Below are 288358 nucleotides of genomic sequence, written 5' to 3'. Positions count from 1 at the left end.
TTTGCGGAAGATCTCAATAAAAATCTTCTCAAGCAACATAGACCTCCAAAGCAGAAACGCAAGCAACATCCACCCCCAACACAACCCAAATGACACATAGCCCACAAACTCAGTGTGCCACTCAACCACAGCCCATAAGGCATAACAACATACCCAACACTCTAGTCATAAGTGACTCTATAGTCAGGCACTCTACAGGCTAAACAAGGAGAAAGTTACTGTCAGCTGCCTGTCGGGTGCCAGGATCCGCCACATAACACATGCACTCAAGGTCACTCCACAATAAGTACAAATATGATTCTGTCATTGTCCATGTCGGTGTGAATGACATGAGATGTACCTCCCTGGGCTACATGAAAAGAGACATGGAGGAGCTCTCTGATCTTGTAGCCCAGGCAGGTATGGCCCTAGCCCTGAGTAGCATCCTGCCATCACCCAGAATGACACCACAGTACAAGGACAAAATAATTGACTTCAACAATTGGCTAAGCTTCTGGTGTCATTGTAAGGGGATCCAGTGCCTGTCTGCATGGATGACATGATCGACAGACCATGGTGCTTTGCGAGAGATGGCCTGCACCTGTCACCCTTGGGATTCCGGATACTGGCTAAGGCTCTTGCCACCCCTATAGTGCCTTTTTTAGGCAAGGTTCAAATGACAAATTCGCCACCTTAACAGGTACAAGCAAGCAAAATCTGATGGCAATGTTACTCAATGTTAGAAGTCTAAACCTCAAAATGCATTCACTTGAGGCACTCCTTAAAATGGAGAACATCGACATCTGTGCAGTGACAGAGATCTGGTTCAAGGCACCAGAGAGCACCCCTGCATTACCAGGCTATAATTCATACCACACATTTTGGCCACCTAACCTGGACTGAAACACTAAAGGTGGAGGCGTGTCCATATTCATTAAGGATATCCACTCCTCCAGGCTAGTTGCTCAGCATAATGCATCCGAGATTATCCAAGTGCAACTAACTCTGGGCAAGACTGCAATCCAAATTGTAACTTGCTACAGATCCCCCACCATGCCCCAGGATTCCCACTTCTCATTTCTTGATACACTGGAAAATATTAGTGTACAACCCAACACCCTAATAATGGGCAATTTCAACTACCCCACCATTAACTGGGAAAACTACTCATATACCAACTCTTTTGTTCAACATTTTCTGGAATTCATAAATTCCAATGCCTTGGATCAACTTATCCACACCCCCACCAGGGGGAGCAATATCCTAGACATGGTCATTACCAACATGGGCGACCAGTGTTCCACACCAGAGGTCAATTCCTCGTTGGTCCGATCCGACCACAAGCTAATCAGCCTAGACATCCACATCCTGCCCCCACCCCCCCCCCCATTAGGGAAACCACTGTAAAAAAAAATTCCAAAGCCAACTTTACACTTCTTAAGACAGAAGTGGCAAACTTCATGACACCCATGCAAATGGACAATAGAGGTATGACTGCTGAATCCTACACAAATGCACTTTATAAGAACTTGCCTGAGGGCATGGATCGTGCTATCCCTAACAGAACCAAGATGCTATCCTCCAAAAAAAGGAAGCCAATCTGGTGGTCCCCTGCCATAAACAAACTCTACAACAGAAGAAAGAAACTGTTGCAAAAAAGAGTAAAATCCCATGACTGGAGGAACTCCCTGGTCAGCCACAGTAAGAAGCTGAGAACCCTCATAAAATCATCCAAAGCTAGTTAGGAAAACAAAATCACCACTTATTCCAAGGACAGCCACAAAGCATTCTATAGCTATGTCAAGAATCTCAATGGCAACACTCATATCTGCTCTGAGTTACAGCACAATGGCACTAAATATGCAGAACCAACTGATATTGCCAACATCTTGGTAGATAGGTTCAGTGCTAACTCACCCCCTAAAAGGCCGATCTCTATACTGGAAGAATGCAAAGTTCCTGTAATCATGGATGCTCAGGTAAAAACCACACTCTCCAAAGCCAAGAACACAGCATCCATAGGACCTGACAACATCCCAGGCTGCGTTCTTCACAAACTGCAGAATGAACTGGCACCCCACCTAAGCACCATGTTCAATCATAGCCTCACCTCAGGCTTTGTGCTCACTGAATGGCACACAGCAATGGTTATCCCACTCCACAAAGGGGGAGCCACCACGGACATTGGGAACTACTGCCAAATCAGCCTAACGAGCCAGGTCTGCAAGGCCATGGAATGTATCATCATGGATCTTATACACAAAGACATTGGTAATCTCCAAACTCTGGATCCCACCCAGTTTAGGTTTGTAAAAGGCAGATCATGTCTCTTAAACCTGATAGACTTCTTTGAAGCAGTCACCAAAGTCGTAGACGAGGGTAAGGTGGTTCACACAGCCTATCTAGATCTTGCCAAGGCTTTTAACACCATCCCCCAGTCTAGAATTATAAATAAACTTAATAAACTAGGTAGAAATCCCTATGTCACAAAATGGGTTGCCAACTGGCTCACTGACAGAATACAGGATACACTGTGAAAGTTCATAGGTTCATAGGTTCATAGGTTCATACTAGGCTATCTGCCCGAGGGCATTTACAAGCCTAGCCCATCGTTTTGTGGCTTACGCCACCCCTTTAGTATGGGGAACTATACCCATTATTTTGCTGTGCCTCTGTCGAGCAGTGACACTGAGGTAATCCCTGGGGTATATCTGCGATCTCCCATCCATTGGTCAAGATTTCTCTTGAACAAGGCCAGCGAGGTGCTCTGCCTCACATGTATCGGGATTTTGTTCCACAGCATAGGGAGTCTTTGGGTGATGAATCTATCCCTCCAGCATGTCCTATTAATAGCCGTGTCGAGGTTTATAGGTAGAAGTAGAAGACTTCAAATCCGACTTCAGACCAGTGACAAATGGAGTACCACAGGGTTCAGTCCTGGGTCTTCTCCTCTTTGGTATCTACTTTTCTGAAGTACAGGCTAACATAGAAGGTCTTTGGCTAATGAAGTTCACAGATGACTGCAAACTAGGAGCCATAATCGAAACTCCTAACAATGTGGACATTCTACCAAAGGGCTTCATGGAGACAGATGCCTGGTGTCAAAGCCATGGCCTCAAGCTCAATGCCAAAAAGTGTATTGTCATCCCCTTTGTAAAAACTCTGTACCCATGAGCTACCATATAGGCGGTAGTCTACTTAACACCGAAAGTGTGATAAGAGACCTTGGGACACAGGTGGACAGTAGTCTCTCCTTTGATAATCACATCACCACAGTAGTCATGAAATCCTTCTGTGTGGCACACCTCATCACAAACGGTTTCTCATCCAGGAAAAAAGAGGTCATCGTTCCCCTCTACTCGTCACTCATTAAATCCATTATAGAGTACAATGCCCCTTTTGGTATGTACCTCACACGACATCTACAACAACTGGAAATGTCACAGAAATACGTCACAAAGAGGATTAACAGTCTCAAACAGATGCCCTATGCAGACCGTCTCAAAAAAACCCAGCTTTACTCCATTGCATATCGCCTACTCAGAGATGATCTCTGCCTAACATACAAAGCTATGTCAAATCCAGAGCTGTTGGACATGCTCCACTTAAAGAAATTCCAATGCACCTGAGCTACACACTCTAGGGACCTAAACCTTATCACTACAATAAACAGAATATGCTGGAGAGATAGATTCCTGTCCCAGTGACTTCCCATACTCTAGAACAAACTACCTGTCTCTATCAAACAAAGCTCCTCATTGGCACTCTTCAAGAAAAATCTTGATGATTGGATAGGAAATAGGAAATTCACCTCGGGGATCACCTCTGTGGCTCTGCTCAACAGGAGCAGAGGAAAATAATTTTCTTGGGTGGCAAAAGCCAGAGTACCTTTTTGGCTAGGCTTATATAGGCCCTAGGGCCCTACTGCTCACAGGTCCTGCAGTACTCTGTTACATCTCTGGAAATCCCAGGCCAATAAAGCTTCTGCATAATATGTCTCTTTGTATGCTTTATGCCCATATAACCTGCAAAGAGAATATCATTGGCTATGGCTAGAAGTGCCAAGTGGTAGGCTCTGGACACTACCAACTTTTGACAATCAGGTGCCTTACTGGCTACCTCCATCAGGTCTTGTTACGTAGGATTTGAAAGCTGAGTCTATCTCAACTCTCTTTGTAACCCTTCCTAGCTCCCCTTCCAGAGGAAGTAGGGTATTTTCTGACAGCGGTGCCTCATTGTCAGCCTGGGTACTACTACTCACCTCTGCCCTTGCAGTCTTTCTGTCCAAGAGAACATCAGTACCCAGCAGCTGCTGTGGCTCACCTTCAGTCTCACTGCTATAGAGTAGCTCCCTCCTTGAAGTAGCCATTACACCAGTCCAGGCTTCATGTCTGCAGTCTGTCTGGGTCCCCCCAGGTTTGTCTCCAAGACTGACTCCATGTAACTGCATGCACACAATGTACTGCATTATCAAAATCATTCCCTATCAGGACATCTGCAAGGATATCCTCAAACACACCTACTTTCCTACTTCCTTTTCTACCCTCCTAGTCAAGGTGAACCCTAGCCAAATGTATTTTGGATGGGGTCCCTCCTAAAGTTCTGACTGGAGTAGATTGCCCAAGCAAGTAGTACTCCTCTGTAACCATTGCAGGCTTCACAATGGTTATGTCAGAGGCTGTGTCTCTCTTAGCACTGGCCTGTTTCCCATCTACTAGGATGGGATATAAGCTCTTGTAGTAGTTTAGTAACCTAGTTATCTCTAGACAACTTACTGCTAGCATGCTGTCATTTCCTCATACTGGCTCTCCCAACCTTTGTTCTCTACCTTCCCTCCATGGACATCTATATGCTACATGGCCCCGTGGTTGCATTTAAAACACTTAACCCTTGGTCTTGGCTATTACCTCAACTAATGACTTCCCCTGCTACTGGGAGACTTTGAGTGGTTTAGACTGCCCACCATGGGTTCCCTTAAACCCACGTGCAGCACTGGGTGTCCCTTTCCTGTGCAGTGATGCCCTGCTTGCTAGGTATAGGTATCCCTTTTACCTCAACTCATCTGTGGTATTGCATTGCCTATCTGCAAACCAGATTCTCATGTCCTCGGGTAAAGTGCTAAGGGCTTGTTCCCTCACCAAAAGGTCTGCCAGCCCTTCAAAAGTGGTGACCTGACACACCCTTACACATCTATGACAATAAGTGCTTAACTCAGTAATATATTCAGGCACACTTTTATCTGCCTTGCATCTATGCTGATGAAACTTTTCCTATAAGCTTCAGGTGTTAACTTAAAGCATTCTGACATACACATTTTGACTGTATTATAATTTAAAGCAATCAATATCAGATAATTTAGAGATAACAGTTACAACTTTACAATGGAGTAAGGGGGTCAGGAACCATACCCAGGGCCCTTGGTCAACATTATACTGTTTACATACCCTTTCAAACATATGAATGAAACTATCAGAATTATCACCCTCTGTAAATTGTGGAAGAAACTTACTGACCTTTATTGCTTCTGGGCTTGATTACTTCCTTCCCTATTACCTCCATGACCCTGGAGAAGAGTCAGCATCTCCTTTTCATGTTGCCTGTGTCTCAAATTTTACTCAGCTTCCAGACATCTCAGTCTCTCTGCTGATTCTGCTTAGACCTCCAAATGCCGCAGTCTCTCTGGTGATTCTATTTCCAAATGTTTGGCCTCTGGTTCAAGTCTCTTTAACTCCAGATGGATTTTTAAGTCCTCTGTAGAAAGGTTGGACTGTAAATTTTCTGAGAGCTGTACATCCTCAAGGCCAGTCTGGTTGTCCTCCTGGTTGCTGGTTTGTGATGCAGCTGTAACTAAGGCTGCAATCATTTCTGCTTTATTCAGGTATTCATGCACCAGTCCTTTGGCCTGGCACATCTCAGCCAACTGGCTCCTTGTCAGCTTGCCATACTCCTCTGCTGACATCCTTGCCTGCTCTCCCTGACTAACGAAGCTCACAAAAAATAAATACAACTATTGTGGTGTGAAACTCTGAATGTTCACTGTGTGGCTGATTGAGAGTACAAACACATCCTTCATTGACCAGTGTTTACAGGCTACATGAATTCAATATCAACACCACTGAATCCCAATATGTGATATGGTGATCCCACCACTGCCACCAATAAATGTGACATCCCACCACTGGACCAGTAATCAAGGAGCCTCAGTCCTCACCACTGGCACCAGTGGGGGATGTACATTGGGAGAATGACAGGTACACTCACAGTATTTCCAGATGCAGCTCTCTGCACCGAGTGCAATTTCCCTTAAGAGCACACAGACCACAGTCGGTCCAGGGCTGGTTTCTCCCTCTTATGCCAGATCTTCAATAAGACTCCCCACTGACACAGCTATAGAGCTAAGATTTCTGCTGAGTGACCAAGCCAAGACCTCCAATACTCTCTCTGTCCAAACAGTCCTTCGTGTCCCTGCCCAAGTACACACACACACACACACACACACACACACACACACACACACACACACACACACACACATCTAGGAAAGGCTGGCACAGGTTTACTAGCTATGCACCCTTTTGCCCAGATTAAAAGGTAGTTATAACTGCCACCAGCCAGCTGTTTATTGGCTACTTTAAAGCCCTTAACAAAGGGTGACCAATATTACTGTGTAATGTTACTATCAATACAAATGGTAGTTTGACCAAGCACAAGGCTATTAAGAGTGGCCTACACAGTCTCACCAAATAAATATGCAAGTACTGTCAGAACTTAGTATTTCTAGACAGACCAGCTACAATTAAAGGTTTAAATATATATTTAATAATTAATAATAAAGGAACAAGACCATACTAAATATATATATATATATATATATATATATATATATATACAGTAATATCAGAGTTCAAAATCGCAGGAAATATTTAAAATAACATTGCAGAACAGTCTCAAGTAAATAAAGAAAATCATCTAAGTTAAGCTTTACTATATTCCTGACTATAAGAGAATTACTATACCCTAGTACACATAATTAGAGCAGCAAGGCAGAATACAGAATGCTATCTCTCTCTCTCTCAGAGAGTTCTTAAATTAATATCTCAAATATGACTGCTGGCATAGCTTGTAGAATGAAACCATTTCTTGTCATCTGACTCTATCCTAGGTAAAACACCCCACTGCTGAAAGTTAGCAGTATTTAGCATCTGCCTGTGAAAATACATATACAAGGGCTCTTCCTCACATCTTTGCAGATCCTGGAAATCATAAACAATAAAACACATCCAAGATACAGAAAACATCTCAGCACAGACATTGTGTCTGTTGCTGAACTGAAACTGAAAAATAACATATATTTATGGCCTGCTTGTTTCTGCTCGCCATACAAATTCACTTACTATAATACAAAAAGTTTTCTGTATCTAGCCCTAGCTTGTGTGCAGATTGTGCAGGGCTATTTACCATGTTAGTTCAATGAACAGATTGTGTATCAGATTTAGCAGAGCTATTTCACATGTTAGTTCAAGCAACATATTGTGTATCAGGATCTGTGTCATTAATAACTTTTTGGCATTAAGCTTATTTTATTGTATTGTATAGTATTGCATTGTATTTAGTTTTGGTTAACTGGGTATAAGCTCTAGAGCAAGTATAATTTCTCATGGGAAACAGAATACTAAGTCACACAATAAGCAAATGAAAACTGAATCAACTTTGGGACTATAGAACAAAGCTTGTTAAACACTCATTTTCTTGAAATTAAAATAAAACTTCTAGTTCAAATGATATGGCTCTACATTGACCCTTAAGTGATGGGGAGGGGAACAAGAAATACTCATTAGAGACTGTTGTACCTCTGTTCCATTACAGCTGTTGACATCATTCAATGGTCTTTAATGATTAACACTGATATCAGCAATGTGAATCTCATGATTCCTTTCTTAATATAGTTAGCATTCATGTGCAACAGAGTGAAGCCCTATATCTCAGAACTTCTGATCTGACTAGCTTTCTGTGCTGCCCACTTTGGAAATGAGGTAAACATCTTTCAGGCTTATCTATAAAGGGTGTGCCAGTCCAGCTCCAAACCAGATTATTTATCTGTTATTGTTTAAAGTTAAAAGAGATGACAATATTTCGTTCTTTACAAAAAATAAATTATGGAATAATTTACTGATTAATACAGACGCATCAGTTTCAAGTTACAAATAGACCTTTACTAAGAGATATGAGTGTAGTTTTGTCAGGATTTAAAGGGTCAAAGATTTCAGGGTTAACAGTTCTAACTGTAATACTCCTGTACTAGGTATGGACATGTCATAAGAGTTACATATTGATTTAGACATGAGTAACAAGATTTTAAGGAAAAATTAAAATTGTACCTAATGTACAGTAGTGCAAATAGATGACACTTGTTAAGAATTTATGTGCAGTACATTGTGGACATGTGCAGAATTTAAAGAATTGTTTATGACAGAAACATACAGATTTATGGGTGAAAGATAAATTACATTCCAGTTCATCTGCCAAAGCTGAAGTACAAGCAGTCAAGCTACCACATTTTCAGTAACAGCATCTTAAGACATACTGAGAGTGGCCAATAAGGAAAAAAAAAGGTAACAGTATGACTTTACCAGTCTGGATCATAGGATTATAGGATCATAGGAGATTACTAGGCTAATGGCCCTGGGGCCCTTAAAAGCCTAGCCAAGAATTTATCCCCAGAAAAGAAATCTCAGTCAGCATGTTACCCCTGTCAATGAGGGATACAGGTAGAACTCCTGGGACAGATTTGTAGTTTCCTATCCACTCATCAAGATTGTGCTTGAAGAGGGTCAGTGACGTACTTTGTTTGACATTTATGGGGGGTATATTCCAGTGATGAGGCAGCCTCTGAGAGACAAACTGGTCTCTCCAGCAGTTTTGTTAATGTCACATATTAGATTTAGGCCTTTCGATTGGGTAATGTGTGAGGAGTTAGACTTATGGATATGGAGCATCTCTAGTAGAGCAGGGTCTGAGATTGCCTTGTAGGTGAGACACAGATCACCTCTGAGCAATCTGTATAATACCGAGTAGAGCAATAGTGATTTGAGTCTGTCCACATAGAGCAGGTATTGGAGGCCATGGATTCACTTTGTGAGGTATTTCTGTGGCCTTTTCAGTTGGCGCATGTGTTTGAAGAGGTACATACCAAATAAGGCATTGTACTCAATTATTGGCCTAATGAGGAAGGTGTACAGACAGGTAATAACCTCCCTTTTTTCTGGATGGAATCCCTTTATTTATGAGATGAACCAAGTAAAAGGCTTTTCTGACCACTGCCGCTACATGATTGTCGAATGTGAGATTGTTGTCAACCTGTGTACCTAGGTCTCTCATCACAAGTTGTGTGCTTAGGGGGTTGCTGTTGATGTGGTAATCAGTAGGGGCCATGTTTTTGCCAAATGCTATGATAACACATTTTTTTTGCATTTAACTTAAGACAATGAATTTGGCACTAGTCATTTATTGCTGTGAGACCCTCTTTTAGTATGTTAACATCATTTGGGGAGTCAATGACAACACCCAACTTACAGTTGTCTGCAAACGTGGTCAGCCACAGGCCTTTTGTCTTTGCCTGGACCTCTGAGAAATAGATGTCAAACAGTAGGGGCCCTAGGACAGATCCCTGGGGAACACCACTAGTGACAGGTCTGCTGTTGAAGGTGGAGGCACCTATTTTGACCTTGTAGGTCCTATCAGTGAGCCAGTTGGCCACCCACCTGATGAGACAGGGATTAGCACCAAACTGTGTTAGCTATTCGATGATGCCTGAGTAGAGGATTGTGTCAATGACTTTGGCCAAGTCAAGGTAAGCTGTATGTACTGACTTTCCCTCATCCAGTGACTTGGTGACAGTCTCAGAAAAGTCAACCAGGTTCAACAGGCAAGATCTGCCCTTGATGAATCTGACCTGGGTGGGGTCAAGTGTTTGGAGATTGCCTATGTCATTGTTTAGGAGGTCCATAATAATACACTCCATGGCCTTACAGTAGTGGCACCACCTTTGTGTAAAGGGATGACAATGGCAGTTCTCCACTCTGCTGGAATGAAGCCTGTACTTAGGCTATGGTTGAATAGCGTGCTCAATGGCAATGCTAGTTCTTGCTGGAGATTGTGCAGAATATAGCCTGGAATACTATCAGGTCCCATGGAAGCTGTGTTCTTTGCCTTGGATAGGGCCATTAATACTTGCTCTACAGAGATGTGAGGTGCGGGACAAGTATCAGGGATGTCGAATGGGCCTTTGGGGGGACAGGGTGGTGAAGTTTGCACTGAACCTATCTGCTTGCAGATTGGCTAAGTAAAAAATGTCAGTGTAAGTGGTGCCGTTAAGTACTAATTCCGAACAAACCTGGGCTTTGTCATGGAGGTTCCTGACGTAACTGAAAAAAGGCTTTGCGGTTAGCCTTTGTTTCGGAGGCTAGACTTGATTCATAATTGGCTTTGAAGGTTTTCACTAGTGTTATAGGACAAGACCAGCTTATTAAAATGTATATTAATTTAATGATGCTATAATATGATTGTTAAAAAAAAAAAAGCAAATATAATTTGTATACAGGGCTGGGAAAAATACAGCTTCATAAGCTACAGTATTGCTGTTTCTTAACTGCATTCTTTTAATATGTAATAAGGAAAAAGTGCGTGTTGCGTGAAGAAGGCATGTTAGTTACTACAAAAGGAATTTGTTAGCCTGACTCATCCAGGCTAGGAGTGCTTTGTTGCTAGGGCAGGTTTGAAACATTCAAGATCAGAAACAAGACCCCCTGGAAGCAGGTGGATCATGTATAGACAGGTGTTCACGTGAAGTCTGAGGTGAAAATCATAAGGGATGAGGACATTTGCAAAGTTTTCTATTAGCTAGAGTCATTGTAATTTAATGAAAGTGCATGATCAGGTTTGATAAGGAAAATGTAATGAAGACTGTCTCCCAGCTCTGTAAGAATAACATTTCTGTTTGCACATCCTAAAGTGTTGTTCCGGACTGAAGGCATAAAAGGTAAATTATTAATGTTACTTATTTATGACTATAACAATTTGGTGCCATTCTCCGGATCTGAACTTTGGTATTGCTGCAGAGCAGTTCTGGAATAGGGCCCATCACAGATTTTCTGTGAATTCCACACAGCTTTATTTGGAATAGTCAGAGACTCAGGGTGTGCAAACATACTAGCCTTGGCAGTAAAATTGTTTTGTAAGGGGAAAGGGTTGGTTTGTGTTTTTTTTTCTTTCTTTCTTTTAGACAATTTTAGCAAAATGTAAGTGCATGACTGTGTGTGTACAAAAAGTGCATGTCCGTGTTTATAGTATAAATGCATGACTGTGTTTTTGTTTGACTGAGTTGTTTGTAAGGTATATAAGTAATAATAGGAGGACCCCCACAGCAAATGAGTATAGTAAATGCATCACTAACACTCTTCAGGAGAAACCTTGATGAGTGGATGGGTAACAGAAAATACACCCCTGGGTTCACTTCATTGGCTCTGCTTGACAGAGGATCAGTTAATTAATCAATGGGGCAGCGAAAGCTGACACACTCTGGCTAGGCTTATAAATGCCCTCAGGCAGATAGCCTAGTACCTACCTATGAACCTATGTACATACAGTAAAGGACAAATTAACACAAGGAGGCATCTTATGCCGAGGGTGGTACCCTCAGGACTGAAAGGTAAGAAGTATGAGAGATGTTTTATTCTGTCAATGTATGAATGTATGAGAGAAAGAAAAGAAAAAGTTAAAAGTTAAAGATAAAGTTAAAACAAGTTCATGAGCCCACCGCATGATTAGGACGTAAACTGTAAAGTTAAAACAAGTTCATGAGCCCACTGCATGATTGGGACATAGACAATACAAGTTCATGAGCCCACCGCATGATTACGACGTAGACTGTAAAGTTAAAACAAGTTCATGAGCCCACTGCATGATTGGGACGTAGACAATACAAGTTCATGTGCCCATAGCATGATTGGGATGTAGACTATATACTGCTAAAACAGATTCTTGAGCCTACCGCATGATAAGACGTAGAGGTATGCGTTGTTAAAATAAATTTATGAGCCCAAAGCATGCTGATACTTAGTGTGATTGTGTGAAAGTACCCTTAGAGGGTCCAAAAGAGTGGTCAGTTCTGGACACAATACCGATCCACCCCATTATCCCGACCAGTGCTGGAGCTGTAACTTTTGAGCTCATGCAGGGATGAAAGCATGGGGGTGCTGTGAGAAAAGGCTGATTGAAACCTCTCCTCTGTTGCTGCATGCCGACAGACTTCCTACCCTTCCCTCCCTGTATGGTATGTGGATTACTACAGTTATTTTCTGTCTTCGGAGCTGTCAGGATCCAGGCATTGTAAGGTAAGCCTAACATTTTTATTATTACTTATTTATAAAATAAGAAAAATGGGAGCAAAGATAAACAAGCTAGATCAAATCCCTGAAAAAGGGAACACCTGCTATTTTATGTAGTTTAACTGTGGGGAGGAAACTTGTAAATATTTGCATGATTGGTTTCAGCTTACTAAGAATTGTTCTGGTGGGGTATTTCCATTAAATGGAACTTATAAGACTAAATTGCTGACATTGAAAGGTATTTTGGAAAAAAAAGAAAAGCAAAGTAAGTGAGGAACAAATGACAGCATTTTATTCTTGGTACAGTGAAGCACTTAAAAGGCAAAAGGAGTCAGCATTAAGAGGGTTGCAGGATGTTAATAAGAAATTGTTGCAACAAGTAAAAGAGGTTAAAACGGCAGTACAGACCAATATAAAGGGATCCCTTTATCCTGTCTTAGCAGGTTTGGAACAAACTGAAGATGGCCAAAAAGCAGAAACTTCTGAAGAGGATGATAATCCTCCAGTTGCTACTGCATCCCCACCCCCATATGCACCAGTGCAGGTACCTCCTGTACAAGACTCTGTTGTTTCTCATACCACTCTACCTTTCAGTCTGCTGCCCATTGGACACCCAGTTCGTGTGATACTGCTACAGCTCAGACTGGTTCCCCTGTTCAATCTTCATCTTCTGAACAGGCATCTGGAGTCAAGGGGGGTTCTTCTTCCTATCCTTCACAGATAGCTTCTACTTCCCCAACAGGGGCATTAGTATTTGATACTCCTGTATCTCACCATACATGCTCACATGACAAGAGACTACAACCTCTGAAGGGGATCTAATGGCACCTCTTAGGGAAATTTTTGGGGCTAACAATAGGGAACTTGTTCATCGTCCTTGAACCCCTGCTGATTTGCATACTATGTCTAAAATGTTTCTAAATATTAGAGAAGATCCATTAAAATTCAAAGAAGAATTAAAAGCTATAATAGAATGTTACAATCCTACGTTGACAGATTTAAATCTACTGCTGAGGCTAGTACCCTCAGAGAAAATAAGAAAGCAATTACTGGAAAAGGCTGAAATAACAGATTTCACTCTCATAGGGAATGCATTAACAGATAAATGAACAGCACTGTTAAACAAGATTACAGATGTGTGTCAAGTTAGGACTGACTGGTCTAAAATACAGGCATGTAAACAAAATAAAGGGGAAGCCCCTGTAGACTATTTGAGTCACCTTAAAACAGTATTTGCTAGACATTCAGGAATACCAGACCCAGAAGAGCAAGCTAAGACAGCTATTGCAGAAGTCTTTGTGCAGGGTCTGCAAGTCCCTGTACAAAATCAAATAAAACAAGTGCTCATAGACTGGCAAGGAAAGGACTTAAAGTCTTTACTGAGTGCTGCAAGTCACTGTACAGAGTATCAAGACAAATTAAGGAAGGATACTGAGTATAAGCTGTTAACTTTACAAATCAGGCAACTAGAAAACCCAAGGGGTCGAAGCAGAAGCAGGGGAAGGGTAGATGAATTGCTAGAGGATTTAGCAAAAGTGCTGGTTAAGGCTAACAAGGTGCAGCTGGTTGGCAACAATGAGCTGGCAGTGCCCCACCAGATTCATCTAACACATCTTGCTTTAATAGTGGAGAAGCAGGACATTGGAGAGGGGAGTGCCCACACAGGCAAATGCAAAGAGTGCAAGACACTTGGACTGAGTGGCAACCAAATTATAATAATGCAGTTTTTCCTCCACCACCCTCTCAGATTGGAAGGAGTCAGGAAGCTTCATACTGACTAAGTCAAGGAAATAACACAGAAGTAAATCTTAACCCTCTGCTGCCAATAGATCAAAATAGACCCTACGTTAGATGAAAATAAATTCAAAGAAAACTCCATTTCTGGTCGACACTGGAGCCACTAGGTCAGTACCAAAAATTACTTCAGATAGTCAAATACCAGTATCAGCGCATAAAGTCATGGCAGTTGGAGTAACAAATACTACGGTTACATATCCTGTTTCAGAACCCATACCCATTTCTCTAGGTCCAGTCGAAGAAAAGCATTCTTTTCTTTTGAGTACTACTGCACCAGTAAACCAACTAGGAAGAGATTTGTTATGTAAGCTGAGTTGTGCTATTTACTGTACCCCAGAAGGGGTGTATCTAAATGTTCCAACAGAATCAGAGGGGAAAGTACTGGCAGCTTTAGCAGAAGCTGAGGAGCAGCCTGCTGGAAGCTTACAGGCAGATGGAGAGTTACTACCGCAGGTACCTGCCAACTTGTGGGCTAAGCATGCTGATGAAGTAGGTATACTGAAATCAGCAGAACCAGTAAAAATAAAATTAAATCCATGAAAATCTCTCCCTAGAGTTCCACAATATCCACTAAGGCCAGAAGCAGAGCAGGGAATCAAACCTGTAATTCAGTCTCTAATACAGCAAGGAATAATAATACCAGCTAAAAGCCCTTGTAATACTCCTATTTTTCCAGTGAAAAGGCTAGGGAAGGATGCTTACACATTTGTACAAGACTTAAGCTCTGTAAATAATGCAGTACTGCTTACTTTTTCTGTTGTTCCAAATCCAGCAACAATACTGAGTTGCATACCACCTACAGCTAGTTACTTTTCTGTGATTTATGTTTAGCATTCTTTTCTATACCTGTTTACCCTGACAGTCATTTTCTGTTTGCTTTAATTTGTCAGGGACAGCAATAGACATGGAGATGGTTGCCACAAGGATATACTGAATCTCCTTCATTTTTTTCTGAAATTCTTAAAAAAGATTTAGAGAATGTAACATTTCTGGGTGGGTCTGTGTTAGTTCTTCTTTCAGCTTTTCCCAGTTAGGGGTCACCACAGCAGAACTCCGGTCTGCTAATGATTGGCAGTAGATTTTCACGTGCCGAGGTGCCAGCTCAATGCCCAACCTTCAACGAAGGCACGCCCATTTCACGCATGTCTTTCAAATGCCACTTGACCGCGGGGAGGACATGCAGACTCCACACAGAAGGCGCTCCAGCCAAGAATCTAACAGGAGAACCTCTTGCTGTGAGGCGACAACTTGTGGGTCTGTGTTAGTACAATATGTAAATGGTTTACTAATAGCATCAGACTCATTTCAGCAATGTCAGCAGGATACCTTGCATCTTCTGACTGTCCTTGCAGGAAAGGGACACAAAGTGTCTAGAGAAAAACTACAACTGTGGTCATTTCAGGTACGTTATCTTGGTCATTTAATATCTCAGGGTAGCAGGCAAGTGTTGCCATCTCATATTGATGCAATATCTAAGGCCCCACGACTGACTACTCAGAGGCAGCTTAGGTCTTTCCTAGGTATGACAGGATACTCTGCAGACAGTGGATTTCTAACTACACAGAAATTGCCATATCTTTGACAAATCTTTTAAAGCAGGATACACCAGAGCCTCTCCTTTGGAATAGTGAAGAGGAAAATTCATTTCAGAACTAGAAGCAAGCTCTAGTTACTACCCCAACTTTAGGGTTACCAAATTATAATAAACCTTTTATTTTATTTAGTCATGAAAGAAATAGATTTGCTCAAAGAGTACTTGCACAAAAACATGGGGACAGCTATCGTCCATTAGCTTATTAAAACACAGCACTTGATTCTGTTGCAAAAGGATTTCTACCCTGTTTAAGGGCAGTTGCAGCTGCTGCCATTTTAGTTAATTTGGCACAATCATTGGTGCTTGGGCATGATCTCACAGTAGCTGTCCTTCATTCTGTGTCATCTCTTTTGCTTAAAATGAAAACTCAGCCACTCTCAACTGCACATCTAACTAGATATGAACTTACACTTCTTTCTGATCCATCTAAATCTAATTCACCTAAAATGGCTTGAGCTCCCTCATCTTCTTAACCTAAATCAACTTCTGACCGCTCATACAGTCCTATACAAACTTGGCAACTGCCTATCACTATCAGGTCTAGTACAGCCCTATAGAAACCTGACATCCCTTAGGTCAGCTGATAAAATATTGCTAAAAGTTAATAAAGCCCAAAACACCTACGGCACCTCCCTTTTCTCTCACACCATTGCTAAACTATGGAACTCCCTCCCACAGCACATTCTTACCATCACTGACACACACACATTTAAACAAACTCTAAAATAATATTTCTCTAAACATAGGCTTTGCTCCTGTTCTCACTCTGGCTAGATACTTCAATAAACAACTAGTCCTTCCTCTGCAATATCCTTCTCAATATCTCCTGGCTATAGTATCCTTCTTACACTACCTTCTCTCTGTCTCCTAACTTTTGAATCCTTCTTACACCACTCATTTTATGAAAACAAAAGAAAAGTTTCTTAATCATATGAAAACAGACTATGTTTTTTTAAATGTTTTAGACAATTACATAATATTGTGTAATATTTTCTTAATATACCTAACTGTATTATTTCTAAGTATGAACCTTGCAATTATAGTACTAATCAGTCTATCTCATTTGATGTAACTACATATGTAAATTGTAAATACTATTGTAATCTTCCTTGAAGCTATTCTCCCTGGGTCTCCACTGAAAATGGGCATGTGGCCCAGAAGGACACTACCCGGTCAACAAATGAAATAAATAAATAAGAATCTATTTCTCTGATCTGCTGTCCTGTTCTAAATCCTGCATCTCTGTTGCCTACTGATGAGGATGGTGAAGAGCATGATTTTGTATGTGTGTAACTAACTATTTGCTTTCTCCTAGGGAGGACTTAAAAGACACTCCTATACCCAATGCTGAAGTGAACTTATTCGTGGACGGCTCCTGTGGAAGAGATCAAACAGGGAAGCTACTCTTAGGAATAGCCGTCTGCACCAAAGAAACAACATTGTTGCAACAAAGATTAGACAGTGTTCACTCTGTTCAAATAGCTGAGCTAGTGGCTTTGCAAAAAACCTGTGAGTTAGCCAAAGACAAGGTGACCAATATTTTTACAGACAGCTGTTATGCTTTTGGGGTGGTACATGATCTTGGGCAACTTTGGAAAGAGAGAGGGTTTTTGACCTCTTCTGGAAATCAAATAAAAAATTCAGGGTACATAAAATCATTGTTAGATGCACTTTTGCTACCTAAGAGGCTGTCTGTAATCAAATGTTGTGCGCATCAAAAGGGGTTAAACGTTGTTACAAAAGGTAACAACTTAGCAGACCAAGCTGCTAAACAAGCAGTAGTAAATTGTTGCAAAAATCTGTGTATGTTAACAATAACAAACTGCAACAGTAATGATGTTTGATTTTGAAACATTGTCAGCCTTTCAAGCTGAGGCATCACAGGGAGAAGTTTTAAGATGGCTCAAGGATGGATGTAAAAAATCCTCTGACGGCATATGGCGACATCCGGATGGCCAACTGGTAGTGCCTGCCTCTTTGCTACCTTACCTAGTAAGAGCATATCATCTACCAGCCCATACAGGTAAGGCAGCTTTATTTAATCAAATTACCTGAAGTTGGTATGCCCCTGATGTCTCCTCTTTGATACTCCTGTATGTACAACATTGCAGTATATGTATGGAATATAACATAAGCAAACATGCCAACAGCAAATCTGCATGTTTACCTCCACCCTGGGGACCTTTTGTTAACATACAGCTAGACTTCATCCAAATGCTTAAGACTAATAATTTACAATTTATTTTGGTGGTAGTGTGTATGTTCTCAGCATGGGTGGAAGCTTACCCATGTTGCAAAGCTGATGCAGTTACAGTGGTAAAGAAATTTTTGTATAATTATATACCGAGATTTGTTATACCCAGCATTGATAACTGTGACCAGGGAACACATTTTAATAACACACTGTGTAAAGAACTGTATAAAATTGTTAATACTAAGTTGAGTTTTCACTGCCCCAACCATCTCTCAACCTGGAAACATCAAAAATCTGGACAAGGCCTATGAAAAATAGGTACAAATCTGTACACTGATTAACGTAAAATTTGCATGCATAATTAAGTAATCCCACCCACTCCAATGGAATTGTGGGATACCAACTTTCAAATGCAAACTGAAGAACAGACAACCAAAATATGACACCAGAGTCCCCCTGCAGCCATTCCAATGTTCCATTACCTGGCTATTCCACCCCATTTACCATAAACACTAATGTGTGCATACTGCTTTACTTCTACAATGATTATTTGGATTTTATTTTTACATTTTATAGTACAATACACAAACACTAATAGATATCTGTTAACAAAGCAACACTGTCGCACAATGAAAATAGACTTGGCATTGAAACTTCTCTGCCTTTGAAACTCACATTCATTGAAACAGTATTGAAACCCACACCACATCCAAATAAAATGGATCTGGACAGTGGCGGATAAAGATTACCTTTGGGCTGTTTTCAAAACACAGGCCCCTGGCTTGCACACAAAACAAGAAACATACATGCATTCTTTGATACACCTTCCTGACTTTATTAAATTATATTCCTTGTATAATACATTACACTTGTTAGACTTAAATTAGAGAGCATTTTAAAATTTATTGTTTGAACATTTTTCCAGTAGGCAATGAAACAAAATGCATAAACCAATAATGACAAGACTGCCCAATTCAGAACATTTCCATTATAAAAGTCTACTTCCATTTATAATTAATAAAATTTTTCAACAGACAAGCAATGTAATGTTACAGTCATGTTTCAAGGTGTTTACAATATGCAGCATGCTTGTAGTTAGTTGTACAACCTAGGCGGATGACTGATGGTGTTATCAGGTCAAAAATGAAAAAAATACAGAGATGGGAAGAGTAAAACAATATAGGTATAAAATTATTGAAACCAAACAGAAGCAGACTGAAGCTGATACCAAGATTATGGCATTTACCCCACTAGTTAAAAGAAATGTCACAGCTGACATTGTACATAGGACTGGTAAGATATTATCAGGATTTACTACATTACCTCACTAAGGTACTACCCTGGAGCAATTATCACAGGCATGTTATATTCCACACTGCTAGAAACTATATATGAAGTGCACCCAAGAGAAAAAGTAAAAACCCTTGCTCAGGGTTTTGTGTAGCCACTCAACTCTGATATTGAAATTAAATAGTTTGGCAATTTGGCAAGAGTTATTTTGAATATCAGTGTGCCCTGATACACCAGAGCCATCACCTATAAATCTTCTTTAATGCCCTTCATCTTCATCATGTAGTGTGTTTATACTGAAGTTTTGGATCCTTCCAGGGGCTCATAATTTCTAAACACAGTGGATAGGTATTCAAACTGGCCAGAAGTACAGCAAGGTGGGGATACAAAGACAAGAGAAGTACAAGCTTAGAAATTTGATAGAATAACAGGTGTTGCATTAGCATGAGTTTTCTGAAGGGTGTCAAGTCTAACACTCAAGTTTCATAGTTTCATAGCTAGTATTAGGTTAACTGCCCCTGTGAGACATTTTAAACCTAGCCAGTTATCCCTTGTGAGACTCAAACCCTGCACCTTGTGTTTGTAAGGCAAACACCTTAGCCATTAAGCCACCCTTCCAACCCCAAGAATCTCTGTTATCAATTTCTAACTTCAGTCTTTAATGATTTGCCACTAATTTGCCATAAAACAAAAATTTTATGAAAAACAGATGAAAAATATGAGGCAAAAATCTGGACATTCTGCAAAATATATACAGTTAAGAGGTAGAAAGTGCTGACCAGATACTACAAAACTGTCAGAAGGCAAATAAGGCTGACTGCTTCTATGACTACTTCTCAGACTACACTAGCGATGTAGACCATCGCACATGGAAAAGACCCTTAATCAATTTAGGAAATATTAAACAGGTAGAAAGTCCACAACCAATTATAAGACAAATGAACACAGAAAAGCGCTCCAGACAAACAAGATGATACCCTTGAAGTAATGACTACCCAGTACCCAAACTTTGTCGGGCTACATAAAGCCCAGAGCTGCACTCAAGATAAACTCTGGCCAGATCTTTATCTGCAAAAAGAGACATCAGCTGATTCCTGTACAGACTAATAGGTTCATAGGTTTATACTAGGCTATCTGCCCTAAGGCATTTATAAGCCTAGCCCAAAGTTTTGTGGCTTACGCCACCCCTTATATGAAAAAATACTGTACCCATTAGTTTGTTGTGCCTCTGTCCAGCAGTGACACAGAGATGATTCCCAGGGTAAACCTACGATCTCCCATCCACAGGTCAAGATTTCTCTTGAACAGAGCCAGCGAGGTGCTCTGCCTCACATGGACCGGGATTTTATTCCACAGCACAGGGAGTCTCTGAGTGATAAATTTATCCCTCCAGCACGTCCTATTTATATCCATGCTAAGGTTTAAGTCGCTTGCTCTAGTGGTTTTGTTGGATTTGGATTTTTTGAGGTGGAGCATGTCCATTAATTCCGGGTTGGACATGGCCTTGTATGTCAGGCACATGTCACCTCTGAGCAGACGGTATGCGACTGAATAGAGCTGGAGTTTCTTCAATCTGGCAGCATATGACAGATTTTGGAGTCCCTTTATCCTTTTGGTGAGGAACTTTTGGGGTCTCTCCAATTGCTGCAGATGTCGGGTGAGATACATCCCGAATGGGGCATTGTACTCGATCATTGGTCTGATAAGTGAAGAGTACAGGGAACAATGACCTCACTAGATCTGGATGTGAATCCCTTCATGATCAGGTGGGCAATGTAGAAGGTCTTTCTAACCACTTTAGCAACGTGAGTGTCAAAAGAAAGGCCACTGTCAACCTGGGTCCCCAGGTCCCTGATAACCTCTTCTGTGCTTAGTGGATTGCCACCTATATGGTAGCTTGGGGTTACCTTGTTTTTCCCGAAGGGTATGACTATACATTTTTTGGCGTTTAACTTCAGGCCATGGCTCTGGCACCAGCTATCTGTTTCCGTGAGTCCCTTCTGAAGGATATCCGTGTCCAATGCACTTTCCACTATGGCGCCCAGTTTGCAGTCGTCTGCAAACTTTGTCAGCCAAAGTCCTCCCATGTTGGCCTGTACTTCTGAGAAGTAGATTCCGGACAATAGGGGGCCAAGGACTGAGCCCTGTGGGACACCACTTGTGACCGGCTTGGAGTCTGACATAGCGTCAGCAACTTTAACCCTGTGGGTTCTGTCCTTAAGCCAGTTTGCAACCCATCTTGTGACATATGGGTTTACATTTAAGCTGGTAAGTTTTTCTACAATACCCGAGTGGGGTATTGTGTCGAAAGCCTTTGCAAGGTCAAGGTAGGCTATATGGACTGCCTTTCCCTCATCAATGGCCTTGGTGACTGTTTCGAAGAAGTCGACCAAGTTCAAAAGGCATGATCTGCCCTTGACGAAGCCAAACTGGGTCGGGTCCAATGTCTGCAAGTCCCCTATATCTTTGTTTATGAGCTCCATTATGATCCTCTCCATAGCTTTGCAGACTAGACTTGTTAAGCTTATGGGGTGGTAATTACCAGGGTCCGTAGAGGCACCGCCTTTGTGGAGTGGGACCACAGTTGCCGTACGCCACTCCTTGGGCATGTATCCTGTGGTAAGGCTGAGATTAAACAGCTGCCTTATGTTTGGGTTTAATTCCTCATTTAGCTCGTGTAGCACACAGCCGGGGACACCATCCGGTCCCATTGATGCTGTGTTTTTAGCTTTAGAGAGAGCAGCTTTCACCTGTGCATTTGAGATGTCTGGGAGGCTACACTCCGCTGGGATAGTTATCTCTCCTTTAGGGGGGGAGAGGGGGGTGAAGTTTGCACTGAACCTGTCTGCCAGTATGTTGGCAATGTCTGTGGGTTCAGTGATTTTTGTATCATTTTGGACTAATTCTGAGCATATCTGGGAGTTTCCACCCAGGTTCCTAACATAGTTGAAAAAGGCCTTATGATTGTCCTTTGAATCCATGGCAATATTTCTCTCAAAATTGGCCTTAGTTGATTTTATGAGTGCTTGTATTTTTTACTAATAATGATCAGGGGTGACTTCCCTTTTATGGATTTTGTTCTATCATGTAATAGCTTTCTCCTCTTACTGTAAAGTTTGTTAATGGCTGGGGTCCACCAGACTGGACGTTTGCCCTTTGTGGAAAGAGTCTTGGTTTTATTTGGGATTGCCTGATCCATGCAGTCCTGGAGGTGTTCATAGAAGGCATTTGTAAGGGCTTCCGCAGCTTGGGTTGTGGTTTCCACTGGCTCAGGGGCCTTGAAGGATACCACACCAGTCTTGAGTAGTGTGAAGTTTGCTTTAGAGAAGTTCTTCACTGTGGTCTTTTTTGTTTGGGGTGTTGGCGGGATGTGGATTTCCAGTGAGATTAGTTTATGATCAGATCTTACCAATGAGGGATATACTTCCGGTGTGGAGCATTTTGTCCCCATGTTTGTGATAATGAGATCTAGTATATTTTCTCCTCTCGTGGGAACAGTGACTAGCTGTTCCATGGCATTTGAATTTATGAACTCCAGGAACCGTTGGGCTAGAAAGTTAGGGCTTGAGTAATGTTCCCAGTCTATATTCGGGTAGTTGAAGTCACCCAATATGATGGTGTTTGGAGATACATTTATACCCTCCAGTGTCTTCAGGAAGGTTGTGTGGGGTTCCTGAGTTTGAGAGGGTGGCCTGTAGCATGCTACAATTTGTAGAGCAGTTTTGCCTATGGTTAGTTGCATCTGGATGGTTTCCGAAGCTTCGTGCGTTGCCACCAACCTGGAGGTGTGGGTATCCTTTATGAATATGGATACACCCCCCCTTTTGTGGTGTGGTGATTTTGGGGCCGGAATGCATGATATGAGGTAAAACCTAATAGTGCTGGGGTGCTCTCAGGAGCCTTGAACCAGGTTTCACTTACAGCACAGACATGGCATTGAGCAGCATTACCCTCAGTTTCTTCCCATTTTTGTTTTCTAGGGTGGTAGGTTTACAATTTGAGCCTTGCCTAAAAAAGGCACTATGGGGGTGGCAAGAGCCTTAGCCAATATCCGGAATCCCAGGGGTGACAGGTGCAAGCCATCCCTTCTGAAGCAGCGTGGCTTGTCAAGCATGTCATCCCAGGCAGACAGACACTGGATCCCCTTTGAATGACACCAGACATTAAGCCAATTGTTAAAGTTGATCATCTTGTCTCTATATTGTGGCATCATTCTTGGTAAAGGAAGGATACTGCTCAGGGTCAGGGTCATACCTGCCTGGGCTACATAATCAGAGAGCTCCTCTATGTCTCTTTTCATTTAGTCCAGGGAGGTACGTCTCAGGTCGTTTCTTTCTCCATCTAAGTTCCACAATGCATTCTCTGTGTTAATGTTTTCTCCATTACAGTCATATCCCTACTTGTCTAAGCAGCTTCAGGTATTCAGTTTGGCTCCAAAGACTTAAAAGCAAAAGAAAAACTTAACATAATGTAATGGCTCAAAAGCAGTCGCACACACATTAATGGCTCAAAGCTTAACATCAGCTTCAGTTCCCACCTTGAGCAGCTTCAGTTCACACACAGGTATCTTATGAAAACTTAACAGCTCAGAAGCAGTTGCACACACAGGAAATCAAAGCAGTTAAGTAAAAATACCTGAGCAAGCAGTCACTCAGTGCACAGGTATCCTTAAAAGCAATTGCAGTTCAGCTCCACCTTGAGCAGCTTCAATTCACACTCATGTATCCTACGAAAACTTAATGGCTCAGAAGCAGTCGCACACACAGGAAAGCAAAGCAGTTAAGCAAAAATACCTGAACAAGCAGTCGCTCAGTACACAGGTATCCTTAAAGCAATTGCAGTTCAGCTCCAAAGACTAAAAAGCAAAATAAAACAAAAAATTAATGCCTCAAAACTTAACATCAGCTTCAGTTCCCACCCTGAGCAGCTAAAGACGTAAAAGCAAAATAAAACGAAAAACTAATGGCTCAAAACTTAACCTCAGATTCAGTTCCCACCTTGAGCAGCTTCAGTTCACATACAGGTATACTACGAAAACCTAATGGCTCAGAAGCAGTCGCACATACAGGAAAGCAAAATAGTTAAGCAAAAATACCTTAGCAAGCAGTCATTCTGTTCGGCTCCAAAAGCAAAGACTTAACACCATTAAGACAAAAACATAACAGCTCAGCAAAAGCAGGCATTTCCATGTGTGCCCCTTGAGCTAAATTCCAACAGGCTGACAGAGCTGACGTAATCGCACATGTGATGATGTCGCTCCAAAAGCATGAAAGAAAAAAATAAAAAAAAAAAATCGGGAATGAAGGGGTGCCACACTGGAATTGTGGCACTCCATTATTTGGACCCCAAAACTTGCTGAAAACCAAGCAATTTGGTACAGTTGTGAGGTATGGTCCCAACCATCCCCAGTCATCTGGATTAGTGGAAAGGGTAAACAGGACCCTTGAAAATAAAATTTCAAAGATTTGTGCTGAAACCCACTGAAAGTGGCCCAAAGCCCTTCCCTTAGCATTAATGAGTATGACAGCCTCACTAAATGCCACCATAAAGTTGAGTCCATATGAAATATTAATGGGGAGACCCATGGCCCTTCCAACTACAGCTACTCCAGTGGGAAATCCCGATTTAACTTTGTCAGATGATGCTATGATTTCTTATTGTAGGAAACTCATTAATAGTTTGCAGCAATATCATCGAACAGTAAGAGCAGCATTACCAAAGCCTCCTGACCAGCCCTGTCATCAACTACAACCGGGTGATTGGGTGTATGTGAAAATTCTCCAGAGGAAAAACTGCCTGAGCCTGAGGTGGAAGGGACCTTTTCAGTTCCTGTTCATTACTTTGGCTGCAGTTCGCTCTGCAGGTCTACCAACGTGGATCCATTCATCTCATTGCAAGAAGACCTGTTATGTGGGGATGCCAGATGAATCATCGTAGCCAACAGAGGGAGATCGAGGTATGACATATAAATCAACTGCCCAGTGAGAAGATCAACTTCAGTAGCAGCCCACGATGAATCCAGTGACAACAGGTACTTTTGCTTTGTTTCTGCTGCTGTTGTCTTCTATAAACTGGTCGATTGAAAGCAGTTTCTTGCTGGACCTTCGGAAGTATGCCAAAAATCTAAACCAAGCAAACTGCTGGATATGTTTGTATATACCTCATCATTCTAAGGCAGGGATTCCTATGATTCCCATCCCTGCATCACAGGTGTTATTTGAAAAGGACTTTAATGACATCAGCTTAACCTGGCATAATGTAACTGATTTTTCAAAGGTTGTGTCTCTTCAACTTGCAACCACACATCATGGAGACAGATGTTATGCCAGAAAAGGGACTGTACCAGTAGGAAAAAGCAAATGTAATGACACCAGGCATGAAAGTGTGTTAGACTCTTTGCACTTAAAAATGTATGACGGGGCCATGGCATGGGCATGATAAGTGACCGTTACTACACCTGTGGTGATCGTGCCTACTCCTGGTTGCCTACAAACTGGTCTGGATGTTGCTTTGTAGGCTATATTATACCTGCTATTCAACATTTTGAACACCCACCAGCAGGTAGACTGAGAAATAAGTGAGTAATCCACTGGGCAGAGCAAGTATTTTCAATTTTTAACCCTGGGTATGGACTGCAAAAGGCAATGCTTGAAATCACCATGCTTGCCCAAATTCTACAGGAGGTGGCCAACAAAACTTCACACCACATCAAGATGGCAAATCAAGAAATGACTGAAATGTGAACTGTGGTGTTGCAGAATCGCATGGCACTTGATATAATGCTTGCTGCAAAAGGGGAGTTGTTGCTGTTCATATATTAGTGCTATCATGATAAACAGGAAAAATTGGCAAATTTCATGGAACAAAGGGCCAAAGACTTGGACAGCACACCAAACAATGGACACTTTTTGGATGGTTGGGCAGTATTTTTGGTAACCTGGGAACTAACATAATCCAGGGTATTGTCATTGTACTTTTTATTATATTTGTGATCATTTTGGTATTTTCTATTTTAAAGGCAGTGACTACAAGATATTTAACCTCACCTGCACATGAAATGCCACTGCATGCACCAATCAATGACAGTTCTATTTTGACAGAAAATGATGATGACCATTATGATACAGAGGCATATTTTATCAAGTTAACAAAAATAAAAATATAATTACATGTATGGTATGATACTGATAGTGTCAGAGGGAGGAAACTGTTATGGGACAAGACCAGCTTATTAAAATACATACTAATTTCAGTTTATTAATGATGTTATAATATGATTGTTAAAAAAGCAAGCATAATTTGTATGCAGAGCTGGGAAAAATACAGCTTCATAAGCTACAGTATTGCTGTTTCTTAACTGCATTATTTTAATATGTAATAAGAAAAAATTACATGTTGCATGAAGAAGGCATGTTAATTATTACAAAAGGAATTTGTTAGCCTGACTCCTCCAGGCTAGGAGTGCATTGTTGATAGGGCAGGTTTGAAACATCCAAGGTCAGAAACAAGACCCCCTGGAAGCAGGTGGATCATGTTTAGAAAGGTGTTCATGTGAGGACTGAGGCGAAAACCACAAGGGATGAGGACATTTGCAATGTTTTCTATTAGCTAGAGTCATTGTAATGTAATGAAAGTGCATGACCAGGTTTGATAAGGAAAATGTATAAAAAATGTGGTTTGTTCAGAGTCTATTTTGACATCTGCTATGAAGACTGTCTCCAGTGCTGTAGTTATTGAACATCCTGAAGTGTTGTTCCTTTCTGAAGGTATAAAAGGTAAATTCCTAATGTTATTTATTTATTACTATAACACTAGTGATCTAATTTGCTTGTTGAGGCTAAGTAGGGAGTTTTTCCAATTGGGAATTTGTGCCTTTTTACCCCTGGGCAACAGTTTCTTGCTTTTGTTGTAAAGCCTGTTGATGGAGGATGTCCACCAGATATGTTTGTGGTTCCTTGAGGAGCAGGTTGTAGTTCTGTTGGGTATGGCTGAGTCTATGCAGTTGTACAGGTGCTTGTATACTGCACTGGTGTACTGCATTCCCTGAGGGGACCGGTGGTGTGAAGATACTGATACCCTCCCTTATAAGGTTGTAGTCAGCTTTTGAGAAGTTTTTTAGCCTGGTTATGGCTGGGGGGTTGAATGGGATAGACACTTCGAATGACACAGACTGTGGTCTGATCTCACCAGGGAAGAACTTAATATGGGGTTGGTGCAGTGGTCGCCCATGTTGGTGAGAACCAAGTCTAGAATGTTATCTCCCCTTGTGGGGGATGAGACAAGCTGGTCTAGTGCATTAGAACTGATGAAGTCAAGGAATTGTTAGGTGAGTGCATTACAGCAGGAATAGTTCACCCAGTCTATGGTGGATTAGTTGAAGTCACCAAGGATCAGGGTGTTAGGGGATACCTTGATGGAGTCAAGTAGGTCCAGGTTGGAGGAGTGGATGTCCTGGGTCATGGAGGGGGTCTATAGCTGGCTATAACTTGAATGGGGTGTCTTGCTAATTGTCAGTTGAACCTAGAGTAGTTCTAGTGCATCATGCTGGCAAACCAGTCTGGAGGTGAACTTGTCTTTAGTGAAAATAGAAACTCCACCACCTTTAGTCTTTCCAACCTCATTTTGGGGTCAGAATGTGTGGAATGAGGCATAGCCTTGTAAGGCAGGTGTGCTCTCTGCAGCCTTGAACAAAGTTTCTATGACTGCACATATGTCAGCATCTTCCAGTGTAAGGACAGCCTCCAGTGAGTGCATTTTCTAGTTAAGGCTCCTAGTGTTAAGCAGCATGACCTTCAATTTGCTTTTTGACAGATCTTTTATGTTGGAAGATTTGTCTTTGGGACATTGCCTAAAAAAGGCACAATGGAGGAGGTAAGAGCCTTTGCCAGAATCCTGAATCCCAGGAGTGACAAGTGGAGGCCGTCTCTAGCAAAGCTTCAAGGCCTGTCAGCCATGTCATCCCAGGCAGACAAATACTGGATCTCCTTGGAATAACACCAGAAACTAAGCCAATTGTTGAAGTCAATTATTTTTTGCTGGTATTGTGATATCATTCTTGCTGAAGGTAGGATGCTGCTTTGGGCATGGGTGATACCTGCCTGGGACACATACTGTGAGAGCTCAATTATGTGTCTCTTCATATAGTCCAGGGAGGTCCATCTCAAGTCATTCACACATACATGAGCAATGACAGAGTCATACTTGTACCTGTTGTGGAGAGACTTATGTGCGTGAGTGATGTGGTGGATTCTGGCACCTGACAGACAACTGACCATGACCTCCTGCTTGTCAAGCCTTGTGAGGGGGATATCTGTATGTCTCAGAAATGACTCGCCAATGACTAGTATGTTCGGTTTATTGCTGTGCCTTATGGGCTGTGTCAGTTTATTGTTATGCCTTATGGGCAGTATTTGTGAAACACTAGTGTGTTGTCTGCTGTCTGTGATGTGTTTGGTGTTTTGTGTGGAATATTTGTGAGTGTGTTTTGGAGGTCTCTGCTGTTTAAGAAGTTTTTATTGAGGACCTCTTCATAGATGGGTGGGTGTTGTGCTTGGGTATGTGATGTGGGTGGTGTGGTGTTTGTGCTGGCAATCTCCTCTTTGTCAGAAGTACTGACTGACTGTGGTGTGAGATTGCATGGATTCTGGGTTACTGATATAGATGTATTTCTCACAAGTAGAAAAATTATGTGCTAGGAGGGGAGGGTTGTCAGTGAACATGAGGCAGTTGCTACACTGTCTCAGTATGCTCATGTCGACCAGGCTGGCAGGAGAAACTGATAGGAATTGTCCTGACATACTGTTCTGAAACTTGAATGGACTTATGGAGAGAGGGTTTTGATAAGGGTTTGTCCACAAAAGTGTAGACCACAAAAACCTTCTTAAATGTAAAATAACTGGCATGAAGCCCAAGTGCTAAAACCAAAACTAAGAGGGTTAGAGTAACAGACAAATTTAATCAGGCTACTAACAAGCAGTAATAAATACAGCAGAATAAAGGCACTTCAACACCTAAGAGCAAGCAGCAAGGTAAAATAAGGTAATAAAGTGGGAAGAACACAATTACAGTAGAAGCAGTTGAATAAAGTGCAAACTTTTTTTTTAGTGGTGAGGTAAGAAATAGAAGATAATTCAAGATTAAGAAACTAGGGGGGTTGACCTTTCCAAATGCTCTCTTTGTACACAGTGGAATGAGCTGATGATATGGGACTGGGAAGAGTATCCATAATCAAAGAAGTAAGGGGGTAGTCCTTCCCAAATGATCACACTGTACTCAGTACAGTAAGAAAATGATATTGGACTAGGAGGAGTGTCTAAAGTCAGATTTACAGCAGGGATGGGCAATTCCAAAGCCACCGAGTTTAAGAATACAACAACACTTAGAAGCACATGTGTAGGGTATACAAGAAATGACAGGCAAGTTAATTCAGAGAATAAAGGGTTTACAGTTGCATATCTGGCAAATATGTTTTTTTGTGTTATTGTTTTGTTTAGCAGGATATTAAGACCTTTGAATTATGGTACATTTTAAAAGTGACAGTACAGTCAAAAGTTCATGTCCCATACAAGAAAAGAGTGCAGCATAAATGTAATGTGTCATTAAAGCCATAGATTCAAATCTCATGTTGAATAAACTTCACATACTTGAATAAAGGACAGACAAGTAAAGTTCCAGTATCAGATTAATTCAACTCTAGTAATAAAGTTGTGTATGTAAACGGTTCAAGACTGTATATATTTCCTGCAGAAATTGCAGTTTATCAAGCACACCAGAGGCACTGACTTATATAACTGAGTTATCAGATTACAGGCCAAATCAGTGAGCTGAATTAAAGACAGTACTGTATGCCATAAAACAGTATGGTAAAATCAGTTTAATACTATCATTGACAGTTTTATGCAATAACAGTTCTTACTATTTATCTAAGAAAATTGTAGACAGTAATGACAAATCTTTGCAGCATTCAGTAGTACTGCAAGAACTAAATTATGTTAGCTGAAGGAATGGCTATGTTTAGACAGTGGGTGGAGACTTGTGCACTGAAGAGTAAATTATGACCTGAGTGCCACAGAGTAAATGTAGAAAGTACAACAGTTAAGATTAATTTTACAGAGGTGCAGAAATGCAAACAATTTTTAAAATATTAACATAGTTTCAGATTACTACTTTAGTTTCATTTCAGGTTATGACAGGGAAAAACAATGCCACTGAAGTTTCCATTTAATTTAATAATGAAGTCATAGCCTTTCCATTTCACTGTAGTACATTATAAGTTAAATTATAGACTTGTGAGAATGTATTTATTTATTAATAACGGAGGTCTGTTTTGCTATACTACATTATCAGTTTGCTTACAGACTTAACAAAAGTTTATTAGCAGCATATGTTTGTTTTGTGCAGAAAATGCAAATAAACTCAGGTCAACAAGCAATGCTATCAGTTTATAATTTTTAAAGCTGCAAATGTTATTTTAAGGACCTGCTACTGCTTTATTGTGCTTTACATATATTGCTACAAAATAAATAATTTCCAGGTTGATTTTCCAGTTTGATGTTAAACAGTCAAGTAAAATATTATATCAGCCACCCAGTCTTGCACAGGAGATGGGAAAGGGGAGGTTTGGAAGTCCTAAGTGTAAAATGAACAAGGACATCAAGACTCCCTTCCAGTACCTCAGTAGTGACTGGGACAATTCAGAGTAAGGCCTAAACTTGGCAAGAGCTGTGGTGCACACAGAACAACAAGACCACAAAAGCCAGCTTCCATGCCTGTTTAAATGTGTTTCAGTTATCTAAATTCTTTAAAGTTAAAATGTATGTAAAACAGATGTGCATTTATGTATTTTACGGTTAAAGTAAGCATGTACATTTTAATGTTTTTAGACAATTATATAACAGTTTTGGTTTTCAATTTATGTTTTTATCTGTGTTCCGATAATAGTGAGAGAAAGAAAGGTATTCCTTTACTAATACTTTAGTCTTCAAAATATAACATTACCATATTTCAGTTTATGCTTTTATCTGTGTTCAGATACAATTGAGACAGAAAAGGTATTCTTTTACTAATGCTTTAGTCTCCAAAATATAACATTACCAGATTTTAGTTTATGTTTTTAATCTGTGTTCAAGTAACACTGGCACAAAAGGTATTCCATTTGTATTAGTTTAGTTAGTTTCCAGAATTTAATATTTATACACAGCTATTTTAGATGTTCTGTATAAAGATATATCACTTTAATGTAAATTAATCTGAGTGCAGAAGTCAGATCAAATATCCAGCATTCCAGAACATTAATGTCATTATTCAGGAGGAAAGGAATATTTGCACTGTTATCCAACATTCCAAAATATTACAGAATTTCTTCAGACTGTTGCAATGTATCAGCACTATTACTGGTGACAGTATTCTGATATTATTGACATCTACCTTCACTGTACATGATAAAGCATTCTTAACGGAACTATAGTGTGTGTGGAGACCTTATTCTGAAAGGATCAAAATGATCTGGCACATGAAGGATAGACTGGGACCTGTTCAGCACAGATCTGGGTAGTTGACAGATAAAGACATTCATTCCAGTCTCATTCCAGTTTCTTCTAGTCATTCATGCCCATTGCAGTATTCTACTGTCATGTCAATTCTTTCAGTGATATAGCATTACTTGAGGAATTAGCAGGCTTAAAGCAAAATCCAAGCAGCTGGTGTTGAAGTTAATAGAGCTGATCTATAAAAAACTCCTCAGAATACTCAAACTCCTCAAATTAATAGTTCTGCAGTTTCCTCATTTGCAGATAGCAATATACCCTTTTCCAGAACAGAACCATAACATCTGACTAGAGGTGCCAATATTCAACCCATCCTCCTCTACCTGTCTAGTGAAAAGATTCACTGCATACTATAGATTCCAATCACTTGACATTAACATGACGAAACAATCCAGAAACAATCAGTAGGCATTACTTCTGTCTGCAGACTGAATGCTTTTTATATCTTTGAAGCACCTTAAAATCCAATCCAGAAAGATTGCAAACAGGAGGTAAGATAAGATATAGCCTAGGCAAAGTGTTATCCAACCCTTTAACATATCTGAGTTAATAATGAGGATAAGGGCATAATGCTTGTTCCCCCAATACAGGGATGGGATGGAATGGGATGCAACAGAGGTTCTACAGATTCATACTATTGTAACACTTCCAGTAAAACATTTTTGTAATACATAAATATGGACCTTTTCCAGGTTAACAAAACAGATGTAGACAGTACTGGTAAACTCCCATAACTCCTCCAGTATTTGAGCAAGGATCAAGGAGCAAGGCAAGGAGCAAGGAGCATCTATCATCTGTTCATGGCCAGGATGAAATTTGCACTGATTCTTGTGAATCAGACATTTGGCAGTCAGATGATGTCTCCTTTCTATCACTCTGTCATAGGCATTTTTTTTCCAAAAACATTTTTATTAAATTTTGTTAATATGTCATAGGCATTTTTTATGGAGCAGGAACACTCTGTAACTTGAACATAGATTCTTCTCCTGACATTGGGACTTTATTCTCCTGGGAGTCTTATGTGCCTTTATGATCTTTAAAAGTATAATGCCTGGAACTTATGGTGCAGATTAGGCTAAGATGAGGGAATAAATAAAATGTGATTCAAATATCCCCATGAATCTTCATTTAAACAGTGAAAAAAAAACTCACCCAGAATATGAATGGCTTTGACATAGTCTTCACAATTCAGTACCCAGTGGCCATGTGGCTCTTGTAACCAAGTCATGCTCTGTTCAAAAGCTCACATACTTTGCCTCTGCATATGACTCAAGCCCTTCATAACCACAGTACCAGTATGTGTTTCTTTACCCCTAATATGTATAATTTTGCATTGTAGTTAAAGCTGGCACAATAGGCATTTGGCCTTATAATATCAAGATGTGCTACTGCAGAAATTTAGTTTTATTGTCAAACTATACCACTGTAGAAATGTAGATTTTGCAGTAATATTATATTATTAAAATATGCCTGTATACATTTTCATGATACACAGCAAGGCAAACTGATTACAGAGTATAGTTGCAGGAGACAATGAAACATAGCCTTGAGTCTGTAGTTTACATTTCAGGAAGACAGTTTCTCACCCAGTAGCTAATTGTGGTGAAATGTACCAAAATGCTCCTTCTCAGCGCCACAGTGTATTGAGAAAATGTAATGCAAAATGTACAGCATCAGAATAAATCAATAAATGTAAGATATATACAATCAGAGCTCTGTTAAGATGATGTGGCTGTCTTTTCAGGGCATAGAATGGAGAAGACAAGTGTTTTGTTTATATCTATGCCTGGCTGCATTGATGAGAGACAGACATTTTTGATCCATTGCCTCTGATAGCAGATTTGGGGAGTCCCTGTTAAGAAATTGTTTATGAGTATTTTGTAATAGACTAGAAGAACTGTTATGGCTTGTAAATACTTTATAATAAAACTATCTAACCTGTTTCTGTTGGAGTATTGTGTACTTACCATGTGTAGTATCTGTCCTGTAGTTAATTAGCTTGCTTCAGAATTCTAGTGCTGAACCTAAGTCAGCTGTCCATCCCAATGTAAAGATCGGAGCTCAGTTGTGATGGCAGTTAAATGAATGGGAGAAACAATGCACATTACAATGAACTAGACCCTTGCAATGGACACACATGCTTGGGGTATGAAATGTCACCTCACAGCTGATGATGGTGCCTAGCTTGTGAAGAAACATAGAAAATGTAGAGCTACAGCTAGTTTGTCTTCTGCACAGAGTGTTGTTATAGAACCAGAATTCTTGAATGAGGAAGTGATGTCTCTTCTTATAGAATTAGTGTTCAGTAAATGCCTCATATAGGAGTGGGGATACTCAACAACCCTTAGTTGTTTACTGTTGTTCAGGGCTATGGCAGCAAAAAATAGGGAGGTTGGCATGATGGTTAAGGTGTTTACATTATAAACACAAGGTGCAGGGTTCAATTCTCATGTGGGGTAACTGGCTAGGCTTAAAATGGCCCACAAGGGCAGGTAGCATAGTACTAACCTATGAACATGATTGCTAATTACAAAAAGAAAAGCTGTTGCTTTTGCATTTGTACCAAACAGATATTCAAAATATTTAGCCTTCATAGAGACTGCAGATGAGGTGGTCAGTAGAGTGGCATCAAATGTTTACGTGGTTCTGCTGGACGACTTTAACACTCACATGGGCAGTGATGGAGATAGCAGCAGTGGCTTAACTTGGAGAGCTGCTTGCCTAAACTGAAGCTGAGTAATTGTTTTTTAGACTTCTTTACTTATTATGGGTTATTGATTGTAAACACAGTATTTAAAAACAAGAATTTTCATAAGTGTTCTGCCTACGAGAATACCTTGAGCCAGAGGCCAATGAATGACATTATAATCATACTGTCAGGTCTGAGGCTGTAAGTACTAGCCATTGAAGTCAAGACAGGTACTGATCTGTCAACCAGTAATCATTTGATAGTGATCACTGTCAGATAGCTGAAAAACTGACTGGGCAGAATGAAAATCCCAAAGCAGTTATGAGGATGTCCTGGGAATGTCTAGCTAATGCTTCTCTGTGGGATGAATTCAAGCATCACTTCTATCTTCTCCCATATAGCTGGGAAACATGGTGACACATACACTAACTGGACTCAGGATCACATGAGACAATGGCAAGGAGCTGTGGTCAAAATGCAATCAGTGGTATCCATAGCAGTAACCTTAAGAGTCACTGGTGGACTCCAGTAGTGACAGAAGCCATCATATCAACAAAGGCACATTCTATGCAATACAGGCAGGGGAATCTCCAGATTTGCTTGATAGGAAGCATCTGAGTTGTATCCAACATTACAGTCCAGGTGTGGGATGAGTATAGCGAAGAGCTATAGGGAATGGCTTTTGGATGGCCTTTTAATGATTGAGGCAAATCATTCAATAATTCAGAAAAGAGAAGTGTGATATTTCTCAGGATGTTCTCTGCAAAGGTTGAGAAGTGCTAGCCTCAAATTGAAATGTTGTTGAGAGATAGAAAATCACTTTGTTGAACTTCTAAATTTGAGTACATACCCTCTTGGCTGGATGTAATGCTTTGACTCGACCCATTAGTTTAGATGATGCCACTATGGGGACTAAAGATTTCTGTTTAAGCAGTATTGTTCACGTTTGAGGAAGTCAGCTTGAAATGCTAAAGGTGTGGGGCATTGTTGGGGTGACAAGGTTTTTCAATGTTGTGTGGAAAATAAGTACACTATCTCTGGACTGCCAAACTGTGGCCTTCATTTTCTGAAGAGGAACAGAATGGTGTGTTCTAATTATAAAGGAATCATACTGCCCAGCACCTCCAGTAAAGCATGCAGAAGAGTGAAGGAAAAGAAGCTTTGCCCAATAGCTGAATCCCAGAGCCAGGAGGAGAATGTGGCTTTATCTGGGACATAGAATAATAGATCAAGACCTTGTTCATCAAAAAATGTATCAGCTGTGTATAATTTTTGCTTCATCATTTTCCAGTGGTGATTTTTTATGGGCTATACCTGCCTTTGCTACCATTTCTACTTCTATGTAACGTTTATTAATAACAATATTCAATTTCCCCAACTACACACTGATCTCTCTTTAACCAGCATATGTAAAAGCACTACCCTCAACTATACACCCATCTCCTTCTGTGTAGTTTTCAAAAACAATATTCCTCCTTCTGAGAAGACACCAATAAAAATGAATATTCCACTTTCCCATCATGCATTGTGTTCTTTACCTTGAATCAATGAACTGAGTAATTGATAGCCTTTGTTATTTGTGCAACTAACTTGTTGCTGAATTGCCACAGGAGTGCTACATGATGTAATTGTCATGTATGCATGTGCTAATCCAGCAATCCAATTTTTAGTATGCTACTTGTTCAGCATTGCTTACCACCACATCAAAACATAATGTCATAATCCTGTTGAACCCGCAAATGGACACACACTAATCTGACAACTACTGTTTAAGCACTTCCTGGGTCAACAGCATCCCCCATGTGCAGAAGTGGCTGCCATACAGCTAGCTCCTATGCTACGTCCACCACCAGCACTTTGAACTGCACAGAGCATTAGCTGATCTATAATTTGCATGACCACTTAATTAATGAACTTATGCAATACAGCAAGTAGTAGTATCTTGCATAAAATGGTACTGTCTTGAGACACATTTGTATATAGAGTGCAATCAGCTAATCCCCCCTGTTGAGCCGTGGTGGTGCAGCGGTTAGTGTTGCCGCCTCACAGCAAGAGGTTCTCCAGTTCGATCCTCGGCTGGGGTGCCTTCTGTGCAGAGTCTGCATATCCTCCCTGTGGTCATGTGGGTTTCCTCTGGGTGCTGTGGTTTCCTCCCACATCCCAAAGACATGCTATAGGTAGATTGGACACTTTAAATTGGCCCTAGGCATGGGTTCATGTGTGTGTGTGTGTGTGTGTGTGTGTGTGTGTGTGTGTGTGTGTGTGTGTGTGTGTGTGTGTGTGTGTGTGTGCCTTCTGTGGAAGGTTGGGTGCTAGGTTGGCAACTCAACACTGTAAAAACTCCACTGCCAATCATGAGCAGACAAGGTGATCTTCTGTGGTGACCCCTGACCGGGAAAAGCCGAAAGAAGAAGACTCAAGAACATCAGGGTTTCCAGTGCCACTCAAATTATAAAAATGAATTTCAAGTACATTTCAAATCCAAATTTCAAATGTGTGGCAAAAGACTGCATGCCTCCAAAGCAGAAAGTTTTACCCTCTGCATTGCCTTATTAACAAAATCATCTCTGATGTAATTTCCCCCCTGCAATGACATTGTTCAGAAAGTTGATCCATACACAAAAACAAGTGCCATACTCAGTGCATATAACTACTTTTATGAGTTTACATAGTAAAGAGTTTAGAGTTTATGAATCTGACCCACTTTTACTTGGCAAAAATTTGTTTTTTACATTTAGTTATTAATTAAAATTGTGACTATCTGTATCTATCTATATGTATCTGTCTTAACCATAAGTATTTGATATATGTGTGTGTGTGCATATATATATATATATATATGGGACCAGATGACATCCTGGGCTGTGTACTACACGAACCCATAGTTCAGTACTAAGCTAATTGCTCTTGCGAGCCATTTTAAGCCTAGCCAATTATCCCTTGTGAGACTCAAACCCTGCACCTTGTGTTTATAAGGAAAACACCTTAGTGATTGAGCCACCCTCCCAACTCTTATATATATATACATACATACACACACGCACACACACACACACACACACACACACACACACACACACACACACACACACACACACACACACACACACACACACACATATATATATATATATATATATGATATAAAATGGAAGTATTTCCACATTACATGTACAGAGTTTTTTCGTACGTACGTTTTTTTTCTGTTCTGACAGAAGAACAACTTGAAAGCAATCAATGCCTATTGTCCATTTTATCTGTGCCTAATTAAAGTTCTTCTGCACTGGTAGAACCACAATCGCTGACTACGGATTTTATTTGCTAAATTGCTCTTATTATCTCTGTAACACTGAGAGAAGTGCTACTTAAAACTGCTTTTAATGATCCACATTACTACTTTTCCTTCTGAGCTATCTAGCTATTAAATGCAAATGTTACTGTGAATCATCTGACAGGTTAAGTATGTGTGCACTTGAATTAGTTTTCTGAAACAAATCTGTGTTTGTGGACTGCATACAGCTGGCCCTGCAAGCCTGTCATATCATTAGCTTGTTTTCATATCAGTGGTTCATTTGTGTGCTAGATTCTAAATGATATGTTCTTTGTATGATATTTTTGTTATAGATAATAGATGTAACAGTATTTTGCATGCAGTAATTTTGTTGTGTGTTGCTCTAAATTACATTTTGTCATCTAATTAGCTTCAGTTGACTACACCTACCTGCTATTGCACTATAATATTTCTTTACACTTAACATTCATTACACAGCCTACATTTTTCAACATTATCGCTTCTGATTACTTTGGTTTTAGCATACTATAGATGTTATAAAATTCTTTCTCATAATAAAATGTATAAAGAGAGAAGCAGCTCTGCAATAAAATAGGCCATTGTATCAAAAATCAATATAGCTAAGTGTTAGGCATATTATAACTATGGGCAACATTCACTAACTGAAAATAAAATGAAAATAATTATCCATGTTCGCTGAGTCTTAAACTGTGTTGAGTAATAATGATTGCATTGCTGGGTCATTGCATTCCTAAAACTCCTCAGAGGAGGTGACATTTAAGCAGGTTGTGGACCTTCTCTTTATCTCTGTTAGTAACTTTACTTATAGGTTCATAGGTTCATAGGTTTATACTAGGCTATCTGCCCTAAGGCATTTATAAGCCTAGCCCAAATTTTTGTGGCTTACGCCACCCCTTATATGAAAAAATACTGTGCCCATTAGTTTGTTGTGCCTCTGTCCAGCAGTGACACAGAGATGATTCCCGGGGTAAACCTACGATCTCCCATCCACAGGTCTAGATTTCTCTTGAACAGAGTCAGCGAGGTGCTCTGCCTCACATGGACCGGGATTTTATTCCACAGCATAGGGAGTCTCTGAGTGATAAATCTATCCCTCCAGCACGTCCTATTTATATCCGTGCTAAGGTTTAAGTCGCTTGCTCTAGTGGTTTTGGTGGATTTGGATTTTTGAGGTGGAGCATGTCCATTAATTCCGGGTTGGACATGGCCTTGTATGTCAGGCACATGTCACCTCTGAGCAGACGGTATGCGACTGAATAGAGCTGGAGTTTCTTCAATCTGGCAGCATATGGCAGATTTTGGAGTCCTTTATCCTTTTGGTGAGGAACTTTTGGGGTCTCTCCAATTGCTGCAGATGTCGGGTGAGATACATCCCGAATGGGGCATTGTACTCGATCATTGGTCTGATAAGTGAAGAGTACATGGGAACAATGACCTCACTAGATCTGGATGTGAATCCTTCATGATCAGGTGGGCAATGTAGAAGGTCTTTCTAACCACTTTAGCAACGTGAGTGTCAAAGAAAGGCCACTGTCAACCTGGGTCCCCAGGTCCCTGATAACCTCTTCTGTGCTTAGTGGATTGCCACCTATATGGTAGCTTGGGGTTACCTTGTTTTTCCCGAAGGGTATGACTATACATTTTTTGGCGTTTAACTTCAGGCCATGGCTCTGGCACCAGCTATCTGTTTCCGTGAGTCCCTTCTGAAGGATATCCGTGTCCGATGCACTTTCCACTATGGCGCCCAGTTTGCAGTCGTCTGCAAACTTTGTCAGCCAAAGTCCTCCCATGTTGGCCTGTACTTCTGAGAAGTAGATGCCAAACAATAGGGGGCCAAGGACCGAGCCCTGTGGGACACCACTTTTGTATAGGAAGCACAGGAAGAGAAATCTAAAGATTGCACACAACAGCATGGACTGCATATGAAACAGAATGGATGGGCTTGAAGCCTAATTTTATCCCTTTGTCTAAAACTTGGCTTAAAGTTAATGTTCCACTGCAAATTGCCTTCTCATTAATGTCTGGCATTCCCAAAGCAACCATGTCAGTCTCGTGCTTCAACAAGTAGTGCATTCATGCCTGATGCTGGAAAAGCATAAGGCTCTGGGTTCCATTCCTACCCCCAGGTGCATGGATTTGTTTTCATTTGCTAACACTGTAATACAACATAAGGAGTTGCTGCACTCCTGAGTATGTCATCCTTTGAATTGGATGTTAAACTGATGCTCCATTTACTTGAGTAGCTGGTAGCTGAGATGGATGTAAAAGATCCCACATCACTAATAAAAAAAATACATTAAAATTTCCCCCACTCAGTATGAATACTGTCTTGAGTCTCCTCTGCAAAGAAACCAGTGATCTAGTGGAACTAACCTGGTCAATAAAATAAATCGTTTCACTTGCTGTGGTGAATGAGCTTTGTTTCTTGTTAAACTTAGTTTTTCAAGGCTCACTTATTTTTAAGATTATTAATTGCTCTGCAAATGTTGTTATATTGGTACTTTGTTTATTTACAGAGATCACAACTAAGCCGCAAAGTGCATTTCTATGTATTCTCCTTCCAATATACCAGTCCCAACTGACATCATCTTACATTTATAATAATGGCTGGATAAACTTGACTTTACTTGCCTTGGTTCACCAGACTTAGCAGGATAGACAATTCCTAACTTTATGTCTGTTTGATAAACAGATTTGACTGGAATAAAATAGCCACTGATTTTACTGGAGAAAATTCACTTACAGTGAGAAACACCTCATTAACTGGGTGGTAACCTGTCATCCCATCATATTCCTAATCGAAAGTACACTGACAGATCTGTTGATTTATCACTGCTGTAATCTTTCCTTTTGGTCTTTTAAGCACAGTAATCCACCTCCTAGTTTTCAAAGAGATAGAGGCTTTTAAAAGCCGGTATTGCATTTGCAGTCAGACCTGAATGCTGTAGCAGTCTCTGTGTGGTCTAAACTGTAGCAACTGCTTGCTACATTGGTAGAGACCACTTTGCTACAGTTTAAAAGGAAAATGATTTGTTTGTTTCTTCTTTTTTTGATATTTAACAAAACCTGAGCTCTAGCACTCTATGCAGGGTATAAACATTAGCCACTGCTACAAGCAGTTTGCTACAGATTAAAAGCAAAAAAAGCCTTTGTTTCTTTTTTGGTTTTAATAAAACCTGAATCTGTCTCAAACTTGTGCATGGTACAAACTGTAGGAACTACTTGCTACCTTTTTTAAATTGCCTCTCTGCTGAGGAGGGCCAGAGGGGATGACACGGAAACAGGGTCTGCATTTAGAGAACACCAGCTAGCAGACTGTGGACTTTTTTTTTGCTTATCCATTGAAAAGCTGGGACAGGAGGATTGAACATCTTTCTGGTCACCTGGTTAGTATCCCAGTAAAAGGTTGGGAGATTTTCTTCTCTTTAAATGAAGAGTGGGAGACGGGACACCATTATGAGGGGATTATCTCCAGGTGCTACAAAATGCAGCTATGCCTCTGGCCACTGTTACAACTTGTAAATGTATGTATAGATGCTGCTGTACCTACTTGAAATAAGCCTAAAACAACCTCTGAAAACAAACCACACTGATGGAATCCTAACCTTAATAGGGTATATAACAAAAGGAAACAAGCTAAAATCAGGAAGAGCAGCTCCCTTAATGATAAGAGCTCTCAAATTAAACTGAATAGGAAACTGAGGACTAATTCAGTCTAACAATGACAGTTATAAGGTCAAGACAGCCTCATATGCTAAAGTCATCCAAATGATCTTCTATAGTTATGTCCAAAATTTCATAGGCAACACACATTAGTGTGCTGAACTTGTGGTCAATGATGCCACCTTCATTGAGCAGAGTGGCATAGCAAATTTGCTGGCTGACAAATTCAGCACAAACTACACCCCCCTATTCCCCCTGCCTCCCCCCAAGTACTACTTAATAGCATAACTCCTTAACTATTAACAGGGAGCAAGTTCTGGTGGTGCTCACTAAGGCCAAAAACACAGCCTCAATGGACCCCCTCAATATCCTGGGATGCCTCCTAAATAGCTGGAAACATGACCTATCAGGACCACTTGAGTCAAGTTTCAACTATAGCCTCAAAACAAGCTTTCTATCATGAATATAGAGGGCTGAAATGGTTATCCCACTTTACAAGGGTGGACCAACAACCATCTCTGGCAACTAGAGAACTATTAGTCTGACTAGTCTAATATGCAAAGCCATGGAATGAATTATCATGGAAACAATCAACAAAGACATAGGCAATCTTCAGACATTGGGCCCAACCCATTTTGGTTTTGTCAGGGAAGATCATGCCTACTAATCCTCGTGGACTTCTTTGAGAAGGTCACCAAAGCAATGGATGAGGAAAAAATGGAGCATACTGCCTACCTGGACTGGGTTAAGGTGTTCAGTAAAATATCCCACTTGAGTATATTTGGCAAACTCACTGAACTGGGCATAAACCCCTGTATAACTTGCTGGATTGCCATCTTGCTCGCAGACAGGAGCCAGGAAGTCAGGATTGGTGATGCCACCTTCTCAAACAGACCAATCACCCCAGCGTACCACAGGGCTGCATGCTTGGACTGTGGCTATTTAGAATCTACTTCTTGGAGGTAAAGGCTAATGTCAAGGGCCTTTGACTGTCTAAGTCCACAGATAACTGCAAAGTGGGAGCTATCATAGATCCCCCCATGACTCAATCATCTTACAAAAGGGTTTAACACAGACAAATGACTGTTGCAAAAGTCATGGGCTAAAACTCAATGCCAAGAAATGCATTATTGTGCCTTTTGGGAAAACTGCCACCCAGGCTAATTACTACATTGATAAGGCAGCCCTAAGTATTGACCCAGTAGTCAGGGATTTGGGAAGATCTGTAAACAGTAATCTAGCCTTTGACCAACAAGGTGGTAGGGTAGTAAGAAAAATCATTGTATATCACCAAACTTATAAGCAAGGGCATGGCATCCAGGTCCAAGGTAGTTACAGTGCCACTTCATTCGACCCTTATCAGACCCATCATTGAGTATAATGACCACCTTTGGCATGTACCTGACCAGACAGTTGCAAAAAAGGGAATACCCACAAAGGTTCTTTAACAGTAGAATCCAGGGTATAAATACATTGTCCTATACGGATCATCTTAAAACCCTATCTCTGTACTCAGTCTCCTACAGGTTACCAAAAGGCAATCTATGTCTGGCATACAGGGCATCCTCAGATCCAGCTCTGAAGTGCCTTTGGCACATCCACAAAATAAATAGCATCAGAATCACTAAATCCCAGGGATTTAAATTTTGTTTGTGACATAAATAAGACATGTTGTCAATACAGATATGTGTCTCAGAGGATCTCCATGCTTTGGAGCAGGCTCCACATCCTCGTAAAGCACAGTCCATCTCTCACTTGATTTAAAAGCAACCTTGACCAATTGATGGGAAATCAGAAATTCACCCAGGGATTGGCCCACATGTCTCTGATACTCTGATAGGCAGAGGCAGACAGTAATGCCCAAACTAACATACCCACCCACATAACCTATAGAAACTTCCTAACTAACATACCCTCCTCCTAATAAATGTCCATGATACATAGGGACATAGTTGGATTGGAATGCATGGGGAGGCATATGAACGCCCTGGTGGTCATTGCCCTAGTATTTAACTATGAACCTATGAACCTATGATGGTCAAATGTAAAGGAGCTGCTCACCCTTGTACCCAGGCTGTCACAACATCTTCATTTTGAAGTGTTATGTCATCTATGCTGTAAGTAGGAACTAGTGAGTGCTTTCTAGATGCTACAGTGTTGCACTTATTTGCATTGAGCTTGAGCCCATCTTTAGTAGTCCAGCTGTTGATAAATACAAGCTCCTGATAGAGTGCATGTATGTCAGAGGGGGCTTGGTGATGACTCCAATCTTGCAATCATTCCTGAACTTTGTTAACTAGAGATCCTTATTTGATAACTAAAGATCAGAGATCCAGAAACTAAACATCAGATTTGCCATAGTTATAGAGTCATAGCCATAGATTAGTACTAGGCTACCTGCCTTTGTGGGCTATTTTAAGCCTAGCCAATTACCCCATGTGAGAATCAAACCCTGTACCTTGTGTCTGTAAAGTAAACACCTTAACCATTATGCTAGTCTCCCTAAATGATCTCTGTGGGACTCCACTGGTCACCTTCATGTTCTCAGAGGATGTTCCCTCCACACTCACAGAGTGAGTCCTATCTCTAAGCCAGTTGGTTATCCCATATGGATAAATTTGGAGTTCACTCAATTTGCATGTGATAGAGTATCAAATGTCATGGTGAGATCAAGGTATGTTGTATGGATAGGTTGTCCATGGCAACAATCTAACACTCAGAAGAAGTTTACAAGATTCATTAGACAGGCTATACTCTTGACAAAGCCAAACTGCTTGGGTTTGAATCTGATCTTGCTATCATAATTAATTAGGTCCATTATGATGCATTCCATAGCTTTGCATATAAGACACATTAGACTGATGGATCAGTAATTCCTAGGGTCTGAGGTGGAGTCAACCTTATGAAGTGGCATTACAGCAGCTGTGTGCCACTACTGTGGGACAAAGTCAGATGACAGGTTCTGGCTGAAGAGTTTGAGGAGTGAGTTTGTCAGTTCTTGTCTAATACCATCAATTCAGAAACCTGCTATATTTTTAGGTCTCATGGATGAGGTATTCTTCATTTTTGGCAATACCTTCAGTATGTGCTCTCTTATGATGATTGGTGGAATGATCCCATTAGGGATAGTTGGGTTTGGAATACATGTCTCAGAGGTGAAGTTGGCATTAGATTTATTACCCAGTATGTTAGTGATACATACTGGATCTGAGCAGTTGGTAGCATAGTGAATATGCTCGGAGCAATGCTCACTGCTATTTCTTATTTTTCTGATATAATAAAAGAAGGATTTATGGTAGTCTTTGGCTTCTATGGCTAGCCTGAGTTCATGGGATGTTTTCATTTTTCTTATGTCCCATTTTAGATTCTTATCTAGCCGCTTGTTGTTCACTTAACTTTGGGGGTCATGTCTTCTCTTATATAGTTTTAGAAGTTTGTTTATTAATGGTAGATGACCACTATGCACTATGCAGGTTTGCTTTTAAACATCAATATAAGAATAATGGCATCAAATATCCAGGCTTCAGGTAAAAAAACACTTTATTGTAAGAAAAAAGTAAGCACTTTTACGGACATATAGAAATAGCACCCAACTAATTAAACTGTAAAAAATGTGGTAAAACAGTTATAAACAGTTATAAATAGCAGGAAAAAAGACTTTAACTAGAAGAGTGCAAGCAGATTTATAAACAGCCAGGTGACTGTTTAAAACACAAGGCCAATGACTTAGTCTTGCAAACAGTGAAAAAGTTATGACACCAAAACAATTACAAGTTCATCAGTACTGGGTCCTTTCCTGATTAAAGTGAGAAGTTTGAGCTTGAAAAAGACAAATAAATAAATAAATCACTAAATAAATAAATAAATAGTCTTTCAAAACATATGCTTAGCTTTCTTTCCAGGTGTGGAAAACTCCCAGTTGGGAGTTTGAGTCAGAGTAGGTTCAATAATGTAAGACCATATTTAGTGCACCCTGGCACATTGTCAGAAACCCTGCAGCCAAGTGTTTTTGGCTTTGGAAAAAACACGCAGGGCTTGGGACCCAGGAAGGCATGCTAATATGTACGGGTGTATTGTTTGAAGTAAATGTACCTATGCGTTGGCTATGCCTCCTGGGGGTGAGTATTTGCTGTTGTTGTTTATTAGCTCAATGTATTACCAAGTATCGCTTTCAAGGTTTCGGAAATAGATGAAAAAGGCTTTGTGGTTGTCCTTGACATAGGTGGTACTTGTCACTTCAAATACATGCCTTTGGTGGTTTGGTTTTGCTTCTGAACTTTTTGTTAAACATTTTAAGTTCACTTCTAGAGGCTGGGGTATTAAGTGTGCTCATATCGATGTATATGTGTCTCCCTCTTATTGCTTAGTTTGTTTATACTAGCGTTCCACCATAGTGGTTTATTTCTGAAGTTGGTATTATATTTGTCTCTGACTGGGACTGATGCCTTAATGCATAATTTTAGGTGAGCATAGAAACTGTCTGCAAATGTAACAGTGTGATAGATGGGGTCACAGAAGGGATGGGTGCTTACATTTCATCAGATCATCAACTTGTGGTAATACATGTGCCTTAACATAATCTCTAAAGACAGGAGAGTTTGGTGATAAATCATGTTTTACCCTCATAGTGAATATAAGTGAATATTGGTGAACAGTGTCTTGAAGTGACCAATAGTAGAGCAAATACAGGTGTAGAGGACTGTGGTGTTATTTTAGTGAGGATTAAATTCAATATTTTGATCCTCTAATTGGGATAGTAGACCTGACAGTTTGAGAAGATTAACCTTGCCTATAAAAGGCACTATGTTGTAGAAAATGTTTTAGCTAATACACAAAAGCCATGAGGAGAAAGGGAGAGAGACAGAGAGAGAGAGAGAGAGAGAGAGAGGTTCAGGTCATCCACAACAAAGCAAGTCTTGCTGTCAGTCATCGCATCCCAGGTTGATATATATTGGACCCCTTTAGAACGTCATCAGTAACTAAGCCAGTAATTAAAGCCAGTTACCTTTTGTTTGTGTTGTGGCATCATTCTTAGTGATGGGATGGTGGTTGGCATAAAGGTTAAAGTGTTTACTTTATAGATATGAGGTACAGAGTTTGATTCTCACTTATGGAAGCATGGCTAGGTTTTTTAAGGCCCCCTGGTGTTGTTAGCCTAGTAATTACCTATGAACTTATGACATGATGCAGCTCAGTACCAGCACCATACGAGTCTTTGATGCTCCATCATATCCCTCTTCATAAGATCCAAAGATTTGTGTGTCAAGTCATTCACTTCCACATGCACAATGACAGAGTCATATGTGTACCTTGGGTTAAGGGACTTGAGGAATCCAGTGACATCATGGATTGTGGCACCTGAGAGACAGCTTACCATCATCTCCTCACTTTGCCTGGTGATTGGTGTATCTGTATATTTACTCACCTATGATAAGACATTACCAGATGTGTTAGCTTGGCCTTCTCACTTTATGGATGTTGGCCTGTCAGCTTGGTGACTCCCTTTTGCTATTAGGCAACTTGTTTGCTTGTAAGTGTGACCTCTTATAAAAAAGACAATGTGGGGCTACAGAACGAAGCAATGGGGGAAGTGCAGACCATTCCTAGTGAAATAGGCAGGGCTGTCAGCATCTTTTTTACAGCCGATATATATTGAATTCCTCTGGAATGATACTATTTAATGAGCCAATTGTTGAAGTCAATTATTTTTTTCACGCATTGTGGCATTATTAGCCAGAGCATTAGCTAAGGCAATTGTCACTCTGTGTAGTCCCCCATGTGGTGTCTCAGTATGTCTGAGTATACAATTATCTATGAGTAGCAAGTTCTGTCCGCCTTAAAAACATAGACACACTGCATTGGTGATCCCCCTTTTTGGAAGCAGCAAGTTTTGTCAGCCTTATGGCCATAGGTGAACTGCTAGAGTGACCTTTATCAGTTGTGACAGTAGAAAACGCTGTTGTATATATGATAGGAGAGGTGTGAATATGCTTCTGAGGTTTAGCTGTAGCTGTGCATTGTCTGGGGGGATAAAAGGTTAGAAGGGATTTTTTTAGTACCTCAGCATATGTGAGCTTAGTGTTTGATTTTTGATATGGTGTTGCAGTGGTGCTGTGTTCTTATAACCTTGTAACATGAGAAGCTTAGTTGCAGTTTAGGTAGCCATCCAGACTTCTCAGAAGCACAGTCAGTGTTTGGAAACAAGACTGGATTTTAGGTAAACATGACACAGTTGCTGTACTGTACTGAGGTACTTAATACTAACAGGTTGACATCAGATGATGTTAGGGCAGGATCTGGTCCCATGGTGTCTGGAAATCTGATGGGTGTGTTCAGTTATATTCATGGTACTATGCAAACAAAGGTGCAGAAATAGTAGTTTGGGTATATGTAGACAGTAGTAGTAGTAGCTGTTAAGTAGTACACACAGGTGTATAAGGTTCATAGGTAATTACCAGGAAATCAGTCTACAGACCATTACAAAATAATACCATCCCGACATATACTGATTTGTAGTCATTATTAATATCAGTGACTATTTTAAGTTCATTCTCAACTTTGAGCTGCTTAAGTGTGCTCTTAAGTAGAATGAGACCTCTTAGAAGCATTAAATTAAGTAGTAGCTCAGATAGGTCATGTTTGGCAGTGATAAACAAAGAGGTATTTACAGGGGAACTACCACCAGTTTTAAAGGAAATGTCTCTGATTTATGGTCTGATTTAACAAAGGAGGAAGACACAATAAGTAATATAATCATTATAGGGTAAAGAGTAAACAAATATATATACCATGCACAAGAAGAGATTATTCAGGATATAAGCACAGGTGCTACAATCTTAGCAACACAGTATAATAATTTAAATCTGACACAATGCATCAACCTAGGTGGTGCTACCAACAAGCAAGCCATGAAATAAATAAAGAATAATACATAGTAACAGCACAAGTAATTCAAATCATCAGTGGTATAACAATCATCTGGGATGTCAAGTCCCCAAATACATAGTAACAGCAAAGGTAATACAAATCATCAGCAGTATAACAATCAACTGCGATGTCAGTTCCCCAAATACATAGTAACAGCACAGGTAATGCAAATCATCAGTGGTATAACAGTCAACTGCAATGTCAAGTCCCCAAAAGTCTTTTTTTTTATCAGCTTGGTAAAGAAGCAATGATAGATAGTGAATTTGGGATACACTAGTTTGTGGTCAGACCCTTCCTTTCTATTTCATACATTACTGATTAAACCAAAAGTATTGGGCAACATATGTGAGTTAAAAGGGTGCCAGACTAATGATCCTTGATGTTTTCGTAGTACTGGAAAGTTACTTTATATAGGTCCAGACATGCAATACCCTTATTTACAAATGGACTTACTTTAAATAAAGTCTTAATTTAATGTTGTTATATCATTGGTTTAGATTACTGAGTCAGTGAGTTGCCATGAGGTTTGACGTGTTTGAGTTAGTTGTAGTAGTTTAAGGGGTGTTGGCAACAATGTCTATTACATGGGGAGGGTGAGAGACTTATCTCCACATAAAATATTTTATAACTTGTCCTTTGTCTAAACAGACTCAGTCATGAAAAAACTCATGGAACATGTCATCTATTTCTCTTTTCTGTCAAAGTTTGCACCATTGTATCTCCCTTAATTAAGTCACTTGCTTCTCAGTTACAGAATGAGCATGCTGTTTGTGCAATTATTTTGCCCATAAGATACTATTTGATGAACACAAATTGTTGACTGGCAAATATATTGCAGCATTTGCTGATCACTATACAGCAATAATGAAATATAAGTAGTGCATTGTTTGTTAAATCATTTGTGACCATCCTCTGTTTAAAGCAACACTTACTGGTCACTATACAGTATTAGTGAAATACAAGTACTGTTCTGTATCTTATTATATTAATATGTAGTACTGTGATTAAGACAGTATAATTTATTATATTGTATTCCAAATACGTTGTAGATTAGTTTGTTAAAAGGCACATATTAGATAAGCATTGTTTTGTCTTATTTTACCTTGTACATTTTGTGATGTTAAGCAGCTACAATGTTTTTTTCTACATTGTGTGGCAGTCATAAATGAATTACTACTTGGAAGTGCCTGCCACATAATGAAGATTTTCTTCTTGATTCTCTGCTGCAAATGGACTCTGCCTAGCAGGATTAACTTTCTTGGTAAAATATAAACTAAAACAAAGAAAGTGCATGCCACACTAAACCTTTTGACTAAGTGCATTGCACATACTATATAGACAGTATTTGGATTTTTGAGTATGTGTGTAAATAGCTCTATAACATCTTTTATGATAAAGTATTAACATTATTTTAAATGCTAAGTATGTGCCTGTTGAGTTTATTCAGTAAACATTCATTCATTTATCTTTTGATGTGGGAGAAAACTGGAGCACTGGGCAAAAAGCACATGTGGAAACAGGGAAGACATGCAGAAATCATGCAGAAGGCCAAGACATGAACAAGAGAGTCAAGCATTAAGAGGCAGCAGTGGAAATAGGTTCCCCACTGTACCAGCCTCTGTTTACACTTACTATGCAACTTGCTGCTTGCAATAAATATATAATTCAACGATCTTCTCAATGGTTTACCTGAGTTTTCATCAGCACTGTAGTCTTCTTTTTTGAACAACTTCATTTAATATTTGTGCAACCTACTTCTTCTTCTTTCGGCTGCTCCCATTAGGGGTCGCCACAGCAGATCAACTGTTTCCATTTCTTCCTGTCCTCTGCATTTTGCTCTGTCACACCAACCACCTGCATGTCCTCTCTCACCACATCCATAAACCTTATCTTAGGCCTTCTTCTTTTCCTGTTACCTGGCAGCTCCATCCTTAGCATCTTTTTCCCAATATACTCTGCATCCCTCCTCAGCACATGTCCAAACTAACGTAATCTAGCCTCTCTGGCTTTGTCTCCAAACCTTCCAACCTGGGCTGAGCCTCTAATATACTTATTCCTAATCCTGTCCATCCTCATCACACCCAGTGCAAATCTTAACATCTTCAACTCTGCCACGTCAAGCTCTGACTCCTGCCTTTTTGTCAATGCCACTGTCTCGAACCCATATAACATAGCTGGTCTCACTACCCTCTTGTAGACCTTCCCTTTCACTCTTACTGATGCTCATCTGTCACAAATCACTCCTGACACTCTTCTCCACCCACTCCATCCTGCCTGTACTCTCTTCTTCACCTCTCTTCCACACTCACCATTACACTGAACTGTTGATCCCAAGTATTTAAACTCATCCACCTTCACCACCTCTACACCCTGCATCCTCACCATTCTTCTATCCTCCCTCTCATTCACACACATATATTCTGTCTTAGTCCTGCTGACCTTCATTCCTCTTCTCTCTAGAGCATTTCTCCACCTCTCCAGGGTCTCCTCCACCTGTTCGCTACTCTCACTACAGATCACAATGTCATCTGCAAACATACTACGTGTCTGAAATGATTCATGGAATGAGCAAAGTTACTTTTTAATTAAATAAAAATAAATGTGAAATGATTAAGGTAAATATGTTTGTTTTGTTATTTATCAATATTATGTTAAATGTTCTTAGTTTTTCAAATAAATTAAATATATTGTTGACAAATGCATCAAAACATATGCGCTGTTTGGTACATGGATGGCCTACTGTTTTAATTATGGATCCTGATATGAAACATTTCTGAAAAGCAGACTTGAGGCATTGTGAGGCCAAAACTACCAACAACAGCAAACAACTCAAAATATGTGCAAAACTTTTGCAAAAATTTACCACAAGGCTATGGATTAGCATTCAAAACAAAATAAATCATAGTACACAGGAACTGTGTGGAAAGCTAAATTACTTTTGTTAACACCAAAATCGGCCTGAGTTAAAGAAAAAAAAACCCTCTGAACTGTGCTCAGTTGGATTTTATGCTGCATTTAAAAATTTGTTAGACATTGTGCAAGTCTGGGGAACACTGCCAGGTCTATAGTCTTAACAGAACTCTCCTAATATATATATATATATATATATATATATATATATATATATACAAACACATATATATATATATATATATATATATATATATATATATACACACATATATATATATATATATATATATATATATATACAAACACACATATATATATATATATATATATATATATATATATATATATATATATATATATATATATATATATAACATATCTCCCCAACTACCTGTCTCTATTGGTGTTCCCCAAGGATCCATCCTTGGACCCCTACTCTTCTCTATTTTCACCAATAATCTAGCCTCTGCCACCAAACATGACACACTCATACAATATGCAGATGACTCAACCATCATCTGCTCAGCCCAGTCCCTACCCAAACTGCAGAAGGTCACACAGGATGCCTTTTCCTCTGTTGAAACTTGGCTATCCGATGCCCAGTTAATACTGAACCCAAACTAAACTAAACTCCTCCTCTTTGAACCCACCAAACATACTCAAAACAATTCTCACTTAACATCACAGCAAAAGACAACACCACTATCCACCCAATAGATCACACCAAATTGCTAGGAGTTGAAACAGACAACAATCTCAAATTTGACATTCACATATCCATGACCATAAACAAAGTTCACCAAAAACTAGGAGCCGTATACAGAAATAAGCAACTCCTCACCAAACCAGCTTGGATTTCAGTTGCAAATTCTCACCTTATCTCCACCCTACTTTATGCCTCTCCAATATATACCAACCTAAGGCAATGCAATCTAAATAAACTCGAGATCTGCTACAACAAAATCACCAAATTCGCCACCGGGGCATCCTACCACAGTCACCACTGTCTCTCACTTACTGAACTAGGCTGGCTAAAACTCCCTCACCTCCTTCAATGGTATCAACTCGTACTCGCCCACAAACTGTTTAACCATCCTCTAAAGGTCTCATCCCTCCAGTATCTACTCCAACCCTATCTCACCAGCAGACCACTACGATCCAGCAACAAAAATCAATTACAAGTAACTAGAGCCAATAATACTGCTGGAGAAGCACTATTCTCCAGCGCTATAGCCAAATTATGGAACACCGTCCCCCCACAATAACCTCTCTACCATCATGCACCCACTTCAAAGCTTTACTTAAAGTGCACCTAAAAACATGCTGGCTGTGCCCTTGTAACTCTCCCCTCTAACTTCGCCCACTCCATCTACCCTCTACCTCTCTTCCACCCCACAAACTACCATTGATTACAGCAATCTCTGATACTTCCATGCCTATCTACTTATTATATGGCAGTAACTTCTTATTGTGGCAATTGTTAATATCTGCTATGACTTTGAGGATAGAACAGATGCTAGTTATCTACTGAATGCACTATGTTCTTCATCTGTAACTATGTTTGTTATATTGTAATTGCTAGGATTCTTCATCTGTAACTATGCCTGTAATATTTTAATTTGTGGAGCTTTTCTCCCCGGGCCTCCGCTGAAAATGGACCTGCATCCAGTCGGACATTTCCGGTCATCAAATGTAAATAAATAAATTATATATATATATATATATATATATATATATATATATATATATATATATAGATATAGATATATATATATATATATATATATATATATATATATATATATATATATATATATATACACACACACATATATATATATATATATATATATAAAATATACATATATATATATATATATATATATATATATATATATATATATATATATATATATATATATATATATATATATATATATATATATATATATATATTGACACCGGAAGATCGACAACAAAGATGACCGACAGTTGAGAGTCCCGACACTGAGAACACTGACATGTCAAATGAGTGCTAGTGTGTAAGTATGCAATAGTGACGGACGTCAGGGTTAGGGTGTGGGTAAGGTAAGTGTGCAATAGCGACGGTCGGTAGGGTTAGGGGCGGGTTAAGTGAGTTAGGGTTAGGGTGCTGGTCAGGTGAGTGTGCGATAGTGACAGACGTTAGGGATAGGGGCGGGTTAAGTGAGTTAGGGTTAGGGCACGAGTTAGGTGAGTGTGCGATAGTGACGGACCTTAGGGTTAGGGTTTGGGTTAAGGTTAGTGCATATATAGTTGCGTATGTAAAGTTCAGTGTAGGTTTGTAAGGTTTTTGGTGTGTTTGTGTTGTGTGTGTGCTTTTTGGACAGGAGATTTGTTTTGTTTGTTGAGTGTTGGGATTGTAATTTGTCGGGTATGTGACGTTTCTTGTTTCTGAAATTTCGGTTTTGTGGTGTCGGTGATTTCGTTGTCGGTGTTTTAATGCATCAGTGTTGTCAGTAGACCCATATATATATATATATATATATATATATATATATATATATATATATATATATATATATATATATATATATATATCAAAAAAACTAAAGTACCAATGGAGTCAGGAAGAATTGGAAATGAATCTTCAGTGTAGAATACTTAATAAATCCTCGCAAATAACCTTTTACAGCAAAAATCCATGACAGCGAAAAAAACATTTATATCACAACATAAATTAAGCTCTTTTGTCTGCTAATGCAGTGTTCACTAATCAAATTTCATCAGAATTATACAATGGATAATTTAAAAATACACTAGATGTGAAATAATGTACTGGTAGGAGAGGGAACTACCACTCCTATCTGATCCATTTGAGAATGCTTCTCACATTAATATTCCCATTAAGGCCAGGGGGTGTATCAGCCTGAAGTCTAATCTGCCATCTAAGCTCTTTAACTTCAAGTAAATGATTGCAGTCTCCATAAGGTAATGACACATAATCAAGTACTAAGAAAAAAAATCTGCTGCCTAGGGAGCTAGAAAGTGTGTGTCTAGCCAAAGCATTTTTCCAGTCACCTTTTCTTATAGCCTGACGGTGTTCCTTAATGCGATCACTAAGTTTTCTAATAGTTTTGCCTACATAGAAGGCAGAGCATTCATCACACATTCCCAGGTAGACAACGTTAGTGCTATTACAATCAAAAGAATCTTTAAACTGTAACAGAAACTTGGGATTGGGAAGTTGGAAACTAGCACCCAAAGCAAAAAAGGGGCAGCAAACACATTTCCCACAGTTGTACATCCCTGTCATTTGAACAGGGCAACTAAGATGAGGAGGGGATGTTTTTTCAAAAAGATTCTTCAAAGACCTAGTTCTCTTGTAACTAAAACTAGGGGTGTCAGCCAATACCCTGAACAATTCGCTACTCTTAATAATATCCCAATTCTTAGGCAAAATGTTCTTAATGGGTTCTGCATCAAGAGAAATGGGAAGAGGAAATTTGGTGAGGTCATCAGCAGGAGCTGAAGACTTGGGAATGTAACCAAATTTAAGAATGGGAGGATATTTACTGTATCTAAATGAAGTAACTTCATTCAAAACATCAGAAACCAGATTTTCAGGGTAATGTTTGTCAACAAAAAGTTGTTACAGAAACTGACTTTCATTAGAAAAACATCATCATCACTCACAATATGACTAAGACGTACAAATTGCCCCTTGACTATGTTCCTTTTCATAAAGGGAGGATGTTGGCTCGAAAAATCAAGGTAGTTGTTATACGAAAAGTGCTTTTCCTATGGTTGTTGGAAGAGAATCTGTAAGTAAGGGGATCTAAGGCCAGGGTAATGTCCAAAAAATTTACTACATTCCCTTTTCCAGAGACAGTAAAATCCAAAAACTGTATACTCCGGCTCACCTGATCAAGAAAACAATCTAGTTCCATAAGAGACCCTTTCCACAAGAAAACAATATTGTCAATAAAACGCTTGTAATTATTGACGAATTTGAAACCCTCTAGCTTAGATAAAATGTCAGCTTCTCAAGCACAAAGTACTAGACTGGCATATGCTTCAGCTACCTTAGCTCCCATGGCTACTCCTTGAAGTTGCTGGTATAAGATACCATTAAACGTGAAAAAATTATTATCCAAAATCAGCTTAAGCAAAGTGGTGAAAGTAATAACTCTGTGAGGGGGAGTAAAAGTATGTTTGACAAGATAATTCATCACATTTTCCAACCCTTCATGGTGAGGAATGCTGGGGTATAAAGCTACCATGTCCAAAGTGACTAGTGTGCATTGTCCATCAAAAGGTGGGCACCTGTAGATTTCATCTAAAAATACCCAAGAGACGTATATCCCAAACCGGGTCCCATCTCCTCTGCTCTGCAATTCCCCAACTCCCATAAATGAATAAACTTCACTACAATTAACCTACAAAGCATCAGAAATAAAATACCCAACTTCCATGCATGGATAGCCCACAACAAACCCGATATTATTGCCGCAACTGAAACATGGCGAAAACCCTATATTAAGGAGACAGAATTCCTTTCCCCAGATTTCGCCTGTCTTAGGGCTGAGAGACTCCAAAAAAAAGGTGGAGGCATCTTTCTAATATACCCCATGTCACTCACTACTGTCCCATATACAAAACCCATCCCACAGTTCTCCACAGCCAAACTTCTAGTTTATTTCATTAAAATGAATAATTGCAAAAACCTCTGTGTGATAGTTATTTACATTCTCCCAGGCAATAGCATCCCAATTCTTGAAGAAATCTTTGCCTAGGCATCTAATAACATAAAAAATGAGACTATCATACTGGCAGACATAAATATCAACTGCCTAGACATATCCCCACACCACTCTAACTGCAATATCAATCTATATACGTTCACCCAGCTAGTTAACACCATAACCAGGCCTAATAAAATTAATACTAATGGCTCTGTCCTAGACTGGATATTACTGTCTGACCCAAATAAGATCACATCCACTGGTACACTCTCCAATAGTATAAGTGACCACTTACCGACCTTTATACAATGTGAATGCACCATAACAATTAATAAACATCAGTACAGGGTTACCAGAGATGAATCCCAGTTCTGTCCATCTAGCTTTAACTAAAGGTTCCTTAGCATCAACTGGGATGCACTAAAAATCACTTCCCCTTGATGAGGCAGTGAGTTCTTCAACTCAACCTTCCTCAGCATACTAAACGATCTTGTTCCACTTAGATAAAAGAGAGTAAAGACTAACCATGCCAGTTGGCTAGCAAGATCCACTAAGGATCTCATGAGATGCAGGGACAAATCATGGAAAATCTGGCAAAAAAAGAAAAACCCATCTGACCTCGCCCAATACAAACAGTTCTGAAACCAAGTTAAGCATCTAATATTACAAAACAAAAAAGAACACTACCTTACATTACAAAATCAACACAAACAAAACTCAAAGAAATTCTGGAGCCCTCTCAACTCTTTACTAAACTCAGGCTCTAGTAATAATCCTTGCCCAGACCCAAATAAAACTCCCATTGAAACTGTTGCAACCTTCAACTCCTATTTCATAGATACTATAGCCAATCTAACCGTTGCCTTTCCCAAGACCAACTTGTCCACCACAAACCTCTCCACAGCTAACACCAGTACACCCCCTATTTCCAACTTTACTCTGTCATCTATACACACCTCGACTATTAAACAATTTGCTTCTAAAACTCAAAGCATGCACAAATGCCTCTGAAAATATACCCGTCAAGTACCTGCAAATCTCAGCCAACTCAGTCACTTACCCTGTCAGCATACTTGTCAACATATCTGTCCAAGAATCCTATATGCCCATTATCTGGAAAAAAGCTTATATCCTCCCTCTGCACAAGGGGGCTACAACATAGACACCACCAACTTCTGCCCCATTGCAATACTATCACCCATCTCTAAGATTCTGGAAAAATGTATTCATTCTCACCTTCTTCACCATCTGACTCACAACCACATCCTCTCCCTCACCCAACATGGAGTTAGGCCAGGACATAGTACCACCATTGCCCTTGTATCCTTCATGGACACTGACAACTGAGCCCATGATGCTAGTAAAATCATATCTTCAGTATTTCTTGATCTTTCTAAAGCTTTCAATACTATATCCTCTCTCCTTCTAACAAAACTCTCGAACATAGGTACCTCACCTCAAACTCTAAACTTGTTCACTAATTACCTCACTAACAGACAACAATCAACTAAATGGCGGAATTCTTACTCCCCTTTCCTAAACGCCACCATTGGTGTTCCTCAAGGCTCCATTTTAAGCCCACTCCTGTTTAACATATTTATCAATAACTTCCACACTGCACTCTCTCAATGCTCAATCATCCAGTACGCAGATCATCTGCACTACAAACAACTCCTCAGAGATACACCAACTCACCCAAAATGCCCTCACCTCCACCAAAATGTGGATGTTTAATAATCATCTTGCCCTGAATCCCAACAAAACCAAACTAGTAATCTTTGCCACCAAAAAGACCAGACCCCTACAAAAAGAGAACTTCACCATCCAATCCCTAAATGGTACCAACATTGACATTGTACCTAGTATAAAACTTCTAGGTGTCATCATAGATGAAAACCTCACATTCGACCTGCACATTCAGTCCAATCTCAAAAAAGACACATCAAAAGCTTGGCACTCTCTACCGACACAAACAACTACTCAGTGCATCAGCCCAACTTTCCCTTGCCTCTTCTTTTCTATTACCCTCTCTTTTATACAGTGGCCCCTCTCTAAAGTCCAAACTAGACTCATGCTACAGCAAAATTGCTAAGTTTGTAATTAATGCCTCCTATTCATTCCACCACTGCTTATCATTACACAACCTAAAATGGCTTGAATTCCACAACTATCTCACCTTTATCCAACTAACTACAGCTCAGAAACTCATTCATAGTCCATCCATGTGACCTGCTCTATCTTCTATACTTACTTTATATCATCCTAACAGACCACTCAGATCCAACAGCCAACTGCTCGCAAAAGTAGAAAAACCCAAACTTTCGGCTGGCCAGATGCTTTACTTCTTTATCATCGCAAAACTTTGTAACGCCCTCCCCAACACTTAGATCCACCCAGTCAGTAACCCTGTTCAAGACATCTCTGAAACAACACCTCTCCTCATCTTGGCTGTGCACATGTGCTAACACCACATCTCATATAACATAACTTCAACCATCACAACTATTCTTACCACCACTCTACTACTCTGGCATCCTCCTTTCACATCCACCTGTCTTTTTACTTACTCCGCCTCTCCATCTTGTCCACTTCCCTCTTTTACTAACACTCATTGTCCTACCATTGATCCTTCCTGTCTACTTCCTTCTCTTCCTAAGCCTTATAGACCTACCGTTCAACCAGGTGAGACATTCAGGTACTCTTGTAGCCTACCTTAACATCATACCACCACTTATATCTGCAACAATATCCACTTGACTTTGCTGATTCTTGCAACAGGACTCATCTAGCCTATTGCTCAGCTATTACACCTCCGAAACATGTGAAAAGTTTAAGTATCTAGTCTCTAATTAATTCCTATATCGGCTTTTCACCCACTGCATGAAGTGTCCTATATAAATTCTGCTAGCTGAAAACTACTCATGTGGAATGTTCTCATGTATATACTCTGTATTGCTTGTATAATATCTTTAATTTGAGAATGATTACTTATGTACTGTTTTTTCACCAGTTGTAAAAGCTGCCAATAATATGTACTAAATGTCTTTATGAATGCAAAGTCTGTATTGTATGTGAAATGTCTTAAATGTGGATCTTTTCTTCCTGGGACTCCACTAAAAATGGGCACTTCTGGCCCAGCTGGACCATCCTGGTAAACAAATGTAAATAAATAAATTATATATATATATATATATATATATATATATATATATATGTAGGTGGGGTCATATTAATACCTTGTGTTATGTTATCTGCTCCCACAGGGGTTAGTGGTTGGTATAATAGTTAGGGTGTTTACTTTACAGACACAAAGAGTTTGATTCTTACCTTTGGAAGGGAAATTGGATACACGTACAACTTCTAAACACACTCACATACACTCAAACACTTACCCCAAACCATAACAACTAGTCACTTACCTTAAATTACACCTAAATCCACATGTGAAACCGCACACCATTCACACATACACTCCACATCACGTACCGTTAAAGCATAACTGTGAATTTGACATATCAGGATTCGCGGTTATGCACTGTTGCTATTCTGCAGATTTGACTTCATGGTCTCGATATACTGAAATTCGACAGTTCAGTATTTCGAGGTTATAAAGTGAATCCATAAATATATATATATATATATATATATATATATATATATATATATATATATATACAACACACACACACACACACACACACACACACACACACACACACACACACACACACACACACACACAAATTATCTACATAGCATTAAGAAGAGTAGTGACCAAAATCTGTGGCAGCTATCTAGAGAACGTGTATTACACTGTAGTTACATAGGCACCCTACCAGGAATGATTCCATTGTATCCTTGTAGAAGTAAACCATGTGATCTCTAAGCAACCACTCAGCCTTGCATGTATACATAAATTACATCTGTGTTCCATTGTACCCATCTTGTAAAATTGCCATTAATGTTGTAGCCTAGCAATACTGTAACCTCTTTCTTAGGTCCCAGTACACTCACCTGCACATAAACACAGTAATTGATATACTTCTGTAAATATCCATGAGCACTGGCAATCGATTGCGTGTGTGAGTATGTGTGTGTGTTTGTGTGTGTGTGTATGTGTGTGTGTGATTTAAATGTTTTTCCAGTCACCGAATTTTCAACTCCACATAGATAAATACAGAAACAAAATTAACTATTTACACTTTTGAGTGAGAAGTATTTCTGACTTTCTCTCCTTTGCAACAAACACTGCAATTGACAATGGGATTTTATTTGCTCAGCTTAAATATGATCTAACTCTAATAGCAAAAGCTGCTAACAAAAACATGAAATAACTACAAGTAATTCCTAAGAAATCATGTCACGTCATAACCTTCTCTTCAGCTGCCCACTCAGAAAGCCAAATGACTATCCCTTGATAGGGTCTAAATTATTTATACTTTTACAGTTGAAAATCTTTGCCCCACAGTCAACTAAACTCACCTTGATGTTCATAGGTTCATAGGTTGGTACTAGGCTATCGGCCCTAGGGCCTATACAAGCCTAGCCATAGCAATTTCCTGGATATTTCTTCCCACAATATTTACTTCCCTGGACCCCTGTCTAGCAGGGTGACTGACGTGATCCCAGGGGTGAATTTCCTATCTCCCATCCAATCATCAAGGTTCATTTTGAAGAGGGCCAAGGAGGCACTCTCCTTGACATGTATGGGCAGTCTATTCCAGAGTATGGGGAGTCTCTGGGTCAGGAACCTATCCCTCCAGCATGTTTTGTTGATTGTGATGACAAGGTTTAGATCCTTGGAGCATGTGGCTCTGAGAGACTGGGATTTCTTTAAGTGGAGCATGTCCAACAGCTCAGGGTTTGACATGGCCTTGCATGTTAAGCAGAGATTGCCTCTGAGTAGACAATATGCTACAGAGTATAGCTGGAGTTTTTTTAGATGGTCAGCATAGGACATCTGCTTTAGACCTATGATTCTTTTAGTGAGGTATTTCTGTGGTCTTTCCAGCTGTTGCAGATATCTTGTGAGGTACATACAAAACAGGGTGTTGTACTCTATAATGGGTCTAATGAGAGATGAGTCCAGTGGGGCAATGACCTCCTTTTTTCTGGATGAAAAGCCCTTAGTGATGAGTTGTGTCACATAGAAGGATTTCCTGACTGTTGTGACAATGTGGTTATCGAAGGTGAGACCACTGTCCACCTGTGTCCCTAAGTTTTTCATCACACTTTCAGTGTTTTGTGTACTGCCACCTATGTGGTAATTCATGGGTACATGTTTTTTCTCAAAGGGGATAACTATACATTTCTTGGCATTAAGCTTGAGCCCATGACTCTGGCACCAAGCATCTGTTTCTGTAAGGCCCTTTTGTAGAATATCCACATCATTTGGGGATTCAATAATGGCTCCTAATTTGCAGTCATCTGTGAACTTTGTTAGCCAGAGTCCCTTAGTGTTGGCCTGTACCTCAGAGAAGTAGATGCCAAACAAGAGCGGTCCCAGGAATGAACACTGAGGTACTCCACTTGTCACTTGTCTGGAGCTTGATTTGGAGTTGGCTACGTTTATAGTCTGGGTTCTGTCAGTAAGCCAGTTGGCAACCCATCAAGTGATATAGGGATTTGTGGCCAGTTTAGTAAGTTTATCTATGATTCCAGAGTGTGGGATGGTGATTGAAGGCCTTGGCAAGGTCCAGATAAGCTGTGTGGACCACCTTACCCTCATCTACAGCTCTGGAGACTGATTTGAAGAAGTCAATCAGGTTCAGGAGACAAGATCGGCCCTTCACGGATCCAAACTGGGTGGGGTCCAGTGTTTGAAGGTTGCCAGTGTCTTTGTTTATAAGTTCCATGATAATGCATTCCATGCCCTTGCAGATCAGGCTCGTCAGACTGATGGGGCAGTGGTTTCTGGGATCCAAGGTGGATCCTCCCTTGTGGAGTGAGATAACTGTAGCTGTGTGCCACTCAGTGGGCTCAAAGCCTGAGGTGAGGCTATGATTAAACATGACACTTAGGTGAGGTACCAGTTCATTTTGTAGTTCATGTAGTACACAGCCCAGGATGTCATCTGGTCCCATGGATGCTGTATTCTTAGGTTTGGATAGTGCGGTTTCTACTTGTGTGGCCCTGATTAACAGAATTTGGCAGTGTTTTGGTATTGAGTTGGGCCCTTTAGGGGGTGAGAGGGGGTGAAGTTGGCACTAAATCGATCTGCCAAAATATTGGCAATATCCTTGGGATCAGTATATTTAATGCCATTCTGTTGTAGCTCACAGCAGATCTGAGCATTGCCATTTCAATTCTTGACATAATTATAGAATGCCTTGTGGTTGTCTTTGGTATCTTTGGCAATTTTATTTTTGTAACTAGCTTTGGAGGATTTTATGAGGGATCTCAGCTTCTTACTGAGGCTGGTAAGGAATTTTTTTGCATCCTGGGATTTTCCTCTTTTCTGCAACAGTTTCTTCCTTCTGTTGTACAGTTTGTTTATGACAGAGGACCACCAGATTGGCTTCCTTTTTTGGATGAGAGCATCTTGGTTCTATTTGGGACGGCACAATTCAAGCATGAGTGCATATGCTCGTACAGTGCCTTAGTGAATGATTCAGCAGTCAAACTTTCAGCTCCCATCTCACGGGTGTCATGAAGTTTGTCACCTCTGACTTGAGTAGCATGAAGTTGGCTTTGGCGAAGTTTTTTATGGAGGTTTCCTTACGGGCGTGGGGGTGGGATGTGGATGTCAAGGGTGATTAGCTTATGGTCAGACCTGACTAATGAGGGGGTGACCACTGGTGTGGAGCATCTATCTCCCACGATGGTAATGATCAGGTCTAGGATATCGGAGCCCCTGGTGGGACAATGGATTAGTTGATCCAGGGCATTGGAATTTATGAATTCCAAGAACCATTGGTAAAAGGTGTTGGTACCTGAGTAGTTTTCCCAGTTAATGGCAGGGTAGTTGAAATCACCCTGTATTAGGGTGTTTGGTTGTATCTTAATATTCTCCAGTATGTTTAGAAAGGTGTAGTGAGAATCTTGGGGCATGGTGGGGGATCTGTAGCAAGCTACAATTTGGATTGAAGTCTTATCTAGTTTTAGTTGCACCTGGAGAATTTTAGATGCATTGTGTTGGCCAACTAGCCTGGAGGTGTGGATCTCCTTGGTGAATATGGACACTTTTCCACCTTTAGTGTTTTGGTCTTGGTTTGGTGGCCGAAAAGGGTGGTAAGTGTTGTAGCCTGGTATTGCAGGGGTGCTCTTTGGAGCCTTGAACCAGGTCTCAGTTACTGCACAGATATCGATGTTCTCCATTTTTAGGAGTGCCTTGAGAGAGTGGATTTTGAGGTTTAGACTTCTAGCATTGAGTAGCATTACCTTCAGATTAGGGATTAATGGCCAGCTTGGTACATTTATCTATGATTCCAGATTGGGGGATGGTGTCGAAGGCCTTGTCGCAGTCTGGATAGGCTGTGTGAACCACCTTACCCTCATCCACAGCTCTGGAGACTGATTCAAAGATGTCAATCAGGTTCAGGAGACATGATCGGCCCTTCACAAACCCAACCTGGGTGGGGTCCAGTGTTTGCAGATTGCCAATGTCTTTGTTTATAAGTTCCATGATAATACATTCCATAGCCTAGCAGATCAGGCACGTCATACTGCTGGGGCTGTAGTTCCCAGGATCCAAGGTGGACCCCCCCTTGTGGACTGAGAAAACTGTACCTGTGCGCCACACAGTGGGAATGAAGCCTGAGGTTTGGCTATTATTAGACATGGCATGTAGGTGAGGTGGCAGTTCATTTTGTAGTTCATGTAGTACACAGCCTGGGTTGTTGTCTGGTCCCATGGATGCTGTTTTCTTAGCTCTGTAGAGTGTGTTTTTTACCTGTGTGGCTATTACCGGAATCTGGCAATCTTTCATGATTAAGATGGGCCCTTTAGGGGGTGGGGGTGGGGGTGCAGTTGACACTGAATTGATCTGCCAGGATATTGTCAATATCCTTGGGAGCAGTATATTTAATGCCATCCTGTTGTAGCTCAGAGCAGATCTGAGCATTGCCATTTAGATTCCTGACATAGCTATGGAATGACTTGCAGTTGTCTTTGGCATCTTTGGCTATATCATGTTTGTAACTAGATTTGGAGGATGTTAAGAGGGATCTCAGATTTTTACTGAGGCTGGTAAGGGAGTATTTTACATCCTTGAAATTCCCCCATTTCTGCAACAGTTTCTTCTTTTTGTTGTACAGTTTGTTTATGGCAGGGGACCACCACAATGGCTTCTTTTTCTTGGTGGGGAGTGCCTTGGTTCTATTTGAGAAGGCACGATTCATGCATGAGTGGATGTGCTTGTACAGTGCCTTAGTGTAGGATTCAGCAGTCATCCTTTCAGTTCCCGTCTCCATGGGTGTCATGACGTTAGTCATGTCTGACATGTGTAGCATGATGTTGACTTTGGAGATGTGTGTTATGGAGATTTTCTTCCTGGGGTGTGGGGGAGGGATGTGGATGTTAAGGGTGATTAGCTTATGGGCAGACCTGACCACCGATGGGGTCACCATAGGTGTGGAGCATTGATTTCCCATGTTGGTAATGACCAGGTCTAGGATATTTGAGCCCCTGGTGGGACTATGGGTTACTTGATCCAGGGCATTGGGAATTATGACTTCCAAGAACCGGCGGGCACACGTGTTGGTACACAAGTAGTTTTCCTAGTTAATGGCAGGGTAGTGTAAGTCACCCAGTATTAGGGTGTTTGGTTGTATCATAATATTTTCCAGTATGTTTAGAAAGGTGTAGTGGGAATCTTGGGGCATGATGGGGGATCTGTAGCAAGCTATACAATTTGGATTGCAGTCTTACCTAGTGTTAGTTGCACCGGGGGTATTTCAGATGCATTCTGTTGGGCAAGTAGCCTGGGGTTGTGAATATCGTCTGTGAATATGGACACTCCTCCACCTTTAGTGTTTTGGTCCAGGTTTGGTGCCCAACAGGTGTGGAGGTGTGGAGGCAGGAGTGCTCTCTGGAGCCTTGGATCAGGTCTCTGTTACTGCACAGATATCGATGTTCTCCATTTTTAGGAGTGCCTAGTGACTGCGTATGATCACAAAAGCATTGATCCCCACACACACACACACACACACACACACACACACACACACACACACACACACACACACACTGTTTCACAGTTGCCATGTCTGAGATTAAAACTCCTACCTACCTTGTACATCACACTACAGCATTACACAGTTATAGTACGAGCCACAGAGGTTAGTGGGCTATTTTTTCCCCAAAGGTGTATTTCAAAGTGAATGACATCAGCAGCCCTGCCAGAGTAGGGCAATGGAAATTGTAGTGAGTGTGAATGGCCTCAAAAGTATTGATCCCTACACAGACAAACACACACACACAAAGCTCTACAGCTGTCATGTCTGGGAACAGAATACCTACCTAACTAGTACATCACACTATAGCATTACTCAGTTATAGGACACTCCACAGAGCTTACTGGGGTACTCCTTTCCCAAAGGTGTATTTCAAAGTGAATGACATCAGCAGCCCTGCCAAAGTAGGGCAATGGATATTGTAGTGAGTGTGAATGGCCTCAAAAGTATTGATCCCTACACAGATAAACACACACAAAGTTCTACAGTTGCCATGTCTGGAAATAGAAGCTCTACCTAACTAATACATCACACTACAGCATTACGCAGTTATAGCATGTGCCATGGAGCTTATAGGGCTACTCCTTCTCCAAAGGTGTATTTCAAGGTGAATGACATCAGCAGGCTTGCCAAAGTTGGGCAATGGGGAGTGCAGTGACTGTGAATAGCTAGAAAAGCATTGCTCCCTACACACATGCACACACTTGCCATGTCTGGGATTAGAACTCCTACCTAACTAGTACATCAACCTACAACATTACACAGTCATAGCATGCACCACAGAGCTTAGATGGCTACTTCTTCACCAAAGGTGTATTTCAAGGTGAATGACATCAGCAGGCTTGCCATAGTAGGGCAATTGGGAGTGCAGTGTGTGTGCATGGGCCATAAACCATTCATCTGGAAGCAGACACACAACACTCAGGCACACACAGGTTTATATTTCACAGGTACGTGTATACTACTGCTAGATGAATACTGACTTGTACAGTCATGTTACACAGTTATCACAAGCACCACAGACACTACAGTGCTGAGGGATACCAGCGGCAAATATCTACAGTGATTGACATTTGCACTTCATGTGGTTTTAGCCAATTCGATGTGTGCTGGGTGGGACAGGCCTCATGATGAGAGGCTCTTTGTCACTGTCTGTCACTCTCTTTCACACATCTATGTATGTGTAATTTTGCCCTGTTATAGTGTGTTGTCCTTGGCTATATGTGTGTGTATTCCTATCCAATGTGTGCAAAGCATGACTGGTGTGCAATGTGGAGTGTGCACACACATCTGTGACTGTCAGATATGTATAGTCCACTGTTGTTGCCAGGCATGGGCTTCATTTCTGTAAGCATGGGAGCATACCCAGTATGACCTTTCAGTATTTTTGTTGTCAGACATGGGCTTTGTCTATGTGTGGGAGCATGCCCAGTATGATTTTCTGTATTGAATGTGTAAATCCCTTCCAGGTAGGTTGTACTCCAGTGCAGGCTTTTGTGTTCTACACCTACAGCTAGCAACCTGTTTGTGCAGGATATCTGTAGATTGGTTGACAATATGGGGTCAAAATGGGCAAAGGATAGTGGGTTACTGTAGGTCATTGTGTCTGTGCTGCTTCTGCTACATGGTTTTGGTGTTAGCAGAGATATTCGGACATATGTATTGTTTTACACTGTGATGTTTTATGTCATCAACTACTGTCAGGTATGCATATTTGCTTGCAGTAATTTTCTAGGGAACACAGGATGAATGCAGCTGTGTCCAGTATTGTGGTCTGCAGCCTACATATTCTTGCACAATCATGGCATTCTGGAGAGGAAGCTGCAGACACTTGCTGATGGGTCTGTGTAAATGGTTCAGCACCTTGGTACAGTGGTGGCTGAGGATCCCATGCTTGTACATCCATCGACGTGACAGTATGGCCATATCCTGCTGTGGCCATACCTCATAGCTGTACAGATTCACACAGGTTACCCAGAGGCAGGGGTCATATTTCCGGACATTGCCCCTTCACATTGTGGTATACGAGCAGGTATGTAGCCACCCATTCATGTGTTTGTAGGCAGGGATAGTGTGTGCACATGGCTGAGTTTCAGACTTCACACACTCCATGCCGTCCATGCTCCTACCTCCCCCCCATTAGTCTATCCTCTTCCAAACATTATGCAAACATTATCTGATAAATTCCCTATAGTTATCACTTCATCCCAGCAGTAATTTGGTGTTGGTCCACAGTTCATGCAGTAGGACATGGTGAACATGTTACTGGGATTTGTCGACATGGCCTTGAATTTGGGTTCTGTGGATTGTGTTATGTTGTTATTTGGGAGTCCATGACATAACATACATTGGCAGTACAGGTGAGACACAGGCCTTTGGCAGAGCATTGTAGGGAATTTGGTAGTGATGCAGGCCAGCTGTAGCAGACTGTTGCATTGTATCACTCCTACAATCCCTGACTGCAAGCCACTATATTTGCCTGGGGTGACAGGGTAGGTGTGCAAGGTGTTAATGTCAATACTTTCTGTCATTATTGATCCAGTGGTGTGGATGCTGGCAGGGTACTGCTTAGAGATATGGATACACCTGTATGGGACACCTCTTCTGCATCCTGCATTCTGTGGCTATTGCCATACAGAGGTGGGGGTCATATTGAACTCATTCCCAACAGCAGGGATAAGACCTGTGAGATACCTGGGGTGAACTGGGTGCATGTGTGCTATGGATGCTACTTGCATCTGACCAAAAGATATACAAGGGGCATTCCACTTATGCTGGTGTATGCAGGGACATCAGCAGTTTCTCAATACTTCATACCTGTGACCTTTGTGGTCTGCCAGTGTTTGGCCAGGCGCCATCGGTATTCCATACTACAAACCCAACTAATGTGTTGCTAACCTGTATGTTCAATTCCAAAGGTGTGTCCATTTGACAGTAACATATTATACATTGTCTGTCTGGGGTACTTCCACCTGTGTATTATTTGTATGTATGGGCCCACATTCATGCCATGTCCATCTTTCAGATGGTGACAGATATTACATCCAAACAATTACTATGTCTTACTGCTGGAATGTGCTTTGCTGAGATGCATGGTGTTTGGCAATGCAGTTGTGAGAACTTGACCCTGTCATCGGCAGTACTGGCCAATGGTCACCAGAACAAACCTCACCATGCCTACATGCTGACCACTCTCACACAATATAAAACACACACCAACCTAACATGCGTAGCCCTACATATTGTACACATGCTACAATCTATCCTGCAACTTTGGCCGTCTCAGTTAATCTGTGCTCCACTGTTATTATACCTACACAAACATGTTACTACATTTCTACATAGGATTGTGGGGGGGGGGGCAACCTGACAACAGTGCACATTTGCTATGACTGTACTGGTATTTCAGGTACTCCATTTCGTTCTATATTCTGACCTATCATGCAGACTAGAGGCATATCATTGTACTACAGTTCTTAGGTGATTGACCTACATTTCAGTTTCAGACTTCTTAAACTTCAGAACTAATATCCCACTGCCTGACCTGTTGTAGGCTCTCTGTGTAGGTATGGAGGGGGGCTGTTTTCCATAGCCATCAATCAGAGGCCTTAGCACAGCCTTTCTTTGTGTTAGTATGTGCCTGTCCTGCTGGCTGAGACTGTTGTTGGGTATGTGAGCCTCCCTGACTGACATGTGTATGTCCTATGGACACACATTTGCCCCACCACATTTCCTGCAGTGTGTTTTGTCACCTAGTCTAGTACTGGCTATTATGGTAATGGTGACACCAGTATTTGTTACAGATTTCATGCTGCCACTGTAGGTGTCTACTATCTGCTGGCATCCCATTCAGCCACCCGATTCCCTTGCTGCTCACATCCATACCATAGATACAAGTAACAAAACATGCTACTCCATTCAGCAATTGATAGGGAGTGTGACTTACCTGTGGCTATGCCAGTAATGAGGATGGTGCTGGAGGGATGACTATGTTGGATGCACATAGTACACTCCCTATACATGGTTAAGCATATGTAGTGTCATGTTTGGCATCCCTTTTACTGTATGTGTGAGTCAGAGAGAGGTGTCATTCCCTGGATTCCTACCGTGTCAGTGTATGTGCTATGCGTTGCCTCCTTGCCAAGGCCTGGGCATACTGGGCATGCCTCCTTCTGCCTACTGGGGCAGGGTCAGGTTGTTCCTCCTCCTCCGAGTCACTCCGTGCCTGTGCAGGCCTTAGCAATGGTGGGGGGCTGTGTGGCCCTGCTCAGTGCTGTTCCTGCTGCAGCTATTTCCACAGGATCATATAGTGTAGCATGGCACATACTATGAATATTTGTGTACATGAAGCTGGAGAGTACTACAAGACTCCACCGGATATGTCCGGGCACTGGAACCATGACTTGAGCATCCCAGACACATGCTGTATTATGATTCTAGTCTGTGAGTGTGCCTCATTATGGAGCTCTTGTTTGGGTGTGTGTGCATTTCTGATGGGTGTCATCAGCCACGGCTCCAGTGCGTAACCAGTATCCCCCACTAGGTGGCCATAAGGGATGTCCCCATTGGCAAATCTCTGGTACAGTTGTGTCATATGCTAGATGTGGGAGTCATGATCGCTTCCAGGGCAGCCAGCACACACATTCATTATAATGCCCTGGGCATTGCACACGACCTGGACGTTGATGGAGGGCAAGCCCTTGCGGTTGATGTAGAACATATCCCGCTCACCAGGTGGTGCTTTAATGTGTATGTGCTTGCAGTCTATAGCACCCACTACCTCAGGGTATTCTGCTATTTGCTGGAAGAGACGCATATTGCTGGTCAATGCCTCACGGCTGTTATGGAAATATACTTGCTCACCGGCATGCGCTGACATGGTATCCAGGAACTGGCGGAGTACCCTGGATACCGATGCCTGTGAGATCCCCATGATATCCCCAGTTGGCCTTTGGAAGGTACCTGTGGCTAGTATTCTTAGGCTTACACATACCTTGGTATATTCTGGAATGGGTTCCCCTCTGTTGGTTCTGTGTGTGAGGCGTGGCCGGCACAGCTCAACAATTTGCTGTAGGAGGTCCCTGTCCACCCTATTGTGCTCCACTATCTCCAGCTCATGTAGCCCCTGGTAGGTTAATCTGGGTCTGTACACTCTTCTCCTTCTCCCCGCTGTGGGTTGTTCATCAGCATTCTCATCCTCACCACCTTCAGCCTCTTCCACATGTTGATTTATGATAGCTAATGCAGCCCCTATCATTTTGTTGCTTTTGTTTGGTAAAATTTCCCTGCTTGTGTACAGCAGTGGTGTAGAGTTTGTGGGAAAAACCAGAGAGAAAGGTGTTTGGATAGTTTATAGTAGTTTGCTGGGCTGGGCTGGACTGCTTCCTGTGTAATTGGCTGACTCTGATACATTTCATCTACCAGCTATACTAGTTCTTCTTGATTACCTTCCTACTGCTGTTTTCCCTTCCCATTGCTTTTCTGTTTAAGGCCAGGGGCGAGCCACACAAACACGGTGCTCAGAATTGCACAGAGCTGCTATTTCCTGGTTTACTTTTTTTTTCCTTTAAAACATGGTGCACGGTGCTCACACTCACTTAGGCAATGTAAAGAGTGCTTGGCAGCTTCAGACACACCCCCTTGCTTAGCTCTGCTAAGCTAAGAGTAAACCTGAGCCGCAGGGCTCCAATAAGCTTACAGTATACCTGATACACCCTCTATGATGTCAGCTAGCTCTTAGGCTTGCACCACTGTCTTCCTGCACCTACATGGTTGGGTGCAGGCTAGCCATGAGGGGAAATCTGGGATTCAGTATCATTCCCCTCATTTGCATAGGATTGCCTGCTAATGCCTAGTTACAGTTCTGATACTGAGCCTTCCCCCTTAACAACTACTATTCACTGGCCATGTTGTCTTTTGCCTGCCATTGAGTATAATGCCAAAAATGTGATTTTTGGCTAGAATGCTTTTTTCAAGTTTTTTTTTAATTTTTAGGCCAATCCAGTTTGCATGCCACTGCCCTATGCTTAAACGGCCAAAACTGGCCAAAAAAATAAAAGTTATTATTTTTTTTATTTTTGCAACTGTTTTGCATGCCAATGTCCATGTAGTTGGCCATTGGCATGCTTTAAAATTATATACACTCTTTATTTGGAGCTGTCATGGCTCCGTTTTGTAGTTTGCAGAAATGTACTTGGTTACTAACCAAGTACATTTCTGCAGATTACACTATTTCTGCACTGCCGGCTGCCAGCTTCCTGGATCGCAAAATCACCTCATTTGCATGTTTTTTACCTGCAAATGGAGTAATTTGCATACAGGAGCTGAGTCATTGCAGGAATAGTGCAGGAGCGCTCATGCTTGTCCCGGGAGCTTGTTCCTGGTTCTCTCGGTGGCCATATTGCCTCAAGCAGCTCCTGCAGTATTCCTGCATGCCGTGCAGAGCTTGCTGAATCCCGGGGTGTATTTTTCATAATGTACTTTGTTTAAATTTGAGTAAAGGTTTTATACTAACAGCAAAAGTCATCCCCAGGTGGATTGTCCACATTCAATCATACTATCCAGTTCTATTCACACATTTCAATATAGTTTTTCAAGTCACCACCCCTTTTGATAGATGTTCAATGATTCAATCCTTTAGTCTACAGTTACATTTCCCTACATAAAAACTTTTAAATTTCAATACATGTAGATGAATATATTATGCTTTCAGTAGTACAACTAGCATAACATGAAAACTTATACTTTTTTCCAGTATTTTGGTATACAAAATCCACATCTGGAATAATATATTTACAGCATATACAGTTGTAACATGGAAACATACTTTTTTTTATTTGGTACAAGTGGTCCTTTTGATGGTTTCATTTCCTGATAACATAATCTTTGCTTTACGTTCTGACAATTTTTAAAAGCAAACTGTGGAATATTATTTATCACTCTATCCATCCCTGGTCGTGTATGGAGACTATCCCAATTATTTCTTATAATAGTAATGCTATCTTTTGTGCTAGTACTATAGTGAATGAAATATCTAATGTTATTTCTACTTCTATTTACATTATTATTACTATCATTACCATCATCAAAACTGGGTATAGAATTAGTAAAATAAGGTTTATAACCATGTTCAGAGAGCACTTCACAAGAAATACCATTAAGCAGAGCAGGGTCATAAGACCCAGTTTAAAACTGTTTCATCATTTCTGACATTTGCAGTGAACAAGTTTCAGAATTTGTGTTCAGACCTAAGCTGCTAACTTTTTATTACACCTTTAAAAATGTGATTAGATGCATGCTACATCTATGTAACAGACGGTTTGCATGTACTTCTTTCTTGTATATGCTGGTCTCTAATGCTGCATCATGTTTATAAATTTTTATATCTTGGAAATATAATTTCTTTTTCTGAATATGTTATTTTAAACTTCAGAAAATAAGTTGTGTTATCTAGATAATTCACAAAAAAGAGAGTACCCACATCCCCTTGCCAAATCATAAATATGTAATTTACAAAATGTTTGCAGAATGAAATATTAAGATTATAAATGAATGACAATTAAAGACATATGTATTTTCCCATTGATCAACTGCAATATTGGCATAAATATTAGTAGTCGAGTTACCCATTATTACCCTGGATAATTGCTGGTAAACTTTATCTTCAAACAAGTAAACTTTATGACATAACACTAAATCAAGTAAGTGACAAATAGAGTCAATCTTCCTATTGATAAAATTACTGCTTTCATGAAAAAAATCCTCTTACAGCTTTAACACCATATGAATTCAATATGACTGTAAAGAGTGAGTTGATATCTAAAGTTACCAAAATACAATTAGGTACATAATTATGCTCATACCATAAATAAACAATTTTTAGAAAGTCTGCAGTGTCACATATACAACTTTTAATTTTCTCAGAATGAGGACTTAGTATGCTTTCCAAATATAAAGAAATTGGCTCTGTTATCCACCTCCTACCAGAGACTACAGGTCTCATTGGGGGATATGTTCTATTTTTTTGTGGATTTTAGGTAAACCATAGAAGATGGGAATAACTGTATGGGGTACATGAAAATATGAATACATATCACAATATCCTCCTTTATTTGTAATTCATATATATAACTATTCACTCTAAAACTCATATCATTCATGTTCTGATTTTCAGTAACTTTAAATATATTAACATTATTCAAAAATGCATACATGCAGTTGAGATACTTCTATTCATAATGACTTATGCACTGCCCTTATCTGCTTGTTTAATAACTATACTTACATTATTTTGCAGTGCTTTAAATGCCTCATACTCAGCCACACTTAAATTACATTTTTTGTTCTTTTCTTTTTGATCATATAATAACCTAATTTGTTTTTCACAAACATTCTGAAACTCTGTCATAACAGGTGTTCCAGTAGGTGCAAAGGTACTTGACCATTTATATATCTGTGGCTGATAGCTGTCATTATAAAATAACATCTTTAATTCTAACTTTCTAATTAATATTTTTAAATCCATTACTGTATCGGCTACAGAGTCATTAGTGGTTAGAATAAATTGTAGTCCTTGGGTCAATAAAGAAAGATCTGATGGAGTTTGAGTCAGTGATGAAAGGTTAACAACCATCATTTCATCATTTATCGCTAGCTAGCCAATTAGGACACTTCAACAGGAAGAGGAAGAATAAAAAGAGGAGGAGGAAGAAGGATCAGTCCACAAACATGCAGTTGATCGAATGCCATGAGATAAATGAACTAGGTCTTATGACCCTGCTCTACTTAATAATATTTCTTGTGAAGTGCTCTCTAAACATGGTCATAAAGCTAGACCTTATTTTACTATCTCTAAACCCAGTTTTTATGATGGTAATATTAATAATGATAATAATGTAAATAGAAATAGAAATATCATTAGATATTTCATTCACTATAGTACTAGAACAAAAGATATTATGAATATTATAAGAAATAATTGGGATATTGTCAATACACAACCGAGGATGGATAGAGTAATAAACAATATTCCACAATTTGCTTTAAAAAATTGTCAGAATTTAAAGCAAAGATATGTTATCAGGAAATGAAGCCATCAAAAGGACCAGCTGTAACAAATAAAAAGGGTACGTTTCCATGTTACAACTGTACATGCTGTAAATATATGATACCTGATGTGGATTTTATCCACCCAAATACTGGAAAAAAGTATATGTTTTCATGTTATGCTAGTTATCCTACTGAAACCATGATATATTTAGCTACATGTATTGAATGTAAAAGTTTTTACATTGCGAAATGTAACCGTAGATTGAAGGATTGGATCATTTAACATCTATCAGATATTAGAAGTATAGATACTAATTTGCTTGCTAAACATGTTAAAAAAGGGGAATTGATCATAACTTCAAATTTCATATTATACAGGTTTTATTTAAAAATAGAAGAGGTAGTGACTTGAAAAACTATACTGAAATGTATGAACAGGACTGGATTGCACGAATGAATGCGGACAACCTGCCTGGGTTGAATTCTGCTGTAATTATAAAACCTTTACTCAAATTTAAACAAAGTAAATTATGAAAAATACATTGTATATATTATTTACGCTACATTTTAGGTAGGTTTTTTAAAGTAATTATATAATTGTTGCTTTTTAAAGAGCTGAAATGATTGCATAGTTGATTGTCATTGAATCATGATTGGTTCTCTGCACATGTGATTTGTCTTTTTAAATACATCTGCTGCTTTTAGAAAATAGTGTGCATTGACAAAGGGTGAATAACCCAAAAGCTTTGCTGGATTGCATTAAACAGAATTTTGTATTGGCTTTGAGCTCGGTGTGTTTTTTGGCATCAGATAACAAGAAACAGTGAACACAATTTCCCAAACATATAAAACTATGATAAGAATGTGGTTTGTTTTCATTTATATAAATGTATGGTTGCTTATGTTTTAAGTGATGGTTTAATAAAAATGGTTCTTGTTTAAAAAGGTGGACAGGAATTGAATAATTTATGCAATGTTGCTTTGGTTATATGATATATAGCAATGTATGTGGAGAATGTTTGTTAATTTTAACTTGTTAATACAGTTTGATTACTTTTATATAAATGTAAACGGCTTATGTGACAAGTGATAATTCGATGAAAGTGTCAAAAAAAGACCCTAGCAAAAAAAAAAAATCTTACAAATGGACATTAGTTCAAAATTAGTACTTTATAAGGGAGATGCATCATCACACTCCCTGTTACTTATATAATCACCATGCAGATACAAACACACACAGAGATACACACACACACACACACACACACACACACACACACACACACACACACACACACACACACACACACACACACACACACATATTGTCGTTCTCCTTCATTCTGATAAGGTGGAGAAAATGCCTATTAACATTCATATAGTTTGTGACGTTATTAAGAAAAACTGGGGTATCCTATCAATGGTGCAGGAATTGGATGGGATGATAGATAAAGTTCCGAGTTTCACTTTTAGGAACAATAAAACTTTGAAGAGCCATCTCTGCTATAAATCCCACAGCACTATGGATAGAATGGAATCAGATACAGTAGGTACCTATATCTGCAGGAGATGTATGGCCTGTTCATACATACATGTAGGAACACATTTTGCACATCCGCATTTAGGTTTTTCTATAGAATTTTCTTTCTATGCAGACTGCCATACCAAGAACATGGTCTTTTTCAGCTACTGCACTGTGTTTTCACTACTATATTGGGAAAACGAATCGCCCCTTGAAAGATAGGATCGTGGAACACATACGGGATATCAGGAATGCAAAAGAAAGTAGTGCATTAGCCATGCATGTAGCTGAAAAAAATTTGACACACAAATTTAGATTCATAGTTTTGGAAATAATAAGAACTAGCAAGAGGGGAGGGAATATAAAAAATCGAACTGAAGCAGCAAACAAAGATGGATTCTACACTTACAAGCAGATAAGCCACCTGGTTTAAATACCAAGGTATCCCTCAAACCATTTTTAAGAGCTAGACCATTAAAACATTGAGTCTAACAGAAGCAGCTTTTTGTAATAACTAGTTTGTGCAGATAAATCATTTTCTATATATATGTGTGGTAATGTTTTCTATTCAGCCATTTCCATGAATAAGTCATTTTTATGTAATTAATTATTTTTAAGTTAGGATTTTATGTATTCAGTATTACAATAGTTATTATCATGAGATATATTTTTATTTTATTTCAGAGACTTAGAGTTTTAGACTGTTAGTTTTTTTCATACATTTCTATGTATGTATTTGTTTTCAGCAGTATTGACTTTGTTAAATTTGTCACATCTTTAAGGTAATTAGTATAGGTTAATTGATTTGAATTTTATATTTAAGTAGATGTGTGTGAAGTTAATTTATATGGTCTGAAGAAGAGGAATTTTATCCATGGAAGCGCTCACCCAGTACAATAAAAGGATTACTTTGTGTGTTTCAGCTCCGTTGTGTGGAGCAACTGTGTTTTTGTTTTTTATAAAACGCCTATTTTAAGACAGAGCTTCAATTTCTATAACATGAGCTCTTATGTTTCAGCAGTAGGAATGTTTCCCCAAGTATTGATGAAGGAGTTTGTAGGTCTTTTTTATAAAAAGAAAGCATCAGGAATACATGGTATAGATCTGCTGACTCTATTTCAAGGGCTGTTTGGTACAAAATTTAACAAGTGGCTATAGAAATAATTATTTCCTAGTTATTTATGAATTTTATATCTAGTCAGCTATTAAATGTGTGTATTGATTTCTGCACTTGTCTCCAGTGGGACAATTTTCATTTTGGAAACACAAGTGGTGAATCAGGCAGAAACAATCACCGTGTTTCACGTATAACAATTTTCACTGAAGCTGCTGTTGAAAGGGAAACCCAATGTTTTCCCACATAAAAACAAGTATTTGTCTTTTCTTTAAGTAATTCATCCTCAAAGGTGATTAATCTAAGTAGCATCTTTCTTTATGTGGGATGTGACAACAACTATTATCTGACAGATGTCTACTTAAGATCTTTTGATTGCAATTTGGTATATCTGAAGCAGGTTGTTTGCTGATTTTTGAGAGACATTCTTCCTGAATACATAATCATGACAGAGGCTGTATTGTCTTTTATTCAAAATATACTTCCAGCAAAGAAGCAATTTTTCATGATTGGCCTAAAGACAGTAAGTAATGGAGGGAAATTTACTTACAGAGACATTACCATTTACTTACACAAACCTACTTTTGACTAACCTAAAGCATGGCCATCAGTCATCAAAGTTTTATCTAATGAAATGTGCAAATGTTCCCACAGGAAAACTTAGATCCAGTAATCCGCTGTTTCATTTTAAAACAAAGACAGCTGACACTATAAGATGACAGCTACATGATTTCTGCAGTGAAGCCTCTCCACAAAACTTATTTTACATCAGTTTTTCTGGCCAAGAGCAGTTACAGAAGGAAATCCATTTTACTGTAACAAATTGCAGATTCAGTTAATTATTATCCGTATCTGTCATTCCAGAGATTTGCAAAAGCCATGCAGAATGAACATTTGAGAGTGTTTCCTGATTTAGAAACCACTTATCAAGTTGCAGTGGTTATACTCATGAGTGGTAATGAAAGTGACTTTGAGATCTGTACTTTGATGCAAAGAAAATCAGAAATGCAGCTGTGTTTCACAGCTATAAAATTGCATAGGAAATGATTAGTACTATCTGGATAGGCTGATAGAATAACTGAATATTGTGATGGATTGGAACATATTAAGACATTTTCTGTAAGTCAAAAAACTGTTTCTCTGTACTTGTTATGTTTCTGCCAAACCCAAGCCAATAAGCCACAACATAGCACTAGACCAGTTATAATGCTGGTCATTTTTATGCTCAGTAGCCACTGTAACTGTACAACAGTGAGCTGAAGGGAAATGGACGAATCTTTCCGTAGGTGGAATCCTATGCTATCATGCTGAGCTCAAACTGAACATCAGATTAGTACTTTCATGTGTAAAATGCAGCTCTCAGGGGCTGTGAATAGCAAATATATTTTTGGACACGAGTTATCAAAAAAAAAAAATAAAAAAACAGTGAAAAAGAGATGCCAGGCATACCTCTCAACCTTTTAGAGTAAGAAATCTGGACAGAGCCAAAATAATGGAAGAACAAAGGCCCAAAAAATAGGGACACTTTTTAAATATTGCTATTGCAAGCTTAGAAAGTTGTTGGAATAACAGGTTTGCATTAGCATGAATTTTCTGAAGGATATCAAGTCTGAAACTCAAATGTCTGCTATTATTTTCTGACTTCAGTTCTCAACAATTTGCTAGTAATTTTTTTCAAAAACCACAGTTTTCTGAAAAACAGATCAAAAATATGAGGCAAAAATCTGGATAGTTGAGCGGTATGACGCCGGGTGATACATAAAATGAAAAACAAGGAAAAAATTTGCTATTTACAGCTGTTCTACAGTTCTCCTCCAGGATAGTAGGAATCTATTCTGTGGGCCGTACTTCAGATGTGGAATATGTTATCAGTTTCATTATTCTTGAATCTCTCCTAAATCCCAATTTCTGGTATACATATTTAGCTACATTTTTGTATGCAGATAGAAAGAGCATTGGGTGTCATGCGTAGCTTCCATGTGCATGCTCATACATGAATATAGCTCACACACACACACGCACACACGCACACACGCACACGCACACACACACACACACACACACACACACACACACACACACACACACACACACACACACACACACACACACACTCACACACACACATTACATACAAGCTGTCTGGACTTGTCCCTCGCACTGCTGATTCATACAGTGCTCTGCTTGTATGACACTGAAACTTGCTGGCATGCATATGGGGCTATTGGTACAAGGTCTGTCTGACTGCATTGAGGGCAATGGGATTAGTCCTAGGATCCAAATCTGCATGTATTCATTAAACAGTGGGAAAAGAAATCCTGTAGGGAAGCAGATGAACCCTAAAACTACACCAATAAGTTTAAACATTTTTCTATGAAACATGTCAACATTATGCAATGGTGGTCAATGATTATTGTTTTCCAGCTGAGGACTGTATGAGCTTGTGGTTTTCTTTGCCTGAGGACTGTAGACTCTTGTGGGTCTCTTGTAATGTGTTTTTACATTCAGAGGACTGTGTTTATTCATCTTATGGCAGGAGGTGTTTGTCTGGTCTATCTGAGTTGGGAAATGCATAAAAGGACTCCTAGCATAGTCATTTTATTGGCCAAGGATCATTATTTAGTTTGCTGTTTTTCCTGGCTGCTATAAATTTTGCACATTTGTGTGGGTCAGTAGCAAACACATAGAAAGCAAATTATCTCTGTAGAACAGTCCATGAAACTGTAACCAACAAGGCAGCAATATGCTGCAAATACTTTATGTAGAGCAGCTAGTTGGGTGTTGAGAGGTAATACCTACAGATTTAGTGGAATTCAGTACTGTGTAAGCATTAAAGTTAGTAGAATCTAGTACTGTTTAGCATAATCTTCCCTAAATAAAGCACCCTTGTTAGTCTGCACTGACAAAGTACCCTTAATAACCTTCTAGCCCCAATACCCCACCTCCTTGTAGCTCACAAATCAAAGGATTGGCTTGTCTGGATATGCAATTTTGTAACTTCTCTGTAGCCAGCTTGGTGGATATGGGCATCTTGAGACAACATAGCAATTGTCTCATGTTTACTGACAAGCACTCAATCCTTAAAGAATCAGACACAGTATGCGAGAGGTATACATACACAATGACACTGAAGGCTAAACTCTTGCATGCAAGTCCACATCAGGTGGTTGAAACCACACACACAACACCCACCTCACATAGCACACAACACACACACATAGACAGTCATTCTAAACAACAAAGATCATCTAAACCACCTGTTGTCAACACTATGCTTCAGCAACCCCAAAGGCACTCAGAAACAACAATGCCTAAGGTAAGCAAAGACACTTCCCAGGACTCTTGTCATAGGGGACTCAATTGTAAGATATTCTTATGTCCCTCTAACCAGGCTGAACAAGCCGAAAATTACTGTTAGCTGCTTATCTGGAGTCAGAATCCTCCAAACCATGCACACACTTAAGTCATTATGCCGCAGGTACCAGTATGATTCCATCATAGTCCACATAGGTATAAATGACCTGAGATGTACATCCCTGGACTATATGAAGAGAGACATTGTAGAGCTTTCAGACTCTGTGTCTCAGGCTTGTATGATTTTAGCATTGAGCAACATATTGCCATCACAGAGGATGATGCCACAATATGAGCAAAAAAAAGATTGATTTCAACAACTTACTCTCATTCTGATGTCATTCTAAGGGAATCTAATATTTATCAGCCTAGGAGGATATGGTCAACAGACTATGTGTTTTGCCAAAGATGGTCTATACCTTTTCTCTCTAGGCTTTTGAATACTGGCTTAAACTTTATCCAAACCCATAATACCTGTTTTAAGTCAATGCCAAATTGACAAACCTACTGACATAGCAAAATCAACTCAACCGAACCTCAGGGTGTTACTGCTCAGTGCTAGGAGCCTAAATAAGGACCTACACTCTCTCTGAGCCCTGGTCACACTTAAGAATATAGATATTTGTGCAGTTACTGAGACATGGTTTAAAGTGGCAGAGAGTACCCCGGCAGTACAAAGTTTCAGTGCCTCCCACACATTTAGACCAGTAGCTACACAGACAAGGGCTAAAGGTGGAGGTGTCTCAATATACACCAGCAACAGGCATATCTCTAGTGTGGTCAGAAAGGATGATGTGCTGGAGTTCCTTCATGTGCAGATCAACACAGACATAGTCCTGTACCATATCCTAGCCAGCTATACGTCACCATCTATATTCCAAGAATACTGACTGACAGAGGTGCCAATTTCATCTCAGACCTGCTGGCTTGTCTGTGGAAGCACTGTGGGGTGACATACCTAAAGACCACCCCATACCATCTCCAGACTAATGATATTGTAGCAAGGTTAATCTCTACACTAAAAACCATGCTATGGGCATTTGCAGGCCAGTTTAAGAGAGAGTGGGACAAATATTTGCCCCATCTGCTGTTTGTTTACAGAGAGGTACCCCAAGAATCCACAGTTTTTTCACCCTTTGAGTTGCTGTATAGGCACAGGGTGAGGGGATATTTAGATTTGATCTGTGATAAGTGGGAGGGTGACTGTGAATCCCACAAGGGGTCTGTTGTGGCATATATTCTAAACCTCAGTACATGGCTGAGGGAACCCATGGGCTTGGCCCAGGAGAACCTGGAAGAAGCCCAACAGCAGAAAACGGTCTGATATGATAGGAATGCTTGAGCCAGAGAGTATGCTGTGGGGCAGCAGGTTATGGTTCTCATTCCTGTCAGACACAATAAGCTGCAGGCAGTTTGGGAGGGACCCTTCAAAGGGGTAAGGAAGGTCAGTGATGTTGACTACATAGTAGAACTGATAGGCAGGAGGCAGGGGCTAAAATTGTACAATGTTAACATGATAAAACCTTACCATGATAGGGAGGCCCTGGTGCTAAGTATTTTCAGTAGGAGGCAGGAGAAGTCTGAGGGGCATCTATGGCTACAGCAAGGCAGCCAGGAAAATGCCAAGTTAATATGGTAGAGCCTAGGGTTGCAGGCATATGATATGACAGAGCAGCATTGTACTCGGGCCAGCAATGCCAATGGAGATGGGATCTCAAGACAGGGTATGGGATAATGTATTCCCAGATAAACTCATTCCACTTAAGCAGCATTTCTCAAGGGGCACTTGAAAAACTACCTTGAGTGTTCAAAGGGGAGAGAGGTGTGATGATAGGAGGTACTGCCAGTCATGCCAAGAGAAATAGGGCAGTGGATCAGTAACATATGCCAGCATAGCTAGCTGGAATTTTGTAAATAACTATATGCCATTTCCATATAAAACTGAGTTATACAGATGCTTGTGCTAAAAATGTATTTGTGAGGTTTGCTTGTATTAAAATGCATCAACAATATGCCATGATGGAAGGAAAAAAGATGTACTTGGATTATTGTAACCATTTAAATGTATACATTGTAACAGCATATACTGGAAGTGAAGAAGTTAATCTTAATCCACCTGACTTTGCAAAATATTCTTGAAATTAAATTACTTTATGGTTAAGCCTTAAAAATGGTATCCCACAGTTTTGAAGGGAGCCAGAGATACAGTGTCTGTGCTGGAGAATAGGTTGCAGCTCCTGTAGGAAGAGTGAAATGGTTTTATGGTTTTATGACTTCCAGCAGTTGCACCACATCTGAACAAAGCTTTGTCTGTGTATATTGTACCTCATAGGTTCATAGGTTCATATAGGTGTGTACTAGGCTAATGGCCCTGGAACCTTTTCAAGCCTAGCCCATAAGATTACCCTGGCATCATGCCACCTGACCTTAGTTCCCAGTGCCTCTGTCAACTATTGCCACTGGAGTGATCCTTGGGGTGAATTTTAGATTTCCCATCCACTCATCAAGATTTCTCCTGAAGAGGGCCAGTGAGGTGCTCTGTTTGACATGTATGGGAAGTCTATTCCATAGCATTGGCAGTCTCTGGGTTATGAACCTGTCCCTCCAGCACATTCTGTTGATTGTGGTAATGAGGTTGAGGTCTCTGGAGCATGTGGTGCGGAAGGATTGGGATTTTTTTAGATGTAGCATTTCTAACAGAGCTGGGTCAGACATGGCTTTGTAAGTCAAGCAGAGATGGCCTCTAAGTAGGCGATATGAGACAGAGAATAGTTGGAGTTTTTTGAGTCTGTCCATATAGGACAAGGTGCTAAACCCTAGTAGCTTCTAATGATGGGGGATAATGCAGGAAACTGAGTCAGATGATCAGATGTATTTTATGTAATTCTGTACAGAAATAATGTTTTAATATTAGAGGATACTGAATTCTCAGAAGCATTCTGTATTCTGTATTGGATCTGACAACAAGGACCACTCACCCAAATCATCTTGCCTTGCTCTATTCAGTAAGTAACTTAATTAGGGAGCAGTAATTTTCTTTAGATTAGTCTGGAAAATATAGTGAAATTAGAAGTATTGTTTTTCTATAACTGTGTGAAACTTTCCATCAGTGTTATTTTTTATATTCCCTATGACTGAAACTCAGGTGTTACTGGAAATAGATATTTAGTATTTTCTTGTAATTATTTATTATTAAATATATTTAAACTTTTCATTATGGCAATTCCTTTTGAGAACATATTTAAGTTTTGAGAGTATTTGCACATATTTATTTAGTGATAACTGTGGCCACTCCTGAAAGCCTTGCTGTTTGGTCAACATTACCATTTGTATTAATATTAATTTCACTCAGTATAATTGGGCTCCCTTTTAAGGGCCTTATAGTAACTGACTGGTGACAGTGTAACTACCTTATAGTCTGGGCAAAGTTGGTAGAGTGGGTAATCTGTGCCAGCCTTTCCTGTGTGTGTGTGTGTGTGTGTGTGTGTGTGTGTGTGTGTGTGTGTGTGTGTGTGTGTGTGTGTGTGTGTGTGTGTGTGAAAATTAAATCTCAAAGAGTGTGTGTGCCAACTACTTGGGGCAGGGACACGAAGCAGTGGGTTCACAGAGAGGGTGCTGGAGGTCTTGGTTTGGACACTTGGCTGAGGACCTAACCCTACAGCTGTACCAGTGGGGAGTCATACTGGAGACCTGCAGAGAGACAGATAGAGAAATCCAGCCCCAAGACTGAGTGTGTTCCCTGTATGCTCTTAAGAGAAATTGTGCTTGATGCAGAGAGTTCTGCATCTGAAAATACTGAGTGTCTCCATTTGTATTTCAAGTGAACGTCCCTCTCCTGTGTCAGTGGAGAGGATTGAGGCTTCTTGATTACTGGCCCAGTGTGGGGACATCACACAAGCTAACACCCTACTCATGGGACAATTTAATTACTGCTGTGTAGACTGGGAATCCTACATGGTCTCAAATCTACAGGCACAGAGATTTCTGCACTTTGTAAATACAAACACCCTTGACCAAATAGTGATTATGCCCACTAGAGGCTTCAACATACTCGACTTCATCCTCACAAATATGAAAGAATGCTCCACACATGCCTCAATGTCTCATCCTCCCTAGCAAGGTCTAACTACAAAGCTGTCTTCTTCCAAATCAAAATCAACTCTGTAATACCATGAAAAATGGTTACAGCTAGGAACTATTCCAAGGCAAATTACTGTTAATAAGTGATGGTTTGTCAAAATTCAGTGTCCCTCCAAATCTCAAGAACACATCAGCCTATGCTTTGTAGTCTCAGAAACTCTGTACAACCATGTCAATGGCTACATCGAGGATGCTGTACCTACCAGAAGTAAGCCAAGGACTATCCCCAGAAACAAAGTGCTCTGGTGGTATCCCAAATTAAACAGGATATACTAAGAAGGCTAATTAGGTCAAGCAATGCCAACTCTGGGGGCTAAGATAGCCTCTAAGGTAAAATATAACCAGAAGGCCTTCTACAGCTATGTCAGAAACCTCAAGGGCAGTACACAGCAATGTGCTGAACTGGTGGTTAATGCAGCCACATTCACTGACCCTGGTGATATAGCAAACCTGTTAACGGACAAATTTAGTTCCAATGTTACCCACCTCTCACCCCCCCGACCATCCCTCCACAAATACCCCAAAGGATAACCCCTCTAACTATTACTAGGGAGCATGTACTAGCTGCACTCACTAAAGCCAAGAACACAGCCTCAGTGGGCCCCAGTAACATCCTTGGATGTCTCCTGAATAGTCTAAAATATGACTTATCAGGACTCCTGGAGTCAATATTTAACTATAGTCTTAAAACAGGCTTTGTGCTAAATGAATGGAGGACTGTGATGGTCATTCTCCTTTATAGGTTCATAGGTTCATAGGTTCATACTAGGCTATCTGCCCAAGGGCATTTATAAGCCTAGCCCATAGTTATGTGGCTTTCGCCACCCCTTTTTTTGATGAAAAAAACTATGCCATTTTTTTTGCTGTGCTGTCAACAGCAGCACTGAAGTAATCCCTCCTGGGTATCTATCTCCATCCATCCATTGGTCATTGAACAAGACAACAAGGCCCAGGGCCTGCCTGCCTCATGTACCAGGATTTTGTTCCACAGCATGGAGTCTCTGGGTGATGAATCTGTCCCTCCAGCACGCCTCTCTATTTATAACCGTGTCAAGGTTTAAAGTCTCCCTGTGGGGTTGAGGATCTATGATTTTTGAGGTGAAGCATATTCATCAAAATCTGGGTTGACATGGCCTTTATGTGTCAGGTCAGGTCACTCTGAGCAAGCGTATGAGAATGAAGCTAAAGCTGGAGTTCTTTCAGTCGGGCAGATAAGACATTTGAGACCTTTATCCTATCCTTTTGGTGAGGGGGGGCCTTTCTTTTTTTGGCAGGTGTGTGTCAGAAGTCTGGTCAGGGCATTGTACTCACTCATAGGTCATCTAATGATGGATACATGAGTACGATGACCCTGATGAGTGAGGAGTGATCCCTTTATAAGGGAAGATGTCTAAAAAATTCTGGAAACTACAGTCCCATTAGTTTCACTAGTGTTATTTGCAAAGTCATGGAAAGAATTATCATGGAAATTATCAAGGATTTAGGAGACCTCCAGACACTAAATGTATCCGAGTTTGGTTTTGTTAATGGGAGGTCATGCTTAGTGAATCTGGTGAACATTTCTGAAAAGGAGACTAAGGCAATGGATGGGTGGAAATGATGCATACTGCCTACCTAGATATGGCTAAGGCATTTGATATGATACTCCACTTTGGCATTGTCAAGAAACTTACAGAACTATGTATAAACCCCTTTACAATGGGCTGGCTAGTAGCTAACTCACTGACAGAACCAAAAAGGCTGGAATTGGTGAGGCCACACCCACAAAGTGGCCAGTCACCAGTGGAGTCCTCCAGCATTCTTTGCTAGGCCTACTCCTCTTTGGCATCTACTTCTCGTATATCAAAGCCAATGTCAAATGCCTCTGACTAACCATGTTCATAGATTATTGCAAACTGGGCACAGTCATTTAATCTCTGAAAGATTAGAACAACCTTAAAGAAGGTCTAATACAGACAAACCTTTGACTCCAAAGCCATTACTTACAATTCAATACCAAGAAATGCATTATATTAATTTTTGGGAAGTCTGCCACCCTGGGTAGCTACATCATCAATAAAACACCCTTAAAAGTTGATTCAATTGTCATGAATTTAGGAACTCATGCAGGTAGTAACCTAGGCTTCCACTAACATGTATCCAAGGTAATAAGATCATCCTCTTTTGCAAATATCCCAAATAGTGGTATTACCTGTATATGTTTATAGCTTTTCTATATTATTGTTGTATAATAATGTCTTTACCTGTCTGCTTGGAGCTTTTCTCCCCGGGCCTCTACTGAAAATGGACATGTATCCAGTTAGACTAGCCCGGTCAACAAATGTAAATAAATAAATAAAATAAATAAAAGATAATACCTCTTTGTTGCTCAACTTATAAGTAAGGGTATGTCATCTGTGTTTAGAGAGGACATCATATCACTGTACTCAGTCCTCATCGGACACATTATAGGGTATAATGCCCTCTTCGTTGTGTACCTGAGCAGACACACGCAGTGACTGGAATGTCCACAAAGGTTCCCAACAAAAATAATACAAGGAGTAAATACAATGTCCTGTGCTGATCACCACAACCTCACTTTACTTGGTATTGTGCGTATTTGTGAGAGATGATCTTTACCTGGAATACGAGGTATCCCTGGACCCTTTTTTGATGAAAATTTTGCAGATCTGCAAAACAAACAGCATCAGGAATACTAGCTTAAAAGACCTAAATTTTACTTACAACATGAATAGGACATGTTGGAAAGACAGATATGTTTCTCAGAGAATTCCCATTCTCTGAAACAGGGTCTACATCCATGTGAAGCAGAGTTCCTCCCTATCCCTATGTAAGTGCAACTTGGACCAATGGATGGGTAATCAGAAATTCACCCCTGGTCTGAAGTATCTGATGGCCAGAGGCAGTCAGTAAATCACCCTATATAAATCAAATTTGTGGGTCATATTTGGGTTGCACAGCTAGGCTTATAAAGGCCCAAGTGGTTGTTAGCCTATTATACACAAATTAACCTATATAGCTTTAAAAAATATGCTTACCAGTATGAAGAAAAGACCTCAGTATATATTAGAGGGGTATGTAAGGAAAGAAGATGTGTTAGAATGCAGGGCTCTTCACTGGTACCTTTAGAAATGTGTATCAGTGTCAATGGAGGGAATGCAAACATTGACGACATTTCTGTTCACTTTATCTGTTGTTACACTACCATATTGAGAAACCAAGCCTTTCAAGCATGTGTAGTCATGTGACCACCCAAGTTTCTGCATAAGTTTTCTGCTGGAAGGGATGACTTTTATATTTGTTACATTAGAAAAATTGATTCAGTGCCTGCAGGAGCAGATATTTGGTCTACTGAGCTGTGCTGCACACCTAACCTTGTGCATGAATAAGAGAGCAGTTAGAGCAGAATGAGAGGGAATCAATCTCACTGTGTCATTTTTGCATATAAAAAGTTACAGCAAATATAAACATGTGTCAGTCAATTATCCCCTGTTGTAATAGCTGCTGCTTGGGAAAGAAATTGGAGGGAACCTAGCAAGCTTTGTCAAACTAAAACATGTAATGCTGCTTATCTAACTGTATGCTCATATTGTATTTAGAGAGAGTTCCTGTAGGTATTTGATCTGTGCTTGCTCATTTCTAATCCACTTATGAATGTCAACTTAATACTTATTTACCTCTGGTTTATTTGTTCACTGCACAACGTAGTAAAGCATACAGGCCCGCAATGTATTTTTACAGCATTTCAGTGACAGTATGAGGCATTTGTTATTTTAGGTGCTCTTTATCAGGGTGACCTTGGAATAATAAAGTATGGAGTGAACTGGGGTGATGTTCCCCACATGGGGCAACATCCAAACTATAGGGGGGGAAAAGGTCATGTAGAAAAAAAAAAACATTCAGTAAAAACTACAAGCGTGACCCAGCCAAGCTAGAGTTGTTGCTGTGTAATACCTGAAACCACCTGTAGTTGAGACCCATGGGATATATGCAAATAACCCCTTAAGGAAATACTAGTATTTCAGTTACACAAATTCTGACATAGGATGATAGGATCATAGGACGTTACTAGGCTATTGGCCCTGAGGCCCTTATAAGCCTAGCCAAGAGTTTAGCCTATGTACAGACAAATCAGCACCTGATGCTCCTGTCCAGCAGGGGCACGGGTGGAATCTCAGGGTTGTATTTTCTATTTCCCATCCAGTTATAAAGATTGCGCTTAAAAGGGGTAAAGAGGTACTCTGCTTGATGTAGAGAGGGAGTCTATTCCATAGATGGGGTAATTTCTGGGGAACAGATTTGCCCTGCCAGCAAGTCCTATTAATGTCACAGACCAGGTTGAGGTGGTATGTGGGTGTTACTCAAGTGGAGCTTGACTTGCAGATATGCAGCAGTCCCATCAAGGCGGGGTCCGAGATACCCTTATATGCCAGACAGAGGTCACCTCTGAGGAGTCTGTATGAAACAGAATAGAGCCATAGGGCTTTTAGCCTACCTGTGTATGGTAGATTTTTGAGGCCCTGGATTCTCCTGGTGAGGAGCCTCTGTGGTCTCTCCAGCTGCTGCATGTGCTTTGTGAGGTACATGCCGAATGGGGCATTGTACTCAATAATGGGCCTTATAAGGGAAGAATACAGGGATGTTGTGACCTCCTTGTCCCTGGATGAGATACCCTTACTTATGAGGTGGGCCCTGTACAAAGCGTTCCGTACAATGGAAGCAACATGGTGGTCAAAAGACAGGCTGCTATCAATCTGGGTGCCCAAATCTCTCACGTCTGACTGCATGCTTAGAATGTTGTTATTAATGTGATAATTTGTGGGGACATCTCTCTCCCCAAATGGGATGATGATGCATTTTTTTTGTATTCAGCTAGAGGCTATGTTTCTGGCACCAGTCATTTGTTTGGGTGAGACCCTCTTGAAGGATGTCCACGTCACTAGGGGAATTGATGATAGCTCCCAACTTGCAGCCATCTGCAAACTTGGTCAGCCATAGCTCATTGGTTTTGGCCTGTACCTCAAAAAAGTATATCCCAAATAACAGAGGCCCCAAGACTGAACCCTGGGGTACTCCACTCGATATGGGTCTACTGCTTGAGGTGGCTTCCCCTATTTTGACTAGGTGGGTTCTATCAGTGATTCAGTTGGCTACTCATCCGGTAACATATGGATTGATGCCTAGTTGAGAGAGTTTATCTATTATGCCTGAGTGGGGAATAGTGTTGAAGGCTTTGGACAGGTCAAGGTAGGCAGTGTGCACTGTCTTCCCCTCATCCGTAGCTTTGGTGACTGTCTCAAACTGTGTGGGATCGAGTGTTTGGAGGTTGCCAATGTCCTTGTTAATGAGGTCCATGATAATCCATTCCATGGCCTTGCATATCAGGCTAGTTAGGCTGATGGGTCTATAATTTCCTGGATCAGTGGATGCTTCACCTTTGTGTAAAGGGATGACAGTGGCTGTACTCCACTCAGCTGGGACAAAACCGGTACTCAGGCTTTGGTTGAATAGGGTGCCCAATGGTGCTGCAAGTTCCTGCCTGAGTTCATGTAGGATGCAGCCTGGGGTGCTATCAAGTCCTGTGGAGGCTGTACTTTTTGTCTTTGAGAGAGCAGTGATGACCTGCCCCCTAGATATAAGGGGAAGGTGGCAAGTACTGGGAATGTCCTAATTTACTGATGGGGGAAAGAGGGGTGAAATTTTTGCTGAATCTGTCAGCCAGCAAGTTTTCTATATCTACGTCATTTGTATATGTGGTGTTCTTGGCCATCAGTTCTGAACAAATCTGGGTGCTACCTTTGAGATTACTGACATATGTGAAGAAGGCCTTATGATTGTCTATAGTAGATGTGGCCAATTTGGACTCGAGGTTTGCTTTGGAGGATTTCAATAGTACTCTTATTTGCTTGTTTAGGCTAAGGAGAGATTGCTTCCAGTTGGGCACCTGCTCCTTTTTGGTCCTGGTCAGCAATTTCTTTCTTTTATTATAGAGTTTATTTATTGCAGCTGTCCACCAGACAGGTTTACTCTTCCTTGTAGAGGATGATTTAGTCCTGTCAGGTATTCCTGATTTCATGCATCTATATAAATGTTCGTATAGTAATTTGGTATAGTTTTGGATGCTGGTGCCAGTTCCTAGAGAGGGGGAGGAGGCTTTGAAGCTGTTTATACCATATCTGAGGAGGCTGTAATCAGCTTTGATGAAGTTTTTTCATTGGCCCTAGCTAGAGGGGTGTTGGGGGGGATGGTGACTTCAAACGTGACCGCTTTATGGTCAGATCTTACAAGGGAGGATGATACTGCAGGGATGCTGCAGTGGTTACTCATCTTGCTTAATACCAAGTCCAAGATATTCACACCTCTTATGGGGATATCAATAGCTGTTCCAAAGCATTTGCATTGACAAATCCGAGGAATCTTTGGGCATTTGTGTTCTGGCAAAAGTAGTTCTTCCAGTCTATGTTTGGGTAGTTAAAGTCACCCAGGATCGGGGTAAAGGGTTGAATCTTGATAGATTTGAAGAGAGCTATATAGACAGTTTGGGCATCTTGGGTTAGATTTGGAGGCCAGTAGCTTGCTATGATTTGTATAGGGGTCTTGTCAATAGTTAACTGCGCCTGGAGCGTCTTCTGTGTGTCATACTGTTTGACCAGCCTGGGGGTGTGTATGACTTTAATATATATATTGAAACTCCACCTCCTTTGGCTTTACTACCCACAGTTTGGGGTCTAAATGTATGCTAGGACGAGTAACCAGGTAAGGCTGGGGTGTTCTTTGCAGCTTGGAACCAGGTTTCTGTGACCACACAGATGTCAGCATTTTCCAGAGTTAGGAATGCTTGCAATGAGTGCAGTTTCGTGTTTAGACTCCTAGCGTCTGCCTATGAGTTTTTACTTTGTAAGTCTTTATGAACGTATTTAGGCCAGTAAAGCCAAACTCCAATAGCTATTAGACATGCCATGCTTTGGTCTTTTTTTGATCTCATCAGTAGAGCATATGTGGATTTTTTGGAAATACTTTAGAAATACAGAGTTTACATTTAAGTCTGATGTCCATAAACATTAAGGTACTGACAAAACATCCCAAATAATATTAAAGCCAGATGTTATAAAGGGAAAACAGACAAGTCATCTAATAAAAACTCTAAGAAACACCCAGCTAAGCTAGAGTCTGCATTGTGTAATACTTTAAAATTCCTAGAGTGAAGGTCCTTGGAATAAATGTAAATAACCCTTTAAAGATATGCCAGTGTTTCTGCTACATGACCTCATGAGGGTAAAGAGAGAGTGCCTTCTGAAAAAAATGATTTAAGAAATTGTCTGCAAGTATAATTTACAGGTAACTAGTTTGTTGCGTGTACTCAAGAAATAAGATTCATAGACTCCATGCCCTTGTATTCAGAGAATTTGGATTTTGAATTGTAGTTGCACAACCTGTAGCATTGCTGCCTCATAACAAAATGCTTTCTGGTTAGTTGTTGGCTGGGGTGCCTTTGGCTGGGGTGCCTTTGTATGGAGTTTACACATCCTCCTTGTATTCATGTATTCACATGAGCATGCTCCAGTTTCCTGTCACATTCCATAGACATGTAGTAGGTGGATCAGGATGTGTGTGACATGGAAGAAAGAACTGGCAACCTACTTACGTTTCTCCTTTGCCTTGAAAACATTGTGAATTCACTGTAGGAGTGGACTACAATTCATAATGGAATGAGCCAGCAGAATCATGTTTTGTTCATTAAGATAAACAGAATGTTTTAAAGTCTGCATTTGTTAAGATGGTAAGGGCTTCATACTTTCAGCAAATTAACATCAGTATGTTTCTTAAGGTATACCTTTAATTTATAGCTCTAAACTGAACACATTTTGAAGAATGACCAGATTTTTGCCTAATATTTTTAGTCTGTTCCTCATAAAATTTGTGTTTTTTCTGACAAATCAGTGAGAACTGAAGTCACTTAATAATGGTATAGATTTGAGTTTCAGACTTCATATGCTTCAGAAAATGCATTTTAACACAAATCCTATTCTAGCAGCTTTCTAAATTTGGAAGAGTAGCATTAAAAATTTCTCCCTATTTTTGGGTCTTTGTCCTCCCCCATTATTTTAGACTCTGCCCAGATTTTTTGTTTAAGAGGTTAATTGGTATGCTTTCATGCAACAACTGTGATAAACACTTTCTGTATTACTATAAATAAAAAAATACATGACTCACTTTATAATCCTTATATCATTGCCCATAGTGTAAAATGTAGTTCAGTATTTAGTTCTGAATTTATTTGTTTAATATAGGATGTTACAGAATAATGTGCTTGTTGTTATTCTGGAGCCTATTGAAAGCAAATATCCTCTGGAAGTAAAAATGAGGCACCAGTAAAATTTCACAAGCTTCTTTTTTCCTAGCTAGCAGCAACTGTCACTATGTTTGAATAATTCTTATTGAATTTTACAAACATCTACATACATTTGCAATCAAGAATGCAAGATGGAGAAAGGAAAGTTGTGTCTGTTGCTAGGCCATGTGCACCTAAAAACTGTTCAGAACATTAGCTTTCTTGGAAATTGTGGGCACTATACTTGATAGGGTACCACCTACTAACATTCTGTTAAGTGACTTTACTGCTCATTGTTGATAACACAAAGCTGCTCATAAGTACATTAGTAGCAGAGCACTTTTAGCTAAATGTTTGTGATTAACACTGTATTCATTTCATCAGAGTTGAGGAAATAAATTCCATATCAAGGGAGATTCTGTGAACTGACCATCACTAGTTGGTAAGTTGAGTCAAATGGCTAGGTTGGCAGCTGAACAGATATGGGAAATTCAAAAATTTAGTGAGCATGTCCTGGCATGCAATAGTGCAAACGCTTCGCTATAGAATGAGTTTAACTCCCACCTCCAAAAGAGCTTCTCTCATGTATTGGGGAGGCTAGGGCTATGGAATCCCAGTGGAACCTTCAGTACTTTAGGTGGTTGCAAAGACTGTGATCAAAACACGATCATACTTGCAATGGGAATAATTCAAACTGATCAAGAGAAAGGTTTGACATCCAATCCTAAAAGTAAGGTTTCTTTATTTGGCTATTAGTTACTGAAAGGTAAGGAGGGCAGCAACTGTAGAAGTTGCAGAAGCAAAGATTTAGGAAGAGTTTCTGAGACCAGGAGGAATGAATGACTCTCAGGTGGCCTTAACAAGGTTCTTACAAAGTGTTGAGTAACTGCAAGGTGAGGAAATAACAAGAGTAACGAAACAGAACTTAAATGGGAACATCATTAGGAGATGTAAGGCAACTCCCAGCCATTATGACATGTTCTGCTTTGAGGAGACAGTGTAAGGAGTAACTGGTGGAACTGGGTCTATTTCAGAAGTCAAGGTCATTATAGTAATTAAACAATTCTGATCAAGGCTACACGTATGGATGAGATCTAGCCAGCAATTGCTGGATACTTGTAGGCTGTTCTAGTCAATGCGTCATTTCACCATTGTATTAAACAGGCAGTAAAGTACATCTACACTTGCAGACTGAAATGGTGAAGGCCATTGTCATTAAGGAGGACAGTAGGTTGCATTGCAGTTATAAAAGAGGATCATGGCCCTTAGTCTCCTGGGAAAGACCATGCAGGAGGTCTGGAAAGAGATCTCATCCAATAGTTGAGTTTATGAATCAGGAGGATCAAATTCTTTCCTGCTTGTTCAACTAGATACTGTGTGGGCTGAGGTGATTGTAGGAGTTTGCTGGAAATACAGCCCTCATGTGTCTTGTGGGTTTAGAGATGAAGTATTACACAACCACACACCTGGAACATCTTGTGGTTGTGCTGCAACAATATGACATCATGATACTGCTGAGGTATACTATTCAGTCCCCAGTAATTGTGTAAAGACTTGCGTTCACATTCTTAGTGTTAATGCAAATGCATTTAAGGTAGGCATTGTACTTGACCTGTGGTGTTCCTGGTGTCTCCCCTCTTGCTTATCATTTTCATGGACATGAAAACAAAACAGAACCAATGTTTGGAAAGTAATCATTCTGAGTAATGTGAGGGTTGCATTTTTGTTTTTTGTAGATAGTATCATCTTGTTTGTCTCGGGGACTGTGATCTCTGGAATGCAATGGAATAGTTTGTTCTTGAATGTAAAGCAGCTAGTAAGAAAATTATCTCATCCATGTTATTGCTTATTAATCTGTAGTAAAAAGTTATGGTTGCTTTCTGTAGGTGTGGGGGCTGCAACAATAGGAAGAACAGTTTGAGTGCAGGTGGAGTGGATTAGGACATTCCATAGTAGAAGAAGATAGGTGCAATAGGTGAAGTACTTCAGGTTCTGTACCAGACTGTGGCTGTGATGTGAGAGCTGATGGATATAACAATGCCCTTAGTTTACTGGTTAATGTATGTCCACATTCACATATATGATCATGAACTTTGGGTACTGTCTGTATTGATTTAAGCAGCAGAAATTATGTCTTCCTACATGATTGTTGAGCTGTCCATCCTTGATAGAGGGTGGAGCTCAATAATCTGGAAGGCTGTCCTCTAGCATTAGTCAAATGAGTTGGATTGGGCATCAGCTGAGGATAACCTCTATAGGTAATGTCCTGAGATATGCATCAGGCATGCTCTGTAGGTTGGACATCCTGAGGCAGAGGTAGATCATGCTGAACAGAGTACATTTCTCAGGTGGTGACTTTATAGGATGAGATAGGGAATGTAGCTGTTGATAAGGAATTCTGGGTGACACTGTGCAGCTTGCTACAACTGTGACCCTCACTAGGGCAAGTGGTTTAGAGAACACGGGTGGATGGCTGAATGGATAATGACTGTGGAAGCAAAATGTTAATGTGTAAATTGATTCACAGAATTGCTTATAATGAATATAGTTTTACTTATGTTTAAATAAAGTATATCTCAGAAATACAAGTAACAATGAAAGTATGTTTATACACCTACTAAAATTATCTATCTCTATCTTTATCTATCTATCTATATATCTAGCTATATCTATCTATCTATCTATCTATCTATCTATCTATCTATCTATCTATCTATCTATCTATCTAGCTATCTATTTGCATTTTCAGAAACAGATTGTGGTTCTCACTTTTAAAGTATGCAGATTTGTTTATGCAGTTATTCATTTATTCATATATTTATATAACTGGGAAAGTGGGGTGGTGCAAGACCCTTTACAACCCTGATCAAACACAGTGGCAACAGACAAAACTAGTAACATTACAGAGATTAAAATGTGACATGTTACATAGTTAAATTATTTGTGTTTAACATCAAAATCAAAAGCATTGGTACAAATAATTCAATAAAAAAGTAGATTCAATTACATGTAGTGTGCACAGATAATGATTAAGGAGAAAAAGTGACAGAAAGAATAAAAGAAAAGTTGTTAGTTTATATGCATATTGACAATATTTACAAGTTTCTGGACACTGTTGCTAGCTGCTGCACAACCATTCATTTAGAAAACGATGAAAGATCCCAATTGCTTCGGGAATAAGTTCGGTATAAACAAAATGTACCATTGACTGAGAGCACATCTATACCATCAAATGATTATTTTCACTTATTTCTGTATCAGTTTGCTGTCAAATGCATCTTGTTAGATATATAACTTCTAGCATACTAGATATTCACCAGAAGGTACCAATTTGCTTTAAATGTTCATTAATATTTCTTTGAGTAGCATGCAGTCAGGCTGCTCTATTCTGATTTTTGTGACCACTCAGAATTTTAAGTGTATACTGTTCATGTTGCTATGCACTTCACAGCAATGCCCTTACAAATGAGGCATTAACATATGTTTTCCACTTATTGGACATCTGCTGAATATTGTCTGCCCTATCATGTCATCAACTTTTTTTTTTCAGTGGCCAGACTTTTATCACATCTTTATGTATACTCAAAGTTTGTTAGATCAATGATAATTTGAACAAAGCACAGGGCAGAAAGTTAGAATATAGCTAACAAGGATTATTATTTGTATTCAAATGATAATTTACTTCTTGGACTTGTCTCCTCCCATTTTACAATAGTCATTAGAAGCATGCAACAAGCAGTATATTAAAATAATAAAGACAAAAAAACTGCAAAACAAGCCAGTCCAGTAGGGCAGATAAAGTGCCTTATAGAAGAGATGCTGTTTTATTTATCTCTGTAAACACTCTATGGATTGAGTCATCTGCAGTTGACAAGGCTATGAGCTTCAGATGACTCAATCTGCTTAATGAAATAACAACAACCATATGCTACCAGATGAGTCCTCTCTTAGCAGAATGCAGCATGTTAACCAGACTGTAAAGGACCCACCTTATGCATGGCTGAACATGTTAGCAATATGAAGTTGTGTAGAACTTCCAGGTGACCAGTAATCATTATGCAATGCAGATGTGGTGTGATATGACTGCACCTTGAAACATTATTTATTAACGTCACCACAGAGATCACCTCAAGTTCAAACTGCCTGTTATCTGTACAGCAAAACCCTGTATAAAGGCCATTGTAATAATAGGGAATCAGTATAGCGGCAAACATCAAAGGCCCTATGAGAATAAAGGGGGTTTTATGTCAGTGAGTTTTATCAGATGGACACAAGACATTTCCATCACAGCTGACCTACTGTCCTTGGTGTCAGGTGGCCACAGACTATCACAGCTGATATACTATCATTGGTATCAGGTGACCACAGACTATCACAGCTGATATACTGTCCTTGGTGTCAGGTGGCCACAGATGATCACAGCTCATACACTGTCCTTGGTGTCAGGTGACCACAGACTATCACTTTCAGATTAGTTAAGCTTGACACTAACTTCATCCCGTTCTTTTTATACTATCCAAGATGACAGTGATATTGAAGATTAGGATGTATGAAGGGTAGTAAAGCATCTGTCCTGATAGGACAGGACAGAGCTCTAAATGAATATAGGCCCTGTCCACCTGTCCTGCAATAAGTATTGCATCACTTGCTCCAGGAAAAGGAAAACTTTTTAATCTTATTATTTTTGTTTATTTGCTTTTGTTTACCATGTAAGACCAACTGGACAGATGTCCCTTTTCAGTGAATGCCTGGGAAGAAAAGCTCCTTAAATGAATTAAAAATAATAGTACAGATTTCAAAAAATATATATAACAATATTTTAGCCAAGAAAATTACATAAGTAGTATATCTATCTAGCTATATGCACAGACACACAGAGACGCCCATATCTATCTCTCTATATCTATATATCTATTTATCTATATTTATCTCTCTCTCTTTCTCTCTCTCTCTCTCTATATATATATATATATATATATATATATATCTTTATCTCTCTCTCTATATATATATATATATATATATATATATATATATATATATATATATATATATATATAGGTCTACTTCTAAATTTCAGTTTCAAAACTTCGTATTTCTTATGGTCGAGACCATAAGATTGAACTTTTGAAACTTTGAAATGCAAATAAAAAAAATAAAAATAAAAACAAAAAAAAAACATTTTTTTAACATTTTTTTTTTGTGTTTTTCACCCCCCACACCCCCTGCCAACTCTGAGATTGCATACAGCAAGGAAAATGGTAAATATACAATTTTGTGCTGTACAGTGATCTCCATTTAAATGGTTTGAAGTTTCAAAACTTAGATCTTATGGACTCAACCATAAAAATTCGAAGTTCTGAAACTTCAGAATTTAGAAGTGGACCCCTATACACACACACACACACACACACACACACACACACACACACACACACACACACACACACACACACACACACACACACACGCACACACACACACACACACACACACACACACACACACACACACACACACACACACACACACACACACACACACACACACACAGACATATATATATATATATATACATATATATATATATATATATATATATATATATATGTGTGTGTATCGGTCTAGGACTGATGCGAGAATGGCTGTTTCGCCGAATCCTAAATGGCCGGGCATACTTCCGCGAAAGTGCTTTTTACTGAAGAAGCACTTTCACAGAAGTATGCCTGCAGGTAGAGGGAGTTGTGAGGGAATGATTGTTGCAGAGATCATACTATGGTGCGTATAAGGGAATTTTTTCCTTTTCCCCACTGTAGTGCGATCTCGGAGTGAGAATATTAAAGTGGGGGGGTGGGGTCCACAGCCCTCCACATGGGGGGTGCAGGGGGGCTTGCACCCCTGTATAGATGTTTTTTTATTGTTTTTTTTCTTTTTTTAATGCACTTTAGCAAAAGTGTTTTTTCGGTAAAAGCACTTTTGTTAAAGTGTGCTCAGTGAAGTTGAATTCAGACTGTTGAGGTTTCGTTCAACACTCCTAGATCCTTATATATATATATATATATATATATATATATATATATATATATATATATATGTATATGTATATATATATCTATAGATACACTAGAGGACTTAAGCTGATTGTCTTTAAAGTTGACATTTGTTCTGTTTTTGTTTAACAGATGATTAACACGTGCAATATTGCAGAATTCCCAGGAATGGATAATTGGTATTGTACCTTCTTATAGTTAGTATATATAATTAGCAGGGCTTGTGAGTGGTGTGTGTGTGTGTGTGTGTGTGTGTGTGTGTGTGTGTGTGTGTGTGTGTGTGCGTGTGAGTGTGTATGTGTATATTGGGGGGGGGTTGCCCTTGTGCAAACAACTGTTTTATTCTTGCATGCTCTTAAGGTTATATCTTGGAGAATGAGCAATGATGTGTCAATATTTTATTTTTTCAATATTTTTATGTTGATTATTAGCAACATCGACATTTGGGTGTTTAAATGGTAGCTTTGACTGACATACAAATAGTCAAACAAAGACTGAAAATAAAATAAATTGCAGGTATATTTCACTAAAAAGCCATTTCACTGAAAACCTTTAACACAACATATACAACACACAAAAAAGCTTTTATGTAGGGGGAGCAAAAAACTTTTCTGCATGGGTCAATTCCTCCCTGCAACCCCCCCCCCCGCCCCCGACAACTCCTTTAATGATATATTCTAACTCCACATTTACAGAGCTGTGAAGAAAAGAAAACATACCATATACTGTGAGTCAGTGCTGCCACACAAACACAGATATCTTCAAATCTGAGGACACAACATGAGAGTGGGTATTGCCAATCCACTCAAAATCTTCTAAATTATGCCTCCCTAACAACTCCTATATACACATACAACACCAGAAATATAATTTATAGAATTTTCCACTTTTTGACAGAATGGGTATTCAGTCAAATGTACCTAAGTCATTTTAACCTTCTGTTTTTTTCTTTAAATAAAGCTACCTTTGATAAAATGATACACTACAATATACATACATATATATATATATAAATTCATAAATACCTTATGAAGTATGGCCATTTTACCTGCAGTGCAAACACAGTGAGTGCCAACTGAGCATATGAACCTGCGTGTGACAAAAAGCAGCAAAACTACTTTAGGGCCCCTTGCAGTACGATGACCCCACAACAGAACTAGGGCTTACTACCAGCAATGTATCACAAACTGCAGGTCTGTCACACAGGATCATGTGTCCTAGATTCTCAAAACATGTATAGGTCTGGATAGTAATTGACATTTATGGGTGCCCAGCACAGAGGTTATGAGAAACAGAAAATTGTTTGCCTACCAAAAATGTATGCACAGGTCCAGCATGACAGTATCACATGCACAAAACATTACCAAGACCATCAATTGATAAGTTGTATCTGTGAGTCTATGACACCACAATGTATACAGTAACAGTACCATAATGTACACATGACCAGTACTTAGTGCACCAAATGGCCATCCATTGTATAGTTATAGTTGTAGCTGTAGGCTAAGAACTAGTGCAATGCAATTGTTATGCATCATAATTGCATGAAATGTGAAAGGCAACAACTGTCTATGTGCGTGTGTTTGTGGTGCTGTCTACAGTTAGGTATTGGACTTACAAGTGCAAAAGTAAACAAGCACTGTTGAAGAATCTTTGCAGTACTTTATGTGGCATATTAACAAAAATCAAATAAGTTACACACTGTGGTCTGAGAATATGTAACTTACATAAAACAGCTGCATACATGCAGAAAATAGCCTGAAAAAGTATCTCATAAACCAGCATACACACACACACACACACACACACACACACACACACACACACATATATATATATATATATATATATATATATATATATATATATATTTATGTCATACCACATGGACAAAAAGGGCACCAAGTACTGGTGTGAAATTATTATACAACATATTTAAATATAAAAATAAAAGTGAAGATGGAAGTCTAAGCCAGGAACTAAAAGTGCACTAGTCATCAGTTTGTTTCACCCTCCCCTCTGCAGCTGTGATCTTTTTTGTCTGATTCCCTCTCTGCAGAGGGCATACCTCCTCTGTTATACCACTGAAAGGCCTTCCTTCCCTCACTGGTGGCTGAGTTTGTAGCACAGTCATTTCCAGACTGGGAACAGGTATTGTGCATGGTTGCACCTGTGTGCAAAAGTCTGTGAAGGTAGCAAAACCAGAGAAGGACCTAGCTAGATAAAGCCACTGTGGCACAACTCCATACCAGTTGCTCAACATGTTGCTTTTAATACAGGTTTGGGTGTGGCCCAGGGACACTCTGTACCTGCTGCTAATGCACCCCCACATTATAATGATGTGTGGTTAGTTCTGCCCCAGGGAGATCTAAAATGCTATCAGCCAGCAACATGTTGATTATTGCTCTACTTATACATATATCAAGGCTCTTTAATAATCTCCCAGCACAACAAGCAGAATCACCAAATTTACACAGACTGCTGCAGAGCTTTGTTCAGTTTAATGATATGCTCTCCTGCTGTTAAGTCAGTTCATCCCATTCTCTGTGTACTAGTACTCCTGCCACTCCTCGTGCTCCTTTTCATGGAGAAGACTGACTCATCTCTTCATTGTCTGTTCTATGCCCTGATGCACAGCTAGCATCACAGTCTGCTGTACTGAATCCAGATGCTTATTTTGCATATCTTATTTCTGATCTGAAAAATGTAATTAAAAATGTAAGAATTTTATCACTAAGTAAAGTAATGGTAAATTCCCAGGTTGAAACAACACACAGGAGAGATACTTGAGCCAATTTAATTTTATCGACCACCTTTGTCCATTGAAAAAAATAGTCCTTCATCAGAATAACTAAAATAAATCCCATTGGGGAGATCAGAGTGAGTAGAAAGGAGGAATGGAGAACAAACAGCAACTCCACATGGATGTCAGCAACATCATCCTCAACCTAAGGTGGAACCACAGATAGCAATGTAAGCATAATTCAAACAATTTTCAAATGAATGCAATGAGATGAAGTTGGAAGCAGACAGAAGGACTGTTGCGGTTAACATCAATGATTTTAAAAATATTCACTTGCTCTCCTGTGGATATCGCCAACATTCTTTTGGATTAATTTAAAGAGGGTTTTTACTTTGTCTCGACCACCAGCGTAAATCTGATTGGTGTCTTTGTTGAGCTGCTATATACTCATAAGCTGAGTTGTTCATTACTGCAAAGCAAGAAAATTTAGAGGAGTCATCTAATAATTTATTTAGAAAATGTATTTGTGACCCCTCTACATCCTAAAATTTCACTGTTCAAAAGAAATGTATCATGAATATTAGGAATGTTTTGGAAGAAGGTGTTACATTTCATTGCCACAATTGGAAATGTATTCATTTATTAATTTACTTATTTAATATTTGTTTACTGAGATTGTGATGTCCGTCCTCTGGGCAAGTGAGCAAGGATTTTCAATCTTCACCACAGACACTGGTGAGGGAAGTTCGCTTGGAGCAAAGATAGATGCACACACTTACAGAAAAAACAGTACTTAACTAATCTCTTTGTTTTCCTGACTGATCTAAAGAAATATTTACTGGAAAGGCTCACCCATATTCTGCTACAGTTTGCTGTGAGGGAAAGGTCAGTCTGCTTTTTATTTGTTGTGTTTTGTATTACTTTATTGCCTTTTTCTATTTTGTATACTGTGATTTGTTTTCTTTACACTGTGTTTTACTTGTATTCTGCTTTTAACTGCATACTAAAACTTGAAAAGCAACCACAGCTCTGTCTCTTGTGAGTCAGACAGAAATTTTTCCCACCCTCCCACCTGGTTACTGTTATGTTCTTAAACACCACTGTCCCTTATGTTAATTTGACCATATATCTCATTTCCTCTCTGCTTTTATTGGCTATTGTGAGTAAGCACAAAATTATCATTTTGTCAAATCACTCCCCTTCAACTATTTAAATTTATTAGTAAAATCACAAATCTAGCTATCCAAGTGTAAATGCTCCTGTAGCACCAACAATAAATAATGATAAAACAAACGGCGCTCAGGAACAAACCAAGGCTGGTATTCATTCTCCACATAAACGATACAGCAATACAAGTCGAATAAAAAACAACGTACAGCTCCAATATAAAAATTTAATATAATAAAGAGCTGGCAAGCGCTTTCACCCTTCTAATATATATATATATATATATATATATATATATATATATATATATATATATATATATATTTAATGTGTATTGTATAAATAAATGCATATGTTTTTAATTGTTTTATGACAATTACAGTCAACAATCTAATGTTATGTCTGTATACATTTAAATGCATAAATGTGCTTTAAATTTTTATGTTTTATAGAATGAAGTATCTAATTTATGCATTACAGGAAATGATGTCATTTAATTAATAGTATTTAAGATGTGTGTTTTTTTCAAGAATGATATTGGCCTGAGAAAGCCCAGAAGGGTGAAAGTGTTTGTCAGCTCTTTCTTATATTAAAGTTTTATATTGGAGCTATACGTTGGTTTTTATTCGACTTGCATTGCTGTATCGTTTATGTGGAGAACGAATACCAGCCTTGGTTTGTTCCTGAGCTCCGTTTGCTTTATCATTATTTAAATTTATTGGTCATCCTACTGTATTCCATAGTACCAGAATACAAAAGTGACCATACCCTTTCAATCTATCTTGCTGTTTTAAAAATAGTGACTCTCAACTAAAACTTAACTTTTAGACAGAAAAATCTACCTACTTTCACATCTAACTCTTCTAGTGCACACTGCAGTGTTTAGGATAAACCATTTTTTGCATCTTACCTTTAAACATCTATTTCAAGACCACTAGTTATTGTAGAACTCACATTCTGCCTCTCAGTAGTTATCTTGGGATTAGTACTTCTGTTTTCTTCTGGTGAGAGAAGGAGTGCAGTTACATTATTTCCTGGAGATTGCTGATCATCAGAAAGCTTAACAACTGCTTTATAGGTGACAGCTTAGAATCTGTGCTTATATTCTGATCCTGGTGAGAGTAGGAGCACAGTGGATTGATTCCTGACTCTTTCTGGTTGGAGAGTGAGTGTCTATGCTTAACATACCCGATTGGTTTGGTTGGTATTTAAGGCATCTATCAGAAAAAGGCTACAAGCCTGCAGACCCTTCGATCATCTAGGACAAGACTGTGGATGACCAAACAGGCTGTGGCCTGCTTCCCTTCTTGGGATTGGTGCTAAAACTAGCTAGTTTTAGCTAGAACTAGCCAGTTTTTTTTTTAGTTTCAGCACTCAAAACTGTTTTCTTGTGCTCAGCACTTGTTCAGAACTCCTTGTATGCACTAAATAAACTGCAAAATACTACAACACTCAACTTTTCTCACTTGTCAAGAGGAAAACAGTTCTTAGTACTTAAATTAATAAGCACCTATCCAGGTATGTCCATGGGTCAGCTCCTGGTGTTTTCTCCTGTCAACCTGATGAATCTAGGGATCCTGGGGCAATGTAGCAATTGCCTCATGTACACTGACAACCCTCTCCTCCTACCAACCGACACTACAACCTGTGAGAGATGCACTTATATAGCCAAACTGGAAGCCAAGCTCTCTCCAGCCAAGACTGGACTAGACAGTCAAGAGGAGAAGGTTAACACCTGCAGCATACCACACTCAACATATAGTCCTTCAAAACTCAAACTACCAAAACTCACACATAGAAACACAAAGCACACACCCATATTCACGGATCCTCTCAATAAAAATCTGTCCAAGCAACAGAGACCTCCCAAGCTGAAATGCAGACAACCACCATCCCCCCAACACTACCCAAATGACACATAGCCCACAAAATCAGTGTGCCACTCAACCTCAGCCCATAAGGCAAAACAACGTACCCAACACACTAGTCATAGGTGACTCTAAAGTCAGGCACACTGATGTCCCACAAACCAGGCTAAACAAGGAGAAAGTTACTGTCAGCTTCCTGTTGGGTGCCAGGATCCGCCACATAATGCACGCACTCAGGTCACTCCACAACAAGTACAAATATGACTTTGTCATTGTCCATGTTGGTGTAAATGACCTGAGACATACCTCCCTGGATTACATGAAAAGAGACATGGAGGAGCTCTCAGATCTTGTAGCCCAGGCAGGTATGACCCTAGCACTGAGTAGCATCCTGCCATTGCCCAGAATGATACCACAGTACAATAACAAAATGATTGACATCAACAATTGGCTAAGCTTCTGGTGTCATTCTAAGGGGATCCAGTATCTGTCTGCCTGGGATGACATGGTCGACAGACCACGGTGCTTTGCCAGAGATGGCCTGCACCTGTCGCCGCTAGGATTCCGGATACTGGCTAAGGCTCTTGCCACCCCTATAGTGCCTTTTTAGGCAAGGTTTAAATGCTAAATTCACCACTGTAACGGGTCCAAGCAAGCAAACCCTGAGAGTAATGCTACTCAATGCTAGAAGTCTAAACCTCAAAATGCACTCACTCGAGGCACTCCTTAAAATGGAGGACATCGATGAGCCTGGTTTGCAAGGCCATGGAACATAACATCTTGGAGCTTATAAGCAAAGACATAGGTAACCTCCAAACCCTGGACCCCACTCAGTTTGGTTTGTAAAAGGTAGATCATGTCTACTAAACCAGATTGACTTCTTTGAAGCAGTCACTAGAGCCGTAGATGAGGGCAAGTTAGTGCACACAGCCTATCTTGACCTCGCCAAGGCTTTTGATACCACCCCCCACTCTGGAATTATAAATAAACTCACTAAACTGGGCATAAATCCACAAGATGGGTGGCCAACTGGCTTACTGACAGAAACCACACAGTAGAAGTAGCTGACTCCAAGTCCGACTTCAGACCAGTGATGAGTGGAGTACGACAGGGTTCCGTCCTGGGTCCTCTCCTGTTCAGCATCTACTTCTCTGAAGTGCAGGCCAACACAGAAGGTCTTAGGCTAACAAAGCTCTCAGATGACTGCAAATTGGGAGCCATAATAGAATCACCTAATGATGCAGACAGTCTACAAAAGGGCCTCACAGAGACAGATGCTTGGTGTCAAAATCATGGCCTCAAGCTCAATGCCAAGAAATGCATTGTCATCCCCTTTGGGAAAAAGTTCATAGGTTCATAGGTTCATACTAGGCTATCTGCCCTAGGGCATTTATAAGCCTAGCCAGAGTGTGTTTGGCTTTCGCCACCCATTTTAAATTAATTTTGCTATGCCATTTTTTGAGGTTAGTATACTGTGCCTCTGTCTAACAGTGAAACAGAAGTGATACCCGGGGTAAACCTACGATCTCCCATCCACTCATCAAGATTCCTCTTGAAGAGAGTCAATGAGGGACTCTGCCGAACCTGGACTGGGATTTTATTCCAGAGTGAAGGGAGCCTCTGGGTTATGAATCTGTCCCTCCAGCATGTCCTATTTATTTCAGTGCTGAGGTTCAAGTCTCTTGAGTGCGTAGCTCAATGGGATTTGGATTTTCTGAGGTGCAGCATGTCCATTAATTCCGGGTTGGACATGGCTTTATACGTCAGGCACAGATCGCCTCTGAGCAGGCGGTATGCTACTGAGTAGAGCTGGAGTTTCTTTAACCAGGCAGCATATGGCATCTGTTTGAGCCCTTTGATCCTCTTGGTGAGGTACTTTTGGGGTCTTTTCAGTTGCTGCAGGTGTCTGGTAAGGTACATCCCAAAAGGGGCATTGTACTCAATTATGGGCCTGATGAGGGATGAGTAAAGAGGCACGATGACCTCCCCTGATCTAGATGTTAATCCCTTCTTGATTAGGTGGGCTATATAAAATGTTTTTCTACCCACTTTAGCCACGTGGTTGTTAAATGAGAGATTGCTATCAACTTGGGTCCCCAGGTCCCTAATTACGTCTTCTGTACTTAATGGATTACCACCTATGTGGTAATTTGTGGGACTTTGTTTTTGCCAAAGGGGATGACTATACACTTTTTGGCGTTTAGCTTGAGGCCATGGCTCTGGCACCAGTTGTCTGTTTCTATGAGGCCCTTTTGGAGGATGCTTGTGTTGGCTGGAGAGTTGATTATGGCGCCCAGTTTGCAGTCATCTGTGAACCTGGTCAGCCACAGTCCTTCCGTGTTGGCCTGTACCTCCGAGAAATATATACCTAACAAGAGAGGTCCCAGGACTGAGCCTTGTGGGATGCCACTTGTAACTGGTTTGGAGTTTGACATGGCTCCAGCAATTCTAACCATGTGGGTTCTGTCCTTGAGCCAGTTTGCAACCCATCTACTGACCTAGGGGTTTATATTTAAGCTGGTGAGCTTATCTATAATGCTCAAGTGGGGTATTGTATCAAAGGCTTTTGCGAGGTCCAGGTAGGCTGTGTGGACCACCTTCCCCTCATCAATGGTCTTGGTGACTGTTTCAAAGAAATCAACCAGGTTTAAGAGGCAGGATCTGCTCTTAACAAAGCCGAACTGGGTAGGATCCAGTGTCTGTAGGTCCCCAATATCTTTATTTATGAGGTCCATGATGATCCTTTCCATAGCTTTGCAGACCAAGCTAGTCAGGCTTATGGGGCAATAGTTTCCAGGATCAGTTGAGGCACCACCTTTGTGGAGAGGGACCACTGTTGCTGTACGCCACTCTTTGGGTACATATCCTGTAGTAAGGCTGAGATTGAACAGTAGTTTTATGTTTGGGTTTAGCTCTTCTTGGAGTTCATGTAGGATGCAGCCCGGGACACCGTCTGGTCCCATAGATGCTGTGTTTTTTGCTTTGGAGAGGGCAGCTCTTACCTGAGCATCTGAGATGTCAGAGGGGCAGCACTCTGCTGGGATAGATATTTGCCCTTTTGGTGGGGGGGGGAGTTTGCGCTGAACCTGTCAGCTAGGATGTTGGCAATGTCTGTGGGTTCGGTGTATTTTTTGTCATTTTGGACTAATTCTGAGCATATCTGGGAATTCCCACCCAGGTTCCTAACATAGCTAAAGAAAGCCTTGTGATTATCCTTAGTGTCCTGTGCAATTTTTCTCTCGAAGCTGGCCTTAGACGATTTTATGAGTGCCCGTAGTTTTTTGCTAATACTGATCAGAGATGCCTTCCCTTTTGGGATTTTGCTCTATCATGTAGTAGCTTCCTCCTTCTGTTGTATAGTTTGTTTATGGCTGGGGTCCACCAGACAGGACATCTGCCTTTGGAGGATTGGGTCTTGGTTTTATTTGGGATTGCATGATCCATGCATTCCTGAAGGTGTTCATAGAATGCGTTTATAAAGGATTCTGTGGTCTGGGCCGTATTTTCCACAGGCCCGGGGGCTTTGAAGGATTCCACCTCAGTTTTGAGGAGTGTGAAATTTGCTTTAGAGAAGTTTTTCACTGTGGTTTTCAGGGCACAGGGTGGAGTCAGGATGTGAATATCCAGTGAGATTAGTTTATGGTCTGATCTTACCAGTGAGGGATACACTTCTGGTCTGGAGCATAGAGTCCCCATGTTGGTGATGATCAAGTCCAGTATTTTCCCCTCTTGTGGGAGTGGTAACAAGTTGTTCCATAGCATTTGAGTTTATAAATTCTAGGAGCCTTTGGGCTAGGGTGTTGGAGCTAGAGTAATGCTCCCAGTCTATGTTTGGGTAGTTGAAGTTGCTCAGTATAATGGTGTTTGGAGAGACCTTCATATTTTCCAGTGTTCTCAGGAAGGCCGAGTGGGGTTCCTGGGTTTGGGAGGGTGGTCTGTAGCAGGCTATAAACTGGAAGGCAGTTTCACCCACTGTTAGTTGCACATGGATAGTCTCTGATGCTTTGTGCTGTGCCACCAACCTGGAAGTGTGGGTATGTTTGACGAATATTGATCCTCCCCCTCCTTTGTGGTTCGGTCCAAGTTTTGGGGCCGAAAAGCATGGTATGAGGTATAACCTGGTAGTGCTGGGGTGCTCTCGGGATCCTTGAACCAGGTTTCTGTTACTGCACAGATATCGATGTTCTCCATGCTAAGGAGAGTTTTGAGTGCGTGCATCTTGAGGTTTAGACTTCTGGCGTTGAGTAGCATTACTCTTAGTTTCTTATCCCTTGTGATACCTATGGAAGTGGGTTTGTCTTTTGAGCCTTGCCTAAAAAAAGGCACTATGGGGGTAGCAAGAGCCTTTGCCAATATCCGAAAGCCCAGGGGTGACAGGTGCAAGCCATCCCTAGCGAAGCATCGTGGCTTGTCGAGCATGTCATCCCAGGCTGACAGGCATTGGATCCCCTTTGATTGACACCAATACTTAAGCCAATTGTTGAAATTGATCATCTTGTCTTCATATTGTGGCATCATTCTTAGTGAGGGTAAGATGCTACTTAAGGTCAGGGTCATACCAGCCTGGGCTACATGCTCAGAGAGCTCCTCTATGTCTCTTTTCATGTAGTCCAGGGAGGTACATCTCAGGTCATTCACATCAGCATGGACAATGACTGAGTCATATTTGTACTTGCCTTGGAGTGACCTGAGTGCTTGTGTTATGTGGCGGATCCTAGCGCCCGACAGGCAGCTCACCGTGACCTTCTCCTTGTTCAGCCTGGTGAGTGGGACATCAGTGTGCCTGATGATAGAGTCACCTATTACAAGTGTATCAGGTGTGTTGTTTAGCCTTAAGGGCTGTGACTGTTCGGCACACTGGCTTTGTGAGCTATGTGTTGCACGTGTTTTGTTTTGGGGTAGCGGTTGCTTGGGTGTCTGCTTTGGAGGTCTCTGCTGCTTAGGCAGATTTTTATTTAGAGCCTCCGAGTATGTTTTTGTGTGTATATGTGTTTGGTTTGCTGTCGTGGGAGGTCTATGTGAGACTGGAATTGTAGTGAGTGTGGTTTCCTTCTCCTCCTGACTGGTTTTGCCAGTACTGAGTTGAGAGAGCTTAGCCTCCAGTATGGCTATATGGTTGCATCTCTTACATGTGCTGGAATTTGTTGGGAGGAGGAGAGGGTTGTCTGTGTACATGAGGCAGTTGTAACATTGCCTCAAGATTCCCAGATTCACCAGCTGGACCGGAGAGGAGACTGACAACTGACCTTTGGACATGCTAGAATAGTATTGGGAATTCCTTTATAATTGAAAAAAAGGGCCAATGGGGAATAAGGTACTCAAGGGGAGTTTGTGAGGGTGTAGTGCTTTTAATTTTTTAGTGCTGACTTATATAATTGCTTTAGTGAGCAAGTGCCAGGTAACTTAAATGCAATGTGTTACAGGTAACTTAAATGCAAAAACGACAAACAGTAACTTTCTTTCAAGAGAAACAAGGAAATAAGTACAGTAAGCAATACAGATATCAGTAGGGATCCACAGAAGCGCTGAAAAGCCGCATGTTAGGTGGAATTAGCGTTTCAGGGAAATAAGCAAACAAACAACAAGCATACAAACAAAGCTAGATTCAGCAGGCCTGGATCTAGTCTATGCTACAGCAAACAAGGTGTACCAATTTCAGTAAGAAACAGTTCAAATATGCAGGCACTATAAGCCTTTAACCATGAATTCCCAGCTCAGAAGGGCAGAGTCCAGCCTCTCCTCCCACAAGAGTGCAGACCACGAACCCTTTTAATGTAAAATAACTGGCCTGAAGCACAAGTGCTTAAACCAGAATTAATACACTTTTAGAATAACTGACACTGAGCCCTCAATCAGCAGTTCCCAACTTAGAAGGATGTAAGCTACCTGTTCCGCCACTACAGTGCAGACCACAAACCTTTTTTTCTAAAACAACTGGTCTGAAGCCCAAGTGCTTAAACCAGAATTAATACACTTTTAGAATAACAGACACTGAGCCCTCAATCAGCAGTTCCCAACTTAGAAGGATGTAAGCTACCTGTCCTGCCACCACAGTGCAGGCCACAAACCTTCCTAATGTAAAACAACTGGTCTGATGCCCAAGTGCTTAATCCAAAAGACTTAGAATGATAGCTACACTTTAATCAAGTTAGTACCAAGCAGTAATAAATACAATTTAATACTTTAAAGAATGCCTGGATTAGTGCTCAAGTTATACAAACAAAGCTAGATTCAGCAGGCCTGGATCTAGTCTATGCTACAGCAAACAAGGTGTACCAATTTCAGTAAGAAGCAGTTCAAATATGCAGGCACTATAAGCCTTTAACCAGAAATTCCCAGCTCAGAAGGGCAGAGTCCAGCCTCTCCTCCCACAAGAGTGCAGACCACGAACCCTTTTAATGTAAAATAACTGGCCTGAAGCCCAAGTGCTTAAACCAGAATTAATACACTTTTAGAATAACAGACACTGAGCCCTCAATCAGCAGTTCCCAACTTAAAAGGATGTAAGCTACCTGTTATGCCACTACAGTGCAGACCACAAACCTTCTTAATGTAAAACAACTGGTCTGAAGCCCAAGTGCTTAAACTAAAAGGCTTAGAATGAGTTACACCAAGCAGTAATAAATACAATTGAGTACTTTTAAGATGACGCAAAAGCAAAATAAAGTAGGAAGAAACACAAATACAGTAAAAGCAGATAATTTTTTTTTTTTTTTTTTTGAGTGAGCAAATGAGATGGGCCCAGGAGTTACAGGACAGAAACAAGTGCAAATGCAAGCCTTCAAATCAGAAAGTTGAGAGAGATGGAAGACCGCCAAAATGGCCAATAACTACAAATTCTGGGCCAGAACCACTCCTTATGTGGTAGACAGGTTACTTAGTGCTTACCACTCCCACTGATAAGCCAGAAGGCTTCCTCCAACACAGAAAGGCTTGAGGGGCTCAGAAGCTTACAAATAGTCCTGGATACAGCAAATCTGTACCTGGAACACTAATTACAGGAAAGGTAGGAAACAGTCTTACAATTTTTTTTTTTTTTCATAAAAGTAGCAAAAACAGTAGTAAAAACAATTCACATGCAGTGCAAGCTGGCACACTTGAGTATGTAGCAATATTAGTCCACACACAGTTTGAAAAAATGCAATTAAATTAAAAAAGGACTAAAAGCAAGTGCAGAAACGGTTTATTAGGTAGAATGCTGTAAAGAGATGGGACTGGGGGAGTGTCCTAGATAAAATCTACAGTGGGGCAGGCACTGCAAAAGCCACCAAATTTAAACTACAACCAAGAACAGGGAGTGGGGGGTGGGGAAGACAGTTTCAACAGAGATGTGAGGAATCAGAGTGCAAATTATAAAACCAAAAAAATATATACTGATCTCTGTATATTTGCAGAACAGTAAAACAACAGATATCTAAGCAACAATTTAGCTCTATAATACAGAATAATACAGAAAAATATACTCAGCTCTATATATTTGCAGATAGTCTTGTAAGGCTGTCTCTCAACACACAGGTTTCACTTTAAATGTAGGCTGCTGCTATTAAGTCAAATTAAGGGAACCTTGAGTTAACAACACACAAGCTATAGAAACCAAAATGAGGGGGGGGGTTGGTACCCATGAACTACCACATAGGTGGTAGTTCACTAAACACTGAAAGTGTGATAAGAGACCTCGGGACACAGGTGAACAGCAGTCTCTCCTTTGATAACCACATTGCCACAGTAGTCAGGAAACCCTTCTACGTGGCACAACTCATCACAAAAGAGTTCTCCTCTAGAATAAAGGAGGTCATTGTTCCTCTCTATTCATCCCTCATCAGACCCATTATAGAGTACATGTTTGGCATGAATCTCACAAGACACCTACAACAAGAAAGGCCACAGAAATATCTCACTAAGAGGATTAGCATTCTCAAACAGATGCAATATGCAGACCGTCTCAAAGAACTCCAGCTCTACTAAGTCGCATATCGCCTACTCAGAGGTGTTCTCTGCCTAACATACAATGCTATGTCAAACCCAGAGCTGTTGGACATGCTACACTTAAAGAAATCCCAATCTCTGTGAACCACACACTCCAGGGACCTAAACTTTGTCACCACAATAAACAGAACATACTGGAGGGATAGATTCCTGTCCCAGAGACTTCCCATACTCTGGAACAAACTACCCATTCATGTCAAGCAAAGCTCTTGACAACTGGATGGGAAATAGAAAATTCACCCTGGGGATCACTTCTGTGGCACTGCTTGACAGGGACACAGGAAAATAATTTTCTTGGGTAGCGAAAGCCAGGGAACCTTTTTGGCTAGGCTTATATAGGCCCCAGGGCTGATAGCCTAGTACATACCTATGAACCTATGAGCCTATTGCCTGGTTACATACTATAGCAACACAAGATGAAGTGGTTGGCTGATCATTTTTTCTCAGATTTCAAAAATAGATTGCCCTGACACTTCTGCCTCATCTAGTATTAAAACATCATTTCAGTGCTGGATTACAAAATGACATCACATACATCTGCTCATCTGACTCTAGTTCCCACACTATCCTCTTTAGTAGAAACTGAACTAGAATCCAGCACATATGTGTCATAATACACACATGTAGAGCTTTGAATAGATGTGTTATAATATCTGGAAGCTATAAAACCATTTCACAACCTTCTACCTTTCCAGGGTAGCAATTAGTTCACCTCTAAGGACAATACAGTAGGATACTTAGTCCTGGTTTTCACAGACATTTTGTCTCTGGCTGCAACTAGAACTGCAAGGTACAATCTTTATGGCCTAATCCAGGTAATTTAATTTTAGACGATTTTTCTAAATTAGCTGGACTGAGAATAATGTCTTGTCTTCCAGTATCCTCTGTTACAATATATTAATTTCAACAGTTACAATGCAGTCTGACATATAGGTGTATTTATTTTCTTTCCAGCAGGACCCACTGTTGGTACATTTTTAACACAAGCAGCTTTACAAATACATTTTCAACCCAAGCTCCTGTACACATCATTTTGATATACAAATGACATATAATTATTTTCAAAACTCCAGCTAGCTATGATGGCATATGCTACACATGCACTGCCCTACTTCTCCTGGCAATCCTCAGATCATCACAGGGATAACCAGCAATCCCCTTTCCAGTAGATGCCCAGGGAGAACAGCTTCACATTCAGATACATTTATATAAATTATAACACTTTACTTATAATTTTAGGTTATACAGAAAACAAAAATCAAATAAAGGTAGGTTTGATACATCATAGTATTGGTATGACAGAGGAAACTAAAACTAACAGTGTTAATTATGGCTTTGTTAATTGTTTTGTACAATTTTAGATCCTCTATACAGGGTTTATAAATATCTTTCAGAAAGATATGTAGGAAGATAATTTAGTTAAAAAGTGGATAAAGAAAAGTTGTAACAGTATGTACAGAGGTAAGAAGGAGGAGTTGAAGCTGATTAGTAGTTATGATTTAATGAGAATATAAACACAAAAGAGAATGAGGAAAGGGGGATAAGAACATTAATGAAGAGGAAGGTGGGTGCAGTGAGTAAGTTAGCAGTGGCAAGATAATAACCAAGTTTGGGAGATATGGTTTTTAAGAAGCATTTTAAAACTAGGCAGATTGAAGTCTGCCTTATATGGAGAGGGATGAAATTTCATAATTTTGTAACATGGATAGAAGAATGGGAGTCACTTGTTGAGTTTTTTGATTTGGTAGTTGTAATGATTTATTGAGAAGTGGATTGTAGTGCTCTTATTGGTGAATATTTTGTTTAAGTGTTTAGACGTGAGGAACAGTTTTCAGGTGTTAAGGTACCATACAAGACAGCTCAGCAGACAGATCTTTACTGCACAGAAAGACATAGATGTGGGAGACTAGGAAATCAATACTCTGTCTCCTTGATCTACAAGAATCATAGTATTTTATAACTTTTTTCATTAAAAGCAACATTATTGTAACAATCATAAAACTGCCACTGACCAATTAGAAATGAATACTACAGTAATAGGTTTGCTAAGATGTCCCGACTAGTTGTTTATGACATTCCATATTAGGCATGAGTTCTGAATTTCATTCTGCTATGAAAGCATATTAGAAATGAAATGTACACACTAGCATATTTCCCTTCTCTCTTTTTCTCACCTGTCACATGCCACCATCTGATCTGTAAAGCATAAACCAAGTTATATGTTTTATATGACTGGACAATGGCTACAAGTTTTCAGATGAATGGACACTTTTGCACTTGCTACCAGACATTTTTTGTCATGCTGTTTCATTCTGTCCATGACATTCACCATCTTTACATGTTTGCAATGAAAACATGCCTACACCTTGATGGAACAAAAATACAGTCTGAATATTGTAAATAATAATCAATAATACATTTAATTCTCTGCATATTTCCCCATTCACCTGATCCAGTATATAGATTATCATATATCTTACAAAAATTTTGCAACACTTTATTTTTATCTTCTGCTATACTACTATTTTTTAATATTGGTCAATGGCATAGTTTAATCAAAAGTAAATCAATATGCATTCTGGGTTCTAGTAATTTTAAAGTACATGCTTTAAGCATAAACAGAAGAAGACCCAACATTATTCTTGTATTTTTATAATGTTAGCCCTTCTTCTCTTTATACTTAAAGAGAAGAAGGACTAGCATTATTATTATGATGGCTATAAAAATGAAAAAAAAAAGTAAAACCCTCCTCACCATACAGAACTAAGCTTGGTTAACATGCCCATTGGGAGCTGTCAGCTTTTTTGGTATGTGAATATTCAGAAACATTTTAAAATTATTTCTAGGTGACTACAGATGGCACCGGTTTTAGTGAAAATAAAAAAAAAGCAGCACTCTGTTTGAAGAAGTGCACATGTACCTCCTTTTAGAAATGAGGGCAAAATCAAGTGTCACGTGATTCTGTAACACAATGCAGTCAATTCTTGGGCTATCAAATTAAAGACTCAAAGTGGAATTACTTAATTTTTCCAGGAGCTTAGACAATTTCCTGTGTTCCAAAATTGACTTCACTGCACCATAAGCAGGTACATTACCTGCTCCAGAAATGAACCCTTCACCAAGATCCATGTGAGCAAGTCCTTTAAAAGCAGTTTATTATACAGTATTATGATATACCCAGGAGGCATCTATTTTACTAGCTGAGTTACAAATGTTCTTAGTGTCTGCCTTGCAATGAGTATTGCCAGTCCTTCCTTCTAGTAAAATAGATGTATGTGAAATAGCTGGAATAACATGACCAATATAACAATAACCAGACCAGTCTGTAGGTAACCATGAATAAGCTTGAGTTCCACAAATGTAATAATATTCATGCAATGCTGCCATGCCCTGCTTTCCAGTCTCATCATAAGTGTGCCAAGTAAAACAGCAGGCACTAAGTCTGACAAAAAGTGTACCCTTTTTACAATTGCAAACATGTCCTTTAGCAGTCATTGCTAGTTGAAGTGGCATTGCAGTAAAGGGGTAGAATTATGTTTATTCTTCTGATTTTTAGCAAGAAAAATAAGATGAAATGCAGTATGATGCTCAGAATAAATCAATGGTATAGGAATCAATGGACTACCCCTATCATGTGAAGTGGAAGGGTCTGTGCATAAGTATGCAAGGCAGAAAAAGTACTAAATTGAGAATGTTACTCAGGTGCTGTTGTTTCAATTCTAATCAAACACATGTCTCTGTTTTTAGCAAAACATGTGATTCAGTACTTACAGTTCTGATGGCCACAGAGGATTACACACTTACAGTCCAGGTGGCAAAAGAAAAGTGAAACAAAATGATAATGAAGAGCACAGTAACTGTAGTGATTAATGGTCCCCAGGGAAAATGAGCATGTTGAGGCTGGAGAAGTTTGCAAAGAAGTTGTGAATAAGAATGTCGGGCAGGCTGTTCATTGTGGAGACAAAATTGATTAACAAAAAGTCAACTACCGAGGGCCTTAATAACAGATAATTTTCAAAGGAAACATGGTCTGGATAAGGCAATGTCCAAATCACTATCCAAAAGACAGGATGAATCAAGAATGGTAACAGTGAAAGCAAAGAAAAAAATGTTTGAAAAAGAATCACTGGAAGCTGAATCAGACCAGGATGAGGCAGTAGAATTACATATTTAACTTCCTGGTCTGGCAAAAAAGTAACTTAACTGCACTCAGTTCCACATGTGAGTTGGATAGCAAACAATTTACATGTAGTTTCAGATTTGGGTTGGAGGGAAAACATTATGGGCCGTCACTTCTGGATGCAGCAATGTCTCTGGTTTGTTGTCTGGTTCAGCTGGAGATAGGTTCTGCTAGTTTATGTGGTCTAACATCGGTGGTGTTTCAGTTATACTCATCACAAGGGAGGGTCTTTTTGACATGCAACACATGAGTACAGGTGGAAAATCCCTCACAACAAATGACAGTAGCAGTTGTGAGCAAATCCAAGTATGGTCCTTTGCATCTGGGGCTAAGTGAGTTTCTTCAAAAATTGACTTTGAGAAAGACAAAGTACCCAGGAAACAGGTCATGGTGTTCCTATGCATTTTTTGGTGTTTAACTTCAGGCCATGGCTCTGGCACCTTTTAGCAAAACATGTGATTCAGTACTTACAGTTCTGATGGCCACAGAGGATTACACACTTACAGTCCAGGTGGCAAAAGAAAAGTGAAACAAAATGATAATGAAGAGCACAGTAACTGTAGTGATTAATGGTCCCCAGGGAAAATGAGCATGTTGAGGCTGGAGAAGTTTGCAAAGAAGTTGTGAATAAGAATGTCGGGCAGGCTGTTCATTGTGGAGACAAAATTGATTAACAAAAAGTCAACTACCGAGGGCCTTAATAACAGATAATTTTCAAAGGAAACATGGTCTGGATAAGGCAATGTCCAAATCACTATCCAAAAGACAGGATGAATCAAGAATGGTAACAGTGAAAGCAAAGAAAAAAATGTTTGAAAAAGAATCACTGGAAGCTGAATCAGACCAGGATGAGGCAGTAGAATTACATATTTAACTTCCTGGTCTGGCAAAAAAGTAACTTAACTGCACTCAGTTCCACATGTGAGTTGGATAGCAAACAATTTACATGTAGTTTCAGATTTGGGTTGGAGGGAAAACATTATGGGCCGTCACTTCTGGATGCAGCAATGTCTCTGGTTTGTTGTCTGGTTCAGCTGGAGATAGGTTCTGCTAGTTTATGTGGTCTAACATCGGTGGTGTTTCAGTTATACTCATCACAAGGGAGGGTCTTTTTGACATGCAACACATGAGTACAGGTGGAAAATCCCTCACAACAAATGACAGTAGCAGTTGTGAGCAAATCCAAGTATGGTCCTTTGCATCTGGGGCTAAGTGAGTTTCTTCAAAAATTGACTTTGAGAAAGACAAAGTACCCAGGAAACAGGTCATGGTGTTCCTGCTCTGTGGTCATTGGGCTGCATGCAGAATGATACTATGGTATTCCTTAAAAGAGAGCACACATATTTACAATAAGAAAGCATGGTCTCATCAATATCTTGCAAAGCTAAACTCTTAGGGAGGGGAGTGTCAGGCATTCTCATGAGTCTGTCCATGAGAATTTCATGAGGGACAATTTTCTAGGGGTACTAACTGCACTTCTGATACTAAATAAAACTAAAGGCAATGCTTCTGACCATTTAAGACCAGTTCCTTCTCACACTTTAGCTAGTCTAAGCTTAATAGTCTGATTAGCTCTCACTACAGTCCCTGACGTTGAGTTCTATAAGGACAATGAAGCTTTTAAAGCTCTACAAAGCTACTGTATTACTTGACTAGTAAAATGGGATCTTTAGTCAGATTGGATACTACATGAAACACCAAATTTAGGTATTCATTCAGTTAATATTTTTTTTTGCTACAGTGTGTGAAGTATTCTTTATACACGGTTGTGTTTCTACCCATCAGTAAAGGTATTGAACATGAAAAGTATATAGTTAAATTTCTGTACTTAAGGAAACTCAATAAAATACAACTAAAGGGAACAAAAAGGCCCCCATGACTGAATAGGTGCAAGTATTGATTTAGATACAGTATGTTCTAAACAAATTATACAAATATTTACAAACTGATGAGTGACTTCTGAGATATGACATGCATACCAGTCACTGGAAGTTTGCTTTATTAATGCATTTTTGTCCAAATGAATAGGCAGGTTTTAGGTTTTAACCAACTGATTTAGAAAATTTAGTTGGCTACTAGTTGACCACCCTATGGCACCATGAAAGGTCTATCCTCCTTCTTTTACAGTCATCTGTCTGGTCTTGAAAATACAGTAACTCCTGTAAAGAAAGGTTGCTATTTTTATTTAATTGCTGCAAAAATATAGCTTGAACAGGATGAGACATTGCAGCTTGTCATGCCATCATATCTGCAAAACTGTTACTCATGGTTATACAGTAGATAATTCAGCATTTGTATTTACAGCACCTTTCACACAACAATCACTCTTAGTAATAATGAAACTTCTAATAATTCTTTAACAAAACCAACATTTTAATAACTGTCCCTGCTGATGATAAGCAACCTCTTTTTTTCCAAAATGTACCAAATCCTGCACATCAGACCCATAGCAGGAATCAGTAAAAATGGCTACTCACAGCTACTAATTCAGCTACTCCTACCAGATGCATTTTAGTTAATTGCACAGTCAGTAAAATGTTGTCTTGCAAGCAAATGGAAAAGGTTGCGAAAAGTTCAACATCATCTGTTTGAGCACAGGAGCCATCTACAAAATGGATGAAATCTGGATTCGGCAAGGGAATGTCTTCTAAATCTAATGTAGGAGGAAATACAATGTTAGTAACAACTACACAATCATGGGGTTCTCCTTCATCTGCTGTAGGCATTAAAGAAGCAGGGTTAAGGGGTGGACATCGAATAATTTGTAATGAAGGGTTAGTAACTCATTCACTCCAATGGAGCTCAGCAAGCTTGCACTGTAACTTCCAACGGTCAGAGCCTAAGCCTTTTGACAGAATCAAATTATGTCCTCACATTTCAAATAAATGTTCATATCTCTGGAATCATAGGGGTTATGAAAAAACTATAAATGGCAAACTCTTCAGCACAAACTATTTCTATAGTGGTAGTATCATTTAGGTTCTAGGTCTTAAACTGAATTTTATAAGTCACAGTAAACACAGTCCCCCAGATTCACTAATCTGCCATGCAGGACTAGTATAGTCCTGCACGGTAGTGCCTGTTTAGGAGCAGGATGGCAGCGTGCCATGCATATTAATGAAGGCACACTGCCCGAGCTCCCAGGCTTACACGGAGTGTGGATGAGTGCAGAGGACATGTCTGAGAGCAGAGCTGTCAGAATAAACATGCCCCTGCAATGTAGAAAAAAAGAAAGTGTTAAGAGATGAGTGAGATCGCTCATAGGTGTCCGCATATCCCCACCAACAGTTCTCCATGTGTACAACAGCAACAGTACTGAAAAAGAAAATAAAGAAACCCTTTAATTTTTTTTAAAACACCGATTAAAGCTTACTGTAGGTGCGCGGGTATGCCCATCGCTTAGCTACAGTTAAAGCAGCTTAAAAGGCTGAAGAGGATAACAAGGAAGATATATGCAAATGAAGCAGCACAGCAATAGTGTAGTGGACAGAGCATCCACCTAATGAACAGGTAATTCCCAGTTCGAATCCCACTGCAGTGCATTCTATTTTCCATGTGAAATCTGTATATCAACCATTTTTTTGCTGTATATGAACATTTATTTGCTGTATAATCTACTAAATAACATTTAAATGTGAACTAGAGTACTGCATTAAATGCACATGTAAAGTGTCAGTGTCATAATGAATGCATGACAATGAAAGACATGCATCTCTGCATTTCTCTCCGGCCCTCGCTGAAGACACTAGTAAGCAGGTTTAAGCACAAATAAGCAGTAGTAAGCATATATAAGCACTAGTAAGCATGTTTAAGTGCGTTTGCATGGGGGTAAGCATTGCCTACACAGATTAAGCAAAGTAGAAGCTAAGTGTAAGAAACTGTAACTGGAAGTAAGTACTGCTTAGCTCCATGCAAACCCATGCACACCCACTTAGAACTGCTTTAAAGTGCCTTAATCACTCTGTACCCAACGGCCCGTGTTCTGCCCAGAAACAAAATAAACAGCTTCTGCAATACTCGAACTCAGGACCCTGTACACTACAGTCAGAATAGTTAACTACTAAGCCGTCATAGCAATACATATGAATGAGGTTTCAGCAGACAAATCCTCACCATAGGAAAATCAAACTAAACATGTGAACTGAATCTATGTACAGTGTGAGTTTGTATAACCTGTTACAGAACATAAATATGTGAACTGGAGTACTGCATTAAGGGCAGATGTGAGGCGTTATTCTAAGAAAGTGTTGAAGTCCCCAGGACCCCATACAGTGTATGTACACATGAATCACAGATACCAGACACAGATATAACATATAACAAATTATAAATCAATGTCAAAAGGACAATATAATGCTAATTGCATATTAAGCAATGCTAAGCATTGCACAGGTTAGCTTACATGGTGTAAGCAATGTGTAGGCTGGCTAATTCAATCTGCCCAGTGGTATGCCCCTTTAAGCAATGCCAACATTAGGTATGCAGGTGTGCCCATAGCTTAGCCTTTTCAAAACCATCCAATCACGGAAAAGTGTGGGAAATTTTGCGTATTTAAACCCCACAGGCACCAATAATCCCCATAACTGGTTGCAGCTCCCTACTGTAGGCAGAATGGCTGGAGTAGGTGAAGGCACTCGATTCAGAGCGCAGTGCTGGGGCATTAAGGAGTCAAAATACAAGATGGGGCTCCTGGTCAAACACCATGAGTAGAGACTCCTGCAGGGCCATTACCAGGGCTCCCAGTATAAAGTGGAGGCCTGGGAGAGTCTGGCTCGTGACCTCACTAGTGCCACAGGTATCCCCCGAACTGGTGAGCAGGTCAGTCATCACCAAGCTGACCTGAAGTGACATAGAGGGGATCTACTGGAACAGTGGATCCAGGAATGCAGATAGATGGTTGATGCCCCAGTACTGAGTAAGTACCCATTCCAGTAAGTATATAATAATTGCCTAGCTTGTGTATACTATGGAGAGATTTGGCTAAATGTCACTGTATTTCTCTGACAGCTGCAGATGAGTGGGCTGTGAACCAGATAAGCGGCAGTAAGCACTTTCAAGCAGCACTAAACAGGTTTTAAGCCTGTTTGCGTGGGGGTAAGCAATTTAGAAGCTGAGTATAAGAAACTTTAACCGGAAGTTAGCAGTGCTTAGCTCCACGCAAACCCGTGCAAACACACTTACAACTGCTCAAAAGTGCCTCAATCACTCTGTATTCAACGGACGGTGTTCTGCCCAGCAACAAAATAAACAGCCTCTGCAAGGCTTGAACCCAGGACCCTGCACACTATACACAAAGTGATTTACCACTCAACCTTGGCAGATATGCATAACCCTGATGTTTTCACAAACATATCATCCAGCACAATCAGTCAACAGTACCTGTTAATGCAAGAATTCTGGACAATGCATGCCAAAATGTGGGTATAAATAGGGATATATGTCAAATACTGCTCTAATACACTTAAAATGTTGCTAGTTACACAGTTATATGTATTAGAACACATATTTTGAAGGAGATGAAGTCTGAAACACAAAAGTGTCGACACTAGTTACTGACTTCAATCCTGAGATCATCCATGTCAATTGCCAGGAGAATGAGGTACAGGCCAAAAATATAAGCTGAACATACATTGACATATGGACAGATATATATCTGTAAATGTAGACAGATAGACAGCAATATATACATATGTATATGTATGACTCACAAATAATTATATAACAACAATTGTATATAGATAGATAAATATGTTCATATGTATGTGTATATATATATATACATATATATATATATATATATATATATATATATATATATATATATATATATATATATATACAGATAGAAATGTGTATAGCATTTCCACATGGGAACAAAATCCTGAGCCACTCACTACAATATAAACCATAAGCACTGTTAAGGGGGTGGGGTCTCAAATGAGGGATACGTGATAATTAGTGCTATATTACCCCCCCCCCACAGCCCTAATGGATATGCTGTGCAATCCAATATCCAGCACATGCAGTTCTTGGCTTCAGGACCCACCACAACACAACTACAATGATTTAACAGTAATCCAATTCACCTGTAAATGTCAGGCCAATATCTGTAACATATCATGCAAAAAGGTCATTCTACTGTAGCGAATGTACAATGTGGACGGGGTACACTTTACAATGGTTCAGATATGCACACACATCTATACATTGACAAATATGTTCAGGTATATATATATATATATATATATATATATATATATATGAGATAAATATAGGTACATACACATATACACAGACAAAAGGTATTAGTAGCCATACATATGCAGAAGTAGTGTGGAAGTACTGGTTGCAAAGTATATCCCTCAGCCACAAGCCCTGTAACTGGTACCTGTGACATGTCTAGTGTGTCAACCATTCCCACAAATGAGAATATTTACATTAAACATATACCAACTCACAATTCAAAGGACATGACATGACACACAGGTATGCATACACAGAAAACCTTTATTTGTGTACTATACAATAATGTATGCCATTGCTTACAGCATATACATTTTGAAATATGTAATCAGTGATGAATGCAAGGCCCACACAAAACAGTAGATGCAAGCAATGTGGATATATAACATACTATGCTATCCAGGCCAAGGCCTTCAATTAGTACAACAGTAGATAAAGGATTTGCCTTCAAGATAAGTAACAATCAACAATTACAGATGTAGTTCAGCAGCGTCCAATAACACCCTGTAGTCGAGAACTAGGGGGAAATGTATTAGTTGTGGCAATGTCAATGTATCTGTCACATGTATGGACCCTGACCAACATATTTTGTGGGAGTCCACAATATGACTGGGATGATAGCAGGAATGCTAGCAGTAAATAATGATAGGCCATTACCTAACAACCCCTAACTGTATCAGAGCAGGACAAAGCCTGCCATATATGTGGAAGACAGAGGCAGGAACACAGGACCATACCTACAATATTGCTGTTACACACATTGGTAATGGCTAGTGTTACAGGATTTGTTGCAAAACACCCTTATGCAGGAATAAGACATCAGGAACACAAATGGATGTTGCCATGTACTGATAGCATGCAACAGACAGACTGCCAGTGATATATCTAGGACAAGACCTGTGTGGTGCACAGACAAAACCAAACAGACAATCCACTGGCCATCATGTGGATAGGCCCACAGTTGAGAGCTATGCAGACAGACTGCATTCCATCCTAAACTACTATGTACACACAAACACTGCAATCCAGCAATATACAATGCACATAACAACACAAATCGCTCTGTCTGTAGGTCAGGAACCTCATACAAATGTGTAATTGGCCTGTGTCTTCAAGTCCTGCTGTAAGAGGTATTGCAACCTGCTGTCAGTAACACTACCGCCCACATATGTCTTCCATACTGGAAAGGTTAAGGGACAACGCCCACATGAGTCAGTATTTTATAGTACTGAGTTGCCATGACAGTGGTTATCTGAAGTACTACACAGCAGGCTGCATGCAGTTAGCAACTATTGCACACTAACTGGTGCAGAGACCATCACCTGATCATGTGCATCACCTACAAAAGCCATGTTGCAATCCATTCAAACCACCTCAATGACTCTAGTGAAGAGAGAGAGACACACACACACACACACACACACACACACACACACACACACACACACACACACACACAGACAAAAAAAAATAAACAACACAGCTGTCAGAAAAAAAAATGTACGGGTATGTAAAACATAAATGCATGTAATTGAATGTAGTATGTGGTATAGAATAATAGCATATATTATGTGGAATGATTTATATGTGCCATCTGTAGTTGTCCCTGTAATGACGTTCTGCTGAAGAACTGCTCTGGACAATACTGTCTGTCCCTGTAGGCAGTGGGACATACATGCCAACTATGGAGATCAGCAATGAATGACAAAGATGTAAGCCATAATATCTGTGTTTGGTATGTTAGTGTGAGCAATAGCTGGTGGTGGAAGTACTGCCGTCATAATAGACACGTGGGTGTCAGAGCATACCACTTGCAGGACAGCCATGTTAATGTGTAATGTAGCATGCACAAATGCCATAGGCGTATAATAGGTTTACCAGCAAGCTATCACCATACATACCACCCTAATGTTAGTCTGTGTTTACATGTGACATCTGTCTGTGTTGCAGCAAGGCAAAACAGTGCAGCTGTGAATGAAAGACAGTTACAGAATGTAGACCAGATGTCTGTATGCACCCCACATATAGATACATATCTGTGTGATATATAATTAGTCATGTATGTCTAAAGATACACAGATACTCATATAGATATAGGTATATAAACAACCCACAGGATATATCTACACACACACACACACACACACACACACACACACACACACATATATATATATATATATATATATATATATATATATATATATATATATACACACACACACACACACACACACACACACATATAGTGGCACTGACAATGGCATGCAGGTGAAACAGTCCGTAACAGGCCAGCAAAGATAGTGTCCCCACAGGGAACATGGCTACAAACAAATAGCACAAAGCATGGTACAAACACATAGCACAAAGCGTGGTACAATACAACATATGTCCCAATGGTAGGTAAGCTGCTGACATACCAATTGCATTCTTTGAACGGTTTGTTGTAGCTGATATGGTGGGGGGAGACAGAGATGTGTATTAATAACTATAGTAACCCTGCTGTATGAGTTGCTCACACATGTTTCCACTTTTATGTCTTCCAGGGAAGATGGTTCACACCCGATTACGAGCATTCAGTGCTGCCAAAACTGATGTAATTGTTGAAGACATGGTACAGCACTACCAACTGCTGTTTGGCCGGACAGCCCATGATCAGCAGGAGAGGACCACCCTGTGGAATGATCTAGTCCACATGGTCAATGATGTCAGTCTGCAGAACTGCAGCTATGAGCAGGTCCGGCATCATTGCTCCAATCTGCTTCACCATGTACGTCAGCGTGCAGCTGCCACATGGGAGGACCACCTCACAACAGGGGGGGCAAGCCATCCATCCACTGCTCACCTGTGTGGAGGAGCTTCTCAGCAGCCTTGTGGCACATGCCCGCCTGCAGAACCAACCACTGGCAGGGCGCATTGTGGAGGTGGGTGCCACCGACACACCAGCTGAGGAGTGTGCAGGTAAGTCCCCAGGGCACATCAGTACACTACTCTTGTGTATGCTTCCACATCTGTACAGTTACATCATGCAAATCTGAGATATCATATACATAGTCTGTCGCTGTGTAGTAGTAGTAATAAACAGATGTGCATAAGCTGTAGTATTGTGGACTTCTACTGTTGATGTACTGTAATGCTGCACTCACCCTTTACAAATGCCACAGCTGTGGCCACTGACATCAACTTTCTCATACTCTTATGTAGGTCCCTCCAGGATACCAGCAAGGCAGCAGCCTGTAGCCGGTGAGTATGGTTCATGTTCATGCTTAACAATACACTGGGCATGTAATAGCTATGGGATATTCCATGCACACTTCTAACACACCTACCCATACTGCATGCTGTACACGTTCAGATTTTGTTGCTGTGAAATGCACTGCCTCACAGTAGAGACCATGATGGGGTATCGGAAGGGTACATCAGACACATGCAAGATAAGTAACATCCTGTCATTGTGAAATGTGTCCACAGGGATGAGAAGTATGGCAGGACACATGACCTACAGTAGGGATGTGTGTGAAACAACACACTCATTGCTGTAGCTGCACACAGTCAGGTTAAGTAACTGTAGCAGATGTAACCCTGCCCCCACAGCAATAATGATAGAAGTGTGTGCACTCCAAGGGATGTGCACATGAGTAGACCTTGCAACCATGCAGAGTTGTGGGACATGCGTAGGGCACCCCCCATAGCCATGGTAAGGTCTGATGGTTGTCAGTGCAATAGTCTTGTACTGGTCATACATGCACCACTGATGTTGTGATCTGTAAAGCAGACATTAGGCATTCACAAATGATATCGGTTCACATATGATCCCAGGTAAGAGTTGCTCTAACACATAGGGGCTGTGAGCATTGGAGCTGACATAACTGACAAAGTACTATGCAGCAATGGTTTGTACACATGTGAGGTATGGTGTACAGTACAAGGCAGGGTGCAAAACAGGTCCACAGTAACACTTTGTACATGGGTGCAGTGTTAACAAGGGGAAGGGCCATCACCTACCAACACAGCCCATGCATCACACACATGTATACTGGTGCTAGCATGAAGTCACTATAGTTGCACAGCATGCTGTTGAGTACCATATGTAATGCATGCTGACAGAAGGGTAATGGGAGGACTGTGTGTACAAAAGTTGTGCAACCTCACATGTAGGTGTGTGAGTGTGTGTGTGTGTGTGTGTGTGTGTGTGTGTGTGTGTGTGTGTGTGTGTGTGTGTGTGTGTGTGTGTGTTTTGGGGGGGTGTTGATTGTGTCTCTAAGTGCAATCTGGTGGAGTGGAGTGTGGTCAATGCATGTCAGATGTGTGTACATGTGTGCCTGTTTGTGTGGGTGTCCATGTATGCACAGGTGATAGTGGGATTGATCACATGGCAGTACTTCTCCTTGGGATTGTGCTGTACATGTACATGGAGTGACACATGAGACACTAGGACAACCTGTCTGATATGTGAACACAGTGACACATGAGACACCAGGACAAACTGGCTGATATGTGAAAACAGGACAGCTGATAGCATAACAAGGTCTGTAGCATGGAACATGCATTGGGAGGGAAAGTACACACCAGGTATACACATCATATTGCCAGCAGCAGATAGATAACTGGCTACCCACATATGCAGCACTACTAATGCAATGGGGAATTACCAGAACACATCAGTGAGTGTATCCAGATATTACTGTTGTCCACATGATGGGTTGATTGTGCAGCAGATGTGGCATGGACTGAGCAAGACTGTAGTATGAGACTCTGGTGTGTGACATATGTAGTGAATGTAGCAGCCCCAACCATATAGGGGCCATGTACACCATGAATGGACATACACAGGGTAATATTGGATGACAGCAGTGAGGCCATGTACAACCTACTCCACTCAAGTCAGGGAGGGGATGGAGTAACAGGTCATGTGTTGTGATCACACGTGTAGGCATGGAGAGGAATATGTTAATGGGTAGTATTAATGAGTGTATGTTAGCAAGTGCCATGCAGGATGGGGAACATATGTAACTGAATGTGGGACTGTCTGTAAGCCCAGGGAAACGGAGGTAGCAAGGTGGACTGTCAGTGTGTGTGGGTGTACATGTGTGAGTGTGTGTGTGTGTGTGTGTGTGTGTGTGTGTGTGTGTGTGTGTGTGTGTGTAAATGTGTGTACTGTTATGCAATGCTGTACAGGTCTGAAAGTGTGTGTTTGTTTCCCCCACAGGTGGCGAGCTGGGTCAGGGTCCCTTCTGCATGCAATCTGAGGGAGCTGTCCGTAAAGACACTGATGATGATGATGATGGTACTGTTGAGGCACAGATGGGGATGTCAGAGGCCAACACTGCGTCATCATTTGTCATCCCCTTCCTAGCCACCCCAAGCCCGCACACAGTTACAGTGCCCCTACAAACCCCATTATAAGTGGCCATAGCAGAGGGACAGTTGGCGGTTGGTGCCAGTGACCAGGAAAGTGTGGTGCCCATGCCAACTGTATCAGGTCACAGTCAGCATAGCCAGATGTCCGGCAGGGCACCACATTGGCAGATGTACCATGGTACTCATGGGAGGGCCGCTGATCATCATGCCCCTGGCAGAGGTGCCATAACTGGTACCACCAGGAGCATGTTTCAGGCCATAATGGAGGCACAGGCACATATGGAAATGTACACCAGACAAGGCCTGAGGCTGCAGAGGGCTGCTTTCTCATCTGTAAGTGGCAACATCTGTGAACTTGCTGCTGCCCTCCGTGAACAGACCGAGGTCATGGATAGATGGTGGGGTGAGATGGTGGGCCTCCTCGACCGTGATATGTCCATGCTTGAACATGTGGTGGGAGTGGTGCAATGGCCACTTGGACATAGGCCAGAAACACCAGCAGCTGGCAGTCAACGTGGATGTGCCAGGATGCCAAGCTGCTCCTGTAGTGGCAGTACCAGCCCCAGCACACCACTGGGGGTGTTGTCCACACCACAGCAGGCCTCGTGCACGTGGCCCTGGCCAGTCCCAAGCGTTACATGGTTCCAGCGGACATCTGTCATCATCAGGGGAGAGTAGCACCTCAAGGTCTGTACCTGCACGTGCCCATGGAACCCCTGGCAGTCACAGTCAGCATGTCCATGGCCAGAGGCAGTGAACTGCACACCCTGCCATGTATGGTCTGCAGCTGTCCAACAACACCTGTATAGGGCAGCCACATGGCAAAACTGTGTGCATGCATATCCACACACTATGCAACCACACCTACGGCAACCCCATACTGACACACACCACATCACCATGCCCCAATCAGTTAACTAAACCCCTCACCTACACACATGGTGACAAATGTATGGACCACCCTTGGCCTCTGGCAAACCAGCAACACACCCTGTGCATATGATAATACCTGTGCCACATCCCTGTCATCCATAACATTGATGCAGGGACCAGCTAATATGGTTCTGATGCACACAGTGACTGTAATAGATTGCTGCAATGTACTGCAGTGTAAGATGTTGTCAGGGGCAATGTGTAATGCATACAAGTCAGGTAGTGTAGCCATGCAGCTATGATGCATTTTATCTATTAGTAACACTGATTGATTGTTATCTCCAAAATGTTATCCATTTGTGTTGTAGGTGTACATGTGTCAGCAGAAGGATGGTCTGCAATCATATTCCACAAGAGTTATGGCACTGTGGTGACACCATGGCCGTGACATATCTGGTGTACAGTTGCACACATGTCACAGTTTGTATAACAGTTATTGCCTGTGCCACATTGACAGGTGATCTGCTGGTACATGTATAATCTGCACCCTTATGTCAACCCATCCACATACACACACATCCTTACTTGGCAACACTGTGACTAGATCCCTACCTAAGTATGTAGTGCTACTGAACTGCGTGGATTTCACTGCACACATCACACCTCGTTTTGGGTGAAGTGTGTACCAGGTTACATGTTACATGCAGAACATCCACAGACATGTAGAATATGGTAAAGGGGCATTTAATGTTTGTATATGAAGACTACATTGTGTGTCATACCATCATTTACACATTGACAGACACATAACAGGCAGACACACATCTTAGAGACCTGGGCATATTGTTGCTAACTAACTATTCTGTGTGTCCAATGTGTTACAGGTAGGCTACACACAGCACATATGTAACTGGGCTGTATCCTGTTATCAGTTACCTGTATAGGTGATGGTGACAGTGGCCACCAGAAAGTGGTACGTAGGACATATACTGGGTGCACCATGGTGTAATGACAGTGTACACAGCACCCACATCCCCAATGGATATTGTACACACTGGAACCCATCATGATACTCTGACATACCCACTATCACACATTGCCCATGACGGCAATACAACCCATTGCATATCACAACAGTGGTACCACAGGGTTATGCATGTAATGCACATACCACAGGCATAGTAGGGTTTGCATTGTGATGCCAAACCTATGGGCAGCAACAACACTATCTGTGCTACTGTGTGTCAATGTGTAGTGTAATAGGAGTATGTGGCCTCGGAATGGTGTACCCTACAGATATGCAGACATGCACACATACACACACTTGGCAGTCCTCAGTGGGATTCCCATGCCTATCGACCCATTTGTACAACACTGTTGAAATGGTACTGCAAGGCATATGTAGCTGTTAGGGAGACGAGTATAACAGGGTACATGTCATGTCCAATACAACAGCGTACACATCTGACTATGGCAATGGGAGTGGAGGTGGTTGTGAAGGCTATCATGGAATTTCCAACTACAGGTGTACTAACACACAAACAATGCTATCCTCAGTAATGTGCATGTACATGTGTCAGTTCTGTGGTGCATTGCTGCAGGTGGTCATAGCTGTGTACCTGGCTATTGTCCATGGAGGGACTGGATGTGTAGGGGGTGTGTGTGTACATTGGTATCATGCCACTTGCCATGTGCCAGCAGGCAATCTATCGACAGACACCACTTTAGTGATTGGTAGGGTGAGAGTGACATAGATCAGCAAATCCTCTGGGTGCCTTCTGCACATGGTCACTGAGATGATCCAGTTGACATGTATGCAACATGTATTACAACACATGGTTAGTTTCTGTGATGGAGACCTGTACCCAAGCATGTTCAGTTGACTGTGGTGGTGTAGTATAGATACCCATGGCATGTGGCCGATACAGGGTGATGTCTCCTATATGTGACAGGTAGTACACAGCTGGCCACACGTGTCAGTGTCAATCAAGCATAGGTTGTCTGTACGTATCCCAGCTGGATACCTGCCATCTACACATCTGTAGAGGGACTGACAGACACCAGTTTGGCGAGTAGCGATGCAGTAGGATGAATGTGTCAACAGATAGATGTTTGACAACAATATGTATGCCATTAGTACATGTTGTAAGCCCTCACTAACATTTGCTGTAAAGATGGTACTCTACAGTTACATTCCACATGTTTGATTATTATCCAGTAGGGGATATATACGGTGACACAGCCCACACACCAGGAACACGACAGTGATCGCTCAGAGTGCAGCTGTGCCCGCAGGTGTGCTTGTTGTCAGTATTAATGTTAGCACTCTACCCTTCTCTGGGATAGCACTGTCAACAGTAGTAATGCCATGTTATACTACATGCCAGTGCAACAGCACGTACCCTGGGTTGCTACCCCTGCATTTCACACATTCAAATGGATAACAGTGCTGTGCAGGTCTCATATACTTGTCTGTCCCAGACATGACACTCAATACCATTTACTACTGTAATGACAGCACATAGACACATATACTGTACATGGCAGTACATACACATATTACAGATGTCATTTCCCAGGTTTTGACTTAGCCTAGTAGCCTAGTAGAATATCCACATCATTTGAGGATGCAATAATGGCTCCCAGTTTGCAGTCATCTGTGAACTTTGTTAGCCAGAGTTCCATAGTGTTGGCCTGTACTTCAGGGAAGTAGATGCCAAACAAGAGCTGTCCCAGGACCTTCCCTGATGTACTCCAATTGTCACTTGAGGGAGCAGGGATTGGACATGGCTACCTTTACAGTCTGGGTTCCATCGGTAAGTCAGTTGGCAACCCATCGAGTGACACAGGTGTTTATGGCCAGCTTCATACGTTTAACTATGTCTCTAGAGTGGGGGATGTTGTAGAAGGCCTTGGTCAAGTCCAGATAGGCTGTGTGGACTGCCTTACCCTCTTCCACAGCTCTGGAGACTGAATCAAAGTAGTCAATCAGGTTCAGGAGACAAGATCGGCCCTTCACGGGCCCAACCTGGGTGGGGTCCAGTGTTTGCTGGTTGACAATGTCTTTGTTTATAAGTTGCATGATAATGCATTTCATGCTCTTGCAGATCAGGCTAGTCAGACTGATGGGACAATAGTTCCCAGGATCCAAGGTGGATTCCCCCTTGTGGAGTGTGATAACTGTAGCTGTGCACCACTCAGTGGGATAGAAGCCTGAGATGAGGCTGTGATTAAACATGGCACTTAGGTGAGATGCAGTGGTATTTTGTAGTTCATGTAGTACACAGCTCGGGATGTCATCTGGTCCCATGGATGCTGTATTCCTAGCAGTGGATATGGTGCTTTCCACCTGTGTGGCCATGATTACTGGAATTTGGCAACCTATTGTTACTGAGATGGACCCTTTAGGGGGTGAGAGAAGGTTGAATGTGGCACTAAATCAGTCTGCCCGGATATTGGCCAACTCCTTTGAATCAGTATACTTAATGCCATTCTGTTGTAGCTCAGAGCAGTTCTGAGCATTGCCGTTTAGATCCTGGACATAACTATAGAATGCCTTGTGGTTGTCTTTGGAATCTATGGCAATTATATTTATGTAACAAGCTTGGTGGATTTTGAGGGATATCAGCTTCTTACTGAGGCTGGTAAGGGAGCAGTTTGCATTTTGGGATTATCCTTTTTTCTGCAACAGTGTCTTCCTTCTGTTGTATAGTTTGCTCATGGCAGTGGAGCACAAGATTGACTTCCTTTTTTGGAGGGCAGTGTTTTGGTTCTATTTGGGATGGCACAATTCATGCATGAGTGGATGTGCCCATACAGTGCCTTAGTGTAGGATTCACCAGTTGCACTTTCAGTTGCCATATCCATGTGTGTCATGAGGTTTGTCACTTCTGACTTGAGTAGCATGGTGTTGGCTTTGCAGAGGGTATTTATGGAGGTTCTTTACTGGTGGGTGGGGGTGGGATGTGGATGTCAACTGTGATTACCTTATGGTCAGACCTGACCTATGAGGGGTTGACCACTGGTGTGGAGCATTTTACTCCCATGTTGCTAATGACCAGGTCTAGGTTATTGGAGACCCTGGTTGGACAATGGGTTAGCTGATCCAGGTAATTGGAATGTATAACTTCCAGGAACCGTTGGTAAAGGGTGGTGGTACACGAGTTGCTTTCCCAGTTAATGACAGAGTATTTGGAATCACCCAGTATTATGGTGTTTGGTTGCATCTTAATATTCTTCAGTATGTTTATAATGGTGTAGTGAGATCCTTGGCCCATGGAGGGGGATCTGTAGCAAGCTATAATTTGGATTGCGGTCTTACCTAGTGTTAGTTGCATCTGGTGATTCTCAGATGCATTGTGTGGGACACTAGCCTGGAGGTGTGAATGACCTTGGTGAATATGGACACTCCTCCACATTTAGTGTTGTGGTCTTGGTTTGTTGACCAACATGTGCGATAAGGATTGTAGACAGGTATTACAGGTGTGCTCTCTGGAGGGTTGAACCAGGTCCCAGTTACTGCACAGATATTGATGTTCCCCATTTGTAGGTGTGGCTCAAGAGAGTGCCTTTTTAGGTTTAGACTTCTAGCATTGAGTCGCATTACCGTCAGTTTTGCATGCTTGTATCCTTTACAGTGGTGGTTTTGTCCTTTGAACCTTGCCTAGATAAGGCACTATGGGGGTGCCAAGAGCTGTAGCTAGTAACCTGAATCTCAGAGGCAACATGTGCAGACCATCTCTGCCAGAGCATCGTGGTTTGTACATCATGTCATCCCAGGCAGACAGATACTGGATCCCCTTTGAATGACATCAGATGCTCAGCCACTTGTTGAAGTCAATGCTGTGTATATGTATATCTGTGAGTATTTATATGTATATATTTACATATATATCCCCATATATGTATGTGGATATGTATTTGTCCATATATGTATGTGAGTATGTATATGTGTATATATCTACATAGATATGTGGATATATGTGTACACATATATGTTTACCATATGTCCAGAACATGGAGTAGAGTCCTACCTCAGTACCAATAGTCCCAACCCCATAGTGCAAAGGGATGTCATGGATGTATTGCGGGTATATATGTAGACTGTTGCCACTGTCATAGGGGTGTCTTAATAGACATGTTGGGTGTGGGACATCACATCTGCTGTAGACATGTGCACCATTGCCTACAGACAGACACCCTAGGGGCAGCGTAGTACAGACCCACTGCTAGCACAGTGATGATCCTGTGGACTACAGCAGGGATATGACCACTATATATGGACAGTCTGGCACTCTGAGATCAGTCCAGAAGTGTACACTTGTCCCCTTCATGTGAGACATGTGGACAATGCCTCCCAAAGTGGATGATACTAGCCATGTACATGGGTATATCACGACAATATTGGGGTACATATGCCCACACAGTGTATACACGCACACACACCAGTCTGTCTAGACACATAATACCTGGTGCTGCTGAGTTCACATGGCCACATACTACCCAGTAGATAATGACATACATCTGTACAGCATATCACTGCTTTGTCAGTCAACAGTTATGCTGGCCTGGCAGCAGTATATCTTGCAAATAACTGGACATAACAACAAACTAGGTATTTACAGAAGGCTGCTAGGCATGTCACAAAGCACTGAGCAAACTACAGGCAGACTGCCACAACACTGGAATACATATTGTATGGGGGGATATACATGTACCTGCAATTATAGTGGGCTTGACATGCAGGTCACAGCACAGCATAGCAGACACCTGTAAGAAAATGCATACCCACATCCAATGTCAATGCAGCCACAGCCACATATGATACACAAGCTTAACATTAGAGCAGCATGTAACATCAGATAGAACAGGACAGAGAACAATGGTGTCTTCCACAGTCTGTACAGAGCCCATGGTTCGTAAGTGCAATACACATACCATCATCAATCATCCTAACTCAGGGGTCTGCAACCTGCGGATCTGGAGCCACATGTGTCTCTTCAACCCTGCTATAGTGGCTCCTTGTACCTCTGAGGATTAATGGACATTCTACCGCACAGCACACACACACACACACACACACACACACACACACACACACACACACACACACACACACACACACACAGATCAAGCAATCCCAATACAGGAACACAGTTATGGACATATGTTAGGTATTGTTCTTATGCACTTAGTTATATTATATTTAGTATAGCTATATATGAAACCATATATGCTCTTCTGTCTTCATTGTAGGAGTCAGATAGCTGTTGTGCCTCCCGATGAAATTAGTTTGGTGGGTGAGGGGTCAGGAATGGCTCTTTGGATAGTGAAGGCTGCAGACCCCTGCCATATGTACACAGACCACAGTATTGTACACAGAAACCCAGAATGTCCAAGTAATGTCCTCAGAAACAGCCCCTACTACACAAAACATGTCCAGCAGTCTGTTATCTGACTGGCTTGTTATCAGGTATGATGTCAATAACTAATGGTGTACAGACCATATGCACCATATATATGTGGGCTTCATTTGCACAACAGCTGTGTGCACCTCTGCATTCTGGAGGTCAGTGTATGAAACAGTGTGCTATGCCCCTGTAAGGCAGTGTATGGGAGATATGCACCATAAGTATCCCAGGGTGTTATAGCATGTGAGAACTACCAGTAGTAAGCTGCCTTAAGGTATGTGGAGGTACATTACCATACATTTCACTTTGTGAACATTGCTGGCCTACTGCTTACTGCCATCAGTGTGACTGTGATGATTTCAGTTATGCATTGTTATGCGACAGATAACACCCATAGTGTCAACCCAGGCCTTTTCCCCCTAGGGAATGCATGCAGAGTGTATTTAGAAGCTGCTGAGCTATACATCTGAATTACATACTGTGGATAGTTTGTTATGCTGTGGCCACTTCTGCCTTTTTTGTTGTATTACTTGAAGGCCTTGGCATGGACACCAACAGAAGTGATGTTTTCGGATTACTGTAATAACTTATCTGTTTGAGTGTTGCATTACTCTGTTTGTATGTATGTCAAAGCATAATCAGCTATATGACATGGCATATACAACTGTAATAGTACACAACTGAACCTTTCCTATGTCTACAAACCTGTGTGATGTGTTACATCCTTTGACTTCTCTGTGGGTATATGTGTTAGGCAACAATTGTCTGTGGTATGGGTGACTCATACAATGTCCATCGGGTGAGGTTGCAACTGTAGGGATACTGGCTGTTCAGTATGGTGTGTACCCTCTGATTATTTATCTTCCTAGGCATACCTCTGCGCGTGTATGTGCAGTTACACACACACACACACACACACACACACACACACACACACACACACACATATATATATATATATATATATATATATATATATATATATATATATATAAATATATGAGTATCTGCATACATGTGTCTGTGTATAGGTATCATAGGACTGTTTATTGCTTGCATACTGTACATTTACTATGGTAGCCAGACTGTACTGCATATGTTATCAATACCTACCTGACATAATACAGATGGGATGGCTTACTGTTAACATCTTGTGGCCATGTATTGTCAGGTCCTGGTTATGGCATTTGCAACAGTTGGTATTGTATTGCAGGGGGGATATCAATACATGTAAGACATATGTTGCTTGAGGCCCCTCACTCCCATTAACGGTGCCTGTGTTCATATATGTCTTTGTTATGTTCTTTATTATATCTATATATATATATCTGTATATACACACACACAAACATATATATATATATATATATATATATATATATATATATATATATATATATATATATATATATATATATATATATTTATATATATATATATATATATATATATATATATATATATATATATATATATATATATATATATATATATATATTGCTGTATATATACATATAGATATATATTGACATATATATGTAGACATATTTGTATAGCTGTATGCATGGAGAGAATGAGGTATATATATCTATTTAGTTATACACACACACACACACACACACACACACACACACACACACACACACACACACACACACACACACGCACACACCCACACACACACACATACATACATCTAGATGTTAATGTACATTTTCTGTACTGTTGAATGATTGTGCTGGATGAAATGTTTCTGAAACCATCCGATTTATGTATATTTCTCATGGCTTAGTAGTAATTCTATGGTGTGTAGGGTTCTGGGTTTGAGCCTAGCAGAGGCTGTTTATTTTGTTGCTGGGCAGAATTAAGGCACTTTAAAGCTGTTGTAAGTGGGTTTCTGTGGGTTTGCGTGGAGCTAAGCACTGCTAACTTCCAGTTGCAGTGTCTTACACTCAGTTGGCTTCTATATTGCTTAACCTGTGTAAGCAGTGCTTACCCCTCCTCGCGCAAACCCAGTTACAACTGCTCAAAATGCCTTAATCATTCTGTATCCAACGGGACGTGTTCTGCCCAGAAAAAAAATAAACAGCTCCTGTAAGGCTCAAACCCAGAACTTTGCACACCATAGACAAAGTGATTTACCACTAAGCCATGCCAGATACAAATAAATCTGATGTTTTCAGAAACATATCTTCCAGTCCAGTCATGCAACAGTACAGAGAATGTATACCAACATCTAGATGTATGTCTGTGTAAATGTATTAATATCTAAAAAGCTACAACATATCTATATATGTAGATATATATATTTCTAAAACTATATACATGTATATCAATATATATGAACATATATACATGCAAATGCCTACATCGACACATAAATGTGTCCACACATATATGTCTACATATACACAGCAAGTTACATATATGCACGCAGATATATATCTATGCAGGTATATACGGACATAGTTATATATATGTTAGCTGATATATATATATATATCTATATAGGTATATATGGCCATACATCTGTAGATGCCAATGGCAGATTAACAAACACACATATGTCCACATGCACCATTAATGGGGTTGAGAGGCCCCACACACTATAGGTCTTGTACAAATAGGCATCCCCCCACAGCCAAACACATCAGCCCTGCAATACACTACCAAGTGTTGCAGATCCCATAACCAGAAGCTGACACAACATGGGCACAAAATGTTACCAGCACTACATCCCACCTGTATGATGTCAGGCTGTTATTGGTAACATATCATGCAGTACAGTCGGCCTCCCATAGGAAATGTAATATGTGGAAGCCATCAACATCCCCAGGATACAGATACGCAGACACAGATATGCAGATACAGATACACATATTTATATATATATATATATATATATATATATATATATATATATATATATATATATATATACATATATATATGACTGCACATACACATGCAGATATATGTACAGTAAGATACATATGTAGAAGGTGCACACAATATGGAACAGCCACTATGCCTAGAGTTAACCCCTGAACGACTGGACACTGTATGGGTCACCCATACAAATGACAATCGTTGCTTGCAACATATACCCACAGAGAGGTCATAGGAAAAACACCACACACAGATTTGCAGAAATGGAAAACCTTTAATCGTGTACTATTACAGTTCTATATGCCATGTCATATAGCTGTTTAGACACTGATAACCTTATAAACAGAGTAATGCAACTGTGAAACAGTTACACTAATACAGTAGTCTGGAAAGGTTCACAACTGTTGCTGTCCAGGCCAAGCCCTTCAAATTGTACAATAGTGAAGACAAACAGGGCCACAGGATACCAAACAATCACCAGTATGTAATGCAGGTGTATAGTTCAGCAGCCTCTATCTACACTCTGTGCAAACTCCATAGGTGGTAAAGACGTCATGGGTCCACATGGGTTGTAACTGTTTCATAACAAGGCATAACTGACACCATCATGAGCACACCGACAAACAGAACAGTCTTTATGGCAGGGGGCAGTAGGCTTGCATTAACCCAATTCATGTAAGTAATGTAAATATTGGTGAAGTATATGGTACTGTACATCCAGATACCTTAAGGCAGCTCACCCATGATACCACCACATTTTGTAACAGCCTAGGTCATTTATGGTGCTCCCCCCAGACTCAATAATACAGGGCCATATACCACTGTTACATACACTGGCCTCTGGAGTGCATAAGGGCACACATGCATTGTGTAGGTGATGCCCACACATATATGGCCCCAGCCCCACCATATGTGTGGGGGATACAACAGCAGTGGACTGATGGCAACAATGGCAGTGTGATATACTCACAGTCCACTACAGAACAACCACTGACAGCATGACATATGTGCAAACCTTGGTATGTAGGTGGAGGACAGAGGCTGGAACACAGGCACATATGTTTACAACTGTTGCCATACACTAAGCAAGTTGCTGGCATTATAGGATAGTCTGCAACATACACTTAGTCAGGGAATTGAGGTCAGAAACAGAAATGGATGTAGCCATGTACCGATAGCACTTAACACACAAACTGCCAGTGTAATATCTGACACAGGACCTGTGTGGTGGACAGACAAAACATGAGAGGCATACCTCTGGCCAGCAGGAGGATAGGCCCACAGTTGTGAGCTATGCAGACAGACTGCATTCCAAGGTAAACTAGTATGTACACACAAGCCCTGTAACACCAGTAGTATACAAAGCATAACACAACTCTACTCGCAGTCTGTCTGTAGTTCCTGATCCTCCTACAAATATGTGGCTGTCCTGAGTGTGCCAGTTCTCCTGTAAGAGGTATTGCTACCTGCTGTCAGTAACACTGATGCCCACACACAGGAAGGATATCCATCACACAGGAAATGTTAAGGGACCACTCCCGCATGATGTAGGGATTTATAGTGGGTGGTTGCCATGACAGTGGTAATTGGAAGCACTACACATGTGTAATCATATATATATGTATATATATATATATATATATATATATATATATATATATATATATATATATATATATATATATATATCGATCTGGATAAGTATATACATATATTTCCACCATATGACCTGGACATGAAGTGTAGCCCTACCCCAGCCCCTATAGTCCCAAAGTCATAGTGCAAGGGAATGTCAGGTATGTATATCAGGTATATTAGTAGACTATTGCTACTGTCATTGGGATTGTCTTCACAGACATGGTGCATGTGGGAGGTCACATCTGCTTATAACATGTGTACCATTGGCTACTGACAGACATCCTAAGGGCATCATTGTACAGTACCGCTGCTAGCAAGTAAAGCCACTGTGGACTGCAGCAGAGATATTGGCCAATATATGTGGAAATTCTGATGCACTCTATACAGTCCAGAGGTATACACATTAGTCCTTAGTGCAAAGCATGTGTACCATGCCTGACAATATGGATGTAGACAGCCATGTAGATGGGTATAACACATAACAACTGGTATAGATTTGCCACCATAGGTTATGCATTCACATATCCCTGTCTGGCCTGACACATAATGACCACTGGTACAGGGGTGCTATGGCCACATACTACCCACTAGATATTGACATACATCTGTACAGCATCCCACTGCTCTGTCTGACATACATGACTGTTAAGGGAGGCCCGGCAGAGGTACATCTGGCAAGTATCTGCACATGACATCTCACTGGGTAAGTACACTAAGCTGCTAGGCATGTAACAATGCACTGTGCAGGCTGCAGGCAGACTGGCTCAACAATGGCCTACATCTCCTATGGGGGAATGCACATGTACCTGCATATATAGCAGGCTCAACAGGCATGTCACAGCACAGGGTAAGATACACCTGTGTGAAAGTGCATAATCACAACCAATGTGAACACAGCCACATATGGTAAGCTAGGATAATATTACAGTATATGGACTATCTGTTCTAAACCATTGTCATATGTGCCACTCACAGACTGACCCTACATATACTGGGCTGCTACACAGTTTGGGTTGATGGTTGTCTGTGGTATGGGACATGTGCGTATGGCCCTACAAACATGTACGCAATACAGTACCATACAGTGGAGCAGCATGTAACATCAGATAGGAGGGGAACTAGAACAATGACATCTACCACAGTCTGTACACAGGCTAAAGTACATAATAACAATATACACACTGTCAGCATTCACCATAAGTACACGGACCTCAGTACTGTACAAACATGCACAGAATGTCCAGGTTATGTCATGAAATATAACCCTTACTGTACATAACATATGTAACAGTCCGATATATTACTGGCTTGTTATCAGATATGATGACACTAACTATGGTGTACAGCACATATGCACCACTTCATGCACGACATATGTACAAAGGTTGACAGAGGTGTGGCTGGAAGCACATACACAGGGCCAGTATTGACATGTTGCTGTGATAACCTCATACATTTACTGTTTTAACAGGGTTTGTTGCAACATATGTCCTATGAGGGATACGACATTAGTAACTATCACGGCTTTCACCATTTACAGACTGCAATCCTCACACTACCTTCTGCAGTCAACAGATAGATGCTCTGTGGGTAACACATGAAACCAAATGCACAACACTGCCCAGTCTGCAGATGACCCTGCAGATGGGGATTCCTCATAAACATGGAACTGACATGGTAGACATGTATGACAGCCATATCCACGCAAACACTGTTAAACCAACATTACTCCAAATGCAGTATAGCAGCACTTACAGTCTGTAGTCAGGTCAGGCACATCCCCCTCCTGTTTGTTGCCCTCTTTCCACAGTGTATGTTATTAGAGGTAAATCCCCAATTCATCTGAGATGCTGTTTGCCAAACAACAGATCTAGTTGCTGCTCACAGTGAATGAAAAGGGCCAACACCACCATGATGTTCCTAGATATTGGAGTATGTTTCCATGCAATTGGCTATGGGAATGTTACCACAGTTGTTTCACATGCAATCAGCTAAGGGAGGGCTGCAATTCATGCAGAGGCCGTCAGGTGATCATGAGCATCACTTTAAATACACATGCTGCTGCCTAAGTAAAGCAGGTGTAGGTCTCTGCATCCTCCAGAGAGGGGGTGGGAGAGGCAGATAGAGGCAAGGACATGTCAGGGAGAGGTGGGAGAGTAAAACTGAAGCATGTTTGTGTCACACATCTACCAGCACAGGGTATCAAACCCCTGACAACTATGTAGTGCTATCACAGTTCGATGCAGTTATTGGATGCGCCACATGTGTTACCTGTTGTGGAGTACTCAGTACATATATGTGATGATGAGTGACATATGCAACAGGGATACGGTAGCTATATAACAGGTGACGTACACGTGCCTGTCTCCATGAACAGGTGCCAGCATCAATACAGCCACACTCTCACAGGGACACACACACATTGACACACTTGGCAGGGCCAGGAGTACAACTCATCAGTAGTGGGATTGCCACAACACATCATTGTGCAGGTATCACATGCACCACACGGATCATATGGAGGTTGTATGGGCAAAGGGTATGAGGAGGTGTCTGACAGACAGCATGCTTCAGTATGCCTATGGTGGTTGTAGTGAGTGTGGATGTGAACATATGCACCATACAAAACACACACAGGGTGCCAGTACTTACATGCATGGGTGCATGTCTGCATGGGTGTGTGGTGGTTGACTGTGCCAGCAGGCTATATAAGGGTAGGCGATGGGTATACCTTGGCATCAGGCCACATGACAATGGTCTGCATTGTGGCTCAAGGCTGTAGTTTCTGCATTTGCCCACATAGGTGGGTATTGTATCCCCTATCCAGTCACATGGGTGACTATTGTGTGTGGCTAATGCTGTGCATTGCTTGCCATGTATGTGTTCCTTAGTCCATGACATGGACGGTGTCTGGGATGTGCATACCTCCCACATGCATGTACCGTGACATATGGAACTGTACCTGAGGTGTCTGGCCCATGTTGTGAGCACAGATTACCATCAGATGTGCCAGTCTTGCCCACCTGTAGTGGGAACTGGTAATAGCCAGCAGGTTTACCCTGCACCTACATTGATAGCATGCTAGCAGCATTCCCAGCTGTCAGTGTCATCTATGCATACAGGACATGTTGTCAAGCATGGCATGTCCATTGTGGGTCACATGTGATGGCGCCACAGGTGGTGCAGGTGTCCATTGGGGAACATGGGGAGGTGCACTGTCTGCATGTATGTGCATATTGGACAGATGGACAGGGTGACATGCCCTCTGTAGCCCACTGCTATCACTCCATAGTTACTATCAGTGGCCAGTATGCAGTGTACTACCCACATATTGGCTGTTGCCTAGGCATGTGTGTATGTGTGTATGAGACATGGGTTGAGAGTGTACTCTGGGTAATACTGGGATTGCTAACTGTGATTGCCTGGCCTTGATGTCACATGTATGTGTATGGCTTTGCACCCCAGCTTTTCACCTATTTCTCATCTGTTATCCCTGTAAGGTGGACATTGTGATATATAGTACGACCACCATATAAGAAATATGCAAAACCCACTCCACATTGGGCACACACTCACAACCACCTCTACACAGGATACGAGTTAGAAACACATGGACACCTATTATGTCTGGGAGTAGAATCCCTCCCTAGCTTGTTTATTACACTACACAGTTATAGTGCACACCACGGACATTACTGGAGTACTCCTTCCCCAAAGGTGTATTTCACAATGAATGACATCAGCAGGATTGGCAAAGTAGGGCATTTGAAATGTACTGCAAGTGACTAGCCTAAATTGGATTGCTCCCTACACAGATAGTGACACACAAAACATCCATGACCGACATGTGTGGGTATAGAACCCCTAATAGAGGTCTGTATTACACTACAGCATGGAGCTGTTATAGGACACACCACAGGGATTACTAGAGAACTCCCTCCCCAAAGGTGTATTTCACAATGAATGACATCAGCAGGATTGCCAAAGTAGGGCATTTGAAATGAACTATGAGTGACTAGCCTAAAATGCATTGCTCCCTACAAAGAGTGTGACACACACACAAAACATCTACAACCGACATGTGTGGGATTAGAACCCCTAACAGAGGTCTATATCATACTACAGCATGGAGCTGTTATAGGACACACCACGGGGATTACTAGAGAGCTCCTTCCCCAAAGGCGTATTTCACAATGAATGACATTAGCAGGATTCCCAAAGTAGGGCATTTGAAATGTACTGTGTGTGACTAGCCTAAAATGCATTGCTCCCTACACAGACAGTGACACACATAAAACATCCAGAACTGCCATGGGTGGGGATGGAACCCTACCATGGTTCTAAATCACACTACAGCAGTACACAGTTACAGGACGCGCTACAGAGATTACTGGGCTGCAACCTTCCCAGAGGTGTATTTCTAGGGGGGTGACATCAGCAGCCTTGCCAAAGTTGGTATATGAATTGTAAGGAGTGTGAGTACCCTAAAGAGCATTGCTCTCTACACAGACAGGGTCCGACAGACACACACACACACACACACACACACACACACACACACACACACACACACACACACACACACACGCACACACACACACACTCATTTGTCATGTGTGGGATTAGAACATCTACCTAACTATTTTATCACACTACAGCAGTATGCCATTACAGGATGTGCTACGGAGATTACTGGGCTATAACCTTCCCAGAGGTGTATTTCTAGGTGGGTGACATCAGCAGCCCTGCCAACGTTGGGTATATGACTTGTAAGGAGTGTGAGAACCCTAAAAAGCATTGCTCTCTACACAGTCAGAGACAGACACACACACACACACACACACACACACACACACACACACACACACACACACACACACACACACACAGACACACACACACAAATACACACACACACGCACACATGCACACACACACACACACACACACACACACACACACACACACACACACACACACACACACACACAGTTGGCAAGTCTGGGGTTAGAACTACATACCTTTTTTATCAGACTATAGCAGTATGCAGTTACAGGGGTCTACTTTAATTAACCGAAAGCTGATTCCAGCGAATGCAAATCCATTGACACATATACATTGAACCGCGAAATAAGCAAACTCACAAAACCGCGAAATTACCATGGAATTCTAAATGTGGAAGGGTTTTGGTTGGCCCGTCTGAGCTACAGATCCATAAGGTAAGTGTGCGATAGTTACGGACATTAGGGTTAGGATTAAGGTATGGGTTAGGGTAAGTGCATAGATAAGTAATGTAATATGTAATGTATTTAACGTTTAGAGTAGGGTTTGAGGTAGGGGTTTGGTTAGTGTATATGTGTGGTTTATTTATTTTGTTTGGGTATATCTCCGTAGGGTAAGTGTGTGGTAGTTACAGACCTTAGGGTTAGGGAGTGGTTAAGGAGAGTGCTTAGATAGTGGTGTATGTGGGGTTTAGTGTAGGGTTAGAAGTAGGGTTTTGGTTGGTGTATGTTTGTGGTTTATTTATTTTGTTTGGGTGGGTAGTGTGTTTCAGGTGGTGATGTTGGCCGAGTATGACAATTCGGTATTTTGAGTTTTGCGGTTTTGTGAGTTCGCTTATTGCATGGTTCAATGTATATGTGTCGATGGATTTGCATTTGCTGGAATCAGCTTTCGGTTAATTAAAGTAGACCCAGTTACAGGACGTGCTACAGAGATTACTGGGCTATAACTCTCCCAAAGGTATATTTCACATTGGATGACCTCAGCAGGCTTGTCATAGTAGGGCTATGGGGAGGGCAGTGTGTGCATGGGCCATAACCCATTCATCTACCACCACGTGGCCACACACGGGGTCATACATCACAGGTACGTGTATATAGCTACAAGGTGACTACTTCCTTGTACAGTCATGTTGCACAGCTTGCACGTGCACCACATAGTCTGTAATGATGACAGGTACTGGTGGCTAGTATCTGCAGTGAGTGATATCTGCACCTCATGTGTTTGGGGCCTTTTGGCTGTGTGCTGGGTGGGACAGGCCTGGATGGCTCCTTGTCATGGTCACCCTCTTCCACACATCTATGTCCATATACCATGTGTTGTCCTTATATATATGTCTGTATTCCTATCCACTGTGTGTGCAAGACATGAGTGGTGCATACTGACAAGTGTCTGCACTAACAACTGCAACTGCCAGATATGTCTGGTCCACTGGTGTTTGCAGACATGGCCTTCATGTGTTTAAGTGTGTTAGCATGCTCGGTATGGCCATCTGTATTGCGTGTGTGGATCAAGTCCAGGTAGTTTGTACTGCAGTTCTGACCTTTGTGTTGTACACCAACAGGTAACATGCTGTGTCAGCAGTGTATCCATCGATCATTTGGCATTAACTGTTGCTACATTTCTGCATAGCGGGGGGGGAACACTTGACTATTTCTAAATTACTACACAGGATTGGTGGGGGGGCACACCTGACTGTTACTATATTTCTATGTAGGATGGGGGGAGGGCACACCTGACTATTACTACATTTCTACACTGGATTGGGGGGGCACACCTGATGGTTACTATATGTTTATGTAGGATGGGGGGGCACACCTTACACTTGTACACATTTGCTAGGACTGTACTGGCATGTCAGGTACTCTATTTCAGTCTGTAGTCTTACTTATCATGCTGGCTAGAGGCATACCAGTGTACTACAGTTCTTAACTTTTAATTACCTACATATTAGTTTCTGACTTCCTAGCCTTCACAACTGACATCCTACTGCTTGGCCTGCTGTAGTCTGTCTGTGTAGGCCTGAGGGGAGGTTATCCATAGCCCTCATTCAGAGGCCATAGTACAGTATTTGTTTGTGTTTGTCTACACCTGTCCTGCTGGCTGTTGTTGGGTATGTGACCCCCCCCGACAGGCATGTGTGAGTCACTTACCTTGTTGGTGTCCCAGAATTGAGGGTGGTGCTGCAGGGCTGCCTATGTCGGATGCACATAGTACACTCCCTAGACATGGTTAGGCACAGGTAGTGTAATGTTTGGCATTCCTTTTACTGTATGTGAGAGTCAGAGAGAGGTGTTATTCCCTGAGTCCCTCCCATGTCAGTGTATGTGCTATGCATTGCCTTTTTGCCAAGGCCAGGGCATACTGGGCATGCCTCTTTCTGCCTACTGGGGCAGGCTCAGGTTGTTCCTCCTCCGAGTCACTCTGTGCCTGTGCGGGCCTTGGCAATGGTGGGGGGCTGTGTGGCCCTGTCCCATGCTGTTCCTGTTGCAGGTGTTTCCGCAGGATCATATTGTGTAGCATGGCACATACAAGGACAATTTGGCTACATGTAGTTGCTGAGTACTGCAAGCCTCCACCAGATGTGTCCAGGCACCGGAACTGTGACTTGAGCATCCCAAGCACATGCTATATTATGATTCTTGTTTGTGCATGTGCCTCATTATGGACATCTTGTTCGGGTGTGTGTGCATTTCTGATGGGTGTCATCAGCCATGACTCCAATACGTATCCAGCATCCCCCACTTGGGGACTGCGTGGGATGTCCCCATTGGCACATCTCTGGTACAGCTGCATCAGATGCCAGATGTGGGAACTGTGATAGCTTCCAGGGCAGTCAGCACACACATTCATGTTTATGCCCTGGGCATTGCACATGACCTGGCAGTTGATGGAGGGGAAGCCCTTGCGGTTGATGTAGACCTTACCCTGCTCACCAGGTCGCGCTTTCTTGCATATGTGCATTCAGTCTATTGCACCCACTGCCTCAGGATATTCTGCTATTTGGTGGAAGAGATGCATATTGCTGGCCAATGCCTCACGGGTGTTGGGGAAATATATGTGCTCACTGACATGTGCTGACATGGCATCCAGGAACTGGTGGAGTACCCTGGATACTGATGCCTGTGAAATCCCCATCATATTCCCAGTTGGCCTTTAGAAGGTACCTATAGCTAGTATTCTTAGGCCTACACATACCTTGGTATCCACCGGGATGGGTTCCCCTCTGTTAGTTTTGTGTGAGGCGAGGCAGGTACAGCTGAACAATTTGCTGTAGGATGTCCTTGTTCACCCTATAGTGCTCCACTATCTCCAGCTCATGTAGCCCTTGGTAGGTTACCCTGGATCTGTACACTCTTCTCCGTCTCCTCACTGTGGGTTGCTTGGCAGCATTCACATCCTCACCACCATCAGCCTCTTCCACAAGTTGTATGATAGTTATTGCAGCCCCCAACATTTTGCTGTTGTGAGTGTTATAAGTTCCCCGCTTGTTTACTCCGGTGCTGTAGAGTGTGGGAAAAAACAGTTGGGTAGGTGTTTGCATAGTTTATAGTAGTGTTTTGGGCTGGGATGGTCTGCTGCCTGTGTAATTGGCTGGTTCTGATACATTTCACTTTGCAGCTAAGCTAGTACTCTTTGATTACCTTCCTCCTGCTGTTTTCCCTTCCTATTGCCCTTCTGTTTAAGCCCGGGGGCACGCCTTGCAAACAGAGTACTCAAATGTGCACAGTGCTGCTATTTCCTGGTTTAACTTCTTTTTTCTTCTTGTAAAACCCAGTGCGCGACGCGCACACCCGCTTACAGTTTGTAAAGTGTGATAGGCAGGTTTAGACACACCTCCTAGCTTAGCTGTGCTAAGCTAGGAGCAAACCCAAGCCAAAGGGTTCCAATCTGCTGACACCCCCCCCATGATGTCACCTACCTCCTAGGCTTGCACCTAGCTATTCATACTCTTACACTGTTGGGACCTAACTCACATGCTGGGGAAAACTGGGATTCACTATCCTTCCCCTTATTTGCATAGGATTGCCTGCTAATGCATAGTGACATGTGTCACACTGAGCCTCTCCCTTTAGAAACCACTGCTCACTGGTCAGATTGTCTTCTGCCTGCCATTGACTTGCATGGCAGAATACTGATTTTAGTTAGAATGCTTATTTTAGGTTTATTTTCTTATCCCCCCCCCCCCCGATCCTATTTGCGCACCGCTGCCCTATGCTTAAACAGCAGAGATTGGCTAAAAAAATAAAAGTTGATTTTTTTATTTTTTGTATTGTTTGCAATGCCAATGGCCTTATATTTTGACATTGGCATGCTTCCACAATGATATGCAGCCTTTATTTGGAGCTGTCATAGCTCCGTTTTGGATTTTGAAGAAATGTACTCGGTTACTAACAGAGTACCTTACTGCAGATATTAGTGTAGGAGTGCTCGTGCATGCCCCTGCAGGCTGTTCCTGGATCGCATGGCAGACATAGTGCCTGTGTGAGCTCCTGCACCAATCTTGCACTCCGTGCAAGCTTTTGAGAATCCGGTGGAGTAACTATTACGTTTCTAACAATTTGTAAACAACTTGGAATATGTCAGCAACCACACAAATTACACAAATACTGTCAGCAGCATTTTATTCATGTAGCTGAGAGCTTTCATACGAGGCAAATGCATTCTGTCTGTGTTACTTGGTTGATGAGATAATTTGAAAAATGTGAAAATTATATCTATGTAAATTAATGTCATAAAAACAACAGTTAAATCTATTTACCTGCACTACACAGAGGTCAGATATTAATGCAGTTGAGTTTGCCATCATGTCAGTTTTAAGATAAAATCTTTTAAAACCTTGTACATGGCACATTTTGGAATTATTGATGCAAATATGAACAAGCAATATTTGATGCCTAGAGGACATGGACATACTCCACCTAAAAAAAAACTAATCCCCGAAAGCCACACGTTCTAGGGATCTAAACCTCACCACAACGATAAATAGGACATGCTGCAGGGATAGATTCCTGTCCCAGAGACTTCCCATGCTTTGGAACAGGATTCCAATCTACATTAGGCAGAGGCCCTCACTAGCACTCTTCAAGAGAAATCTTGACGAGTGGATGGGAAACAGAAAACTTACCCCGGGGATCACTGCTGTGGCTCTGCTGGACAGAGGCACAGGGAACTAATTGCTCTGCTGGACAGAGGAACAGGGAACTAATCTAAGGGGCAGCAAAAGCCAACACATTCTGGCTAGGATTATAGATGCCCTTGGGCAGATAGCCTAGTACTTACCTATGAACCTATGAACTTAAGAAGTATCAGTAAGACTTAACTGCAGATGCACCTGGATGTGTCACTCTGATGTAATGAGATAAGTAAAGTCAGTTCATATTTAGACAATTGTATTGCAGATAAATATTGCATTTTAGTCTTCAGTAACAGAGCTTCTACAGAATGTGGAACTGCCACGTGAGTCTCATGTCCTAGAGTTAGTGTAGCCACCATGTCTACAATGTACGTTATCACAGCCACTACATTAACGCAGTCTGGGAGACCTGCAGCTACAAGATCAAGATTTGTATTGAAATAAGCAACAGGTCTAAACCCATCATTTCTATGCCATGCTAACAACCCTATTTCTTTCACTACAAAAGAGAAAAAATATCTTAGAATAATCTGGTAGCCCAAGTACAGGAGGAATTACAAGAAATGTTTTTAATTGTGCAAAAGCTTGTTCATAATGGTCTTACCATGGTAAAAGTTCAGTGGTATCTTCCTTTACAGTTCCAACAAAAGCCTTACCACTTCTGCATAGTTAGAAATCCATTGCTGACAGTAACCCAGAAAAGCTCACAGGTATTTAACTGTAATAGGGAAAAGTACAGTTTGGAGTACAGCAATTTGTGAAGGCAGAATCTGCCAAGCACCCTCTGAAATAAGATGTCCTAAGTGTTGAACCTGTGATTTCCATAATTGCAGTTTGCTTTTTCTAACCTTAAATCTGAGTCAAAAGAAAAATAGTATCTTGTTTGCAATCATGTGCAGTTCTTGAAGCTGAAAGTAAATCATCTACATATTGAATCAAAGTTGACCCACAAGGAAGTTTAACCTTTTCTAATTGTTTCTTCATTTCTCTAGAGAAAAGTTTAAAAGATTCTACATTCCCTTGAGGTAATCTTGACCAAGTGTATTGCTGATTTTTATAGGTTCATAGGTTCATAGGTAGGCACTAGGTTATTGGCCCTAGGGCCTATATAATCCTAGCCAAAAAGGTACCCTGGCTTTTGACACCCAAGAAAATTAGTTACCTGTGCCCCTGTTGAGCGAGCCACAGAAGTGTTCCCTGGGGTGAATTTCCTATCTCCCATCCAATCATCAAGATTTTTCTTGAAGAGGGCTAATGAGGAGCTTTGTTTGATATAGATAGGTAGTTTGTTCCAGAGTATGGGAAGTATCTATCCCTTCAGCATGTTCTGTTTATTGTGATGACAAGGTTTAGGTCTCTAGAGCGTGTAGCTCAGAGGGACTGGGATTTCTTTAGGTGGAGCATGTCCAACAGCTCTGGGTTTGACATAGCTTTGTATGTTAGGCAGAGATCGCCTCTGAGTAGTTGATATGCGACGGAGTAAAGCTGGAGTTTTTTGAGACAGTCTATGTAGAGCATCTGTTTGAGGCCAGTAATCCTACTTGTGAGGTATTTCTGTGGCCTTTCCAGTTGTTGCAGATGTCTTGTGCCAAAAGGGGCACTGTATTCTATAGTGGGTCTAATGAGTGATGAGTAGAGGGGAACAATAACCTCTTTTTTCCTGGATGAGAAACCTTTTGTGATGAGGTGTGTCAAATAGAAGGATTTACTGACTACTGTGGTGGTGTGATTATCAAAGAAGAGACTACTGTCCAACTGTGTCCCAAGGTCTCTTATCACACTTTCACTGTTAAGTAGACTACTGCCTATGTGGTAGTTCATGGGTACAGAGTTTTTACCAAAAGGGATGACAATGCACTTTTTGACATTGAGCTTGAGGCCATGGCTTTGACACCAGGCATCTGTCTCATTGAGGCCATTTTGTAGGATGTCCACATCATTAGGAGTTTCAGTTATGGCTCCTAGTTTTTAGTAATCTGCAAACTTCTTTAGCTAAAGACCTTTTGTGTTAGCCTGTACTTCAGAGAAGTAGATACCAAACAGGAGTGGACCCAGGACTGAACCCTGTGGTACTCCACTTGTCACTGGTCTGAAGTCAGATTTGGAGTCTGCTACTTTCAAAGTGAGGGTTTTGTCAGTGAGTCAGTTGGCAACCCATCTTGTGACATAGGGATTTATACCTAGTTTAGTGAGTTTATCTATAATTCCAGAGTGGGGGATGTTGTTGAAAGCCTTGGCGGGATATAGATAGGCTGTGTGAACCACCTTACCCTCATCTACAGCTTTGGTGACCGCTTCAAAGAAGTCTATCAGGTTTAGGAGATATGATCTGCCTTTTACAAACCCAGAGTTTGGAGATTACCAATGTCATTGTTTATAAGTTCCACGATGATACATTCAATAGCCTTGCAGACCAGGCTCGTCAGGCTAATGGGGCAGTAGTTCCTGGGGTCCATGGTGGCTCCCCCTTTGTGGAGTGGGATAACCGTTGCTGTGCACCATTCAGTGGGCACAAAGCCTGAGGTGAGGCTATGACTGAACATGGTACTTAGGTGGGGTGCCAATTTGTTCTGTAGTTCATATAGAACGCAGCCTGGGATGTTGTCAGGTCCCATGGATGCTGTGTTCTTGGCTTTGGAGAGTGTGTTTTCTACCTGTGCAGCTGTAATTATAGGAACTTTGCATTCTTCCAGTACAGAGATGGGCCCTTTAGGGGGTGAAAGGGGGGTAAAGTTAGCACTGAACCTATCTGCCAAGATGTTGGCAATATCAGTTGGTTCTGTATATTTAGTGCCATTGTGCTGTAACTCAGAGCAGATCTGAGTGTTGCCTCTGAGATTCTTAATATAGCTATAGAATGCTTTGTAGTTGCCTTTAGAATCAGTGGCGATTTTGTTTTCATAACTAGCTTTGGAGTATTTTATGAGGGATCCCCGCTTCTTACTGAAGCTGACTAGGAGTTCCTCCAATCATGGGATTTTACTCTTTTTTGCAACAGTTTTTTCCTTCTGTTGTAGAGTTTGTTTATGGCAGGGGACCACCAGATTGGCTTCCTTTTTTTGGAGGATAACATCTTGAGGTCAGTAAATGTGTTCACCAGAGATCCGGGTCGGGAGGGTACAAAATGATACCATTTAGTAAACAACTTAAAATGAATATCATTAATAACCATGTCTGTGAAGTTGAAAACAGTAAAATTGTCTTTTTTACATATTCTTTTGTCATAATCTGAGTTCGTACATAACTTATTCACAGTGTGCTCATTCTCATCAAGGGGTAAGGGCAGTCCGATAAAGTCTGTCGGTAATTCCCATTAATATCGTTTGTTGATGGGAACAACTTTGCAGCAGGAACAGTATTTATCGGTGTCATGTAAAATCCTATTTATGATTTTTAGATGATAAGTTTGGTATAGAATGGTTTCCTGGAAATATTGATTCATTTTTGTCTATTAAAAATTGTATTGCCAATTTTTTAAAACTTGCATAAATAGTTACATTCATCAATAGATTTTCTGGATGTGAGTATTTCCAGAGACGTGATAATCAAAATTTTTTCCAGCATTTTTAGGAAATCTGCTCACTCAGATTCTTTCTGCAATTTAACTGTGATCATTTTCTTTTGCTAAAACATAACATAGTCAAAGGGCCGATAGTTCATTTGTCAAGGCTGGTGTCTAGTGATGAGCAATTTAAAAATGAAACGGGCACTTTATGACAAAAAATTGTATCATGCTTCAATGAGATATTGGTATTTCAGACACGGAACACACACTTAGAGAAATGATACATATGGCTAAAATGAATAAATCCTTGCAGCTATGAACCAATCCTTTCATAATCAGATCTACCACTTTTTTAGTAATTTGGACTCATATTGGAAGAGTTTGCAGTATAACAGATATCCTATATATGTTTATTATTATGTTTTCCTTTCTAGAAACAGAAGCAGTTCACTGAATCCGTAGACGAGCAGCATGAACTGTATCATCCTGCTTTGGTCCGGCTTGCTCTTTCATCTCATATGAAGGCATTTAATGACAGTACAGATGCTCACACACATTTGGTATATTTAGAACTTTCTGAGAAAACATTTATACTGTCTACTGCCTCTCTCAGTGAAAAAAGATCAATTTGTGCTACATTGTTATAGTAAGGTCTGAAGAAACAGCCACACTGTTCTGAATGATTTTTTTTTCATGAATACCCTCCATATAGCCTGAATGCTTTTCTCTGTCACAAAAAATATTGACATCTTACACACACAAAACATCAAAGCACCTGGGCAGTACTTGCATCATTTCAAGCAAGCCTTTCAATACACATATATGTAATAAACATTCATCTTTCTTGAACTTTAAGCAGGACATTTGCAGTAGATTTTTTAATGAAAATGTCTATAATAACCAGTCATCGTTCACTCCCATTTACTGTGTTTACAATTTGCTTCTTGCATATAAATAAAACATTGATCATTTCCAAACTCAGGTTTTAATATTCTTAAACATTTTATCACCTGTTATACATGGAAATAGAATGTTTAATTGCTTCTTTATTGGCAAACGACAACATTCAGTCTATATGACATTAATTCATTTATCTTTGACTTGAAGTAAGTACAGCAGAACAGTGCAGGATTACTGTCATGCAATTGTTAATCTCAGTAGCAGCACTGTATCTCATTAATTTGAAAAAGCTAAGCTGATAATGCATAGGCATGACTGAGTTAAATGCTCAGCAAAAGTATATGGTAGGTCTATTCAGGGATATTTAACACAGATTGTTAAGCAAAATAGCATGATGAGTGGTGATACACATGGAGGCGGGCAATTCAGTGATATGTAGCATGATTACTCTGTAGGAGTAGTGTGATATTCATGGTATGCAAATGAGTGCTAATATGCAAATGAGATTCAGCACACATATACATTACAGAAGTAAACATGGAGGAAAAATTCAGAGATGTATATATCCAGAGCTATGACCTATGGTTCTTTTCTATTCTGAATACCAGTATTTTTCACTCAAGAGGAGCTTTACTGAAGCTAATACAGCTGAACAAGTATTAGGGGACACTTTCAAAGCCTGAGAAGTTGCATGTTGTCACCCTCTGTGGCACAGGCAGGTCTGCCAACAGCTAAAGTACTATCATTTCCATGACCAGGATGTTGTTGACCACTACCTGTGAATAGGGACCCCATATAGGGGTATGTAGAGATTTATCTCCCACACATGGAATCAAGAGGAATACATGGACTGCCAATCCCTTTGGCAGAAACGTCAATGTAGAATTAACCATCCTTGCTATAAGTATCTTTCAGCAAACAACAGGGGACACACTAGAATTTTTCAGGCATCAGTCTTGCAGATCATACCTCAGTTTCTTGATGTGTTACTGTAACATGGAGGCGCATGTATGACTTTCATGAAAAACAAACAGGGAAACTAACAATATGTATGCATTTTACAACATAATGAATTTCTCTGAGATACTGGGGGCAATTGATTGCCAATAAATTACCATTAACACCCCTTTCTGCTTCACATAGTGACCATTACATCAATTGGATGGCTGTTAAACCTAGTATTGCATTTGCAGTCAAACCTGAGCACTGCAGCATTCCATGTGTGGTCTAAACTGCAGTAAACTGCTTGCTATATTGTAGAAAGCAGTTTGCTACAGTTTAAAAGTAAAAAAAAACTAAAATAAAAATATATTTTTTTTAAGTACTACCTGAATGCTGTAGTGCTCCATGCAGGCAGGATATAAACTGTATCAAGTGTTTTCTACATTTGTAGCAATCCATTTGCTACAGTTTAAATAAAGACTTTTTTAACTAAAACATGAGCCTTGTAGAGCTCCATGCAGGGCAAGCTATACATGTAGCAACTGTTTGCTGCATTCCTAGCAAACAGATGGAAAGATTATAAAAGAAGAAATTATTTATTTTAATAAAATATAGGAAAGGTGAGTCAGGGGCAGAGAACAGAAGTGGGGCATACATAAACATTTTGAGTGGTGGGGGGGGGGTGTTGTGCATCTGACTACCTGGACAATGTGCCAGTAGAAGGAAAGATCTTTTTTTGCTCTTCAGTGGAAGGGGGGGAGGGTCATGGCTCTAACTAAAATAAGCTGCTCACTATAATGTAGTATGTGAGGTTGCCAGCCCAGCTATCTGAAAAGTTGTAAATAAATCACATGTCATTTGTAAATATTAATATGATCCATAGGCTTGTCTTACAAATATAAGAGAACTATATGTTATGTGGATATTAAACTACTGGTGCAGAAGTGTGTGTTGAACTGTATGTTATGTACTGAGCTTCAAGAATGTAACCTTAGTGTTCCCTGCTGGAAAAGAGCAGAAATATACATAAACTATATACCTGTGCAGATGTGTATTTTAATGGTAGAAGTTGGAACATACAGAGTTAACTTGCAAAACTTCAAGAAAATCAGTTGAAATTGTTTACGAGTGTGCTATAAAAGTTAGTTAATGCAAAGAGACAGGATATCTAGAAACAAAAATAATTACTAAGTTTAAAATAGAAAAGTGTTTAACTGTTTTACGACTTCCAGTTCTAGGCGAACTTCTGAGAGATATGTACCTCTGACACAGAGGTGCTAAATTCTACTGACTCATGAGAAGTTTTGCCAGCCCAAAATGCCCAAAATTTTCAGAATTCGGCCTCACAGTACAACTTGAGATCGAAGGTCAAAAAACCACAGTTCGACAGCAACAACAGGGCAAAGAATCGCAGGCGCAGGAGATGAGTTTGCCATGTTTGAACACAACAGCACTTCCAAATTCTAAGCTAAAAGAAATTCTTTTGAATGTGGACAAGGATTTTAAAATTTATAGCTATACGGACACTGTTATTGACCCACCTTTGGTCGAACTGTTAGCAAAGGGGAATACTTTTGTTTCATCTAGAAGAGTAGACCTGGCAAAAATATTAATTGATTTAAATATGTATGTTAGAAAGTTAAACTTGTCATTAATGCTTGTTGACAATGTAAACATACAGAGAAGTATTTCACATACATCTAGTACATTTTGCCCCCCCCTTCATCCCACGTTGCAATTGTTTGAACACATTTGTGAGTTGGATTTTTTCAACTCATCTAGATCAAGATTTAACAAAAAGTTTCATTCCCCCTCTAACATTTCTAAAGAACAACGTGACTTGTTACATTTAATCCAGCAGGCTCCTGTTCAGATTATGTCACCAGACAAGGGTGGTGGGATAGTAGTGATGAATATTGAAGACTATATAAATGAAATGGAAAAGATAGTTAATAGTCCTACTTATCAGCTTGTATCACACAATGAATTAAATCAAGCTTGTTCTAAAATGAAATAACATTTATATGAGATGTTTTTGGAAGCTAGGATTCCCTCTGACCTTTTTAAGTATCTTAGCATGCCAGCCCCTAGAACCCCTATTCTCTTTGGTGTTCCCAAATTACACAAAAACATTGGTAACCCACCAATGAGACCACTAGTAGACGCAAGGTCCAGTCTAACATATCCTTGGGTGAAATGGGTAGATGAAACCCGTAAAAAATATGTGACCCAGGAACAGCAAATTTGTAAAGATTCTTGGACATTTTTAACCCAAATTAACAATTTGGACTATAGTCAATCTTTGAATTTTTTTAACAATTGATGTCCAGAACCTTTACTATTCAATCCCACATGTTGAAGGGATTGAACGGACCAGTAGGCTACTGAGGGCTAAGGGAGCACCATTAGAGGAAGTAAATTTAATAGAGGAAATATTGGATGTTATTCTGAACAACAATTACATCACATTTAATAACAAATACTTCGTCCAAAAAACAGGAGTGGCAATGGGGTCTCCGTATGGGGCTAGCTATGCAAATTTGGTCATGGCATCATGGGAGCAAGAGTTTATTTTCAATAAACCTGATATAAAGAAACAGATTTATTTTTATACACGCTTCCTTGATGACGTCTTTATACTTCTTAATTGTGACAGGGATGATGCAATAGCATTGGTGGATTATTTTAATAGTACAACAAGCTTCCTTTCTTTTACATTTTCCTTTGATACAGATCAGATTTCCTATCTGGATGTAGATTTGAGCAAAGATGTAATAAAAAATTCATATGTTTCTAAAATCTACAGAAAACACACATATTCTAATTCTTTTCTCCATTACAGCAGCTGTCACCCTTGGCACCAGAAAAAGTCAGTTGTCAAGGGACAATTTGTGAGAGCTGCGTGTATGGTCACACTTGAGTCAGACTTTTTATATGAAAGCCAAAAATTGAAGGATATGTTTCTTAAAAGAGGTTACCCTGAGGACCTGATAGACATGGTTTGTGATGAAGTTACCACTAAGAGAGAACAAGGCCTATATAGGCCAATCCTCAGTCTGAGTTTTAATAACACTGGAACAACTGATTTCAGTCATTCTGACAAATATGAATATACAATCAGTCTGATAACCCCCTTTAGCAGTGATGCTAAGGAGATTAAGGATATCCTATATAAAAATTTGGAAATAATCAGGAGAGACATTCATATTTCTGATAGGTTTGAAAACAATCCTCGAATTACATAAAAGCGTGGTACCAATTTGAAAAGTTTATTAGAGGTCAACAAACCAGTTTTAAATTGGAAATGTGGTATGTATAAATGCCAAATGTGCAACTACTGTAAGCACATGAGTACAGGCAGAGAGGCAACCATTAGAAATACTATTTACAAGATCCATTCTAGGTTTACTTGCCAGTCTAAATCTGTTGTCTATGTGGCTCAATGCTCAGGTTGTACTGCTTTCTACATCGGTAAAACCGATCGTAAGTTGAAAGAACGTGTTTACGAGCATTTGTATAAAATCAGAAATCAAAGCTTAGACAATGCTCTGGCAGGACATATAGTGTCACATCCACATCATTCTTTCTTATTTAGAGCCATTGATTCAGTGTTTGACGATAATAGAGGTGGACCTTCATCTTCACTGTTGGAACAGCTTGAATTATGTTGGTAACTTCGTACTGGGTCTTGTTTCAATCCAGGTTTGAATGAGGTAGTATCTTTGGCATGTATACTCAAACTTAGGAATTTGAAATGCTAGTATACTATAAACATATACACATAATACTTTAGTTACCCTTTGGAGAAGAGAAAATGTAACAGTAATAAGGCAACTATCAAACATTAAACATTAAATATCAAACATTAAAAATTAAAAGACAAAAAATAAAATTAAAATTTAAATTAAAATTATAGTTTTCATTAGAGAAGTAGGACTTGGGTACACTTGTAGGTTTATGCATTTAAGAATTTTTAAATATAAGTAAAAATAAAAAATATTCTAAAAAACTCAATGTATGACACTAGGTTTATAAAATTATTATTTGTCATCTTTTCATACATAGCTTTTGTATTATTTGTACCCGTAAATCCTTGACATGTCTGGTTGCAAGTGTTTAGCTGTTTAGTTGGTGTAACAGTAGTGTGGTAATTCCTTGTTTCGGATTTTAACAAACTTCAGTTTTTGTTTGTACTGTTGTTAACAATGACACCTTTCATTCAGTTATTTATTTTTCATTTTTTATTTTACAGAGAGGAAGAAACTTGTTTGTTTGTGTCTTTCGGCTTTTCCCGGTTAGGGGTCGCCACAGCGGAACTCCGGTCCGCTAATGATTGGCAGTAGATTTTTACATACTGGCTTGCCGGGCCTAACGTACAACCTTCGATGAAGGAATGTCCATTCATGCATGTCGCTACACAGAAGACGCTCTAACTGAGAATCGAACGGGCAACGTCTAACTGTGAGGCGACAATGCTACTGCAGCACCACCACCGCAAGAGGAAGAAACTTGTTGTAAACATACGTATTTTGTATTACAATTTATGTACTATAGTGAGCAATGCTCCTTTAAGTTAATTGAGTGAAGTTTGTGTTGCACATAACGTCCATCCATTCATTCGTTATTTAATGATGAAAATTTTATAATACTTTTTATCTGAAGAAGTCCTGCTAGTGAGCAGGACGAAAAGCGCTTTATTTTAATGTTAATGCTGGTTTGCAGTCTGTTGTTATTTTGTGAGTTCCTGCTGTTGGATTAAAGACCGTTGGTTTACCTGTGACTTTCTTTGCCTTTTTCGCTAGTTATTAAAAGTTGCATTAAGCCTGATTATGCTCCCATACTTTCAGACATGGTGTTGTATTGGTAACATCTTCTCATGTGTATTGCTCAAGGGTCATATGGTAGTGTTCTGTGTGTAACTAGCCACAATATTTGGTCTATGGGACTCTGTCTGTTTGTGCTGTAACCCAGCTTTCCTTAGTTCTGGCCCTGATGTTATTCAGTTGTAGTTTGTAATCTTTGTTCCATGATTTTTTTCCTTCTGTTTGCAGATACTCAGACCTGCCTCATGCCTTGTTCCTTTTTAGGCTGCATTGTCCATTGTGCACTATGCAGTAGGTGGCATGCCTGCATTCTAGTTTTGTAAATTCTGCTTTGACAGTTGTCATATGTCCACTTTTCCTTGCACCACACACACTAAAGAAAATATCTAGAACCTTACATCTGTACCCACTATACCATAGTCCTTCATACATTTCTTTATCATGCATTGGCTAATTTTCTCAGCTTAGACTACACCTGCATGATCCTGTCTTAGGATGGCTATGACCTTTGTCATATGCTAACAGTCTAAGGGTGGGGTCCTAGTCCTTCAACAGTCTGTAGTTCCAGCTTGTTGCTTGTACAATGTAAATAAGAGACCTTTTTGTAAACAGTAATACATGAACAGAATCCAGAAAGTTTCCTAGTGGCATGTTATTTATTTGAAGGGAATGCTATAACATAGTCCACAAAGGAATCACATTTCTGTCTATCTGTTTCTCTGCCTCTGTCTCTCTATCTCTCTCTCTTTCTCTCCACACCACACACACACACACACACACACACACACACACACACACACACACACACACACACACACACAGACACACACACACAGACACACACACACACACACACACACACACACACACACACACACACACACACACACACACACACACACACTCTCGCTCTCTTTCTCTCTCTCTCTCTCTGTCTCACATAGCCATACATACACACACACACACACACACACACACACACACACACACACACACACACACACACACACACACACACACACACACACACACACACACACTCTCTCTCTATCTATCTCTGTCTCACATACCCACATATGCACACAGACACACACACGCACGCGCACACACGCACACATTGTTGCTTAAACTTCTTCAGAACAACTTCACTAAGAAATTATTGCTTCTGTTTGAAATCATTGTTTTTTTCAGATGGCTGTCGGTCATAAAAATAATGAATACTAATCTAAATGATTTGCTCTTAAAGGGCTAATAACTCACACACACACACACACACACACACACACACACACACACACACACACACACACACACACACACACACACAAACAAACAGACACACATGCACACACACGCTCACACACGTGCACACACACACACACACACACACACACACACACACACACACACACACACACACACACACACACACACACTCACACACATTTACATACACACATACACACACAGCTTTGTGGTAATATTATTATTTTAATGTATTTATTTGTTAACCATGTAAATGAACTAGTCCGTCTCACACCTTATACAGCTTGAACATTTATTGGAATTTTTACCACTTACATCAAGATCTAATTATTTATAAAGTCTCTTTCTTTACAATTGATTACATCTATTCACAACTGCACAGCAAAGTGCACCACATGTTTAGACTAACATCAAATGAGAGTTATTAATCATTTTTAAAAAGGGTTGGTTGTAATGCATTCCAGGTATTGTACCAAATATGGGAAAGGAATGCAACACACCTCATTTACATTTAAAAGCTTACACTGTCAAAGCTACATGAGGTATCAAAGCGCTTAACCAGGAAATATATTCATGGTGCATGTTGGCAAAACACTGTGCTTTAGATTACTAACAACTGTTTTAGCATACATGTTTTTTTGCATCTAATTTTTCCATATTAAAGAAAAGTCACAGTAGTCTTGGAATTTTTGCAGTGCTATTGAATTTCCTAACTTCTATTTATATACATAATTGAGTAAAACAACGTGAAGCAAAAATAGAACTAGATTCTATTCCAATTATTCTTGCAATTGTATTTATTTTTTGGCTCCTTTTGCCATTTCAGTTGCGGCTGATATCAGGCTGCCATGTGTTACCTAGCACTTGAAGCTCTTTGGCGATGGTGATGCCGCAGTGCAACTCCAGTAGGAGATTCCTTCCTTGCCTGTAGGCTAAGCAGAGGTATGGGTAACCACCACAGTTGAAGGGGAGTGGTAGAAATAGGGTCATTATATTTCTACCTTACTGAGGGATTTTTTCCCACTCTTCTTGTTCGGAATGTGCCTATGAGTTGGTTTATGGGCCTACAGGGTATTGTCCCAATCTATGTGGTGACTTCTCCTTGGCCTGACCCTTCCTCTGTCTTGAACATACTTGTTTTACAGCTGTTCCAGGTTTCAACAGATCTTCAGTCCATTTCCACATCTATGAGCACACAACAATCATGTCTTTCTCCAGAGAGGCATAAAGATGCAAGCAGGCAAAGCCTCTTTACACCTCCATATCCCAGGCATTAGTTGAACCTGAGTCATAGTAAGGGTGTTATTCCTTTATGACACTAAGCAGACTACTTTTGTGAAATTTTGTGAAATTTTAAAGTACTGCACACACTGCAAAATCAAATCAAAAATAAATATATTCTTGGTATAAATGTATTGCTATTCAAAATTACTAAAACTATCAGCATAAAACATTTACAAAACTTTCAAAACCAAATCCTGTTGCTTTGGTGCAGATGGAGAATGCTATAACTGTGACACAAATTATTTATTTTCAGTTAGCCATGCAGTGGCTGGGGAGGAGGAAACTGAGCAGCAGTTGTCAGCATCTCCATACTGGGGAGATGTTTTGCCTTACCATTTGGTGATACGTAAGATACTGTGCCCATACAGTATGGGAATGCTGAGAACATGCTTCTTGTGGTAGTAAGCAGTTAGAAAGCCAGGGAATCATATATGTATATGTGTGTGTGTGTGTGTGTGTGTGTGTGTGTGTGTGTGTGTGTGTGTGTGTATATATACGTGTGAAGGCTCACGCACTTCTCCATGGACAAGCAGCTTTACTGGAGCTCAAGACAGCTACCAAGAGAGTTAGGAGCTCAGGGAAGAGGAAGTAGACTTCTACCTGATGTTCTGACTGGCTTGATCCTTAGCACCTGACCTTCACATCTCAGAAGGGACAGGACTAATGAGCTGCACCAGAGGAATAAATTTGACATTTCACTCTGTCTTAGGGACAGGATGGACTTAACTTCTGTATTGAAGGGGATGCTGATGACCTTGGCAGGGAACAAATTGGTTGTAGGTCCCTTGCCTGGCCTGGGGACCTGTGTGGTCCAGGATGAAGTGAGCTTGAAGAGTTAGACAGAGTGGGCCCAGTCCTAGTCCATCAGGAAGAACAAATGAGACAGCTGAGTGAAGATGAGACATCAGTGTGGTCAAATAGATGAAGAGGTAAGAGAAAATGAGCAAAAACTAATTTAAGTGTGTCAGTTGTCAGTGTTTTTTATATTCCATCTCTCTCTATCCATCTCTCTATAACTCATGTAGTATTGTAGCAAATTTTAGAAAAAATAAGCAAAAGTACACAAATGCATACATAACACATCAAAAAATAAATAAACAAACAAGCAAATTAATAACCCTTCCCAAAATAAGTCAGTTTAGTCACTGGAGTCAGTATTCAGTTCCTTACTGCACACACACAGAAAGCTCCTAATGAATGATCGAATTAAAACTTGCTGTTCATGAAACTATTGAAATGACTTTTACGAAGTGGTTGTTTACCATCTGCCCTAGGGATCCGCAATTCCTAACCTATGCAACAAACCTCTAGTACACACAACATAGGCAAACCAGGAGAAAAACATATAGTAACACTCATTGTTTCAATGAGTTTGCAAATCAGTTTACTGTTAGACTTGGACAGGAGGGACTGCAACCTGAATTTCAATAATTTGGTGTCATTGGTGAGTAAGATTTCTTTTCACAACCTGAGGTACATAGTTTGATTTGTTCCATCTCCATTTTCCTAGTGTGTGACTCTGAGAGCAAGTCATGTGAGCAGACAGTGCTATTTGACTGTCCCTGAAAAGGTTCACTTGTGTCAAGTGGGCTGACATAGTGAGCAAAAGTAAAAGAAAAAAAAAAATCCTTAGAAAAGTCTTGCCTGTGACTCCTGTTGTAGAATCTCCATGCCCTGAATTATATGCTGTGCTGTACTGGTAACTATCATAGCTAGGGTCCTGATGCTTTATAGTGGTGTGGAGCAATGCAGATATGATGCTGTTCTGACTTTCTGGAATTTTACACATTACTCCAGTTTAACAGAAACTATAAGGACTGCCAGTTCAAGCCAGACTTTGTAGTGGTTATTTCTTTATAATTCAACCGTATATGTTTATGAGTCTTAATGCACCCAGTAGGAAGAACTGGTTACAAGATAACTGGATATTCAGACTAGCCAAAATTATTTGACTGATAGCAGGTTGGCTCCATGCTTCCCTACTGCACTGTTTGGTAATTGGCTTGCTATACTTTTCCATTATAATGTGTGAATATATCTGTATCTATATATATATATTTATATATATATATTTATATATATATATATATATATATATATATATATATATATATATATATATATATATTAATACTTTTCCATTATAATGTGTGAATATATCTGTATCTATCTATCTATATATATATATATATATATATATATATATATATATATATATATATATATCTGTATCTATATGTGTGTATGCATATCTATCTGTCTATACACACACACACACACACACACACACACACACACACACACACACACACACACACACACACACACACACACACACACTCACACACCTCTCTCTGTATGTATATTTATACACACACACACACACACACACACACACACACACACACACACACACACACACGCACACACATATAGTTCTATGTCATTTTGATCGAATACGCATTTGTCTAAAAGAGAAAACCTTGGCTAGAAATATTGGGGACTTCCAAAATCCTCTTCTCAACTGACAATTCATTTTCCCAGAGCATCTAATCCTCCAGAAAAAAAAATATTTGCATTCCTGAACAGTTATAATGAATTTCAGTCACTTCTGTTAGCTAGAAATGTTTTGTACAATCCTAGAATTTCAAAGTTAAACACACATAAAACATTTGAAAATACTAATGGCTGAGATGGAGCGAATCATAATAGAGGGATGATGTGTTATTTCTCCAGCCATCTTTCTCAAGAACTAGCTATTACTGAAATGCATACACATTTTACAGTGGACATGGGCTTAAGGATATTATTAGAAAATCTGTCAGAAATTACTAAGCTTCATCAGTTCAAAGATCAGCAATATCTGTAGTTAAAGACCACAATGTCTGAGGCTATAGCAAACACTAAGGCATTGGAAGTCAATGTATTTGACAAAGATGGCAAGCTATTCCAAACACAGCAAAACACTGATCTCTTTACAAGGACAGAACACAGGAAGAGAGCTCACTACAGCAAACTGGACATTGTGGCTGTTAGAAGCTGAGAAGGGTTATAACTTAACTTTTTGTGAAAATAGCTTCTTTTTTTGTAATCTCACATTTCTATAAGACAAGAAGAGGACTCATCAGGTTGTGTATCCTTGTATACCTATCGTAAATGTACAACACAACTCTAACAAAATATAGTTCTGAAATTTCTAGGTCAAGAAACTGATTTTTGAAAGGTACTTGGAAGACTGGGTTGATACTATATAAGGGCACGTAGATTAATTTTGAAAGCACTTATTTAGCTGTAGTTAGGTTTTAGAGAAGGGGAATTTGGGGCATTCAGACTCATATGTTTCTTACTGTACCCTAATAAACTGTACAAGATTTTGTAAAATGTGGCACTGATTGCTCTGAGGTTGAATATGATATTCACCAAATAAAAGCATATGGGGTGTTGAATGACGTTGAAGTCAAGGGTTGTAGGAGACTTGGTTGAGATAATACCTGAACACTAACCTGAATGTGCAGCAAAAGAACAACAAAGATGGTGTCATACTATGATCATATGGTGGCTGTCAGGTGAGGAGGAGTAGCCAATTGTACACAAACAGCGGATGTGGTCTAATCTCATTGAGGTCTATACTGCAATTGAATTGTCTGGAGTTTCTGTTTACCACATGACATGATATTCACTCTAACTAGCTTCTTAGAATTTAAGGGTATATGAATCCCATGTCTAACAAAACTCCTTTTTTAAAGTTATAAAGTATTATTATACAATGACCCCCCCATTAATATTCTAAAATGTGCACGCTGATTGGTCAGCGTGCACGTTGTAAATCAGAGTTATACTAATGGAAAAAGGTCCAGTCACCCAGGCTTTTTCCATTAGTATAACACTTTTTTAAAGCAATGGAGAACGCAAGATCTCCATTGCTTTTTAAACACTGTCTCGCTATGTTAAACGAGTTTAACATAGCGAGACAGCTTTAAAAAAAAGTAACGGAGATCTTCCTATCTCCGTTGCTTTTTTTAAATGTGTCTCGCTATCTTAAATGGGTTTAACATAGCGAGACAGCTTTAAAAAAAGCAAAAGAGATTCTCTGTTGCTTTTTTTAAAGCTGTCTTGCTATGTTAAACTCCTTTAACATAGCGAGACACTTTGAAGAAAGTAACGGAGATCTTGCTTTTTCCGTTGCTTTTTTCAAAACTGTCTCGCTATGTTAAATGGGTTTAACATAGCGAGACAGCTTTAAAAAAAGCAAAGAAGATTCTCCGTTGCTTTTTTTAAAGCTGTCTCGCTGTGTTAAACTCCTTTAACATAGCGAGACAGTTTGTAAAAAGCAATGGAGATCTTGCTTTCTCCATTGCTTTTGCCCACAGCTCTGATGTACTGCGTAAGCATACGCATGCGCACTACATCAAAACTGCCGCAGAATACCAGACAGCTGTGGAAGGGCAGCAAGGAGGCATTATACAATGCCATTATTTAAGAAAAGTAATTATTTTTTTTATTAAATAATGTCATTGCATAATAGCAATAACCCACTTCTGCGTGTGGGTAATGCTGGATTTACCCACGGTTGTCTTTGTTTGGCCACTTGGGCTTCACCCTTGTGACCAAACAACACCAACCGTGGGTAAATCCAGCATTACCCACACCCAGGCGTGGGTTATTGCTGTAATATCTATGTGAAGCATGCATTAAATTACACCAAACACTGTAAGCTAGCCTCAGCACTAAATTATGTATATCATGTGCTATTTTAATCAAATATGAACCTTTAGTACAGATTGAGAAAAAGGCTTTTTAATAATGCATTTCATTCCTCGCAATTCTTCTTGACTGGAACAGCACATATGTCAGGTTTTCTTCAATAGTCTGTCATGATCATTTGCACCAGACAGCTAGCCTTTCTTTGGGAAGAGTTTTTGATGCTCAGCTGCTTAATCTGGAGACAGATCTTCAGGAGTCTCTCTCCACAGCTTCTGACCAACACAATTTCATGCAAAAGGATGGGATGTGATACTTCTAGCTGTCTGCCTTTCTGTGATTTTGATTTGGTATATTTTGCTGGTACAGCTATCTGCAGTTTCTTTAATAGAGCTTACCCAAATGAAATACCTAGATACTTGTTGGGTCAGCCACTTTACCAGTAATTGCAGCTTCAAGCAGTGGAGATTTGCATGGATTTTGAAGACTATATTTACATCTAGCATGTAATTGTTCTTTGTCTCCTGATTTGTTTCCATCATTTCTTTAATTTATGCTGATTTTTGAGTATCAGCAAGGCAGCTCAAGTCAGCAATTTGCTTTTCAGCCTTCTCCCCATCAAAAGTTAATTTGAGAGATCAAGTCCATGTAGTGGGCTATCCTGTACTTCAGAATAATATGACATTCTCATAGGATTTTAGTCCGTTTCTTTTTCATTAAATTCTTAAGACTTTCAATTGTTCTATTCAGTTAAACATTGAAATGAGGACAGTAATAGAGTGGATGTTATATGTCTGAATTCCCCTTCACAGATAAATGTTTTGAACTCCTGACTTATGTATTCTAACAGATATCCCTTGTCTGAATAGTATATACTTTACTACATTAATCACACTTGTGCTTGTATTACATCCTAGTCTGATTATTTCAGCGAATTGGAATAATAATCCACACAGATGGGATACATGGTTCCATTGATCTGGTAACCCTCTTTATCCACTGGAATAGACAACATGCATTCACGTTGCAGATGGCATCATTTTGTAATACTTCTATTTTAGCTGATATACCAAGCCAACATGTTGAATCTCTTTCTTATTCTTTGCACCTCACTGTCCTCAGATGTTATTCATGGATCTCTTAAGTATGTATTTCTTCAGTTGTTTGTGAGCTTTCATTATATTGGCTTTGAAATGCAAGTTTTGGACACAGCTCATTTCCAGCTTGAACAAAAAAAAAAAATAAGCTGGATTTCACACTTTATCATTTATTTTTCCCTCAGCTATTATTTCATTGTAACATCTTTCAGTAGCTGCATTTCTGTTTCAGTATAAGTGCACTTTTGCTTCTGGTCTTTGCAATGGTGTCATAATCTAGTGAATCTTTAGTTATTGTAACAGTTTTTAATGCTTCTCTAGTAAATATGCTTTGTTCAGTATGTCCACTATGTGTGGTTCATTGCCTGGTCACATCATACCTTTGCGGAGTCGATAACATCTTCTGAAGTCTCTTATGATGTCTTGGACACACACTTGTTGCATATTCTTTTCAAGAGTTTTATTATCTGTTTTCACCTGAACTTCTTCATCATAAATATATTCATGGCATTTCTCACATACATACACTAGTGCTATCAATTCCTTTTCTATAGCAGCATATCTCTTTTGTGTGTTTGTAAATGCTCTTCACCCATTGTTATGTAGTATATACTCTTGTAGAATCACAGCACTGCTATTTTCCTGACCAACATCTAATTGCAACATAACTGTCTTACGTTTGTCATAGTATTTTAGCAATGTAAAATGACTGACTAGTTTTTAAAGTATCACAAGAGTTTCATCCTGTTTGTAGCCCCATTCAGATGCTGCAGCCAGCTCTAACAGATTTCATAAAGACATGGTCATCATTGTAAACACATTAAGTGCAAATTTTTCAAGATACTGCATCATCCCTATAAATATTTGCTATATCTGATTTCTTCCATTCTGGCATTTGCACAGCTACTCTGATTTTTGTCTGGGTTAGGTTTCAGTACATCTGCTATGGAAATATTTCATGTGTGTTATAAACATGTCACTTTTTATATATGCCCCTGATTTACTTTAAATTATGCCACATTAATGTATTTAACAGATGTATCAATTGCCTGTCATGGTCTTCTTTTGTACAACCCCCAACCATACTAATAGATTGTCAGTTAATATTTAGGCCACCTTTCAAGTCTTCAGTTACTTGAGCAATAGATCCTTGGTATACCTGCAGTAAAGAAACAAAACCCCAAGATGCTTTATTTCCACCATATGAGGTAATTCTCACCCCCTCAACATTTGAGAACAATCCACTATTTTTGCAGGGAAAGTCGTGATCTCTAATTTGGAGGTGTAGATTTTCATTCCATCCCCTTTACTTCCAACAATTACTTAATAACCTCACAATTACTTGAGACTAGTTGGACAAAATGACTTTCATTCAGCAAAGATGGCAGTGCCATGATAGATTTGATCAATAGGTACTCAGAAGCCTTGAAGGCAGCAACAACAACAGTCTCCAAGTAGAAGGTTCTGGTGTGGGGAAGAGTTTGGTAAGGCCATTGAGATTGACTTTTGGACAATGCTTATGATTTTATGGCATACTATTCTGTGGGGAAAGTGACATTTTGCTCAGGCTGCTACTGGTAATGGTGAATAATTTTGACTTTAATTAGTGGCATTATCAAAATGTGAAAGAAACATATTGAGGTAGTCCTGAATTAAATAAATAAAATCTCTTCTGAGAAAGAATTACAAATGGAAAAGGAAGAAGTTGACACATTTCAGTACATGAGGTCACTGTGGCTACTAAACAGTTCTGCTGGGGCTAGGTTGTGAGAGTGGATGAGATGCAGACTGAAATGATAAGGACACTAGACACTGCTGGTGTATCATGGTCAACAGACCTTTTCCAAGTTGCACGGAAAGCTTGAGCAGTATCCGTTGATTGGAAAATGGGTATTGGTCTCCATTTTTAGAAGAGATGACATGAAGGTGTTTTCTATTTTTAGAAGAATCAAGTTTCTCATCCTCTGGGAAGACCACATCCCAAAGTGCTCGAAAGGAGACTTTCACCAATAGCTGAACTTGAAACTTCAAGGAGCAGTTTTTGTTGTTGTTTTTGCTGTTGACTTGTTAAACCCACTACAAATAAGGATGTCTTTAAAGGGGTAACCAAAGAGCAATCTTTGGTTAAGTCATTGGCTGAGTCACACTAGATAACAGAGATGCTGAGTGAGTAAAATCCAAGGCTATAGGATGAAACTTGTTAGCAGCTCATAGCCTTAATCTTCTTCAAAGCATTTTCAGACTACCAACAATGCAGATTCCACTCTATGGTGGAACTCTGGTGTATCAGTTTGTCCTTGCACAGATATCTGCGCAGTCACTGGAATTTATAAATACTGTTTATGTGTGTTTTGTGGACTTAGAGAAGACATGTGACCTTGAACTCTAGAATGTCTTGAGGAAGTGTCTTGAACTCTAGAATGTCTTGTGTGAAATGCTACAACAATTGTGGTTCCCAGGGTTGCTGAGCATGTCATTCAGTCCCTGTATTTGAGAAGTGAGAGTTGTGTCCACATTCTTGGCAATAGAGATGAGTCAATATGGCATGGTCTATGTGGAGAAACAGAGAAGCAAATACATACCCATTTATCCTTGTACTGCACCCTAAGTACATCAACAGATTTTTTAAAAATAGTTGTTATAGTCTTTGATGGGTGGCTCAATGTCTCTTATCTCCTTTCCCCTCCCACTCAGGTTGCATACACCTACATACTGTCTGGTTGCCATTTTTAAAATTAGATTGACAATCCCCTGAGTTGTAGTGTACTCAGACACTCATCACAATGCAATAGTGTGGGTCATTCAACATGGAAAATAAATGTTTTCGTTTGGCTTTTTTTTGACACTGTCTTTACCGAGTTTGATAGTAATAATTTGCCTATTGTTAACAAGCTTATATCTGTAAATGTATGAGGTGCAGAATCACAGACATATTGTCTGAAGACATGTCTATATGTTTTAAGGTCTAGCACAGTAGTGTGAACATTGGCTCTAGATGTTGCCCCACTGTTGAAGTGACATACCGACCCATGTATAAATATGTGAAAAATATGTTGTAGATGGATGGATGGATGGTTTGATGGACAGATGGACTGATGGATGGAAGCTACTCTTTGCACGTGGTTCATGCCTACGCAGAGTAATGCAGCTGGTCATCACCTTGCTAGGAATTATTTTCAGTCCCTAATTTTTTTTTAATCAGTACATGCATATTATTCCATTAGGTTAACTGTCTTCTGTCTGCCTAAAGCACTGTAGCTGATGTCTTGCATAAAATACTGTAGTTGTTGCCTTGCTAATGGATTCAAATATGTTTTATCATGAATTCAAAAGCTCAGCAAAAGTACTATCTGACAGTATAGTTAGAACTCCTGTTCGTAAAGTAAAGCTAGTGAAACGATGTTGATAAGACCAACTGTGTACACTGGTGCTATGGCATATATGTGAAAGTACACTGTGATCTGCATTCGGCAATTGCTGTAGTCTGCCTGCCTGGGACAATAACCCAGACTCTGCTACTGGTTCCTTGCTTGTGCCATGCATCCTTAATCAGCCTTGCTGGGTTACCGAGAATATAGTGATAGAATGCACTCTTCCAAAGTGATACAGTTATCATTGTAAATACAAGTTTTACTGGATGTTCCATTTGTTTTTTTATCTTTCCTTAAGCCATATTGTAAACTATAAGTTTCTATACTCCACCTTATTAACATCCATTATAATCTGTTTTCCACTTGAAGCTTAAAGTTCCTATCCTCTCCCTTTACTGTTTTTCTTATTAGTTTTTCTCTTTTTTTTATCATGCAGTGCAACCTAACCCAAAACATTTTCCCAATTCCAAATGCAAAAGCTGAAACCAGTGGCTACTGAACCTGACAATAAGCGCTGTGAAAGTGGTTTCCATGTTTTCAATAGAAATAAGTGTTGGTGTTCATCTTATTTATGCAAATATACATTACAATATGTACCCGTAAAATATCTACACTAAAACAATATCTGAAATTGTCTGTTGACTCACTGAAAAGTCCTGTGAACCTATTCCTCCCTTAGTGTCTGTAACTTTCTGCCCCCAAATGTTTGCATAGCATACTTAAAGTATAAGGCATGTTCTACAGAAAAAAACAAACTTAACAGCAAAAACTTACTAGTTTAAGCTTGTATAGCTCCTCTAAGTGCATCGACAGGTATTTGTTTTTTTTTTTTCTTTTTTTTCAGCTAGTGCCTGAAGTCTTGGACTAGTAGGACTTGCTTCATTGCCCTTACTTTGCACAGGCTTAATCTGCTCTGCTACCATACAGCCATTCTCATCCACTCCCCTTCCTCTGAATTTTAAACCCTCTATCCTCACCCAGCTCAGAAAATAGCCAATCCCATCTTCTGCAGCACTATTTCCATAAGACTGTCAGTAAAATATAACTTTCGGTTGCCTCCCATCACTATTCCTTCCCCAAATCCTATAAACCTCGTACCCTGAACAACATAGGTTTTACCCTTCCATGCCTACCTATTATCAACACCAATTTAATCTCCATACAATACTTTCCTCTCCTTTAGATATCTATACTTCAATACCTATGTCTCCAACCAGCAGTATACTACAAGCAACCCTGTTGTAATCATCTCTCCTCACATTCTCTTTACTCATAATACTTATCTACTTAACCTCTCTACCATCTCAGTGCCAACAAACCCACTTTCAACACCATAGCTGCACTACCCCAAATGTTCTAGTTAATTCAAAACATAGCTAACCCAAAATAATATCCACTGTATACTCCGTCAGCACTACAGACTTTCTCAATAACAGCATACACTTCTACAATCCCATAATTCACAAATTAAAATTAAAACTCAAATTTAAAGTGAACTGGATACCTTATAGCCAACATATGTCCTTGTTATATTCAGTGTAGACATCCACACTGACCCTGAACCAGCCACATGTCCTCAAACCAATTACCCCTCAAACTCAGGTCCAACTGCTTATCCTCAAACTGATTACTCACAATACCAATCACTCTTTGCATTACACTGCACATATAAACATTAATAGTATCTACAATACAGTTCCATACCTGACTTGCCATGCACTCACCAAATATAGTTGTAGTAATAGAAATTTTTCTGAAAAAGAAACAAAAGCTAAATAAATTCTACTTCCCAATTACAATATACTCAGAGCAGCCAGATACCCATAAAAGAGCAGGCAGAGTTGCAATATTATTGCAATATCAATTGCAGCTGAAAGCCATCCAGGTGTAGCACCTCTAAGCCACTGAGGACCTGATCGCTTTGCCCCCCCCCCCACTTGTGTGAGCAAGGAATCCTCTCACTCCAGCTAAAAGCAAAGAAAACTCTAACAAGCATTCATCCAAAAATAGACTGCAGCCCCAGGTTTAACTCCAGGAACCTTGTTGTTCCCACTTGTGTAGTAGTCACTGAGGACCTGATCGCTTTGGGTCTCCCCCCACTTGTGTGAGCAAGGAATCCACTCACTCCAGCTAAAAGCAAAGAAAACTTTAACCAGCATTCATCCAAAAATAGATTGCAGCCCCAGGTTTAACTCCAGGAACCTTGATGTTACCACTTGTGTAGTAGCCACTGAGGACCTGATCACTTTGGGCCCCCCCTTCACTTGTGTGAGCAAGGAATCCTCTCACTTCTGCTAAAAGCAAAGAAAACTCTAATCAGCATTCATCCAAAAATAGACTGCTGCCCCAAGTTTAACTCCAGGAACCTTGTTGTTAACACTTGTGTAGTAGCCACTAAGGACCTGATCACTTTGCCCCCCCCCCCTTGTGTGAGCAAGGAATCCTCTCACTCCAGCTAAAAGCAAAGAAAACTCTAACCAGCATTCATCCAAAAATAGACTGCAGCCCCAGGGTTAAATCCAGGAACCTTGATGCTGCCACTTGTGTAGTAGCCACTGAGGACCTAATCACTTTGGATCCCCCTCCCACTTGTGTGAGCAAGGAATCCTCTTACTCCAGCTAAATGCAAAGAAAACTCTAACCAGCATTCATCAGAAAATAGACTGCAGCCCCAGGTTTAACTCCGGGAACCTTGTTGTTGCCACTTGTGTAGTAGCCAATGTGGACCTGATCACTTTGGGCCCCCCTCCCACTTGTGTGAGCAAGGAATCCTCTCACTCCAGATAAAAGCAAAGAAAACTCTAACCAGCATTCATCCAAAAATAGACTGCAGCCCCAGGTTTAACTCCAGGAACCTTGTTGTTGCCACTTGTGTAGTAGCCACTGAGGACCTGATCGCTTTGGGTCCCCACCCTGCTTGTGTGAGCAAGGAATCCTCTCACTCCAGCTAAAAGCAAAGAAAACTCTAATCAGCATTTATCCAAAAATAGACTGCAGCCCCAGGTTTAACTCCAGGAACCTTGTTGTTGCCACTTGTGTAGTAGCCACTAATGACCTGATCACTTTGTGTCTCCCCCCCACTTGTGTGAGCAAGGATTCCTGTCACTCCAGCTAAAAGCAAAGAAAACTCTAACCAACTTTCATCCAAAAATAGACTGCAGCCCCAGGTTTAACTCCAGGAACCTTGTTGTTCCCACTTGTGTAGTAGTCACTGAGGACCTGATCGCTTTGGGTCTCCCCCCACTTGTGTGAGCAAGGAATCCTCTCACTCCAGCTAAAAGCAAAGAAAACTTTAACCAGTATTCATCCAAAAATAGATTGCAGCCCCAGGTTTAACTCCAGGAACCTTGATGTTGCCACTTGTGTAGTAGCCACTGAGGACCTGATCACTTTGGGCCCCCCCTTCACTTGTGTGAGCAAGGAATCCTCTCACTTCTGCTAAAAGCAAAGAAAACTCTAATCAGCATTCATCCAAAAATAGACTGCTGCCCCAAGTTTAACTCCAGGAACCTTGTTGTTAACACTTGTGTAGTAGCCACTGAGGACCTGATCACTTTGGGCCCCCCCCCCTTGTGTGAGCAAGGAATCCTCTCACTCCAGCTAAAAGCAAAGAAAACTCTAACCAGCATTCATCCAAAAATAGACTGCAGTCTCAGGTTTAATTCCAGGAACCTTGATGCTGCCACTTGTGTAGTAGCCACTGAGGACCTGATCACTTTGGATCCCCCCCCCCACTTGTGTGAGCAAGGAATCCTCTCACTCCAGCTAAACGCAAAGAAAACTCTAACCAGCATTCATCAGAAAATAGACTGCAGCCCCAGGTTTAACTCCGGGAACCTTGTTGTTGCCACTTGTGTAGTAGCCAATGTGGACCTGATCACTTTGGGCCCCCCTCCCACTTGTGTGAGCAAGGAATCCTCTCACTCCAGATAAAAGCAAAGAAAACTCTAACCAACATTCATCCAAAAATAGACTGCAGCCCCAGGTTTAACTCCAGGAACCTTGTTGTTGCCACTTATGTAGTAGCCACTGAGGACCTGATCGCTTTGGGTCCCCACCCCGCTTGTGTGAGCAAGGAATCCTCTCACTCCAGCTAAAAGCAAAGAAAACTCTAATCAGCATTTATCCAAAAATAGACTGCAGCCCCAGGTTTAACTCCAGGAACCTTGTTGTTGCCACTTGTGTAGTAGCCACTAATGACCTGATCACTTTGTGTCCCCCCCCCCCCCCACTTGTGTGAGCAAGGATTCCTGTCACTCCAGCTAAAAGCAAAGAAAACTCTAACCAGCATTCATCCAAAAATAAACTGCAGCCCCAGGTTTAACTCCAGGAACCTTGTTGTTGCCACTTGTGTAGTGTAGGTGCCAGCTTTTGTGACTACTCTTATGCCTTGTTAAAATCTGTTACAGTCAGCTAGAGTGCATATCCCAGGGGCAACAGCTGCAATCCTTCTTCCTCTTAGCCCACCCCACCCCTTTCATCCATTTCACTGTTGATAATTTCTTTTATGTTAAGAGATTTAGCCCCTCTCAATAGTCATAGCCTTCAGTCCCTCCTCCTCAATACTTGTTCTTCACTAAACACCAAATAGAGGTGCAAAGTCTCCAGCTGCTTTTATCTTTAGCTACATTGTGTGCAGCAAACAATGAGCAAAGGGGAATACAAATATAAAAGAGAATAACATCTGCCATTGCAGACTAGTAAGCAGCATATGACTTCTACCTGTGGTGTACTCCTACACATAGTTTTTCTTGGAGAAACCTTCCAGTCCTTGAACAAGGGTGCCTGTATGTTTACCTTATTCCCTTGGCTGTCCTTTGATAATTAGCTAGGTTAGCAGAGTGCCTTGGATTCTCCCCTGCTACGTTAAATTCCAGTTGATGGTTTCCCTCCCTTCCCCCACCCCCCAAGTGATTGCTCAGGTACAACGCACCAAAGGTTTTAAAAACCCTGGATGCCATATTTGCTCCAATTGCAGCTGAAAGTCCTCCAGGTGTAGCATCTCTAGTAAGTGTCCCTGGACTTGCTGATAGTTGTTTTTAGCTAAGTTCTATCTGGAAGGTGTAGACCCGCTCTGTTCACTTTGCTCACTTCGCTCTCCTCCACCCCCATTCTCACCCACCCCCATATCATTATCTTTATACCTATTCATGCAACCACACACCCTCACTTCTTCCCAAATCCCCCACCCCTCTACTTCCTGTTCTCATACTACCTCCCTTCTTTGCTCCTCCCCACAATTACCTACTATCCGCTATCAAAGACTACTACACCTTACTCCCACCCCTTCCTCTCATCCTCTGTTCTACATCCCATAATGTGACATGTCGCTTACAACTCAAACTCTTACCTTCCCTACTCCTTATACTCTACCACCTCACATCCTGTCACTCACAATTACCTGCTCCCTATTTCCATCCCTCAAATACCACTCTTAACTCAAGTACTACACCATAACCCTATCTACTAATTTGTCCCTCCATCCTCCCCCCCACCACTCCCATTCCTAAAATAAAAATGTCTCCCCCTCCCCTTTAAAAAAAAACAAAGTCTACTTACTCAAATTAAACCCCATTACAAACCTCTACTTCTATCTGGTGACATTCATCCTAACCCAGGCCCGACAGACACTACCCTGAACAATAACCCCCCTGTATCTAAACCTGCCAACCCCTCCAACCCACAAAAACAAGTAAAATTCTGCTCTATCGATGTCAGAAGCCTTGTAAATAAAGTTCACGAACTCCATGCTTGGATAGCTAACTATACTCCTGACATAGTTACCCTAACTGAAACATGGTTAAAAACGACACCATCTGGACAGTGAAATTATCCCTCCTGGCTATAATATTCTTAGATTAGATCGACCTAAAAGAAAAGGAGGGGCAGTCTCCATACTCTACTCCAATTGTCTCTCCCAAATCAGTCCCCCACTAGACTTACCCTCCTTCTCACCAGCTGAACTCCTACTGACCAACTTCAAACTTAACAGTTTCAACACCATAACTGTCTCAGCAATCTATATTCCCCCTGGTGATAATATTGACATACTTGAGAACATCCTATCTTACCTCTCACATAGCATCCACAATGAAATAATTATACTGGGAGATGTAAATATCGATTGGCTTACAATACAAGCTCACAACACTACTTCCTATATAAACCTACATGAGTTTGAGCAGCTAATCACAACCCCAACCTACATTAATAAATCTCAGCTACCTAGCTCTCTTCTTGACTGGATATTGGTCTCCCACCCTCAAACCTATCATAACTCCCAAACCCTTCCAAATGCCCTCAGCGACCACTGCCCTATAACAGTTACCAGACATACTCCCCACCTTACTAAACCTAACAAATTTATTACCACCCGCTCACTTTCTCATTTCTGTCCTAACTCCTTTATTCACCAACTCTCCAAAATTCACTGGTCTTACCTCACCACTCTTCCTTTAGATTAAGCTATCCACTCCTTCAACACTACTTTCCTAAACATTCTTAACTCCCTTGCTCCTCTTTGCACAATTAGAATCAACTCTAATACTGCTCCCTGGCTCACTAAATCTACCAGAACCCTCATGAAAGACCGGGATATGATTTGGAAAATGTGGACTAAAACTAGGACTCCTCTTCTTCAGAAATATAAAGAATTCAGAAATAAAATTAAAAAAATCATCCATTATGACAAAATAAACTTCTCTGCCAATCCTCTCTCTACTCTTAAATCAGACCCAAAGAAATTCTGGAGCTCTATTAAACAGACTCTTCATCCAGGTAACCCTTCCTCTCCTAATCCATGTCCCAATGCAACACCTGAAAACATAGTCAACAAATATAACAATCATTTTACAAACTCAATAACCTCCATAATAACCCCCCCCCCCCCAGAAACAACACTAGCACCCTCACAAACTCTATACCTCTTCCAAACCCTCCTAACTCCTTCTCTCTAAAAGCAGTATCAACTAACTATGTAAAGTCATTACTCTCTAATCTTAAACCTTGCTCCCCATCTGTTGACAAGCTACCCTCTTACTTCCTGTAGATTGCCTCTGAACCTCTTGCCTATCCTGTATCCATCTTAATCAACTGATCCATTTCTGAATCCTATGTCCCCACTGTATGGAAGAATTTCTTTACTCTACCCATTCACAAAGGGGGCAACTCCTCAGACATATCCAACTTCAGACCGATTGCCATACTCTCACCACTCTCAAAAATCTTAGAGAAATGCATTCACAAGCAGGTAGTGCATTACCTTCACCAGGAAAACCTTCTCACACCCACACAGCATGGTTTCCGTCCTAAGCATAGTACAATTACTGCACTCATATCATTCATCAACATAGTCTCCCTAGCTCGTGATAACAATAAACTTGTCTCATGCCTATTCCTTGACCTTTCTAAAGCCATTGACACTGTCTCTCACCCACTCCTTCTAAATAAACTCACTAACTTACATTTCTCTCCCCCTACTATCTCCTGGTTCTCCAGCTATCTCTCTACCCGCCATCAATCAGTTAAATGGCTCTCTGCACTATCCTTCCCTCTCACTGTACAAATGGGAGTCCCCCAAGGGTCCATACTTGGACCACTTCTCTTTAATATTTTCACCAACTTGCTCTACTCCTCTTGTCCCCAGTCATCTCTTGTGCAATATGCTGATTACTCGGTTGTCATAACCATTGCTGACAACCCAACTGACCTCCACTCAACTACCCAGGCATCCTTCCACACCATTGAGACTTGGCTTAGTGATAACAAACTAATACTTAATCCAAAAAAAAACTAAGCTCCTACTCTTTCTCCCTAAAAACATCACCACAGTCAAAAGTACATTTACCATCTTATCCTGCAACAACACTATCATCTCAGCTGAATCTAGTACTAAATTGCTAGATGTTACAATAGATGATCAGCTTAGGTTTGATCTCCATATTACTAACTCGGTAAAAAGAACTCATCAGAAACTTGGACACCTTTTCCATAGCAAGAAATACTTAACTAACACTTCCTAAATAACTGTCTCCCAGGCTTTATTACTCCCAACACTCCTGTACAGCTGCCACATATTCACAAACCTAAATTCTACACTTACTTCCAAGCTTGAAACTACCTATAATAAGATCGCCAGATTTGCAGCTAACCAAACCTACAAGTCACACCACTGCTTAGCACTACAGCAACTAGACTGGCTAGAATTCCCTCAGCTGCTCCAACTATACCAACTACAAATCATCCATTCTATCCTCTATCTACCCTCCTTCTGCCCCAGCCTCTCCACTATCATATCCAAATATTCCCCTGCTAGGACTCTCATGGCTCAAATCAAGAATTATTAGACATCTACAAACCCAAAACCAAAATAGGCTGCCTTCTCTATAACTATAACCCAGCTACATCCTGGAACCATCTCTCCTTGGAAATAAAATCCCTCCAGCACAGCAAAAGTTTCAAATTAGCTACAAGGAAATACCTAAAAACAAAGTGGTCTTGCCATTGTAGCCAACCACCCTGAAACCACCATCCTTTCATCTATTTCACCACCTCACTCTTAATGTATCTCTAACACTATTCTGCTGCCTCTTCTACCTCTTCCCTTCCTCTATCCCCAACCATTCTTAACTCTTACAGTCTCAAAACAACCTACCTGTCTAGTCTGTCTCCTATACTCTACCTCCCCTACATCTCCTACTAGCCATTCTTACTTTCCTTTCTTGTTACCAAACTCATATACAACTAGATCCTACCCACTTTAAATAAGCATCTGCCTAACTATTAACTCATTTTGCTCTAAGCAGCTTAAATAATATTGTAGCTAGCCACATTTTCTTCTGATAATTGTTTAAAACCTTGTTTGTAACAACTCACATACTTGTCTGCCAATTGTTTATACTCTATAACTGAATTGCCTGAGGAGCTTTTTTTCTCTCCAGGTCTCTGCTTGTAAGATCCTATAGCTGATTGCTACTACTATGTTACTAAAATTTAATAACTTGTTTTCTAGTAAAATTAAGAAAATACAAAGCAAACTGGACGACCAGGAAAAGTACATTTTTTTTATTGAGCGCTTTCGTCAATTTTTAACTCTGACTTCTTCAGAATAAAATCAAGTTACACACTGAATCTTATATAACCAGTGCAATAAATTAATTAAAAAAACTGTAAAAAGTACATCCACTTTTTAAAGGTACAAGCTCCCTTAATGCATTTTACTAGCAAGTCATGTAAATTTTGACCATAGATGTTTTATCTCTTTATAACTATATTTTCATAACCAAGAACAAATAAAATCAATAACATTCTTGTCATGATTGTAAAAGACATAGAATATTTAAATTCAGAAGTCTGCTTTTAATTTTAAAAAACTGCTGAGTGAAACCATATCATTAAGCCCTGGGCTAGTGGTGGCATTGACCCTCAATTGTCATAATAGTTCTTTATACTCCAGTAAATGGTCAATAGGGCCACCCCTTTCATCTATGATGATCTGTTCAAGAACTATAAACTTGAAATAGTGACATGAGTGAAGGCTGGTATGTTTGGCTAATGCATTTGTAATGTTACATTTGTCTATATCATAAATATGTTGATAAATGCAGGTTCTAAAAGCATTTTTAGTTTTTCTTATATAGAAAGACATACAAGTTTGACAAATGCTGGCATAAATGACTTTTTTACTATCACAATTGTATTTCTGAAATAATCTAACCCATCCATAACCTTTGAGTAAAACCCTGTCTCCCTCTAATATGTGCTTACACTGCGTGCACGGCCCACATTTAGTCATTTTTCCCAGTCTGTCGGTGGTACTGCTAAGTGAATTTCTTTCAAGGATATTCTTGATGCTGGTGTCCTTCCTGTAAACCATTACAGGGGCTTCACCAACCTTCTGACCTATACTCTCATCACTGTTGAGGATGAACCAGTTTTTGAAAACAATGTCCCGAATCAGTGGGAACTGTGGAGTGTATGTGAGGATGAGCCCATTGTGAAAACGACCAGTATGGTTGTTACTGTTCTCCAACGGTGCACACAATCTGGTAATATCAATTCCAAGTAAGGGATAGAAATGTCCCTCTAATTTATTTTTAGTAACTTCTTCCAACAAAGGTGTAACAAGTTATTTCGGATATCCTCTTCTTAACAGCATACTCAATAAAACATCCCTTTCCTTCTGGAAATCTTCCATCCTGCTAACCATGCAGGCTAATCTCACCCCCTGGCCTTTGACTAAGGATCTTTTTTGATGCACAGGGTGCCCACTCTCAAAATGGAGAAGGGAGTTTGAGTATGTAGGTTTGCGATAGATGGTGGAGAAGAATATGCTATTGATGTAGTCTTTGCTAATTCTGATGTCTAAATAACTAATGGAGTCAGAGTTCATTTCCATGGGGAAGCTGAGGAATGTAGTGCTTGAATTGAGGAACAGTAAGAATTCTTGCAACTGGTGACGGTCTCCATCCCAAAAAATGAGGATGTCATCCAGGTAACGACCATAAAACGTACAATGGGACATCCCTGAAGATGAAAAAACTTGGCACAATTCCCACTGAGTCAGAACAATGTTGGCAAAAACTGGTGCACACGCTGCCCCCATAGCTACCCCTGTGGTTTGTTTGAATAAATGACCTTTGAAAGTCAAAAAACTGTTCTCCAACACAATTTCCATTAATGTCCTTAATGTAAGTATCTTGGTGTGTGAAAACTTAGTCTGTTGACATAAGAAGTCATAAAACATTTCAATACCTTCTTTGTGGGGAATGACACTAAATAAGTCCTTGACATCAATTGTAGTGAAAATGATGTCATCACTGAAATATTCCTGTTTGATTTTTTTCAAACAATCCCATGAGTCTCTGATGATATGAGAAAAAGACTCCAGACAGTTCTTTAACTTGAGGTCTATATATTTGGCTATAGTTAAAGTCTTGGACCCTTTTGCGTCCATTAATAGGTCTTAAAGGTGGATGCAAAATGTTCTTGTGAATCTTAGGTATCCCAAATATTGTTGGGATCCTGGGGTTGTTTTGTGTACAATAGTTAAATTCTACTTCTGATAACTGGTCATTCAAAAGTAGATCCATAAGAACAATGTCCAGATGTCTGTATGCAATGTTAAGTTCATTACGAGAAATCTGCTGGTACCCTTCCCCAAATAAATGTCCTAACATGTTTTCTATGTACCTTTCCTGGTCCATGACCACAAGACCACCTCCCTTATCTGGTTTCATGACTCGAATGGCTTTATTATTAGATATAGTATCGAGGAGTATGGTTTCCTCTTTGGTTAAATTGTGTAGTAAATTTGAATTCCGATTTTTAGAAAGTTGTCTAATGTCATTCATACAAATCTTTTGATACAGTTGTATAGTAGGATGTAAAGGGGGGTTACTTACACTTGCCTTTTTGCAAGAAGTAATGGCAGTATTTCTATTTGCTTCTCCACCCATAGTGGAACTAAAATTCAATTTTTTGGTAAAAATCATAATGTCAAGCAAAGTTTTTTCTATGTTAAAATGTTTGGAGGGTACAAAGTTAAGACCTCTCTCAAAGAGGTTTGCCCAATTCTTGGTAACTGTGACACTATTTAAGTTGTAAATTTTGAAGTCATTTTGGTCATTGACAATAATAACTGCCTCTTCATTGTCAGGCCGCATATTATAGTTTATTGCCAGTTAACTCGTCTCCCCCTCCCCCGTCCTTGATTGTACTGTTGTGGGTTGTGTGTTTCTCCCTGATATGCTGTATTCTGAGGCCTCCTGTACTGGTGATTCTGTTCTCGAATTCTTTCTTCTGTTTCTGTATTGGAAAAACTAAAAATGCTTTTAGAACCCGCATTTATCAACATATTTATGATATAGACAAATGTAACATTACAAATGCATTAGCCAAACATATCAACCTTCACCCAGGTCACTATTTCAAGTTTATAGTTCTTGAACAGATCATCATAGATGAAAGGGGTGGCCCTATTGACCATTTACTGGATTATGAAGAACTATTATGGCAATTGAGGGTCAATGCCCCCACTAGCCCAGGGCTTAATGATATGGTTTCACTCAGCAGTTTTTTAAAATTAAAAGCAGACTTCTGCATTTAAATATTCCATGTTTTTTACAACCATGACAAGAATGTTATTGATTTTATTTGTTCTTGGTTATGAAAATATAGTTATAAAGAGATAAAACATCTATGGTCAAAATTTACATGACTTGCTAGTAGAATGCATTAAGGGAGCTTGTACCTTTAAAAAGTGGATGTACTTTTTACAGTTTTTTAATTGATTTATTGCACTGGTTATATAAGATTCAGTGTGTAACCTGATTTTATTCTGAAGAAGTCATAGTTAAAATTGATGAAAGTGCTCAATAAAATAAAAAAAAAAAATGTTTACTTTTCCTGGTTGTCCAGTTCGCTTTGTATTTTCTTAGTTTTGCTCCTTTTGGTTTATAATAACTTGTTTTTTAGTCCTGAGGAGCTTTTCTCCCTGGGTCTCTGCTGAAAATGAGCCAAAAGCTCAGCCAGACTAACCTGGTTAACAAATGTAAAATAAATAAAAAAAATAAAATAAATTATAAAAAAATTCCTGTTTTCTTTTCCAGCAATCCAAACATTGCAGACTGTCTCCTTTAATGTATGGATGTTCACAGATAGCTTTGACTTTGCATTGGTAGAACCAGTGCCATATGTAAGGAAAATCAGTTCTTAATTTCCTTACTAAAACTAGAATGGGTCAACATGTTTCTAAGCTAATTCATTCAAGGAGGCTGTCAAGTTGCACTGAAGTGTGGGATGGTACATATATCAGGCCTTTTGCAGGCCATTCCACAACTGCAGGAGCTTCTTCTGCTAACTTCCTTCCCATTAACTCTTCAGTGAATGATATCTGTGCAGCAGCTATGCTGTCTTTCCCACATACCTTTACACAACACTATAAACTGGGTTTAATGTTCAGGTCCAGGTTTTCATTCCAGTCTAAGCTAAATATAATAGCTATGCTGCCAACCTTATCTATGTTATATTCCCATGATAATGTTCACCCAGATCAATTAGTAAGAAACACTCCTGCTGGTTACAGAGGATGGACCTCTTCTTATCAGATGCAAAAAATACATATTTACCATGATGATAGTTCTATAAGAAGCACGCGCATTCCAGTAATATATCATAGGTTCATAGGTTCATAGGTTCATACTAGGCTATCTGCCCTAGGGCATTTATAAGCCTAGCCAGAATGTGTTTGGCTTTCGCCACCCATTTTAAATTTATTTTGCTATGCCCTTTTTCGAGGTTAGTATACTGTGCCTCTGTCTAACAGTGACACAGAAGTGATACCCGGGGTAAACCTACGATCTCCCATCCACTCATCAAGATTCCTCTTGAAGAGAGTCAATTAGGGACTCTGCCTAACCTGGACTGGGATTTTATTCCGGAGTGAAGGGAGCCTCTGGGTTATGAATCTGTCCCTCCAGCATGTCCTATTTATTTCAGTGCTGAGGTTCAAGTCTGTCGAGCGCGTAGCTCGATGGGATTTGGATTTTCTGAGGTGCAGCATGTCCATTAATTCTGGGTTGGACATGGCTTTATATGTCAGGCACAGATCACCTCTGAACAGACGGTATGCCACTGAGTAGAGCTGGAGTTTCTTTAACCGGGCAGCATATGGCATCTGTTTGAGCCCTTTGATCCTCTTGGTGAGGTACTTTTGGGGTCTTTCCAGTTGCTGCAGGTGCCTGGTAAGGTACATCCCAAAAGGGGCATTGTACTCAATTATGGGCCTGATGAGGGATGAGTAAAGAGGCACGATGACCTCCTCTGATCTAGATGTGATTCCCTTCATGATTAGGTGGGCTATATAAAATGTTTTTCTAACCACTTTGGCCACGTGGTTGTCAAATGAGCGATTGCTATCAACTTGGGTCCCCAGGTCCCTAATTACTTCTTCTGTACTTAATGGATTACCACCTATGTGGTAATTTGTGGGCACTTTGTTTTTGCCAAAGGGCATCTCTCCATACTCTATCTTCTGTGCATCTGGCCTAGATTCGCTCTTATTTCTGTTATCTTTCTTTTTTGCAATTTGCTGCTAAAACATTCCAACAGAGAGTATACAACAGTATTTGATTAATCATACAGATATGTTACCTAATAGAATAGATTTTATTTGTTTGCTTTTGGAGGTAGTATTAGAGAATAATATTTTTTCTTTTAATCAGAATTTATTTTTACAGAAGGATGGCGTGGCTATGGGCACATCTTGTGCCAATAGCTATGCCAACCTTGTGATGGCGTCACGGGAAGAACATAAACTTTTTCAAGTTGACCTTTATAAAAAATATGTTAGTTTTTACAGATGTTTTGTTGATGATTTGTTTTTTTTTTTGGACAGGGAGTGGAATAGAGTTAGATGATTTTTTTCAGCAGGTTAATTCACTATCACATTTTTTGGAACTTACAATGACAGTATCAGCAGATCATATTTCTTTTTTAGATGCATCCATTCAACGTTTAAGCAATGGAAAACTTAATACAGGTGTTCATAGAAAATCGTGCCATAGAAACACTTTATTACATAGGCACAGTATGCATCCCAGCCACATATTTAGTAATATTATAAAGGGACAAGCAATACATGCTTCTAGATTGAATCCTGCCCATTTCAATTTTGAAACAGAATTAAGTAATTTACAAGATAGACTGGTAGATAGGAAGCATAGAACCAGAGAAATTGATGCTGGATTTAAGTGTATAGAAAGTCTTAGACAGGGTAGGGCATGCCCAATTTTCTCTGATCAGGGTAATGAATTTTATAGGGCTGTTAGAACAGATATGCATTTAAACAAAGTAAAACAACATAAAATATCATTGTTTTATACACAGGACATTCAGCAAACTAAGGAGATTTTTTATAAACATTGGAGTATTTTAACAGTAGACCCAGTTATTAAGGAAATAGTTGGTGAAAAACCACAATTCCTTTTTAGAAATAAGAAGAACTTACATAGACTTCTATGCTTCCCTAATCAGGAATATCATCATGGAAATGCTGTTTATACAGGCACTTATCCATGTAATAGGTGTAATTTTTGCTCTTGTATTTCTACTATTAATATGTTTATACATCCTACTACTTCCAAGGTATTCACATTTAATATCAATGCAAGTTGTGATACAGAACATGTAGTTTATATTGCCACTTGTAAATCCTGCTCTGCCTTCTATGTCAGCAAGACTGACAGGAGATTAAAGGACAGAATAAGGGAGAATTTTTATCAAATTCGTATAAAATCTAATATTAATCCACTCTCAAAACATGTATTAGAAAATGATGTTACACATACTTTTAGATTTTTAGTTGTATATGTCAATGTACCTAGTATTAGAGGGGGTGATCTTAGAAATCACACTGAACAAGTAGATACCAACTAGATTATTTGATTACATGCACATACCTACCCTGGTCCTAATGACAAGATTCCATTAAAACCAGTACTTAAGAATAGAAGAGTTAGTTATAGGTGAACACTCATTAAAGAAGTTTTTTATATTGAGTTCTTCTTAAAAAAATTTTATAGCTAGGGAGTTTTTATGTATTTTTTGATTTTTTTATGTATTTCTTGCCTACTTTTACTAATGTGTTTAATCAATAGTATATACCTTTATGTAGTTAATTGGTCGTTGAATATTTTCAATCAACTAATTATGTTTGAACTATATAAAAGATGTCTTTTGGCAATGCTGTATTTCTAATGGTTTGAAAAAGCTGCTTGGCAAAAGCGCTTACCGAACATATGTTAATAAAGGATTTGTTGTTCTTAGCATACTGGATGATATTTGGTTCTTCATATAGTCGTATTTTACATGGTCTGAAGAGACATTTAGCAGTTTGATAACAACTTGAAGGAAAAGCTTGGAATTATTATTTTCCTTTTGAAGAACCACATGTGCTGCAATGCCATTATTGTAGTGAGAATTATCTTGAATGGACTGGTCTGAATAGACTTGAACTTCTTTCATCATTACTTTATTTAAAACAGTATTTTTTACTCGAATGAAGTGCCTGGTTTGGACTCTGAGCAAGTATTTTATTTTATGTTTATTAAATGTTTATGTTTAAACAAATAATTCCATAATTTTGAAATACTGCAACAGATCTTAGAAAAGCTTTATGTACTCTACCAGAGTCATGTGATCAAATGTGATGCCATTCTATAACCAGCACTGAGGGGATGGAACTCACAGATCAGCTTGTTTTGTTTTGTTTTCTTTGGAACCTGATATAAAAATCTATGACAGTTATCACAGTCAATTTTGTTGCCGTCATTTAGAAGTTGGAAGATCATCACCTTGCATAGTGGAAGTAAGCTTCTAAGCATCTCTTCTTGCCTTGCTGATTCATTAAGTAACCTATGGAACAGTTCTTCTTTAGACAGTCAGGAATTACAGTGAAATTAGCTAAGTATTGTTTTTTTCTGCATCTGCTTGAATCTGTCCAACTGTTTTATTTTTATTTTTCCTGTGATTGAAACTCTGATGTTTATTGCACTTAAATATTTAATAATCTCATATTTTCTATTATACTATTTATTAATAAATATTTTTACACCTTTTATTGTGTCTGGTCTTTTACAGATTACTGTAACATCTTGAGAGTACTTGTGCTTATTCTAGTGATGCCTTGGCTACTCCAAAAAGCATTGCTGCTTGGGTTACACTCTACGATTTATGTTAGTATTGATTTTACTCAGTATAGTTGGATACCCTTGTAAAAGCCTGGCAGTGACTGACTGGTGGTGGCATCATTATCTTATTGTCTGGGCGTAAGAGGGCACAGCTAGTAAATCTGTGCCAGCCTTTCCCAGGAGTGTGTGTGTGTGTGTGTGTATGTGTGCATGAAAATCAAATACCCAGGTGTGAGTGTGTCAGTCACTTGGAACTGCTCTTGGTTGAAATTGTGCTTGATGCAGAAAGCTGCATTTGAAATACTGTGTAAATCCATTCCTGTTTTAGTGCAGTCTGTCAATGGTGTTGGTGGTGAGGCTTGAGGCTCCTTGATTGCTGTCCCAGTTAAAAAGAGCTTGTCACACCTGACATGAAGTAACAATAATTTCTTTAGGAACACAAACAACGTCCAGTATGTTTCTTTCCGTTTTTTTTTTTTTTTTTTTTGCATTCTGAAGCAATTGTTATTCCTGAAAATATGTTGTGAATGATTTCATTACTAATGTTGAATCAATGTTATTCCAGTCTGTTTCTGATAAATTTAAGTCCCATGCCACTATTATTATTCTTCCCTCTTGTGTTTCATACAAGATCCTCTAGGTCATCAATATCACCTTTCAAATATAAACTGAAATTATACCTTACAACACACTGGTTATGCCCCTGTACTAACCCCGACTAACTTCCTCTTTCTATTACTAGTTACTGCTTACCCACTACATCTGTGTACTAAGTTCAGTTTCCTTGATAACAAAGAGAATTTTATCTTGTAGATAATACCAGTGTATGTAGTGATTTCATTCTTATGTTTTTTTTGGGTCTATATTATCCGATCGAAACACGAAAACCGTGAACACCATTTGGGCTACACCAAATGGTCGAAAACAGAAAATGTCGTGTGCATAAATGGAAATCGCCATAGGGAAATTCTTCCCTTCACTTCAATGTAGTGCAATGTTGGAGTTGGAATATTTAAGTAGCAGGGCTGTGGGGGGAGCAGGGAGGCTTGACCCTGCATAAAACAGTTAGTTAGACATTTGGTTTTGTAGTTTTTTTTTCCGGATTCGATATTTCCGGTTTTCACTCATTTGGTGTAGCTCAACATGTGTTCGCAGTTTTCGTCTTTCGTTCTCATAATATAGACCCAGTTTGTTATATGTATGTGATAGGTTTGTGATAAAGTTGTGGAATGAGCTATCATTTCTTAAATTATGTATTGTAACAACATTTTTATTAGAATTGTGTTCTTGGAGCTTATCTCCCCGGGCCTCTACTGAAAATGGACATATATCCAGTTAGACTAGCACGGTCAACAAATGTAAAATAAATAAATAAATCAGCACTTGACTTTGGTAGTCTATACACTCCAACAATTGTTATATGTTCCAGGGTTATCTTTATTGTCACATTTACACACTCTATAGGATTGGTGTTATCATTAAATATGTAATAATCACAGGTCTCACAACTATCTTTAATCCCCGCCATAACACCACCACCTGATTTTTTTTGTTAGAATGATTGTTACAGTAAAAACATTATTCCCTGACAGAACTGATTTCCAGTCATTGTTCTTTAACTATGTTTTACAAAGAATGACAACATCAGTCATGTGGGAATGTAGCAAATTTTTCAATAAAAAATATTAATGTTCCTAGCATTAACAACTATCAGAGATGCATCAAATGTTATTTGTGAACTGTTAAATTTTCAACCTGGCAAAAATCCTGGCTTGTGTTTGGCAAATATTGTAAAATATCTGCTGCAACAATTCTCTTCCCTGATCTTGACAGATGCACACCATCCTGTCTGAACACAAGTGTGCCTACAATTAGGCTTGTATGCTCTACACATTTCCATTTTTTAAAATGGGACTTTTTTCATGTAGGTATTTAACCCCCCCCCCCCCAAGATTTAAATTGTTGGTGACCGGACTCTCTTTTCTGTGTGTGGTTTGTAAAAAATACATCCTAACACCAGTACAAACTATACTAAGATGGCTTTAAGTTCCCTACTAACAGTCAGAGAATCCTTGCAGATGAGATCATTTGTACAGACATGAATAAACGAGTGCAAAACAAAAACTGAATGAAATATGTAAGGAGAAAATACCACTCTGGACACAGAAATAAATATAAAGTTAGCTCTTTCGTTTATAAAATATATAAACTTCTTCAGACAAAAGTATACAGGAAATAAACCATTTAAATAAGCATTCAAGAAGTGACATCATTTCCCATTCAAAGAAAAAAGTCACAATAAAAGTCCCATTAAACATCAAAATAAAAGACATGCCTCAAAATAAGATGTCCAACTACACAATACACCCATTGAACAAAACTTTAAATAAAATCCTAAACACTACAAATATATGCATAAAATATGTATAGAAGTTAGAATATTTAAATAATTGACTACAAAAATACAATAATAAATGTTATCTACATAAAGACTTCAGTTTCAAAACACTCATGATAGAAATAGTGTCATTCAATCCAGGTGAAACTGAAGCGTTCAACTTAAGTTGCCATAAAAGTTCTTTCTCCTCAAGTTGCAAGGAAGTCGGACCTCCCCTAATGTTTTCAACAACCCTATCAATGATTAAAAAACAAAATTCATGTGTGGGAAAGGCCAAAATATGCCTAGCCAGGGCATTTGTAATATTTGCTTTAGAAATGGCGTAAAAATGTTCATAAATTCGATTTTTAAAAACCCTATCAGTTTTGCAAACATAGAAAGACGGGCAATTCTGACATAATGCCAAGTAGACCACCCCTCTTGTGTTGCAGTTGTATTTATCCGTTAGATAATATTTTTTCTTATTGATCATAAACGTGTTGGAAACACATATAAACTTACACCAACGGCATGATCCACATTTAAACATCCCACAATGTGGGCGGTGACATTTATAATTTACTGTTTCAAGGATAGTTTTTAAGTTCCTACCTTTTTTAAAAATTACAAGAGGCCTTTCACCAACATAATTTCTTGTTGTACTATCCTCGACTAAAAAGTACCAGTTCTTGAAAATGATATCCCTCAAAAAGGGAGCATCCTTAGAAAAGGTGGTAATAAAACCCAAATTTCCAAAGTTATTGTTATTTTCATGCTCAAATTGCTATGTTAAAGGAATCAGTGTGTTAGGTGAATCCATAATATCATTAACACACTCAAGATTCTCATTTCCAGATGAAATAACATAACTTAGAATTGGTTTAAAGTAACCATATGTCCTTTTAGATGTAACCTCAAAAATGAGTTAATCCAATAAGTTAATAGGGTAACCTCTTTTCATAAACATGTCCCTTAATAAACTACACTCATCCAAAAAATCTTCACCTAAAGTTACCATCCTAGCTGCCCTAACTAGTTGTCCCTTAACAACTCCCTTCTTCTGATGGAAGGGGTGGCAGCTAGAAAAATGGAGGAATGCATTTGAGTAAGAGGGTTTTCAAAAAATCCTAGATGTAAATGTGTGTAAATCAAAATTTTTGACTAATTTTACATCTAAAAATGAAGTCTCTTTTTCTTGAAAGTCCCAAGTGAAATCCAAGAAATCAGTAAAATCAGTAACTTTTTCAATAAATGATGCTGCGGAATGTCTATCACCCTTCCAAAGAATAAAAATATCATCCAAATAACGGGTATATAAAGCAGCCCTACTCTGGAAAACAGGGTCTTTAAATAAAAAATGTGTTTCCCAAAATGCCATTACTGTATTGGCAAAGGTTGCACCACAGGGAGATCCCATGGCAACACCTGTTTGTTGCAAATAGAATTTAGATTCAAAAAGGAAATAATTGTTAGCTAAAACAAGTTCCAGTAAGTATATGACCTAGTCAATAACATGCCCATCCATTTTCTGGTCCAACATAAAATCCCTAACCCACTCACATCCAAGGTCTTGTAGTATACAAGTGTACAAGTCACAAACATCGATGGTAAAAAAATTTAAATCTTCATCAAAAGGAAAACTATTTAAAGAATCCAAAAAAGCCTAGGAATCCTTGCAAATTTGTTTTTGATTTTTTAGTAAATCTTTTAGTTTACAGTCAATGAATCTGGCACACCCATAAGTGATAGATTGCCTACCATCGATGATCGGACGAAAAGGGGGTTTATTTAAATTCTTATGGACTTTTGGCAACCCAAATAATGTAGGAATAACTGGGTGTGTAATGTTAAGAAAATTAAATAAGTCAATGTCAATGCGGCCTTCAATGAATAAGTCATTAATGAAACCTTTAAGTTCTGATAGGCTCCATTAATTTCATTAAGAGAAACACATATATAAGCTGCACTGTCCAAAACAAGCAACATATTAGTTGTATAATCAGCCTTATCCATAAAGGCCAAACCACCCCCTTTATCTGGTTTACATATTTGTATGTTAGCAAACTTTAGGCTATTCAAAGCATCTTTTTCCTTGAAAGTAAGATTGTCATCCAAAGAATTAACTGGATAATGTACATTTAAAAAACTTCTAAAGTCATTCTCACAAATTTTTTCAAAAAGTGAAATAGAAGGATGTAAGGGTGGGTTAAAAATGCTAGCCACTTTGAAATCTTTAATAAGACTAGGAGTATTAGCAAACATCACATTCAAATTTAATTTTCTAGTAAAAGTCTTTAGGTCAATCAAGGACCTAGCACTATTTCTATCATGAGTGTTTTAAAACTGAAGTCTTTATGTAGATAACATTTATTATTGTATTTTTGTAGTCAATTATTTAAATATTCTAACTTCTATACATATTTTATGCATATATTTGTAGTGTTTAGGATTTTATTTAAAGTTTTGTTCAATGGGTGTATTGTGTAGTTGGACATCTTATTTTGAGGCATGTCTTTTATTTTGATGTTTAATGGGACTTTTATTGTGACTTTTTTCTTTGAATGGGAAATGATGTCACTTTTTGAATGCTTATTTAAATGGTTTATTTCCTGTATACTTTTGTCTGAAGAAGTTTATATATTTTATAAACGAAAGCGCTAACTTTATATTTATTTCTGTGTCCAGAGTGGTATTTTCTCCTTACATATTTCATTCAGTTTTTGTTTTGCACTCGTTTGTCTGTGGCATTATGGAGAATTGTATTGCTACTGGGTCACAGTCGTTATTTGAATCTACAGATTCACCTTCTAACAACCATTCATCTAATGTTGAACCTGGTGTATCTAGCAGCTATGGGAAACTCACAGCGTTGATTGAACTGTTGACACAACGCGTTGACTCATTGGCAAGCCAAGTTGCAGGAGTTTTGCCTCGTGTACCTGGAAGTGCTAGTAACAGCGCTCAAAAGGATTTACCATCGCAGCCTGTGGCTACAACTTCAAGGGTTGCCCTAGGATCGCAGGATCGGGGTTTTACAACTACAAACACTTCCAACTCTACTCCATTGCCTTGTTCTGGTAACCGGACATCCAGTGGAAATGTCGTGAATGCTAATTTCGTGAACAACGAATGTGATAACTCTGTAAGTACTGTTTCAGCTTTGCCCTGCTTGAATGACTGGCTCAAAGAGCCGGCAAGCTTTTTAAACAAAGTTACTGTAGAAACACAAGCAGGGCATTCTTGTGAGAACGAGAACACCATAATTAAATCCTTAAAAATATTTGACATTAAATTGTTTAAGTTCAAAAAGCTTCAGATTGAAATTCAGTATTTTACTGAATGTATCAAAAGGAAGCAGGTCCCAAAGGGACTTCGACAGTGGCATTTTCCCACTGGTATTATTTTAAACTCTACGTTCCACAAAGAATTGTTGAACTTATTTGACCAACAAGGACTTGAATTCATTGAATGTTTGTTAAAAAATTATCAGAAGCAAATAGACTGTTTACAGAATGAACTAACAGACTTGGATAATGCTATCAGGTCAGACAAGGATTTTCAAAGATACAAATTTGACTTTTTACACATTTTTTCTAGTTTAGATAATGCATTGAACAAAATTAGAGAGAATAAAATTAAAAAAATTGAACAGGGATTCGCTAGCATATAACAAGGGTTTGGCTTACCCCTTGCCCCCTTCTAACCCTGTGAATGATGTAAGGAATAGTTCAAGTGTAATTGTTGATTTTTGTGGTGATGATTCTCATTTTGAACCTGATAATAATTGTATTGACAACAATAATGTTGACAGTATGAATAGAAATGTCGGCTCTCTGGTTAGAAGGAGTGAAAGGCTAGCTAATAGGAATGTCAATAGTGATTCTAGTTCTAATTTTCACCAACAGCAGGGTTTTCAGAACCAGAGGAATTCAAACAACGCAGGGCAGCAACGTGCCCCTCGTTTTCAGAATCAGAAGAAAAGGAAGTTTCAGGAGGAAGAGATAACCTCTTTGGGTCCTCGTGGTGAAATTTTATGAAACACTCATGATAGAAATAGTGCTAGGTCCTTGATTGACCTAAAGACTTTTACTAGAAAATTAAATTTGAATGTGATGTTTGCTAATACTCCTAGTCTTATTAAAGATTTCAAAGTGGCTAGCATTTTTAACCCACCCTTACATCCTTCTATTTCACTTTTTGAAAAAATTTGTGAGAATGACTTTAGAAGTTTTTTAAATGTACATTATCCAGTTAATTCTTTGGATGACAATCTTACTTTCGAGGAAAAAGATGCTTTGAATAGCCTAAAGTTTGCTAACATACGAATATGTAAACCAGATAAAGGGGGTGGTTTGGCCTTTATGGATAAGGCTGATTATACAACTAATATGTTGCTTGTTTTGGACAGTGCAGCTTATGTATGTGTTTCTCTTAATGAAATTAATGGAGCCTATCGTAAACTTAAAGGTTTCATTAATGACTTATTCATTGAAGGCCGCATTGACATTGACTTATTTAATTTTCTTAACATTACACACCCAGTTATTCCTACATTATTTGGGTTGCCAAAAGCCCATAAGAATTTAAATAAACCCCCTTTTCGTCCGATCATCGATGGTAGGCAATCTATCACTTATGGGTGTGCCAGATTCATTGACTGTAAACTAAAAGATTTACTAAAAATCAAAACAAATTTGCAAGGATTCCTGGGCTTTTTTGGATTCTTTAAATAGTTTTCCTTTTGATGAAGATTTAAATTTTTTTACCATCGATGTTTGTGACTTGTACACTTGTACACCACAAGACCTTGGATGTGAATGGGTTAGGGATTTTATGTTGGACCAGAAAATGGATGGGCATGTTATTGACTTGGTCATATACTTACTGGAGCTTGTTTTAGCTAACAATTATTTCCTTTTTGAATCTAAATTCTATTTGCAACAAACAGGTGTTGCCATGGGATCTCCCTGTGGTGCAACCTTTGCCAATACAGTAATGGCATTTTGGGAAACACATTTTTTATTTAAAGACCCTGTTTTCCAGAGTAGGGCTGCTTTATATACCCGTTATTTGGATGATATTTTTATTCTTTGGAAGGGTGATAGACATTCCGCAGCATCATTTATTGAAAAAGTTACTGATTTTACTGATTTCTTGGATTTCACTTGGGACTTTCAAGAAAAAGAGACTTCATTTTTAGATGTAAAATTAGTCAAAAATTTTGATTTACACACATTTACATCTAGGATTTTTTAAAAACCCACTTACTCAAATGCATTCCTCCATTTTTCTAGCTGCCATCCCTTCCATCAGAAGAAGGGAGTTGTTAAGGGACAACTAGTTAGGGCAGCTAGGATGGTAACTTTAGAAGAAGATTTTTTGGATGAGTGTAGTTTATTAAGGGACATGTTTATGAAAAGAGGTTACCCTATTAACTTATTGGATGAACTCATTTTTGAGGTTACATCTAAAAGGACATATGGTTACTTTAAACCAATTCTAAGTTATGTTATTTCATCTGGAAATGAGAATCTTGAGTGTGTTAATGATATTATGGATTCACCTAACACACTGATTCCTTTAACACAGCAATTTGAGCATGAAAATAACAATAACTTTGGAAATTTGGGTTTTATTACCACCTTTTCTAAGGATGCTCCCTTTTTGAGGGATATCATTTTCAAGAACTGGTACTTTTTAGTTGAGGATAGTACAACAAGAAATTATGTTGGTGAAAGGCCTCTTGTAATTTTTAAAAAAGGTAGGAACTTAAAAACTATCCTTGAAACAGTAAATTATAAATGTCACCGCCCACATTGTGGGATGTTTAAATGTGGATCATGCCATTGGTGTAAGTTTATATGTGTTTCCAACACGTTTATGATCAATAAGAAAAAATATTATCTAATGGATAAATACAACTGCAACACAAGAGAGGTGGTCTACTTGGCATTATGTCAGAATTGCCCATCTTTCTATGTTGGCAAAACTGATAGGGTTTTTAAAAATCGAATTTATGAACATTTTTACGCTATTTCTAAAGCAAATATTACAAATGCCCTGGCTAGGCATATTTTGGCCTTTCCCACACATGAATTTTGTTTTTTAATCATTGATAGGGTTGTTGAAAACATTAGGGGAGGTCCGACTTCCTTGCAGCTTGAGGAGAAAGAACTTTTATGGCAACTTAAGTTGAACGCTTCAGTTTCACCTGGATTGAATGACACTATTTCTATCATGAGTGTTTTGAAACTGAAGTCTTTATGTAGATAACATTTATTATTGTATTTTTGTAGTCAATTATTTAAATATTCTAACTTCTATACATATTTTATGCATATATTTGTAGTGTTTAGGATTTTATTTAAAGTTTTGTTCAATGGGTGTATTGTGTAGTTGGACATCTTATTTTGAGGCATGTCTTTTATTTTGATGTTTAATGGGACTTTTATTGTGACTTTTTTCTTCTAATGGGAAATGATGTCACTTCTTGAATGCTTATTTAAATGGTTTATTTCCTGTATACTTTTGTCTGAAGAAGTTTATATATTTTATAAACAAAAGCGCTAACTTTATATTTATTTCTGTGTCCAGAGTGGTATTTTCTCCTTACATACAGACATGAATAAAAACAGATCCATACTTCCCTACATGAAGCCATTCTGAGGCTTGCCTCACATCTTCTATTTTTGCTCCTAGCAAGCATAATACGATTCAATGTTCATTATCTTCTGCAAATGTAAGTATCAGTTCCCCTAATAATTGATTCCCCAATTACAAGAATATCTTTTCTGGGACATAAAGAATTTTATTTTCCGGAGACAAATGTTAAAGTGCAATATATGCTGAAATATTTAGGCATAATCTTTAATCATACACAATCAGATATGTTCAATAATAATATAGTTAAAACCTGGTCAAATATAATAGGTGACATTAACAAATGGGAAAAGCTTAAACTATCTACCTTATCAAAAGCTTCAGTAGTCAAAATGAGTATACTGCCTAAGATTTTATACCATTTGTATGCCACCTTCATGAAAATTCCAGCTACCTTCTTCAACAAGATGAAAGTTCGATTAGCAAAATTCATATGGTACCTAAAAAGTACAAGAATTAGCTATAATAAACTAATACTATCAGAAGAAAAAGGAGGTCTCAGCCTTCCTGATTCTCAACTGTACTAGAAAATGATTGCTAGTCGCATCATGCAAATAGCAAACCATGACCCAATAGGCAACAAATGGTATCCACTATGGATTAAATTATTTTACCAAAATATTACAACATCTAAAGTTAACCCAAAAGCAATTCCCTTCTTAAATCAAAATATCCTTAAGACAACAAAAATTCACCCAATCTTAATTAATAACTGAAATTTTCAAGAAATTACTGATATCAATAAATCTTAAAGACACGCTTACTCTGCTACAACCAATACCTAACAATCCAGACATAAAATTTGCAAACTCCATGGCAAACCTAGATAAATACCCATTAATAAAAAAATCTACAGTATGGGACTTCTACCAAATACAAAACCTCTCAATGGAAAATATAATAAACCTTCTTAGAGCAAACAATAATTATAAAATGATAATTAAACAAATCCTATACTTAGTATAATAACCAAATATACCAATTTAATTGAGCAAGATGTCAAATTAGCACAACAAATTCAAAAATTGCTCTTAAATAAAAAGAAAATGCTCTCAAATACATATAAAATAATAGCAAAATTAAATATCAAAATGCAATACTTTTCTCAATGTTTTGGGAACGTAAAGGTAATACCATAACAGATAATAAGAAGGAATCACCTGTTAGAAATACTATGAAACTGACACCATATAAAAAATTAATATACACCCAGATCATGATTTTTAATAATACATACCATACACCTGTACACCTAAACAGATTCAATCCATCTAAGTCACCTTACTGTCCCTTCTGTCCTAATAAAGAGGCAGATATCCTCCACATCTTCTGGAACTACAAAACAGTTTATAAACTCTGGTGCACACTAAGATTACTCTTAGAGAAACCAGGCTATTCAAAATTCACTTTATCATAGGAGACAGCAATATTGCATGTATTCAAAAGCAAGAATAATAAATTCTTTAATAACATAATAATAGCACTATGCACCCTATTAAAATCTTACATAGCAAAAAAATGGATAGACAGATCAAGACTAACCTGGTCAGAATACAAAAGCATGGCCAAAAAACCTATATTGGCTAAGAAGCTTTATACAAAAAGTCAGAAAAACCAAACATATTATCAGAATTACTGCAGAACATGAATTGATATATTATCATAAATTTCAAGACAAATGCTAATAAAACAAAGATAGTAAACACATATCTTAGTTGGGAGTAGTAACAGCATTATCTAAGGTGACAATTTTTTGTAAATATGTATATAAGGTTTAGTAGAGTAGACTGATATCCTTGTGTAGGTTGGTGTTATACTTCTAAATTTGCTCTCATTTGTCACTATAATGTACAAGTGAAATGTTAAAATAATATTATCATGACTAACATAAAACATAACCATTTCCTTCTGTTTATCCATTACTGTATTCATAGCTATTTTGAATGTTATTTAGCAAAGTGTGTATTATCTATTGAATAACTTCCTCATGTTAAACATTCTGTAACATTCATCTGTACCACAGTTACATCTTGTTTATCTCTCTACTTGTATTTTATGTGAGAAAATATTCACTAAAGTTATTTGAAAAAAAAAAGAATATGTTTTCTGACCAGATCTGAAGAATCTTCAACTTCTAATTCAATAATATCTGCTCTCTCAATTGTTTTAAAGGAATGACCTTTATCACCATTAGTCTTATTAATCCCACTGTTTTCATTGCATATTAGATTTGCAAGCATACAATACTCATCTAACTGGCTTTGTACATCCAAAGCTTGAGCCATGTTGTCAATGTCCATCTTTCTCATCTTTTTTTTCTTAGTCATGTTTTTCAGTGCTTCCACATTCAATTTTAATTTCTTCCTTTTCACCTGCCCCTTGCATCTTTTTTCTACCTTTTCTTTTGGAAAAATTCTGCCTTTTTCTGTACACCAAAGGTTTTCTGATAGAAAAATTTTATCATTCCCTCTAATCAGTGTGTAACATAACAAAGCAGTGCCCTTTTTAGTATGCATTCTCTTTACTTTACAGACATTTATCAGTTTCTTTTTCTTTCTTATTTTTATTGCAAACATCTTCCTTTCTCTATTTCTTTCTAAATATTCTAGATCCTCAGATTGCTGAATACTTGTATCTAGAATTCCAAAGTTGTCAGAGGCATCTTCTTGTTTTATAGGGGCTGAGTGATGTAATAGAAACATCCTTTCCTAAATGTGCTCTACTTGCTCTTTGTCTAACATTATTTATCTCACCAGTCCAGTCGTTAATATATGCAACAAGAGTTCTCCAAACCATGCCAATTGTACAAGTGCAATCGCTATCAGTAAGTCTAGATTTACTACTAATAATGGTAAACAAATCGTCCAGTTTTTGACATAAGAAATACAGACCACCAGTGTTATCAGGTGTCACCCAAATATACATAGCATTTATTACACTGTATAAGGTATTTGTGCTTTAGCAAATCATTAATAGCATACTCATTAATGGAATCCATATTCAGCTTCAAATCAATAAAAAATTATCAAAGAAAAGAATTATCAAAATTAGTTACCACAGAATTCAAAGAGAACTTAAATCAATTTTTATGAGAAAACTGACACAACCAACATACAGCCAGTGTACTGGTAGGAGTGGATTCTGTGGGAAGGGGTGAATTTTTAACTTTAGCTTAAGGGCTATCACCACTTCCTGATTTCATTGGGTGATTTTTAAACACTCTTTTAGGAATTCAGATACTGTCTATGGGAATTTATTTGAGTTTTCGAGATTTTAATTCCTTGTCCTCAACTCATGATATGCTTTCATGCAGAAGGCACTCTCTGCCACTAATGTGCATCCTGAACAAAACTAACTATAACATAAGCTAATAAGATTTTGGTTGTCCATTCTCGATAAATAACCCCATGCCTTATCAATGCATTGTTTTTCCAAGAACAAGCACTTGGTCTCCATTGATAACTGCTATAACAATAAGGGGATATTTATTTATTTATTTATTTATTTATTTATTTATTTATTGACATTTGGTGACCGGGAAAGGCTGACTGGGTCAGGAACCTATTTTCAGCAGAGGCCCATGGAGAAAAGCTCCAAAATAGATATAAACATGAAAGATTTTACAGAATGGGACACTGAATACAGGGCCACCTTTGACTGCCTTTGCAAGCCATTTATCTTTCTAAAATCAGACCCTGTATCTGGGGTTAAGATATACTCTTTGAGCCAATTCCAGTACTTAATCAAAAGTCATTTTGAGGATATTATAAACTCTGATACACCAGATATGTCTGGATTTACTGAGATTACTGAGATCTCTCTCATAAACATTTTATTTGCATACCTTCATTTCAGAATTATTCTCTGAACCCCATTCATTGTGTAGGGCCATGATGCCATTCTCTGTACTTCAAATGGAGGCAATGCCCTTGGACTATATGGTCTTCCTTTGGCATACTTCAGACTACTCACTCAATAGACTAAAGCACTCTTATTGAAAATGTTGAAATTCCATGTCTAGAAAAAAGGGTATGCATCTATGTATCTGTAAGGCTTTACAAATCTGGAACGGACCCACTTGATTTTGTCCACTATCGTCTAGTTTCTATACTTACCACTGATTATAAACTTTTTATGAATATGTAGGCCCAGAGACTCAGAGCACTGATAGATACTGCCCTTGTTAGACATCAAGGAAATGTGTTGGGCAGATGAAGGGCATTGCAGATTGGGTCAATCAAGTCATAATAGATGTAGTCTTATCTTTATTGTCAAAAAGCCTTTGACAGGCTTTTTTTATTTATGACATTTGTTAACTGGGTTAGTCTGACTAGGCAAAGCCCTTTTTCAGCAGAGAACCGAGGAGAAAAGCTCCAATAGTACATTACATAAAACATTATATAACATAGAACAATGATTGCTATAAAGATATGTATATAACTATAAAAGTATAACAGAAAATAACTTTGTCAGTTATTACCTGTGAATAGACTCAGGGCCAGATTCATGAAGGCTTGCACGGAGTCTAAGAGTAGAGTAAGACTCCATGCAGCCAACATGTCTGCCGAGCGATCCAGGAACAGCCGGCAGGGGCGTGCAAGAGAGCTCCTAAAACGACTCTTACACGGACAGGGTTAGGTTATGCAAATTACCTCATTTGCTGCTGAAAGCTATGCAAATGAGGTAAATTTACGATCCAGGAAACCCTAACCTGTCCGAGTAAGAGTAGTGTTATTTGCAGAAATGTACTCCATTGTCAACTGAGTACCGTTCTGCAAATAGCAAAACGGAGCCGTGACAGCTCAAAATAAAGGATGCATCCAGTTGAGGAAGCATGCCAATGGCCAAATATATGGCCATTGGCAATTCTTCCCATTGCAAAATAAAAAAAAAATTCTTTTTTTTTTACCTCGATCTCCGAAATTTAAGCATAGCGCAGCGTCGCACAAAAGTGCTGCACTCTAAAAACCATGAAAAAAAAAATAAAAGCCACAAATAGGGATTTTATTGAAAATATTCAACTGCCATGCAAGTGAATGGCAGGCTGAAAACAACATGGCTACTGAGTAGAGGTTGCTAAGGGGGGAAGCTCAATCTAAGAGATGTAACCAAGCATTAGTAGGCAATCCAATGCAAATGAGGGTAAGGATAGTGAATCCCAATTTTACATGGCATATGAGCAAAGTCCATGGAGTGTAAGAGTAGGATAAGGGGAGTATCAGAGTAGAAGATAGGTGACATCATGAGGGGGGTATGTATGAAAGAATGTAAGCTCATTGGAGCAGAGTGGCATGTGTTTGCTGTCAGTTACCCATCACTGGAAGAGGCATGTCAACAGGTATCCTAGCTAAAGGCAAGAAATTGAAGGTGTATGCAGTTGATAACACTAAAGTTTCTTGTAGAAGTGATTGCAAAGTGTTTGCACGGGTGCGCGCCTGTAAAACCGAGTAAGACTGTGTGCATGCGTGTGCGCCTGTGTGCATGCGTTTAAGCCAGAGTAAGCATGTGTAAGGTAGTTGAAATCTGTGTAAGTGCTTTTGCACCTGTGTGCATGCGTTCAAGCAGGAGTCAGCAAGTGTTAGGCCATGTAAGCATGTGTGCGCACATGTGAGCTGGTGTGCGCATGTTTGCGCTTGTTTGCAGGGCACTGCCCCCTGTGGAAACAGAAAGGGAAAAGGAAGCACAACAAACAGTAGGAGGTTAACCAAGGAGAACTAGCAAAGCTAGCAGGTGAAAACAATCAGAATCAGCCAATTACACAGGCAGTACACTAGCCCAGCCCAGCCCAGCACTTAAAACTCTGCAAACAACTTTTCACTATGTTTTTCTCAGAGACACTGCAACACTGCAGTAAGCTAAGAGAAGTGAAAACTTAAAAAGCTTTACTGAGACAAAGAAATGTTAGGGGCTGCCATTGCTGTTATAAGGCGACATATGCAACATGCTGAGGGTGGTGACAATGTGAATGTTGCTGAGCAACCCACAGTGAGGAGATGGAGAAGAGTGTACAGGCCCAGGGTAACCTACCAGGGGCTACATGAGCTGGAGATAGTGGAGCGCTATAGAGTGGACAGAGACCTCATGCAGCAAATTGTTGAGCTGTGCAGGCCACACCTCACACACAGAACCAACAGAGGGGAACCCATCCCAGTGGAAACCAAGGTATGTGTTGGCCTAAGAATACTAGCAACAGGTACCTTCCTGAGACTAACTGGTGATATGATGGGGATTTCACAGGCATCAGCATCCATGGTACTGCACCAGTTCCTGAATGCCATGTCAGCACATGTCGGTGATCATGTATATTTCTCCAATTCCCATGAGGTATTGGCCAGCAATATGCGTCTTTTCCAGCAAATAGCGGAATACCCTGAGGTAGTGGGTGCAATAGACTGCATGCACATATGCATCAAAGCACCAGCTGGTGAGTGGAGTAGGGCCTACTTTAACCGCAAGGGTTTCCCCTCCATCAACTGCCAGGTCATGTGTGATGCCCATGGCATAATAATGAATGTGTGTGCTGGCTGCCCTGGAAGCTACCAAGATTCCCATATCTGACATCTGACACAGCTGTATCAGACATTTGCCAATGGGGACATCTCTCATGGTCACCTAGTGGGGGATGCTGGATATGCACTGGAGCCTTGGCTGATGACACCCATCAGAAATGCACACACACCTGAATAGGAATGCCATAATGAGGCACACGCACAAATACGAAATGTGATTGATCATGTGTTTGGGCTGCTCAAGTCATGGGTCCGGTGCCTGGACACATCTGGTGGAGTCTTGCAGTACTCACCAACTACATGTACCCAAATAGTCATGGTATGTGCTATGCTACAATGCTCTCTCGATATTCTGTGGGGCCACTGAGTTATAGCTTCTATCAGGCATGATCTTCTGCCTTTCAAAGTTGTGGGACTGAATCCATATCTGTCCATATGAGGGGCAACTATAGCCCTCATTGCATCTCTTTAGTTATTTAGTGTGCCGTTTCCAGATTCTATTCCTTTTTTTTTCAGCTAAGTCTGTTTAGCAGTCTGTTTGCAGTGACACAGGAATTCATAATCTTATAGATTCGTTGACTCTGCAAGCCATAGGTAGTGCATAGACCATAATTATCTTGACAAGACTCCCTTCATTAGGCACCTCCTGCCTCCAGGAAGAGATTTGTCCAGGATGAATTTATAGGAACTCAGCAAATCATGCCTTAAAATAAGCAAAGGTCTCATTTTCTTCTATATTAACCGAATGTTATTCCAAAGATGGAGAAACGGTGAGTAGTAAATCTGTCCATCTAATGTGCTTTATTTAGTTTTAATGGACATACAAGTTATTTATTATTTATTTATTTGCATTTGTTTACAGGAAGGTCTACCGGGCCAGGGTGTGCCCGTTTTCAGTAGCGGCTCCAAAAACAAACAACATGATAAAGCAACAGAATTAAAATACAGAAATCAAGCAGCAATGGTACAGAACACATTACAGAATAGGTAATACAATCAACTAGATAATACTAGTGATACAGATGTTAGATTTTAAGTATGCAAGCCAGTAAAAATGCAATTGATGATATGGGATAATAGCGGATGTGTGAAAATACAGTCTTGCAGTTTTGCAGTAGAGAAAGAAAGATGGAGAGCAGCAGATTAAAGATTCTGAGAGTAAGGGACAGCCTTAGCGCTACTGCTATGTGGGCATCAAGAATGAATAGAAGATATTGCAGCTAACTGATATAGTAGATTATGGGTGGCACATGTTGGATTTAGTAAGTTGGAAGGACTGAATCTATATATGAGGAGTCTGAGCCATAAGTGAGATGGGGAGGAAAAGTAGGAAGGCTAGGAATATTGTTTTTTTTTTATAGTCAGTGCTGGTACATGTACATAGCCAATGGGAGAACAGGTGTTGTTTCAGCAAAATCTTAAACCATTCAGGGTTGCTAGTAGACCTAACTGAAGGAGGGAGAGCATTCCATAGTTTTGTTATAGCATATGGGTAACACATTTCACTGGTGGAAAGGTTAGGTTTTGCTACATTAAGGAGCATCTGATCGACTGATCGCAGAGGTCTATGTGGGTGATACCTGGTGACCAGAGAGGAGAGGGCTGGAAAACTAGAAGGCTTATAATTTAACTTATGAGCTATGGTTAGTTACAGGTATGTTAGATGTTGGGGAAGGTCTAGCCCGTTTAGACACTGGAGTCACATGCAGTGGTGGGAGGAGTGTTTGGCACTGGTTACCAATTTTGTGGTTTTCTTGTAGCATGAGTCCAGTTTGGATTTAAGAGAAGATTGTATATTTGTAAGAAGAGGTGCATCATAGAGCAAGAATTGAAGTAGAAAGGAAGAGGCAAGGGATAGTCTTGCTGCATAGGTGAGGAAGTGTTTGTGCCTGTACAGGATACCTAGTTTCTGATGGGTTTAATAAATTTTTGTGGAGCTGTTTGCTGTTTTGGAAATGGAAGAGATCAAGGAAGATTGGATCCTTAGTAGGGGAATGTGTCAATTGTTCGATGGCTCTTTTATCAAGTGATTATTGAATGAAGTAATTTGTGCAAGACAAGTTTCACCATCAGTGTAATTTTCTTTTTTCTTTACTGTTGGACAACTATGGAGCAGGTTTATATAACTTTGGGCAGTGCAGGGGGAGCTTTCCCACTGGGAAAAAAAAATATTACCTCTGAGGTTTGCCAAAAAAATGTTCTAGTTATTTTTTTGATTAATTGGCAATAAATGGAAGACTTGTCAGTCGAACAACTTGTATCACTTAGCTTGGAATACTAGACATCAGTAGGGTAGCAAGGGCATGGTAAGAGCTGCAATCACCCTGGACACTGTCTTATCTAGGGTGCGATATGCACAAAAGAAATAAATATATTGCTTTGGCATAACATATATAGTTTTATTTCCTTTTAAGGAAATAGAACATAAGAGAAAAATGCCCTACATGGATGTCAGAGTAACCCCAATACCCCCTTTTAGATCATCATGCATGGACCCTACCACAAAAATCTTTGATTGGCTGTGCAGGTGGAGAGCTGGTGCAGAGAAGGTGGTCACAGGGCTTTTCAAATTGGCACCAACAGTAAGCCAAACAATTTGTTTTTAGTTTAATTATTTTTGTTTAAATAAATCACTTGCTATGAGTGGTCTACACTGTTTTCCCTAGGACAGGTTCAGGGGTAGCAACTGCTTTTGGATTTCAGAGGAACAACATCAAGCTGTGCTGATGTTTAGCTGTATATTCCACATCTAGACAACACCAGCAAAGTACAGTAAAATTATCAACAGTCTCCGATTCTGTACAACGTTCCTTAAATTGTTTGTGGTTGCCAAAACATTCTTTCTGAACACTTGAAACTTTGTGGTATTGTGTTTTACATACAGTACATTGTATGTATATGGGATTTCATAGAATCGAGTTTCACATGTTTGGAAAGAAAGTTATGTGCTCCAACTGCCCCTGAGTTCAGAGAATGTCCATACTCCTTATATATTTACTTATGTAATCTTATGGTCACACATGAAAAAGATGTTTTTTACTTACCTACTTTCAGATATCTGAAGTAATCAGCCTGCTCTGTCAGTTATGTTGCAACCTGTGTGTCTGGCACTAAGTGTGGTGTGGATAATACCATAGAAAAATATATTCTCCTTATAGCTTTGGCAACAGTTACTCATACTTTTTCCTGTCCCTCATAAGTTTTGACTTACTTTTAAGCTTGTAATGTTAGTCAGAGGGGTTTCATATTTCTCATTGTTCAGAAAATGCATGTTGATATAAAACTTGGTACATATATAACTTAGCAATATGGAGTGTGTGATTGTGTGCATTTTCATATTCTTAATATTAGTATTTTTAGGGTCAAGAAGGCACCTAGGGAGGGTAGTTAAGTGAATAACATTACTTTTCTAGTGTCCTGTTTTATTTTTCTGTTATGTTAGTAGAGTTTACCAAACAATGCAACCATGCCACTCAAAAGTTACATTTGTTTTGCTGTTGTTAGCTGCATGTGTGTTTGTGTGTGTTTTATATAGCTAATATGGGGTGTGCATTTATATAGTTAAAATGTGTGTGTGTGTATAATTACCACCATTTTGCAGATATTTATACTAATTTAGAAATAATTATAATTGTATGTCTTATATAACCATCTTAGACATATGAGCGTGGTTGAACATTTCAAAGGACATGTCAGCACAAAGGTTAAGAATACCTGGTAATACAGATAAAGTGCTTTGTAAGCAAGAAAGTGCAATTTCTTTTTATGCCAAATTGAGTATGTGCCAATTTAATATTTCTGCTAATAACTTGACCCAGATAGAACATATATGGCACTTCATGGTATAAAATGAAATGTTACATAATGATGCAAAAGTTGTCACTGATAGCTGCTGTCTGTCTTGTACCAGTTTGCAGATATTGTTTATTTATTATTTATTTGTTGACATTTGATTTGACATGTATAATTGTTTGGTAATATGCACATATGTCTGATTTGTAATGAATGCAAGGCATAGGGGCAAAACTTTGAGCGGTATCCTCCTGACGTTACAGCCAGTACTGGTTATTGTGTATTTGTTGTTGCTATATAGGGCAGATAAGGACTTTGTGGCTGTTTTATGGGGTGGATAGATATGAATTCTTAATTCATCAAGGCTGATTTTATCTATTATCACCCGATTAATTTTACTGATTGGACTTTTCATGAATGCCATGTTGTTTTAAGGGGGAGAGATGAGTTCTTACATCAAGACTGTGTTTATCTATTAGTAGTTGAATGAATGAATGAATAAATGCTATTTCCTTAAGGATTTTCTGAGAATGGTTTGGTTGTAAAAAGATCACTGTATATTTATTGTAATGTACATCAGTTATTTTCCATTTGCATTCTTTGCTTCCTGGATGCAATTTGTACTGTAGAGTTTTTCCTCTGATTACTTATTAAACAGTATTTGTATACTGTTAACAGTGGACTGATGCTCATTTGTTTTGCTGTGTTTGAGTCCAGCCATCACCTCTTGGCTGCATTTTCACCTAAGCAATGTCTTGTATTTACTCTTGAATAGCAACTGTTAAATGATACACAACACCCTGGAACTAATGATTGTGTCCAATAGCATTTTAAAACTTCATGCAGCAAAACTATGATATTACTCAGTTAACCGTTATTTTTAATGTGTTAAGGGAACCTCACTGTGTGGTTTCTTTAAAGTCATAAACCAGTGTTGTGTCTGGTTATGCATCACATGACAGTTAAAGTATTAACTCTGAAAATGCTTTAAACTTTCAATTAAACTTCCTGTTTGGACTTGCTTTTGAGCCTTTTGGTTTCTTATGTTTCCCACCCCTGTTAAAAAAAAAATGTGTTTTGCTTTGTACGTGGGAGGAGGAGGTGTGTAAGTGGGGTAGGTGTCAAATGAAGGCCTTGTCCTGGGTTCCAAATTGCCTAGTTACTCCTTTTCTATACATAAAACAGGAGTCTATAATAAATAGGGTATAAGGACAGAGCTAGCCTATCTTGGTAGCTCTGGGCCTTTAGTCAGGTGATAGTTTTAGTTAGGAATCTCAAGGGGTCTCTCTGAGTGATGTTTTTGGTTTTATAAAGGGACATTATATTCTCTAATTCTTCTGATCAGGGTTGATCATAAGTCATTAAGTTCTTTGGACATGGATACAATACCTTTATTTTTTAACTGTTTTATAAAGAATTATTTCCTGATTACTGTTGGTACAGAGTTTTCTATTAAGATGTCAAAATCCTGTCTGGAGTGGGGTGCTGTATACACCATATCGTGTTGTCAAGACTTGCTTGCCAAACATGGCAATGGTACACTGCTAACTTCTTTGCAATTAGTTTAACTTCATTTCTAATATGCCATTTTTTTGTATGGTTGGATTCTTGTTACAGTAAGACAGTTTAGGATAGCTGAGTGAACAATGCACAGCTTGTAGTCAACAGCAAATTTAGCCATGTGTTTGGGTCAGTGCCCTAGAAATCTAAGATGTAGCTGTGAAATAGAAGGAGTCCCAGTACCATGCCCTGAGGAATGTCACTGGCCACTTTTTACTGTTTGAGGTGGCACCTCCTACTTCATCTACATGGGTTCTGTCCATCAATCAGTTTGCCATCTGTCTTACAACATAAGGGTCTACATTTAGACTCTTGAACCTGTTTACAATTTCAGCATGAGGAATAGTGTTAAAGGCCTTGGTCAGATTCTGGTATGTTGTATGAATAAGTTCATAGGTTCATACTAGGCTATCTGCCTTGGGGCATTTATAAGCCTAGACCGATTGTGTTTGGCTTACGCCACCCCTTGATTTGAGTATACTGTGCCCTTTTTAAAGTTTAGTTTACTGTGCCTCTGTCTAATAGTGACACGGAAGTAATCCCTGGGACAAACCTACGATCCCCCATCCACTCATCAAGATTCTTCTTGAAGAGAGTCAGTGAGGTGCTCTGCCTAACATAAATTGGAATTCTATTCCAGAGTGAAGGGAGCCCCTGGGTTATGAATGTGTCCCTCCAGCATGTTCTATTTATTTCTGTGCTGAGGTTCAAGTCCCTCGAGCGCGTGGCTCTAAGGGATTTAGATTTACTGAGGTGGAGCATGTCCATTAATTCTGGGTTGGACATAGCTTTATATGTCAGGCATAGATTGCCTCGAAGTAGGCGGTATGCAACTGAGTAGAGCTGGAGTTTTTTTAACCGAGCAGCATATGGCATCTGTTTGAGTCCCTTGATCCTCCTGGTGAGGTACTTTTGGGGTCTTTCTAATTGCTGCAGGTGTCGGGTAAGGTACATCCCAAAGGGGGCATTGTATTCTATGATGGGCCTGATGAGGGATGAATAAAGGGGCACGATTACCTCTCGATCTAGATGTGAATCCTTTCATGATGAGGTGGGCTATGTAGAAGGTCTTTCTGACCACTTTGGCAATGTGGTTGTCAAAGGAGAGATTGCTATCAACTTGGGTCCCCAGATCCCTAATTATTTTCTCTGTACTTAATGGGTTACCACCTATGTGGTAATTTGTGGGCACATTGTTATTGCCAAAGGGTATGACTATACACTTTTTGGCATTTAGCTTTAGACCATGGCTCTGGCACCAGTTATCCGTCTCTGCGAGACCTTTTTGAAGGATGTTTGTGTCAGCTGGAGAGTCGATTATGGCGCCCAGTTTGCAGTCATCTGCGAACTTGGTGAGCCATAGTCCTCCCACGTTGGCCTGTACCTCAGAAAAGTAAATACCGAACAAGAGAGGTCCCAGGACAGAACCTTGTGGGACGCCACTTGTGACCGGTTTTGAGTCTGGGCTCCAGCAACTCTGACTCTGTGGGTCCTGTCTTTGAGCCAGTTTGTGACCCATCTTGTGACATAGGGGTTTATATTTAGGCTGGATAGCTTATCTATGATGCCCGAGTGGGGTATTGTGTCAAATGCCTTTGTGAGGTCCAGATAGGCTGTGTGGACTACCTTCCCTTCATCTATGGCCTTGGTGACTGTTTCGAAGAAGTCAACCAGGTTCAAAAGGCAGGATCTGCCCTTGACGAAGCCAAATTGGGTAGGATCTAGTGTCTGTAGGTCCCCAATGTCTTTGTTTATGAGTTCCATGATGATCCTCTCCATAGCATTGCAGACTAGGCTAGTCAGGCTTATGGGGCGATAGTTTCCAGGGTCTGCAGAGGCACCACCTTTGTGGAGTGGGACCACTGTTGCTGTACGCCATTCTTTGGGCACATATCCTGCAGTGAGGCTGAGATTGTACAGCAGTTTTACTTGAGGGATTAGTTCTTCTTGGAGTTCATGTAGGATGCAACCCAGGATGCCATCTGGTCCCATGGAAGCAGTGTTTTTTGCTTTGGAGAGGGCGGCCTTCACCTGAGCATCAGAGATGTTTGGGAGGCTGCACTCTGCTGGGATAGATACTTGCTCTTTTGGGGGGGAGAAGTTTGCACTGAACCTGTCTGCCAGGATATTGGCGATGTCTGTGGGTTCAGTGTATTTTTTGTCGTTTAGAATCAACTCAGAACAAGTCTGGGAGTTGCATTCCAGGTTCCTAACATAACTGAAAAAAGCCTTATGATTGTCTTTAGTGTCCTGTGCAATTTTTCTCTCGAAGCTGGCCTTGGAGGATTTTATGAGGGATCTTAATTTTTTGCTAGTACTGATCAGAGATGCCTTCCCTTTTAGGGATTTTGCTCTATCATGTAGTAGCTTCCTCCTTCTGTTGTACAGTTTATTTATGGCTGGGGTCCACCAGACTGGACGCCTGCCTTTGGATGATTGGGTCTTGATTTTGTTTGGGATAGCATGATCCATGCATTCCTGGAGATGTCCGTAGAATGCATTTATATAGGATTCTGCAGTTTGGGCCATAGTTTCCACTGGCCCTGGGGCCTTGAAGGATTCCATTTTGGTTTTGAGAAGTGTGAAGTTCACTTTTGAGTAGTTTTTCACTGTGGTTTTCTGGGCTGGGGGTGGGGTCGGGATGTGGATATCCAGTGAAATTAATTTATGGTCTGATCTTACCAATGAGGGATATACTTCTGGTATGGAGCATAGAGTCCCCATGTTGGTAATGATCAGGTCTAGTATGTTTTCCCCTCTTGTGGGAGTGGTGACTAGTTGTTCCATAGCATTTGAGTTTATAAATTCCAGGAACCTTTGGGCTAAGGTGCTGGGGCTTGAGTAATGCTCCCAGTCTATGTTTGGGTAGTTGAAGTCACCCAATATAATGCTGTTCGGAGAGATCTTCATGTTCTCCAATGTTTTCAGGAAAGCCGAGTGGGATTCCTGACTTTGAGAGGGTGGTCTGTAGGATGCTATAAACTGAAAAGCAGTCTTGCACACTGTCAGTTGCACATGGATGGTCTCCGATACTTCGTCCAATGCCACTAACCTGAAGGTGTGGATATCCTTGATAAATATGGAAACTCCTCCTCCTTTTGTGGTTCGGTCTGGGTTTTGGGGCCAAAAAGCATGATATGAGGTATAACCTGGTAGTGCTGGGGTGCTCTCTGGAGCCTTGAACCAGGTTTCTGTCACTGCACAGATATCGATGTTCTCCATACTGAGGAGAGTTTCGAGTGCATGCATCTTGAGGTTAAGACTTCTGGCATTTAGCAGCATTACCCTTAGTTTCTTGTTCCTTGTGCTGTCTATGGAGGTGGGTTTGACTTTTGAGCCTTGCCTAAAAAAGGCACTATGGGGGTGGCAAGAGCCTTTGCCAATATCCGAAAGCCTAGGGGTGACAGGTGCAAGCCGTCCCTAGCCAAGCAACGTGGCTTGTCGAGCATGTCATCCCAGGCTGACAGACACTGGATCCCCTTTGAATGACACCAAAATTTTAGCCAATTGTTAAAATCGATCATTTTGTCTTTATACTGTAGCATCATTCTAGGTGAGGGTAAGATGCTGCTCAAGGTCAGGGTCATACCGACCTGGGCTACATGATCAGAGAGCTCCTCTATGTCTCTTTTCATGTAGTCGAGGGAGGTACGTTTCAGGTCATTCACGCCAGCATGTACAATGACTGAGTCATATTTGTATTTGCTTTGGAGTGACCCGAGTGCTTGCGTTATGTGGCGGATCCTAGCGCCCAACAGGCAGCTCACTGTGACCTTCTCTTTATTCAGCCTGGTGAGCGGGATGTCAGTGTGTCTGACAATAGAGTCACCTATTACAAGAGTATCAGGTGTGTTATTCAGCCTTAAGGGCTGTGACTGCTTGGCACACTGACTTTGTGTGCTATGTGTTGTACATGTTTTGTTTTGGGGTAGTGTTTGCTTGGATGTCTGCTTTGGAGGTCTCTGTTGCTTAGGTAGATTTTTATTTAGAGCCTCTGAGTATGTTTTTGTGTTTTTATGTGTTTAGTTCGATGTTGTAGTGGGACTGTGTGATACTGGAATTGTGTTGTGTGAGGTTTCCTTCTCCTCCTGACTGGTTACACCAGTTTTGAGATGAGAGAGCTCAGCCTCCAGTTTGGCTATATGGTTGCATCTCTCACATATATTTGAACCTGTTTGGAGGAGGAGAGGGTTGTCTGTGTACATGAGACAGTTGTAACATTGCCTCAAAATTCCCAGATTCACCAGCTGGACTGGAGAGGAAACCATTGACTGACCTTTGGACATGCTAGAGTAATATAGGGAACTGAATTAAAACAAACCAATAAGGGACAAGGTAATCGTAGAGAGTATAAGAGTAAGTAGTGCTTATGGTTTATTAGTGCTAACTTGTAAAATTACTTATTTGGACCATTGAGGGGCCTTAGAATGAGAATATGGTGTCTAATTTGAGAGATAGAGCAGTTCTAAGGGAAAAAGTGAAGAGCAGACTTTGTGGAGCCAGGAATAGTTTAAACCCAATTAGGCGGCGCTGCCAGATGTTGCGCTATGCACAAAAACACGCAAAGCCGTGCAAAAGAGGGTTTTAAGAGAGGGAGATCAAGGAGTTAGGAATTGACCCAAAATGGCCAATAAAACTACAGTTTCAAGGCAGTAACCACTCCCACAGGGGCAGGCAGGCTGCTCAATGTTTATCACTGCCACTGATGAACACAGAGACTTCCCTTTAGCCCAAGCAAACTATGGCCTCCAAGAAACTTACAAACAGTTCAGAACAGCAAATCTGTAACTGAACTTTTTTAAATCTCAGAAAAGTGGGAAAAAAGAAAGATTTTTTTGTTTTTTTGTTTTTTTAAGGAAAGCAGAGGTTCACAAGTATCAACAAGTTAGAACAGTGCAGTAAATGACCCCACACTTGAGTGCTAGGCCAGAGACAGATAAAATGCAAGTTTTAAGAAAAAAACGATTTTAAGAATAAGTGCAGGCGGGAAATTCAGTAATCAACTCTAGGTTGTGTTCTAAATACAGTTACCAACACAGATATCAAGTTTAACAAGCCAGAAAATGCTCAAAAGTAGGCGGCAATGCAGAAAAACTTAACAAATAATCTGAAGCCAAATACTTAAAATCTCAAAAGTGGCTCCTTTCTTCTCTCAGCGTTTTCTCCTCTTGGTGGGTGCTTCACCAACAGCCAACAAGTCCAAAAAGATGCCAAAACCACGAGGCAATCGGGTTTTAAGAGAGGGAGATCAAGGAGTTAGGAATTGACCCAAAATGGCCAATAAAACTACAGTTTCAAGGCAGTAACCACTCCCACAGGGGCAGGCAGGCTGCTCAATGTTTATCACTGCCACTGATGAACACCGAGACTTCTCTTTAGCCCAAGCAAACAATGGCCTCCAAGAAACTTACAAACAGTTCAGAAGAGCAAATCTGTAACTGAACTTTTTTAAATCTCAGAAAAGTGGGAAAAAAGCAAGATTTTTTTGGTTTTTTGTTTTTTTAAGGAAAGCAGAGGTTCACAAGTATCAACAAGTTAGAACAGTGCAGTAAATGACCCCACACTTGAGTGCTTGGCCAGAGACAGATAAAATGCAAGTTTTAAGAAAAAAACGATTTTAAAAATAAATGCAGGCAGGAAATTCAGTAATCAACTCTAGGTTGTGTTCTAAATACAGTTACCAACACAGATATCAAGTTTAACAAGCCAGAAAATGCTCAAAAGTAGGCGGCAATGCAGAAAAACTTAACAAATAATCTGAAGCCAAATACTTAAAATCTCAAAAGTGGCTCCTTTCTTCTCTCAGCGTTTTCTCCTCTTGGTGGGTGCTTCACCAACAGCCAACAAGTCCAAAAAGAGGCCAAAATTGCATGGTCATTATCTACAGCTTCATTCAATGACTTTCTCAAAGACGTTTACTAAATTAGACGTATCTCAACTTATCAATGCTTAGGAGAGAAAGGGATTTATATTTATTTATTTGTTAAGTTTGTTGGCTGGGATAGTGCACTGTTCTTCAGTGGACTCCTTTTAGCCATAGCCATGAACACAGCATATCCTTTTATTATAGGACATGGCCCAAATAACTCCAATATTAGAATAAAATGAACACCTTGATTTTTACCCTTATTAGAAAACCAATTACCATCTCTGTTAAGAAAATGTAACAAAGTTCTTTAAAACTCGTGAGTATATATTAAAACCAGGAACTAATCAACTGTTTAATACTGTGCAAAAAATCAGCAAAACTTTTAATAATCAGACAGTCATTTCTTTCTGTATGTGATTCATGAATCTCAGTATTGTAATGCCTCACTATAAAGATAAAGCAACCGTTTGTTATCTAACAATATGTATTTTTGGTAAAGTTCAGAAATAGCATGTGTACTCATAAGATGGGAACTCTGCGAGGACATGTAGCATGTCTCATGTATAGATAAGAGATTAATCAGATTAATGTCTGCTGTGCGCTCTGCAGTTGGGTAGGTAGGACTGTGCTGCATAATCAAGTTAAGCATCCCAGTTTTCCTGGCTGTAATGTTACATCACCAGGGCATGCAGCAATCCATCGGATGCCTAATAGATTACAATAATATCATCCACAGTTGTAACACTATACATAGTGACCATGAAATGCTCACTCTGTCCATTAGACACACATTTACACACATGGTCATTTTTAGCAGGTATAGATGTCTGTGTATGTCAGTGTGTGTGTGTGTGTGTGTGTGTCAGGGGGTGGTCCTTACTGAAATGCTGGCACTCAAAATGCTGACTGTAGACAAGCCAAAAAAAAAGACAGAAAATTTTGCAAAAGAGTGAATTTTGAAGATCGCTCTTCCCCTTTAAAATCTTCTTTTTTGCATGAGGGACAACCCCCCCCCCCAACAACCCCAGCACTTATATATATATATATATATATATATATATATATATATATATATATATATATGTGTGTGTGTGTGTGTGTGTGTGTGTATGTATATACCAACTCTGAGATCGCCATACCTTGGAGAAAAGTAAATATTTGGGAATATAGCAATCTTAGATTTAATATATGTAAGTCTGTCCTTTTGAACAGTTAGTCTCCATGTTTTGGGACTCTCTGTAGCAGGACTCAAATGGTTACCATATGAAAATGCACATCCTATGCATCCAAATGTTTATGTGAACCAATATGTGACAAGTTGGCAGAGTATATGACTGTAACAGAACTGCACACTGTAGCAGTGAGGTGCAGGGATATCACAATAGCTGTAGGTTATAATGTTTCTGTAATACTGAGCATTAGGCAACATTCATAGGCACTGAAGATGAATATCATTGGGTGGTGTTTACCTTCTACATATGGATATCTTCCCCAAGTTTGTGAGAGTTAACATGATGCAACTGACACTAACTGACTTTTTGAGATGTATTTCAGGCAGTCATATTATGTCTGCTAGTAGTATTACTAGTGTAGTATGCAGCATACTCTATTCCCAATGGGTCACTAATACTGTTTAGAGATAGAGGCTCAATAACTTCACTTGCCTTGTCTGGTATTCCAAAAAGTAATTCATGTCTGATCTCCTTCATTTCTGATACTTACAAAATGATGTCTGCACTGTTTTTTGTTTTTAAACCAGTTTTATTTCATCAAAGAAATCATAAAATTAGAGTATATACCAAAAAGCTGTGCTGATGTTTTAGTGTACCAGTCCTGCATTATATGTGCTAAACCTCAAATATACCTATCAATCTCCATTAGCCAATAAAGAACATCTGTATAATCTGGTAAATTCATCCTTGGAGTCATACTAATTGCAGAAATTGTTCTCGAGTCTTCTCTCTTCCATGTGTCTCTCAACTTTTCAGATTTCCAAAACATATGAGGGTAGTCTGCTCTTATTTTTCCACATCTCCAACAATTGCTTGACTGTGACCATCCTCTACTTTATAAGTGCAGGATGTAAGATACCACCTGATACCATTTTCTGAGTACTAAATGTAATTGTGTGGGGATCCTTATATCAATTTTTTACCTAAAATTTTACTCCAGTGCATCCCTGTCATTTTTTTCCCAGCTCTCCTTCCCAATTTCTTTTAAGGTCACTTAAGTTCAGCCTCTTAGTATCCATTGTACATTTATACACACATTTCACCACTGGACTTTTTAATAGTATTTTTACCCAATTGCTAACTCTACATCTTACCTTCTATGCTGGATCACCATCATCATCAGCCCCCTCTTTCCCATTTTTCTTCATGGGGTCGGAGTATCATGTTAACTGTTGCCAACTCTCTTGATTCAGTGCCACACTCCTGCCTTCTTCAACACTCATGCCTGATTGTCGCAGATCTTCTTTCACACAATCCAGCCACCTCTTTGCTGGATGTCCTTGCTTCCTCTTACCTTCTTCCTGTCTGTCCCAAATCTTCCTCACCAGATTGTCTTCTGATTTTCTACACATGTGCCCAAACTACCCTAGTTTGTTCTCTTTGATCTTTTCTGCTATTGGAACTACTTTGGCTTCTACTCTTATGTCCTCATTTCTTCATCTGTCCCACATTGTGCATCCTATCACTTTTCTCAGGCACCTCATTTCCATCATCTCTAGCTTCTTCAACTTTTCTGCCTTTACTGCCCAGGTTTCTGTACTCTACAGTAGTACTGGTCGCAGCACTGTCTTGTACACCTTACTTTTCAACTTCTTTGGCACCCTTCTGTCATAGACTACACCTGATACTCTATGCCAGTTGGCTGCAGCCCCTCTCATTCTAGCTCTGACCTCTTCATTCAGACTACCCTTCTCCTCAACTACTCCTCCCAGATACTTGAAGCTGTTTACCTGTTCTACTATCTTCCCTTATGACTCTATTCCCAGCTTCTTCTGATTTCCCCAATTTTCTGCCATTACCACTCTTATTTGTGCTAAGTTTTATCCCATGTGCCTTCAGATTTGCATTCCATTCTCCTATCCTTTGCTAAAGTTCTAGCTCAGAGTCTACCTGTACTGCCATGTCGTCTGCATACAGCCGCTTTGTTGATCCGTCCCCTCCAACCTGTTTGCTTATGTAGTCCATCCTCAGTATGAACAGCAGTGGGCTCAAAGCTGAACCCTGATATACACCCACACCCACTGGAAACCCCTCTGTGAGCCTGAACACTGTCCTTACTTGAGTCATTGGGTCCTTGTACATAGCCTGCACTAATTCTACAAATGTTTCTGGGACTTCAAACCACTACAGTACTGCCCAGATCAGCTTTCTTGGGACCTTGTCATATGCTTTCTCCAAATCTAGGAATGCCCAGTTGGACTCTCTCCTCATATCTAGCTTCTTCTCAAGTATCTGTCTCAATGCAAACATCGGGTCAGTTGTGCTGCATCCTGATCTGATTCCAAACTGCTCATCTCCCATCTTACATTGTACTCCTCTGCATATCCGTTTATCAATCACCCTCTCCAGAACTTTCATGCAATGTGATAGGAGTTTGATGCCTCTGTACTGCCCACAGTTGTGGATGACCTTTTGTTCTTGTACACTGACACAAGTATGCTTATTCTCCAGTCATCTGGGATATGCCTTTCTCTCCACACTGCTTTTAGTATCCTCAGGAGCCATTTCTCCCCTATCTCACCCAGCATCTTTATCATATCTGTTGTGGCGTCATCTGAGCCTTCTGCTTTCCCTGACTTCATCTTCCTTAGTGCTGTTCTTACTTCTTCTAGGTTGGGCTTCTCTTCTTCTCTCATCACAGGCTGTTTCTGGGGCAGTACAGCTTCTGTGGGGTTTTCTTCATTTAGAAGCTGCTGGAAATACTCCTTCCATCTGCCTTTGATGTCCTCTGTGCTGGTGAGCAGGTTGTTGCTGGCATCCCTTATGAAGGATGTCTGACTATCTTCTTTATCTTTCTGTCCTTGCCTTGCAACCTGATATAGCTTCTTTGTGCCTCTTACTGACTTTCCAGAAGTTGGTACAGTGCCTCTGATGCCCTATTCTTTGCTATTGCAACTTCTTTCTTAACTTGTTTGTTAGCCAACCAGTAGTCCTTCCTCGCCTGGTTAGTCTTTTTTGTCTCCCACTTCTTCCTGCACTCCTTTTTTCTTTTGATGACTTCCTGGACTTCTGCATCCCACCACCAGCTTTCCTTATGTACCTTATTTCCATACCTGGCTCGGCCACATATCTTTTCTGTAGTCCTAACACATGCTGTTTTTAAGCGCTGCCATTCTTCTTCAATTCCACCTATTTCCTCCTCTTCTTGGGGTGCTAGAGCCCTGAGTAATTCCTTCAGCTGTTCTCTGCTGGATGTAAATGACAAACTTCCCTTAGCATCTATAGTATTTGGAGATATTGCTACCATTTAATTCATTTTGAGAACAACCCAGATATCTTTTTAAAAGTCAGAATACTATCTCTTTTGGAATCCATCAAGTCCTTAAAAAATACAATTCACAATCTCACCCATTCTGGGCTGTGTATACATATTGCACCAGCCTTACAGCACTCTGGTCCCCATATTCCATTCCCTGCTTGGAGTCCTTCCTATTTCAGGGTCCTTTGGAGCCATACATTATGATGCCATTCATCAAACCCCCTGGATCCCATACTTTGGATTAATTTCTACTATCTAGCCTTGAGACATTGATAAATATATCATGGCCTTCCAACGAATGTCAAATAGGCTTCTGACTGAATCTACTCCTACAATTTTGCCATTGAACTGATGCTGCCATTTACATAGAAGGGTCTGGTACACCTAACCCCCATATGCTTCCTTAACAGAAACAGATTTTTCCTACCGATTCTCATTTCTTGGAGGAAGCATATTTCTGCATATTTAGCCTGGTCCTTACTAAGTCTGAACCCCATTTTCTTTCACAAAACCCTGCTGAGTATTTAATACCACCCTTTGAATTACTTTTTCCAAACTTTTGGTTAATATTTTTGTGTATATTTTAATTTCCATATCCTTTTTAATAAAGACATTTGTATATAACTATTTTTGCCCATTCAGTCTTTCCTGTCATTATATAAGAAAATAACCTTAGCCATCAAAAGGTTTGTTGACGAGAACTCGTTACTTTCAGCCACTTTATTAGCCAACCTACTAGCTCCTTATCAAATGATTTGTAGAATTATGCACTCACTCCATCAAGTCCTGGGGCTCTATCCATCCTGTGTTCTTTAATTGCAACTCGAATCTCCTCCTCCTCTATTATTTTTTTCCATTTCCTATGCTTCCTGTGGAGCTCACCTTTGCAAACTCTATTTTGTCTCTTCAGTTTTGGATTTTCTTTTTATACAATATGTGAGCATCTGATTAATTTTCTTGGGTTTGCATTACCACACCCTCCCCAGTTAGAAGGGCTGCTATAAGCATTTTATGTGCTTTCTCCTTCACTCTGTTGATGTGATCCCCTTATCCAGTAAAACTTTAAGTAATTTTTCCCACTTATTGCATATCTACAAGAACTTTATATTTTTTAATTTAAGATTTGATATATTTAATCTGTTATAGAATTAACCTATCCTCATATTGTTTATATTTGAGTTCCATTTCTTTAGTCACTAGTATAGCCTGCAGTTTTTGAATCTCATATTACCTCATGTTTCATTCCTCTGTATATTCTTTACATCTATTTCTTCCATTACAGTTTATAATATTCCTAATACATATTTATAGACACCTTGCTTACTTAACATAGATTCCAAGATTGTTTTTACTAATCTCCCAACTGTCTCATTTTCTTTTCATCGTTCAAAATTAAGAGATCCATTCTCCACTCCTTACTTCCCTTACATACGCTAGTTCAGTTTAGGGTTATAGCTAATGCATCATGGTCTGATAGGGCTGCAGGTATGTGTTCCACTACCTCTACAATGGCTACATGGTTTGATAGCAGCAGCCAAAAAAATAGCCCACTGCCACTCACTACTTTATTAGAAATGCACATATAATCTAGTTCTATTGCAAACATCTCCAAATTTATGTCACATTTAACTCCATCATGTCTTTAACCAATTTCCCTACCAAATTTAGGGAGTTGCATATTACCTGTGGGTGATCTATCCTTCACTGGTTCACAGGCTATATTAAAATCACTTCCATTTAGAATTTTAGTCTTCCCTTTGCATGTGATTTGATTTCCTTATTGAAGTCCATTTGGTATGTTGGAAAATCCTTAATGGGACACAAAAGATTCTTATTTGGAAATCATGGTGGTCTGTTCCTAATTGACATATCACCCATCTTCCCTCTTTATCTTTCATTTTCTTTATGATCCCACTTAGGGATTTATGAATCAATATTATCCGTCCCCTTTTTTGCATATCTTGCACAACTATGATCAGCTTGCCCTTTCCATATTTTCAAAAATGCCAAATACAGAGCAACAATGATTTCCTTGGGCTTCGATGCCATACCTTTGTTTATAAGTTGCACAGCATATAACAATATTCTCACTACTGTAGACTCATGATGGTCAAAGGCTAGATTACTGTCTAAAAATGCCATGATGTATTGACCACAAATTTAACCCGGGCCTCCTGCATAGCAGACACGAACCACTGAACCACTAATGCGTAGAAAAGCTCTGTGGACTATCTCAAAGCCTTATCCTTCTCAGCATCATACAGGCTACTGAGGGACAATGTGTATTTATTTAGCCTTTTGTTGACCAGGTTAGGTCCAATAGGCTAGCAGCATCTTTGCAGGGGAGAACCAAGGTGGTATTTACACTACTAGGGGAAATTTGTCCAGGTCATCAGGGAACTTCCCCTATTTTTTTCATTGTTGTAAGTGGGAAACATTTTAGAGAAGAACATCCTGTTTCCATTCCAAGCACAGAAGCAGCCCAGAGAAACAGGGAGACATAAGTAAAGGGAAGGAAGGAAATGCTGGAGTAGTGAAAGAAATGAAGGGGAAAGCAAATATCGAGACTGGAGGATGTGGACAGGATTCTGAGGAAAGGCTTCAAAGAAACTTGTTTGATGGAGATGAGTCAGCAAATGATAGATACATAATTACAACACTCCAGTTTGGAGGGTTGTGGGATGAATTACACAAAGAAATGGTGGTGCAGAGTGAGCCAGAAAATGAAGGAGATGATTCCATTACGGAAAAAATACAAAAGAAGAATGCAGAGAATAGTGGTGAGATGAAAAAGAAAACATATGCAGGCAGAGTAAAAGAAAGAAAAAGTGCAGTAGCAGAAAAGAAGGCAAAAGAAAATGAAAAAGGGAAGTATGTGGTAAGGATTCAACGCAAAGAAGACAAGAACATGGACAGGTAAGAAGTACAGGACAATTTAATAGCTCCTTTGGGTGTAAAAGCACATGAGGTAAGAGCATTTATTCTTATTAATAAACAAACAAAAAAAATACCCCAAAACATTTTGTGACATTATATTTCAGACTGTTTTTTCAATGGAACATTTTCTTGGAGAATATGAAAAGAAAGAAGACTGCAACCCATAGAATCTTTATGTGATAAAAGCCTTTAACTGGCAAACAAAAAAGAAGATTCATGTACAATTTTGAAAAGAGGTAGAAAGAGTGCCTTTGAAAGGACATTTGAAAGCTTTATGTTAAGAAATACTGGATAATGAAAAGTTTATGACACAAAGGGTTTATGGACTGGTGGCTAGGATTGGAATATTGTGTTAAAAACAGAGAAAACAATAATACATATAAGAAATATGATAAATGTGGAGGGGAATGGTGGTATGGAAAAGAAGGGAGTGATGCAAACAATGTGAATTGAAATGTTATAGATGTAACAAAATTGGACATTTATGGATGGGCTGCAAATTTAAAATAACAGTAAGGAAAAAGAAAGAGAAGAAAATCAACAAAGAAGACATTTTAAAAGTAGTGTAAATAGAAGAAAAATTAGATGAGAAAAAATATTAAAGAGGACACAGAAGAAAGTTCTAAAATAGCCGCTGAAGAAGACAAACTGGGAGGTAGAAAAAGGGAAAATGAACTTCATTGGTTAAAGGGTAAAGACAGGAAAAGAAACTTTAAAGGCATAAGTACAAAAGAAAAAAGAAAGGAAATGGATGAAAACAAATACAGTTAAAGATTGGGGCTTGGTGTAATGGTTAAGGTGTTTGACTGCTAAATGCAAGGTGCAGTGTTTGATTCTCAACTTTTGGAAGGAAATTGGTTAGGCTTAGCATGGTCTGTTAAGAAAGTTAGCCTAGCAATTAGCTATGAACTTATGAAACTGTGAATCTAAGGAAAGGGGAAAGTAAACATTTTAGAGTGCTTTATGTAAATGTGAATAGTATTAAAAATAAAGCAAGAAGAATAGGAATTTTGGAATGGTGTAATACATGTAATGTAGACGTAATTATATTAGAAGACACAAGATTTTTAACAAATGAAGAAAGATTGCAAATAGAGAAACTATGGGGAGGAAAGATAATCTGGAAGTTGGAAAGTGAGAGATGTTCTGGAATACCCATATTCTGTAGAAATACAGTAAATATATTAAATGTAACTTTAGCAAAAATAGAAAGATTAACCATTGCATATATAAAATGGAAAGAACAAGTACATACAATTATAACAGTATATGCTTATACTAACTATAAATAAAGGGAAAGATTATTTCATCAGATTTTATATTATATAGTGATTAGTATGAATCTTATAATAACAGGAGACTTTAATTGTAATTTAAGAGACAACTGTAAAAAGAAAAGAAATTATATAAGAAAATGTTATAAGTTATAAGTTGTGGTAAGTTAAAACTTAACAAAAATTCATGGACTTACAAAAGGGGTATGTATAGAACTGAAATAGATTATGTTATAGTATTAGAAGCTTTAGTTATAGGAGAAGGGGAGATAGTTGAAACAGGATTTGCTGATCACCTTGCAATATGTCTAGGGATAAAAGATAAAAAAAGGAATATATAAAAATAGGCAAAGGAAGAAAGATGATAAATGAGAAAGCATGGGATGAAGAAGGAAATAGATTAGTAATACAGTTATGGAAAGAGCACATTACTATGAAAATATTTTTTAAAACGTGGTCTGAATGCTGGATATTTAAGGAAGAATATAAAAAACATTTTTTTACACTAAGAGGCAATATAATGTGAGAAAAGTAGAGAACAAAAAATATAAAAGAACTTATAATGACTGAACAAAGAAAAAGAATTATATGAAAGAAATCTGGAAAAACGTTATACAAGCAAAAGATATTTTTTACAATGAAAAAGAGGAAAAGTATAATATTACTTAAGCAGATTAACAATTGTAGATGGTAGTGTAATGACAGAAATAAAAAATATAAAATGAGAAATAAAAAGAACTCAGGAAAAGATTATGAACAGTGTAGTACAATATGTACAAGAAATCTTCAAAGAAAAAGAAAAGGTAGTGAAAAAACATGGAAAGCAGAAAAGTTAACAGAAAAAATAGAATAAAGAGTTGAAAAAGGAAATTGCTTTAAATGAGCTAGATAGAGTATTAGGACAAGTAAGTATAGATTCAGCTGCAGGCCCAGTTGGAATAGGGTATGAAATCTATAACAATGTAAGGGATTGGCAAAAGAATTCTTAAAGATTTTGAATGAATGGTTAAATAAAGGTTTTATGTATAAAGAATTTTGAAGTGGGATACTTAAATTCATATGGAAGAAGGAAGGTAGAAGAGAGTTAAAAAAACTGGAGTCCAATAGTACTGAATAATAATGATTATACGTTCTTTATGAAAATAATACTAAAGACATTTGAAATTAAAATGGAAATATGGAAGATAGCATATGTAGTATAAAGGGAAAGGGTTGCCAAGCATTATTAATGATAATTAGAGAAATTGTGGATGATATTATGAACAGAAAAGAAGAAGCAGCAAAATTCATGATAGGAGACGTTAAGTTATTTGACACAACTGGACATGAATAATGAAAAGAATATAATATAATTGAAAAAGGTAGGAAATTATATATGTCAGTGTATTATAATAATAATAGTAATAATAATAAAGTAAAAGTACTTGTAAATGGCTGGTTAAGCCAAAAGGTACATATGAAGACTAGTGTAAGACAAGAATGTCCAATGAGTTGTATACTCTATGCATTATTTATGAAAGTGATCGTAGGTGAAATAAATTACAAAATGAAGGAGACGGTGTATATAACACCTGAAGGGTTAGAAATTCCAGTTCTATTAACATATGCAGATGACATTATAATAATTGTAAAAGACAACATTTGGATAAAAGAATGTTGTCTTTCGGCTTTTCCCGGTTAGGGGTCGCCACAGCAGAACTCCGGTCCGCTAATGATTGGCAGTAGATTTTTACATGCCGAGTTGCCAGCTCTGATGTACAACCTTCAGCAAAGGTACGCCCATTCACGCATGTCTTCACACAGAAGATGCTCTAGCTGAGAATCGAACAGGACAGCATCTTATTGTGAGGCGACAATGCTACTGCAGCACCACCACCGTGGATTTGTGCAAATGAGTGTCTTGAGATAATGGAGATAGCATTAAATAAAGATAAAATTAATGGTTTAGGTGCTGTAATAAAGATCATGGGTATATATTTAAAATAAATAAAATTTCTGTGTCAGGTATACAATTTGGGAATAAATATGTAAATAGAACTCAATGGAAAAAGCAAAAGAAAAAGCAAATGTTTTTTCTGGAGAACATATACATTATCACTGAGAAAAAGGCTTATTTAATAAATCCAGTACTGATGGGAAAATAGCATACTTAGCAAGTGTATTTATGTTGCCAACAGTATTTGAAAAGGAATTATTACTGGTATGTTTTTCATTTATATGGGTGCAAGATTAAACCCAGTAAAAAGAGGAGTTTTGTTTGTTAATAAAGAAAAAGGAGATTTAGGGTTAATTAACCCAGTGGTATTCACTGTTTTGTTAAATGTGTACAAAGTGTTTAAGTGGGTAAATGAAAAAGGTGAGAGATTAGTAGTAAAGCTGTATAAATATAAATATAATAAATTTGAGGGTATGGTAAAAAAGAGAAAAATAGCGTATAAATGAAGAAATAAAATGTTACCAAGAAAAAATATTTGTGAAAAATAAAAACTGATGATATAGAAAACTTGAGAAAATATGGTATAAGAATGCAATGATGAAACATTACTGTGCAAAACCATGGGAAAATCTAACAGATGAAAAAATTAAAGTTATAAAAATAAGAAGCAAATGGTGTAATCAGAAAGTAGAATGTCAAGATTTTTGTGGAGACTGGTAATAGATAATTTGCCAGTAAAAGGAAATATGTCATAAAAAAGAAAAGTGATAGAATATGTTTACGTTGTCAAAAAGAAGAAATTACAGAACACATGTTTTTGAAATGTAAAATATTAAAAAAGTTATGGAGAAAAGTATGTAAAGAAGATTTTTTGAATATATAAAAAGTGGATAAAATAAACATGGATATGATTAAATATGGATATTATGAGAACAGAAGTAAAGAATATGTTAAAAGTATAGATAAAAAGTTATTTTATGTTAGATGGGTTATATGAAATGAAAGAAAAAATCAAATTATGTTTAGTGTTAAATGGATTTTACCAACAATATTAGGTAAAATCAGATGGTGGTTTTGGAAAATGAAATGGGGGTCTAATAGGGATGAAAATTTAGCATGATTATAATGGAAATTATGAATATGTGTAGACAGATTTTTATATTTATATATTTGTACATATGTAAATATATAAAGGACCGCTACTCATTTCAATAGATACCATGGGATTATTAACACCCACCTGTGCTACCACCAATACAAGCAGATGGGGCTTTGCTGTGTCATCCAAAACATGACACACAGTACCAACCTTATACTACACTGCAGTGTTAACAATTGACCTACCTAGTGTGGGAGTAGAATCCACAGCCTTCTGCATGAGAGATGAGTATGCTACCTGTTCTGCCATTGACATTATATGTAGAGATGGAATAAGAATGCAGGTCAGTGGAAATCTTGACAGCTATAAACCAGTCATATAACCAGTACACCATCAACACAGCTAAAGATGAGAATTAAACCCTATACTTTGTGTCTGTAATATAAATACTTTTAAACATGTTCACAGGTAAGTACTACACAGCTGTACCTGTGGGCGATTTTAAGTCTAGATAATTTCACTTTCAGAGGTGTGAATCAAACCCTGGACTTCATATATGTGAAGTAAACACCTTAACTATTATACCAACTTAGTACATTTTATAGTTGTTGTGTCTTTCGGCTTTCCCCAGTAAGGGGTCACCACAGTGGAACTCCGGTCCGCTAATGATTGGCAGTAGATTTTTACGTGCCGAGTTGCCAGCTCTGATGCACAACCTTCAACGAAGGTATGCCCATTCATGCATGTCTCCACAAAGAAGACGCTCTAGCTGAGAATCGAACAGGACAACATCTTACTGTGAGGTGACAATGCTACCACAGCACCACCACCACAGTGACAGCATTCTATTCAGTATCTCCTTCTTGAACTCAAGATAAGCTTCCAGTAGGAAAGCATCTTTGGTAATGATTACTGGAGAGGCAAAAGGCATTTCTATCTCATTCTCAGTTATTAGACAGTCCTCCCCCCAGAGATTTTCAAGCTACAATCATCTTATCCAGTGTGTCCTGACACCATCTGCCTTTCTTTACCTCTGTGATTTTATTGGAAACACTACTCTCTACCAATACATCCTCTTGTGCGTACCGGGCCTTTGATCTCTTACTGCCTGCACATAGGAGGATTGCACAAATGCAGTCATTGTTCAGCTTCTCTCTTGGTATGAAATATATATGATATATCCCCCGAAGCTAGTCAAATGATACTGAATACCTCAGCTGCATCTGAAAGCCTAGCTCCCAGAATTCTCTAATAAGTGAAATGAAAATGTTCTTCCTCTGAAAGAGTGCATTGCTGTAGTCTGGGGTTATTCTGACCTAGTTGCCTGCTATCTTTCATTTCAAACTCATTCTTTAGCCCTTTATTTATAGCCTCCTTGTCAATATAGTCTAGGAATTTTATAATAAAGTGCTAAGGCATGTTAATATTACTGACCTTGTATGTAATTCTGTGTGCTGTCTCTAACACTGCCAGGCCACTCGATCCCAGGATGTGCTATAGCTCCTTTCTAATGAATAAAATAGGATCAGCTCCCTTCACTTTCTCTGGTAAACCCATAATGTGTAGGTTGTGGCTCTTGATGTCATCCATTCTTGATTCCCCTTTCTTGCACCAAATCTGGATCTCCTTTAGGCTTTGTATGTTTCTAGCTATAAGCCTCCGCTGTTCATCTATCTCTCCTTTCTGTCCTAAATTGCCTCCTGCAGCTGCTGTAGGATATAGTCAAGGTGGGAAGTAATGCTTTTTTATGTAGCTTTAATCCACAGTTGCTGTCTGCATTAGAGCTAACAAGTGTCCCACAGCAACCCAGATAACTCCAATATCCTCTGCCAGGGTAAACGTGCCTGCCACCAAGCTGCTCATTTATCTCAGGATAGCAACTAGATTTTTTTCTTCTTTATATCACCTAAATTTAACTTAGATTGCTCTCTAAAACATTCTAGATATAATTGTTTATCTTTGTTCATTAATTTATTACACTTCTATGCAACTTATATCAATAAAAAAAAAAATAACTTGCCACAAAGGAATGAAGCAAAGTTTTAAGGTGTCATTCCTGTTTGCATGCTTGTACATATGATCATAGGATCATAGGTGATTACTAGGCTTTTGATCGGAAGGTCATTTTCAGCCTAGCTGTTTCATCCCAATATAATTTCATGAAAATGCTAGTCAATACCCAAGATTGCATTCAGTGATGACTGCTCATGTCCAGGAGGGTTGTGGGCGATATCCCTGGTAAGAATTTATGGCATCCCATCACTCATCCAGGTTCCTGTTGAACAATGTCATAGATGTGCTCTGTTTCACATGAATTGGTAGTTTGTTCCAACGATGTGGCAGTTGCTGGGAGATAAATCTGTCACTCCAGCATGTCCTATTTACAGGCCATATTTAGGTCCATGGAATAATATATAATCTGATTGTACTGTCATATATTTTGCAACATGCCACAACATCTGAAATTAAAGCCAGGAATGTGTACCGTGAATGTTTACAATGAGAACACAAAGGCAGTGGTATATAAAGTGTTACCAATAATAATGGGTATGCAAGTGTACAAGTATCAGTGTACCCATTAACATAATGTTGACTGGAACATAGGTATATGATTGTATGCACATATATCTATGTAAAGAGTGGAAAAGTACATTTTCTGCAAGCTTGTAAAATATATTTGGATCCCACAGTAGAATTCTAAGTGATTGCATTTTCATGCTGATACAGTCATGGTCCAGGTCTTTGTAAACTAACTTGCCAATGATGAGATCCAAACTATATGTGTGAATAATAGCCCAGATCCGGACAGCAGTTCTTCTAGGAATTAAACTGAATATGGTACATGTTATGGTGATTTTGAATTGCATGGCAATAGATATTCATGCTCCAAGGTGCATTTTTCAAATAATTCTGCTTACCAAGGCTGACTTTGGCCAAAAGTAATATGTTAGTTATTGATCAGTGTCCAGATGTCCGCCTTGAAACTTGGACAGCTGTTTCTACCTCTTAACAACCACACACACACACACACACACACACACACACACATATACACACACACACACACACACACACACACACACACACACACACACACACACACACACACACTCACACTAACCTTATGTATATTACTGTTCATCTTGGGAAGAAATCAAATATGTAGGATTATGTTAGTTCTTTCAGTCAGTTTAGCACTTTTGATACTGTTTCACCCACAATTTGGACTCAATAACAATCACACTTAATTTGTTATTTAGCTAAAAAACACACTTTCTTATAAATAAATAGCTTGAGAATTGATTATCTTTTTAGACAGTAATAAAACTGAACTTTCTTTTAAGGCCTTTTAGACATGCTTTTTAGGACATTTGGCATACCTCTCAATATCTTAGCTCATGAAATCTGGGCAAAGCCTGACACAATGGGGGGACAAAAGACCAAAAATAGGTACACATTTTAAATACTGCTCTTATAAACTTAGAAAGATGCTAGAATAACAGGTTTTGTGTTAGCATGTATTTTCTGAATGATGTGAAGTCTGAAACTCAAATTCATTGTCATTATTTACTGACTTTAATCCTTAAATCATCCCAGTAATTTCTCAAAAAAAAAAAACAATTTTTTTAAGGAACAAACCAAAAATATGAGGCAAAAATCTGGACTTTCTGCGAAAATCTGTACAGTTGAGAGGTATGAATTTGGCAATGCTCCAGTTTTAAAAAATAATATTTTACTAAAATCTCAGTAAGTCATGAAAGTGTGTTTTCATTATGATTTATGGCTAGAAGAATGGGTTGCTGAGCTAAGGGACAAGCTGAAACTGATTTTGATGGCCTCCATTTCTGTAATTCTGAGCAATTTACTTAACCAGATCAATGTTTGGCTCAGTCTAATTGATCTTACATGCTTGAAACATAATTACATGTTGTAGATTTTATGGCATAGTGCAAGAAGTTTGATATCAGTAGCAACTGGAAATGAAATGGCATTAATGTTTGAAACCTCAACCAGTCAAAAATACCAACAACTGAATTTTTTTAATTTGTTTTGACACCTTGATCAATTATACTTTTTGAAGGGAGCAGACAAAAGTTTCCCACAAAGATCATAAAGTTTCATCTTTAAATGAAAAATATACTTGATACAGTTTTCTGACTATCTAGCCTTGGATTTGAATTTTTCTACCTGGGTTCCTGTATCCTCAAGAGTTCATAGAAATTGTATCCTGTATAGTTAACTGCAGACAGGCGTCATGCAGTCGACCAGATTCATGTAAAAGAATTCATTAACATCATAATACAGACCTAGTTATAGTCAGGATTGGAACTAGGCCTCTGTTCCTCCATTGCCAGAAGCAAACACATAGTAACATTTGAAAGTAAAATGAATCTCTGTATGAATATGCCATTTCTGAAAAAAAAAGAAGCACAGCTTTTTTGACTAGAGAGATTTATGTTTTTTATTGTTTAAGTGGCATTCACATTTCCTTAGCTCAGAAGAGCTTGACATGTCTGAATATTATTCCTGTTACTGATCCCTGAGGATGGAGCTGCATTCTTGGTTCTATCAGATGTTATTTTGGATTTGTTCATTTTACATGGTAGGTTAGAAACTGTGCAGTTCATTTTTCCCATTACCATTTAGGTCAAATTTTGAACCCTGTCTAAAATCATTCATGCATTTGCATTTCTTTTTATTAAATCACTAATTTGCAGCCTGAATGTATGATAGGGATATGCGATGATACCTTAAATTACAGAACAGTGTACATAATCATGCACATAGACGAATCTTACAACAGATGTCAAACAATGCACCTCTCTGTGGTTATGCATATATTGTATACCCCAGAGTGACAGTTTGGATTACAAACCATGCCATCATGGAGTTGGTACCTTGTGCACCAAACTGACAGATGTTTGATTTAGATAATAGAATTGTGCTATCTGTCAGCCTGTATGGAGTATGGTGGAAACAAACATGTTAAGTTTCAATCAGTTAAGTTTTTGCCAGTGGTGAGAATCAAACCCTGCATCTTGTGGTTGAAAGGTATACATCTTAACCACTGTACCATTGGCATACAGCATAGTAGAGTACCCATCTGCATAGTGCTTTAAGCACTGTTCTTCCTACACAACGGGCTTACGGAGATGTGCCAGGAACCAATGTTAGGGTGCACATTAGGTTGCATGACACACTCTGACATGACAGAATGTGTTGCTGCTCAGGGAATGGACATCCACCACTGTGATTGCATATAAAACTATCTTACTGGCAAGGAACTGCAGACTATAAAAAGAAAAATCGTTGAGTTTTGTACAGTAAAGAGTCTGCAGTGTTGCATGGAAATCTAGAGAAAAGACCAATGCAGAACCATTCACAAAATGCTTATGATATTTGCTAAGTTCACTGTTTACGTGCTGAATAGTTATAACATATTAGCTTATAGCTTTGGAAATGCTTCTTGTCTGGACTTTCACAATTATAAACAAAACATCTTGACTGAGTGCACAACAAGAAGGTTATGGTGTTTCTGATGTTGTATAGTGAAACAAATGCATAAATAAATAAGGAAACATACATATTATTCATTTCTATATGTTGAGGTAATGTTTTCACAGCATACAAGACAGAGAGCCATAGAATACATTCTGTTTTAGTTTGTCTTAAACTCAGCTTGGGTGGATTCAAAGTGTTAATTCATGCACAGCATCTGTAAACAGTTAACTAATAATACATAAAGCATTTTAGGAGCAAAGGAGCAAAGGAAATACAAGCTGTTGTTCTCTACAGTCTACAGTTCTGGTGTGCACGGAGTTTGTTTTCATATCTATGGCGCTACAGATTTTAATGTGACTGACATTATAATTCACTTAGGCACTGGTATAAATATGTTTCAGAAGAAAGAATTCAGCTGTCACTTCATAAAGTATAAAAAATATGAATAAAAACTTCGCACATTTTTTGTAGCATTGATCATTGTTCAATAAAGTACATGGTGCTCTAAATTTCAGTGCATGAAAATTGTGGGTTTGAAAGCCTGTGTTTGCATCATGCACTCTAAAGTACACGTTATGCTTCATTGGAAATCTATCTAAATTGCATTCATTAAAGTGAATTGTAAAAGGCATGATTTTTTTCTTTCTTTTCAATACAACTAAGCAGAATAAAAAGCATGCTTCCAGTGATACACAGTCAATATTGTCTAAGGAGCATCTCAAAATGATAACATTTGACAGAAATAATAATAATTGCTAAGTGCCCGGTTTAGAAGCAGGCAGAAATCATTACACTTTACTTGTGTAACAACATAAATATAACAATATTTTTTCATATTAAATATATACACTGGGGATCCTGCTGTATGTTTTTTGACTCAATATTAAGAGTACTAAAACAGCAAGAAATTAAGTGCTGTTAGTGAGGAAATATATACTATGTCTGAAATTGTATATTGGAGAATTTTCCCTTATCCTAAATACAATAATCTTTGAGTTAGTATATATAAGTAGTGGGGGCTTAGGAGGTGCAGGCTCCCATACCTGGGGGTGCAGAGGTTACTTTCATCCTACAAAAAAATAAATAAATAAATACACAAATAAAATAATAATAATTTTAATGTGTAGCAGTGAATTAGTGCATTTTACATTTCACTGTTAAATTTGGAAATCTTGTTCAATTTTTCCAAGTCCTGGGGATTGTACTATAGTGTTTAAAAATTATAATAAGGCACTAAACACACATACATATACGCGCGCGCACACACACACACACACACACACACACACACACACACACACACACACACACACATATATATATATACTGAGTTTAATCTAAACTACATCTGGTCAACACACAGAAAATTGTCAAAATATGGTTGGCACAAAACATCAACTAAGTAAATGAGCAACACTTGCATTTGTAAAATCAACATCTGCCTTAAAGATCAACAAACCACTTGATTGCCACACTATTCAGTAAATGTTGACAACAACAGAAAAAAAACATATCATAGAACAGGACATCATCTCTCTTGCTGGCATAGCATAATATTAGAACACTATGTCAAACAATTAGAAACTGGTCCACTGCAAACAAAGTAGAAAAAGGCCTAGTAGTACATTTTAGTTTGTTAAATGGCAACTACACATAGTTCATGTTCCAATTCCAAAAATCATTATGGATTAATAATATTGTTCAGTTATATATCAGGGATGTTGACTGCTTGACAGTCCTACTATAAAAATATACATACTACCTGTAGTTACAGTAGGGTAGCTACACACACTGCCTATCAAGCAGAAATGGCCAAATAATAATGTCAGTCATATTAACCTATAATTAGAAATAATATCAGTCATCCTAACCTATGATTAGAAATAAAAGTATGTGTTGCCAGACTTTCAGAAAGTTGATGACATCAGCTAATGAAATACATAGCATACTAAGATAAATGCAGTATGTGCATCATACTTCTAAACCATAACAGATATAAGCATTTAATGAAGTAAGTAATACAAAAGCAACGACAATGGGCCGGATTCACGAAGGCTAACACGGAGTCTAGAGTAGTGTAAGACTCCATGTAGCCTTCGCGATCCAGGAACAGCCCAAAGTCCGTGTAAGAGTCAGTCTAACACGGCTCTTACACGGAGTGGGCGTGGTTAAGCTAATCAGCCCACTTGCAGCCGAATAGCATGCAAATGAGGCTGATTAGCGATCCAGGAAGCCAAGAACAGCCCGTGTAAGAGCCGTGTTAGCTGCAGAAATGTACTCAGTTGACAACTGAGTACGTTTCTGCAAACACGGCAATGGAGCCATGTCAGCCCCAAATAAAGGGTGCATATGTTATAGGCAGCATGCCAATGGCCAAATATGTGGCCATTGGCAATGCAACCCCATGCAAAATTTTAAAAATATATTTTTTTTCGGCAATTGCCGATGTGTAAACCCAGCGCAGCCCCACGCAAACGGGCTGCGCTGCATAAAACATGAAAACGAAGGTTTTAAACCTACAAATGTAGGTTTTATGCAATATATGGAATGTCAATGGAGGGACCAGCATAGGAAAACCAACATGGCCACCGTGTAGTGGTTGCCAAGGGGGGAAGCCAAGTCTAAGAGATGTAACTAAGCATTAGTAGGCAATCTGATGCAAATTAGGGTAAGGATACTGAATACCACTGTCACATAGCAAATGAGCACAGTCTGAGTAGTGTAAGAGTTACAGAAGGGGGAGGAACAGAGTAGGAGATAGGTGACATCACAGGGGGGAATGGCAGAAAGGGATAGAAGTCATTGGAAGGTAGAGTTACATGACAGATGTCAGAGAGGTATCAAGGAAGGAGGTGTGCCCCCAAGTAAACATGAGAAAGCCAAGAAATGGAAGGTGTACACTGTTGCCTACACCAAAGTTTCTTGTTGGACGTGTATGCGCACGTGTGCGCGCCGTGAAGCGCGAGTAAGACGGTGTGCGCGCGTGTAAGGCAGTGTGCGCGCGTGTAAGGCAGTGTGCGCGCGTGTAAGGCAGACTAAGCATGTGGGAGCGTGTTGGGAGCTGTTTAACACCGTTTGCGCGGGCGTGCACGCGTTTAAAACTGAATAAGCAGATCCAAAACTGTGTAAGTATGTGTGCGCGCGTGTAAGCCACTGTGAGCGTGTTTCTGCTGGTTTGCACACGGCTCCACCCTGAGGAAACAGAAAGGAAAAAGGAAACAACAGATGTACTAGGAAGTTAGCAGGGAATACTGCTGGAGCTAGCAGGTGAAAACAATTAGATGCAGGCAATTACACAGGCAGAATACTAGGCCAGCCCAGCACTTAAAACTCTGCAAACAGCAGTGCAGAATGTTTCTCTCAAGAGACACTGCAAGACAGGAGTTAAGTTATCAGAAGTGAAAACTGAAAAGCTGAACTCAGAGCAGAAATGTTAGGGGCTGCCATAGCTGTCATAATGAGACATAGGCGACTTGCTGAGGGTGGTGACAATGCAGATGGTGCCAGGCAACCCGCAGTGAGGAGACGGAGAAGAGTGTACAGGCCCAGGGTCACCTACCACGGGTTACATGAGCTGGAGATAGTAGAGCGCTATAGAGTGGACAGAGACCTCCTGCAGCAAATAGTGGAGCTGTGCAGGCCACGCCTCACACACAGAACCAACAGAGGGGAACCCATCCCAGTGGAAACCAAGGTATGTGTTGGCCTAAGAATACTAGCAACAGGTACCTTCCAGAGACCAACTGGCGATATGATGGGGATATCACAGGCATCAGCTTCCAGGGTACTGCACCAGTTCCTGGATGCCATGTCAGCACATGTCGGTGATCATGTATACTTCCCCAATGCCCGTGAGGTATTGGCCAGCAACATGCGTCTCTTCCAGCAAATAGCGGAATACCCTGAGGTACTGGGTGCCATAGACTGCACGCACATACGCATCAAAGCACCAGCAGGAGAGCGGGTAGGGCCTACATAAACCGCAAGGGCTTCCCTCCATCAACTGCCAGGTCGTGTGTGATGCCCAGGGCATAATAATGAATGTGTGTGCCGGCTGTCCTGGGAGCTACCATGATTCCCACATCTGGCATTTGACGCAGCTGTACCAGACATTTGCCAATGGGGACATCCCACACGGACACCTAGTGGGGATGCAGGATATGCACTGGAGCCGTGGCTGATGACACCCATCAGAAATGCACACACACCTGAACAGGAACGCCATAATGAGGCACACGCACAAACACGTAATGTAATAGAGCGTGTGTTTGGGCTGCTCAAGTCACGGTTCCGTGTCTGGACACATCTGGTGGAGCCTTGCAGTACACACCAACTACATGTACCCAAATTGTCATGGTATGTGCTATGCTACATAATATGATCATGCGAAAACAGCTGCAGCAGGACCACCATAGGGCTGGGCCAAACAGCCCCCCACCATCGCCAAGGCCACCACAGGCACAGCGTGACTCGGAGGAGGAACAACCTGAGCCTGCCCCAGTAGGCAGAAGGAGGCGTGCCCAGTATGCCCTGGCTTTGGCAAAGAGGCAACGATAGCACATACATTGGCTCAGTAGGAACCTTGGGAATGATACCCCTCTCCGACTCACCATATAGTAACAGGGATGCCTAATGTGACACAACCTGCTCACAAACATGTACAGGGAAGTGTAATATGTGCATCCGACAGAGGCAGCCCTGCAGCACCACCTGAGGCATGAATGCTGTGTGTCAAGTAATGTAACACCAAGTACCATATGCACACCTGAGGACCCGTCTAACATCCTACCCTCAACAAGCAGCATGCCACAACAGGACAACGAGATGATGAAGTGCAACAATTACCGAAGTAATGCAGTTAGGCAAAGGGGACGAACTGTGTGCCAGTCTGGGATGACATGCTGAGCATGACATGATGCACCACCTGCCAGGACTGGCATGCACCTATCAGTGCAGGCCGTATGGATACTGGCAAAGGCTGTTGTCATGCACAGTGTGCCCTGAATAGGAAGGCGCAAAACACAAACCTATCTCCATAGGTACCAGAAGGGATAAGAATCAGATAAGGGATAAGGTCAAACAGCAAGATGCATGCAGACTAAGCCCACCCAGTATGGAGAATGTTGATAACTGTGCTGTAACAGAATACTGAGGCAAGGCTCACAACAGCACCCTAACACTACCAGGTTACACCTCATACTGTGCTGTACATCCTCAACACTTGGAACAAGCTACAAAAGGAGGGCGACCAGCAAGAATTGTCAAGGATAACCACACCCCCATGTTGGTACCACCACAAAAAGCAGCATGGACTAGCCATGCTCAAGTAACAGTGGCTAAAACCGCCCACCAGTGTATAGCCTGCTACAGAGTACTGGCCCAACACCAGGAACTGCATCGCGCCCATGCTGGAATACATGAATATATCAAGTCCTCCAAACCACATTATTTTGGGTGACTGCAAATACCCAGACACATAGACTGGGAGCATTATACCAGCTGCAACAGTGTAGGACAAAAGGTCATTGAATCCACAAACCAAAAGGCCCAGGAACAACGTAGCACACCCACAAGAGGGGCAAGCATACTGGATGTGATAATCAGCAACATGGGTACGGGATGTCAAGATGAGAAGTGTATTGCACACTGGTAACACCAGACCATATAGTAATCACACTGGATATACAAATCCTGACCACAGTCCCTGTCCGGGAAATCACAGTGGAAAACATGTGCTAAGCATTATTTGCACACCTCCAAAATGATGTGGAATCCATGAAAGGTCCCGTGCAGGTGCAAAATATGGGCCACGCCTCAGAACCTGTAAGACAGCCATTCCATGAACACTGCCAGGAATGCTTGGATTATGCAGTCCCAAATTAAAACAAGACACAGTGCCTAAATCTGGCATGGTGGACACCAGCCATAACCAAAACATGCAAGAGAAAGAGGAAGCTACTACATGATAGAGCAAGCATGAACAATGACGTAATTACTGATCAGTAGTATGGCAATATAATCTGTCCACACATGCAATCCAGTAAGGCCAGGCACAACAAGTGGAATCTGTGAATCCTGAGGCAATGTTACACCTGCCCCAAGTACACAGACAACCACCAACTCCACCCAAGAAATACAAATATATGTGAGAGATGCAACCATCCATCCAAACCGGAGGCAGAGCTCCCCAACTCAGTACACCCAAAACAAGTCAGTAGGAGAAGGTAACCACACACACCACAAACACATACCCACATAGACCTATCACAACTGCAAACCAAACACATAAACACAGAAATACATTCCCGGAGGCAGAAATCACACACACAGCACACCAACAGAGGCCAATAAAGCAGACACCCAATGAAACAGCCTCCAAACATAGCACATGCAACACATAGCACACAAAGCTGGTGTGCCAAACAGTCACAGGCCAGAAGGAGAAACAACATGCCTGATACAGTTGTAATAGGTGACTCCATAGTCAGACACACTGCTGTCCCGCACAGCAGACTGAACAAAGGAAAGGGTACAGTAAGCTGCCTGTAGGCCGCCACAATATGCCACATAACAGAAATATGAAGGTCACTCCAAAGCAAATAGAAATATGATGCAGTCATAGTCCATGCTGGTGTGAATGACCCGAGATGTACTGCCCTAGACTACATGTAAAGAGACACAGATGAGCTATCCGATTATGTAGTCCAGGCTGGTATGACACTCACCGCTTGCAGCAACCTACCCTTACCAAGAATAATGCCACAGTAGAAACATGGAATGATCAGTCATAGCAAGTAGCACACTTACTGGTGTCATTCCAAGGGGATCCAATGTCTGTCAGCTTGGGATGTCATGCTTGACAAGCCATGCAGCTGCCCTTGGGATGGCCTGCACCTGTTACCCCTGGGCGTCTGAATAGTGGATAAGGCCTTGGCCACCTCCACACAGCCTTTTGTAGGCAAGGCTGAAAAGACTGACCCACCACCCGAGAAAACATAAGTGGGAAGAAACATAAGGGAAATGCTGACCGATGCCAGATGTGTACACCCCAATATGCATGCTCCCGAGGCCATCCCCAGAATAGAGAACATCGATGTCTGTGCAGTGACAGAAACCTGCTGCAAGGCTCCTGACAGCACACCAGCACTACCAGGTTATACCATGTACCATGTGTCATGGCCCCAAAACCTGGAACACTACATAAAAGGAGGTGAGTAACCATAGGCAGCACAGACACCCATACGTCCAGGTAACTGACAATGCACAAGGCAGTGGAGTTCACCCACGTGCAACTAACTGTAGGCAAGACTGCTGTGCAGTCTGTAGTATGCTACAGACCGCACTCTCACACACAATAACCCCGTCTCAACCGTCCTGAAGACACTGGACAGTATGAATGTCCCACCAAATACCAAACAAGGTACCACGAAATACCACATAGGTGGTAAACCATTATGTATGGAAGGAGTAACCAGGGACCAAGGGACACAAGTGAACAGTAACCTGTTATGTGACACCCACATTGCCAATGTGGCTAGGAAGACTGTCTACATGTGACACTGTATTAGGAAAGGAGTCACATCTATGGCAACAGAGGTCACTGTGCCCCTATACTTTATCCCAATCACACCCATAATCCAGTACAATGCCTCATATGGGATCTACCTTACCTGACACCTGCAGCAGTTAGGAAGACTGCAAAGGTACCTCACCAAGAGGATAAAGTGTCATACATATATGTCATATGCTGCTAGGCTGTAGACACCCCAGCTGACTCCAGTCGCAGACTGCCCACACAGAGGCATTGCATGCCTGTTGTAGGAGGCCATGCCCAACACAGGAGTAATGGACATGCTCCACCCCAGACAACACATATCCATTGGAGCTGCGAGAGTGAGAGATGTCAACCCCAACACATAATGAAATAGGATGTGCCGGTGGGACAGATACATAATCCAGAGGCTCCACACACCCTGGACCAGAATCCCACCCCATGTTAGGCAGAGCCCCTCACTGACACTGTTCAACAGGAATCTTGCCAAGTGGATGGATGATTGTAGAGTTACAGTGGGGGTCTTCACTGTGTCATGTCCAGACAGAGGCACAGCTAAGCAAATAATACATGGCCATAATATCCAGATAGCAAGGGGTCTCAAAAGCCACACACACTCTGGCTAGCCTAACAAATGCCCAGGGTGGATAGCCTAGTATGAACCTATGAACCTATGTAGATACAAATTGTACAGGACATGAAGGATAATCCCAAGGCTTACACAACTGATGGTAGGAGCCATGTTGTGAATTCACAGATATGCCCTGAATCACACAAATACCACAAACACACACACATATTGCCAACATACATCCCGACAGGTGCAGTGCAAACCCCCACACCCCCACGTATGCAGAATATCTATCCCAGCAGACTGCTGGCCCCCTGACATAGCAGATGCTGAGGTAACAGACAACATCTCCAAAGCAAAACACACAGCAGCAATGGTATGAGATGGTGACCTGGGCGTAGTGCAACATGGAGTCTAAGATGAATGGAATGCCAAACCACACTACTGCTCAATGTCAGCCGTACCACAGAATATGTACCCAAAGAGCAGTGTACAACAACAGTGGTCCTTCTCAACAAAGGTGTTGCCTGAATGGATACTGAACAGTACTACCCCAGAATCCTGAGAAGCCCAGATTGCACAGCTATGGAAAGGAGCAGCATGTACCACAGACATATGGATGTTGGGGACCTACTGACACCGGACCCAACCCAGTGTGGCCTCCTCAAGTGCAGATCCTGCCCCTAACCATGTTGGACTCAATTGAAACAGTCATTAAGGTCATTGATGAGGGCAATGTGCTCCACACAGTGTATCTGGACCTTGCAAAGGCTTCTATACAATACCCTACATGTTCAGTATAGATAGGCTCACCAGTGTAAATATAAACCCACATGTCAGTAGAGGGGTTGCAAACCAGACCAAGGACAGAACAGACATGGTCAGACATGCTTCAGCCATGTCAGACTACAAACCAGATATAACTGGCATCCCACAAGGCTTGGACCTGGTATCTCCCTCGTCTGGTATATATGTCCCATAGGTACAGGCAAACATGGAAGGACTGTGTCCTAACATGTTTGCAGAGGACTACAAACCGCTCACCACATATGATCCACCAGCTGACACATGCATCCCACAAAAGGGCCACATAGAAACAGACAACTGGTGCCATAGCTATGTCAGCAAGCTAAGTGCAGAAATGTGTATAGTCAACCCCCGTGGATATACAGTAAGTGCCCACCAATTACCACATAGGTGTTAACCCATTATGTAGTTAACATGTAATGAGAGACCTGGGGACACAGGGTGATAGATATCCTGCACTGGACAAACATGTGCTGTAGTGTTTACAGAAACATACCATATACCCACCTAATCATGAAGGCTGTCAGATCTACATAAGGGGAGGTCATTGTGGCTCTGCAGTCCTCCTGCATCAGTGGTACAATCGACTACAATAGCCCCTGTGGGATGTACCTCAGCAGACACCTCCATCAACTGTAAAGTCCCCAACAGTACCTCATCAGGAGTATCAATCAGCCTACACACATGCCATGTGTTGCCTGTGTTGCTGGCATCAATAAAAATGCTGCACATAGTACAATCTGAATGGCAGTGAGCTATGCACATGACAGACCTGAACCCCAGCACTGACTTACATAGGACAGGCTGTACTGTGTGATCCATAACACAGAAGCCACTCCCACCCATGAGTGAACCCTCAGCACAGGCTACCCATAGAGTCACTTATCAATCTTCCTCAATAGGAATCCTGATGGGTGGACGGGAGATGGTAGGTTTATCCTGGGTATCACTGTCATGTCACAGGTAGACAGAGGCACAGTATACTAACCATGACATATGTCATGGCAAACTCCCCTTACAATGTGTGTTGAAGGACAAACACACTCTCCAACTTGCATTAGCCATGGACTAGGGCACATCGCTAGTGTTTGCAATTGTACACCTATGTTGTGGGATACACTAACAATGTTGGGCAAGCCTGGTGTAAGTAGTGCATATCTGAACAGAATGCAACATGGTCAGATGTACACAACTGGCCCCAACCAGGCTGTTGTGCCCACTATCAAAATGTAAAGCAGTGATAGCAGTAAAGCCCAGGTTACTGTCCACCACAGTCAAAGTACTGCCAGTACACTATACAGTACTACAGTGTTAGGTCAGTGTGAAAGGATGTTGACGACTGCATGCAAAGTATCCCATGCAAACACTGCAGGCACAGTATAATCCTGTTGTGTTCACACACAAAGCAGTTGTACAGTAACTACACAACATGACACACAACCCACAACCATGAACGGGTGATAGTTTGTGAAGTTCACACACATCCACAAATGTGGTGGGCTGCAGAGTCCAACATATGGAATGCTCACACTGGGCATGCTCACACACTTTGACAACATGCCATGGGAAGGCTGAACTGGGCATGCTCACACACTTAGTTTGTGAAGATCACACACATCCACAAATGTGGTGGTCTGCAGAGTCCAACATATGGAATAATCACACTGGGCATGCTCACACACTTTGACAACATGCCATGGGAAGGCTGAACTGGGCATGCTCACACACTTAGTCCAAATCTTGGTTTAGCAGTGGGACACACATATCTGGTATTGTTATGTGTTATGCCAGGAACCAACCACATTACAGCAGTCTGCCCAGTGCACACAGTTAAATGACTACAGAGACATACGTGATATAGTGGATCCCTCCCATATGCAAACAGTTTCCACAGATGCAGAGGTTGTTCATACCAACAGGGAATGCTATGGCAATAAAGATATGCAAACAGTCTATCAGCAACAAATAATGTGCATTTGACAATTAAACATAATGGTGTAGAGGTCAACACTAGGCTGTTTGCCCTAGGGAATGACAGCTTAGCCATAGTGTGCTTGGTGTTTGCTTCCCCACAGGATGCACATTCCCCTTTCCAAACACAGATGATGTCAGCACCCTAGAAGTACAACAGGAGAAATGAAACTTCCCAGTAATCCGAATAGCACGCTCCGCTAATGCGTCCGTCTCAAGTGTCATGACATAGTTAGATAGGGGTTCAAATCCTGCAAGTGCTCAGTGTGTGTGTGTGTCTGTGTGTGAGGTTGGTGTGTGTGTAAGTCTGTGTGAGGGAAATGTCCCTTTTGGCAAATAGGAAAAGACACTACAGGATGCACATTCCCTTTCTAAACACCGATGATGTCAGCACCCTATAAGTAGAGCAGGAGAAAGGAAACCTCCCAGTAATGCGAATAGCGCGCTCTGCTAATGCGTCCGTCTCAAGTGTCATAACATAGCTAGGTAGGGGTTTGATTCCTGTGAATGGCAAGTGTGTGTGTTTGTCTGAGGGGGGTTAGTGTGTGAGGGAAATGTCCCTTTTGGAAACTAGGTGAACAGACTACAGGATGCCCCTCCCCTTTGCTAAACACTGATGATGTCAGCACCCTATAAGTAGAGCAGGAGAAAGGAAACCTCCCAGTAATGCGAATAGCGCTCTGCTAATGCGTCCGTCTCAAGTGTCATAACATAGCTAGGTAGGGGTTTGATTCCTGTGAATGGCAAGTGTGTGTGTTTGTCTGAGGGGGGTTAGTGTGTGCTGGAAATGTCCCTTTGGGAAACTGGGTGAACAGACTACAGGTGTCCCCTCCCCTTTGCTAAACACTGATGATGTCAGCACCCTATAAGTAGAGCAGGAGAAAGGAAACCTCCCAGTAATGCGAATAGCGCGCTCTGCTAATGCGTCCGTCTCAAGTGTCATAACATAGCTAGGTAGGGGTTTGATTCCTGTGAATGGCAAGTGTGTGTGTTTGTCTGAGGGGGGTTAGTGTGTGCTGGAAATGTCCCTTTGGAAACTGGGTGAACAGACTACAGGATGCCCCTCCTTTGCTAAACACTGATGATGTCAGCACCCTATAAGTAGAGCAGGAGAAAGGAAACCTCCCAGTAATGCGAATAGCGCTCTGCTAATGCGTCCGTCTCAAGTGTCATAACATAGCTAGGTAGGGGTTTGATTCCTGTGAATGGCAAGTGTGTGTGTTTGTCTGAGGGGGGTTAGTGTGTGCTGGAAATGTCCCTTTGGAAAACTAGGTGAACAGACTACAGGATGACCCCCCCCTTTGCTAAACACTGATGATGTCAGCACCCTATAAGTAGAGCAGGAGAAAGGAAACCTCCCAGTAATGCGAATAGCGCTCTGCTAATGCGTCCGTCTCAAGTGTCATAACATAGCTAGGTAGGGGTTTGATTCCTGTGAATGGCAAGTGTGTGTGTTTGTCTGAGGGGGGTTAGTGTGTGCTGGAAATGTCCCTTTTGGAAACTGGGTGAACAGACTACAGGATGCCCCTCCCCTTTGCTAAACACTGATGATGTCAGCACCCTATAAGTAGAGCAGGAGAAAGGAAACCTCCCAGTAATGCGAATAGCGCGCTCTGCTAATGCGTCCGTCTCAAGTGTCATAACATAGCTAGGTAGGGGTTTGATTCCTGTGAATGGCAAGTGTGTGTGTTTGTCTGAGGGGGGTTAGTGTGTGAGGGAAATGTCCCTTTTGGAAACTGGGTGAACAGACTACAGGATGCCCCTCCCCTTTGCTAAACACTGATGATGTCAGCACCCTATAAGTAGAGCAGGAGAAAGGAAACCTCCCAGTAATGCGAATAGCGTGCTCTGCTAATGCGTCCGTCTCAAGTGTCATAACATAGCTAGGTAGGGGTTTGATTCCTGTGAATGGCAAGTGTGTGTGTTTGTCTGAGGGGGGTTAGTGTGTGCTGGAAATGTCCCTTTTGGAAACTGGGTGAACAGACTACAGGATGCCCCTCCCCTTTGCTAAACACTGATGATGTCAGCACCCTATAAGTAGAGCAGGAGAAAGGAAACCTCCCAGTAATGCGAATAGCGCGCTCTGCTAATGCGTCCGTCTCAAGTGTCATAACATAGCTAGGTAGGGGTTTGATTCCTGTGAATGGCAAGTGTGTGTGTCTGTCTGAGAGGGGTTAGTGTGTGAGGGAAGTGTCCCTTTTGGCAAATAGGATAGGACACTACAGGATGCCCATTCCCTTTTCTAAACACTGATGATGTCAGCACTCTATAAGTATAGCAGGGGAAGAAAAACCCCCCAGTAATGCAAATAGCGTGCTCAGCTAATGCGCCTGTCTCACGTGTCATAACAGTCAGATAGGGGTTTGAATCCTGCAATTGGCAAGTGTGTGTTTTTGGCTGAGGGGGGTTAGTGTGTGTGGGGACAATGTCCCTTTTGGTAACTAGGTGAACAGACTACAGGATGCACATTCCCCTTCTACACACTGTTCAGCAGACGGCCATGGCTCTGGCACAAGTTGTCTGTTGCTATGATGCCCCTTTGGAAGATGCTTGTGTCAGCTGGGGAGTCGATTATGGTGTCCAGTTTGCAGTCATCTGCATATTTGGACAGCCACAGTTCATCCGTGTTGGCCTGTACCTCCAATAAATATGTACTTAACAAGAGGGTCCCAGGACTGAGCCTTCTGGGACACAACCTGTAACTGTTATGGGGTCTGGCATGGCTCCAGCAATGCTAACCATGTGGGTTCTGTTCTTGAGCCACTGTGCAATCCATCTAGTGACATAGGGGCTTATATTTAAGCTGGTGAGCTTCCTAGAATGCCCAAGTGGGGTATTGTTGCGGCGTTTGCAAGGTCCAGGTAGGCTGTGTGAACCACCTTCCCCTCGGCAATGGCCTTGGTGACTGTAGCAAAGAAATCAACCGGTTACACCGGTAGTGCTGGTGTGCTCTCAGTAGCCCTGAACCAGGCATCTGTTACTGCACACATATCGATGTTTCCCATGCAAAGGAGTGTTTTGGGTGCATGCATCTGGAGGTTTAGACATCTGGCGTTGGGTAGCATTGCTCTTAGTGTCTTATCCCTTGTGATACCTATGAAGGTGGGTTTGTCATGTGAGCCCTGCCTAACATAGGCACTATGGGGTAGCAAGAGGCTTTGCCAATATCTGATAGGCCAGGGGTGACAGGTGCAGGCTGTCCCTAGCAAAGCAGGTAGTTCAACAGGAGATGGATGTGTGAAGGTGTAGTGCCTGTGACTACTTAGCAGTAGCATATATGACTGCTCACGTGGACACATGTCAGGCAGGTCATATGCACTGTGTCACAGTCAATGTACATGTGAACAGGTCAAACAGTGGCAACCTCTCAAGTGGGACATGGCCATACATATAGTAGGCTACACAGATGGCACTAGGAGTCCACAGAAGCTCTATAACTATGCATTGCAGGTGTGATCGGTATTCCAGGGTAATTGCAAGCAAACATGCATGCAAACAAAGGTACAGTGAACAGGGCTCCATGTAGTCCATTGTACAACAAACAAGCTGTACCAGTTCCATAAGGTAACACTGCACATATGCAGGCGCTATGCACATGTACATGGAAATACACTGGTCAGATGGCCAGGGTCCAGTCTCAGTGCACACAAGTGTACGGAACATGCATGTACTGTCAGGATGTACAATAACTGGATATAAACCCATGTGCCCATACCTGCAGTAATACACATGTCAAATAACAGACACCGATCCTTCTCTCAGTGGTGCCATACTTAGTAGGATGTATGCTCCCTGGCCTGCCACCACAGTATCCCTGACATATATGGGGACTCTCCCTCCTGTGACAGTTCGTTATGTGTGTTGGTGCTGTCTAGCATGGTATGAGATGTGTGCATGCAGTGCTAGTGTGCACCTGTGTGTCCTGTACCAGTTGTGTAGTTCTGCACACATATCAACATCCTCACACATCTGCATTGCAGAGTCTAGTGTGGCCAACATGCCACTTGCAATTTACATGTCCATCATTGTGTATTACTACATTCATTACCCATCCCCTGTGCTACCTATGTATGTAGGCTGCTGTTGACATCATTACCACTAGTATGCCAACATGTGCAGATGATACACTATGGTACTTACCATGGGTGTAGACAACAGGACATGACAATCACACAAATACTGCATCAGGCATGCTGTGATATACCCACAATTAATTCAGCACACAGTACTGTTCACAACATGATACTATTACTACACATCTATGTGGTCACCCTGTGCATCAGCAACATGTTAACCTGTACCTGCACAGTTGTTACAGACTGCAGGAGGTGGCACAGTTTCATCATATGCACAGGGTGTGAACTTGGTATGCCTGGGTCAGCCACCCATACCACCAATTGACATGTATGTGTATGTGTGTTGGTGAGGGACAGCAGTAGAAGGTGGGGCAGTGTTGATGCAGTGTGTGCGTGTATGCGGTAGCCCTAGGTGTTGTTATTTTGCATGTGTGTATGGATGCACACAGTTCCACCTCATGGCTGCCATATACTGGTGTTTGTGGACAGCCACAGACTGTACCTGCCAGGTCATACAGATCAGTGTCTCTGGCCACGGACACGGTACCTGTGCCTTGCAGGGTGCTACGGACCGTATCCGTACCAACCCAGACTGGGTACTGTCATCAGAAGCAGGTGTTCGTTGACTGGACACAGAGCCCTGTCGGCCCTGGCCAGAGCCACGTGCACGTGGTCTCCTGGGGCGGTCTGATGACAGCACAGACCCAGCATTGCTGGGGCTGCTGCTGGCACTACGGGCGGCCGCGGCCCTGTTGTCGCCCACGCCGACTGCCAGCTGCTGCTGTTGCTGGCATACGGCCACGTCGACGACGCAACCGCCCACCATCACCCTGGCTCATGGACATGTAGTTGTGGAGCTGGTGTAATATGTCCCCACAACGTCTGTCTACGACGCCGGTGAAATCACGGATGGCGGCCGCAATGTCACGCATACCGTCGGTCATGGCTGTGCGACATGCTGCCAGCTCCCTCAGACCCTGTCTGGTGTACCGTTCCATACGTGACTGTGCCTGCATGACAGTCCGAAACATAGCTGAGGTTGTAAGTCCTCTGTGGGCACGCCTGCCAGGGGCAGTACGCCCATGGATGCTCCCACGAGAACCCCTGGACATCTGTCTGTGTGGTACCATCTCTGGGCCATGCCCATGGCTGCTGTGTGGGGAAGCATGTGCCGCAGATACCACATTACCCTGGTCAATGCCCACTGTATGCTGTCCATCACCTAGGGACAGTGGTGACAAGGGGTGTATTGGCAGGATAACTGTGCGCATGGATGGTGTCGACAGCTGTGTACTGTCAATTGGCTGACCAATGGCGGACCCTGGCATACCGTCCTGTGCCATTACACCAATGTCATCAGTAGCAGTACCCACGGCACCTGACTCAGGTTCCCTGCTAGATAACACCAGAGCAGCAACAGAACCTGTGGGAAGGAAACAGGAAACACAGTTTACAATGTCTTCACACTACCAGCGATGCACACATGCACAGGTGCACACATGCACACATGCACACATGCACAGGTGCACACATGCACAGGTGCACAGGTGCACACATGCACACATGCACACATGCACACATGCACAGGTGCACACATGCACACATGCACACATGCACACATGCACAGGTGCACACATGCACAGGTGCACACATGCACACATGCACACATGCACAGGTGCACAGGTGCACACATGCACACATGCACACATGCACACTTGCACACTTGCACACTTGCACACATGCACACGTGCACACAGTTTCACACAATTGAACAGTACTCAGTATGCGTGATATTGACACACAGACACAGACACACCTACATGCATACAAGGGGCACCACTAAGTGTGCCAAAAGGTACTATTACTACCAACATCTTTACAGGTAATGTAAATAGACACTCACCAGCATGGATAGGCTGCAATGCAGTGATACCGGAGGGTCCTGCAGACAGGAGGAAACTAATGTTAGTGGGCACAACTGTGCCAATATTACTGAGTATGATACAGGTCAGGAGTACCACAGTCGCCTTTCAAAGGTCTGCAGCTAATATTGCGGATATCACACTTGCACATTATATACTATGGTTGCAGCTACAAACAAAGGACACACCACACACATGCATTAACTACCAGTGTACACAACAGTCAACTACACATGTGACATATTACCTGCACGCTCAGTGTCCTGCTGCTGTGCGGCTCCAGCCTCCATCATGACGCATGTCTGCTGCTGTTGTTGTTGCAGGTGGACTGGAGCCACTACACTCAGGAGCAGTCCCTCCAGTCTGGTGAGTGGGGATGTGTAGCCACTCCACCACCTGTGGCGACCTGTTGCCTGTGGATATCTGACGACGCTGACGGACATGTCTAATCAAATCACTGCAGTGATGTCGCACCTGCTCATATGTCCTATTATGCATGCCTATATCATTTACCCGACGGACAAGGTCCTGCCACAGTGCAGCCCTCACCTGCTGATTCTGGCTGGTGCGGAAAAGAGTGTTGCATAGTCCCGCACCAGGCTCTGGTGTATCTCCTCATCCTCAGCCACGGAGTAGGTTGCATGTCTTGGGTGGGCCATGTACCTGGGAAAAAGATAACATGGTATCAGCAATCTATGTTGGCAGACCTTGGCACACATACTACACATGCTACTTGACTGTCATGATACCACATATCACACATATGTAGCATCTGTCTGTCTATTGGTGGATACACATGTAGATGGCCAGGTATCAGTGCTCGGCCAGCAACTGTTGTACAGTACCTGCCAGGCTACGTACGACATACTACTGGACACCAGCAGTCAGAACACCAATTCAGGTGAGGTGCACCTCCTCACTCTGTGGGTTTGTGTCTAGGTACTGTATGGCGTACATCGGCGACTACTGTGGGCTGACCACACCCTGCTTGCCCTGGATATACATATCCCACCTCCACCACCAGCACAGATGGCTACAGTGCACAACATTACAGATACAGACGTTACACTTTGTAACACTGATATGGTATCCTTACAGCCCACTGGGCCAGTGTCAGAGACAACCCACAATGCTGACCCCTACACAATTGCTTTCTACAGACATCTCCAAGACCGCATGGCTCATGCATTCCCATATATGTCCAGGACACTGTCCACAAAGGGACAGCATCCTGTCCGCGAACCCCAGCCATATACTGATTGTATTACACTTGATGTAAGCTACTACAAGACAGAGCATCAGTCTCTGAAGGGAGGGTATGTCTGAGCAGCACTGGTAAGGATCTATTTCCCATCACACTGACTACATGGGCAATGTTGAGTGGGACGTCAAGCGTGATACTGCAGATGACCAGGAGGCCTACCTGACCTATTTAGCGACCTGGTCAGGAACCATCCTCTATGCCCATGGGTAGTACACTACACATATTTCACCTACACCACAGCTAGACGACATTGTGGCGGACAGGGTCAGTGCAGGTGTCACCCCGCCCTCCCCCTGTATTAAGGCATGGTTATCCCTGCTGACCCTAACCTCAAGGTCATCACAGTTATCCAGGTGAGAGACACCCACAGGTCAGCAGAATACACGACATGGACGGGACCTGCTGGTATCCCCAGTTGCATGCTACATACCCTCTGACAGGCGCTAAACACACATATAGAGGTGCTATGTTACACTACCTTGACTACAGGGTATGTACCTGTACACTGGCGCACAGCACCAGTGGTTCCACTCCATGCAGGAGGCACCTCACCATACCAATACAATACAACACAATACATGACATTGTAATACAATACTATACAATATGCTAATGCCCCCGTGTCTACAGCAGCGTACTGTTCTGCTAACCTGACCATTGTGACACATGTGGTGTGATGGTACCTGCTGCCGTCACACAGTTACACAGGGTGACACATATGGCATATTACCTATCTGAGTGACATGCAGCAGGGGTATGTGTGACATGTACACATGGGGAGTCTCGCATCGTAACACTGTGTGGTTTGTTGCAGGGTGTGTCCTGTCTGTGAGTCTGAACCCGCACCTACACATGTGCACTAAATTGCAGTGGCACAGACGACACACAGCAGACAGGTAGGTTGTGGATGGTGGGCGGTGGTACAATGCCTGTTGGACATCTGTCATGGGTGTGACCTCCATATGTGCATCTGGGGGTGGTAACCTGTACGTGGGCGGCATATGTGTACTCTGTGGTGTTGACAGTCACTGTGCAATGGTACTGTGTTTGGGTGCATTGTCACCGTGTTGTACATGTCACTGTGTCCTTCTACATATCTGTTGCTGTCGTGTGAGGTCCATACCATGGCATACATTACGTGCTGTGGGGGGTACACCGACCTACATGTCCATGCCTGACTGACCATGTGTGCGGACACATACCATGTGCAGCTATTCCAGGGATAGTGTGCCACTGTGACTATCATTGGGGCCACTATTGTACACATGTCTGACCCTGACCACCCCTGACACATGCAGTGGTGGGCGGACACTCATTTATATGGTGGTTACCTGTGTAGGTGATCTGGACTGTGGTATGATACTCCGGATGTGACACTGGTGTTCACTCCGTGCCTTTGTCACCAGGCACCAGTTGCAATACATCTGTACACATGTGCCTCACTCCAGCTCTGTATACATCTCTCTCACTCTCTCTATACATATATATATGTATTAAGATATGTCTATATGTCTATTTATATATATATGTACATATGTGTGTATACATTTGCACATATATATATATATTGATGTACATATTCTGCTGTAGATGTGGGGGGGGCGCAGAGGGGGTGTGGGCGACAGGGGGGGGCAGGCTGTGTTGCAGGTCAGCATATACAATCATACCTGTAGGTGGTCAGATCAGTCTGTCTATGTATATGTATCTACATATATCTATCTCTGCATGTGTGCATTACATAGATATGTCGCTACAATATTCTATCAGCATCTGTCTATGTAGTCCTACATCTCTCTCTCTCTATGTATGTATACATATATGCATATCATATGTATATATATACATATAAGATATATACACATACATATGTTGACATAACTACATAGCCATATGTTGGACAGGTATGTCAGCATATATGTCTACCTTACTGTATACACACACTAACATACTGCTAAACATACATAGCTGTGTAATCTAATTAGTACATGGCAGTACAACCTACAATCAAACGACATATATATGTGCACATAGATGCTCACACATACAACTGTATGTACAGCCTTCACTGATAGGTGCTGTATATCCCCTGCCCATTACACATCTTCATATACATATGGATACAGCCCAATAACACATATGGAGGGTTCACAGTATGTACACCTTGATAGTATTACTTTACAGTACCTGTGTTTGTCACAGCTGTGTCTGCTACTGTCTGGCTCTCTGTCCTGCTGCTCCAATTCACAGTTGCAGCTTCCAGGTAGCTGTTGCTGGGGATTGCTGTCTGTCTGCTTAGTTGCAGTCTAGTTCTGGGTGTGGTTCTCCCTCTCTCTCTCTCTCTCTCTCTCTCTCTGTCTCTCTGTCTCTCTGTCTCTCTTTCTCTCTCCAGGTGCAATGTAATTATTGCATGCGTGGACATGGAATACAGCATACTTTTGTAGGTATCTGCATATGCCCATGTGATGGCCTCTGCACCAATTGTTAGCCAGCATTTGCTAATTGCATGCAGCCTGTTGTGTACTGATTGCAGTTCTCACTGTGATTTCAGAACTGTGCTATAAAAGGGTGTGTGAAATAGGCGTAGCCCTTTCAGATGTTAATGGCAGGGACCATGCTGTTATGCTGTGGACAACATTCTGTGAGTGTAAAGGTTGGTATCTCTAATTTTACTCGGTGGGTTGTGGGTTAACATTCCTCCATTCATTTCTCCAGTTTCCTGTACTGACTGTGTATGTACACTAACAACTACTACTATTGTTGATGTGTGCATGTGTGTGTGTGTGCTTTCCTTTCACCTTTGCTTGCACTCTGTTGCTACATCTTCAATAGTTGCCCTTTACTGTCAGTACTGGTGTGCCTGCTAGGTGTCTTGACTGTTGTGTGCTGCTGTAGCTTTCCTATTTCCCATGTACATTCACACCCTGGAATGCTTGCTATATCTGCTAGGGTGTTACAGCATGCAGTGTGGTCTGGCCATGGTGTGGGCCTTGACATCTATTAGCATATGTGGGTATGCTGCTGAGCAGGCCCCAGAGGCTTTCAGGTTCACCAGTTATGTGCCTCATGGAATGGTACATATCAGTGGGGTGCACCCATTAATATGTCTGGTATGCTGCAGTTGTGACTGTGGGTTAGCATGAGCATAGGTATTACTACACTTTTTCTGCCATGCGAGTGGTGAATACTTTCGGACTCCATAGTTACCATTGCATGTGTTACACCTTTCTGCCTACTGTTTGTACATTTCACATGGGGTCTGTGGGGCATCCCTGTAAGACATTCACTGTTGCTATGTCTAGGTTCTTAACTATTCAAATATGGTGGTGTTGAACCCGTCATGTGTACAGATATTTGCAGGCTGTCCACATGTCTGCCTCATAATTTGGTCATTATCTCATGCACACCTTTATCTGGCAGGTCAGTCTGGGCTCAAGTCAGAATATGGTGACAAACATTCAAGTTCCAGACTACATACCCTTCCAAACATCCCACAAGGTGTAGACCCTGTTACTTTCTGAACTGTCTGCATTTGTTGTAACTTCATTTGTAATGTGTCCCTGGTTTTGGGCCTTTGCTCCACATATTTTATTACTTGGTCCGGATGTGTTCCTGTAAGAGGTTGTGGGGTATGGGCAGTGCTTATCCTGCTGTGAGTATGTGTGTGTCTTGCAAGGTGCTATGGTGACATTATTACCTACTAGCTTCCAACTAGCATGGCTGTTTCTGTTCACACACTACTATTATGGAAATCCACCAGTTTTGTTTGTGATTCTAAATGTCATGCTTTGTGTACTACACATCTATATTCCCTTTACATTCATTCCTACTGTTAAATGATATATTTACTTTAGCACAGTGTTTCTATGTAAGAGTCATGGCTTAGTGGTAAGACATGCAGACTATAGTTGCCAAGGTCCTGGGTTCGGGACTCACAGTGGGATTTTATTTTTCTTTTGAACTGAGTACAGGACCTGTCAATCAAAGTGCCTAAGGCACTTTTAAGCAGTTGTAACCGGGTTAGCGCTGGTTTGCGCAGAGCTCACGCATGCGCACTGGCGGTTAGCTCACAGCACAAGCGCACACCCGCTTACAACCGCTTAAACGTGCTTACTCTTGCGCACACCCGCTATTTTCTTTGAAAGAAAAGAAAACGGGAGACAGGAAAGTGGTGAAAAGGCGTCACAAAGAGGGTAAGACAGTAGGTAAACAAGCTTGGGATGTGCAGGAGGGATGTAGGTAAGGCCCATAGCTGCCCATTTCTTCAGCAGCAACAGCTGTGCATATGTATGTAATTTGGTGTGACATTTGAAACCTTCCACCCCTGAGAGAGGTGTCAGGACAACAATAATACCTGTTGTACAGCCAATTGGAATTGATGGGTTCCATGTCCAGTAGACATGTGTGCGGAATGGGCAGCTATGTATGGGGCGTAATTTTTTGTGGGTACAGAGTGCCCTTTTTTTTTTTTTCAGGTGAGAGTGGTATGTCAGGTGAAGGTAGTCGGTACAGCTGGGGAGGTAGGTTGGGTAGGTTAACAGACAAGACAAACAAGACGCATACAGGGGCGGTGTATGACACGTGTGGGGGTTACACAATTGACGGGACGGAGGTTGGGATGTCCAGAGCCCATGAGCCCACAGATGGCAACAGTGGAACTGATATCCCCACCCATAGGCAGTTGCCACTGTTCCTTCACTGCCCAGGACGGCCTGTGCTGGGGGCTGTGTAGGCAGGGCAACGGGCAAGCCCGTTAGTTGCGCCACCCGTGCCTCGAGCTGGCGTAGGGGCTCGAGGACAGAGTCCCGAATCTCCCTACGCACCACAGTCCGGACGCTACGGAGGGTGAGTGGTGGATCTCCTCCGGCCACACTTGCAGAGGGGGGGCGAGCCCCGCCCCCTGCAGCGCTTCCACCCGCAGGTGGCACAGGGCCACCGGAGGAGGGTCCGGACTCGGCACTAGTGCCAGGTGCACTCGCCAGCTGAGGTGGGAGAGGTGGGTCCGCCGGAACCCGCCTTCCCTGTCGTTCTATGTTTTGCATTATGTCATAACAGTTTGGGTTAGTGACATATAAATACCATTCACAGTTAGTTTTAACAGCATGCATTAGTATTCCCATTAACCACACACCCAGTTATTCACACCATTGAACAGCGTGCATAGCACATGCATAATTTCAACAGTAATACACAGTCCAACAACATGCAGGGTTGATTGATGGCAACAGGCCATCAGGTGTGGATGTATGAACAGGGCGGATGCATCAACAGACATGCAAATATATATGACCCAACAGGACAGATGTCCAGGGGTGGTAATTGTGATTGCACATACCATTTTCCCGTGGAATGGGTTATAGATGGTTAGAGGGTGGGGTAAATCAGACATATTATTAACACCTTCGAATACAACCACATATGCTGTACATTTCTAATAGCTACAGTTATATACACACTACTGTTCTGACTACAGTGTCCTATATGTTAACTACTTAACCTTGCAGATGGGACTGTTACTGCAACATAAGTCTACATTTTATTGCTGTTCATACACAAGTCATATCGAAATTTGTGCAGATACATCTCCTGTTAACTGTTCTTTCTATAACTGTAGACAGGTGTGGATGTTTGGGATATCAGACAGTCATCCTATCTGCATATTTCAGACTGGGAGCAGCATATCCAGATTTTGGTGTACACATTCCACATGCAGCAACACTTTGAACAGATGTTTCTGTTTGGTTTTGGGTCTCACATGCATTTAATTATGTCCTGACTGCAGTATAGTTTATTCAGGGGTTATTACTACTGTAGTGCTGTATTCCTGACACTTTCTCACACTCTCTCACTTGCTTTCATGTTACTATTCAGACTGGTACTTCTAGGCTTTATTGACATGTTTTAACAGAAATTATTACAGTTCTTTCCAGCACTCTCACTTCTGTCATGTTTCAGTATTTCCACAAGAATATATCTCACACAGGTGGATTCATCCTCTTCTGCAGCTATACTTTACCTGCTGCTGCAGTTTGTGTACTATTTTCTTACAGGCAGGGCAGTTTTATTTAAAAATATGTGTTGGACAGTCTCATGATTAGTTTCAACTTACAGGCTGGGAACTGTTGTAATCAGGCAATACTTGCATACACTTTCACACTCTGTGAGTTGCAGATTTAATTCCTTCCTGGCTACACTGCACTCTTATGCTAACTGTCATACATTTATATATCTTTACAGTTACTAGTAGTGGATTACTGACCTGCCTGGTGGCGCAACCGCACCAGCCTATCAGCATAGGCTCTGCGGTTCGCAGAACGGACACCTGCAGCTGTAATATAAATGAAGTAATATTGGAATACACATCTCCATGATTTCAGGTAGTTTAACTTTCTACAAACATAATTAATTTATACTTACTCAGTGGTGGGGCGTTGGGTGATTGCCGGGCCTCCTGGATCCAACGGTTCAGTTGGTCCTGCTTACGTCTCTTCAGGTCCGCATGGTGGTGACGGACCTGCTCACCTGTCCTAGGAATTCCTGTGGCACTGGTGAGTTCATGAGCCAACTGGTCCCACGCCTCAGCCTTGTACGCTCCCCAAAGGACCTGGCCCTGCATGAGTTGGGCCTCATGGTTATGGACTAGGAGCCAGGCCATGTACCTGGACTCCTCAACACCCCACCTCTGCGCTCGGAAGCGACTACCCTCACCTACACCTGACATTCTAACTGCAGGTCTGTTCTACAATCGTTTATGCTGTGTATTCCCGCCTATGGGGCTTATATAGTCCGTTTTTCCCGCACATATCTGTGATTGGCCAGTTTGGAATTGTATCAACTTCAGTAAACCTGCATTGTCATGCTGTAGTTTGTATTCATTCCTATATATGAGCTGATATTGCATTTCTATGAACTGCTGTCATGGCTTAGTGGTTCTGTACCTTGACTATGGTGTATAGTATCCTGGGTTCGAACCTGGCCACTGCTATTTTTCATGACTGTCTAGACATGTTGAGGGGTGTGTCTGTGTAAAGGCATTTTGGATACGGCTTGCTCACCGTTGCCCGTCGGTTAGCTCGTTTGCGCGGTGCGCAGCTCCGCGCAAACGGGGTACGCCGGTTTAACACTTATTTGGCTATTGGCACGCATGTGCCGCTTAGCGCAATTAGGGGCACATATAATCAGCGTGGTAAACCACTGCTCGGCTACAGGCACTCATTTTGCACCAGTTAAACCTATGCTTATCTACGGGCACATAATCTCACTCTGTTGAACTGTAGCTCAGCTATGGGCATATAAGGCAGTTTATATTCATTTCTTAGCTCACATTTATTCAATATAAATAGGCTATTACATTGCATTTTACATATATTCTGGTTTTATGTGTACATATATGTGTCAGAGACTTGTTTCATGCTTATTTTGAGAAAAAAAAATTTGTGTTGTGGGGGCTCGAACCATGAATGCCTGCTCTGCAGCCGGCATCTCTACCGCTTCGCTATTGCTTTCTGGCTTATTTTGCATATGTAGTTCTTATCTGCTTTCCCACTGACTGCTAACTGTAGCTGCGCTTACGGCACGCCACGCAAGCGCACTCACAGTTAAACATCTTTACAATTTAAAAAAAATATTACATGTACATTGATATTTCTTTTATGTTTAATAGTCTGTAGGGGCATGTGTTGTGTTGTGTTTATTCACATTTCCGTGGACTCTGTTGTGGGTGTGTACTTTGGGCACTTTTAGACTTCTGGGGGCGTGTCCGCTTGCAGGGCTCAGCCTACGGACACGCCCCCTACTGTCTTACACGGCCGTGTTCGACTTGGGTGTGATTCAGCATGCTCTCATGAATATGCAGAGCATGCTGACATCACTCAGTTTAACTGCAGCCTCCGTGTAAGAGTTATAACTCTTACACGGAGGCTTCGTGAATCCTGGGGAATGTTTATATATGATAAGTACATACTCTGCAGTCTATATACAATTTTAACAACAATTGAGTAGCATGGATATGCCATGTGTTTGAACAGTACTGCAGTTGATTGCTACATGTACACATTTGTGGCTAAAAAAAGTGGCTAAAAAATGGAACTCTGTCCCTACTATCATTCAAAACACATCATCCAAAGCCTCCTTTAAAGACCTCATCAGGCAACATCTCAAGCAAAGTTGGCAGTGCCATGATTGCTCCCCAGGCTAGTGAAAGCGGATAACATATACATACTAAATCTAGAGCAATTGATAATAGTTTTTCAATCTTACTCACAAACACTGGCTAATCTACAATGTATGTACTGTACCTGTGTACTATGTATGTATTCTACCTATGTTCCAAAGTTCAGCCGTACACCACAAATCAATTACTTACCTTTATTTTTAAAATTAATATTTTTTTGATTGTCCTCTCCACTGTAACTATTTGTGCCGCATACCACTGTAAAAACATGTCTCTTGTAATTTGTGTGTATACTGATCATGTCTAAATAACTAAATGTGTCTGTAATTTTTCTTTGTGGAGCTTTTCTCCCCGGGCCTCTGCTGAAAAAGGGCCTTTTCGGCTCAGTCAGACACTCCCGGTTAACAAATGTAAAATAATAAAATAAAATAATTTAAAACATCAACAAATGAGAAAGCATTTTTTTTTGCTTGTGTGATGAATACAAATAAATAGATAAAGAGATAAATGTGATATTGAAGATATAAGGAGATACGCGTGATATTCAAGCTATAAGGAGATATACATAGAGGCAGAGCTGTAATGTAACACTATATGTGCACATGTCCTCCTCTATCTAAATATATAAAAGTGTAGACTAACGAAGCAAATGTATACTGTTCTGTTTGTTTAGCAGCAAGAGAGACATCTTCCTGTAGGGCACTAGACATTTGAACAATATTTGTTAAAGCAAAGCGTGTATGCATCACACCTCAATATGTATTGAGAGTGCCCTGAAGAAATCTACTAGAATGCATGTTTGTGTTTGAAATCATTCTTTCTAGGTCCTGATGATGTGATAGGTATTTTTTTTTGTTTGAGTGGTGAAAAGGGAACATCAGATGATGTTGTCTCCCTCTGCCCTATGATTCGTTGTTCTTTCAGAATGGTATTCATGCCTACCCTCAAGTTCACAATTCTCCATCCTAGACTACACCTTAGTTGATGATGCCAAGCTTCCACTGTATTCTGAAGCCTAGGTAATCCCTCAGAGAGATGATCTAGACATTCCCAAGAAGAGTAATGGAGGAAAATGTGATATCATTGTTCTTGTTTGAAATTTCACGGGTTTGCCAATTATACATGTTTCTTCAACCTAATGTGGTAGCTTTATGGTGTTAACAGGAAATTTCTTTCAAAGAGAAATACATGATTCCAGAGCTTCCATCCTAGGTACAAAAGTCAAGCACATGAGCATTGGATAGCTGGTTTTGAAACCCATGTCAGTTTCGTAGAGCTTATTTAGATGTCATGACTGGATCTTTTGCCATATATTTTGGCTGCGATGGAAATAACTTCCTTGCACTACTGCTCCTACAACATTACTTTTAATACCTGCAATTGTGGCATGTTTGAAGTTGCACATAACATATTTAGGTAATGCAAGCAGGCCACTCTCAGCTATAATATCATAAATATACTGCCACATGACATTATATATCTTCTAAGACTTTCTAGAAAACAAAACACTAGTGGTTGACAGAATGATGTTTCCTCACCTGTTATATCATGAATGGTATACAATTGCCTGTAAGATCTTCCTTTACAGAGACAAATTCCATAAGCTATTCAAGTCTTACTACAAGACGTGTCTGACACATTCTAATCTGTGAAAATAGCCATCATAGCAATACCTGTCATGATGTCAATATAATTCTTATATTCCTATGAACCAGCATTTAATGGCTAGAATGCAGGCTTTACTGTATGTACCTCAAATGGTCCCTTGCAGGCTGTGTTTAATGTTTTCCTTTTAATTCTTCCCACTGTCTACTCATGACAGGGTACATCTGGAAGGCATAATATTGGTTACCGGTGTACTTGTGCCTTCCTGGCAGTCTGCAACTACTAGACATGGTAAATCATGCATCAAGTTTGCCCTGCTATTAAGTTTTTCCATCTTGTTGTACTTAACCAGTGGTCTAACATCAGGAGCATGTTTGTAACATTCACTTTTAGTTAGTTGCTCACTTGCATGAGCGCTAAGAGTGAACAAACAAATATCCATCAACATTTGCCATTTCTTTACCTTTTTGACCACATACAAAATGGAAGCTATTGTCAGTATTTCCTCATGGGTGCATGACTATCTCTGCATTGCCCTAGGTAATGGTAATTCATTTGTTTGCATTGTTCTTGTTGCTAAGGTGAACTGTAGCAATGTGATGCAGATGCTCAGCATCATGAATCTTGCATATGTGTCTTCCTTAAGAGTATGTCTAATAATCACTTCCTGTAACGTGAGCTGGAAGCAACCTGTATTATTTCTGCTTCCCCTGTTCATAGCCTGTCATCTCTTTAAATATAATATAATATATTGGCATAGTGTTGTGTCCATATCAAAGCAATTAACAATATCTGTATGGATAAAGTTTCTCAAGAACATGCAAATGCAGCAGTAATTTATGTTCAGACCACAGTTCACATCAGGGTCTATTATAAGAGCATATAAGCCAAACATGGTTAGGCAGAGTTTGGTATTTTAACAGGCACAATGACATCAGTATACATATGCCGATATCACCTATATGCTCATTTATTGACAGCACTGTATAAGGAAATAATCTGTAAGAATTGGAATGTATTAAAAACGGATGAAAAGATTAGAATTATAGTAAGTGAGAAACCCAACTTCAGGTACAAAAATAAGAAATCGGTTAAAAGGATGCTATGTGGATACAATGAGGTAGGAGCAGATAACAATGGACATGGAAACACCTTACCTTCTGGGAAATGAATTTATTGTGAACATATAGATTTGAGTGGTTGTTTTGTCCACCCCAATAATGGGAGAAGATATACATTTCCTGTTAATTCAGATTGCAATAGCGCAGATATGATTTATTTGGCCCATTGCACATCTTGCAGCTATTTTTATATAGGCAAAACTAACAGACTCCTGAGGGACCATATCCGAGAACACCTATACAGCATTAGAACCAAAAATGCTGATAATGCGCTAGCTAAACACATAGTAAATACTAATAATGAACATACCTTCAAATTCATGGGCATTGACAGGGTGACACAGGGTCAGCATTTGGGTGATTTGAGAAATCACACAGAGGTTACAGAAACAAAATGGATCATCAGGCTTCAAGCTGATGTATGGCTAGGTCTAAATGGAGTAGTTCCGTTGAGGCCAATATTGAAAGCAAGGCCATTGTATAAATGAATAGCAAAGCAGTAGCAGTATGTATTTTTTATATTAGAATGTTCCTGGATATATGCATTTTACCCACTCATTTTACATTACTGCATATTGAGATATTTAAGTTGAATTTTAATACATGTGTCTGTATGTATGAAGTTTTATGAACATACATTTTTTTCAGCTGTTTCAAGAGTGAACACTGCTACAGTTTTACTTGCATTTGCTTGTAGGAATTTTCTCCTTCTTTTTTCCTTTCCCACCCCCCCCCCCCTTTTACTCATCCGTTGTGTAGATTTTGTTTATTCTGAAGTTTGCATAGGTAATTGGGTGATTTTTGAACATGGAAACAGCGTGATTTAATTATTTGTATTAGTGCAGGAATTTTTTATCTAATTTGCAGCAGATTAGATCATGCTTTGTAGCTTGTATTAGTAGTTGAGCGATCTTGAACATTTAATGTGTTTTCTTAAGAAATAACTTGTATTAGTTGTAAAACTATCTAATATGTAGCAATTCAGAGCATGTTTTGCAGTTTATACAGACAGATGAGTGCTTCTGAATATTGCAACAATGTTATTAGTAATATGTTTTTTAAGTTAATTTGTATCAGCTCAGGTCATGTGATCGCTCCAGCACAGTGTACTGGCAGTTAAGTGATTTTAAATCAGGTAGTATGTTTTAGCTTTTGTATAAGGTCTGAAGAAGTGGGTCTGTTACTCGTGAAAGCGCTTACCTGTTTTATATGAAATAAACTACTGGTTGCTATTATTCTGGCCATGTTTTGGACAGTTCCCTATTATGTGATTGAAACCTTAGGTTATTGAACACCTAAAGGTCGATCAATAAATGTCAAAGTCTGAAAATTGCGAAGGGTTGTTTCCACACAGGAAAAAGTAATTTGGCCATTAGGCAGATTTTGTTCTTTCTCCGCTGTACAGTGATCTCGGAGTTGGTATATGTGGAAATTTTCGTTTTCAATGTTAAGGGTTCGATATGTCATGATCAACCTTTAGGTATTTGATAAGTTAAGGTTTCGATCACGTAATATAGACCCTTTTTGGACCATACTTTTTCTTGGAGTTTTGTTTTTTTATGTTATCAATGTTTGCCAGATATAATGTCGAACATGTGCTTGGTCAATCTTTACTGTAGATGTTGATTTTGGAAATGTGATTCTCTGTGTGTTGGCCAGATATAGTTTAGATTTATATATTATATATATATATATATATATATATATATATATATATATATATATATATATATGGGTCTACCTGACAACGTCGACAAGCCACAACACCGACAACCAGTTTACCGACGCCAGAAGATCGACGATTGAGAAGACCGACGGATGAAAACACCGACGCTGAGAACACCGACATGGGAAAAGGCTTTGTAAGTATGCGGTAGTGACGGACGTTAGGGTGCGAGTAAGGTAAGTGTGTGATATTGACGGTGTTTGGGTTAGGGGCGGATTAAGTGAGTTAGGGTTAGGGCGCGGGTTAGGTAAGTGTGCGGTAGTGATAGTCTTTGGGTTAGCGGGTTAAGTGAGTTAGGGTTAGGCGGGTTAGGTAAGTGCGGTAGTGATAGTCTTTGGGTTAGGGCGGGTTAAGTGAGTTAGGGTTAGGCACGGGTTAGGTAAGTGTGCGGTAGTGATAGTCTTTGGATTAGGGGCGGTTAAGTGAGTTAGGTTAGGGGCGGGTTAGGTAAGTGTGTGATAGTGACGGACCTTAGGGTTAGGGTTTGGGTTAAGGTTGTAGATAGTTGTGTATGTGAGGTTTAGTGTGGGTTTGTAAGGATTTTGGTGTTGTTGTGTTGTGTGTGTGCTTTTTGGACAGGGGATTTGTTTTGATGTGCTGTCGGTAAAATGGTTGTCGATGTTGTGGCTTTTCGATCTTGTGGACTGTCGGTTATGTGGTGTCGGTAAACTGGTTGTCGGTGTTGTGGCTTGTCGACGTTGTCAGGTAGACCCATATATATATATATGGGTTCCATACACTAGATCGAATTTTCACTAATTCGAAATAGTGCATGGAATGCTCACTGCAGCAAAAGTGCACTTAACCAAAAGTGCACTTACGCAAAGTTCACGGTTGTTGTACTGAACTTCGGTGCAGTACTCAAAGACCTTAGGTTACTTAGTAAAGCTATCCCCTTACACTAACCCTAAGGTTCATGACTATCGCACCATAGTGGAGGACATTGCTATGTCCTTTACTGCACTGCAGTCATCACGGACCTTAGGGTTAGGGCACAGTTCATAGTAAGGGGGTAGCCCTATGGGCTATCTCCTTACTATGACCCGTGCCCTAACCTTAAGGTTCGTGACTATTGCACCATAGTGGAGGACATTTTTTTTTTTTTTATGTCCTCCACGGTGCTGTGGTGTTTTCGGTGAAGTGCACTTATACAAAAGTTCACTTTTGTTAAAGTGAACTTTCGCAGAAGTGAGGCTTCCTATTACAAATTTGAAGTAGTGACTCACATGTGTGAATTGGTCATTTTAAGAAAGTCAGCACTCAGGAATGTCAACTTTTACCGAAACTACCTGCACTTCCGGATTTCTCCTATGAATGTTTTGCAGTGGGGCAAAATCCTTTGCACCCCCCACACCCCCTGCTACTTATATATACAAACTCCGAGATTACACTGGAGTGAGGGAAATGGTACATTTCCTGATCCCCACTGTAGTGCAATCTCCACTCAAAAGGCTAAATTCACAACAGTGAATGCTGCTGCACATTCACTGTTGTGAATTCAACATTTTTTTTTACTAAAAGGTAACTTTGAAAAGTTAATTTCACTATATATATATATATATATATATATATATATATACACATATATATATATATATATATATATATATATATATATAGTTTACTGTCAAATGATTGAAAGGCCAATAGTTGAAAGTTACATAGTATATAGGTTCATAGGTTGGTACTAGGCTATCGCCCTAGGGCCTATACAAGTTTAGCCATAACAATTCCCTGTCTATTTCTTCCCACACTATTTACTTTCCTGGACCCCTGTCTAGAAGGGCAACTGACATGATCCCTGGGGTGAATTTCCTTTCTCCCATCCAGTCATCAAGGTTTCTTTTGAAGAGGAACAAAGAGGTGCTCTGCTTGACATGTATGGGCAGTCTGTTCCAGAGTCTGGGGAGTCTCTGGGTCAGGAACCTATCCCTCCAGCATATTTTGTTTATTGTGATGACAAGGTTTAGATCCCTGGAGTGTGTGGCTCTGAAGAATTGGGATTTCTTTTAAGTGTAGCATGTCCAACAGCTCTGGGTCCGATATGGCTTTGTATGTTAAGCAGAGATCGCCTGATTATCATAAATGGGAAAATCCTTTAGTCGACTGTCATAAACACCCATTCAGATTGTCGAATGTACAATGCAATTCAAACAAATGAATTTGATATTTCATAGTCATCGCCGAAAGCACAAATCACCAAAAATGCAGTACACCACATTTCATTTCATCCAAACATAGTAGTGGCAGTGTATATGCCCTTTGTCCCACTGTAGTGGGATCCTGGAGTTAGAATATATAGTTGGGGGGGTGTGGGGCCACCCCCCCATGTCAGGGGGTGTGGGGGGGCAAAGCCCCCCACCTAGCTTAGTTTCATACTGACCAGTTTCTGTTAAGAGGGTAAGTAAGTAGTGTATAATTACAATGGGTTTGGTGGAGGTTTGGATTCGCAAAACATGTTGAAAACAGTCGAAATTGTTGAAAAGTGTGATTTTTGACCACATGAATGCTTTACCATTTTGAATTTGGATAATATGATTCTACATTATGATAGCTTTACCTTCTGAATTTCGACTATTTGATAGTAAACCTATATATATATATATATATATATATATATATATATATATATATATATATATATATATATATATATATATATATATATATATATATATATATATATACAGAGAGAGAGAGAGAGAGAGACAGAGGAGTCTTTACATGAAACTGCACTAATTGCAAGCATTTCTCACCTTGGAAGATTCTGACATTTGTGCAGTCACTGAAACCTGGTTCAAAGCTGCAAAGAGCACCCCAGCCTTACCAGATTAGCCCTACCATACTTTTAGACCCCAAACAGAGGGCTACAAAGACAAAGGAGGTGAAGTTTCAATATTTATCAAAGACATACACACCTCCAGGCTGATCAATCAGTATGACACACAGGAGACACTCCAGATGCAGTCAACTATTAGCAAAACACCTATTCAAGTCATAGCTAATTACAGACCCCCAACAATGACTCAGGAGGCCCACTCCACTATCTGGACCTACTTGAATCCATCAAGATTCAACCCTCTACCCTGATCCTGGGTGACTTTAACCACACAACCATAGAGTGGAAGACCTATTCTAGCTCAAACACACCCCCCCAGAGATTCCTCGACTTTTTTCAATGCCAATGTATTGGATCAGCTGGTTGACCCCCCCCCACAAGATGTGAAAATATCCTGGACCTTGTACTATCCAACATGAGTAACCACTGTAGCACCCCTACAGTGTCATCCTCCTTGGTAAGATCCCACCATAAAGCAATCACTTTCAAAGTCACCATCTCCCTGACCACCACCCCCCTTGCCAGGGTTGAACAAAAAAACTTTTCCAAAGCTGACTACAATGTCCTGAGAGCATTTATAAGCAGCTTCACAGTCACCAACCCTTTAGTTGAATCAAGCTCTAATGTCCAAGCCTACACCAAAAAACTATATGAGCACCTATATAGCTGCATGGACCAAATCATCTTCGTCAAGGAAGAGTAAACCTGTCTGGTGGACAGCAGCAATAAGCAGGCTCTACAATAAAAGGAACAAATTGCTGTCCAGGACCAAGAAGGAGCAGGTGCCAAGCTGGAAGCAATCTCTCCTTTGTCTCAACAAGCAAATAAGGTCACTGATGAAGTCCTCTAAGGTTAACTTTGAGTCCATATTTGCCACATCCACTAAGGACAATCACAAGTCCTTCTTTGCATATGTCTGCAATCTCAAAGGTAACTGCCAAATCTGCTCTGAATTGGTGGTGAAGAATACCACATACACAAATGCCATAGATATAGCCAACCTGCTGGCAGACAAGTTCAGTGAAAACTTCACCCCCACCCTGTCACCACCATCAGTAAGCCAGGACATCCCAAGCACCTTCCCCCCTCCCCTCATCACCAGGGAGCAGGTTATTAATGCCCTCTCAAAGACAAAAAATACAGTCTCCATGGGATCTGACAATATCTCTGGCTGTGTCCTACATGAACTCAGACAAGAGCTGTCAGCACCACTTAGCACCCTATTCAACCAAAGCATGTGCACCAGCTTCATCCCAGCAGACTGGAGGACAGCCACTGTCATCTCTTTGCACAAAGGTGGAGCATCCACCAACCCAGGCAATTATAGGCTGATCAGCCTAACTAGCCAGATCTGCAAGGCCATGGAGAGCATTATCATGGACCTTATAAACAAGGACATTGGCAACCTCCAAACATTTGATCCCTCACAGTTTGGTTTTGTCAAAGGGAGGTCATGCCTGTTAAACTTGGTCACCTTCTTAGAAACAGTCACCAAAGCCATGGATGAGGACAAGACAGTGCACACCACCTACCTTGACTTAGCCAAAGCCTTTGACACTATTCCCCATTAGGGCATAATAGATAAACTCTCCCAGCTAGGCATCAACCCATATGTTACCAGATGGGTAGCTAACTGGCTTACTGATAGAACCCACTCAGGCAAAATAGGGGAAGACACCTCTAGTAGTAGACCTGTAACAAGCAGCTTACCCCAAGGATTGGTCTTGGGGCCTTTGCTGTTTGGGATATACTTTTCTGAGGTGCAAGCCAAAACCAGTTGTCTGTGACTGACCAAGTTTGCTGATGACTGCAAGCTGGCCACTGTCATAAATTCCCCTAGTGATGTGAACATCCTACAAGAGGGCTTTAACCAAACTAATGACTGGTGCCAGAAGCATGGCCTCAAACTGAATGCCAAGGAAGGCATCATTATCCCCTTTGGGGAAATTGGTGTCCCCACTAATTATCACATTAATAACAATGTACTAAGCATGCAATCAGTCATGAGGGACTTGGGCACCCAGGTTGATAGCAACCTGACTTTTGACCACCATGTTGCCTCCATTGTACGGAAGGATTTCTACATGGTCCACTTCATAAGTAAGGGTATTTCATCCAGTAACAAGAAGGTCATAACATCCCTGTACTCCCCCCTTATTAGACCAATTATTGAGTACAATACTCCCTTCAGCATGTACCTTGTCAAGCACATGCAGGAGTTGGAGAGACCACAGAGGTTCCTGACCAGGAAAATCCAGGATCTCAATCACCTATCCTATACAGATAGGTTAAAAGCCCTGTCCCTCTACTCAGTCTCATACAGACTGCTCAGTGGTGACCTGTGTCTGGCATACAAGGCCATCTCAGAGTTGATGGAGACTTGATGGAGTTGCTGCATACCTGTAAGTCAAATTCCACTCAAGGAACCTGCACACAAGGTCTCAACCTGGTCTGTGACATTAATAGAACTTGTTGGAAAGATAGATTTGTGTCCCAATGACTCCTCCATCTGTCAATAGACTTCCTCTCCATGTCAAGCAGAGTACCTTATTAGACCTCTTTAAGAGGAACCTGGACAACTGGATGGGAAACAGAAAGTATACCCCTGGGATCCCACCTGTGTCCCTGCTGGATAGGGAAAACAGGTGCTGACTTTGTGGTAACACGGGTGAAATTCTTGGTTATGCTTATAAGGGCCTCCAGGCCAATAGCGTAGTATCGTCCTATGAACCTATGTATATATATATATATATATATATATATATATATATATATATATATATATATATAAATATATATGTGTGTGTGTGTGTGTGTGTGTGTGGGTGTAAAAAATATTGTTCTATTTATGTTATCAAATGCAAGTCTTTTTCTTTTAGCTTTTTCCAGTTAGGGGTCGCCACAGTGGATCATCTGTCTGCTCATGATTGGCAGTGGAGTTTTACAATGTTGAGTTGCCAGCCCGGCACCCAACCTTCCACAGAAGGCACACATGCACACATTCACACATAGGGCCAATTTAGAGTGTCCAATCCACCTACTGCATGTCTTTGGGATGTGGAAGGAACTGTAGCAACTGGAGGAAACCCACGCGACCACAGGGAGGACATGCAGACTCCGCACAGAAGGTACCCCAGCTGAGAATCAAAACGGAGAACTTCTTGCTGTGAGGCGACAACACTAACCACTGCACCACCATGGCTGCCCATGTTATCAAATGCAAGTAAACTATACTAATTTTGCCTGCTACTAAACTGGACACTTACAAATATTTATTTCTATCAATATGATATGATGTCTTTGTTTGCCGACTACTTATACATATACTTTCTCTTTCATTCTTAAGGCTAATTCAGCAGTTGGAAATTCATTTGTTCAGTCATTCAATTAGTTAGTTTTGTAATGTCGGGATTTCATCATCCATTTTGTTCTATGTTTTAGAAAGGCCAGAATTTCAGACTTAACTGTCAGTCTGTTTATCTTTCTGTCTATCTATCAACCTATTTTCTCTTTTAAGTCTGAGTACAAATACTGTTTACAAGACATTGGTTCAACTATTTGTACTCCAGCAATCCAATATTATGCGAGTAATTATTTAGTGTGAAAGGTAGGCATTAATATATTGCATATATCTACTATTTACTTATACTGTTCACTTTGATAGGTAAAGAAATGATGGCATTTTTAATAGGTGATAAGAAGATAATCGGTTTACTATGTTTTAGAAATGTAGAAGTTATATACAACTTCAAAAAATGGTTGTAAAACAGTTACAGATGCAGCCAATACTTTGATGTGTCAGGATATACAAAAACAAACAACAACTTTTCTAAAAAGTAAACTTTTAGAAAAGCAATAATTTGTTAAATAAAAAGAGCTGCCACCATATTTATTCTATGAAAAGTATCTCATACATTCATTTCATAACGTAATTAGTGAGACAGCTGAAATCAGTTATGCACAAGCTATACTAACAGGAAGGAAAGGTAGGTTCTCAGAAAGGGATATTCTCAGGGCCTAGTAAGCAATGAATTTGCCTATGTAAATGAAAAGAAAATGTCTGCTGAAATCATTGTTTATTTACATACTGAAGTGAGAGTTTTTTTTATTCATGCAATAATTCAGGATAAAATTAGTTTTAAAGCAAAACTGACAGTTTTATATGTTTCATAGGACTTTCAAGGCAGTTTAGTCTTGCAACCAGTAATGCCTTGCCAATACTCACCCTAAAGTTGTATTGCTTGCTAGGGCATTATCCCCAGGGTAAATCTGAGGCTACCCATCTTGTCTGTTTACCTAGGGGTAGAAGAAGATTGAATTCTCAAGACTCATTTGCTCAAAATTCAACCCACTGAGGATCGGTGCTCCTATACAGGAAATCACTGCTGACAAGTTGTGTTGGTAGTGATGTCCTTTTGGAGGGAACTTCTCCCATATTCAAGTTGGTGCAATTATGGAGATGGTATATATAAGTTTGGGTGTGGGGTGTTTGTCCCCCACATCGAGGGGTGGAGGAGGCCCCTGCAAAAAACAAAAAACAAAAAAACAAACAAAACAAAAAAAAAATAAAGCATTTTTTTCAGACATTTTTCAGGGAATATAATTCAGAGATTTCAAATCTTCCTCCACTCATAGTAGAAGCCATCCAGTTATCCAGGTTCTGTTTGAAATTGTTATACAAGTGCGAGTAAAGAGAAATATAATTATTAAAAGGAACTGGGACATTCTGCAGAACAACAAATAGTAAAGCTGCATGAAACCACCATATTTTTTCTTACTTAAGTGGAATTCATTTAAATGATTGGTAAAAAGAAGAAAAAAAAACATACCCATAATACTATTAAAGGTTTTAAAATGTTTAAATTGTAGTACACATCAATTCATTAACAAAGTAACATTTTTTATACCCAGTCTCAAACAAAATGTATTTTAAGGGTTATTTAGCATACTTAGTGATACTTCCTTATCAAAAGTTTTTACCGAAAAAAAAAATCAGAAAATCTGTACATGTATTTTGAAAAATATGGAAGATATAAGGAAAATGAATATTAAGGAATGCACTGACAAAATGTTGTTTTAAAGCAGGCCATGTTGTAACTTCAGATTCCAAGTGCTGGTGAAGTTATTTGCAGTCTAAAGATGGTAATGTTATGAGTAAATAATTATTGTACTAACCACATTTCTATCAAAACTAGCCCTACTGGGTGGAAGTACGAAAAGGAAATCTTATATTTTTCATCACTGGTCAACTAATTATGACATCATTTGATATATTTAAATGTGCCATACTTTACATGATTAGATTTAGCTGAGTTGTGAAGAAGAGATCCACAGCAAGTGTCCGAGTTCCAGGCACTCAAAGACCACTGACTTGCAGCCAGGAACTCAAGTTTCGTGTAGGTTGCATGGACTGCTGCTCTCACTCAAACATGAATTCATGTGCTGGTGAGATACAACAGCCATTCAGAGAGACACAGGAGCTGCAGCACCTCACTTGAACAAAGTAGCCAAGTTCAAGCAAGGTAAGTGTGGCAGCTGTGGGGAGAGCATGTGAGGGGTGGGAGCGTAGATTACGGTTTCAGGCAGTGATAAAAGTGGGATTTGGGTGTTATAGTTAGGGAAAAAGATATGAGTTTAAGGTTAGGGAGCAATCAGCGAGTTCAGGCTTGGGGAGTCGGAGGGGAATTGGGAGAGTTTTAGGTTTAGGGAATCAGGGTAGTTTTAGCATTAGGGAGTGGGAGGGGACATTAGGGTTTGGGAAACTTGGGGACTGGGGATTTTAATGTTTGAGAGTAGATATGAAGTTTCAGGTTACAGAATGATCAGGGACCTTAAGTTTAAAGGGGGGCTTTACATTTAAGGAATGATCAAGGGCTTAAGGGTTATTGAGTGATAAGAGAGTGTTAGGGTTAGAAGTATGGAACAGGTGAGAGTTTTAGGGTTAGGGATATGGGTATACTAGGGCTATGCGTTTAATAGGGTCAGGTGGTGGGAGGACTAGGTAACCATCTAGGATCAGGTTAGTTATGGCACCTGCCATTTAGAGCAGTGGCAATAGGTGAGTTACTAGCTTGCACACACGTGTAGTAGACAAAAGAAAGAAGGACTCAATGCCATCCAAAAGCTTGTTAATGTGCTTCAAGTCATTAATTTATTGGAATAATGTTTATTTTTTATCCAAGCAGTCAGTTACAGTTTTCTTCTTATGGACATTTTTGAATTTATTCTGTGGGTTACCAAGGACAAATTGAATATTTTACATGTTTTGCTCCCATATTTGGTTTGCCTCCCCTTCCCAATGTCTATTTTGTATAGTAGACAATGGTAGCCTTTCAACCCTCCCATGGATAAAAAATTCCAAAACTGTTCCTAAAGAATTCATAGTTGCCCAAACCCTAGATTTTTCAGCAAAAGTCCTGTCTTTGTAACAAACAGCAAGATAGATAAAAAGGTGAAATAGAAATTCACTGTCTTAGAATGAAGAAAGTTTTAACTATGGAAATTAGTTTAGTAAGTTTACTAATTTAATACATTGCTAGCAATTAGTTGTGTGTGAAGAGGTTAACAATAGTGAAACAACCTACCTATGGAATTGAAAATACTTCTGTTTTTTTAAGTGGCATAAAGTTAAAATTATACACAATTATAGTTATGAAATTCAGTTTTAACTAACCTAGAAGGTAATGTCTTAAATGCACAAACTCTCAACTCATTAACATAAGCTCATCAGTTTTGTATTCCCTGATTGTTGTTTTCCCAATAAATATCAAAGCTAGTGCAACTTCTACTCGTAGCAATGACAGTTTGTGTGATCTTTTCTTTTTTCCATGTGTTTGTGTACCCGTGGAGTTTATTATATGTAAGTTTGGGGGGAATGGGTGACTTACATTTTACATCGGGTTGTAGAGCCCCCCACCAAAAAGAAAACTCTTTAAAAAAAGTTTCATCAAGTAGAAGGTTGAACTATTTGTTTTCATCCAGTTGAGTATTTCGAAATTTTAAATCAAGATATAGGGAAGTTTAGTTCTTAAACATCGGGAAAAAAAGAATAAAAATTAAAAGAAGAAATATGTAACTCAGAAAAAAAGAGATTATATAATGTTCTTGTCATAAAATCTTTTCTGAATATGAAGATATAAAAATGTGAAAGATAAAGATGTTAAATTGAGAGAAATGATAATAAATCAAATTCAAAATAAAAGAGTACAATTTTAAGTACAGATAAAGTTTTAGTTATAAAACGATCAATGCAGACAAAATATTGACTCTGTCTAATTCTTTACAGACAAGGGAGTCTGGCCGTAGGAAGAGGATGCAGTGTTAAGGAAAGCTAAGTATTCCAAGTAAGCAAGCTAAGAAGCATGCTACTAATTCTACTGATATGATTACGGATGAAAGATGAAATGGCAGGAAAAGGGACTGCAAAAATGTGAGCTGCTCCAAGCCTATGCAATAAAAGGATACATTTCTGGATGCACCCTACATGATACAATACCAGTTAGTGACTCGGCCACTGGAAGCTTTGTGCAGGGAGAGTGGGAGTGAGCAGCTGATGTCACCTCATGCAACCTGGATGGAGAGAAGCAGCTATCCCTGCCACATGGCTGGCTCCTACTTGTCAAGGGGAAGAATGTCTGGATGCAGCTTTAGGGGGCATAGCGGCACAGGCACTGAAACTAGGGAGTGAGTTTTCTAACACAGTGGCATTAATGTTTCTGCTGCCACAAATAGAATGGGGACACAAATGACTCACGCATTATACCACTAACACCCAACATTCACCTCTAGAGATATGAATGGACCAACATAAAAGTTGAAAACATACTTATGGGTTATTTATATTTATGGGCATTTTAAAATTTAAAGTTGTGCTTTCAGATCAAGAAAGTCAATGTTCCATTATTATTCAAAGACAAATTTCTGTTCTGTAAGATCATTCCATAGTGGGATTAACTCTGTCAATGAGTGAGAAAAATGAAATGTTAATATTAGTAACTGTCAGCACAATGATAATTCACCAAAACAGGAATACACTATTTCAAAAAAAAAAAAAAACATCAACTGATAAAGAAGAATTGACATTAAATTTGCAGTAAAAGGGAGTATGTTGTCGGTGTGAAGAAACCATTAATAGAGTACTAAAAAATTAGAAAGTTATAAGCTAGAAACGGTTCTTATATATATGCAGGAAATTCAATGAGCTGCAGAGTAATATACTATATACCAACTCTTTGAAAGAAACGTCACATAGTTTTATATATATATATATATATATATATATATATATATATATATATATATATATATATATATATATATATATATATATAAAGACTGACAAGCCACGAATCCCAAAATACTGAAAACATTTTTGATGCAGGGGGCAAGACTCGCTGCACCCTTCATGTGGGGCTGCTGCACCCCCCCCCCCCCACACCCCCTGCTAATTATATATACCAACTACAAGATCACACAACAATGAAGAAGGGGCAAATTCCATCCTTCAGTATTTTGAGTTTTCTCTATTTTGGGATTCAGTCTTTTGGTTTTTCAGTCTTCTGAAGTAGAGCCATATATATATATATATATATATATATATATATATATGTGTGTGTGTGTGTGTGTGTGTGTGTGTGTGCATGTGTGTGTGTGTGCGTGTGTGTGTGTGTGTGTGTGTGTGTGTGTGTGTGTGTGTGTGTGTGTGTGTGTGTGTGTGTGTGTGTGTGTGTGTGTGTGCGCGTGTGTGTATGTGTGTTAAGGGCGCACTGTATTCTATTTCTTTGACCTTCCAAAGCTTTGTAAAGACATTTAGAATCCACCTTTGAGGCCATTTGACTGAGGTAGTAGTTTCTTCACTATGACAGTTTTACCTCTCTTGGATTAGCTTTTGAAGCAATTCATTGAAAAGTGTGCTTGAAAGATGGTAGATACTTTTTGCTACATTTAAGAAGCACTATAATTAAGAAATAAGACAGATTTGGTACCGTTGATATTCTCACTGTGGTTATTCTTAGAATTCAAACTGGTAGAAGAGCAACTTTATGGTGTGCACAAAAAAAAAAAAAAAAAAAAAAACAAAAAAAAACAAAGGTATGGGAAAGTCTTGTAATTAAAGTTGTGGGACCGGTTTGAAGAAGGAAGGGTGGTGGTAGCAAAAAATAAAGGAGAATATTTAGTCACAAGACACCTAGAGATGTTTGTAGATAAATTCTAAACTGTATATAAAGCTAAAAACTAGAAGGTTAATTCTGAATGGAAAGGTGAGATAAAGAAGGGGTGGATAGGTTCTTGTTTCACAGAGGAACTGTTAAAAATAATAACTAAGGAAATTAATGTAGTACAAGTAATACAACATTTACCCACTACTAGTGTGGTTTGATCATGAGACTGAAGTCCAAGGGTTCAGAAAAAGCCAGTTGTTGGTAAATCCAGCAATATCGACATTGAGTTTTGGATTATTGCTATTATGTAACAACATGTAGCAACATTGTATCTTATCCATTCTAAATAATGACATTACATAAATGGGCTTTAATGTTCCTATGTGGCTACCCTTGTCTGGGACACCTAAAGGATGTGCTGCTCATATGGGTTGATGTGTGCACAGTGTACAGCTACAGAGCAGCTTTTTTTTTTTTTTTGAGGGAGTTAGAAGAGTATATTTTTATTGTATACTGCTAGCATCCAGGTCTGAGAAGTTTATTTTTTCATGTATGATTTTTACATTTACGTGCTGCTGCTCACTGAATATATTCCAGCACATTATGGTATTAAGCTGCCACAACACTTCTTCCCATTCAAGTCTATGGTTTCTGGGATATCCCCTTATTTTCTAATAATAACAATAAAAAAAAAAAACTTTTCTTATAGTTTGGGCAAATAAGAGAATTCTTAAATAGTGCACTATTAACATTCCCCTTATTAATGTCTGTAACAGGCTCATAAATCCTTTCTTTAAGGGATCGCTGCATTTTCCCTACATACTATATGGTTTGCCATCATATGGTTGAGCTCACATTACTCGATCATACATTTTACCAACTTTTTGCTACGAATCCCATAATGCTGAACGGTTGGAATGCCATAAAAATTGCGAATTTGACATTTCCGACTGCTCTACACCCTAAAACGAGTGCTAATATGGGTCAAAAAGGGGATGGGATTTTGCGATTCGCAACACTTGCAATCACATTTTTGAGATGTTGCTGCACTCCTTTCAGCCATACCCGCTCGACCATCCACCGATCGATCATATGCAAGTACACCAAATATACATCGTAAGAAAGACATTGTGACAGGTATACTACTGCCATGGTATTGCAGTTGCATCTACCAGGGCAAGGATTGTCCTCTGATAGTTTTTAATTAAGATATTTGTTGTGTCATAAATATACCTACATTGTCTGCATATCCAACAGTTGGGCATTTTGCCATTGTGAGTGATAAAAATATTTGATGAACTCTCTCTCATGGTCTTAATGTTACATGCCCTTCTGAAAACAACTTTTGGTGCAACACCTAAAGTTTGTATATAGTTCAAGGGCATAGCTTTTTCCCAGTTAGATTTTAATGTTTTACACATCTGTCCTACATCCTCTGAAAATAAGATGTAATGAAAGAGCTAGAGGCCCTAGAATGATCACTGCAATGTTTCTTCCCATTAACACTAAGTCATTGAGAATGGGTCTGTAAACCAGACTTCTACCATGAATAACTGCAACTGTCATCTCAATATATAAGCTAAACTTTGTACTGTCTGTTGATGAGCATGTTTTAAGAACAGACATTTCTTCTAAAAATATACTATATGCATACCATGATATGGGCATGCACTACCAATGAACTGGAATTTTTGTTTTTGAATACTTGTAATAGACTGGATTTTCTTAGGTGCTCCTAAGTTTCTTCACTAAATAGAATTCATTATTTGGATGGTATTCCATTGTTTTCAGCATTCCTTGTATTGTAAAACAACCATTTCTAACACTTATCTCTACTACACCAGATGCCATCCCCATAAGTGCAGTTGTGTAAAAGGACAAATGGTAAGACTGTCCCTGATTATTTCCTCAGACTTAAACAAGAAGAATGGTTGAAATACTTTAGACTTAATATCTCAACATTTCCAGGAAACACTGACAATATTACCAGTATTGAAACTAAAATCTTTTGAATAATAACTATAGTTAGGTGTATGTATATGGTGCACATATACATTGCCATTTAAGTGTTTTATCACTTTAAGTTTTTTTCCATGATAATTTTACTTGTTGATTTTTGATTGGCTAATGCTGATAACATGATTTATTCTTTATTTATTTATTTATTTAACATTTATTTACTGGGAAAATATGACTGGGACAGAGCCCATTTTCAGAGGAGGCCTGGGGAGAAATACTCCAGATGCATGTCTTTGGAATGTGGGAGGAAACCAGTGCACCTGGAGGAAATACATGCAAATGTATGGAGAACATGCAGACTCTGTACAGAAGGCACCCTAGCTGAGAATCAGACTGCAAAACCTCTTGCTGTGAGGTGACAATGCTAACTGCTGCACCACTGCAAAACATAACACAGTATGTCCATTCGTTGTTAGGGAACAAAATTGCTCAACCGTTTTTTCCTGTGAAGGCAACTGGAGGAGTTCATTCAGTTATTAGAGATTTGTGTTGTCCTTTAATATCTTGGCTCTGTTTTTTTTGGCCTTTTTTAATTTATTTTTGGGGTAAGAATGTAAAATGACAACTGAAAATTTTAGAAATACATAGCTAAGTGATGCCTGGTGGCTGTGGTGGCAATATGCAGATGAAAGTGACTGATTCCTTGTGCCATGTGTGTGTTTGTGTATGTGCACCTCTGTGATGACAGTTCAGTAACATAGCAAGAGTGGGGTGAAAAGGGCAATTTCCCTGGGAGCAAAGTGTTAGGGGCCATGATCAACGGCTCTTCTTTTGCTAGTACAGAAAGGTATTTGAGTTCAGATTTTTTTTTTTTTTTTATTCTTTTACTCTTCACTTGAAGTGCTGGACTGTGAGTTGACTGTCATACTATACTCAACCAATCGCGCAGGAAGCCAAGGGCTGTATTTTTGCTCTTCTTGTGAGAGCTGAGGTGCATGGATTTGGTGGTGCATGATCAGCTTGTTTACTGCTGGAAGCTAGTCCTTCTGGCAGTAATTTAAAGATTATTTATTTATTTGTCGCCTCACAGTTGTCCTGTTCGATTCTCAGCTAAAGCGTCTTCTGTGTGGAGACATGCGTGAATGGGCGTACCTTCGTTGAAGGTTGTGCGTTAGGGCTGGCAACTCGGTATGTAATAATCTACTGCCAATCATTAGCGGACCGGAGTTCCGCTGTGGTGACCCCTAACTGGGAAAAGCCAAAAGATACAACAACATGTATTTATTTATTCTTCACTTAAAGAGCTGAGGGGAGTGTTGGATTTTATTAGGGGAGATTCTTGTAGCCAACTGTGACTTGGTCTTACTGTTTTCTATGTGCAAACTTTAAAACTGTCCCCAATTTTTGATAACTGTCAATTTTTGACTTTGCTTCATATTTTTGGTTTGGCAAATAACTGTGGATTACATTAATAGGGAGCTAGTTGTAGCTGATGACAGCTTACTATCTAATTCTTTGCTCAATTTAATATCTGCCTTTACAGGAATAGTTTGTATTTGTATGAAATAAGTCAGAATGTTTCTTTTTTGGGTACTGTTTTGTTGGTGTGTCTCCTATTTATTCATTGTATTTAGTATTTATTACTGACTATTTGGTAAATGTGTAGGTGGGCTGGTCAGTGTCCCTTTCAGCCATGACCCCCTGACTTTATTTTATATTTGTTGTCTAGCTGTTGAGGATTGCAGTCACTCAATTGAGGGGAGAGGCTGTCTGGCTCTGGTTGAAGGCAACTAACTCTCTTGTCATTTTCTCACTTTATGCTGGCTTTACAAGCCTAGTGTGTATTTGTATGAAATGAATCAGAATATTTATATTGTGGCTATTGTTTTGTTGGAACTCTCTGTGATTTCACAGAATGCCCTTACTTTGCTTTGTATTTGTGGGCTGGCAAACAATTGAGAACTGAAGTCACTAAAAGGGGGCTGCCTGTGAATCAAGGCAAATTACACTTTGTCATTTGTTCATCTGGCTTTATAGGACTAGTTTGTTGTTGTTATGTAACCAAAGTTTAAAACTCTCCCAGAATATAAAAAAAAAATCTATGACCAAAAGAACACGGAATACAAAACCAAACACATCGTAGTTGTTTTTGTACTCTCCCAGAATATTCCTGAGTGACTGGTATCACTAAATTGGAGGGGGGATTGACTGCAGATGAAAGTAAATCATTCCCTTGTCATTTGCTCATTTTAAAATCTGGTCTTATATGACTAGTGTGCATTTGCATGAAATAAGTTGGAATATTTATTCCCTGGCTACTGTTTTATGGGGTCAATATTAGAACATCGAAGTTTTAAAATTTTGAATGTTCTAATATCAACCCTAAAACAGCGAACACTGAAAATAGCGAAGCTGCAGAACACCAAATCTTTTCCTAGGGAAAGAATTTGGTTGGCCGGTTCAGTGGCTTCGCTATTTTCAGCACTGTGGTGGAAAGTTACGGGTCGGGTTCAGGTAAGTGTGCGATTGTGCGGACATTAGGGTTAGGGTGCGGGTTAGGTGAGTTAGGGTTAGGGCGCGGGTCAGGTGAGTGTGCGATAGTGACAGACCTTAGGGTTAGGGTTTGGGTTAAGGTAAGTGGATAGATAGTAGTGTATGTACAGTTTAGTGTAGGGTAGATGTAGGATTTTAAGTGTATGTGTGTGGATTGCTGTTTTTTTGGTGTGCTTGTGTTGTTTGTGTGTTTCTCGGAACAGCAAATTTTTTCCCAGGGAAAAAATGTACTGTTCCGGGTGTTCGAGATTTTAAACTTTCGTTTAAAAGGGGTCGATGAATTAGCATTCGCTTTTCTAAGTGTTCGCTAATTTATTTGTTTTATGTGTTGCAAAGTTGAAATTGTCCCTGATTTCACAGAATTTCCTTGACTATGCCTCATACTTCTTATCTTTTCCTCAGAATTTGTGGTTTATTTGAGAAATCATTGAGGACTGAGGATTGCAGTCACTAATAGACAGAAATTTGTATTTCCAAAATCATCCTTCAGAAAAAGCATGCCAGAGCAAAAACTGTAATTCTGGAAACTTTAAGTATACATTAAATATATCCCTGATTTTGTGTCTTTGCCTCTTATTATTATTATTATTTTTGGTTTTGGTCCTGATTTTTGTACTAAAAGGGTAAGAGATTTTGGTTTCACATCATAGTCACAACACAGGTACATGACAGTGACCATGAATGGGGGTAGGGGTTGCTTGTGGGTGAAAGTTAATTTACCTTCAGGTCACTTGCTCATTTCTTTCCTATAACACTATTTTCCATCACTTGTTAGTAAGGTTTGCAAGCTGGTTAAACAATGATGGGGTTCTTCAATGAACTCAACCTTTTTTTGCAAGACTGACTATGATGCATGATGCGCAGTTATATATGTCAGTTCATTTGCAAGCATACATTTAAAGACGAAGACATAAAGTCATAAGCAGACACTTCTTTTTACAATGTGGTTCTTCGTTATAACAACTGTATAAGTAGAGTGTGTGGATTTTTGGCATGAAAAGCTTTGTCAGTAATCATTTTTGGGAGTGTGCTATCAGTGTGCCATTATACAATTCATTACATAAATATCATTGTGAAATGAGAAGGAACATTTTAAATGCATTTCACACTAATTTACTATCCTGGTTCATGTAGTGGTTGTGCCCTATTAGTGTTTTAGGAGAAAAGGTTTATTTCAAGGAAAACGCTGCTCTTTTTTTTTTTTGTGGTTTTTCCACAGACAGTTTAAGCAGCTGCTGTGCAGGTTTCTAATTTGTAATGCTGTAGAATTTACTGCACAACTGCTGCAGTGAGATTTTGAAGGGTGTGGGAGTAAAGGGGTCACTCGACAACTCTGTCTGTTTAGCCGGCACTGCCATGCAGTGAGCACAGGTTATTCACCAACAGTTAGGAAGCCAATAGTTTTGCTTTTAGAAAGGCTCTGCTATTCTATTACTAGTCTAAGGAGGGGATGTGCTTGCAGAAGTATAGTTTTCATACAAATGATAATCAGCCTTTACGGAACTGATGTGCCAGAGCTTATTGTCCACTCATGTCATCTCTCTAGAAGACTTACTGTCCACTCATGTCAGCCCTTTGGAGGATGGACTCTTACTGACAAGTAGGAGCTGTACTGACCTAGTTTTATCATATTAAATTAGTGAATGGTAATTGCACGGGGCCACTGCTGCTGATGCCCTGTTAGAGAATGGTGCACACATCACATCAGTTACTGATGCTGCAATCGCCCTGGTGAGGTACTACTCCAGCTGTGGAACTGATGTCACATCATCCAGTGACATGATGACATCTATTTAAGTCCATGCGTATTTTGGAGAGTGTGGAAAAAACAGTTTCTTTGACATTACATTGCATATAAATTTGCAAAGTTCAGCATCATAATTATAAGGCATTTCTCTGTCACCATAATCTGCATGCTTGTTTTCATTTTCTGTGAAAAAAAAGATGTTGCATTCACATTGCATACAAACTATGCACAAACTGAAGATGGAATTTATCATCCACATGGAACGCAGTAACACAAACAAGTAGTCATATTGTCTTCTCATTCTGATGTTTTTTTTTTTTTCAGTTTCAGTACTTTTCCATTCTTACTATCTCCAATCAGTAAAACAATTGATCATGTATCCTGCCTCTAGCAAGAAAGTAAAGATCTACTAACACAGACAAACATGCACACACATACAAAAACATGGGCATATATACACATACACACACAGACGCACACACTGAAAGCAACAAGGCCATATATCTCATGGCAGTTTAGAACTTCAACAGTGCTCCCTTTGTATATATTTGGAATGTGAAATGAAACTGGAGACCATGGCAAGGGTCTTGAAGATGCAGACAAAAATGCAATCTCTGAGCAGAAGGCAGTACAGCCAGAAATTGAACTGGTTCAGAGAACTAAATGATATGCAGCAGTAATTTACACCTGCCTGTAACAATGAACATCATATAAATACAGGCAGCAACTTCCCTTACTAACATAAGACTGAAAGTATCCAGGATTAGCCAGTTATCTATATATTTTTCTTCTGGCCATCATAGCTAATCTACCATGCATTGAAGCATGCTGGAAGTATATTTTAACATTAAAGTTTGATTTACTTGCTGTTTTCATTAGGAATGCTGTGCCAGTGCCGTTCCTAAGAGTGTGACAGAAATGATAGTGCTGCGTGTGGTCTGTTTCATTTTCCTATGTTTAAGTAACCACTGAGTTTATATGTGTAAGTTCAGGGGTATGGGTGTCTGACCCAGGGGTATGGGGTGTCTGACCCTCCTGGGGGTTATCATCATCATTAACTCCCTTCTTCATTTTTTTAACATGAGGTTGGGTGTTACAGCAGCTGTTACCACATCTCTCAGTTCAGTGCTATTTTTCCTGTTACATTCAACCATCATGACAGATCCCTGGATTTACGAAGCCCATTATAGCGTGCAGGATTAGTTTAAGAGCTTTTTTCGGCAATATGGCCGACGTGCGATCCAGGAACAAGCTCCCAGGATGTGCATGTGAGCTCTTAGGCTAATCCTGCATGGACCAAGCACCTGTATGCAAAAAACCCTCATTTGCAGGTAAAAAACATGCAAATGAGGGTAATATGCGATCCAGGAAGCTGGCAGTCGTCCGTGCAGGACAAGTGCATTGTGCAGAAATGTACTCGGTTAGTAACCGAGTACAGTTCAGCACTCTACAAAACGGAGCCATAACAGCTCCAAATAAAGGCTGCATATCATTGAGGAAGCATGTCAATGTCCAAGTAGAAGGCCATTGGCATTACAAAATGTAAAAGAAAAAAAATGAACTAGGTTTAATTTTATCTACTCTGATCTCGCCTGGTTAAGCATAGGGCAGCGACGCGCAAATGGGATTGGGGGAAAATTAATAAAATAAACCTAAAATAAGCATTCTAACTAAAATCAGTATTCTGCCATGCAAGTCAATGGCATTCAGAAGGCAACCTCGCCAGTGCATAATGGTTGCTAAGGGGGGGGTGGTGGCTCAGTGTGGGACATGTAACTATGCATTAGCAGGCAAATGAGGGAAGGGTTAGTGAATCCCAGATTTTCCCAGGGTGTGAGGCAGGTCCCAAGAGTGTAAGAGTATAAATAGCTGGGTGCAAGACTAGGATATAGGAGATATCATTGGGGTGTGTGTCAGGCATACTGTAAGTGGATTGGAGACCTGTGGCTCGGGATTGCTCCTAGCGTAGCACAGCTAAGCTAGGGGTGTGTCTAAACCTGCCTAGCACTCTTTACAAAGTGTAAGCGGGTGTGCGCACCATGCACTGGGTTGTAGAGGAAAAAAAGGAAGTTAAACCAGGAAAAAGCAGCTCCATGCACATTTGAGCACTCCGTTCATGCAGCACGCACATGGACCTAAATAGGGAGGCAATGGGAAGGGAAAACAGCAGTAGGAAGGTAATCAAGGAGACCTAGTCGAGCTGCCCAGTGAAATGTATCAGAATCAGCTAATCACACAGGAAGCAGACTAGCCCAGCCCAGAACACCACTATAAACCAAGCAAACACCTACCCCTCTGGTTTTTCCACACTCTACACCACCGGTGTATACAAGTGGAGAAATTTTAAAACTAAACCTACAAAATGAAAAGGGCTGCAGCAGGCAACATAGAACAAAATGTGCAAGAGGCTGAGGGTGGTGAGGATGTTAATGCTGCCAAACAACCCACAGTGAGGAGACAGAGAAGAGTGTACAGACCCAGGGTAACCTACCAGGGGCTACATGAACTGGAGCTAGTGGAGCACTATAGGGTGGACAGAGACCCCCTGCAGCAAATCGTTGAGCTGTGCAGGCCACTCCTGACACATCACACTGGCTTAGAAGGACCCCATCCCAGTGTAGGCCTAGGTATGCTAGCCACAGGTACCTCCCAAACTACAACTGGGGATAACATGGGCATCTCACAGGCATCAGCATGCAGAGTATTCCACCAATTCCTGGATGCCATGTCAGCACATGTCAGTGAGTATGTATATTTTCTCAGCACGTGAGGTGTTGACCCACAATATGCGTCACTTCCACCAAATAGCTAACTACCCTGGGGTAGTGGGTACTATAGACTGCACGCATGTATGCATCAAAGCACCACCCGGTGAGCAGGGTAGGACCTACATCAACCACAGGGGCATCCACTCCATCAACTGCCAGGTCATATATGATGCCCAGGGCATTATACTGAATGTGTGTGCTGGCTACCCTGGAAGCTATGATGATTCACACATATGGCAACTGACGCAACTGTACCACAGATTTACCGATGTGGACATCCCCTATGGTCACCTAGTGGGGGATGCTGGGTACCCACTGGAGCCATGGCTGATGACACCCATCAGAAATGCACACACACCTGAACAACAATGCCATAATGATGCACACGCACAGGCCAGACATATAATAGAGCGTGTGTTTGGGATGCTCAGGTCACGGTTCCGGTGTCTGAAAACATCCGGTGGAGCCCTGCAGTATTCACCAGCTACATGTACCCAAATAGTAATGGTATGTGCCATGCTACACAATATGATCCTGTGGAAACAGCTGCAGCAGGAACAGCATGGGGCAGGGCCACACAGCCCCCCACCAATGCCAAGGCCTGTACAGGTACAGAGTGACTTGGAGGAGGTACAACCTGACAAACATGACACTACCTGTGCCTAACCATGTATAGGGTGTGTACTATGTGCATCCAACATAGGCAGCCCTCCAGCACCATCCTCAAGTCCGGCACACCCTCAAGGTAAGTCAATCAATCTACCAATTGTCAAACGGAGTAGAATGTGTTTTTACCTGTAGCTATGGTATGGATGTGAACATGCAAGGGAATTGGATGGCTGGATGTCAAGGCAGCAGAGAGTAGACACCCATAGTGGCTGCATGAGATCTGTAATACATGCTGGAGTCACCATAGTAGCCTGTACTACACAGGATGACAAAACCCACTGCAGGAAATGGCCTGAGCGACAGGGGTGTCCATAAGAGCCACACATACCAGTCAGGAAGGATCACATACCCAGCAACAGTCTCAGCCAGCAGGACAGGTGAAGACAAACACAAACAAATGCTGTACTATGGCCTCCAAATGTGTCCTATGTTTAACACCTCCCCCAGGCCTACACAGACAGACCGCATTAGGCCAGGCAGTCGGATGTAAGTTGTGAAGGCTAGGAAGTCAGACACTAATATGTAGGTAAACAAAGCTATGATCTGTACTACTCTGGTAAGCCCTAGCAAGCAGGATAGGTAAGACTACAGACGGAAATGGAGTACCTGACTTACCAGTACAGTCCTAGCAAATGTATACAAGTGTCAGGTGCACCCCCTCCATCCAACGTACACATAGAGTAATAGTCAGGTGTGCCCCCCCCCAATCCTGTGTACAACAGTAGAAACAGTCAGGTGTCCCCCTCCCCCGCTATGCAGAAATGTAGCAACAGTCAATGGCAAATGACCAATGGATACCTTGCAGACACAGCATGCTACCCATTGGTGTACAACAAAAGGTCAGCACCGCAGTACAAACAACCTGGGCATGGTCCACACATGCAACACAGATGGCCATACTGGGCATGCGCACACACTTAGAGGAATGAAGGCAATGTCAGTCAACAACATACTGAGAGGTCATACTGGGCATGTTCACACACTTCAACACATGAAGGCCATGTCTGCAAACACCAGTGGACCAGACATATCTGGAAGTTGCAATACTCAGTGTGAACACATGTCAGTATGCACCACTCCTGCCTTGCACACACAGTGGATAGGAATGCAGACCAATATGTAAGAACAACACACTATAATAAGCCACAGGCACATGGGCATAGATGTGTGGAAAAGGGTAACTGTGACAATCAGCCATGCAGGTCTGTCCCAACTGGCACACAGCCTAAGAGCCCCCACCACTTGAGGTGCGGATGTAACCCACTGCGGATACTAGCCACCAGTAGTCAGCATGACAGACTATGTGGTGTATGTGCCAGCTGTGCAACAAGACTGTACAAGGAAGTAGCCATCTAGTAGCTGTATGCACGCACCTGTGACATATGACCCAATGTGTGTCCGCATGTGGCATGTCAACCCCTACATGAATGGGGTATGGCCCATGCACACACTGCCCTCCACATAGCTGTAGTATGACAAGCCTGCTGAGGTCATCCAATGTGGATTACACCTTTGGGAGAGCTATAGCTCAGTAAAATGCATGGCGTGTCCCATAACTGCGTACGGCTGTAGTAACAGAGTAGTTAGGTAGTAGTACTAACCCCAGACCTATCAATTGCGTGAGTATGTGTTTGTGTGTGTACCTGTCTGCCTCTGACTGTGCACAGTAAAATGCTTGTTAGGCTACTCACACTCCATACAATACATATATTAAACTTTGGCAAGGCTGCTGATGTCACTCACCTAGACGTACACCTCTGGGAACATGATAGCCCCGTAATCGCCATGGTGTGTTCTGTAACAGCATACTGCTATAGTATGATAAACTAGTTAGGTAGGTGTATGAACCCCAGCTCCTGCAACTGTGTGTGTGTATGATTGGGTAGAGAGCAATGCTTTTTAGGCTACTCACACTCCATACAATACAAATACACTACTTTGCCAAGGCTGCTGATGTCACTCATCGAGAAGTACACCTCTGGGAAATTCATAGCCCAGTAATCATCGTGGCGAGTCCTGTAACTGTGTACTGCTGTAGTGTGATAAACTAGTTAGGTAGGTGTTCAAGCCCCAGTCCTGGCAACTGTCTGTGTCTGACTGGGTAGAGAGCACTACTTTTTAGGCTACTCACACTCCATACAATACAAATACACTACTTTGCCAAGGCTGCCGTTGTCACTCATCTAGAAGTACACCTCTGGGAAAGTGATAGCCCAGTAATCACCGTAGCGCATTTTGTAACTGCGTACTGCTGTAGTGTGATTTAGAAAGGTGGTAGTGTTCCATCACCATCCATGCCAGTTCTGGATGTGATGTGTGTGTCTCAGTGTCTGTGTATGGAGCAATGCATTATAGGCTACTCACTCGCAGTACATTACAAATGCCCTACTTTGGTAGTCCTGCTGATTAATTGTGAAATACACCTTTGGGGAAGATGAACTTCAGTAATGTCTGTGGCGTGTAATATAACTGCGTAGTGCTGTAGTGTAGTAAACCAGCTAGATAGGGCTTCTACTCCCAGATATGACAGGTGTGTGTGTGTGTATGTGTGTTTGTAACTCGTATCCTGTGTAGAGGTGATTGTGAGTCTGTGACACCTGTGGGCAATGTGGAGGGGTCTTGCTAATTTCATTTATGGTGGCACTACTATATATCACAATGTCAACCATACAGGGATAACAGATGCAAATGGCTGAGAGGCTGGGTGCAAAGCTATACCCATACATGTGACATCAAGGCCTGCCCCACTGTGCCTTCACATGTGACTCACAACAGACATACCATGCCTGACAACATGGCATGTATGGACAGATGACACTGACATCAGGAAATGCTGTTAGCATGCTACCAATGTGGGTGCAGGGTGAATCTGCTGACCCGTACCACTCCCTGCCACATGTGGGCAAGACTGGCACATCTGATGATAAGTTGTGTTCACAGTATGGGCCAGACACCCCAGGTACAGTTCCACATGTCACTGTACATGCTTGTGGGATGTGTGCACATCCTAGTCACCATCCAAGTCAGGGACTAGAGAAAACATACATGTCAAGTGATGCACAGCATTGGCCACACACAATGGTCATGCAGGTGCCTGGAAGACAGATGCAATACCCACCTGTGTGGGCAAATGCAGAAGCTAAAAGCATGTGCCACAATGCAGACCATTATCATGTGGGCTGATGCCAAGGTATACCCATCGCCTACCCTTGCAAAGCCTGCTGGCACTGTTGGCCAACACACACCCATGCAGACATGCACCCATGCATG

The sequence above is a fragment of the Protopterus annectens genome, chromosome 2.part2 (genome assembly GCF_019279795.1).
Source record: "Protopterus annectens isolate FY-2018-M chromosome 2.part2, PAN1.0, whole genome shotgun sequence".
NCBI classification, from domain to species: domain Eukaryota; kingdom Metazoa; phylum Chordata; order Ceratodontiformes; family Protopteridae; genus Protopterus; species Protopterus annectens.
Note: the sequence above shows the minus strand (reverse complement) of the source record.